Raw genomic sequence first — 256,288 nt, forward strand, 5'->3', positions numbered from 1 at the left:
AGCAGGAGGCAGCCAATCCATCGCTTGCACGCTCTCTCTTCCTCTTCCTTTTTCTTCCTCTCTCTAAAAATCAATGGAAAAATATCCTCGGGTGAGGATTAACAAAATATATATTTAAGAAACAGCTAGATTATATCTAGTTAGTATGAGGATAAGGGGGCACGAGATTAATTAACTTGCCCTAGTCATACAGTTTAGGAAGCAGCAGAGGTGGGATTTAAACCTGGGACGATGTTAAATTGCCAGTCTTGTTCCCTTAGAAAGCCCTGAAGGGGATATCTGGGACTTGCCTAAATACTTCACCTGTTGGTCTCACTCTGGTTGTAAATAAATTTCAACAAAAGTTACTTTTAATGCTTCTGGAGTCTGTCTTATCTCTATTGAAAAGAATTTGGAAATTTACTCCACCTTTTAAAATACATCCAATGATATAATCCCACTTCCAAATTTTTGCTTATTTTAAACAATCCTTTTTCCGATTCTCAAGGAGAATTGATTAGCCTATGTTTCTACGCCAAGAAGAACCTGAGACACACACGTGAGCATCAGGCATCTGCCTCTCATTGGGGCCGGACGCGTGGCAGGAGGGTCCTCGTGCCTTCCTGCGCATCCCCGCTGTGGCATTCAGAACTTGTTCTGTCTGGGCTTCCGGAGGTCCTCCTCGCCCGGTGACCAACCGCGCGCACCAGGACCTTCGCGCGTGTAGGCTGCAGGCGCGGGCCCCTGCTGGGCGACTGCCAGGAATTTACCAGCGGAAATCCCAGGACTCCTAGGGTGTTTCCAAGCCCCGGTCCCTTCGTGTTTACGTCGCGCTGACCTGCCCTCCGGCAGGTCCAGACACCTTTTGCATCTTTGAAAGAGGTGGGGAAACAGGCACGCTGGGCGGGGGCGCGTTTTATAAGACCTTTGGGGCTGGGATGTGCGGATAACGCGGCATGGGGTGACAGCACCGGAGAAAGGGGGACTGAACTCACGCATCTCCTGAACTCCGCGACTCTTGGCTTCGCGTCCACCGTACTGGTATTTTGGGTTTCTTTGCTGCTTTTCAGAATAGGTGCGAACGCGGAGATTAGGGGCGGGCGCTGGGAGGGGCCCGTGAGCATCCAGGATGGTAAATACTCCACCGCATCATAAATGAAACACCCCTCCGACCCCGAAATGGGGGAGGGGGCGTCACAAAACCAGCAGAGTTGGGGCTAAAGACTAGGTTCCATACAAACAAAACAAGCTTTGGTGGAGACGTCGAGTGCCTGGGTGGACAAGGCACGTGCCAGCGGGTCCCCCGCCCCCACCTCGCGCGACCAGTGGGCTTGTGCCAGCGGCCTTATACCTCCGATTGCTCCCGGCCCGCGCCTGCCTTTGCAGATCGCAGGGGCTGCGACAGGGACCGGCTCCAGCCCTTGACCCAGCTGGGCGGAGACTACTAGCCTGTCACCTCTGGAGGCCTCCGGTCCTGTGGGACACAGGCCAACCCCGGGGTGCAGGGTTACACCCCGCGAACCCGGGAGCTGCCCTGGGAACCAGCCGCGGTGGCTGCCTCGGGCGGTCCTCAGGCAGTGAGCAGGGTCTGCAGTCAACTCCGCTTTCCCACGGGCTGGGAGCCACCGCGGGCGTCCCGTCCAAAGGAGAGAAATAGAGGTAATGCTCCCCTCCTCCACGGACCGCGGGTGGCTGGGTCTGGCGCAACCCTACTCCGGGACCGAGAGCGAGTTCATTTGCACGCTGACCCGCTAGTCCGAAGGGTCTTTGAACAGAATGTAATAACTAGGTGATTGTCCTAGAGGGTATTTTAAGACACGGCTCCTGCGCGCTGGATCTGCTCGCTCGGCCACACCTGCTGGCGACCAGCAGAGCCCCCGTCAGCTGCCCCTGGTGATGACACCCACAGCTGTCCCTGGCGAGGTTTTGTTAATTTAACCTTGAGACTTCCCTGGTTATCCACATAATCCACCCTCAAATCCCCACGCTGTCACTGGATTTTGATGACTCACGGGATTTGGAAAGCACTCGTCTATGTTTCGAGGGTGAGGGGAGCCCTCAAAAAGCCTGTGAAGCAGAGGCGCAGCCCGTCACCCTGCCGCGTTAGGAAAGATCACAGCGCTCCAAACGGGGATGCAGATATTTACTTAACTCTCCTGGGGATACAGTCACCAGGAGTGTGTGTGAGAAATAGTGTGTGTGTGTGTGTGTGTGTGTGTGTGTGTGAGAGAGAGAGAGAGAGAGAGAGAGAGAGAGAGAGAGAGAGAGAGAGAGAGAGAGTATGTTGTCAGAGACCAGAACAAGGATTAAGTAGTTATCCGAATTATGGCCACTTCCAAAATCCAAGCATTGGTCCACGATCTTCCAGTTTCTAAGAAACCTGGCGGCGCCGTTTAGTTCATTAAAGTGAGATTAGGAAGAGCGTCGCATTTCAATAAATGCGGTGTGAAATAGAATGGCTTTCAGATCTGGCTGCACTGTCAATCACCTAGGGCGCCTTTTAAAAATACCGAAGCGCCTCCCCTCCCCGTCCCCACCCAGGCCAATTCAATTCGCGTCCAGGGGGCCCGGCGGGTGCTTCCGCGGTTGTTTGTTTCTGCTCTCCAGGTAGTTTCAACCTGCGGCCTGCCAGCGCAGAGAACTTCCGCTAAGGTTCGCATCAGGTAATAAGTTGTCTGTGTCTGAACTTACTAAGGTATGGGCTCTAGGGACAAATCGTTTGCCTTGCAGAGCTCGGTCCAAAAATTTCCTCCCAATTAATAGCTGTCTACTACTCATTTGGAATTAATCCTTCCCCAAAACTGAAGTCAGGTACAATTGCTCCCTACCTGTCAAGTTTGACTACACATTTTTTTAAATGCACACACAGTAGAATATAAATCATATTTCTATATGATGGAGGGTGCTCATTGTCATGGTGGTAAGAGCCCACCATATATTACCATGGTTGTTGAAATAAACGTGTTATGTCCTTGTATTGATTAGACACCGCCTCTTCTGTTTATCTGGCGATGTGGTTTTATAATAATAGGAGCGAGGGCAACTTGGTTGCATATTTTCTCTACCCTCTTTTCCTCCCATTTCAACACTCTCCCACTTCCATCCCAGGGAGATGTGGTATTTCTAAACCAAAGATAATCCAGTTTTACCTGAAAAGATATTTTTTTCCAAAGGGAGTGTACACATTCTTCCTGAGTTCCTAGGAATATTCTTGGAAGTTGGACATTGACCACCCTCACTTCCCGAAATTTATCTTATCATCAGGAATAATTGTAAATTTATCATGCAAACAAATGTGCTTCTCTTCGGCATATTTTAGTTTTGCGTAACAGAACAAGAGCCTTATTTTTTGATGGATAGTAACAATTACAAAGCTTTTAAATATGGACTATCAAATGAGATCAAGCAAAAGACAGATGAAATCGCTCTCCCATTTTCTTTATTCACATAATTTCGAACTGAGATCTGGCTGCAGTTATTTCTAACACTTTTCAGAAATGGTTACTGTAGTAAATATTATATATTCATCAAATTTACACTCTAACATATACAATAAAAACATATTTCAAAGGAAGAAATGCAAATGCATACTTAGCAGGGGTGCAGTATGACATAAATTTAAAATACAAATATTAACTAATGGGAAACATGATTTAAAAGGATATTAGTTGGGTCATAAAATAATGGGGGATTATTCTGTTACTGAGTTTGTAAATATAGCAAGTGTGCGAAGGAAAATTTATTTTAAGTGGCAAAGCTTGAAGAATTAATATGGAGAGTAACAAGTAATGTAAAATTTGACATATTTTGTTCTCCATATTGTGGGAAATTTCACTGCAATGTAAGCTTGTTCTGACTTTGCAGATGCTGTTAGTTTTGGAGAGGATGGTGCAGACAGGCTCATATATGCAGGAAACTAAAGGAGTCATACCTTGAAATCTCACAATGCAGACAATATGGGAAATGGAGATCAAATGTCCTTTAGTCTCTCCAGTGGCTCCTGTCACTGAATATAATGCAATAAAAGTTTCACCATGGTAATATTGACTTTTCTCAAAACTCAAAGGGCTTTTCAGGTATATTTTTTCACCTTTCACAAATCCTCATGAAGTAGGAAAAAGCAATTAAGTCATTCAGGGTCTCAGGATGTCCTGAGTGACAGTATGAGGGAGGGGAGCCAAGTTGTTGAAGAGTCAGTGGAGAGTTTCCCATTCAGTCAACTCAACCCAGTATTTATGGGCCCCTTACTTTGTGCTGAGAACTGGCTAAGGCTTTGTGAATAGAGTGGGTGAGCAGACAGGGTTCCTTACTTGTTTTCACATTTTGGTTGTAGGAGATAGAGATAAAGAATGTGACAAATACGTAAAACCCTACAGGTGGTTATGTTAGAAAGAAAATAAAACTTCAATGGGTAGACATTTGGGATAGAGTGGTCAGGGTAAACCTCTCTGGGAAGGTGATATTTATTACACCCTTAGAGACCTGAATGAAAACAAGACCACAGATCCACATAAGGCTTTAGTTTCCAAAGCAGTTCCTTTATATACTCTCTTATATGTAGAAATCCTTACACAAACCCCACAAAGAAGCAAGCAGGACTGATACTTTCTATTCCCATTTTATAGATGAGGATTTTGAGGCTCAAAGAAAGGAGAAATCAGTATCCAGACTCACATTTTCTGGATACAGTTACTGGTCTTTAGACCCCAAACCCAATGTTCTTTCTGGGTGTGGACATTGTTCCCCAGATCATATTGCATTCAGAGGCCAAGTATTTAATTCATCACCTACAAGATGAGTTTTTGTCACTTGAAATTTAGACTCTATAGAAGCATGATGATAATCCTAACCTGCAACCCAGAACCTAGGCAGAATCTGGGCCATGGGGACCATGATTCTTGAGCAAGTGTGCAGGCTGAGCAGGTCTGGTTTTTTGCAGTGACTTGACCTGTAGTTTACACTCATGAGCTGGAGATGAGTCCAGGATTGAACCAAGCTCTTCCAAGAAGATGAGAATGGGGAGGGGAAAATGTACTTCACTGCCACCAGGAGGCTTCCAGACAACCCACTGATCATTTCAACACTTACTTCCTAAACACTTGCTCTAAGATACCTGTGTGCAGGACTTTCCGAATGATGTAGGATGAAATAATTAAATCATACCTGCAGAGTAGGGGAACATCAGAATATCAGAAAATCACTAGAAAACAAACAAATGTTTTCTATCATCCCATGCCACTTGATCCCTTAAAAGTCAGAAATGAACAATAAAACAAGGTCAGCTAAGAAAAAGAATCACTCCATGTTTAGGTGCTGGGCTAGTAATCATATCTGTTTGATTTTAAAGTGTTCTACCTCAAATTTCTCATTACAAGAAATTTATATGTGCAACCATGAAAGAATCAAAATGTTGCTTGCATTGCAACTAAGATGATTTAAAAATGTATTCATTATTTATGAGGAATAATTTAATTTATGTCATTGATGAACCCTCCTCTGTGAAACATTACATATACTCTAAAAGAAGCAAGCTGGGCCTGGCTGGCATGACTCAGTGGTTGAGCATGGACCTATGAACCAGGAAGTCACGGTTCGATTCTGGTCAGGACACATGCCTGGGTTATGGGCTGGATCCCCAGTGTGGGGTGTGCAGGAGGCAGCCTATCAATGATTCTCTCTCATCACTGATGTTTCTATCTCTCTCTCTCCCTCTCCCTTCCTCTCTGAAATCAATGAAATATATATATATATATTTAATATTTTTATTGATTTCAGAGAGGAAAGGAGAGGGGGAGAGATATAGAAACATCAATGATAAGAGAATGATTGATCAGTGCCTCCTGCATGCCCCCTACTAGGGATCGAGCCCGCACCTGGGCATGTGCCCCCGACTGGAATCAAACCTGGGACCTTTCAGTCCGCAGGCCGACACCCTATCCACTGAACCAAACCAGCTAGGGCATGAAATATATTTTATATATATATATATATATATATATATATATATATATATATATATATATAAAGGAAGCTGGTTCCCAAGTAACTTTAGATAGACTTCCAGGTTGCTAAATTAAGGGAATGAAATAACAAATGTGTGTGCTAATATGTATATATGGTCACATCCACAAAGCCATGTGCTGTTGTTAATGTATACATACATACATACATACATATATACATACACATGTGTAGATACACTTGTAAAACTAAGCAGGTGTGAATATAAACAGAATCTGAGCGCCTGGAGGTAAACAAAGAATAAAAGATAAAAACTAATATAGCAGTAACACAAGTTACTTGTTGGAAGTAGAAATTAATACCAATCTCTGAAATGTAATCCTTAGTATTAGGAACCTAAAAACATTTTGCAGAAATTGAGAACAAAAATCTTATATAGTAATGGATGGAAGGGACTTTTCCCTCCAGAATAGATCTCATTGGACCTTCAGAAGTCCTGTTAACGCCTAGAAACAATCCCAAATCTTAAATTAACATTATGAATGGGGCTGGTAGAGAACTAACTCACATGTGGGAATATACATTGCTAGAGTGGGCATTTCATGGGATTGTGTATTTCAGGAAGAGAAGGGCACACAAATAACTTGAAGCAATTTCCTCATGAAACAAATTTCATGAAAATAGTTTTTTTCTATAAATGCTTCTTGTTTTAATTAAGACAATGCAGACATAAAACACATCATTTTGCAATTCCTAAATCACAGCCATATCACTTATCAATGGCCAGTAAATGACTGCTTTCTATGATAGATACAAATATTCATTCAAGTTCAGGTACTAGAATAGTGTCAGAATATCATGCAGACAGCTTGCATAAATACATGAGGAATAACAGTATATCCTCAGTAGTTTCTGTGATGCTTAGGTATGAAAACTTCGACTTATTCCAAATCTCAAAAGATGGAATAAATAATGTTTTCATATAAAATACACCTGAAACAGTTGTTTGTTTGTTTGTTTTACCTTAAAAAGGCATCAGATTGCCCTAACAGGTTTGGCTCAGTGGATAGAGCTTCTGCCTGCGGACTGAAGGGTCACAGGTTTGATTCCGGTCAGGGCATGTACCTTGGTTGTGGGCACATCCCCAGTAGGGGGCGAGCAGGAGGCAGCTGATAGATGTTTCTCTCTCATCGATGTTTCTATCTCTCCATCCCTCTCCCTTCCTCTCTGAGAAAAATCAATAAAATATATATATATTTTAAAAGGCATCGGATTTACCTGCAACACACATTGAAATTCATCTTTTTAGTTACAAAATCAGACAGATATGTATTCTTTTTTATTTAGTATGACTGGATGTGAACATTTCAGTAATTTCCTATATCAAATAGCTAAATTCAAAATATTTTTCTGTTAAGTGTAATATATATTTGTAATCGAAGGAAGAAAGACTTGTCAGTTTAGTCTTTGGGCACTATTTCTATTTGATCAGATAGTTGAAAGTCATTAGTAGTTTCACAGTACAAAATCTTGAATCAGTTACGAACACGCCTTTTTTTCTGATAATTTCGAAATGTATTTGGACTGGAGGTATGGAAGAAATGTTACTGCTCATCAAACATCTTTCCTGAAAATTTATCGCGCAAAATTTCCAGATGCATATATTTTTAAATAAATTATATTTTAAATGAAATTAAGAAAAAGGGCGAGGGAAGCCTGCAGTTTATTTTCGGCGTGAATAGCTTTCAATATCTTCCAGGTGGGGGCAACAGTAAGTCAGTTTTGAGACGAGATGGAGAACAGGCTCTTGAATTCCCCTGAGTCCAGTTACAGAGGAGGAAATTACTTCCTGGTAGTAACGACGCGAATAAAACCACCACAAGTTTCCAGGAGCCCAGCTTCCAGGACTTTTGGGTCTCTGCGGGGCCGGGCAGCAAGATCCTCCGCCTCGAGCGCTCTGCGCGGCCGCCCGCACTCCAGAGCGCGCACGCGCGCTGTGCACCTGCAGCTGCGCGCACAGATGAAGGCGGTAGGTGCGCCCCGCCGCCCAGCTCCAGCCCGCGCTGTGCCCGCGGGGAGTAAACACCACTCTGGGCGCTCCAGCTCACTCGCTTACCAGGACTGCCAGAAAGCAGGGAAACCTTTCTGTTTACATCTCATTCGTTTTTCCACCGGACAATTTGCATTCACAATTGCAGCAGCCTCGTGTGCGCACGCACCTGCACCCTTAAAGAAACTGAAGTCGCGGCAGCCAGAAAACCAGCGTTCAGGCGGGGCGGCGGGGGTCCCATTCCCCTTTCCACCTCTCTTTGCAAATCCTCCGACTCTGGGAAGGGAGGCAGAGCACTCTGGAGAGGATGGGGATGGTGCCTGAAGTGGAGGTTGACCTTGCATCCCCGCCTCCTCGATTTCTCCGGCCCAGCGCGGAGGAGGCGGGGCGTGGAAAGCCCGAGAGGCGGAAAGCCGAAGCCCCGGAGTGGCGGGGCGGCGAGGGGGTGCGCGACCGGGGACCATGGGGAGAGGCCAGAGAAGCTCGAGCGCCCGGAGCCAAAGGCCCCCTCCTCTCGGGCCTCGTAGGACTGAAGGTGCGTGCAGGCGGGAGACCCGGCGAGTTACCCCACTATGTGTCGCTCCCCCGCACGCTTCCTGCCGCTGCCGCAGCCCGCGTCCTCGGGCCGCCGCCCCCAGCCGAGCCAGTGACCGCGCCCTCGGTGGTTCGGTACTTGAGCCAGCAGATGAGCCAAGTGACGACAACCGAGAAGAGTGCCAAAATGCTGGCCACCGACAGGCAGATGGGCCCCACGAGCGAGGGCGACCCGGCAGCTTGGGCCGCGCCAGCGGGCGCCCCGCCGCCGGGGGGTTCCCCGGCGCTACCACCGCCGTAGTGGTTGACGAAGATGAGGCCGGTGAAGAGCAGCACCACCATGGAGAGGAAGGAGAAGACGACGCACACGCAGCCCGCAGTGAGCGCGGCGCGCTTGCAGTTATGGCAGCTTTCGTAGGCGCCCGAGGCGCGCAGGCCGGCGCGGGCGCGAGGCTCGCGGGCGGCGTCCTCCCTGGGCGGCGGCGGCTGGGCCGGGTCTGGGGCCGGAGCGGGCGGCGGGACCGCAGCGGGCGTTGGGCGACGAGTGGGCAACGGCGGGAGCCGGTCCTGGGGCAGCGGGTCGTGCGCGGCGCGCAGGGCCAGCGGGAAGGCCTCGGCGAGTTTGGTGTTGCTGGGCAGGCCGTGCACGCGGCTGTCGGGCAGCGGCGTACGGTGGCGGCACACGGGACACGCGATGGCGCCGGGCGGGCCGTGCCAGGACGGCGGGCGCAACGGGCGCTCAGGCGCGGCGGCGGCGGCGGCGGCGGCTGCGGCTGCGGCGGCGCGGAGCAGCAGCTGGCTCAGGCACTCCTGGCAGAAGGTGTGCAGGCACGCCAGCAGCTTGGGCGCGCGCCGGTCCGCGTCGAAGTAGTTGTAGCAGATTTTGCACTCGTAGTCCTCGAGCGGAGGGAGACCGGGGACCATCACCACTGCGCTGCGGCCGCCAGCGTCCCTGCTGTCCCGGGCTCCCGCCGCAGCGCCCCCGGCTCTGGCCGAGCTCCCGGGGCTGCTGGTGGAGTTCCGCTCGCCACCGCCGCCGCCACTGCCGCTGTCGCTCGCCGGCGCTGCCATGGCATGATCCGCCCCTCATGGGGGGCAAGGTGAGGCGCCTTCCTTGCCCTCCGCCGCAGCGTCTGCTCCGGCGAGGAGGAGGAGGCGCTTCGGCCGCCCCCCTCTGGCTACTGTCCCCGGGTGGGGGAGGCGCCGCTGGCTGGGCCGGGCGGGGGCGCAGTGGCGACCGCCTTCACCCACTACCCCCAGATGAGGGTGCCTGGGTCCTCCCAGGTCCTGAAGTCTCTCTGCCGTCCCCCTAGGGCCTGTCAAGGCAGCTCTCCCCACCGCTTTGGATATCGGTTTTTGCTGGAATTGGGAGTTGAGGGCGGCTGGAAGGTGGGGCAGTAGGGAACGGGATTTGGGGTGCGGCCACGTAAGGATGTGGCGCCCGTGCAGCACCCCCTCCCCCTCGAAGCCACACTCGGGCATTGGTGGGAAACATGGTCTTGCTTTTGTCTTCTACTCTTCCCGCATCCCCCTCCCCCTGTATCCCCGTTATTCCCGGTTTATCCTACTTGGTCTGGGGCTGCGTCCTCTCCCCCCACCAGCAGAGCTCACCGGTGATGTCACGCGGGACCCGCGCAGGGAGGGGAGGCGGCGGCCTCCGCAGCGGCGGTGGTTCCTGTCCGTGAAAATTATGATCTAATTTTTCCGTCCAAGGGGGAAAGCCAGTAATCACCATGCCATTTACACTTTATTAGCAAAGCCCCAGCAGCCCTGCATCCTTCTCCTCAGGGTGAAAGCGAAGAGCTGGCAATTTCCTGTCACCAGAGGGAGGAAATGTTGGAGCTGAACAGTACCTTTTTTAAAAATCCAGAAATACTGCTTCCTGAGACTTAAGAAGACAGGAAGACACAGACTCGGCCAGGTCTGGAGAAGTCTTGACACTGACCGCAGGGGATGGAGGTATTTCATTGGTGCACGGGCGGCTACAGAGGCCGAGAGGGGGAAATATTGTTGAGCAGGTTCACAGAATTTCAACGTCCAGCCTAAACCTAGCCCCTGGTATTACTCACCGCTCCCTGCCGCTTAAGTTTTTAACACACAAATGTAGAGAGCTGAAAATTCCTTTAGTAACAAGGACAGATCTTCCTGGTCTTATTAAAACGAACAGAAGTGCATCTGAGTATGTTCGCAAACAGCAGCACTTCTTAAAGGAACACTCAGAATACAGGAGTAGTGGGTTTGCGGGGAGCAGCTGAGGGGCGCTGTTCAGATATTCCTAACCAGAAAGTTCTGCTCCCCTGTTTCTCCAGATTGGACCTCATCTTATGAGGTCCACAAGGAAGGGGAAGAGGAAGGAGCTCTGGGGTCTAATGAGATGTAAATGTTCTCACTTTATCTGGATTCTCTGCAGAAGACAGCAGGATGTCCCAGGGAATATGTGTGGAAAGGAAGAATGAATGGGAAACTAGCTGAAGGAAAAGAAAGAAACCACCAATGTACAGGCAAGAGGTGGAATTATCATAAATGACTATTACATTTCTATGACATTTAAAAATAAATGTATTTTTGTGAATAGTGGATGTGATGTCTAAAGTTTGAGGGACTTTAGGTGAAGCTCATTAACAACCATTAGTTTTTCATTTCATAGTTTCAAATTTTATAAATGTAATTTAGGGAAATATTTTTTAAATTTTTTTCTTAAAGTATATCATTTTGTGATGGGGGCTGTTATGAGCAGAAGGCAGGATGATGGGACATTGGAAGAAGGCCGTAGTCTGGCCTTGAAGAATTATACACACAACCACCTACAGTGGAGGAAGTTGGGTGCCTGTCCTTCTCTTTCCTTCCTTGATTGTAACAGCCTGGAACAGTGCATTTTATGCACCATTTTAACCGGATTCTTCCCCTTGAAGCTTTGATTAGCTCTGTGCTTAGAAGAGACATGAAAACAGGGTGGGGGGGGGTGGGGAAGAAGCTCAGAAACAGGAGGGGCTAGTGAGCATTGGAGTTTTTGTCCTTCCCATCTATTTCCTGTAACCTCGATGCTGACGGGGACTGAAAAAGAGTTCTGAAGGTCTACATGTTTGCGTATAGCATGCCTTTGGGCAAATGTTTAAGATGTTCAAGTTTCACTCTATTATGCATTCTCATCAATGAATGGAACAATTGAAATGGGGCTACCTCAGGGTCTCTCAGCCTCAGCACTGTTGACATTTTGAGCTGGATATATCTTGTTGTAGGTGCTGTTCTGTGCATTGTCAGATGTTTAGCAACATCCCTGGCCTCTGCCCTCTTGATGTTAGTAGCAACCCTCTCCACTGGTGACAACCAAAGGTGTCCCCTGGAGACAAAAGTTACCCCTGGTTGAAGATCACAGGTCTACACCAAAGTCACAGATTTGTTAAAAATGAAACCAAAAGCAGAAACACCTCCCAACTCTTAGCTAGTGCAAACAAAGATGGCATTACCAAATTTACTGTCTGTCAGCATTTCTTCTGTAGCTCCTGGTACCTTGGATATCACGTCACCATCTTTGAGAGGTCCAGGTACCGTTTTTGCCAATAAGACATTCTGTTTATGCTGTCAGAGATAATTGCCAGAATTTGGCTGGAATTTACTCTCTGTGTTTACATAGTTCATTTTAGGGAAGCTAGCATCTCCAATTATTTTATATTCTAGGACTAGTCACTCATTTTTGGACTCATAAAGTTGTCATGTGGGGTTTCTGTGCAATGAAGAGCACAAGTTTGTGTGACACAGGCCACAGGCTTCCACCCTCAAGAACTGTAAGGCCTGGTGTCCACCGTGTCCTCTGCAGCAGTAAGTAGTGAAGCGTGGTCACTCACTAGGAATTAGATTTTCACTATAGTGAAAGATGTGTTGAAAGAGATCTAAGGTCAGAAACAAGGAACGCAGTATTCACATCAGGATTTGAATTGGCTTTGCAAGAATCCAGCTCATTCCTTAAATATAGGGTGAGTGTTAACAGGGATTGGGACTCTCTGTATGTGTTATGTGCACAGCTTGTTTGATCCTTGTAGCAGACTTACGTGGGGTAACTACTCAAAAATGTATACACACACTTTGAATAATTATAAAGGCAATGTTTATGAAAATACATTTGATTTTCAAAATTGAGCTATCAGCTGTTACAGTGTATATACATTTTGGGGAGACACCCTGTATATTAGACACTCATTTGCTGAATGTTATTTTCTTTTTGAGAAACTAAGTAAATGGGAGACAGTGATGGTCTCAGGTCATCTCTCATATACATTCTCTCTACCCACTATCTAAAGAGAGAGAATGTTTTAGTTTGAGGGTTGACGGTTCTGAGTCCAAATGTGAGGTCTGCTCCTCACCCACTGTGCAGCATTACATGTGCTATTTAACTATAAAATGGAGATGAGTAGTTACCACGTAAGTCTGTTACAAGGATTGAACAAGTTGTGCACATATCACATACAGAGACCCAGCTCCTATTTATGTCAGGGGTTTCTATACCTGATCTCAATAATCCTCACAAACACCCTGTGAGAGGGGCCCAGAGGGTTTGTGTACGCAGGCAAGGTGACAGCCAGCAGTAACAGACTGGTCCAGCTCTTCCATCATTTCAAAGACAGAACTACAGGGAGCCTCTCAATCAGAGACCAGGCATGACCTATGCATCTAACTATGCATTATTGATCTGTCAGCTACAATAAAACCCTGTATAAAATATGAGGACAAAGTGAAATCTCATTGGTAATATTGCAAGAATAGATGTATAGGCAGATCATGCCACTCAGAAGCAAGTAGTAAGTGAGTCAATCAAACAGTTGACATTTGAAATAGGAACTGCCTGATTCAATTAGATTTATTGAGGTCCTATTCTGGAGGGCATTGCTGCTATGTGGCAAGATACCTGGCCTCCAGAAACCAAGAGTTTAAGAGAGGATATTGAACATACGTGCAAAACTCGGAGGCAGAATGAGGCAAGTTTGTGGTCCAGGAACAAGGCCTGATGGTAATAAAGAGGAGAGTGAAGTTATTTCTACTGATGGTCAGGGAATTGGAGATTTAAGGAGATACAGAGAGAAAGCCTGGCCGGTGTTGCTCAGTGGTTGAGCATTGACCTATGAACCAGGAGGTCACAGTTCGATTCTGGTCAGGGCATATGTCTGTGGGCTGGATCCCCAGAGTGGGGTGTGCAGGAGGCAGCCTATCAATGATTCTCTCTCATTGTTTACTAGTATGTTTCTATCTCTCTCTCCCTCTCCCTTCCTCTCAGAAATCAATTTTTTTAAATTAAAAAGAAAAGAAGATAAAGACATTCAAGGCAGCAGCAAAAGGATAAAGCAGGTGTGTTGAGGGCATGGCGGGAGACCAGCCTCAGAGAGAGCATGCATACAGTGTGTAGGATGCTGTCCAGGGAAGTCTGGAATGCCATGCTAGCTGGGCTGGGCTTAATTCTGCAGACAACCCCAAATGTGCCACCTCTGTGCAATATTCATTAAGAGGTTACTTTAGGAGCCAGGTCTCATTGCCATATATGGCAAAGATAAAACTTTTAAAAGAATTAATGTGCTCCATGGATGGCAGTAAGTTCTCTCTCGCGTGTATAGACTAGTGCAGTGGTCGGCAAACTCATTAGTCAACAGAGCCAAATATCAACAGTACAACGATTGAAATTTCTTTTGAGAGCCAAATTTTTTAAACTTAAACTTCTTCTAATGCCACTTCTTCTAAATAGACTCGCCCAGGCTGTGGTATTTTGTGGAAGAGCCACACTCAAGGGGCCAAAGAGCCACAAGTGGCTCGTGAGCCGCAGTTTGCTGACCACTGGGCTAGTGGTTCAGAGTAAGCGCTCTGCTTCCAGCCGGCCTGTGCCTCTTACGAGCTGTGCAGTGCTGGACAAGGTCCTTCACCTTTCTGTGCCTCAGTACTCTCTTTTGTAAAATGGGGGAGTCCTATCTACTTCATAAGGTTGTTGTGCAGTTAAAATGAGCCTCATGTATTAAGCTTCAAACAGTGCCTGGTACATGGTAAGTGCCTTAAAAATGGTAAAAAAATAAAATAAAATAAAACCTATCCAAATGGGCCCAAATTGCTTATTCCAGGGAAATTATTTCTTTGCTAGTGGCCCGGTGCACGAATTCGTGCACATTGAAAGGAAATTAATTAGAAGAAATATTTTAATATCACTATTCACTCTTTCTCTATAATAGAAGTGTCATCCAAATTCATGATTGACAATGACAGATCGAAACACACACGTGCGATTGGCGCCAGTGAGAACTTTGTATCTATAAATAAACTTGCTTAATTAGACCTGCTTTCTGATTTAGTTAAACTTTTTCCAGCCAAGTGAAGCACCCCAACTTCTCTTTCAGGTAATTGTCAGCAACACAGCAGTAAATATCAACAAGGAGCAGATTATTATTGTAGATCACACAGGGAGAACAAAGGGTAAAATATTTAACTGCAGCAGTGTTTGACTATATTCTGCGCAGTGAGAAAACCTAAAGTCATTTTCAAGGTCCACCATTTCTTATTTCTTTTCAGTCGGGTCAAGTTTCTAAACTTTCTAAATTTCCGTTTTCCAGCTAATGAAAAGAAAATAGGATTCTACCGAGTCTCCTATCTACCTACTCCAGGACTTCTCTAAGGATCAAATGAGGTGAGGCACAGGAAAACGCTTCACAGACATTTGGTTAAACTGTGAAATGTTTGCACCTGGCTATAAAGCAAGTCAGGTTCCTGGGCTGAAGAAACTCCAAGGAGGCTAGTGGCTAGGGAAAGGAAGCTGGGCATTGCTACGTGATGTCATTACCCAGCTGGGCTGTGGGCTGCATTTTGCACCATGGGGTCTTGGCAGCATTGGCTGCGATTTGGTGGGATGTCACTCTGGGGTGGTGGCGGGGCCTGTGTCCCACTTAGGGGAAGCCAAGTGTTGGTTTGTCGGTGCCAGGTCCGTGGTGCCATTTATTTTTAGATGGCCAGTGCTCATCATGGCAGCTCCTGCATTGAGCATCTGCCCCTGGTGGTCAGTGCGTGTGATAGCTACCTGTCGGACAGATGGACACTTAGCCTTTTATATATATAGATTGCTAAATAAAAATAATTCAAAACAAAAACTACCATGACCAGGTGATCAAAGTTAATTAACATCAGTAAGACAAGTCAACTTGAACAATGTGTTGAGAATGGCAGTCTCTCAAAACCCTATAAATCCACTCTATCATGGGAAAAGCATCAGAAAAATACCAATAGAAGGACAGTCCACAAAATACCCTTCAAAACTTTCAAGGTCATCAAAAACAGGGAAAGTCCTTGAAACTGTCACAGCCAAGAGGAACCTAAGAAGACAGGACAACTATATGTGATATGATATTGTGGATGGGACCCTGGAACAACAACAACAAAAGAACATTAGGTAAAAACTAGGGAAATCTGAAGAAGGTGTTGCTTTTAGTAAATAATCATGTATCAGTATTGGTTCATATGAATATAAGATGTTCTCAAGGGGAAACTGGATGTGGATTATATCAGAACTCTGTGCTATCCTTACAATATTTCTGTAAATCTAAAATAAAAAGTTTATTTTTTTAAATGTGGTCAATATATGGGGAATTACAATCACAAGGCCACTAAAATTCCTGTGATTAAGGTATATCTTCTCACTCTTGTATTTGTATTATTTCAAGTAGGATCCATTAAGCAGATTTGAAAAACCTTTCAAGGAAACATTTGACTTAGCATTAGAGTATCTAATTACAATGTGTGGATAATAGAAATTTTTAAAGGTGTCCAGAAATAGTGTAACTACCATAAAGTAAATTCAGAAAAGAGAATTTAAAAATTACCCTGTAACCCAACACTTCAGTGTAGTAATTTCTATCATCGGTTTATTCTTATAGGCACATAGAAAATTCATGCACTGGAGGAGGGGTCCCTCAGCCTGGCCTGCCCCCTCTCACAGTCCAGGAGCTCTCAGGGGCAGGAGGCGACCTGGCAATCAGGGAAAGGCGACACCCCCATCACATCTCTGCTGCTGCCACTGCTGGCAACACAAGCCTTGGCTGGCCCTAGTTACCTGAGTTTCAGGCGGCCCTGGACAGCTGGGCAGCTGCCATCCAAGGCTTGCCTGCACCTCAGGCCGCCCTCAGTGGCTGGGGGGCTGAGTGGACTGGGGGACTCCGGAGGCAGGCGTGTGGAGTGCTGCACACCTGCCACCCTGGCGGGGCTGAGGGGACTGGGCGCCGCCATCTTGTAGCTGTGGGTGCCACCATCTTTGAGGACATGACAGTCAATTAGTATATTCCCTCCTTATTGGCTGTGGGTGCCGCCATCTTTGTGAGGGCATGATGGTCAATTAGCATATTCCCTCTTTATAAGATAGGATGTTTTTTAGTTATAATAATAATGCATGTATCTTCTTTCACTTTAGCTTGAGTTATTGATTCAAATTGCTATTTATGGTAACTACTATCTACCAGACAGTATTTTTGAGGTTGGCTATATAAAAAATGGTAGACAAAACGGACAATATGCTTGACTTCATGGAGTTTATATCCTAGCATATGTGCATTTTTGTTTGAAGCATACAATAAACAAATAAATGAATATATAATACTAGAGACCCATGCATGGATTTGTGCACTGGTGGGGGGCATAGCCTGAGGGGATCAGCCCGCTGTGGGAGCGCCGCTCATCCCAGTCAGTCGAGTGGCTGTGGACCTACCTTCTAGCAGCTGCAGAATGAGGAAATTAGTCTGAACTGACATTCCAGGGTAATATCTTGGGCAAAGGCATGTTCTATGTCCTGGAGGAACCTGGCAGAGAGCTTTGCACCCCAAAGCCACTCGGTGAATGTCCTTGATGTGTGATGTCAGGTCGGTGATACCATCAGGGATGTTCAGGGAAGCCATGCTCCAGGAGCCTCAGCCATTAGAACAGCCTTCCCGGGGGGTCCACAGTCAGTCCCCTGTTGCCATCTGCCTATGCCAGCTCCCCGTGCTCTTTCTAGAACACACCTTAGAGGGCTTGCATCAGCTGGTGGGGCCAGGCCAGAGTCTGGTTTGTCTCAGGTATTTGATAGGTACAGAGACTCGGCCTCACCCTGGGCTTGCTAGCGGCTGCTCCCACTGTGGGAGTGCACAGACCACAGGGGGCAGCTCCTGTGTTGAGAGTCTTCCCCCTGGTGGTCAGTGCATGTCATAGCAACTGGTCGATTGGTTCTGGTCGTTCTGCCGTTCTGTCGCTAAGCTTTTACATATATAGATGATAACAAGTGGAAGGTGCTATAAAGAAAAATATAGGAGACTAGGAGGTCAGTAAGTGTTTGGGTATAGACAAGGTAGTTTGCTATCTTAACACATTGCGGACCCGTAGTTTTATTGCTAGCTTTACCCAGTGGCCAGATAAGTTTCTATTGAATGAGTACAAAAAATGTTTTACATAAATATTAAAGGCACACTTTAAAATTAAATACCCATTGCATTTGAAGTTATTACATATTCTTACAAGCTAATATCTTTTTAAAGTATGATATTTTGTAAAACTCTGTGTAATATGAAGCGAGAATTCTCACGATCTGTCCGCAATGTTTAAATATTGTGTCCAGGAAGGCCCATCTAATAAAGTGACATTTGAGCAAATACCTTAAGTAAGTGAGGAACAGAACCCTGTGGTTCTCCAAGAGAACAGTGCCCAAAGCAAAGTGAACAGCATGTGCAAAGGTCCTGAGGTGTGAATATGTTTCATGAGTTTCAAGAACAGTAAGAATGCCAATAACAGGAGCAGACTGAATGAGGGGAGGGGATAGGAGATGAAGCCACAATGTGTGTCATAGCAGGGATGATCATATGGGGACTTTGAGATCTTTTTGATAATTTTTATTTTTTATTAGAGTAAGATGAGAAGGCATTGAAGGGTTTTGAATAGAAAGATATACAATCTGCACACCCCCTACTGGGATCAAGCCTGCAACCTGGGCAGGTGCCCTGTTCTGGGCATCAAACCGGCAACCTTTCAGTGCATGGGACAGTGCCCAACCAACTGAGCCACACTGGCCATGCCAAGCATAATTATTAGAGGTGCCCACCAAAAGAGAAAAGCCGGAGGCCCCAGTGGTTGGTAATCCTGTGTATTGGTAATCCTATGTATTTGTCATTACTTATGCAAACCTATGAAGTATTGAATGCCTCAGAGCTGATATCAGTGGGCAGATTGATTGGTGCCATGGTTGGTGTTTGTGTCAGCTGGCAATCACCAGGCCTAACAGGTGTCTACATACCAGGTCTAAACAGAACCAAATTTAAACTAGATGGGAGTTAAGTGAGAGAATCACAAACTCTTGCCTTTGCTTTGTTTTCTACTCCCATGTTATGATGAGGGTGCTGACATAGAACACCCAGGTCCAAATTGCTTACCCAGGGCCATAGGGACATTGTACTAGTGAATATTGCTTCTGTGAGCAAGGGTGTGCAAACATCTCTTCAAAACCCTGATTTTAATTATTTTGGGTATAAATACTCAGAAATGGGATTACTGGACCATATGGTAGTTCTATTTTTTAATCTGTATGCCATCCTGGTTGCATTATTTTACAATCCTACCATCAGTGGGCAAGGGTTCCAATTTCTCCACAGCTTCACCAACACTTATTTTCTGTTTTTGTTTGTTTGTTTTTGTTTTTTTTATAGTAACCATCCTAATGGGAGTGAAGTGATAGCTGATTGTGGTTTGATTTACATTTCTCTGCTGATTAGTGATATTGAGCATTTTTTCATATGCTTGTTAACCATTTGTGTATCATCTTTGGAGAAATGGCTATTCAAGTCCTTTGCCTAATTTTTAATTGGGTTATTTGATTTTTGTTGTTGAGTTGTAGGAATTCTTTGCCTATTCTGATATTAACCCCTTTTCAGGTATATGATTTGCAAATATTTTCTCCCATTCTATAGGTTGCCTTTCACTCAGTTGATTGTGTCCTTTGATGCACAAAGGTTTTTAAGTTTGATGCAGTCCCATTTGTCTATTTTGCTTAGGTAACCTGTAATTTTGGTGTCATAGTAAAAAAAAATCATTGCCAAGTCCAACATCATGAAGCTTTCCTCCTTTGTTTTTTTCTACAAGTTTTGTAGTTTTAGGTCCCATGTCTAAGGCTTTAATCATTTTGATTGATTTTTTACATATGGTATAAGACAAGAGTCCACCTTTATCCTATTGTACATATCCAGTTTTCCCAGCACCATTTGTTGAAGTGGCTGTTCTTTCCAAATCGAGTAGTCTTGGCACCCTTGTTGAAGATCATTTGATTAAATATGTGAGGATTTATTTCTGGGCTCTGTATTCTATTCCATTGATCAAACTGTCTACCTTTATGCCAGTAACCACACAGTTTGGTTACCGTATCTTTGTAATATGTTTTGAAATCAGGATGTGTGTGTCCTCCAATTTTGTCCTTTTCCAAAATTGTTTTTTGCTATTCAGGGTCCTTAAGATACCATATGAGTTTTAGGATGAATTTTTCTATTTCTTTAAAGATTTGCCATTGGGATTTTGATAAATGCAGTGAAGAATCTAAAATATGGTAGTGCCCGGCTGGCATGGCTCAGTGTTTGAGCGTTGACCTATGAACCAGGAGGTCATGGTTTGATTCCTGATCAGGGCACATGCCGTGTTTGTGGGCTTGATCCCCATTGTGGGGCGTGTAGGAGGCAGCCGATTAGTGATTCTCTCTAATCATTGATGTCTCTATCTCTCCCTCCCTTACTCTCTGAAATCAATCAAACAATCAATCAATCAATATATTTAAAAATAAAATATGGTAGTAAAAGCTACTGAGGCAGCAGACAGAAGCTTGATAGCTAGAAGCTTGTATACCATTTTATAATCTCCTTGTAATATAAAACAGCAGAAATTATACAAGCAAATACATTTGTCTTTGTTTTTTATCAGATCTATACAGATAGTTTAAATGATTCCTCAGAGAAAGAAATGAAAGAACCAATTGATTCCTTTTAGTGCAGTGGACTTAATAATAATAATAACAATACCAATTATTGTTATTATTGTCATAGTACCATGTAATTTGTTTAGTTTTTTATATAAAGCATTTTATGTATAAAGGATTTACATTCTATTATTTAATTTTATTTTAGTCCAAAGTAGCATTTATAAAAGTTATGGTCCCTGGAATATTAGTTCCTGAAGAAAGGGTTTTGTGATCAAATAATTTGGAAAACATTGCAAACTACATTCTATGCTCTGCACTCGGAGATTCATTATTAAAAGCTCCATGAAGTCTTGCCACAAACATGTAAAGAAACCAGTTTGATGTTGTATAAACCAGTATTTACCAAACTTGTACAGCCATATTTTAGTAAACCTATTTTTAAACCTATTTTTTAGTAAACCAATATATGACTAAAGGCACTTGGAGCCGAGAAGTTAAATGAAAAGTGTTTAAATGCAGCATTGTAAATACTGAGATGGTTCGAAGTGGAACAGGAAATAGGATGCATAGGTCAAGGGAGCACATAGGAATTGATTTCTCCCATAATGCCTGTTGACATAGGAATTAATTTCTCCCATAATGCCTATTAGGGGCAAAAGCTAGGAGTGAGATTCGGCATACTTGGAAACCTGGATGTGTTTTTAATAAAGAAACTGGGCAATTTCTTACATATGCTATTTGCATCATCTACATGAAACCGATTTGCAGCAATGCCCTTGCATAGAAGGAACAAATGGATTCTGAAGTTATACTGTGCCAAGCCAGGCTGGCTGTTAGATGATATCTGCTTAATTGCCTCTTCACATGCTGATGATTTTGTAGTATTTACAATAGATGGAAATAAGAGATAAATCACCTTTCATCTAGCATGCTTAATCATAATTGATTGTTTATATATTTTTCTCCTTGGCCACAATATATTCTCCTTCCTAATTCCTTTTAAAGAATGTTCTTCCAAAACGCTGTAAGAATTCAGAAAACTTTAAATTATGTATTATTTATCTGCCTGGCCACACAGATCCCTTCAGAGTCATTACTGACTCATTCCTACAGAGTCATTAGATCCATCAACAGTGCATTCTATGACTTATAATAAGCAGATTTGGTTTTCAGGAGACTGAGGCAGCTGGAAAGGGCAGACCCATGAGCTTTGAGCACATCTACCACCATACAGGGATGAGATACTCCCTTCAAACCAGGGGGAAATATAGAGGCCTAAAGTTTACACTGCTTTCTTCTTAAAAAGAAGAAAAATAATTTAAATTTTATATAAGAAATTAAATATTTATTTAGAATTATAATATAAACCATCACTATAACAACAAAACATTTAAAGCTAACAAACTCTGGAAAGATCTCAAAACCTAGAAAATAACATTTTTTTATAATTAGCTAACTAATATACCACTCTATAAAATAATTATCAGTATGCATTTGATTGCCTATTCTTGCAAGAATAATTTTGTCCTACTTTCTACTAAGAGAATAGAAGGATAGTGGTGGGTCAAATAATGTTTAATAATTTTTTCTTATTATTGATAATGTGGAACGGTTTATTTTGTCTTCACAAGTTGTCCTTGGTATTGGCTTGGACAATTTTAGTATTGCTATCCATTTTAGGAAAATTTCTCTCAAATGTATTTTACATATAAGCCATGAGATTTCCAGACATTTCAGAGGTTAGTGTGTTGCAGGAACTATCTTAAATACTATTTGAATTGACATCACTCACTGACCACCTTGTCTTCAGTGCCCCTAATGTTGTGGCATATTCTGAGGGTCTTGTCAGGACCTGTGCCTTCATTCCACAAGGTGGAGTGCATTGAAATAGAGAGTGGTAGGGTAATCTGTAAAAATTGTTCTTGCCCTGGAGCAGCTGGTGGTAACTAAACTATACAAAGAGGAGTCTGTGAACCACATAAATAATCCCATTAAACCAGAACTGTATATAACCCCATCAACTTCCTTTATCATGGTCCAAAGATGCCCATGGTTACTCCCATGCCACCCAATACAAGGGGAAATATGACTGAGAAGAAGTGGAAATGGAAAGAGACAGTGGTCTCAACTATTTGTGGTTGAAATGTACTCTTAAAAAGTTTCCAGGAACATATGGTCATAGACCAAAATTAAATGAGGAGCCTTAAAACTGACTCTCTATTACTCTCGTGGTAAATCCACTTCTCAGTTTTCTTCTACCTGAATTGTTTTCCACCAGAGCTGCGGCTGTTCCTTTAGGAAGAATGTATGTTTACTTCTTGAACTTAAGGACCAGATCTGCAGAAGGTATAATGCAAACACGTAGGAGACCTGTATATGACTGTATTCCAGCTAGCCAATGTGTTCAATTTAATAGAACAATTATTTGACATTATAGTGGATTTGTGGCTTTGATATCTGGCAGTTGGCTAAAAAATACACATTCCTTGGCCACAAACACAGAAATTCTAATTCTGTAGATCCAGGGAGAGTTTCAGGAATCTCCAGTTTTCAACTTTCCTAGTAGATTGTGATATGCTGCCAAGTTAGGGAACCACTGATGTAGACAAAATATTTGGATGAAGGCGTAGGCACACTACAGCTCCAAGGGTGTAATAAAGGGTGAACTTACAAAGAGGCTTTTGATTTGGTGAAAGCAGGAGCAGTGGACTTCCCCATAAAATCAACTGGACCAGCTCTTAGATTGTGAGAGGATTTATATTAGACTCATTTGAGTTTAGGCAGAAAAAAGCTTATCGGCTCTTGTGGTTCAGATGTCCATTTCAAGCATGGCTTAATAAAAGTTTAAAATAGCCATACACAAAGCCTTTTCCGTGGAGAAATAACTTTTAATAACTTCTGACAGGAGTCTTGGAGTAGAGCTTTATTGCCCTGGCTCATTCAGGTGTCCATTTCTGATCCAGTCACTGCACCCAGATTGGCTGATTGACCAGACCTGGGGCACAGCACCACCCACCACAGGCTCACAGGGGTTGGGTGAGCCTCTCTGACACATGTGACCTGAGAAAGCGGGTGGTGGTTCCCCAACCAAAAATCAGCATTCAGGCAGAAACAACTGACAAATGGGTGATTGGCCCAGTGACCTCTGGAGCCGCTTGCAGCTGAGGGTGGACTTGCTTTGTCTTTGCTGAATTCTGATTTGCCCAGCCTCTGGTGTAATGCATGTCACGCCCTGCCCCTGACAGTTAGGGCCATGGGGGTGGGGTGGTGGCTGTGGAACCTGCCTGGTGATCCGCTATTTGGGTGGGGTTCCTGCAAGTGGTGTCTTAATAGTCAAAAGTCAGGTTGTGAATTAGATGAGGCTAAGTAGAGAGGTGGAGTCAAGATTAAAGGCAAAGGAGGCAGAGTCAGCGGAAGTTGGCGAGAGGATGTTTACAAGTCTTGGAGCTGTGGATCCTGAAATAATGTTTGAGCAGAAGAAGGGATGGCTGAAGCAACTCACAAAGCCATTTCCCACAGCTGCTGTGGAGCACAGCACAGCTACCCATGTACTCAACTTACCATACGTGTTTCTCTCAGTGAGATATGAATGCATTTGTTACATTTAATTAGCATAAATTAATGGTGAGGTAGACACAGAAAGATGCTACCCAGATCCCCCTTCAAGGAGGGTCCTGACTGTGGGGAGGTTGATCAGAACACAGCTTCCAGCTAACGGAGGCTTCAGGATCTGCCTGGGCTGCAAAGAGCAGCTGGGTCTGAGATCATGCCAGTCCCAGGCAGCCTGCATACAGAGGTGGTATAAAGTCCCAGCCATTTCGGTCCAATGAGGGACAACTTTATTAGACAGTGCTTGCCCCAGAGCTCCTCCCTGCCAAGGGCTTATGGGGCCTGCATTGCAGTTCATCTGCCTAGTTCTTCCCACCTGCTTTTAGAGGCATTGATACTATCTCACACTCCAAATATGCTTTAGCATTGCTTCTGAAGAACCCAACCTGTAAGAAGTATCATTAGGTTATATTATAATAGGCCTATTAGAAGTAAGAGAAACATTGAACATGCAAACTAATTTATAATTGTTAAAAAGACATAAGCCTTTCTGGATTCCTTCTCTTTCCCTAAAAAAATAAGCAAAGGATATCACATTTAAAAATCTAAACTTTAGCCCTAGCCAGTTTGATTCCGGTTAAGAGCACATGCCCAAGTTGTGGGCTCAATCCCCAATCAGTGCAGGAGGCAGCCAATCAATGATTCTCTCTCATCATTGATGTTTCTATCCCTGTCACTTCCTCTCTGAAATCAATAAAAATATATTTTTTAAAAGTGTAAACTTTATATGCACAATAATAAAAGATAACTCATTCTAAATTTGTAGTTCTTATATAAAACATTTTTTAAAGTACAGATTTTCCCTCTTAGTTCTTTTATTAGCTTTTCTAAAAATCAAGGTAGAACCTATTCTTCAACTTTGCCAAATTTTGAGGATAATGTAAATTCACAAGAAATTATGCAGAAAAAGTATCTGGTTTAATCAAATATTTGAGAAGTAAGGAGTCATTGTTCTCATCATATGTTCTCAATCAAATTTTAAAAGTTGAAATAAGATTAAACTCAACACTGACACTTTTCAAACTCAGTATAGTTTTTCACTAATAAAGGTGTATCAGTATCTCACAATACATCTGCATGATAATTTTTTGCATGATAATTTTGAACCTCAGTTTTATTTTGTTGCAACCATGAGAATAGCCAATTAATAGAGGCCTGGAATTATTAGTGTCTCTCTTAAATTATTTTCTGTAAATGGAATAAAATAGCATAACTTACTCTTTTAAAGTTTTGGTACCTTTTAAATCCAAGCAATAAAGTATAGAATTAAAAAATTTAAGCAGTTCAGAAAAACTTACAATGAGGAAGGACCAGTCCCTACATCATTGCTTCTTTCTTCTAGCCTGTCTACCCAGAAGCAGCCAATGGTAATCAAGTATGTTGTAAGCTCTGTTAGTGGTTACCTAATGCAACTTTAAATTCTATACTTACATCACCATTTTTTCATCTGTCAATTTTGAATATTATATATTGATTTTTCTGCTATCATAGGTGAGGATTCAGCTCCCCCATTGCCCCAATTTGTATTACTATTTTTAGTTTCTTTGTAACTATAAATAGTATATACTAAAAACTATTACTTATGCCATTGGCATTTAGGAGCCTCTCTTGATTGCACATTTTAAAAAGTATATTTTTATTGATTTCAGATAGGAAAGGAGAGGGAGAGAGAGACAGAGACATCAATGATGAGAGAGAAGCATTGATTGGCTGCCTCCTGCACATCCCACACTGGAAATTGAGCCCACAACCCAGGCATGTGCCCTGAACGGGAATCGAACTGTGACCTCACTCATAGGTTGATGCTTGACCATTGAGCTATGCCAGCCAGGCTTGATTACACATCTTATATGATGAGGATATTAACATCCTACCCTCTCATCCACATCTCCTCTCTCCCTTCCTAACCTCTTTTAGCTGTTCTTCAATGTTTATATGGTTAGGTTGATAAATTTATATTCTGTTTTATGATCATAATGCAGCCTTCTGTGCTTTGTCTATAGGTTGGTTGATTCTGTGGGTTAGAATAGAAAAAACAGTCTTTACTCTTTTATGAAACATGACTCTGGTTTATCACAGATCCATGTAATGTGCTGTAAATATTCCCCTCTCTGTGGTTTCACTTTCATGAGCCTTGAACCTCTCAAAGAGAAATGTTCTAGGCATCAAGGTCAAGTTAGAGCTCAACTCACTCAAGAAATGCAGTATGGAATTACAAATGATGCAATACAGTTTCAGACCAACATTCATACCCAATGGGAAATAGAGAATTGAGGCCATAGATAATGAAGACAGGTCTTTCTTTATTGGAGATTTAGAAGGCTAGAAAGACAATCTTTAGATGGAAATGGTTAAAAGTGCTATATGGAGACAAGAGGATGAACTAAAGGACAACTGCTATGACCTTATGTCATCAGGCCAAGGGAGTCATATTTTTACAGTAAAGTAGAAATGGATATGCAGTGATACAGCAGTTTATTGGTGATAACAGCTAAGTAATATGCTCAAAGCATCAAAATATGTAATCACAAACAGTCCAAAGGAAAATACACATAAAAATTATACATTGGATTTGCTTTTTAAATCATGTGAATTTGTATATATTTTAGAGTAGTGGCTAATAATTTTTAAATGATATGGCAATTTGAGTTGGAATTGAGAAATACTCCTTAAAGCTTTGCAAGTCAGGTACAATTCTATAGGTTACTCTCACTATGAATAAAGATCATAAGTTCAACTCTGACCTGCTAAGAACATAACTGATAACAGTATTGGGGCTGATATGAACATCTTCTTGCAAAATGCAGAGTTCTGAATCAATTGCCAAAAATTTTTAAGTGCTTATAAGAAACGTTAAAGATGACATTTTCTCACTTTGCCAAGTCTACTATATTTTCAAGTTACTAGTTACAATGTTTGACTGATTGCTGAAACTTTAGCAAATGTTTGTATTAACTACATTTATATAACGCAGGACTTAAAAACCTTATTTCACTGCGGAGTACAAAGTAGCCTATGTAGGGCAATGACTAAACACATGAACTATAGTCAGAGAAACCCTGCAGGAACTCCCCTCCACTGTGACATTGTGCAACTGACTTCTAAACTAGGTGTGCCTAAATTCCTTCATTCCACTCTAACAATAGTACCTATTCTTTAGGTGTTGTTAGGATTAAATGAAACAATGAGGTACTTAACGAGTGCCTGACCTATAATACAGAATATTTCAGTTTAATTAACACTTTAATGGACTTTATTTCAAAATGACACTAATTTAATAGATATAGTTTGGGAGGATAAGTACACTTTAAATAGACCTCCCAAATATTACATAATTAAACATTGCCTAACAAAATATTACATAATACAGCATCATGATGGAATAGATGACACAATATGCTACCCTAAGTTCACTCTGCAAATTGCTATCTATGGACGTTTTGGGGAAATAAGTGAGTTCATTGTTGTTGTTGTTTTAATCTTCAATCAGTGTTCTAACTCAAAGGAGAATTATGCTGAATATATTCATTTATTGATCAATTTATTCATGTGTAGACTCATTCATGGAATCAATGATTACATTCTCTTTCTAGCATCTGAACTAAGAGACTCAGATGGAAATTTTAATCAGTGGGAGGCTGAAAGATCTTTTAGATTAAGGCTGAGACGGCTAAATTTGGCCGAGTTGGAGACGAGGAAACAAAGCTGGGAGGAGAGGGCCTGAGTTATAGTGAGAGCCAATGCCAGTGAGAAAGATTGAGGCACAGCCGGATGTGGTGAGCAAGGACTGAGACATGGGAACGAGGTCTTGGGTTAGGACTGTGTTCCTAGACATGTACTATTATGAACCATAGGTTCTAGGAGATTTCCCTGGTGCCCTAAATTATTTCATTTCTCCCCCCATTTCACCTACCCTAGTTTTATATGCCTTAAAACTCAAAAAGCCTGTTACATAGTAGATGCCAAAAAATTTTTGTTTTCTTTGGATCTGGTGACTGGGTTGTCTGTTGACTCAGGTAAAAACCTTTCTTGGGAGGCTGTTGAGAGTAAGACATCATACTAATATCAATGTCTCTTTTTCTAGTGAGTTAGAGGATCAACAAAAATAATAATAAGTGGACTTTTTGAAGGCGGTACTGATAAGGGTCTTAATCCTTGGTGTCTTTAGCTCACCCATACTTCGTTGCCACCAAGTTTGCTGGTTGAGCCCTAGCCGGTTTGGCTCAGTGGATAGAGTGTCAGCCTGTGGACTGAAGGGTCCCAGGTTTGATTCCTGTCAAGGACACATACCTCGGTTGCAGGCTCCTGACCCTGGTTGGGGGCATACGGGAGGCAACTAATTGATGTGTCTCTCTCATATTGGTGTTTCTCTCCATCTCTCCCTCTTCCTTCCACTCTCTCTAAAAATCAATAGAAAAAATATCCTCGGGTGAGGATTAAAAAAAAAAGTTTGCTGGTTGACAAATGGACATGGTGACCACAGCAGCAACATTCAACCATGTAGAGAAGGGAGGAGTCAGAAGTAGGAATGTTCTTTTTTTTTGTTTAATATATTTTTATTGATTTCAGAAACCAAGGGAGAGAGAGAGATAGAAACATTAATGATGAGAGAGAATTATTGATTGGCTGCTTCTTGCGTGCCTCACACTGAGGATCGAGCCCATAACCTGGGCATGTGCCCTGAACAGGAATCAAACCGTGATCTCCTGGTTCATAGGTTGATGCTCAACCACGGAGCCACACCAGCTGGGCAGGAATATTCTTTATTGACATGTCACTATTTCTCTAAATAACATGATGATTTAGGGACATGATATCTGTTTATGCTTTTAGGACAAAGTCTCTGAGATGCCCATAATGGTCCAGTAAGATTGCATGAGACAATACTCCTGTTTTTCCCTTGGCTTTCTTTCTGTATGATATCAGTTGTGTGGTGTTATTTGACCTTTCTACTATGACATGCCATGGTAGAGTGTCCCATACTGGATTAATATAATCATGCTTCCTTATTTACTATTAATATGACTTTTTCAAAAGTCCTGGACACTGTAAACAGAAACTGCTTTAAGCTAATGCACAGGAATGTGAGCTCAGTTAATAGAGGCCAAAATTCCACACTGCTAATGAAGCATCATAATTAAGAGTTAAATCAAATTCTCTATGAGGTTTCAGCATTGAACTCTAGGAAATAAATTTTTATACATTTACAATGTATGATTAACTGTCCAAATATTATTTGTTGCCTTACAATATTTAGCTTTTTATGTATCATTCAATAGTTACTATTATTTACTAAATAACCATTATTGTTAAGGGGTAAAGTACTATATATGATAAGTATTATTAACAAAGTCATTATTTATACATGTAGAACTTTATTATATGATGATTCAAAATTTTACTATGCAAATTTCATATATACTTTCATTGCAATACAATATATAATTATCCTTATATAATTACTAGTCTTTAGTAGTATTAGTATATTGTTCTAGTAGTACTAACAAGCAGTAATAATTTACTAAATAATAATTACTATCTACACTAATAAAAGAGAAACATGCAAATTGACCATCACTCTGCTACACCCACCAGCCATGCCCACCAGCCAATCAGGAGTGACTATGCAAATTAGCCAAGCCAAGATGGTGGCGGCCATGGAGCTGGAGCGAGCAGGAGGCTTGGGTTGCCCCCAGCGATGGAGGAAGCCAAGCTTCCCGCCCGCCCTGGCCAGCCCTGGCCTCCACTCAAGGCTACAAAGTTTCAATTATAGAAGATAAATAAATCCCAGATACCTGCTTCCAGCCAGCCCTGGCCTCTGCTCAAGGAGGCACTGAAAAAAAAGAAAGAAAAGAAAAAAAGGAGGGGCTGGGAGCCTGGATGGCCAGGGGGTGTGGCCAGCCTGAAAACAGCCCTCAGCTCCTCACCCAGGCTGGCCACACTCCCATGGGGTGAGTGTCCCCACTGGGGGGCTTGGCCAGCCTGCAAACAGCCATCAGCCCCTCACCCAGACTGGCCAGGCAACCCAGTGGGGACCCCCACCCTGAAGGGGGTGTGGCCAGCCTGAAAACAGCCCTCAGTCCCTCACCCCGTGAGTGGGGGTCAGTTGGAGGTGATCAGGACAGTGGGGGCGGGCAGTTTGGAGTGAGCAGGCCAGCAGGGGGGCAGTTGGGGGCTAGCAGGCCAGTGGGAGGTAAGGTGGGGACAAGCAGGCCAGCAGGGATGGCAGTTGGGGGTGAGCAGGCTGGCAGGGGGGCATTTGGGGGCAAGCAGTCTGGCAGCAGGGGGCAGCTGGGGGCGAGCAGGCTGGCATGCAGAGTGGTTAGGGGCAATCAGGCAGGCAGGCAGGCAGGTGAGCGGTTAGGAGCCAGCCGTCCTGAATTGCGAGAGGGATGTCCAACTGCCAGTTTAGGCCCGATCCCTGTAAACCAGCAGTAGGACATCCTTCGAGGGGTCCCAGATTGGAGAGGGTGCAGGCCGGGCTGAGGGACACACACCCTGTGCATGAATTTCATGCACTGGGCCTCTAGTTTAGATATAAAACATGATACGTGTAAGAATATATAAATTAAGTTATTGTTTTTATATATTATGTAGTATTTTCTTATAAATAATAGTGTAGCACTGTGTTCATCCCTTAATAATAATATCCCCAGATAAAGCCTGAAATATACTTAAATAAAACTCTAATACATTTATAGTAATAAAGTACTATATAGTAATTATTTCAGAATAGTTGGAAAAAAGATAAAATAGAAAAAAAGGACAAAAAAATCCATATTACACAGCTCCTAAAGACAACTGCTTTTTGACAGTTTATTCTATTGCCTTTTGGCCTTTTTTCTATACAAAAGTTGTGTTATAGTTGCTGTCATGTTCTTTGGTTGTGATCATAAGCAAATAGAATTTTGTATACTACTCTTAAAAGATAATATATCTAGCATTTTTCAAATCTTCATAAATATAATTTTAATCATAACACAAATATTTCATTGTATGGTGGTAGTACATTAACTTGATCATTTCTAAGTTGAAATTTAAGTTCTTTCCAAATAATTTTAATGCCCATTCTTTGAATAATTTAGAGTAAGTTTTCATTAGAATGTAAGGGTATCTTTCTATTATCTATATTTTAGTTGTTTAAATTTGCTTAGTTATTTTACTCACCATAAATCTTTTTAATTCATAGGAAATTTAGATATTTACACTTAAGGTGATATTTACTAAAAAATACTAAAGAGTAACTTTCTGAGTCTAAATCTGTTTTATCTTTTAATTACTTATGCTGTATTTATCAATTACAAACCAATATAAACATGTTGTATAAGATTTGTTTTGTATAGTAAGATACCTGTTGTCCCAAGAAATGTTAAATTTAATATACACTGAGTGGCCAAATTATTATGATCTCTGAACGCATAATAATCTGGCCACTCAGTGTATATCCTATATAATAAAAGGCTAATATGCAAATTGTCCCCTTGACCAGGAGTTTGACCAGCAGGCAGGCCGGCCAACCGCCCATGTCCCCTCCCCCTGGCCAGGCTGGCCGGACCCCACCCATGCATGAATTCATGCACCAGGCCTCTAACATGTACATACACACACACACACACACACACACACACACACACACACACTGAGTGGCCAGATTATTATGCGTTCAGAGATCATAATAATCTGGCCACTCAGTGTATATTGTGTATGTTCTTTCCAGTTTTATTGAGAAATACTTGATATTCACCACCTTATACCTTTAAGGCATACAGCATGATGGCTTAATTTACATATATTGTGAAACGATTACCACAATAGACCCAGCTAATATTTATCTTCTCATACAGATACACAAAAAGAAAAACAGGGGAAATTTTTTCTTAGGATTTACTCAACTTTCCTATGTATCACATAGCAGGGTTAGCTATCATCATCATGTTGTACATTATACCCCTAGTACCTATTTATTTTATAACTGGAAGTTTGTACCTTTTAGGCATCTTCTTCCAGTTTCCCTTATCCCGACCTCTGCCTCTGGTAACTACAAGTCTGATTTAACTTAGCATAATGCTTTCAACATCCATGTTGTCACAAATGGTAGGATTTCCTCGTTCTTTTAATTTTTTTTAATCCTCCTCCGAAGATATTTTTGCATTGATTTTTAGAGAGAGTGGAAGACAGAGGGAAAGACAGAGAGAAATATCGATGTGAGAGAAACACATCGATTGGTTGCCTGAAGCACGAGCCCTGACCAGGGTCCGGGCAGGAGAGGAGCCTGAAACCGAGGTAAGTGCCCTTGACCAGAATCAAACCTGGGACCCTTTGGTCCACAGGCCGACTCTATCCACTGAGCCAAATGAGCTAGGGCAGTAGTCAGCAAATTCATTAGTCAACAGAGCCCCAAACCACGGCTCATGAGCCGCATGTGGCTCGCGAGCCACAGTTTGCCGACCACTGGGCTAGGGCTCCTTTTTTGTTTAATAGCTGAATAACATTCCATTGATATATATACCACAACTTCTTTTTAAAAAATATTTTTACATATATTTTGATTGATTTCAGAGAGGAAGAGAATCATTGATCAGCAGGCTCCTTACTGGGGATCAAGCCTGCAACCTGGGCATGTGCCCTGATCAGGAATTGAACCATGACCTCCTGGTTCATAGGTTGATGCTCAACCACTGAGCCATGCTGGCCAGGCTCTTTGCCCATTTTTAATGGGTTGTTTTCTTTTTCTTATGAATTAATAGTAAGAATTTGTATATTAGGGGAAATGACATTTGGCTCATCACATCTGATGCAATTCATTTGCCTCTAATCTACCATTTGCTTTTCCCAAGTAATCTGTAAAAGTAAGTATGACATTTTATTATTTAGGGGTTTATTTCAGGTGGAGAATAGATTATGCCAACACCATTTATTCAATGAATCATGCATTGCCCTGAATTGAAATGCCAACTTGGATATATATGAACCCACCATATATCTTTGAATTTCTTCCTGTCATCTCTATTTTATTGAATTGTTCTATGACATCTCTACTATAAGTCATGGTGTGGAGCAGGGGTGGGCAAACTTTTTGACTCCAGGGCCACAATGGGTTCTTAAACTGGACCGGAGGGCCGGAACAAAAGCATGGATGGAGTGTTTGTGTGAACTAATATAAATTCAAAGTAAAGGGGCGGAGGGGAGAGCAAGAGTACCCTCCGCTCTTTCGGCTCTGTGGGCCGGATAGAACAGCCGAACGGGCCGGATCCGGCCCGCAGGCCGTAGTTTGCCCACGGCTGGTGTGGAGTGTTCTATATTGGGGTAAATAAATAAATAATTAAGATATTATGCTAGCTTGTTGACTATGAATATACTGTTATTAAATTCTTTCAGTATTTACCCCCTAGACACTAAAACATAAAATGTTTTAAGTTAATATATAGAAATGTCATTTTATCATAGTAGCATTGTAAGGAAGTTTAACACTTGATAATACAAGATGGCGCCCATGCCCTGCACATGCACATAAATTTAGATCCACAATGTTTTACACCATTTGCAACAAAGAAAATTCATTTTTTATACTTATACAAGATGTAAAAAAACAATCTTTATGCTTATGCTGCACTCCCATTTTTCAGGCAGAAATCACTTTCTTGAAAAATGTGTAAAATTGCTGCAAACGTGGCATTTTCTATGCAAACAAATAAAAGATACACTTTAATTGGTTCAGAAGTAAATTTAACAGCAAAGCTGCTGTTGTTTAGCATGAATGAGAGGCTGAAATTGTGAAGTGCTATTTGGTAAAATGCAAATGTCATCTTTGACGGTCAGTGGATTCTGTCTTCTGATTTGGCTGACAAGTGATGAAGAACTCTTGTTCAAAAACAGAGTTCACAAATGTAGTAATGGAATCCGAGCTTCCCTCACACACTTTGCGATACAAGGGCAGGCTTGAGTCCAGGAGCACCAGCTTTTTCCAGGGCTCTTTAGGGTTAATCTATGTAGCATCCATTCTGTTCTGAGATCATTTTTGGCAGAGTCTGTATGCTTGATGTCAGTGAGTTAAGGATCATGAACACATTTTATTTCAAGATCATTGGAGCAGAAATAGCCATCAAAAGAATTCTGCAGGGTTCCAGGTGTCTACAGAGTCTTGCCTACAGGAAACTTTTTTTAAAAATTGCTCTCTACTTCAGCCTAAAGAAACATTTTTTCTAGCATTGAAGTTAATTTGATTGCCTCCTTCTATCTCCTTTCCCAGAGCAGCAGTTTGGATAGAAGAGAGGCTCGGCAGCTTTCCTAACAATGCATAAGGCTTTGAATGGAAAGAATGACCTCATGGATTTGATCAAAAGTATCCACCAATAAGTCAAGCCATGAATAAATTCATCCATGTCCAATTGGCCTAAGTACATGTTCTTTTACCCTCAACATTTCCTGTCTCTCCTGTATTTTTTCCCCCTGAAGGTCATTCAAGTGTTCAAGACCTGCCTTTTAGAAAGCCAGCAAAATTTTGTCTATAGGAGAAGTATGTTATTTTACATTGCCGTTTCTTGTTTAAAACAAAAACACACATTGGAAAAGTGGTGATTTGAAGCCCTGAATCTGATGAAGCTGATGTCTTTCATGGAGATAATCAGCAGACTTAACACAGGAAGATTGGCAGCTTCCATTGCCATCAACATTTGCTTAGCCAGAAAGCCATGAAGCACACAGATTTCTTTTCCAAACCTGCAAGGATAGCTGTTCTGTCAAACACCCTAGGACTTCATCTCCATAGAGAGTGTTAAGATTGCTTTTCCAGTGGAAGTTTTACTCTGCAAATTCCACTCTAACATCATCAGTGGTCTTTGCATGTCCAAAGGGGATAACAAACAGGGATTCTTTGATGGTGTCAGAGCAACACAAAGGAGGAAAACCAGAGCGATTCCACTGGAGGTCATACTAAAGGCATAGCTGACATTCCCTATACAGTCTTTTTCAAGATAGAAAGGACTGTAATTCTGGATGGTGGCCTCATTTCATTAAGGAACCATTTGCGTTTCCTCCCCTCCTTTAAGCCACAGTCTGCTTTACATTTCCAGTGCATATGGCTTCACAAAATCTCTGTAATCATATGTGGGCAATTTTCTTTTCACTAAGGTATGTGGTAAATAAGCTTGAAGAGAGAAGACTTTTGTGCCAGAGCAAATACAAAATTTGATAAAGTTTTAGTTCTCACCAAATTATCATCCATTTTCTCCAAAATATTTTGTTTCTTTTATTTTTTAAAGTAGAAGTCAATAAAGAATCACACATGGCATTTGTTTTTCTTCATCAACTTTTCCCCATGTTATAACTTTTTAAAAGACTAGGAAACTTTTCCTGTAGAATGTCCTACAGTCTAAATTTGTCTAATTTCATGAAATCTTACTTAATTTTTTTCCCCTCTATTCCTGGTATTTTCTCCAAACTTAAATTTAAGTCTAAAGATTTAATTACATGTAGGTTAAGCCTTTTGGTAAAAAATAGGAGATGCTGTGAATTAACTGAATTACATCAGGAGGCACCTAATGCCAGTTTGTCCCACTATTAGTAATGTTGGTTAAGTTACCATGACAGCTGTCAGATATCTGGTCTGTAGATTCATTTTTCCCTTTTCAATGAGCAATTAATCTGTGCAGTAATACTTGATAGCATGAAAGCATCCTATCAACTCTTAAAAACAGCCTTATTGACATATAATTGCCAGAGTGTAGTTTAATATGTTTGGCAAGTTTTGGTTGGTTTGTTTGTTTGTTTTTGTTGCTCCTCACTGAGGATATTTTTCCATTGCTTTTTAGGGAGAGTGGAAGAGAGAGGGAAGGACAGAGAGAAACATTGATGTGAGAGAAACACATTGATTGGTTGGGCAGGGCCCGGGCCGGGGAGGAGCCTGCAACCAAGGTAACAAATCTCAGACCCTCTAATCCGCAAGCCAACGCTCTATCCACTGAGCCAAACTGGCTAGGGCCATGTTTGTCAAGTTTCAAAACGTGTATACAACTATGAACTCATCAATACAATAAGGTAATCAACATATTCATTACCCCACCCAAATTTTCCCTTGCCCTCCCCTCCCCCATCATTAAGGCAAACATAGATCCGTTGTCACTGTAGATTAATTTGCATTTTCTAGAATTTCATAAAAATGGAATCCTACAATATATACTTTTTTTGGTCTGGATTCTTTCCTTGGCATAATTATTCTGAGATATGTCTTTGTTAAATGTATATCAACAGTTTATTCCTTTTTAGTGTTATTAGATTCCATTGTACAGATATTATACCATTTTTTAAGCATCCACGGACATTGGGGATATTTTCCAATATGAGATATTACCAATAAAGCTGTTCAGAATATTCATAAGTATTTGTATGGACATGTGCTTTCATAGCTTTTGGATAGATACCTGGCTGCTAGGCATATGATTAACTTTTTAAAAAAATTTTTTTAATTGTTTGAAGTATTACAAATAGTAGTACATATGTCTCCTTTTTTTTCCCCCCCATTGACCTCCCCTACCCCCAATACATGCCTTTACCTGCCCCCCCCCGCAGTGTCTTGTATCCATTGGTTATGCTTATATGCATGTGTACAAATCCTTCGTTTGATCTCTTACAGCACCCCCCGCCCAACCTCCCCTGCCTTCCCGCTGTAGTTTGACAGTCTGTTCAATGCTTCTTTGCCTCTGTATCGCTTTTTTCCCCATTTCTTTCCTTTAAAAAATCCTGCGTCGGCAGACTAGAAATAAACATATAATAACAAAAAATGTTTGAGTCCCAATTTCAATGTCCAACAGTTCTGAGTCCCGTTTCAATGTCAAACAGTTCCTTATGTGTACATGTCAGCAATGATATCTGGATGGTGGGCACATGGTGGCAATGCAGGTCCGACCCTCTCTGGTTTGGTCCTAGGCAACCTGCTGCGACGCACAGCTGCTGACTGCTAGCGTGGCAAGGCGTCGTCAGTCGTCAGCATCTTCCATCTCTGGACTGTTTCTCCTCTTGTCTTTGTGGTTGGAGCAGACCTGTCAATTCCTCTCTGTTGCAGGAATCCACATGGTCTTGGAGTTGTTTTCTGAAAATATACAAACATATTCTCGACCAAAAGTTAATAAAGGAATCTTTTCTATATAATTGATTTGGGATCCTTTTTATTTTTGCCCAAACGATTTTCCTTTGTCTTATTTAGACACCATGTGTGTTTTTCATGGGTGTCTTGCTTTATTGGGGGGATCTCTGCCCTTCCCGGCTGCAAACTGTCTCACCAGCTGCGCCTCCTTTGCCAATTCGGGCTGGATTCCACTCGTTTCAGCTGCTCCCTCTATTTGCTCCGGGACAAGGCTCAGGACACATCCATCTATTCTGCCGCCATTTTGTCTCTCCTGATTAACTTTTTAAGAAACCACCAAACTGCTGCACATAGTGGTTGTACCATTTTATGTTCTCACCACCAGCAGTGATGACAGTTCCAGTTATTCCACATCCTTGTCAGCGTTTGGTATGGTCAATCTTTTTTTTTTTCTTTTTGCTGTTCCAATTGGTGTGTAGTTATATCTCCTAATGGTTTAAATTTGCATTTTCCTGACAACTAATGATGTTAAGTATCATTTTTTAAAACATCGTTTTAAAATATGTATTTTTTAATATATATTTTTATTGATTTCAGAGAGGAAGGGAAAAGGAGAGAGAGAGATAGAAACATCAGTGATGAGAGAGGGTCATTGATTGGCTGCCTCCTGCACGCCCCACACTGGGGACTGAGCCTGCAACCCGGCTTGTGCCCTGACCGGAAATCAAACTGTGACCTCCAGGTTCATAGGTCAACACTCAACCACGGAGCCAGCCCAGCCGAGCTTGAGTATCTTTTTATGTGCTTATTTGCCATCTGTATATCTTCTTTGGAAAGTGTCTTCATATCTTTTGCCCATATTTTCAAAAATTTTTTCTTATTTTTGAGATTTGAGTTCTTTATACATTGTGTTTATAAAAAGGCCTTTATCACACATATGACTTGCAAATGTTTTCCCTTAGTATGTGACTTTTATTTTTTTAAGTGCCTTTCAATAAGCAAAAGTTCTTAATTTTGATTATATGCCATTTATTAGCTTTTAATTATATCAATTATGTTTTTGTTTTTATACCTCAGAAATCTTTGCCTAACCCAATTTCATGAAGTTTCCCTTCTTCTTCTTCTTCTTCTTCTTCTTCTTCTTCTTCTTCTGCTTCTGCTTCTGCTTCTGCTTCTTCTTCTCCTCCTCCTCCTCCTCCTCCTCCTCCTCCTTCTCCTTCTCCTTCTTTTTTTTAGAAATTGTATAGTTTTAGGTTTTACATTTTGATCTGTCATTATTTGGTTTTTTTTTATACTAGTGGCCTGGTGCATGAAATTCGTGCATGGGGTGGGGGGCTTCCCTCAGCCCAGCCTGCACCTTCTCCAATCTGGGACCTCTCTCACAATCCAGGACTACTGGCTCCCAACCGCTTGCCTGCCTGCCTGCCTGCCTGATTGCCCCTAACCACTTCTGCCTGCCAGCCTGATCACCCCCTAACCACTCCCCTGCCAGCCTGATTGATGCCTAACTGCTCCCCTGCTGGCCTGATTGCCCTGAACTGCCCTTCCCTGCCAACCTGGTCTCCCCCAACTGCCCTCCCCTTCAGGCCTGGTTGACCCTAACTGTCCTCCCCTGCAGGCCTGGTCACCCCTAACTGCCCTCCCCTGCAGGCCTGGTCCCCCCTAACTGCCCTCCCCTGCAGGCCTGGTCCCCCCTAACTGCCCTCCCCTGCAGGCCTGGTCCCCCACAACTGCCCTCCCCTGTTGGTCCGATCATCCCCTAACTGCCCTCCCTTGCCAGCCTGGTTGCCCCTAACTGTCCTCCCCTGCAGGCCTGGTTGCCCCCAACTGCCCTCCCCTGCCAGCCTGGTCCTCCCCAACTGCCCTCCCCTGCTGGCCTTGGTTGCCCCCAACTGCCCTTTCCTGCTGGCCTAATTGCCCCTAACTGCTCTTCCCTTCTGACCTGGTTCCCCCCCTCCCCCAACTGCCCTCCCCTGCTGGTCTAATCACCCACAACTGCCCTCCCCTGCTGGCCATCTTGTGGTGGCCATCTTGTGTCCACATGGGGGCAGCCATCTTTGACCACATGGGGGTGGCCATCTTGTGTGTTGGAGTGATGGTCAATTTGCATATCAGCTCTTTATTATATAGGATTTGGTGTGAGGTATGGATCACAACTGATTTTTTTGCATATGCACATTACATTGTTCTGGCATCATTTGTTGAAAAGATTATTCTTTCTCAACTAAATTGCCTTTGCATTTTTGTTGAAAATCAATTGACCTTATATGTGTAAGTCTATTTCTGGACTTTACATTCTGTTTTATTGATCTATTTGTCTATCTGGGTAGCAATACCACACTCTTGATTACTGCAGCTTTTAAGTGCTGAAGTTAGATCGTGTAAATCATCCAACTTTGTTCTTTTATTTCAAAATTACTCTTGCTATTTTAGGTTCTTTGCTTTTCCATATGAATTTTAGAATCAACTTGTCAATTTCTACCCAAAAAGCCTACTGGGATTTTAACTGAGATAGTATTGAACTTATAGATCATGTGAGGAAAATTGATATATAACAATATGTCTTCTGATTCATGAACATAATATAACTCCCCATTTATTTAGGTCTTTTTAAATTTCTCTCAGGAATGTTTTATAGTTTTCAGTGTACAGGTCTTATGTATTTTTGTCATGTGTATCCCTCAGTATTTAATATTTTTTATACTATTGTAAATGGTATTGTTTTTAATTTTAATTTCTGGTTGTTTCTAGTATGTAAGAAAGTCAGCTAACTTTTGCATATTTAACTGGGATCCTACAACCTTGCTTAACTTCCTGGTTCTAACTGCTTTTCTGTAGATTCTTCAGCATTCTCTATACAAATTATCACGTTATCTCAGAATAAAGACAGTTTTATATCTCCCTTCCTAATCTGTATACCTTTTATTTCTTTTCTTACCTATTGCATTGGCTGCAACCTCCAGTATATTAAGTAGAAGCAGTGAGCACTTGTTCCTGATGGGGAGTATTCAAGTTGTTTATCATTAAATATGATGTCAGCTGTCGATTTCCCATACCTCCTCTCTACCAGATTGAGATGGTCCCCCTTCATCCAATTTGCTGCTTATTCTTTTTTAGAAACATCAATTTTCTAATGCTAAACCAACCTTGCATTTCTGGGATGAACCTCACTTGGTCATGATGTAATATCCTTTTTATATATTGTTGGATTAAATTTGCTAAACTTTTATTTCAAATTTTTGCATAGATGTTCACAGAGGATATTGGTTTCTTTCTTTCTTTCCATATTTCTTCCATCCTTCTTTCTTTTTTGTATAAAGTCTGTGTTTGGTTTTGGTATCAGAGTAATAGTGCTGTCGTCATAGAATATATTGAAAAGTATTACCTCCTTTAACTTTCTGGAAAACCTTGTAAAATTGGTGTTATTTCACCAATTAAGCCATCTGGGCCCAGATTTGTTTGTTTTGAAGTTTGGTGTGTTGTTGTTTTTTATTACAAATTTGCTCAGGTATCTTGAACATATGCAATACAGTTACAATAAAGATTTTAATGTTCTTTTTCTATCATGTGTCATATATGAGTCACTTTCAATTGACTGTTTTTTTCTCCTCTTTAAGGATGTATTTTTACCTCATTGCATGCATCTTTGATTGAATGCCAGATATTATGAATTACACTATGTGATTATTTTTTTTTATTCCTGTAAATAAATGCCTTCATCTTTGTTCTAGAGCATGACTAAGTTGCTTATAAACCATTTGATCCTTTTGGATCTTACAGTAAGCTTTGCTAGGTGGGACCAATAAACTGCATTTATTCTAGGGTTAATTCTCCCGACTGCTAAAGCAAAATCCTTCTAAGTACTGTGCCTGGTGCTCTTGGAATTATGAGGTTTTTCTCTCTGCCTGGTGAGTACAGGCACTATTTCTGCCCTGTGTGAACTTCAGGCGCTGCTGCCTCTAATACTTTCAGATGGTTCTTGTCCTGATCTCAGGTGGTTTTCTCACATGCATGAACAACACTCAGTTGCGAATTTTAGGAACATTCCCCTTAGATCACCAGAGTTTTCTTGTGCAGCTCACTTCTTTTCTCCCCTGGGTTTTCCTGGACTTCCAACTCCATCTGTTCAACTCAAGGAGGCCACTAGGCTTTGCCTAGATTCCTTTTCCCCACCCTGCACCCTGGAAAATAACTGCAAGCACTAAGCTGGGGCATTGAGAGGACTCCCCTCACTTGTTTTCAGTCCTTCAGGGATCACTGCCTTTCATTGGCTGATGTCCAACGTCTTGAGTGACATTTTTATCATATTTTCATATTTTGTCTGATGTTTTAGTTGCTTTAGAGTATGTCTTATTCCTGTTACTCCATCCTTAGCAAAAGTAGACATCCTATTAACATTTTATCTATTGGTTCTCATATCTACTAATTTTGCTGCATTAATTAGTTATTTCATTTGAGTTTTGTGATTTTATTTAAAAAAACCTGTCTATTTTTTTTCTTTACTAGGTAGCATCTACTAGTATCTGTAAAGAAGAGCTTTCTGCCCTCATCTGGAGATGAGCCTCCCTTCCTTCTATAAGGGCAGAGTTACTATCTAACTCTTTCTCTCCTTTCAGAATGAAGAGTTATTGATAGTCACCCCCAAGAGTGGCAAGTGATCTCATCTTTTTTCCTGTTTAATTTTGAGTCTCATTATGGACTGATATTTTTAGTTATTTATTGTGTTACAATCATTTTATAGTCATTCCTTCTGATGCTCAACTTGTCCCAAATTTAACCAATGGGAGCTTCTTCATTCTGGCTTCTGAGCCCTCTGAAAACATTTCCATTAGACTCTGAGTACTTTCTTGCTTTGGGGCAAACATATCTTAGCCTCCCCATGTACTTTCCATGTTCCAGACCTAAAATTGCTCATTTCTCCAAGAAGCCCTGGTTCCCTTTGGTAAAAAACTTTATTTAGAAATCAACATCTGGGCTCTAGTGGAAGTCCATGTTATGGGATTGTCAATGGGAAAATGTTTTATATGCCATCATCTGGCAACTACAATAATGATACTGCAGCCTTTTGTGCACAATCACATCCCATGCTGGCAAATGGCTTAAGTAAAATGATACTTTAATAGCATACTTAGGCATTATTTTTAAAAATAATTTTAAAAATAAAAAAGATCATTTTGGAGATGATTTAAAGAACCCTTTAAAGGTTCTTCTGAGACCTTTAGGTCTTCTGAGACACCCCCCCCCCCCCCCCCCCCCGCCAAGAGATCCCTGGGTTTGTGGTTAGGAATTGGCTTTAGGTGAGGGCAGTTGTTCTTACCTGCTGCACACTGATATCCCTTGGAAGCTTTAAAAATATACTGATACAGCCTGGCCAGCGAGTCTCAGTAGTTGAGCGTCAACTTACAAACTGGGAGATCATGGTTCAATTCCTGGTCAGAGCACATGCCTGGGATGTGGGCTAGATCCCCAGTGTGGGGTGTGCAGGAGGCAGCCTATTGATGATTCTCGCTCATCATTGATGTTTCTATCTCTCTCTCCCTCTCCCTTCTTCTCTGAAATCAATTTTAAAAAATATAAAAAACAGCCCTGAACAGTTTGGCTTGGTGGATGGAGCGTCGGCCTGTGGACTGAATGGTCCCAGGTTCGATTCCAGTCAAGGGCATGTAACTTGGATGCAGGCACATCTTCAGTGGGGAGTGTGCAGGAGGCAGCTGATCGATGTTTCTCTCTCATCGATGTTTCTAACTCTCTATCCCTCTCCCTTCCTCTCTGTAAAAAAATCAATAAAATATATTTTATATATATATATATATATATATATCATACTGATACAAAGGTCCTACCTCAGAACATATTAAATCAGAATGTTCAGGGATATATCTCAGCATCGTTATCTTTGTTTGTTGTTGTGTTTAAATCTCCCCAGGTGATTCTAATGTGCTGTTAGGATTGAGAACCACTCTTTTAGCATCTTGATGCCTTTAAAAATGCAAGCTCCCACTGAGAATAGTAACACCTAAATCATACAATCACTTCTATTTACATCTCACTGATGTCATGGAAAGAGAGATAACCAGGACACTTCGGTGTCCAAGCCATTGCTGAAAAAATTGGAAGGAAAGTAAAAAGGCAGGCAACATGTACAGACTGAACTGCTTTTTTTGCTTGGAGCAAATCCAGTGATGGAGCCCTCTAAATTGTTTACTAAAGAAGCAATAAAACCTTATGAGGAAATACATTGTTTGAGCTGTTGGCCAACTGACAGAATTGATGCACTGTTTGGATAATTTCAGCATTGATGTCCCTTATCCCTGTCACCGTGTCCCCGAGTTTGCCAACTGCCATCACTGCTGTTTTGAAATAATTTGGAGCTGGAACTCAAGGCAGTTGCTTCACTGTCCTTCTATTCTGTTGCATAAAATAATTTTCAAGTCAACCATGTCATTGTTTGTCTAGATATAATGGCCTGAAATCTGAAACTACAGAATTGGTGCTGTGGTGAGAACTGCTGGTGTAGTGAGAAATGGCTTTCTCATTTAATTTGTCAAACTTCCAAGGACTCTTCGGTTCTCCAAAATTGTAGCCACATCTCCATATTTCAGAATTCAATTATAATTGATTGAAAATATTTTCTTAAGAACCTGTTGACTAAAGATGTCCTGGAAGGTTTTGTCCTTCCAACATTTTAATATATAAAGTTTCAAACATATAGAAAATTTGAAAAAATGAGCAGAATAAATGAGCATCTACTAGTACACATCCCCCACTATGATTTAATCATTCATAGAATTTTGCCACATGTATTAGTTTGCTCAGGGCTTTTATAACAAAGTAGCACAGACTGGGTGGCTTAAACAACAGAAAATTATTTTCTCAGTTTTTGAGGCTGGGACTTCAAGATCAAGGTGTGTGCAGGGTTGGTTTCTTCTGAGGCCTCGCTCCTGTATGCAATAATAATAATAATAAAGACAAAAAGGACATTTATTATTATTTATTTAAGTGATTTATTTTTTTTTTGTTTCTGGTCAAGTTATGATTTCATGTGGCTTTCTTCTTCTCTTTGCTTTTTGTTGTATTTTAGTTTCTTTTATGTTGAGTATACACTGCTTTTTAAAAATATATTTTTTATTGATTTCAGAGAAGAAGGGAGAAGGAGAGAGAGATATGATATTGACATAAAGAATTGTGTGTATGGAAGAGACTCTATTTTCATTTATGTTAAATGGTTGGATTGACAGGAAAAAAAAAATACAGGACATCCCAGCTAAATTCAAATTTCAGATAAAGAATAAGTTTTCTAGTACGAGTGCTCCCCATACAATATCTGGGACATACTTATACTAAAAAGCATTTGCTGTTTATCTGAAATTCACATTTAACTGGGCATCCTGTATTTTCACTTGCTAAATCTGGCAACCTGTGAACACATTCCTTACTGCCGTAGGGTGGGGAGGAATCAAGGAGGAGCTATAATACTGGAGAAGAGTATCATATGAGGTAGCTGAATGATACCATGGGAAAGATGAATCTCACACCTAAACTTAGAGAGGAGCCATCCTATTTTTTGCACAAAAGTGAGTACCATAAATGTATAAGTAGGGTGAGGGCATTTTATTCTTTCCACAAAATACAGTTCTGAATCTTCTGACATTCAAATGAGTATTCTAAAAAAAAAAAAAAAAACCACTCCAATTCTACCCCTTTAAGGATGAAAGTCAACAATGACAGTCATTGACCTGGAAAATTCTCAGTAATGCTTTAATATGACTCCTCCGTCATCAAATATGAGTTAATTATTTCAAGGCCAATGGAGTGTGCATTTGGGTCGGAAGATTCTGGTATCTCTTAAACAGTACAGATTGATACCATTAGCTTGTGAACCATGAAATTGGTAGCTCCTCTCTGATATTTTTGATCTAGCATTTAAATCTGACTTCACTCTTTCCATTCAAGCGTGAATACTTCCATGATTAAAAAAAGAGAAAGTCACTGGGGGCGAGGGGGTGGGGTGGGGAGGGGAGCCACAGGAGAATAAATGCCATTCAGAAAAGTACATGAAGCCAGGGAAAACTGCGGAGATGAGAGCAGGGCAAGTTGGGGTTCCTTGGAACCTGCACCTGGTCATGAGGCCAGAGAGTCATCAGAGCCAAGATCAGAGAGCCACTCCAGCAAACATATGGCTGCAAATTGAATTATCTTTTCAATGTAAAAATAAAATATTCCTGGAGTCAATTAGAGCTGGACTAAGCCCTGACTCTTATAATTGAATATGGGAAATGATTTGGGGCTGCAGTGTATGTTGACAAAGAAACAGAACATGGGATACGGGCTCTTATTTAAAATAAAGTTCTTTTGCATTTAATTCAAGTGCATATACAAATTTTTAGTCTTGATATAGCAGGTCCTCCTAAGGCCAGGAAATGACAAAAGTGGTCTTTTAAGAATAATTTTGTAAGTTAAAACTTAGGGAACATCCATTTTCATATTACTGCCTTATAGATTATTATCCAATGCTTCTCTGGTTTAGAGTTTAAAAGTGAGTTATTTTCTAGACCAGGGGTGGGCAAACTTTTTGACTCAAGGGCCACAATGGGTTCTTAAACTGGACGGGAGGGCCAGAACAAAAGCATGGATGGAGTGTTTGTGTGAACTAATATAAATTCAAAGTAAAGGAGCGGAGGGGAGAGTAAGAGAACCGGATAGAACAGCCGGATCCGGTCTGCGGGCCGTAGTTTGCCCAACGCTGTTCTAGACCACCACAAGTGAGGTGGGATATTCTGTCAAATCATCTGATTACTGACAGATTCTTGATGTTGAACAGGCTTTGACATAACTGAGGCTAGTATTCATAAAAAGATTTGGGTGCCTAGGTACACTTATTATCTTCCTACCACAGAAGCCTGTTTTTTGTTGTTGTTGTTGCTATTGTTTTTTATATTGTCTAAAGTTTTACATATGTCTAAAAATATATTTTTTATTGATTTTAGAGAGGAAGGGAGAGAGATAGAAACATCAATGATGAGAGATAATCATTGATTTGCTGCCTCCTGCAAGCCACCCAGTTGGGATCGAGCCCGCAACTCAGGCATGTGCCCTGACTGGGAATTGAACCATGACCTCCTGGTTCATAGGTCGATGCTCAACCACTGAGTCATGCTGGTCAGACAGAAGCCCACTTCTTATGTCTAAGGTAGGGTATTTATTTATCTGAGTTTGTCTATTTATGTCTAGTAGAGAGCTTTAGAAATTGCCTCATTCCTTCCTGGCCAAAGGCATAGCATGCTGGGAATAAACCCCATAAGTTAGTTTTGGTTTTGGGGTGCCCTTCTGCAAAGGCTTATTGTACCCAAGTGGACCACCATACTGTCTGCTCTGGTACAATAAACCATGGGAGGTGTCACATGACTCATGCCAACTTGTCAAGTTCTAAGCAGAGCTCTCTTATATACAAACACAGGCCAGAATTTCTTTGTTGGAAATGACCTTCCATTAGAGCCAGAACTGTGTCAACGGTAACCTTGATACCAGAAACATTGCAATAGAAACCAGTGTGGGGATTGGGAGAGGGAGGAAGACAGAGAGGACCCCAAACAAATACAAAAGGGGTGCAAAATGTCTGGAGGATTTAGAGGGAAACAGAATAAAAACAGAAGTAATCTAAAGTGAACCATTTACCGATAAGAAATAATCCAAGTTCAGTACCATTCATTCAAGCATACTGGAAAGCAGCCTACCCGGGACCAGGAATCTGCCCTCCAGTTCTAAGGAGCCAATGCTCTCCTTGTGCACTGACCACTTCTTTGCTGTATCATCTCCCATTCCTATGAATTTTATTATCGTTGGCTCAACCTTATAAAAAGCAATAAAAAAGGAAATTACTAAGGTGAGCTTGGAAAAGCAAAAGGTTGTATCAAGATGACATTTAAAACACTTGTCCAAGTTTTTCTTTAAATTGCACAGTTAAGATCACAGAAGAATATGGGAAATGGGCCAAAACAGTAAGATCAGAGTTATTTCCTCAACCCCCCAAAATTGGCAATATCATGGACCACTGCCTTCCCATGAGGTGGAGAAATCTTTTCCATCTTTTGGAGAAGTTCTGTTTTAGACTTGGAAAGTGTATTTGGATTTCTTTATTTTACTTCCATTGTACTTCTCTCCCTTATTAGCATAGTTTGTACAGCATGAGGCCTAAGCCTCGTCTCTTTAGCTGGTAATATTGTGAGTGGAGGCAAACCATTGTTTTAGGCTTTCCAAAGTTCACCCATGATCTGTGTGCTTTCCTATTACAGAGGAGTTAAGTAGCATATTCCAAAAGTTTCTTTGGGAGGGTATTGGCTTTATTTTTTCTATGACGAGAAGCAGCTTTGTAGTTCATACCAATCTTAGACAATTAGGTTTATTTATGTCCATTTGTATTATAAAATCAATCATTTCAAATTAACTCAGCATCTTTTATTTAGGTTGGCTTTTGAGGTTCTTAATAATAACTAAAAGTCAGCCAACTGATCTAAGATCCAGCTGTCAAAAATTATATTTAAAAGTAGAGTTTTCTTGCTTGTTTCTCTGTGACAGAACTTGGGGATGTCTCTTTCTGCAGAACATTTTTAGGAGTCATTTTAAAGCTATGTTAATATTATTCAGCCGAAGGTCAAAACTGAAAGTGTACAAGACTTCTTCTTAATTCACTTGGTCTGAGGGTCAGCTTCAGGAAGGATTCATTCCTACAAGCAAGGTTCATATCCTACCCAGTTAAACTGAAGATGGCAGGAGACCAGTACTCCACTGACACTTGAAAAGTACATGTTCTTTCTTTCTTTTTTTAAAATTTCTTTATTAAGGTATTATATATGTGTCCTTATCCCCCCATTACTCCCCCAACCCACCCCCCACTCATGCCCTCACCCCCCTGTTGTCTGTGTCCATTGGTTAGGCTTATATGCATGCATACAAGTCCTTTGGTTGATCTCTTCCCCTTACCCCCACCCTCCCCTACCTTCCCTCTGAGGTTTGACCGTCTGATCGATGTTTCTCTGTCTCTGGATCTATTTTTGTTCATCAGTTTATGTTGAACTATTATATTCCATAAATGAGTGAGATCATGTGATATTTATATTTCTCTGACTGGCTTATTTCACTTAGTATAATGCTCTCCAGTTCCATCCATGCTGTTGCAAATGGTAAGAACTCCTTCTTTTTTACCACAGCATAGTATTCCATTGTGTAGATGTACCACAGTTTTTTTAATCCACTCATCTGCTGATGGGCACTTAGGCTGTTTCCAAATCTTAGCTATGGTGAATTGTGCTGCTATGAACATAGGGGTGCATATATCCTTTCTGATTGGTGTTTCTAGTTTCTTGGGATATATTCTTAGAAGTGGGATCACTGGGTCAAATGGGAGTTCCATTTTTAGTTTTTTGAGGAAACTCCATACTGTTCTCCACAGTGGCTTCACCAGTCTGCATTCCCACCAGCAGTGCACAAGGTTTCCTTTTTCTCCGCATCCTCACCAGCACTTGTCGTTTGTTGATTTGTTGATGATAGCCATTCTGACAGGTGTGAGATGGTACCTCATTGTTGTTTTGATTTGCATCTCTTGAATGATTAGTGACTTTGAGCATGTTTTCATATGTCTCTTGCTTGGCCTTCCTTCTGACTTCTTTCAAAAAGTATCTATTTAGGTCCATTGCCCATTTTTTGATTGGGTTGTTTATGTTCTTTCATTTAAATAAATGAATAAATAAATATTTTGCTTAACAAATAAAATAATATTAACTAGACAGCTTCTTATATTTTTGTAATGCATTGAACTATGGAGAAAGACATAAAAGGGCTTTTAATAAGGCAAAATATATTTTATGACTATACTAGAGGCCCAGTGCACAAGATTCGTGCACTTGGGGGTGTGGGGGTCCCTCAGCCCAGCCTGCACTCTCTCACAGTCCAGGAGCTCTTGGGGGATGTCGATTGACAGCTTAGGCTCACCATGGCTTCTGGCTGAGCAGTGCTCCTGCATTGAGTGTCTGCCCCCTGGTGGTCAGTGCACATCATACTGACTGGTCATTCCGACATTTGATCGATTTGCATATTAGCCTTTTATTATATAGGATTATTGAAATTGAGAAATTTGGTTTGCAGACTTTATGGTATAAAATGTAGTATACTTGCCCTGGCCAGTGTGGCTCAGTTGATTGAACGTGGCCCCATGCACCGAGAGGCCACCAGTAATTCCCAGTCAGGGGTTGCAGGCTCATGTAGGGGGAGTAAAGAAGGCAGCTGATCAATGTTTCTCTCCTGCTTTCCTCTCTCTCTAAAATCAATAAAAACATGTTTGTTTTTAAATTCAAAAACACTGAGGGAAAAAATAAAATGTAGTATACATTTATCTAAATTGAAAATATTTCTCTACTTTCAAAATTATACTTATATCTTGTTTCCATTTTTCAGAACACTATTAAAACTTGGGTATTTCCCCAGTGTTCTAGAATATGATTCTGCCCTCTGAGACCACTGCTCTGTTCTCAGGGGCAGCCTTCCTTTTTCATGAAGGATAATACATATTTGTAGCTTAGAAGTTTCATCAGCCAGTTTCCTGCCTGTAGAATTTGGGGAGTCTGACAGCCTTCTTTCATTTTGCCCCTGTCAATCACATTGGCAGTGTTTCTGATGGTATGACATTCTCATCGACATTGCAGTTCTCTATCATTTGTCACAGATATTCACTTCGTTAGGCAAGAGGTTCCTCCACATATCCTTCCTGGAAAGTCCAAAACCTATTCCTGCTCTTCTGGTGAGATGGCCAAGGAGATCCCTGAGTCATATGCCTAATATCTTCAAGGAGCCTTGTGTGATTGAATATACTGATCTTTTGATTTTTTCCCCAGGTACTAGCAAAAGATTGTTTACTTTTCTCAAATTATGAATGATGAAATTGAAACTTGGAGATGCTATTAACTTGCCTAAATCTCTCTCAATCCACCATAGCCGCACTATGGTCCTTCCTATTCCTCTAATAACAGGGCCTTACTCATCTCAAGGTTGTTGCTGTTCCCTTTGCGTAGAATTCTCTTCCTCCAGGTATTCATTGAACTGAAGGGTTTCCTAGGATGTGGGACTTTTAGTACTAAAACTGGAAACGTCTAGGCAAACTGGACAAGTTGGTTACCCAGCTGGAATATACGCTCTATAAAGGCAGGAGTCCTGGCTGCTTATTGGTGTTTCTACAGCCCCTAGAAGAGAGCCTGGCATGTGGTAGATACTCAGTAAATATTTGTTACGTGAATAAATACACATTATGCAAAGTCCATTCTAGCAATGGGAGACAGTGCGGACAACCATATAGTTTCCAGAGGCAGCATCTAGTATCAGCGTTGATGGTGTTGGAGGCATAAGATAGATACACCAGGGTCTAGTGCTGGTGTGATGGTACATTTTATGTGTCAACTTGACTCGGCTAAGGGATGACCAGAGTTGGTAAAATATAATTCCTGGTTGTGTCTATAAGGGTGTTTCCTGAAGAAATTAACATTTGAATCACAAACTGAAACACAAAGTTGGGGGCAGGGCGTGTGTAAAACAACCTCTGAGATCTATGTGACAATATCACATGTATAGTTTAACACATATGAAATTTGGTTCCCAAGAGTAGCAAACAGACAGAATGGGGGTGGAAATGTGTGAAGAGAGAATTTCAAGAACATTCCAAAATGATGAATGATATCAACTCACAGATCTTAAACTCAACTAACCCAAAGTAGGATAAACAGAAAGAAATCTACACATAGGCACATCAATGATTTAGCTAAAGACAAAGGCATTATATTGAGTGGCTACAATACAAATAATGATTGACATCGCCTGAAACAATAGAGACCAGGATGTTTAGCAGCACCTGTGGCCTCTAATTGATAGAGGTCAGGAGCACCCCTCTGCTGGTTGTGATAACCAAAATTATCTCCATACATTGGCAAAAATCCTGTCGGGGAGGCATAAACTTCATCCTTCTAAGTTCTTTGTCTGGTCTAATCATTAAATCTACATAAAATAGATTTGATTAATAGGAGAAACTAACCAAATTTAATTATAAACACACAGATAGCTAGGATGGAAAATGAGTAAAACTTAGCACTGCCCAATGCTTATGCTCAGCTATTTTAATAGAAAGTTATTATTATTTTTTTTCACAAAATTCTTTACAAAGCATTACTCTTCTACATCTTTAGCAATCACAGGAGCTTGGAAACTCAAGTTAATTATGCTGGTGTGAAACTGGTTATCATGCTTCCAGTCAAGTTTATATCAGAACAATTAATTACTGAATTAATTTCTCTAATATGAATAAGCTCAAGTCATATTCCATATCATCAGATTGTAGTTTGGAAAATTTATTGTTTCCATAAAGACCCTTACAAGAATGAAGTTGGTGAACCAAAGACTAAATGTTTGAAAACGATGTAGTATCCAAAGTACTTTAAAATAGATGAAGCACATTAAAATGGGTGGAGCTCCTGAGAATCTTGTGTAAGATATGCTAAAACTCAGTGTTACAGTTTCTATGAAAGAAAAACAGATTGCAACACCTCATTTGGAAACTCTTACACATCTGCTTTCATCACTTTTGCATTTTAAATGAGAGCTACTCTTTTGCCCAGATTTAGTTCAAGGTATTGATCATTACTTAATTCAATAGTTCTTAGAAGTTCCCTCTGAATATATTTTCTACCAATTAAAACATTTTCTCCCTTTTAAAAGCACAAATCAATATGTACTTTCTTAGGACCTGTTATTTCTGTTTTTTGTGGTTCACTTAATGCTTTTATTATGGAAAGGAGTACATTATGTTTTTTTTTTAAATGTAGAGACTTCCTTTTTGTAGTTAAAGGAAGTCTCACTGTAATTGTTTGCATGCCTGTGTCTCCTCCTCCCTCCCAGCACATCATCATCATCACCATCATTATCTTTGTAAACCTTGGGCTATGACCTAATAGATGCTCAATAAATATTTGTTGAATTAAAGATAAAATGCACTTGCCAACTGTGAGAGACACCATCTGTTTTCTGCTCGATATCCATTCTTGCCTCTGACTCTCCTGTGAAGACAACCTTGATTTGTTCAAGTGGTGACAAGGATCTCTACCCCAAAGCAAGGGAGTGAATGTGATTGGTCTAAGCCAGTGATAGTAACCCCATGCCCCTGGGCCAGTATTGCTCTGAGGGTGGCAACATAATCCAGGTCTGGCCATGGGGATGTATGTCTTCTGAGTGGGGCTTTTAGAAAATATTTTGCCTCCCCAATACAAAAAACCTGCCTCAGCTGGCAAAACCCTTTGCCATTACTTTTTTCCTCACTAGAGAGCGTGGGCTGCCTGGAAGTGCAGCAGCTGTCTTGCAATCATGACACATGAGGACAAAAAGACAGCAAATCAAAACTGGCAGAGATTCAGAAAATAGAAAAGTTACACACCAGCATCCTTGAGCAGCTACACTAGCTCTGAGAGAAAAATTGCTTGTGCTACTCAGTACTGGTAGTAGTGGTTGAGTATTCCACTACTTGCAGCCAAAAGCACTCCTTGCCAATACCACCTTTAAATGCGCATAATTAACGAAATTATAAGTGCTTTGCTATAGGGAAGGGAATTTCTGGCTTTTCCTATGCTCTCATTTTCTGTATTCTATTAGTTGATAACTTCGTTGACTTTCCCTTCATAATATGTCTTACTCAAGTTCCTTTCTGTATTAGTTTTCTGTTATTGCATAAAAATTACCACAAACTTAGCACAAAACAGCATTAATTGGTTATCTCACAGTTCCCGTGGGTCAGGAGTCTGGGGACGGCTGAGCTAAGTCCTCTGCTTAGGGTTTCACAAGGTTGAAATCAAGATGTCAACTGAGCTGCATTTCTTTCTGGACCTCAGGGGCCTCTTTTAAGCTCCTGTGGTTGTAGCAGAATTCTGTTCCTTGTAGTTGTAGGGCTGAGAAGCCCATTTCTGGGTTGATCATAAGCCAGGGGCTGCTTTCAGCTCCCAGGGCCACTCACATTTCTTGCCCTCTTCATCTTCAAGTCAGGTTTGGAGAACTTCTCACACATCAAATCCCTCTCCTGCTTCAAATACCTGATCCCCCCTGTGTCTCTCCTCTAGACCCTGAGTTAAAGGGTTCATGTGCTTAGGTCAGGCCCACCAGGATAATCTCCTTTTCGTAAAGTCAACTGATTTGTGACCTTAATGACATCTGCCAAATCCCTTCACATCGGTACCTAGATTAGCATTTGATTGAATACAGTCATGCGCTGTATAACGACATTTATGTCAACAATGAAATGAACATACCGTGGTGGTGCCATGAGATCATAATGGAGCTGAAAAATTCCTCTCACCTAGCAATGTGGTAGCTGTCATAACATCATATCTCAAAGCATTGCTAACGTGTTTGTGGTGAGGCTGGTGTAAACAGACCTACTGCTCTGCCTTCATATAAAAGTACATACATACATTGGTATACAGTACATAATGCTTGATGAAGAAAACCCATATTACTGGTTTATGTACTTATTATAATATACTTCTTACCTTAAAGTATACTCTTTCTACTTATTAAAAAAAAGTTTGCTGTAACAGTCACTGTGTTACACTGGCAGCAACCTCACCCATCTCCTGCTTACCAAATATCTTCATTGCCTCATTATCTCTTGTGCTTGATTTAATCTCATTTTGTTTTGTACAGTAACATGCTGTATAAGGCTTGTAGCCCAGGAGCAATAGGCTGTATCCTGTGGCCTAGGATGTAGCAGGCTATGCTGTCTAGGTTTGTGTAAGTGCACTCTGTGATGTTTGCACAATGACGAAATTGCCTGCGATGCATTTCTCAGAGCGTACCCTGTTATTAAGCTCCGCATGACTGTAATTGGGAGAAGGTGTGTGTACATCAGGGACTGGGAATTCGGGGGACTCTTTCAGAATTCTGCCTACCACACCTTCTTGTGGGCAGAGACTGGCCTTCCCACATTTCTTTTTTTAACTCCCTGTCTTTCCACCACAAAACCCTCGTGATGTTTTTGCTCTGCTGTCATAAGTTCTGTTCACATTTGTGTATTTTAGTGATTTCAGATTTATGTAGAAAGCTTCATAAGGCTCAGGTACGTTTATGGGCCATCTTTGAAGAGCACGAGACAACAATTTATCCCAGTGGATCTTATGTCTCAAGTCCAGGGTGAAGCCAGGAATTTGCATTTTTAAACAGCACTATTAGAGGGTTACAAGGTAGGTAGTCCACAGGCCACTGCAGAGTGACAGTTCCTAGACTGTACATGCCTGGAAGGGAGAGGCCATTCCTTCCTGGGCTGTGCAGCATTGATGACCCAAAGTGTATAAATGTTCTGGCATTTAGTGAAAATGCAACGAAGGCTGGTCCTTTTGTTGCTCTCATTATATATAGTACAATGCCTACCATGTAGTGTGCTTTAAATAAATACTAGTTGAATGAAAAATTAAAGTGTGATAGTTAAGAATATTTTTTACTACAAGACACAGAAAACCTGACTAAAGCCAGGATTATTTCTTCCGCACAAACAAGCTGTTTGCAGGTATACAAGTAGAGCAGTTAAATGATAACCAGGACTCTGGGCTGGTGTCTCTGTGATTCTCTCTTCTTTTTAAGTTTTTAAAAAACATATCTCTATTGAAACATAATTTACATGCCATTCAGTTTACCTGTTTAAAATGTACCATTCATGGTTTTTAATTTATTCACAGAGTCCTGCAGCCACCACCATAGTCTAATTTGGAAACATTTTCGTGCTCCCCCTCAAAGAAACCCCATACCCAGTCTCTAGTGTGTCCTCTCCTCACCCAGTCCTTGGCAACATCTGATCTACCTTCTGTCTCTATAGTTTCGCCCATTCTGGACATGTCATATAAATAAAATCACATTGTCATATAAATGACAATAACCACATTTATTGGAAAGGAAGACCAAAAAAGGTTGCCTTTCAGCTACGCGCACTGTCACACTGAATAAGGTGGGAGGTGGGTCCTATTGCTAAAGAATAAATAGAGGGAAGAGGATGCTGGGTTGGCAACTAGCATCCCAGTTCCCACTTACTGTGAATCAGCCCCCAGAGTCTGGTCAACCATTTAGGGTGAATTCCTCATTTTATTTTCAACTTAATTTATATTAAAGACAAAAAGGATGAACATAGTTTCTGCCAGCCTCTTTGCTTTGTTTTATTCTTATTTCCACAAAGTCCAATAGTTCTGTGATCCCCGTTTCATAGATGAAAAGGCTAGGTCTCAGAGTAATTAAGTGGATTCGTGCCCTAGGTAATACAGCTACAAAGATATCTTGACTCAAAATCTAGTGTTCTTCATACTGAATTACAAACACAATCAGGTAAATCTGGCCTTACTGTATGAAAACATATGGTACCTGTTCCAAGGAGATATTTTGAGGATGTGGGGGGCTGTTTCTCTGTTTTCTGCGACCCACACTGAAAACGACAGGTTCCTGAGCGGAGGAGCTGGGGATTAAGAAATTAAAGAAAAAATGAGACCAGACACAGAAATAGAGACAAGCTGGGATCCGGGTGGGAGGCTGTCACTCTGATAGAGGGACAGTCACACCCACCACAGACAACTCAGCACATTTATTGGTTTCCAAAAGGGGGGTTTAAGGTCAAAGGAGTTTTGGGTGTGCCCAGGTCCTATTCATTCCTCATTCCTGGTACAAGGATGGGATTTAGCATATCAAGACCTGGGTAAGTCAAGGTCCTATTCATTCCTTATTCCCAGCACATGGACAAAGATAAGAAATCAGTACTGATAACAGTCTCCGACATTTTGGGAGGCTGTCTCCGGGGGAGGACCATGCCAATCACCTCGGACTCAGCTGACATTAATTTAAAGGTCATCCATGTGCATTCCCAGGGGGCCTTCTACATGAGGATAGGAGTTTGTGATACTGTATATAATAGCATCTGCTTCACTGATGGTCAGATCTCACATTTTTATGAGCTTTTCCTTCCACTGCTACATAGATGGTTTTGCCAACATTCTTCAAATGGGAGAATATTTGTTCTGACTGCCAAGATACAGTGGCCTGTTATTATGACCATGGACCAGGGCACTCGGTCACAGCTATTTTGCAAGGTGTTCTTAAATTTATGCCATTGGTTCTGCATCAGCCCATTTGTTATCTTAAAGCCAAACCCTGATGTATATTTTTAGCAGCATAATTATGCTTCCTCCTTAATCTCAAAAAGCTGATCTCTTTGCCAGTTAGTTACAGGACCCCTGGGTCAACCAGCTGCCATAGGAGCTCTGCTCCTGTTGTCAGACATGTTTTTCTTCCTTATGATCATTTCTAGAGGTACCATCCTCTCCTGAAGCAACACACATTTTACCAAGTAGTATACCTGAGACAGATAATTCACTATGTAGTCTTTGTTAACCTAATTAAAGTTGGTAAAACAAAACTTGTTTTTTTATTTATGTTTTGAAATGAACTTATTCAGATCCAAATCATCTGAGAAGAAAATAGATGCTAATCCATTTTATTTTTATTTTTTATTTTTTATTGATCAGAGAGAGAGAGAGAGAGAAATAGATCAGTTGCCTCCTACATCTGCTCTGATAGGAATCAAACACAAAACCTGGTATGTGCCCTCATGGGAAATTGAACCCTGGTATGTGCCCTCATTGGGAAATTTGGTGTACTGGAATGACGCTCCAACCAAATGAGCCACCCAGCCAGGGCGATGCTAATCCATTCAGCATTGAATCAAATCCTGGTATTTTTCTTTATCTTCTCTGACTAATCAGGATTCAGAATTGCATCCTATGGTTTTTGCAGATCTTGGAGTTAGCATGGCCTTTGAGCGACACTGGGAAAATGCGTTGATGCGTACTTGGGAAATGTTATTTGTAGTCCAGGAGCAGAACCCCACATCCTGGAGGCAGTTGGAAACCAGCTGGGGAGGCTAGCAGACCACAACCTGATCTTCCTTCAGGATGGACTAGTTCCTGCCTTCCTCACTCTGCTAAAATTTATCTACCAGTCCAGCACAGAATATTGACCTTTCCAATAATTTCAGAGGTAAGTGCTGGGTGAAGGGATTAAATGGGACTTCTCCCCAACAGCAGCTTAGTGGGAGAAAAGCTTTATTTTGTTTGTTCAGTAATTAGACCACTAGTGAGTTGACAATGCTAGTTAATAATGGATTAAAGTTATATTTTAAAGCAAGCGATTTAACCTTTCCAAATCTCAGTTTTCAAATAGGGTAACAGTAACTTTTCCAAACTTTTCAGTTGCTGTGATCATTAGAGATAAGGTTTATAATGACCTCTCCTGGGTCTGAGGCCATCCAACTGGAACTCCACCACTGGGTGGTCTCCGGTTTGCTGACTCACCCTGTAGATCTTGGAACTTGTCAACCTCCATAATCACATGAGCCAATTCCTATAATAAATTTTGTGACATATATGGCTTTTGAACATCACTGGGAGATATATGTGCAGATGTAGACATAGATGTATATGTATACTCTACTATTGGTTCTGTTTCCTTGGAGAACCCTGACTCTGGGTATTATCCGAAGTAGAAAGAGACAGATCAGAAGCTCATTACCCACTGAAAACAATGGGGGTCATAGTAAGGAAATCTACCAGTGGCACTTAGGCAATCAGGAAATAAAGGAGTGACAGGATCCTGTGCTGAGTCATAAGAGTGGGTGATGCACAGCTGGCGTGGCTCAGTGGTTGGGCATTGACCTGTGAACCTGGAGGTCACAGTTCAATTCCCAGTCAGGGCATATGCCTGGGTTTCAAGCTTGATCTCTAGTGTGGGGCATGCAGGAGGCAGCTGATCAGTGATTCTCTCTCATCATTGATGTTTCTACTCTCTCTTCCTCTCCCTTCCCCTCTAAAATCAATTTTTAAAAAGTGAAAAAGGAGTGGGTGAGTCACAGAAAGCTGCCCAGAAGCTGCGAGCCAGACCGCCCATCAGTCCTCGGCAGGAGCATCCACCATAGGCTGCCAGAGCTGCTGGGGCAAAATGGGTTCTGCTTTGCTCACAGTTTCAAATACACACCAGCCTCTCTCATGGGAGGAATCTAACCTGGATCTCTCTGCCAGTAAGAATGAGTTTGAGAAATGTAATATTTAGGCTTCCAGCCCCTGTGATAAAGAGAGAGCTTAGAATTATTGTTTTTAAAAATCAGAGAAGAGATTCTAATTTATAAGGTAAAGTTCTGTTGATTTGAACAACAAACAACAACAAAAAAAATTGTCCTCCTTCCTCCCACACAGCAAAGGCCCTCAGTTTTACCCGTGACGGCACAACTCCCTGCCTGTTGACTCTCTGAAGTGTCCAGCATTCCAGGAAGCCAGCACTTTGATTCAGCGGCACAGCACTTTCTCCTGGAGTCCCTAAGTCATGGGTGATATTTACTATTCTAGGTCACTGACATGGAGCCAGATTCAGTAATGCTATTCCCTAACACTAACCACCAACGTGAATGCTAACCTAGCCTAAAGAAAGCACCTGAAAATATAAGCCAGGCCAGGCAGAAGATTTCACATTCACTAAAGCAAGTGGACAAGTTCCTGGCTCTTACGAATTAAAAGCTCACTGGTGTGAAAGTAATCTGCAAACCCACAAACAGAACTCCCCAGCATTCTTTCTAACGTTCAGCAAATCCTCAGATACTAATGATCTCATTTATACAAATGGTATTTACCATGGTTAATGCACTTGGTTCATGATAAGAATGGGGATTTATAATGCTCCATAAGTATTTATTAAGCAAGTAACACACTGATATTTTAATGGGGCATAACATCAACATTAAAAAAAACACACACATTGTAGCAAGGAGGAACCTGGAGAGTATTATGCTAAGCGAAATAAGCCAGTCAGAGAAAGACAAGTATCACATGATCTCACTCATATGTGAATTCTAATGAAAAAAGTAAACTGATGAACAGAATAGATCCAGAGACATAGAAGTTTGGAACAGACTGTCAAATCTCAGAGAGAAGGCGGGGGTGGGTGGGTGAGTGGGAAGAGATCAACCAAAGAACTTGAATGCATATATGCATAACCCATGGACACAGACAATAGGGTGGTGAAGGCCTGGGGTCAGGGAAGCACGGCTATAAGGGGTCAATGGGAGAAAAAAGGGCACATAGGTAATACTTTCAACAATAAAGATTTTTTTAATGATTAATATTTCTAAAATATTAGAAATGTTTGCCTCCTTTGATCACTTCAGCTGATCGTCAAGAAAGTTGTTCTCCCCTGCTCACTGACCACAATGTTAGCATTAAGCTGAGTTATGCTATTCAAACAAAGCTTTTTTTTTTTTTTTTAAATCTCACCTCACAGAGTGAATTAGCCAAATGATGTTGTTTAAGCTATGTCAACAATGAAGCAGTTACGAAAAAAACTGGGGGATCTGGAGAAAATTCTATTATAGTTAAAGTAAGGGAGAAATAAGCATCCCATTAACTTCATAAATGACCCTTTAAGAAAAGTAGAGTATAGAATGGTATCACCCTAGTTTCATGGGTGTTTCAACTTGGACACAGAGAAGAGAATTGCTCAAGGACTAAGAGACCTGGATGTGAACCTGACTCTGACATGAGACCAGATCATTCTGCCTCCAGCATTATTATAGTAGGAAAGGGCATTAGCAATGAAGAAGGCTGTTAGGAATGAGAAAGCACCATGGGCAAAATTACAAATTAGCATTCTGCTAATTATTCTTCTGGGGAAGTTGGCTATTTAGGCAAGACAACATATTGCCAATGTGTAAACATATCCTTGAGAGGACTGATGCAAATGCCCGGGTGGGTGAAATGTAAATACATTCAAGGAAATTCAAATGCAGTATCATTACTGTCACTAACTATGCTGAGGAAGAAGATTTGGAGACCAATTAAGACTAGATTTACTGGTACAGATGGCTGTCCTGTCTCCTCCCTTGCACTGAAATTCCATAAGGTGAGAGACCATGATTTCTTCTTGGATCTAACTTTAGGAGATGGGATTCCAGTGGACAACATTGCTACTAACTAGCATTGACCTTCCTTGTTTTAAGTGCAATGGATGTAGCCCAGCTGGTGTGGCTCAGTGATTGAGCATCAACCTATGAATCAGGAGGTCACGGTTCCATTCCCTGTTAGGGCATATGTCCAGGTTGCAGGCTCCATTCCCAGTAGGGGGCATGCAGGATGCAGCCATCAGTGATTCTCTCTCATCATTGATGTTTCTAACTCTCTCCCTCTTCCTTCCTCTCTGAAATCAAATATATATATATATATATATATATATATATATATATATATATATATATATTAAATGCAGTGGTTGTAAATCCAAATGCTTCAGGGGCCAAGATGGCAATGAAATGCGCCATCAAAGGAGGATATAAAATAATACAGAGTGGGGAGAGCTGTGGAAAACTCCAGAATGATGTCCAGTCTAGAGAGAGCAGCAGATATTCAGCTCGGCTATTGCCACCATGAATCTGGCCTGGTGATGTCAGAGTTCCCAGTTTTTAAAGAGAGGCTAGAATTCTATATTTTACATAATAGTATTATCTGGTATTTAAAGGTTGGCAATTCTATTTTTAAGATCAAGATGTGGGCCAGACTCTGAGGCCTGTGGTCTGCCCTTTGGTTCCTGTGCGTCAGTAGCTCTGACTTGTGTCGGCAGACTGTGTTCAGGGGCCTCAGGGCTTCAGGAATGCTGATGGCTGAAGCCCTGGTGTAGGCTGATCCCAAGAACCTGTGTCGGCAGGTGGATGGTTAGGGCTTTTGTGTAGAGTGGGCTCTGCAGTCCTACATGCTCAGGCCGGTTACAGATTGGTTGTCGGCCAGCAGTCATTGTCGCAGCTGAAAGGACCTTCAGTCCCCTGCCCTCAACAGGGAAGAACACTGAGACCCGATGGGTTCCACACCTGTCCACAATGCACCCTTCGCTGCCCACGGCCCTTCTCACAACATGACTTATTGGTTGCGGAACTGGAAACTCAAAAGCCCCTGGGCCACGTGTTTTTAAAAATTGTTACTGTCTGCTCCTCCAGTATGTCTCAGTGGTTGAGCATCGACCCATGCACCAAGAGGTCACCCATTCCATTCCCAGTCCAGGGCACATGCCTGGGTTGCAGGCTCAATAGGGGGCATGCAGTAAGGGACATGCAGGAGACAGCGGATCAACGATTCTCAACATTGATGTTTCTATCTCTCTCTCCCTCTCCCTTTCTTGCTGAAATAAATAAAAATATACTAAAGAATAAAAAAAATTTAAATTAAAATTTGTTACTATCAGGTGAGTTCGGCAGGGGTATTGTTAACTGTGTGAGGAAGACAGGTATTACCTGGTGGCCTACATTATCTCTTGGTATCATTGCTCACAATGACCTCTTTTATATAAATATCTTAAAAACCTGCATCTTCCTCTAACCAAGTCTGACCAGTTACTAGTAAAAGAGTTCTAAAACAATTAATTTTTTATGTAACCCCATGAGTGGGCTTATGCAGTTAATCTCTTTTGTCCACAAGGTATTCTATATTGTTTTAAGTTAAACACCTGTATCAAAAGTTACATATGTAATACATGTCTGTGAAAAATTCAAACAGAAGTCAAGAACACAGAGTAAAACCTGAAAGTTCCTCTTCACTCCTAACAAACGGGTATTTCCCCCTGTTTTGTGTGTGTGGGGGGGTTCATTTTTTTGCATGTGCATGCATACGCACACACATATGCATTTTATTTATTTACGTTTCTAACAGCTCTATTGAGATATAACTACCCTACAATAAACGCACATATTTAACGTGTATGATTTGATATGTTTGATAAGATTATAATTTGATAAGACATATGTATGCACCCATGAAATGACAACCACAGTCAAGATAATGAATATATCCATCACCTTCGAAAGATTCTTTGTGCCCTTGGTTATTATTTTTTTATTTTTAAGGCATTTTGCTTTGGGCCTGACGGGGCCTCTACAACTGCGGTTTCCTCTGTCTGGAATGCTCTTTCTCCTGATCTTGCTAAGGAGAGCAGGTCTCCTGCACAAATGTCCCCTTCTCAGTAACCTTGTTACCTAAATGTCATCCCCCTGCACCACCCACCATGCTTTCTCTCTTCAGAGCACTTATCACGCCCTACAAGCACATATTTATTTGATTTCCTATTATCTGTCTCCCCTACTAAAATACAAGTTCCATAATTAAGGGGCTCTGTTTGTTTTAAACTGATGTCTCCCCAGGCCTAGAACAGTGCCTGGCACTGTACAGATTATCAAATACATGGAGGATGAGTGACTACTTCGTAGGGCTGCTGGGAGGAGAAAAGGTGACTTAATTAGTAATAGTATGAAACTACTGAGCACAGAGTGAGTACTTGTGCTGGGTTGAATAGCGTTCCCCCAAAACTCATGTCCACCCAGAACCTGTGAATGTGGCCTTATTTGGAAATAAAATTTTTGCAAATGTGACCCCATTAAGTTGAGATCATTCTGGATTAGAGTGGACCCTAACCAATGACTGGTGTCCTTATAAGAAGAGGGAAATTTGGACACAGAGTCACACAGGGAGGCCATGTGACAATAGAGGAAGAGATTGAGTGATACTGCCATAAGCCAAGGACCCTGATACACACCAGCCTTATAAGAAAGGTAAGAAGTGAGGATTATTGTTTTATCACAGGAAGAAACTGAGCCAACAGTCACTGGAGGCTAGATGTGCCTGCTCCTCCAAGGAGATAAAACGCGTTGTCTGAATATTACAATTCTGTGGCCTTATGCTGCACGTACCATGTTTTGCTTTGCCACCTTTTCCTAATTGGGAGAAAGGAAAATTGAACATCAAGTTTGGGAGACACATTATTCAAGTGTCTTCATGGGAGAACATGTTGTTTTTTTAACACAGATAAAGATCAGGTCCTGACCTACTACAAGTCCAGCTATTAAAACTAAATCACAGGGTTTGGCCCCGGTGGCTGTAAATGACAGCAACCATGTGGAAGGAGCCTTCTGTTTCCATGACTGGACATCTGTGTGTAGCACAGCTGGGTTGTGAGGGCAGCTCTGTGCTTCTTCCATAAAATAAATGGAAATGGCATCTCCTAAGAGTTTCATTGCTCTCTCCGCCACTTGGTCTTGCTCTCCAAACAGTTTTGGAAAGGAGAGCGGAAACTAAGTCATGAGGGAAACCAAATCCTTGAAAGCCACAGCCCTGAGACTTCCTAGACTAAAAGCAGACAGAATAAACAAGGTAGTGGCAGGCGCTTGTTGACAGTCATTTGTGTAACCAAATGCTTAGCAGGCTTTGGACACGCTACCGGGAAAGGCGCATCTTCTGCTGCAAACAGAAGACGGAGGATTGAATTGCACTTTTGTTGCTGGCAGATGGGCTGGGGCATTTGAAATGCTGCCTCTCACTCCTTGTGAGAAAGCAAAGGTCCTTACAGGGGATCTCAGCTTCCTGGAAATAGATTCTGGAGGGAGGAAAGAAAACCAACCCCTCCAGGTCAAATACATGGAGGTGCTGTGAGATGTCAGTCTGCTGCCCAGTCCTTCAGCACCTTCTTCTCTTTGGGTCTAAACTTTGGGTCTAAACTCTAAAGGTCCCCAAAGATCTTGTTCCCAGGTCCCCGAGTCATTGTGTAAATAGAGGCGGGGGAGGGGGTAGGAGGAGGGGCAAGCGACACCTCTTTCAAAGCAGACAGCCCAGAAAGAATCGCGTTTTCTATCTACAGGTTTAAAGTGTTTCCCCAGTTGTCAAACCACAGGGCAGGGGCAGGGCCGCGGAGGATGACTCAGGACCACTCTGAATCTATCTCCTCGGCTCTTGAGCAAGGTCGGGAAGCTCGGGCCTGTGGCGAGATGTGGCAGCACGTAGTGTAAGGAATCAACTCGGGGACTTTCCCAGGAGGAACTGGTCAAAGGCAAGAGTAGAGGGCTGGGTGCGGGGGCTAGAGGGGAAATCCTACCCCACCTTGGGCTCAAGAGGGAAAGGAGGGTCACCCATGGGACCAGCCGCACGCGGCAGGATGGACTCCCGAGGTCCACACACGCCCGGCCGCGCCCCTTTAGGTGGCACCTCTGAGCCAGCCGGGAGCGGGTGGGGGCGCGGTCGTGGGAAGAGAGGCGGTTTAGGCACCTGTGCTGCTCCGCCCAGTCCCGATCGGCAGACTCCGGGGAGCGCCCGAGCCGGCGGGGAGGAAAGGCGGGTGGACGTGCCCGGCGCAGGGTGGAGGCGTCCACCTGGGCTTCCGTGCGCAGGGCGGGCGCTAGGACCCGAGTGGCGCACCTGTTGGCAGGTGCCCGGGCCTCGCCCGCTCTCCACCCGGGGAGCCGGGTGGCTGGTGCACAGGCGGGGAAGGTGCTGGCAGAGGCCCTAGCGCGGCGGCGGCGCCGGGCGCACCATGGCCGAGCTGCTGCGGAGCCTGCAGGACTCCCAGCTCGTCGCCCGCTTCCAGCGCCGCTGCGGGCTCTTCCCGGCGCCCGAAGACGACCCCCGAGAGAACGGCGCGGGCCCGGGGGAGGGCGCGGCGCGGGCGCCAGGGGTCGATCATCACTCCGCGGTCAACCGCAAGAGCGGCGGGGGGCCGGCCAATGGGCTGCTCAGAGATGCGGCCCCGCAGGTAACCGCGGGCCAGGTGTACGCGGGTGTGGGAGGGAGGGGGCAGCTGCTCCGTGGCCGGTGGACCAGTGGTCCAGGCGACTCCGCGGCGGGGACGGGCGGGAGCCGAGCCTGCGAGGCGGAGAGGGCGCCGTCCCCGCAGCGACCAGCCTCCTGACGCTGAGTGCGGCCGGGAGGACGAAGGGGAGCCCACCTGCCTGGTGGCAGCCAGGACCATTCATACAACAGATACTTCCAGAGCTTGACATGCTGTCTATTTAGAGACTTTCTACCTTAAAGTTAAATGTTGTGCATGTATATTCTCCCAATCGTGTAAGTTACATAATTGAAAAGCGGAGAGATGTCCTTGGCATTTTCATGAGAGGCTTCCCTGGGAGAGATGCTTAGAACTCCCCAGGATTCAGGAGTTTCGCCGCGCCCCCCACCCCCTTTCCTGATCTGCACTAACGGGGTGTGGCGGGCTCCATGTGTCCTTCACCTTCCCGCATGGCTCCTCTGAGGACAGAATTTAGGGTTGAAATGTTCCTGGAGAAATTTACAGCGCCAGCCAGTGATGCGGTCGAACAGCGCTTCGCTCCCCCCTCCCCCCAGAGCTCCGGGCCCCCTGCCGGGTGGGTCTTGTATTAACTGGCACCAGTGCCTTTTAACAGATGCTGCCAGGAGGGAAGCTCACCACACTCCCCTGTAGGTGTTCCGACTGTGGTTACACAACCCACTGCGGCTCGGGAAGCCGGCGTGTCTTGTCGCAGTGCCCAAGGACTCCGGGCGGGAGGGACCAGACAGGCTGCAGACGCCGATGGCCCGGCCGCTGTCTGCCAGGGCAGAGGCTGCCCCTGGGAGAGAGGGCAGCCTGCTGCAGGGAGATGCCCTGGGCACCCACAGATCCTGTCCTTCCCGTGGGGGAGGTAAAAAGGGCAGCACAGAGGACAGAAGCAATCCCAACTCTCCTTTGGGGGTGGGGAGGGAGCCACATTTTTTTTTCCTTCCTAGAAGTTTTGATAACTATTTTTGTGTCTATTTCTAGTAACTGGGGGCTTATGAAGAACCTGGCTTCTATGTGGAGTGGAGCATTGTGGGCGTTGAATTACAGAATTTGAGATGGTGTGCGTAGGGGAGGGGGGCGGGGTGTGTTCCACTCTAGACAAATCCTCCTCTATAATATTGTTTTCTCCTTTTATTTTTCTTCTCTGCCTCACATGACATCCAATAACTTTTAGATGAATTTAGGACCACCCCCCATCCTCTTGCCTCTTCTTAAAAATGGGGCTGTCCTAGCTGGTTTGGCTCAGTGGATAGAGCATCGGCCTGTGGACTGAAGGGCCCGCGGTTGATTCCGATCAAGGGCACATGCCCCAGTTGCGGTTGCCAGGCTCGATCCCCAGTGGGGGGCGTGCAAGAGGCAGCTGACCAATGATTCTCATCATTGATGTTTCTATCTCTCCCTCTCCCTTCCTTTCTGAAATCAATATATATATATATATTTTAATGGGTCGTGAGGGGATAGGGACCGATCGCATTCCTGAAATGTTGTAGGACATTTTCTGTGTGCCCACTGTTTACACCCACAGATAGACGCCCCAGCTGCTTTCTTTGCTCTCTTCTTAACCTTCTATTCTGTGTCCCTAATTCAGGAAGCTGAAAAAGAGTGCATTTCCCACTAGTGCTTTTCAAACAGTTTTAAACATCACCCCTGGTGATGTGTTCTGGAAAAGGAGAATCTTGCCCTTTAAACGAATGATCAGCAGATTTAGCGCAGGGAATAGTGTCTTCTTGTGGCTTGAAGAGCCGGCTCATTCAGTGTACCAAATGCAAGGAGATTCTCACCTCCCACCCAACACATAACTCACTCACTATAGCGCAGGAACAGGTAAGAGTGGGCTAAGAATTCATAATAAGAAATCACTGTAGTGATGGGTGATGGGGAAAAACATGTGACAGCCTTTGATAAATGAGAGGTTCATGAATATTTTTAAAGGTGGGTTGGTTTCAAGTGACTTGGGAACATTAATTTGCAAATGTAGGTGGAGTTCCCAGAAGAAACTGATTGCATAACTGCCACAGAGACTGAGAGGAGTGCATGGGACAGTTGAAAGAAACTTCTCTCCAACAGTTTCCTTCTCCTTGGCCTCTGGCCTGGGGCTGCCTGAACTGCCTGTCCTTTCCCTAAATAACCCCCTCTCATCCTTCAGTTTCAATGGTCAGTTCCTCAAGAGACATCTTTGATCACCTTCCAGTCTCACCCCACTTTTAAAAAAAATTTTTAAATATATTTTTACTGATTTCAGAGAGGAAGGGAGAAGGAGAGATAGAAACATCAATGATGAGAAAGAATCATTGATCAGCTGCATGCCCCCTGCCGGCAACCCGGGCATGTGCCGGTGACCAGAATCAAACCCCCTTCAGTCTGCAGGCTGGGCTCGCACAAAGCTGTCACTGAGTAAGTCAGACTGGTCTTCAGATGTGTCCCAGTGGTCAAGAATTTCAGAGAGTTCTGGGTCCTGAAGGGTTAAATGCTTTGTTGAGGACTTGCCAAATACCCACACAGCTGGGTCTTTTGACTCTCAAGTTTAAACTTCTTCCACTGTGCATCTTCACTTACTCTGTCTCATTGAGAAAATGTGTAGTGTTGGGGCTTGGTTGGGAGCAGAGTGGAGATTGGGTAGAAAGAGAACTTGCTTTTGGTGTGCAAGGGTAATTGGTCTCCAAGGGTAACTATTGGAGGACATTCTTGGCAGCAGCCAAGAGCAAGAGACAGAGATCCTGGGACTGAGCAAGGAGGACAAAGGCCCAATCAGAATTGTGTTTATTTGTTATGGGGCAGAGCCAGCCTTGGTTATAATGGTATTTTGATTTTTATCATCTTTGCTTACTCAACACAGTTGCATTAAGTTAGACTTTGCAGTGCCTTTTCCCATCATTATATTAAACTAGAGATAATCTTTCCAAATTACACTGTGCTCAATAAATACTCTTTGATAACTATTTGCTGAGATATACTGAGTGGCCAGATTATTATGATCTCTGAATGCATAATAATCTTGCCACTCAGTATCCATATATAATATATATATATATATACACACACACTAGAGGCCCGGTGCACAAAATTCGTGCATGGGAGGGGGCGTGTCCCTCAGCCCAGCCTGCACCCTCTCCATTGGGCCCCAATGGAATCAGGCCTAAAAGGGCAGTTGGACATCCCTCTCACAATCCAGGACTGCTGGCTCCCAACTGCTCGCCTACCTGCCTTCCTGATTGCCCCTAACCGCTTCTGCCTGCCAGCCTGATCACCACCTAAACACTCCCCTGCCAGCCTGATTGATGTCTAACTGCTCCCCTGCCAGCCTGTTTGCCCCCAACTTCCCTCCTCTGCCGGCCTGGTCACCCCTAACTGCCCTCCCCTGCTGGCCTGATCACCCACAACTGCCCTCCCTTGTAGGCCTGGTCCCTCCCAACTGCCTTCCCCTGCTGGCATCTTGTGGTGGCCATCTTGTGTCCACATGGGGGCAGCCATCTTTGACAACATGGGGGCAGCCATCTTGTGTGTTGGAGTGATGGTCAATCTGCATATTACTCTTTTATTAGATAGGATAGAGGTCTGGTGCATGGGTGGGGGCCAGCTGGTTTGCCCTGAAGGGTGTCCCGGATCAGGGTGGGGGTTCCCTTGGGGTGTGGGGCGGCCTGGGCAAGGGGCCTGTGGTGGTTTGCAGGCTGGCCATGCCCCCCAGCGACCCAAGCGGAGGCCCTGGTATCTGGGGTGGAGCCAAGCCTTCTGCTAGCTCTGTGGCGGCAGCCATTTCTGTTGGGATTTATGTATCTTCTATCATTGAAACTTTGTAGCCTTAAGCGGAGGCCTGGGCTGGCCAGGGTGTGCGGAAAGCTTGGCTTCCTCCATCGCCAGGGAAATCCAAGCCTCCCTCCTGCTCTCTCCGGGGCCAGAGCCGTCTTGGTTGGGGTTAATTTGCATACTCGCTCCTGATTGGCTAGTGGGCATGGCTAGTGGGTGTAGCGGGGTGATGGTTAATTTGCATATTACTCTTTTATTAGATAGGATGAGGCCTGGTGCATGAATTCGTGCATGGGTGGGGTCTGGCTAGCCTGGCCAGGGGGAGGGGACATGGGCAGTTGGCCGGCCTGCCTGCTGGTCGAACTCCTGGTCAAGGGGACAATTTGCATATTAGCCTTTTATTATATAAGATATACACTAAATGGCCAGATTATTATGCGTTCAGAGATCATAATAATCTGGCCACTCAGTGTATAGTTCTAAAGTTGGGTTGGGGAGGGGATTAAAAATAGGTTGTTTTTAGAAGTCTTTGCTCTCCTCTTTCCCTCTAAATCATTTGGGGCCCTCAAAGTCTGTCAGTCCACAAAACCCCACCTTGGACTTCATTGGCTTGCTAAAGTGCAAAGAAGCATTGCAGGAATGCCAAGACCAAAACCAGATCTGGTTCTGCCTCGGTGTCAAGTTGAATTCCTCTGGGCCCCAGTTGTCCCATATGCAAAATGAGCAGAATGAAATAGATGCATATAAATTATAGTCAGAGGAGCTTTAATGACAATGTCCAGGATCCAGGTCAGAAGTGAGGCCCAGAAAAATTGCCAAACAGATGGGAGCTCTGAATTCTCTTGTCCTGAGATCCACCACCCTTAGTGTGTTCAGGATGAAGATAGTGATGGCCAGAGGTGACATTTTGACTTGATCATAACTAAAATGGCCAACAGGTTGAACTTCGAGTTTTGATTATCTTTAGATGGATGTTGAGGTTTGAAATGGCAAAATAAACCACTTTGAAAAAGTATATTTGATTTTTTTTCTAGTAACAGATATTGTTCAGACTAGAAAATATGGAAAAATACAAAGAAAATGTTAGATCCATGCCCATTGTACTACTACTAAAGAAAATCACTCAGTGAATATTAAACCTGATCTTTAATGACTATATGTTATCCATAGCATGGGTATACAAAAATTTAGTTGGCCAATTGCTGTAACTGTGTGATCATTTCACAATATACACAAATACTGTATCATGTTGTACACCTGAAATTAATGTCAATTATATCGCAATTTAAAGACAATCAAGATATGTAAAAAGGTAGTTGAACAAAGATGTTATTTTTTCATTAATTTTTAGAGAGAGAGGAAGGCAGAGGGATAGAGAGATAGAAACATCAATGAGAGAGAAACATCATCAATCAGCTGCCTCCTACATGCCCCTTCCTGGGAATCGAGCCTGCAACCCGGGCTATGTGCCCTGACCAGGAATTGAACCATGACTTCCTGGTTCCTGGGTTAACATTCAACCACTGAGCCCCTCAGGGTCCTCCCCAATGTTTTTGCACATAGCAATAACTTTTTATGGCTAAATCATATTCTATTGTGTACATGTGGGGGAGCACATTTTCTTTATCCATTCATCTATCAATAGACACAAGTTGCTTCCATATCTTAGCTATTGTAAATAATGCTGCAATGAACATGGGGCTGCATGTTAGTATTCTCTCTCTCTCTCTCTCTCTCTCTCTTTGAAAAATACCCAAAAGTGGAACTGCTGGATCACATGGAAGTTCTATTTTTAATTTTTTGAGGAACCTCCATGCTGTTTTCCATAGTGACTGCATTAATTTGCATTCCTACCAACAGTGCACAGGGGTTCCCTTTTCTCCAAATCCTCACCAACACTTATTGGTGTTCTTTTTTTTTTTTTTTTTTGGTCTTTTTAATCATAGCCATTCTAACAGGTATAAGGTAATATCTCACTGTGGGTTTGATTTGCATTTCCATGATAATTAGTGATGTTGAGCATCTTTTCATGTGCTTGTTGGCCATCTGTATGTCTTCTTTAGAAAAATGTCTATTCAGATCCTCTGCCCATTCTTTAATCTAATTATGTTTTGTTTTTGTTTTTGTTTTTGTTTTTTGCTGTTGAGCTGTATGAGTTATTTGTATATTTTGGAAATTAACCCCTTATCAGATATATGACTTACAAATATTTTTTCCCTTCTCTAGGTGCCTTTCATTTTGTTGATGGTTTTCTTTTCTGTGCAGAAGTTTTTTTAGGTTGATGTAGTCCCACTTGCTTATTCTTACACTTGTTGCCTTTACTTTTGGTGTCAAATTCAAGAAATCATTGCCAAGACCAAGTCAGCCTTTGACTCTGTTCTTACTTTAAATTGCCATGCTTGGAATTGCTGGTAGAAATATGCATATAGTATGGCTTTGAATAGGTACTAGCAATTTGCCCTGCAGAAAGGGTGTGCTAAGGCACATAACTATGAGGGCAAGTTTCCCACACCCTCACCAATATTAGGTATTAATGCTTTTTTAAATTTTGGAAAAAATAGCCCACTTTGACTTCTATCTCACTTTTCTTTATTTATTTCCAATATTTATTGATCAGCACTGAATTTCTGGGACAGTCCCCAGCCTTAAAGATACAAAGGTAAATAAGATTTAGTCCCTGCCTTGGGAAAGCCTCAAAGAAAATGATGCAATGCAAATTTACTAGGTTAGAAGGATAACAATGTGGCCAGGGATTCAATAGCAGGAGTAACTCACGATCTCTGGAGGAGCCCAGGAAGTCTTGAGTCAGGGTTTAAAGAGTGAGTAGGAGTCAAATAGAAAAGGATAGGAGGATTTCTTTCCTCTGCCTGGGAATCTCATGTGATAAAACATAAAGACACATTGTCATTTTTGGTGAATAGCAACAAGTTCAAGTTGGGTATAGTAAGAGTTCCAGCAGGAATTAGATGGCCTATTGAAAAAGGGTAACCAAAACCCTTAAAATGGTTAAAATAACAAATTTTACATTCCATATATTTTACCTCAATTAAAAAACAAACCAACAACAACAAACCACACCCTGGCTGATGTGGTTCAGTTTGGTTGAGCTTCGTCCCATGCACCAAAAGGTCATGTGATCTCTTCCTGGTCAGGGCACATGCCCAGTTACGGGCTCAATCCCCAGTAGGGGGCATGCAGGAGGCAGCTGATGTTTCTCTCTCACATCAATGTTTCTCTCTCTCTTCCACCCCCCAAAAAAAATCAATAAAAACATGTTTTAAAAAACACACACATAGGTTCTATCTCACTTTCTGGTGGAGGAAGAATAGCTTCCCCCTCCTTAAGTGTGAGCTACACAAGGTGACTTCCTTCTAAAGTGAATAGTATGGAAAGGGAGGAAAAAAAGGATAACTTTATAGCATAGAAATCTGGCAGACACTATCTCCACCAGGTAGTCAAGGTTAACATCAACAGAGAGAAGTCATGTGGACAGTATGTTGCATGTTGATAGCATACACTCTTTTATTATTGATTTCAGAGAGGAAGGGAGAGGGAGAGAGAGATAGAAACATCTATGATGAGAGAGAATCATTGATCGGCTGCCTCCTGCATGCCCCACAATGGGGATCAAGCCCACAACCTGGGCATATGCCCTGGCTGGGAATCAAACCATGACCTCCTGGTTCATAGGTCAATGCTCAACTACTGAGCCATGCCAGCTGGGTTCATACACTCTTGATACATGTTGAAAAAGGCACTTCATCTCTGAGGCTTCCTCCCCCAAACTCATACCTCAGTCTAAACATGAGAATGACATCAGACAAATCCTAGTCGAGGGACATTCTACAAATGAGGGACATTCTATTCTTCAAAATTGTCAAGGTCATCAAAAACAAGGAAAATCTGAAAAAAACTGTTACAGCCAGGAGGAGCCTTGGGGGATATGACTCAATGTTATTGTGGTGTCCTGGATGGGCTAGTGGAACAGAAAAAAAAGACATTAGGAAAAAAGTAAAGAAGTTTAAACAAAGAATGGACTTTAGATAATAATAATGCATCAGTGTTATAATCAATGTATCATACTACTAATAAAAGATATTAATGATAGGGAAACTGGCAGCAGATTGTATGGGAAGGATGTGGAGTATATGGGAACTCTTAGCACTATGTTCTAAATTTCTCTATAAATTGAAAGTGTTCAAAAATATTGTCTATTTAATTTTTTTAAAGGGGCAGGTAATTGTAGGGGGTTCAAAGATGGGCTCATTTACAAAGGTGTAGGCAGGACTGGAAAAAACCAATATGGTTTTGGAGCAGGCAACTTAAGCCTAAGAAAAGCAAGGGGTGTGGATAGGGTTCTGGTAACCCCAGCACCAAGGAGAGCTTAGATGTCAGAGAGAGGCCCTTGCCAAGAGCTGAGGCCTTCAGTAGAGAAATGTAGCCACCTCCAGGCAGAAGTAGGGAGGTAAATATATCTGGGACTCCTCCATATGCCCTCTCATATCCTGTCAGGGCCTCCCTTTGGCCAAATTCAGTCAGAAGCCAGGGAGTTTGGGAGCCTGGCTGATGCAATCCATAAAGGTCAGCCCCCCCCCCGCCCCCCCCCCCCTCCAGGGAGAGGTGGAGATGACAAATGGGAAATATCCAAGCACAGGTTAAATAAGAAATTGGTAATTTAATACTGGCTGGAATTTGGGGCTAGAGCCAGAGTCTTAGGCTTAAGCCATAATGTGGCTTCCTGCAGAATTTAAATTTCATCCTATCAACAGGGGGATGACAAATCAAATTCATCCCATGTGCCAACTCAGAAATGGCAACTGGGATACCGTGATAAGAAAGGTTCATGTGCTTAATGGGAAAGAAGGTGGGATTGAATGGCTATGCCTGAGTGGGTATAAGGGAGGCTGTTGATGAAGCATTTGAGAAATGGTGATGTTATATTCAAACAACAGCAAAAATGGGACAAACATGAAAGCCTTAATATCTGTTTTGGGTTCTTCATGATACCCTTGAGTATCTCCCTCACCCACAAACACCTTAGGAGGAAAGAGACCACAGGATGCCTTAATATATTGGTTACCATGTTTTAAATCATGGGGCCCCATCATTATGGATATTAACTGATTGGATGGGTGTCAGCCCCTTAGTTAAAGGCAGCCTTCTCTCGGCTGGCCAGAATCCTATGAAATGGCCTGGAGTGATAACTTCATACAACTGGAACACTGCATATCAATCAGATTGCTGTCTAGGGAGTCTGAATCTAAGACCCAGACATAGGGACATAAAAGGAAGAGTGGTGATGAACTTGGGAGAGAAAGGGGAAGACTAAAGGCAGAGAAAGCAGTAGGAGAGCAGACTCCCGAGATGGAGAGGAGAGCAGCAATGCTAGTAGCAGAAGGAAAAACTCCGAGTGGAGAAGGAAAGTGAGTCTTGAGTATGGTGGACTCCACTGCTGAGGGCAGGTGCTAGAGAGACTGTTGACTTTCAGGATAGAATGAGGGGCTCAGGCAAGGGGGCTGGCTGTGTGGCTGCTGGCTCTGTGTCCTTACTTCCTGAGGAATCATGTAACAAATTGTCACTGGAGAGAACCTGGGTGGCTCTACCTTTGCAACCAGGATGTGTGCTCCCTACTGCTCTGGAGACTGGCACATCATTGTGCTTGGATAATTGATCATGTCATATTAGTGTAGTTCAGAAAGGAGAGGGGTCCAGGGGCCAGATCCCTCCTCTTTCTCACCTGTGCATCCCCAGGATCTAACATGTGCCTGGAACATGGCAAGTATTTAATATTACCTATTGAATGAAGCATGAAAGCTGCGCTAAACTCAACTTTTTCTTTCTTGGCAGAAATGTGATCACCTGCTCTCTCCAGTCACATCTGTGTTTCCCTGACTATTTTACCTACCTGTGGCTTCTTTTACCTTAATGTTTGTTATCGTTGGCTCCTTCCTTTTTATCCAGGAAATGATGGAGGATTTTGATTAATGAATAACTTTTTACTACTTTGCTTTCTTCCGTGGGACACTATGAGGGAAGATCAGGTACCAAGGAAAGCTGGTGATGGTGAAACACCCATTGAATTAAACAATGTGATTAGATGACCACGCTTTAGGAAGGCTGTTTAGTGAACCTGGTCTAATCTCAACTTACTTGACTTAGAATTGAGATGTCAAAACTTTTAGATTTTAGAAAAGCACTTTCACTTCTGCTGGTGCACTTTGTGTTAATGATTAAATCTATTCTGACATTTTATCTATAAAGTGCAGTTTCACTGGGAGACAGTTCTGTCGTGGTTTCTTAGCAGCACATTTAGAGTACTCCTGCCTGAAATGCTGAAAACAGGGGGCATCCACTGGTCTTTATTATTCTGCTCATCTGGGGAGTTACTTTCTACATACTGAGAAAATGAGATACTGAAAAATCCAGTCTTGACAATGATTCACATTTTTCTCCCTGCACTCTTATTTCAAACACAATATGGACTGATCAGCAAAGTGTTTTAAATAAAACAAGAAAAAATCCTTAGGCATGGGCTGGGGTGGATGGAGAGGGAAGGGTTAACCACCTGAGACCTGGAGGGCGGGGCTTGGGAACCTTGGGAAGGCAGTAATGGTGCCCTTGAACTATGTTGAATACTCCCTCCAGCCCCATAGGGCTCCCTGGTAGTTTCCAACCTCTCAGTTTAATAAAACAAAACAAAACAAAACAAAACAAAACAAAACAAAACACCAGCTTCATTCTTGCTTTTGTTAATGCCCATTTCTTAGGTTATTATGCCTGATGAAGAAATGTCCTCTCTGCCTTCTGTGGGTATGTTTGGATTTTTCCAAGTGGCAAAAACTTTGTTTCCACAGAATTTTATGGGAACCAGCCCATCAAAGCAGGGACTCCTATGGGTGGGAGGAAGAAGTTCCTGAAGGTAAAACTTTGGATGCTGAGAGGCCAGGGCTTAATTGGTAGAGAAAGGGTTTGAATAGATGAACCTTTTTTTTTTCAGTTAAAAAAAATTATTCTCTCTTGAAAGATGATTTAAAAAGTGGCCATGAACTAGAAAATCAAAGCTTTTGTTAAAAGCATTACAAGTGAAAGGTGGCTCTGTTAGGAGTTGGTTGGGTATTTGTTCTTCTTTCTGAATTTTTTATCATTTGATGACTTTTTAGCTAGGGAGATATCAAATATTTTAAAATAAAATTTCATAGTTTTCCATTATTAAAGTAATACATGCTTATGTCAGAAATAGTGGAAGAACACCAAGACATATAAGGAAGAAAACAAAAATCCTGTCATAATTTTGCAACCCAGAGAAAAATGTTAACATTTAAGAATATTTAGCCGAAACCGGTTTGGCTCAGTGGATAGAGCATCAGCCTGCGGACTGAAGGGTCCCAGGTTCGATTCCGGTCAAGGGCATGTACCTTGGTTGCGGGCACATCCCCAGTGGGGGGTGTGCAGGAGGCAGCTGATAGATGTTTCTCTCTCATCGATGTTTCTAGCTCTCTATCTCTCTCCCTTCCTCTCTGTAAAATACCAATAAAATATATTTTTTTAAAAAAAGAATATTTATTCCTTTTTGTTTCTATGCAAATAGAGGATATTTAAGTTAGGAACATGCTATATACAAATAATATTGGATTTAGCTTTTATCATTCATATCGTGAGCATTTCCCCATGTCACTGAATATTCTTGAATTATATGACTTTAATAGTATAATCATTTATCATGTGATTATAACTTACATTTTTAAAACCATTTTCTAATGTTTGTATTTAGATTGTTGCATTGTTTGTCTTTGCACTTCAACTTAAGTCTAAATAGCAAATTATTTCCTGAGAGCAACAGAGCCTCTGATTTCATTTGCTTCCTGCTGAAAGATTTGTGATAGTGTTTCGGTAGCTTTGGGCGGGGGTTGGGGTTTCTGATAGGGTCAGGGAAAGCACACATTCCCTGCCACTCTGAGCCAGGAAGGCAATATATGCTTAGAGGGTGTTCCCCCCATATTGCGATAGGATCATAGTGAAGCGAGAAAATGAATTAGTTCTGTTGCACATTGCAGTGGGTGGCAGACAACTCTGGAGACCCCACTGGGGTCCTCCCAGCCTTGGGTCTCCCCATTCTGGCTGGCTCCTGAGGAGGCCCCAGGACTACCTTCTTGCCATGCTCAGCTATATCACGTGTGCCCTTAAATAGGAGGAATGGAATGACTATTGACTACCCCCAAGATTATTTAGCCTGAGTAATTGTTACTTTAGGAGAGGAAAAACTATCTTCCATTGATCACTTGACTTTGCCTCCATCTAAATCCATCTGATGCCACAGACACATTTTACTGTCCAAATATTTTGACCCTGAAGGATCTTAATTTTTTCAACAAGTTGGGTTATAAATGGTCCAGCCTGATTTCTTCATGCTGACCACCCCAGTCCCTTTGCAGGGCAGAATTGGGACTTCCCACACTCATCCTGAGCACTTCCTGGTGTAGACAGACATGCTTGCATAGATTACAGCGCCTGTGTGTTATACTAAGACCCCCAAAATACAATACCCACTCTTAGACTTAAAACAACTTACTTGGTAATCAATGTTTTTTCTCCCCCTTCCCCAACCTGACCCCAGGCCCAGTTGACTCCCCAGATAAATATTCTGTAATGGAAAAATGTTACTTTTAAACATTTTTTTTTTTAACAATTATAGTTGACATACAATATTATATTAGTTTCAGGCACACCCCTCAGTGATTAGACAATATACAACTTACTAAGTGATCATCCCAATAAATCTCCCATCCGTCTGACACCATACATAGTTATTAGAATATATTGAGTATATTCCCTATGTACTTTATATCCTCATGACTATTCTGTAACTACCAATTTGTATTTTTTAATCCCTCACCTTTCCCATTCATCCTCCCAACTCCCTTCCCATCTGGCAACAGTCAAAATGGTCTCTGTATCTATGAGCCTATTTCTGTTATGCGTGTTAATTTATTTTGTTTTTTAGACTCAACTTTTGGAAAGAGAAACTTATTTATTTAATTTTTAAAAGTTAATACTAATGCCCTGACCGGTTTGGCTCAGTGGATAGAGCGTTGGCCTGAGGACTGAGAGGTCCCAGGTTCTATTCCAGTCAAGGGCATGTACCTTGGTTGCGGGCACATCCCCAGTAGGAGGTGTGCAGGAAGCAGCTGATTGATATTTCTCTCTCATCGATGTTTCTAACTCTCTTTTCCTCTCCCTTCCTCTCTGTAAAAAAAAAAAATCAATAAAATATATATTTTTTAAAAAGTTAATAGTAATTATACATTTACCATGCAACTCACTGCATTCCCAGGCATTTATCCCAGAGATATATTAATTTATTCACACAAAAACCTGTACATGACTTTTATAGCAGCTTTATTTGTAATAGTAAAAATTGGAAGCAACCAAAATGTCTCTCACTAGAGGAATGGCTGCATAAAGTGTGGTACCATGTGATACCGTGCAATACAAAAGGAATGAGCTATTGACTTACCCAACAACTTGGATGGATCTCAAGGGCATTATGCTGAGTGAAAAGGCCATTTCTGAAAGGGTCACATACTGTAGAATTCCATTTATATAACATTCTTGAAATGACAAAATTATGAAGATGGAAAACAGGTTATGGTTGCCAGGGGTTAAGAATAGGGGAATGACCATAAAGGGGTTGGAACAGAGGGAGATCTTTGTGATGACGAAAGAGTTTTGTAACTTGATGACAGTGGTGATTATGTGAGTCCACACGTGTGGTGAAATGGCATAGAGCTATGCACACACAGTGCCAACGTCAGATTCCTGGTGTAGAATGGAATTTATAATTATGAAAGGTGTAACCATGCGGGGAAAAAAAACGGCTGAGGATACATAAGACCTCTCTATACTACCTTGGCAATTGCTAGTGAACTTACAGTTATTTCCAAATAGAAAGTTTTAAAATATTAATACTGCCTTCTAAAACTTGGTCCTGCCATCCTTCTCATGGCTTTTACTGCAGGCATTCCTGGCACACTCTGAAGGAAGCCCAGGAGACACAAAGCAGCATCCGGGAGATTTTCTTCCCAGGTGCCCCTTCAGCTGACTGTGCTGCTGTGTCCATTTCCAGAGCCACAGGGCTTGCTGGTAAACCTCCTGCTAACTGGGCCAGGCTACCTGCCCAGGGAGAACATGGAGACATTTTTGAGAGTCAGAAAAGCACATTTGCCCTTGACTTTAGTTCAACTGACTTGTGTTATAGCTGCAGGTTTTTGGCATTAAAATAATTTTTTTGTTGTTGTATCTTGTTTTTTTAATCCATTTCAGGTTGGTGTTGCAAGTATGTCAAATTTGTACACCCATCTTCAGCCTGCCCTCAGTGGTCATTTTGTCTCTCAGTCTATAAACATGCTTGATATCTTCAACCCCCATCCCTCCTGACCTAGAGCTACTTTCAGCCCTACAGTCCCTGGAATCTGACATTCTTGCCTTTCTGAGATTTGCACTCCAGGTTAATTCTTTATCACCCATGTTTTTCTTGGTGTAGAGTATGAAATAAAATGAAATAAAACCCCGAGGGTGTATATTATGATTGAAGTTTATTTTTCCCATGTGTAATTTCATGGAGGATCATAGATTAATTTTAAATTAACAATTAAAAAAGAGATCATTGTCTCTGATGTACATAGAAAGTAAAGTAGGTTCCTCTTTATCTCACTATACTCTAAACTGCACTGGCTGAGGCTATGGCAGGGGATACACAAGCTCACATTTTAATGGCTTCTTTTTCTAGGCTCAAGGTCAACAATATATTCCTTCCCCAAGTGGTAGTCCCATTCATCTGTTTGTTAGATTTTTGTTCTTCTTCCACAGGTAATTTCCATCACCATATTTAACTTATCAAATATCTGATTGTAAAAGTTTTTTTCCCTACTGTATTCTACAAAGGGAAAAACCTAACCACAATATCCAAAGGATATTTTGAAAGTAATTAAAATTCTATCTAGTTCTAGACATGGAAACATGTCATGATATGTTCAACCAAAAAGAGCCAATTTTTAAGAGTTACATTTATAATATGACCCAGTTTTTAAAACTGTACTAGTATAAGCATATATTGGAACATATTTTTAAAAAGATTTGGAATAATGAACCTAATGTTACCAGTGGTTCTCTCTGGACATTTAAGAAAAAGTTTTATTCATGCTTGTCTGTATTTACTGCATTTTTTTTTTTTTTACAATGGGAGGTAATAGTTTTACTAGTAGCCCTGCGCACAAATCCGTGCGCCAGTAGCTCTCTGCGGGGCCTGGCCTCTCCGCGGCCCAGAGGCCCATCTGCAGCTGGGTGCGGAACACTTGCCTCATCACCAGGGCGACAACGCAAGTGTTCCCCCTCCTCCCCCGGCCACTCTGTGCCCGCTGCCCAGAGGCCCTTCGTGGCCGGGGTGGAACACTTGCCTCGTCGCCCCGGCGACAAAGCAAGCATTCTGCCAGGCCGCTCACACTGCCTGCTCTCAGCGGCTGCCCACCCTCCCCAGGACTGGGGGACTCCGGCAGGGCTGAGAGGACTGGGCGCCGCCATCTTGTGGCTATGGGTGCCACCATCTTTGTGATGGAGTGACCGTTAATTTGCACATTACCCTTTTATTAGATAGTATGTTTAGAGAAAAATTAAACCATTTTTATTTTATAGATAAAATTATCTTATGAGGAGCCTTTGTACTTTTGAGGAGTATTAGATAGTTACTAAGATTACTACCATTGTTCCATATAAGAATTTTTTACAATTTGTTACAGAGTCCCAAATGTCAGCTGTATTGGTTATGATCTCTACCTGAGGGGATATTTTTTAAACCATGCAAGTACTCCTAAGCCTTCCAAAAGGAAACAAAATGGCTCCCTCCTCATCTCTGCATGAAGAGCCCATGTGAAATGACAAAACACCTTTCCTTCTCTGTCCAAGCAACCACATGAAATGCCAGTTGCTTAAAATGCTTAATGTCCTTTTGCACTAATGGGAGTATCTTAATGCATGGAAAGATTTTGACCTCGAAATGATCTCTTCTTTTCTTGGCCAAAAGTGTATTATTAGAGAGCTTAAGAAAGTCTTAAGAAAAGCAGATGTTGAGAGTTATCACCCTCACCCTTCAGTCAATTTTTGGCCAGGATCTTTTGTTGTTTCTTTAGAAGTTGTTTTAGAAGATCTCATTTTATTGTTGCGGGCCCAAACCATTATAAGGGGTTTTAGCCCTTTAGTCACCTGCTGGCAGTGTCTTGGGAATGTTTTATGTTGGATCTTGGTTCCTCTTAATCTGGTGACAGTGGTTAAAGTAAAGGGATCCTAAAGTAGGTTCAGGTTGGGGGCATTACAGCTACCATTGCCAAATGTTTGATGTGGTTCCTCTTTCTTTTCTTTTTTCTTTTTTAAATAAGAGTTTATTTAGAAAGTCACAAAGGTAGGGAAAGTGAGCCAGCTGGGTGTGGACTCAGGAAACAAGTTACTGAGGCAGCAAAAGAAAGGCCCTTGGAGCTTAGGAGTGAGAAGGGTAAAAGGTAATATGCCTTGGGGGTTTGGGGGGGAAAGAATAGGGGGAGGAGAAAGGCAAGGGTGTGCTCTAGGGAGGGAGAGTTGCCTGATGTGGTTCTTAATTAAATAATACAGGACTTTATCAATTTTTATTTTAAAGTAAAACATAGTTACTAATTTCAAAAGCTAAATGAATGGCCATTTTCCTTTTCTTAAAAAAATGAATATTCTAAGAATATGACTTTCTTCACTTTCCTAAAGAAATGTAAAATGATTTATAAATGTTATATATTTTAATGTAATTTTAATTGGAGTTGTATTAACTTGGGGATAATTGACATCCTTATGATGTATCTACTGGTGTGTTTAAATGCATTTGAGTTTTTGTGTGTTGATTTGGCAACCTTGCCACACTTTGATTAATTCTAATAAGTTGTCTAATTTCTTTGTTTGCTATGAAAACAATGAAAAAAATAATTTATTTCTTCCTTTTGAATTTCTATACCTTTCATTTATTTATTTTTTTTCTACCTTACTGCACAGACAAGGACCTGTTCAGTATTAGGTTGAGTACAAATGGTGTAAAAATTCTTGCCCTTGATTTTCCACTATGGAGTATTATATTTGATGTAGTTTTCTCCTCCCTTTGAGAGCTTTTTGCTGAGAGATGTTCTCATGAATTATGACTGCATTGTATTGAATTCTTTTTCTATATCTAATGAGAGGATCACATGTGGTTGTTTTTTCCCCCATCTCCTTTAATCTTATAAAAGGGTGAGTTAAAAGAGATTTTCTTTGTTGTTGAACCAACTTTTCATTATGGCAGATACTCAGTCTTTGTCATGATGTAATCAAAATAATATTACTGCTTCTAGCAGGTATTATAAAAATGTTATCAAATAGACTTTTCATACTAGTGTATTTTTTTAATGTTTTCATTGATTTCAGAGAGAGGAAATAAGAGGGTTAGAAAGATAGAAACATCAATGATGAGAGAAAATCATCGATTGGCTGCCTCTTGCACACCCCCTAATAGAGATTGAGCCCAAAACCCAGGCTTGTGCCCTGACCAGGAATCAAACCATGACCTTCAGGTTTATGGGTTGATACTCAACTACTGAGCCACACCAGCTGGGCCATACTAGTGTATTTTAAAAGTATCTTCCAGCTCCAACCTTCCCCAGCCTTTTGGCTTGGTTGGGTGCTATTTTTCATAAGAACAGAAAAAAAAGTTGTCATTGGACAACTTAATTGTGCAATTCATCCTCATGTGCCCATGAATGTTAGATACCAGTATCATAAAATGAGCTTAATTGTGTAAATATCCTTGAACATATAAAATACCCAATTCCTAGGGTGTTTAAATTAGTTTCTTTTGGCTGAACATTAAAAATGTTTTAAAAAACAGTAGTTTCCTTTTGCACCACATTTCTGTGCTCATATTTGAACTCTGAAGTGTCTAGCAGTTTATGAATCTGCTCTAATAATATAGAGTGACATTGCAGAGATTGGGCTCAGGGGACCCTTAACTTCCTCCCCCACCAGAGCAGGCACTGTTTACAGTGCTCAGTGTTCGGAAGCGTTGGCGCACAAGCCCAGCAATAACCAGTTACTCAGTCAGAGTGGGGCCAGGTGAGCAAACCTGAAATCACGGACTATCCACTGAGTCACAGTGCGATGCTAAGGAGCAGCTGGCACATTTTCAGGTAGTAACCTTTAAAAAACACCCACACTTAAAAGGACAAGGACATTTTTAGAAGTTTCTCCCCTAACAATTGTCATAATACTAAAAGTGAAATGATGTCACCAGCGTGGCGATTGTCTTATGAAATAGAAGTACAACATCTTGAAATGAAAGTTTACCTGGCTGTGCCCTGTGAATCATTTTTTAAAAAGCTTTCAGCTTGTTTTATTGCTGAAGGAAAGGACTCATGAGGGGCCAGTGTGGAGAGGAGGAGCACCAGGGATGGTCTTTCCTGTTGATCTTCTTCCCAGTAGCCTCGTGAGATCAGCATGATGCCAGGAGCAGGTATGGTCAAGTCTGTTTTTGGGTTTTTATGTTTTGGACCCATTGGTTTTGGTGTTGTTGACTGAGCTGGTATGGGTTGTGGAGTCCTGCACAGCCACACTGCCCCTGCAGAAGGTCTGTGTGTCCCTCAGGTTGTATTTTGAAGGAGACAGCAGAATGAATGGGCTAAGAGGGTTGCATGTCTCCCCTCACTCCCAAACCATGTTTCCTTGGGCATATCCATAAGCTCTCTCGTATCGGTTTCCATGTGTGTGAAATGGGGGAAATAATCACATATAGAGTTCTGAGACCTACGTAAGATTGTCAGGAGGTGTGCTGAACACATTTTGTCGAGCATCAGGTAAGCCCTCAAACGCTAACTTTTCACTGCCGTTTCTGCCGGCTCACCACCACCACCAATGCTGCTGCTCCTGCTCCTGCCCCTGCCAAAGCCCCTGCTGCTGTCTTGATCCAATGGGTCTTTTCTGGAATGAAATGCATCATGTGGTGGGGCATGGGTGGAGGGGGAGGAGGAGTGTTAGACTATACAGGCAGTGCAAATCAACTTTCTATGCCACTTCAGCATTGTGTCCACCCTAAAATTTGGGCCAATTTTATGCTTTACATTGTTGCATATTAAATTTTGCATTCCTTCCTTCTGATAGTTTGTGGCATCCAATCATATGCCGGAAAAATGCCTTCCCAGGTTCTGCTTCCCGTCATCTGAGCTTACTGAGTCATGGAAAGTGTATTTTTTTTTATATATATTTTATTGATTTTTTACAGAGAGGAAGGAAGAGGGATAGATAGTCAGAAACATCGATGAGAGAGAAACATCGATCAGTTGCCTCTTGCACACCTCCTACTGGGGATGTGCCCGCAACCAAGTTGCATGCCCTTGACCGGAATCGAACCTGGGACCTTTCAGTCCGCAGGCTGACGCTCTATCCACTGAGCCAAACCGGTTTTGGCTGGAAAGTGTATTTTAGAGTGTTTCTTGCTCTGACATAACACTGTTAATGTTTAGCCAATGTATATGGGGCTCCTGACAATATGCCAGACCTTGGATTGGACTCTGAGCACTGAACAATGGGTATGGCTGCTGCCCAGGTTCTTGAAGAACCCTTAGTCTAGCAGGCAGACGTAAACTCATGAACATAACCCAGCTGGGGAAGGGACAAAGTCTCAAAGACCATCAAGTTTCAATTGAACAAGATCTTCCTTTCTCAGATTCCCTCATTCCCCATAAGAAAACTCTAAGTCAACATTTTGAAAGAAACTTATTTGCATTTTTATGCTTTGCTTTCTAATGGAACCATTAAGAAGGTTTGAAACTTAACAAATATAGAATGAGGACAGCTGACATTCTCATGTTTTAGACAATAAATGTGGACATCATATGGGGGAAAATCCTTGGGGATTTTTTTATTACAGCCCATGACATATAGATTTCATGCTTAAAACATTGTAAGTTAAGAGTATTTAAAAATGGGAAAAGAAATTGTGTGCATGAGTAATAAGAGAACGCTTTGAGCATGTGGGTATTGGGGCGTCTGTCAATTCCTGGACAAACACCCCAACCTAGGACAGCCTTAACTATTCAGTGACCTGAAAAAGGAGGACCTCCACTGATCTTTTCCCTTGACTATGTGCAGAGTTCTGAGAATAAGGGTCATGGCCATCCATGTGGGGTGAAGATGGTAACTGTCACTGCAAGGACACAGCCTTGTCTGGGTGGTGGTCTTTCTTTAATCACAACACAGGGGTCCTAAACCAGGGCCTGGTGGTCCAAATGTTGGCCCCACAGATGCTCTGTTCACACATGGTTTTACTAGTGAGACCTTTCTACATTTTCTGGCGCTCACGCACACGTTGTGTGTGTGTGTGTGTGTGTGTGTGTGTGTGTGTGTGTGTGTGTGTGTGTTTTAAAAGAAAATGGGACCTGCAGCCTCATTGGCTTGCATTCTACACAACCATAAGGGGGTGGCTTCCAGCGGCAGTTGTCCCCTTGAACCAGAGCAGGCTCCCTCGGTCCCCGCCAACACTCTTGTCTCACATCTGCAATGACTTTGCTCATTTACGTCACTTTTTTGACCCATGTAGGCATTTAAATTTGCTGCTCCTGGTCTAGAAAATTCCAGAGAAAAGGAGAAGAGCTAGGGTTCCTGGAGTAGAAACCCTCAGGACCCCCCTAATAAATGGTGGGAGCAGCTTCTCTTGGGTGCTGCCACCAACTAGCAGAAGGAATGTGAGATTTGATATGCCTCCATTTAAAGCATAAGATTGGCCCAAAGCTTAGGGTAGAAGCCATTCTGAAGTGGCATAGAAAGTGAGTTTCTGGGACTTTCAGGAGGTATTGCTTGGTCAGCAAGGAACCTTGGTGTCCACGCCAAGGCTGTACAGTAGAAGATGGAATGACCATTGCATAACCATAGAGGGTTGATAAATTAGATAGATAAGAACAGATTTCAAGGAGAAAACTATGAGAATTGAGTAGAAATAATCTTTATTACATTTTACATGGGTGGCTTTATTTAATTCTTCTAATGATAATTTAGTCATTCTCCAAATATTAGTGAGTGCCTATGGTGTGCATGGCACTGGGGGTTCGGGGGTGAATCAAATAGGCAAAGCCCCTTCGCTGTTGAGCTTACAGGCTGGTGAAGAAGGCGAAACAATGACAATGGTTAGAACTAAGTGCAGTGAGGAGACATGGCTGGACAAGGGGAGAGCTGGTGAGTGAGGAGAGATGTGCCTCCCACACCACCAGGAAGTAGCTGTCATCACCACTCTACTGCTGGGGACACGGAGGCAGGCGGGACGTGACCAGGTGATATGTGGTGGGACCTGGCCTCTGATCCAGGTCAGACCCCGGAGCACATACGTGGGTACAGTCATCCAGCTGGGAATTGGGGGGCTACTTACTGTTCACGTCTAAGTGGAGATCCCGGGTCTCACGTAGGACTCTGTATATGAGAAGAATTCAAGCTTGGTGGCATCAAGCTTATTTGAATTTTTAGGCTATAGACTTCCTTTGTGCTATGTCAGGAGCACAGCACCTGAGTATGGCCATGACTTCTTGGTCTCCACTGGCCAATCATGATCACTGAAACAAAGGGACTATATTCCAGGCGGTGAGCTGCCCAGACTCACAGCACCAGGTTTATGTGCAGAATGGAGGGGTGGTTGAGGGGGTCACAGGCTCTGGACTCCAACTGCTTGGGTTTAAACACGTCCTCACATGTGTGTAAACTTGGACAAGTTAGCTCTGTGTGGCTCCATTTCCTCACCTGCAAAGCAAGAATAAGTCCTAATACCCACTCAGTGCCTTGTTGAGAATTGCATCTGAGACGATGCCTGTCATGGAAGCACAGAAGTGCTCAATCAGTGCTCATTCTGCATATTGTTTCTCTCGTTGGCCTTAATAGAGCCTTTGCATTGTTGTGTGTTTTGCTCATGTGGCAGAGCTAGCCTCAGAAAAACATTTTCTTTTCCACGTAGAAAACTCCCATTTACAAGTTTCTAAACTGGGAACAGCCTGGTGGCATGGCAAGGGATCGCGTTCCCCTGATGGCACATTTCTGAAGCACAGCATGCTCACAATTTTATCTTCCTATTCGACATGTTTTTGCGGACGGCACAATATGGAACTGGTCAGGCTCCTAATTATGACAGTGGTCCAGAGCCAGAATCCAATCATCCAGTTGACAAAGAACTTGGTACAGAGAACGGTGACCAGCTGTTCCCCATCTCCAGTGAGCAGAGAGTAAGAGGAAATGGGTTTAAGCTGCGTGAAGGATTTGGGTTATTTAGGGTAGGATTTCCTGACAGTGAAGGTTGCTGAACATTAGGACTGGATTAGAGAGAGGGGTTGTAGAATTTCCGTTCGTGGGGATTTTGCCAGCGTGGTCCTGTTTGTGCGATGACTGCAGGGGCTGCCTCCCAGCTGTGCCCTCTGCCTGGTCTCTTCCTCTTCCTACCCATATGGTGCCCTCACCAAATGAGCCTTCTCTGGAAAGGCTAGGAGGGAAGAGGCTGGTGTGGAGAGAGGGAAAGTGGTTAACCCGTCCAGTTTTCTGACACATTGATGGCAGACCTTGACACTCTGGGTGAGGAAACATGAACCATGACCTGGTTTAGTTAACCTTGGACTGAAAAGCTCACCTGGGCCAGGGAAAAGGCAACTGTGGTCACATTGAAGGCTTGGCTGGCAATGGAGAATGCATACCTTGTCCTAAAGTAGGCAGCCTTTTCTGAGAATGAGCCCATTCTTGCCACAAGGCCTGTGGGAACGTGCACTATTGCCAGACTTCGATTCTCAAAAGAGGGTATGAAATTTGGGGAGTTTGAAAATTCTGGCAACTAATTTTTTAAAAGCAAGTTACATGTAGGCCAAAGTGAGTGTATGATTGTGGGTCTTAATTCAGTATGTCGGGCGCTCTTCTGTGACCTCTGCTCTGCCAGGTCACGTTGGCTCTGTGTTCAAGGGCCAAGTTCAAACACAGACTTGAGGCAGCAGAATTCCCCTCTGACCCAGTGTATACAAATGTTGAATCATCATGTATAGCTGAAACTAATATAATGTTGTATGTCAATTTTACCTCAATAAAAAAAATAAATGAGAACCTCTGTGTTCATGCATTCAACCATAAGAAATTACTATTTTATAGAGCAAAAATGATCAAATATTGTCAATTTCATAGACTTCAATCTAAAAGTAACCTTTCACCCACTTAAGAAAAATAAGAATATAAAACATCAGTGGTGTTTTCTCCTGCAGCATTGAACATTTTGCCTCCTCTGGGACTGAGAGGACTCACTTATTGCTCCACACAGCCTTGTATTATTTCTTAGCAAACCATGCCTGGCAGGTGGAGGTGACATCAGCGATCACCTGTAGCATCCAGGCAGCATAGAGAGTCTGTCCTTCCCAGGATTAGTGGCTTCAGATCATTGAAGCTCTCCTAATAGAAATACAGTCATTTGTGGAAACTTCTTGAAGAGATCACCTTTCTCTTCTTTCTCTTTTCCCATAGTTATAGGCTGCCAGTTTCTTTTTTTAATATATTTTTGTTTTTTTAGAGAGAGAAGAAGGGAGAGGGGTAGAGAGATAGAAACATCGATAAGAGAGAAACATCATCAATGAGCTGCCTCCTGCATGGCCCCTACTGGGGATCAAGCCTGCAACCCGGACATGTGCCCTGACCTAGAATGGAACCAGTGACCTCTTGGTTCATGGGTCAACACTCAACCACTGAGCCACACCAGCCTGGCATAGGCTGCCATTTTCTATACACAGCATTATTGGAAATCAACTGAGCATAGCTGGGGATAAAACAATTATCATCACAGGCAGGCAGGAAGATTTCAATTTTAGCTAGGTTCCATGATGACTCAACGGAAATCAGGTTGCTTACTGATGGTGCCATTCTTTTTTTTTTTTTTTTTTAAAGGTGTGTCAGGGAAGATATGGCTGGCAGACCCCCGCCACCCCTCCCATAGGAATCAGGAGAGGAGGTCCTACCTCTGATGCCATGTCTCCCCTACCCCCTGACTCCTGAAGGGGAGGGCAGTGCCCAGCTGTGATCATGTTAGAAGAGAAAGATATGAGAAGGACCTTACTTCTCTCTGGCCTTCCCACTGTGTCCTAGAACTCAAACTAATGGGAGTGTTTCTCCAACAATTCTGAGCTCTCTCTGGATAAATAGGGTGACAGGCTTCCTTCCTTCTTTCTTTCTTTCTTTCTTTCTTTCTTTCTTTCTTTCTCTCTCTCTCTCTCTCTCTCTCTCTCTCTCTCTCTCTCTCTCTCTTCCTTCTTTCCTTCCTTCCTTCCTTCCTTCCTTCCTTCCTTCCTTCCTTCCTTCCTTCCTTCCTTCCTAACCATTTGAGGTTTACTTTATATTGATTTATAAATATCAACCTCTTTGCGTATTTTCTTCATAACATAAAAAACGTGTTTTGAACAAATGAGTCATGCATTCTTGTTCTCTTTCTTGATCAATTGGAATTTAAACTCCTTCCAGTTTCTTCACTTTTAGTAAGAAGTAGCAAATGAATAAAAACCATGCTAAATAGAAGGTGGGGAGCTGGAATCAGAGACTCAACAGAACAAAACTCCCCACTAAGACAGCTTTCCAGAATTAATTTTCAGAGTATCAATGAAATCAACCATCTGGGGAATGTTTTGAAGGCAGATACATGCCCTATTAAATGATTAGTGTATTTTCTTCGGGTGACCTTAAATGAAAAAGATATATATAATGTAGTCCTCACCCCACTGATGGTGTATACTTGGAAAGTCATATTAATATTTAGAAAACACCTGTGACCATGCATGGCGCTATCCAGCTACCTCTTTAGTTTAGTAAGTGTGTAAGAATGTATTTTAATGAGCCCCAAGAGCCCAAGCCCTCTGTGTGGTCTGTGGCTGACTTAGATTTGTGGAAAGACATCTGATGGGCTGAGAGGCTGCACCATGGGCTGTCCCCTGACCCACAGCCACCTCCAGATACAGTTGTCCCTCCTCTTATCTGAGGGGAAGAATCCAACGCTTGCTGCTCTCCCATTGACAGAGTCTCTTAGCAGCTTCTTGCCTCTGTGTTTAGATTGATAGCATTACAAGGGCACTAAAAGTAAAAGAAAATAAATACCAAATTCTTTTAAGTAAAGGAAGGAAAGGAAGGGACAAGAATAATGAGACTGAGACATATATTTAAGAATATATTCTCATGTCCTCCGAGCACGGTGGCAGGACACATGGAAATGTATTGCCTAGTGGTGGTTGCTTAGTACCTGATGGGGTGGAACAAGTATCATTATTATCATCATCAACAATTTCCATTTACTCAGCATTTTCTCTATGCCAGGCACGGTTCTGAATGCCTCATGTCCATTGGCACGTGTATTTTTCACAGCTCGGTAAGGTAGGTATTTTATTTTCTGTAGCTGAGGAAACAGGCATAGAGCCAGGGCTCACAGCTAGTGGGAGGCAGAGCAAGGATTGAAACCCAAGTCTTAACCACGGGGCTGTGTTGCCTCTTTTGATTAGGGAGCCAGAGACCATTTGGTTATTTCCAGAGTGCCTGCATTTAGCGACCATTTCTTTGACACTTTCTCCATAATGAGAAAGTCCCTTTGGAACCTCCAGAAATGAGACCTCTACTACTTGGCATCTTGTTTGCCAATGTAAATCAGGAAAATTGCTCTCTAACCTGCCAATAATCTGCTGGTGTTTCTCTTCCTCAAAGAGACAAGGGAAAACACACCCCAGGTAGCTCAGGGTGGGTACTGTGTCTGTTGCCCATATCTGTTGTTTTCTTTCTTTTTTCTTGGGGAAATTGTCTCGAGGGAAGAAGCCCAGGTGACATGGGCTGCAGCTCTCTGCCAGGTGGAAACCTTGACACTAGGAGAACGTGGGAGAGGAAGTGGGGAGTCCAGGGCTAACATCACTACTTTGTGATAAACTTTGAAAGTGGCCTCTATGAAAGGTCCTCCCAATCTAGGTGCTGTTGGGAGCCCCTGGAGGGTGAAGGCTGTTCGTTTTGTTTGCTATTAAAAATGATTCAGTTCTCTCTGCTTTTCATTCGAATAAGGTCATTTGGGCTGTTCCGTGATACTTGCCAAGGTGGATTAATGGAGTTATTTCTGGATATTTGACCAATTAGACTTTATTTTTTAAAATAGATATATAATTCATGTACTACAGTTTATTCTTCTAAAATACATAATTTGGTGGGGTTTAGTATATTACAAAACTGAGAAGCTGTGTAGCTAGTACATCACTATCTACTTTTACGGTTGCAAAAGTGATGGTACAATATATAATAGTGCCAACAACAGAGAGTAAAAGAAGGCTTGCCTGGGACCACAGAGAAAACATGAAAACTCTCGCAACTGAGCACGTGCAGTAGAACTTCCGGTGAGGATGGAATTGTTCTCTGTTTGCACCATCCAAATTGGTAGCCATTAATCACATGGGCCTGTTGAGCATGGGAAATGCGACTGGTACAACTGAGAACTGGGTTTTTATCTAATTAAATGTGAATAGCCACATATGGCTACCATATTGGGCAGAGCAGCTGTGTGGCAACTTACCAATTCAGTCTTATCTGAGATCATTTTCCCCATCTCCCCGCCGGCCCCAGTTTCCAAAATGATTGAAATGTTGAAGCATGTGCTATACAAATCGTTATATTTAAATTTAATCCCCAGTACAAAGAAAAAGCTTCGAATTCCCACAAGGAACCCAGATGATGGGATTGTGTGGGAGGAGGCATCGGGCTGGGAGCCTCTTCTGAAATATATCTGAGCAGGAGTCAACTCGGTTGGCAGCAGGCATGGGTGACATCAGTCCCCTCACAGGAGGGCAAAGGAAAGTTGTGAACTTGGCCTCTGCTTCACAGCTCACAAGGAATGAAAGCACAGTGGAATATTTTGGAGGGCATGAAGTAAGGTAGCTTCTGCTCAAATTACGGGTTGTGACAACAAGAGCTGGGCCCCTTCTAGCATTCTGTCACCAAACGATTAGTTACAAAGATTCCAAGAGCCATGGAAGTCTTTAAGCTCTCATGGTTCAACTCATTAAGTTCCCTCCTCCCCAAAGTTCCACTTAAGGTGACTTGTTGTTTTTTAAGTGCCCAGAGGCTTCCATTTTTTTTCTAGAGGATTTGCTTTTCCATTTTCTTCAGAAGAAAAGTAGCCCAGGGAGAACGTTACATGTTATTAACGTAAAATATGCAGCTGCTTTATTCATTACTAGAGGCCCAGTGCACAAATTCATGCACAGGTGGGTTCCCTCAACCTGGCCAGCGATCATGGCCAATCAGAGTCAATCAGGGCCAATCAGGGCCGGCCAGGGGAAGGGACCACAGGAGGTTGGCTGTGCACTGACCACCAGAGGGCAGCTCCTGCATTGAGCATCTGCCCCCTGGTGGTCAGTGCATCATCATAGTGACCAGTCAACTGTTCGTAAGGGTTGCTTAGGCTTTTATATATATGAATTATTTATTTCCTGGTTTTTTCTTTTTTTTTTTTTAACTACCATGTTTTGCAAATATGAGGTATAGAAAGCAAACACATTTTAGATGCTTCTTATCCTAAAACTTTCTGTACTGTTTGGGAGCCAAAATAAGTCCTTGGTATTTATTGTGCATGAAGTTATGGAAAGATGGGATGGCCTCTAGTGAGTAATTAATATTTACCTATAAAATATAACATATTAGGGAGAAGACCAAAAATATTCACTAAGTGCTCGACAAACTTAGAAAAAAAATTATAGATGTCTAAAACTGCAGGGTTTTAGGGCAAATGCAGAAATGGAGCCAGAGATTCCATAGGACAAAGTATTTTAAAGTTATTCGTTAAGACAACAAAGCATTAAATATATAATGTTTTGACCTTCTGACTTGACATACATATCCTTATGTGATCCAGAAAGCTAGGTTCAAGTTTAGATTTCTCAGATACCCCAGAGTTCCAGCTGGAAGGCAGCAAAGTCAGGGCACCAACCTGTCACCTACTGGGGACTGAGCAAAGGACTCCCCTGTGCTGGGGCCAGCCCTGGGGCCAGAGGGGTGCACACTGGTGCTGTCATCTGCAATAGGGAGGACAGACCTGGGGAAGAGACCTGCATGGGGCCCAGATGCAGGCTGGGCATTTGGATAGGAATGCTGGGGTTCCAGGTGTGGTGCCTGGAGAATGTTCTAGAAGGCTGCACATCTTTCCTTGCTTAGTGTGGAAGCACACGGCTGGAGGAAATCAGAATGAGGTGTCTACATCATGGAGTCAGGGCACGGACCCTGATGGCCTAGAAGGTCATGTTTTAAGACCAGTGACCATTTCAGTGTTTCTGTGTTGAAAGAAACTCATCAAGCTGGGATAAAAGAGCAGTCTCCTAGTGGAGCTACCCTTCACAATCTGGTTCCATAGGTGTCTCTTTTTGCAATCGAACTCAGAAGTTACCAATTTGGTGTTTCCAAGGCTCCTGAGTGCTTTTACTTATATTTTTAAGTGTTATTGAGATATAATTCACGCACCATGCAATTCACCGATGTCATTGGTTTTCAGTACATTTACAGAGCTGTGCAGCCATCACCACAATCAATTTTAGAGCATTGCCATCACCCCGAAAAGAAACCCCTAGTCCGCTTCCTGCCTCCCTGGGTTTGCCTGTTCCCACTGGGGCTTCTGTGCTTATCCAGCAGTTTCCCCTTTCACATGTGCAGAGGCCCAGAGAGAATAGAAAAATCTTATCCAATCAAACATTCCATTCCTTCTCTCCATGAATGTAGATTGTACTTCTCAAACTTTAATGTGCATGCGAATGAAGCTAAAATTCCCAGGGACTCTGCAGGTCTGGAAGTCTGAATTTCAAATAAGTAGTGCCCATGCTGTGGGCCTAGGGACCACACTCTAAGGACATAGGTGATGCTGAAGCTATCGTTTTAATCAGAGCAGCCTCATTGCAGAAGGTGTATCAAGGGCTTGATATTTCAACTGGCTTAGTGTTGCAGGTTGTCGTCATAGCATAGGATGCAGGATGGGAAGGAAGTGTATGCATGTATAAGTGTAGGTGCATTTGTGTGTGTGTGCATGTGTGTTGTGTGTGTGCATTTGCATGTGCGTGCGTTTGTGTGCAGGTGCATGAGGCTGGGGGCAGGAGTTTTGTGCACATGGACTTCTGTCTACCATTCTGGAATTAGGGCTGTGAGGATCCCAAACTTCATTTCGTCTTTCCTAGTCTTCAAACCTAAGCTTCCCGGACTCGTCATCCGCATAGGCAGGCAGTTGTCACAGGTTGTTTAACTTGGTCTGGTTCCTCTCCTTATCAAGGCTCCAAACCCACGTTTCTCTGACCGTCTTTGACCCATTGGGAGCATCAGTTCTGGTCACACAGCACTTTCTGGAAATTGTGTTCTATGAAAATAAATGAGAACACATTTCCCACACTCTGGTATTTCCAATGCGTTCTGTGTCCTTCGGTATAGGAACCTCAGTCCTTTTCCATCCTCTGTGTTCCACTATAACTGGATACTTCTGACATTATCCACTGCACAGGTGAGAACACACCCCTTAAACAGGTGAGGGTACACCCACTGCACAGGTGAGGACACACCCCCTACACAGGTGAGGGTACACCCACTGCACAGGTGAGGACATTCAAACTTCCCCAGAGTTTCCCCAGTAGATCTGTTTGGACCCAAGGCCAGCAGACATCCAGACCCTCGTAGGTTCCGTGTGTATCCACTTGTCTCAGCCAGTGGTAGCTGGAGCTGGTGAAGGAGGGTTCTGGGTCACATAACAACCGTGGGGCCCTGGGAGACAGAGCTTAGCTGAGACCCAGAGCCTGAGGGTTTGTCAGGCTGGGTCCCTGCACAGCCTGTGGCATTCGGTCCCAGTCTGTGCATGGACTTGCTTTCTTCTGGTTTCATCAAATTGTTTTTGTTTCTGTGGTTTCTTGCTAAATAACTGTATCATCAGATCCCACATGGCAAAGCCAAGACCAAAACCAGAAAGCACTCTTTCTTCATCTTTCTCGATGGCCCGCGGAGACTCTCAGAGCATCCAGCTTTTATTTCAGACGTGAGATGGAGCACAGGAGGCTCCTGTTGGTCTGCCAATGGCAAAGGCCGGTGTGTAAACCCTCTGTGAGCACAGCGTAGGAGGTGGTTCCTGGCATGTTGTAGCCTGCCTCGGACCTCTTCTTTGGCACATCTGAATCTGAGGAAGATAGGAAATCGCTGAGAAGGGACAAGATTGCAAGCACAGTGGGGCCATGTAGACCACACCTCTGCTCATGTCACTTCCTGGTCCAACTATCTCACTGGCTCCCCATTGCCTCCAGGTTAAGCCCAACCTCCTGATCACGGCCTTCAGGACTCTTCTCCGGCTCTGCTTTTCCTGCTAGCCTTGCTGCCTGCACTTACACTGTAGCGGTGGACTGTGGACTGTGGACTGTTCCAGGAATGTGCGCCTTGTTGCTGCCCTCCTCTCCTCATGCTGCTCCCTTCAGTTTAGTCTCTCTTCCCTTCCTCTGTCTGTCACAGTGCCAGTCATCTCTCCAGGATGGCTCCCCTGCCTCTCTAGGATGTCTTTGTGGGGTTTTTAAGTTTCCTCTTCTTTCCATCCTCTGTGTTCCACTGTAACTGGATACTTCTGACATTTTCTTATTATTTACACTGTTTAGAAAACATTGTAAATACAACTATCATTTATTGAGCACATACAGTGTAGTTTATACAAGTGATTTCATTTCATCTTTCTAATTCCTCTGCAAGGGAGCTGGTGTTCTATCCACTGCGCAGGTGAGGACACACCCCCTACACAGGTGAGGGTACACCCACTGCACAGGGGAGGACACACCCCCTACACAGGTGAGGGTATACCCACTGCACAGGTGAGGGCACACCCCCTACACAGGTGAGGGTACACCCACTGCACAGGTGAGGACGTTCAAACTTCCCCAGAGTTGCCCCAGTAGATCTGTTTGGACCCAAGGCTAGCAGACACCCAGACCCTTGTAGGTTCCATGTGTATCCATTTGTCTCTGCGAGTGATAGCTGGAGCTGGTGAAGGAGGGTTCTGGGTCACTTAACAACCCCAGGTCTTTCACAGCCTTGGAAGACCTGGTTTTACCTTTTTGGAACACACACACACACACACACACACACACACACACACACACACTTCAGCACGGTGCCTGTCGGGCCACCCCCAGGTCATTCTTTATTTCTTCAGCAGTGTGTTCTGAGCGGTGGCCCTGAGCACACTTAAAGTGTAACTCTGTAACTTTTGCAAAATCTGGTAAAAAGACTTTAGGTCCTGCCATGGCTGGTTTGGCTCAGTGGATAGAGCGTCGGCCTGCGGACTGAAGGGTCCCGGGTTTGATTCCAGTCAAGGGCATATGCTCATCCCCAGTAGGGGGCGTGCATGAGGTAGCCTATCAATGATTCTCTCTCATCATTGATGTTTCTATCTCTCACTCTCCCTTCCTCTGAAACCAATTTAAAAAAAAAAAAAAAAAGGCTTTAGGTCCATGGGAAGCAAAACAAACCAACAGCAATAAGATGGAAACAGGTGGTCCCAGGAAGGGTTGTCAGTGTGGATGTTTGCTTGGTCAGGTTAAGGAGTGAGCGAGGCAGAAGAGGGTCCGGGAATGGCGCCTCCAGGAGCCCCCAGCAGGTCGTGTTTGCCATCCTGGTCTGGGATCTGCCTAGGAACCCGGGAGTGAGCGAGTGGAGCACAGTGAAGGGGGAGCAAACGTTAAACAGCTCAGCTTGACCAAAATCATGATCTAAAATAATATTTAGGGACCTAAGGAAATACTCACCCAGTACATCAGTTTGGACCCAAGACTGGCAGACTATAGAATCATACGTAAACATTTAAGATTTAGTATCTCAATTTGATTAAAATACAGGCCAGCACACGCACTCTCATTTATGCACAGGAAAAAGATCAGTGGCTCTATTCAAAGGGGTTGAGACTCAGGGGTGGGGTCACAGGGAAGTTTTGCTTTGTTTTTACGTAGTGTTTGAACTCCCAAATGTTCTAGAATGAAATGTGTTAGTCAGAAAAAAAAAATACACACTAAATATTAATCAGAGAATCAGAAAAAAACAAGTAACATAAAAAACCAACACATTTAACACAAAAAAATCAAAAGTGAAAAAAAGAACATCAACAACCAAAAATCCAACATTCATAGGCACAAAGAAATCAGAGTGTGCCAGGGACAGGCTGGGTGGGGAGGACCATTGTTCTGACGCAGCCTGGCTCTCTTCTTAGCGTCCTTTTATGTGTGTGCACACAATTTCAAAGCTTTTTCCTAAGTTTATTTTGTGACGAGTGGCTTTAAACTTCCCCAGAGCTGGCCTTCAGAAGGAACTATTGCTTGAAAATATGATGAAAATGGGTGGCACTTCCCAAGGCTTAGGAGGAGTGTGCAGGGAGGGAGACCTTCTCCGAAAAAGGTCTTCCCCCTTCCCTTTGTCCCAGCTTTCCCTGCTTGGCTCTCCCTGGATGTGTGTGTTGGGGGGTTGCCTATCAAGACAGAAAAATCATTCCCAAGTATTCTTTCCCATCTTGGATTCTTTGAGAGCTCCGAGGAGTGGAGAGCTGGATGTAAGAGGTGGAAGGGGCCTTAGGCAGTTTGACTCAGTGGATAGAGTGTCGGCCTGTGGACCAAAGGGTCCCAGATTCGATTCCTAGATCAAGGGGGCAACCAATCGATGTGTTTGTCTCACATCATTGTTTCTCTCTGTCTTTCCCTCTCTCTTCCACTCTCTCTTAAAAAAAAAAAAATCAATAGGAATGTATCCTCAGGTGAGGATTAACAACAACAACAAAAAGTAGAAGAAGAAAGAAAGAAGTGGGAGGGGTGACAGGAAGGTAACGTTTTGCTTCAACTTTGTTCTCCAGTTATGCACACACCTACGAACATGATAGTCTTGGATAAAGAAAACGACATGCCAAAAAAAGCTGTGCCCATTTCGCCCACATAAGCCAGAAAGATGGAAGTAGGAAAGCCTTTAAGTAAACTCTTCTCAACTTCAGTGGCAAACTAGCCAGATTGGAGTTTTATTTTTGTCTGATTTCAATGTTGATTTGTAAATCTTTGTACATAAAAATGATCAAGGAAAACACCTTATACATGCCCGAATAGCTTTCTTACTTTTTAAGGGAAGCTTTTTTAAAAGTTTAAACATTTTTGTTGTTGAGCTATAATTGACCTATCATTATATTCGTTTCAAGTGTTCAATATAATGATCTGATAGTTATATATACCACAAAGCAATCACGATAAGTCTAGTTAACTTTTGTCACCCTATGTAGCTATAGAATTTTTCTCTTGTGTTGAAAACTAAGTGTTTGTACCTTTGGGCCCTCTTTACCCATGTGTTGGTGGTGCCTTTTAATGCTTTAGAAAAGCGTGTGTGGGGTTTTTTTTTTAGGGATTTAGGGATGGATGACTTCATGCTGCTGGGTTAAAGTGGAACTGAACCGAGCCTTCAAAGTTCTGAATTCTGAGTGTGTGTGTTGGGGCAGGAGGTGGAATTCCTGGGTTAAAACTAATGAACGCAAGTTTAAAAGACTCCTTGAGCATCCTTTAGCTCTTCCAAATGTCATCTTGATAAGTTAATATAAATGAATCAGAAACATCTGCAGCAAAAATCCCCCCGAAACACACCAGGGCTTAACAATTAAATGGAAGAATGTTTTGCACAATGTGTTTCAGGTTTTAGCGGATCCAAATGTTTTGAAAAACAGTTAAGTTCTTAAGACATTTTGAGAATTTAAATGACAGCTAATTCCCTCCGCCCCCTTTAAAAAGAGTAATGGTTATTTCTCTTTGTGTGAACTCCTGTTGCTCTTGTCCGTGGAAGACATTCTTCTAGCAGAAGCTTCATCTCTAGTTTCCGCAAACCGCTGTCCTACCCTTCCCCTGCCCATTCACAGACTCGCTTTCTAAGCGGACACTGTGTGCTTCAGGCACAGATTTCTCCAAGTCATGACCAGGCAGCATTTTGTCCAGTTGTAAGACTTGTTTCTGGGTTCAAGTGGAGCTTCGTCGCCACCATAGATCACTCCCGCAATTTCGAGAATTTCACAATTCGTAATCCTGGTTCAGCCTTTCTGACGGCGCCAGTACAAGAGCTGGCTCTTGAGGAAAAGAAAAAGAAGATGTCAGATGTCCCGAGGATGGGCTGAAATCTGACAGGTTGTCCGGAGGAAAACAAAGCTCCACTGCGGGAAAGGCTACAGTTAGATACAGAATATAGAAGTCACACTGGGTGCAGTCCCCTCCAGCCTCCGTCTTATTCTTGGACACAGGCTGAGGGATCTCCACAAATGTCACCTGAGCAGACGAAAGTGATTGATGTGAAGTTCCCTTTCAAGCTCTTATTTGAAAAACTTGTCCTTTTATTTTATTGATTTTCAGTCTCGCCATCCTGACATCAGTGAGCTCACAGCCTGTAATTCTATCTGGACGTGAAGATGAAAGAAGAAACCCTTGCACAGTCTCATTCCTCGTGTTTCCCCTTCAAGGGACACTGTCAATCTTTCTTAGGCTTCCTAAGTGATCATCATTTAATTTTCTTTATAGATTGAAAAGTCTTGATTTCCTAAACTTAAACAAAAAATAAGAGTAGGCCTGGCCGGTGTGGCTCAGTTGGTTGAGTGTTGTCCTGTGCACCAAGAGGTTGCTGGTTTGATTCCCAGTCAGGGCCCAGGCCCAGGTTGCAGGCTCGATCCCCAGTAGGGGGTGTGCAGGAGATAGCCGATCAGTGTTTCTCTCCCTCTCTCTTACCCTCTCTCTAAAATCAGTAAAAAAAATCTATTTTTAAAAAGAGTAATTAAAAGTTAGGGGAGCATATTAGTAAATAATCTGCCATCACTAAAGTGTAGCAATGAATGAATGGTCTACACAGACATGGTCCCTAAGATTTGCCATTTTAAATTTAAAAAATTGGGGGCATTGCTTGATTTGTACTTAGTATGTTAACATGCTAGTTGGTGTCTTATACAACAGCTTGGAAAGAATGATTATTTTACAAATATCCCATCTCTGTGGTGTGTGATGGTATGTGCACCAAAGCCTATTCTTTCAGAGAGAGGTAGCAGAACCACATCCTCTACTGATTCTATTGAAAGAGGAATCAAGTTTCCTAGATATGCACTTGCCAATCTCTAGGCTCTAAATGAGAAATTCTGGCTGAATATATGCAGAGTATGAGAATCAGAAGGCAAGGCAATGCCTAGTTTTAGTCCTGAATCCTATGTCTTCTGGGACATTCCCTCGACCATAGATGGTGTTTTTTTCTGGGGAGACACCGGACTCCATAAATGACTGTCATTCTGGAACTCATCCGCTGATATCCCTTTTCTCCCACAATCCCAAGCACATGACGATGTTGTCTGCCTTGAAAAAAGGCCCTGGGGAAGCGAGTGACAACCCTTGAGAGTGGATGAGAATGAGTATGCAGGTTGAAAGTATATTATTGCAGATGTAGCTAGCAATGGCAATTTACCAGGTTGGGTTAATAAAAATAATGCTTTAGAACTTCCAAAAGCCACCCATCTTAATGGGATACTTTCAGTTTATACACACACACACACACACACACACACACACACACACACACTAGGGACCCAGTGCACAAATTCATGCACCTTAAAAGGAACTGTGGCCCACGAGGCTGTGGTGGGCATAGGGGAGGGTCTCGGCCCATCCTCCACACCCCTGCCCGGCCCCTCCCGCTGCAGTCCCCAGTCCTGTCTGCCACGCTCCCATGCGCTGATGGCACTGGCTCCACTTGCATCCGCTGATGGCGCAGTGATTGGGGCCGGCACCAGCAGCAGATGTGAGCGCAAGACCGTGGTGCGTGGGAGCAAAGAATTTTCAGTAACCACCAGAGGCTCGCCCTGATGACAGCGACTGGCACCCTGATTGGTCTGGTGCCCGCCCCCCCCCTTCCTGGCTCACCATCCTCTTACAGCCAATGCTCACCATGTTCCGCATGTGCCCCCTGGTGGTCAGCGCATGTCATAGCGACTGGTTGTTCAAACATTCAGTCTATTTGCATATTAGCTTTTTATTATATAGGATATTTTTTTCAATATATCAAGATACTTTATGTTTGCTCTTCTTTAGAATATATTTCTCTTTTTTATTTTTTTAATTTTATTTTATTGTTTAAAGTATTACATATAGTAGTACACATATCTCCTTTTTTTCCCCATAGACCTTCCCCCAACCTCCCCTACCCTCTGTCTCATGTCCTCATCCCTCTGCCCCCAATGTCTTGTGTCCATTGGTGTGCTTATATGCATGCATACAAGTCCTTTGGTTGATCTCTTCCCCACCTCCCCAACATTCCCCAGTCTTCCCGCTGTAATTTGACAGTCTGTTCGGAGCTTTACTGCATCTGTATCTAAATTTTTGTTCATCAGGTTATAATGTTCTTTATTTTCCATAAATGAGTGAGATCATGTGGTATTTTTCTTTCATTGCCTGACTTATTTCACTTAACATAATGCTCTCCAGGTCCATCCATGCTGCTGCAAATGGTAAGAATTCCTTCTTTTTTATAGCAGCGTAATATTCCATTGTGTACATGTACTATAGTTTTCTAATCCACTCATCTGCTGATGGGCATTTAGGCTGTTTCCAAATCTTAGCTATGGTGAATTGTGCTGCTATGAACATAAGGGTGCATATATCCTTTCTGATTGGTGTTTCTAGATTCTTGGGATATATTCCTAGAAGTAGGATCTCTGGGTCAAATGGGAGTTCCATTTTTAGTTTTTTGAGGAAACTCCAGACTGTTCTCCACAGTGGCTGCACCAGTCTGCATTCCCACCAGCAGTGCAAAAGGGTTCCTTTTTCTCCGCATCCTCGCCAACACTTGTCGTTTGTTGATTTGTTGATGATAGCCATTCTGACAGGTGTGAGATGGTACCGCATTGTCGTTTTGATTTGCATCTCTTGGATAATTAGTGACTTGGAGCATGTTTTCATATGCCTCTTGGCCTTCCTTCTGTCTTCTTTCGAGAAGATTCTATTTAGGTCCATTGCCCATTTTTTTATTGGATCATTTATCTTCCTTTTATTAAGTTGTATAAGTTCCCTGTAGATGTTGGAGATTAAACCTTTGTCAGTGATAACATTTGCAAATATGTTCTCCCATACAGTGGGCTTTCTTGTTGTTTTGTTGATGGTTTCTTTTGCTGTGCAAAAGCTTTTTATTTTGATGTAGTCCCATTTGTTTATTTTCTCTTTAGTTTCCATTGCCCTAGGAGCAGTATCGGTGAGGAAATTGCTTCAGCATATGTCTGAGATTTCTCTGCCTATGGATTCCTCTGGTGTTTTTATGGTTTCCCGTCTTATGTTTAAGTTCTTTATCCATTTTGAGTTTATTTTTGTGTATGGTGTAAGTTGGTGATCTAGTTTTATTTTTTTGTATGTATCTGTCCAATTTTCCCAACACCATTTATTGAAGAGACTGTCTGACTCCATTGTATGTTCATGCCTCCTTTGTCAAATATTAATTGCGCATAGTGGTTTGGGTCAATATCTGGGTTCTCTATTCTATTCCATTGGTCTATATGTCTGTTCTTGTGCCAGTACCAGGCTGAGATATTTTTGTTTTGTTTTTTTTTTAACAAAAAGCAAATTGTCACCTACATTTTAGCGGAGAACATAAGGACAAATGTTCCTGTTCACAGTCAGAGAGTCTCCAAGCCAGGACTCTGACAGTGATGCAAAAGCCCTTTTTAAGAAATGAGGTTTGTTTTCCTGTGTTTTTTAAGGTTCATGGATCCTAACTAATTTGGTATTCATCATCCAGGAATTTATGCAAAACCCTCATGAATGAAGGCAACAAGTGGGAGATGGCTTAGTGCTTTCTGTGTTGTCAGTTGCTTGTTTGCTCCAGGGGCCTCTCTCACATGTGCCCTTCCCTTTAGTGCCTTCTGTGGCCGAGGTGCTTGTGTGGGCTCTGTTCCTGCATTTGGACTATTTTACTAGTAGGCTCCTGCCTGGGACTCACTAACTGTTCCCTTCTGCTTTGTCACCATCATTTTTACTTGTTGCTTTGCTCACATTCTCTAACTCTCTTAAATTCCCATTGAGGCTTCCTCCAACACTGAGGATCAAATCGGACACCCGCTTTTGTGTTAAAAAACCCTTCACTGGAGGGTATGATCCCTGCTACTCAGCGTGCTGCCTGAGGGGTGAAAATTGGCAGCATGAGCATCACCTGGGAACTCAAAACTATCAGCCCTGCCTCAGGTGAACTGCATCAAAGCCTGCATTTTAACAAGAGCCAGGTGATTCAATGCACATTTGCACAGAGAAGCACTTTCTGGAAATCCTCACTGTTGGGGTTGTGACCAACAGGGAGGTCTCCCTGAGAAGTTTCTCTGCCGGGCTCTGAATTGGGTGCTTTGAACACACCACCAACAGTGTCTGATTTAAGCTTCCCAACATCCCAGTGTGGTATGTACTAATGTGTACATTCTCGGGTGGGGAAACTGAGGCTCTGGGAGACTGAGGCATTGCTGAGATTATTCAGATAGTAAGTGGTGGGGCAGCCTGGATTCGGTCTGAGACAGATTGCTTCCAGAGTCTTTGTTCCCTACCTCGGGCTCTGTGGCATCCCTCCTCCTGGCATCTCTGTGCTCCCGGTCAGTTCACTGTACTCACTGGCTTCTTTCCCGTCTCTGAAGCTTCTCTAAGCAAAGCCATTGTGAATGGAACACGGCTGCTTGGTGTATTCCAGTGAAGGACTTTGGGTCTTGGGATTATTTTTCAGTAAGATGGTGTATGTATATAGCTGGATCTCTATAATTGGGTTTCTCTCAGCCTGAGAATGAGCTCTCTCTCCTGCTTCCAATTAGAGAGAACTGCTTAGAGTTGCAGATGTCCTCCCAGACCTGAACTGCTCTGGCTCTGTTGAGAGTCAGGAGTATCTCAAACTTGACCTTTGGAAAAATACTTACATTTACAGCTCTAACCTGAACAAATGGAATGAGTAATAAGACCTTGCAATGACTTTTGGTCCAGAGTTTGTCTGGAATATCTATAGCCTGTGTACTCGGGGCCAAGGATAAATTCTAGGAAGGTGGTACATGAGGTCTGGCAGAGACGAAGGTCAGTGGTTTCCAAACTGATTACTGACCTGCTCTGAGGAGCTATTCCAGAGGAAGACTGGGGGGCTGGAGGTGGCCTGGGCTGAAGTAGGGATTCCCTAGGGCCCTCTTCACTCTCAACCAGTTAGTACAGGCTTCCAGTCTTATTATTTTATCTAATGGGCCCTGAGTACCATTTTATTTAAGGGGCTTTTCCCTGCTTTAAAACATTTTGTATACTAAAAAGAAACTAGTGTTACAGAAAACCGGAGAAGAACCAAGCAATGCTTAGAGAGATGGAGTCACATTTATTATTATTATTACGTGCGGGCCCAGAGGAAAATGTCTCTCAAATTCTGGACCCCAACATGGAGGAACTTTCCCTATTTATATGTTTTTACCTTATTTGTCTACCAAATATGGGGTGTTTCTGGCCACCTTTGCAAGTTCTTAAAGAGCCCCTATGTGCTGGGGTCTTGAGACCTCAACCAAAGGCCTGGCCTGGTGCCAGCACTGATAACTTTGTCCGGGGAAGGTTTAATGGCTTCTCTGAAGTGGGAGTAGTCTTATTTTCCTTATTATTTAAGCAAGCAAGCATTTACAGAAGCCAAATAGCAGGGTTAAAATTTCAAACAGCAGTTTTTATATAAAATGGATGCTTCACTAGTGCTACTCTGTCCTTTGCAGCTGAGGCCACTGCAGTTCCGAAGGACGAATTGACTTCTCAAGGTCACACACTGTTTGGGCTAAAAATGATTTCTTGTTTTCCTCCTCTGAAAGCGCAGTCTGCTGTCTGGGTCAGCCCTGAGCACGTCAGTGGCGCTGACCTGGCCGTCCTTCCTTTGCATTTGGGACTCTGGTGTGTGTTGGGAAACAAAATGCTGTTCAGGTGTTCAGAGCAGAGCCAAGTGAATAAGTTATATATTCTCAGTGTTCTTTCTCTTCCCATGCAATGAGTCTGTAGTGCCCCTCTCTCCTGATCTGTTTCTGCATCAAAGGCAGCCTTGCAGAGAACACAGAATACCCAGTGGCAAAACAGAGCAGCTCTTCTCTGACTCACAGGTTAAGTTACTGGAAACCCTACTTTAGAAGAATGTGCATTTGAGGAACTTATGACCAAAAAAGCAGGATGGCATTGGGAGACAGCTATCACACTTTTTTCTCCTCCCCTCACCCTCCCCCCCCCCCAAAAAAAATAGAGACCTGAGAGATTGTAAAAAGCACATCTAAAGATAGTACTTGGAACACTAGAGCAGTTTGCTGTCATCGCTGAGGGTCTTTTCAATTATTTACTAGGATTAAATATTGAACTTGGCCTCAGGTAAATCTCTAGGGTAGGGAAATGGTTGTCACTGAATACTTAGAATGTCAATAGCACTTGAAAAACGATGAAATGACATGAGAGAGGGGTTTGACCCTTGTCAGAGTTTGGCAAAAAGGTCTTGTAGAGCTCCAGTGCAGGACAGTTTACCAGGTGTACCTGGTAGCTGGCAGGTTAAAGTAATCTATATGCTGAGAGGGCTCTTTACAGGGTTTACCTGAAGGTCAGGCCCATTGGATGTACATTTGTAAAATGGAACTGGCAGAGATTAGTCCTCAGATTAGATGATAGAGGAGTTTTTCACTTAGTTATTGGTTCACAGTTCCTTGTCCCTGTTTTGCAATCCAGTAATAATATTATCTTGGCAGAGAAATGAAACTACACACTTCCTTATTTCATTCACTTTGAACTCTCTGATCTCTCCTGTTTAGGGTGGATCTATTGCCATTCTCTCTCATCTGAATTCACTTAGAAGTTAAAGTTCATCCTGAGAGAGATGAACTTGTAGCTTGCAGTACGTGCTCACCCTGACTAGTAACTTTCTCCAAGGTAGTACCATGCATTGCTCAGTTTGAGGCTGAATTCTTGAACTTTCTGTGACTGGTTGAGACGAATCCAGATACACCTCTGGAGCTGAGAGCAGTGTCAGCTTCCCCTGAGTCACAGGGCTCTGTGGGGGAGGTAGAGATGCTGGAATAAAATCAGGAACCTCTTAGAGAAAGGAATGCATACTTGGTAGGCAGCCAACAGCGTCAAGTATAGTTATATTCTTTCAATTTCCAAGGTCGTCTTTTTATTTTATTTTATTCCTTAAGTATATCATATATTCTTGCTTGGCCCTTTCAACGCCTCAAACACAACATTGGTCCTTCAAAAATTCACTGCCCCAAATTATTATACACTTTGGCTCCCTCCCTCTCTCCCACCAGAAAAGAGCTCCTTGAACCCAGGGGTCATGCTTGACTCATCTGACTCTTCTTCGCACCCAGGACAGGTTCTAGGCCATCATAGGCACAGAATGAGTATGTGCAGAACAAATACAGATAACTTATTCTCTGAATTATTCCAGGATTCAAAAACCTCAGATTTTGTATAAAACAAAACAGAAAATCCAGACCTACAAGGGTGTTGACATAGTTGCCCCTGTGGTTGAGTTGCCTCTTTTCCTCCCCATTGGTGTTTTTCTTTGATTTTATAAAGTCTATGACTACTATAAATAGCATGTTTTATTTCTTAGCTCATCAAAAATAAACCATAATTTAAAGTTGTTCACCATATTTTGAATAGATTGCTTATTCCTGTTTTAACCCCCTTAAGTCTTTTTTTTTTTTTCCTGCCTACTCCAGGATAAGAGGGAAAATGGGACTGTGTATTAGCAGACTGTGTATATTTACTGCCTTTCTTTTTTTTTTTTTTTTTTGCACCATCACTGTAGTGGGTTAACCTTCTTTGTCCCATTTAAAAGGTAAACTATTTTAATAGGGATTGCATTGAATATGTAGATTGCTTTGAGTAGTAGGGACATTTTAATGATGCTAATTCTTCCAATCTATGAACACGGTATATTCTTCCATCTGTGTGTACCTTCCTCTATATCCTTTTTTATTAACTGGATCTTTATTGTTGAAAGTATTACAGCTGTCCCCCTTTTCCCCCAATTGACCCCCTCCACCCCGCCCCTATTTCTTTTTCAATGTCCTGTCTTCCCTGATATTTCTGTCTTAGATGTTACTCAGTTAATTTGATGAAGAGCTAACTTTTTCTTTGATTGTGTGGACAAATTGGGTTGATAGATGTTCAACAACTATGTACATTGATGGTAACAATGCCATAATGACATAATGAGAGGGGAGGCAACACCAGGGCAACTAAGACCCGAGAGTTTTAGAGAGCGGTTTCAAAGTTTGTCCTCTAGTGACATGTTCAATGAACTCACAGTCTTCTAACTTTTGTTTTTCAGGCTTATGTACAGAAGTACATTGTGAAGAATTATTTCTACTATTACCTATTCAGATTTTCAGCTGCTTTGGGTCAAGAAGTGTTCTACATCACATTCCTTCCGTTCACTCACTGGAATATTGATCCTTTTTTATCCAGAAGACTGGTCATGATATGGGTTGTAAGTATTACTATTACTTATAGATTGCTACTACTTCTGCAACAACTACCTGCCTTGGCATCCAAGTACTTTGCATATATGTTCTTTTTTTTTTTTTTTTTTAATCACTTAGAGTTGAATGTTTGCCTGGCTTACTTTGGAAAAATAACAGGAAAAATTAAAGTGCTATAAACAAAACTTGTTTTGTATGCAAAAAAAAAGAAAAATACCTATAGATTTCGTGTGATGTAGTGTCCACTTTCCTGTGGGTAACTAAAACTAGACGAGGAAAGAAGTGATGTGTGGAGAAGACAGGACTTTTTGAGAACCCAGAAGGGCCATAAAATGTATCCTCCTAAGAGGCCCATTTTAGTAAAATTGAATCAAAAATAGAACCTGGAAGTTGTTGACTAATAATTCCAAGTGGTATTAAGCAATACTCTATAAATATCGGAGAGACAAAAGCATATAAGGCAGGGCACCTTCCTGAGGGACTTCTCATGTAGTGGGGGCAGCTGGCATAGACACAGAAACTCAGTGACAATTCCAGGTAGAGAGGTGGAGCCCCTTTCTGATGTTTTACTCGGGACCCTATTGTTTAACTTTTTCAGGACCAAATAAGTTCTATTTTTATTATTACTGTTATTGGGAAAGATGATGAATATTTGCAAGATAGCAAGGCCTGCTGCCAGGTACGGGTTTTGGGATCAGAAAGGCCTGGGTTCAAGGGCAGCTCAACCACTGCACTTGTCTGGGTGCCCTTGTCTGCAGCCTTACCTGTCTCATCAATATAATGGTGTTGGCACTGCACATCTCCCAGAATCATCATGAAGACGTCCAGAGTGTGCACAGAGCTCAGGCCTGAAACTTGAGAACATGATAACTCATAGTGACTAGTCCATGAAGGCAAAGGGGTCAGCAAGATCAATGAATTCTAAGGTCGCACATTGTTTAGTGGGGAGAGGGAACTTCAGGGACAAGGATGCCAGCATGGCTGGTTTCCTAACTCAGGATTCCAAAAACTAAGGTTCAGGAGTGGATGGTTGTGTGTGAAGGAGTTAGAGTTCTCGTGCAGCTACTCTGCTCTGAGAAGCCCTGTGATCTTAAGTCAGTGACAGCCCCACCCCACTCCCGGCTTCATTTTTTTTTTTCCATTTCTAGAACAAGTTAGGGTGACCTTGATCAGGAGCCATAAACTTAAATATCCTCAAAGGCAGGAGAAAGAAGTAAAACAGTGAAGTCCTGGGTTGGGAGAGGTGCCCAGGGTGGGAGGGATCAGTGAGTCCCCTGGGGACCCAGGGAGCAGCTGTCCCTCTGTGCCTGCAGTCACTGCCACAAAGGAAAAGGGGCCGGAGTTGCCAGATCTGTTTTTCACGTGCAATCGCCCACGTTTTAAGTGTAGGCTTACATTTCTTTAAAAGCATCACATGCCAACGGAACACAGAATACTTGCAGTCCAATCGTATGAGGCCTGGGTTGAAGCCTCCGGCCTAAAGGACCACTAAGGTCCTAGGTTTACCATTAGGATTATTTGGCCTCGGATGCTCCCTGTTTTCTCCTTTTCTGCCTAAAACTGCAAGCCAGGCTTTCCTCTCCCTGTCTCCTGGCCAGCTCTCTTGTGAAATCCAGCTTCTGTCTAAAAGGATGATCCTCTTAGAATATGCATCTTGCACAAGGTGAACGGCAGGACAGTTGTCCCCTTCCTGTCTGAGTCCAGCTTCTGTACCTGCAGAGCAGTGGCGGCCACTGGAGGAGTTGGGGGTGGGGAGCATTCCTTCTTTTCTGAAGATCTGAAAATGCTTGAAAGACCAGGTGCTTAAATTTCTTTCAGTCATTTATTTTCGGAGGTACCCCCCCCCCCCCCCCGAAGCCAACTTTTATGGAGGTAGAGTGGGGCAAATGATGTTAATTACTTGTAATATCCTGGGAATATCTTGTAATGTGTAAGGTCAGCTCAAGGCCAGTTATCTCCTCCAATGAGGGTGGAAACTTTTCCTGAGGGGACAGGAGGCAGTGGTCACAGGGCTCTCTGATTGTCATTATTGGTTGTTATTTTCCGCTTTGGAGTCCTCATTTCAAAGTGCGCAAAGGATTTCCTGTTTGGGATAGAATTACCAGCCTTTTATTGAGAGTGAGCAAATAAAATCCTTGCCTGAAAAAGGAAAGCACCTAACCTTTGAGTATGCAGTTCGTCCTGAGCTTTGGCGACTTGTGACTTGCTTTTAAAAATGGCTGCATGGCCAGGTCCACCAGGCACCCAGGTTGAATTACATGTTCTGTGTGCTCATTTGCATCTGGAAGGCAGTGTGTGTGATTCTGGCAGTTCCTGGTGGAGAGAATGGGGGCCATGGGGGTGCTGGGGGGCGGGGGAGAAGGCAGAGATAAATAGATGTGCAGAGAGGGAAGGGGAGGGAGGGAAATTAGCAGGTAGGAAGGGAGGGTCCTCTGCACTACAGAGATAATGAAGAGAGATGCTTGGCTTGGCCCCAGTGTTGAAGGTGGACAAAGGGAAGGGAAATTCCTGGGGTGTTGGGGTTGGAGGGGAAGGAGAGGTGGAGCAGGGTGAGGCTCTTCTCAGCTTCCTACAGACAGGCAGCCTCTCTCCTGGAAGGGCTATCCCTGAATGAGTGGCTGCCTCCTCAAGGGCTGAGGATTAAGAAATGTTAATTACATAAGGGGCAGAGCTTGAAGTCTTGTAACTTGAAACATCTAATCTCACCCAACAGTCTTTGGAAGGCAGCTGCATTCAGGAGCGCCAAACCTCTTGTCAAATTTTATATTAATTTTACAGTTGTCATTGGATGAAGTCCCAACACGTTTTATTGCTTTTAAAAGTCATTTGTTCTATTCGGGGTGACTCATACGGTCTGAAATAGTTTAGCAGAATTTATGATTTGCTAACTGCTTTCTCATCACAATCCTGATTGTCTCTCCCCTATGTGGTACAGCTTTTATTGCTTTCATTGGCATCTGTGTTCATTTTCTTTTTTTTCATTACCGTATTTAATCTTCACAACAGTGGGCTAGTATCATTTTCATCGTTTTATAGATTAGTACAGTAATACTTCAAATAATATTAAGCCATGTCAAATGCTGAGCCCTTAGTATATATGCCTTTCACTGTAATAGTGCTTTTTGTATTTTACCTCATTTAATCCTGCCAGCAATCCTGATGAGGGTTATTGCCAGCCCATTTTACAGATCAGAAAACTGACATGTAGAAAGGTTAAAAGTTAAACTTGCCCAGGATTACATTGGATTAATTAACAAAGTGGCCTTTTGTGCTAGAAAGAGAGAGGACTACCATGGTTGTTTCTTAGAAAAACAGCTAAATGACATGAAGAGCATTCACTGTCCATTAAAAAAAAACACACAAACAGATGTTCAAGCTGAAGTTCAAACATTAAAATGTTGTGCATAATGTTCTCTTCTATTGTTTATTTGCTGTGGTTGTAGTTCATGTTGGCTGTATGGCATTTATTAGCTCTGTATTTCACATAATTGTCTTTTATATACCTTTCTTGACAAGTCAAAGGTATTTATCTCAGAAAATTTAGATGAGCTTTTGTTAAATGAGCTGGAAGACATCAAATCATTATTTCTGTCACCTGTCACTTATCAAGGCTTTTAACCTGTCATTGGTTGGATTCAATAGAATCTTAGACTTTGGGACAGAAAAGTTGGGGAATGGGTCATCTAATTAGATGCTCATAAAAAGATATTGTTGATTGTGTTTCAACAATAGAGCCTCAGTCCAACTGAGTGGTTGTGATCTCTTAACTTCCTTTAGCGGCACGGTGATAGCCCCACCAAAATTAAAACAGAGGCTTTAAAATAGCATTGCTGTATCCCAAAAAGGTTAGAGGCACTTTCATTGAACCTGCATGGGGTTTAGCTTTGTAATATGAGGCCAAATTCACTTTCGGCTAAATAACTTTATTCTCCACTTTTTAAAAGAGCAATACAAATATTGATAACATGATTGAACCTCAGGAGGCTCCTTTTCTCTGTCCTTATATTTTACTTGTTTATATTCTGCCTCTTTTCATAGATATTTCATGGCATTCAAGATGAGATATAGCAAAAAAAAAAAAAAAAGGGAACAGTACATAAAATAAAAATCAGGAGGAAAACAGATAGAATAAGAGATTAAGGTTTAGTGTACGGTTAAATGTAACTTGCTGAGTCAAAGTTGAGCCACAAATTTGTCTTTGAACTTTGCCTTGACCAAACCAAAATGAAATTACATTATCCAGAGCACTTGAGATCTTGCTCCCTGGAATATATGTCAGTTTGGCTCAAATAAACTCTTACAAAAATTCTCAAAAACATGCACAAACATTATCCACTGGGAAATGATGGGCTTGTTTCTGAGAGAGGAAGCCTGTTCCTGCCACATGGGATTGGTAGAAGTGCTATGGCCAATGACTCATGGCAAAATTATTTTCCTAGAATGTTGTTTGCTTTCAGTCCCCACATCATCTGTGTGAAAGTTCTCATTTTGAAGCTTCCTCTTGAGCTTTGTGTGTGGTTATTTTTCAACTAGTGGCCTGGTGCATGAAAACCGTGCACATTAAAAGGGGGACCCAGAGTCAAGTCCCCACCCACCCACATGTGCCTCAAAATCACATGAAACCCAGACCCAGCCACCCCCTGCATTGGGCTAGATCCAGACCCAGCCAGTCCCACCCTTGTCAAGCCCCGCCAGGCAGGGGGTGTAGCCTCAGGTCCCCTGGCCTGGTGCCAGGATGGGGGGCGTGGCCTGAGGTCCCCCAGATGGGGCGGGGGGCATGCCTTGAGGTCCCCCCCATCAAGCCCTGCCAGGTGGGGGACACGGCCTGAGGTCCCCCATCAAGCCCCGCCAGGCGGGGGGCATGGCCTCAGGTCCCCTGGCCTGGCGCCGGGGGGGGGGGGGGGTCATGGCCTGAGGTCCCCCAGCCTGATGCCAGGGCAGGGGGCGTGGCCTGAGGTCCCCTGTCAAGCCCCATGGGGGCGGAGGAGGGCTAGCCTCAGGTCCCTGCTGATTGCTTGTTAAGGCTCCTTAAGGGAACTTGGCCTCAGCTGTGGGTGCAGCCATCTTTGTAACGGAATGATGGTTAATTAGCATATTCCCTCTTTATTAGATAGGATCATTGCTAATTTAAACAATGAAAAAATGGTATCTCGGTTTATTTCCACTTCATGTATTTTTAGTGAGGATGAAAACCTTTTTCAGATTTATTTTTAGCCATTTGTATTAACTCTTAAGAATTGTCCATCTGCCTTTTGAGTACTTTTAAAAGGGACTTTAATATTTTAATTGATTTTTCACCAAGTGTTAACATAAAATGGTACCGAACTACTGATTTTTCTTGTCTGAGGCAATGTGTCTTTATTAGATTTTTAAGAGTTTAAGACTTTGAGAAATGGTATTTGACTTTATGGTATCATCAATAGTGCCCTAAGAAAGTCATTTAAAATTGAATTTTAACGCTTTTATTCTGTGTGTTCACTTTAGGCACAGACCTCTCCACTCCCTGTTGTCTTACCCTTTGTGATCTCCCTGGTTCTTTGAAGGCATTTAAATTAGGGAATCCTGTCTTCGGGCATTTAATCTTTCTGGCCAACTGCTTTTCCTTATAATAAGTAGCTTGCTCAGGGGTGACCAGCCCTTATTAAACCTGGTTCATGTCCTCTGATCTCCAGTAAGGTTAACAATTTTCTTTGAGTTTCCCCTGTCCTTTTTTCCCATTTGTTAAAAATAAATAAATAAATAAATAAATAAATAAATAAATAAATAAATAATTTTTTTTTTTACCTAACATCAGAAGGTATGTTCATCAGCATCCTAACCTGTGTGTGGTTATTTTAAAATAACTGATATATCCAAACTGTTCCTACAGTTTTACTGATTGTGTTGAAGGCCCTGATTGCTTCTGAGAGTTTCTCTTCTAATAATTCACAGCTTTTGATGATCTGCCTGATTGGAAGCAAGGCGTGTATATGGGCAGGGGGTGGGCCCTGCTTCCACCTCCATCAGCAGCTGTGAAGTGTGGTTAGCAGTTCCTGGTCCTGTGATACCATGGAAGGAACACCGGCTGGTGTTTATAGGTAGTGAGCGGTTTTTTGGTTTCCAGAAATGAACACCACTCCAGCTAGCTCAGGAAAGAGGGCATTTTTGCAAGATTCCGAGGAATCCTGTAAGAACCAGACCCACCCAGAAACTGATGCCAGGGAACAGTTGTCTGCTACAGGGAAGCTGTCACTCCACGTGTCTGCTTCTTTACCTTCTGTTGCCAGCTGGTAACTTTCCAACCATCTTTTAGTTCAGATTTTCAGGACACTCTGACCCAGCTCATGTGTAGCATGACTCCGTCCATCTCGGGCCAGTGTATACCGTGGCTGTACTTGGTCCAAACAGCTGTGTTGGGGATGAGGATAGACAATTAATAGCGGAAGGGAGCTGTGGGCCAGGTTGAAATATCAAGAGATTTGGACTATAATCCCAGCAGTGAAAACCCACTCAAGGCACTTCCTGATCTGGCCTGGGGTGTCCCTAGCTTTAAAGTGAAAGGTACAGCTGCAGGAACCTTGGAGGCTTGTCACATGGTCATGAGCCTTCTCTATATGCTCCCTATTCGACACTTAACAGAGGGCCATCCAGGGTGGGAGGGGGCAATGGGGGAGTGGGGGGAAGGGACATATGTAATACTTTCAACAATAAAGATTTATATTTAAAAAAAGAAAAGAAAGCAAAAGAAAGAAAGGAAGGAAAGAAAAGAAAAGAAAAGAAAAAAGAAAAAAGAAAAAGGAAAAAGGAAAAAGGAAAAAGGAAAAAGGAAAAGGAAAGAAAAGAACAGAGAGGCCCATCCATGGTGCAAAGTCAGAAGGAGAAGAGCGAAAGTTGGGCAGGATAACATTAAGGAAAGGAGGAGGAGAAGGGGGAGGAGGAGGCATGGTGTCCCTTTTGCAGACCCAGTGCTAACATGGCTTTCCTTATTTTGTCTTGTGAATCCCCTCAGTAGCAGACAGTGCATTTGAAATGTGTATCTAATCCATTGCTTAATAAATGTTAGATGGTTTGCTGTTTTGTATTCAACACGATTGGAGGAACACTTTAGAAAATGCTTAATTGCTTGGGAAATATAAATTCCTTTTTTTTTTTTTCTTCCTACAATCAGAATCCTGGCAAAAGATTTCCTTTTGGCAGGTCCTTCTGTTCCTACTCTTCCAAGTCAAACGAACTGGTGTCAAAAATGATGGATTTCACACCTTTCACAGTTTGATGGTTGAGAGCGAGCGAGCTGATACCTGCAGTACAAAGCAGTCCTAAAATTCACATTTAAGTCGTGCCTACCAGCTAGACAGTGTCTATCTTCAGTAGAGTCTAGGGTATTATTTTATACAACAGTCTTATAAATGGGTTCAGAGGCGAACTTTGTGATAACACATCACAATGCAGTGGTGTCTCTGGATGTGGGCTGGCTGCCACCTGGCTGTGTCACAGGGAGTCTGAGACCCGGTGAGGGAAGAGAGCAAGACAGCCTGCCCCTCCCCGTAATTCACAGCCCCCAGACGGGGGTCAATTTTAGTGCCAAAAGATGACTTGAAATGCGATTATCTCCTAATCCTCTGTTTAAACCACTACCACCGTTCACTTCAAAAGACTGCCCTGCTTGTTAAGTTGGTTCTTGCTTGAGATTAATGAGTCTTGAAAAGTATTCAACAATGGCCAGATTGTAACCCTCGCTGACTCGCATTGAGTGGAACAGAATGAGGCGTCAGAGATTCTGCCCAGTGCCTCTGAAGTAGAATCTTGTAATTTAGCCTTAGTTAAATATTAAGTCAATGTCTCTAGGGGGTTTATTATGCAAACTGTATTGGTTTTGAAGCACAATAAGGAAATCTTTTCGTTTTAGTGTAGTGGAATTTTTTTTTAAGCCTTTAAACTGGGCTCCTGTGGTGGAATAGATAGATTTGGATCTCTTTAATTATCACCGTCACTACCTGAGAAATGGTTCCCTACCCTCTTGTTTATGATGAGGACTGGAGAAAGTGCCCACGCTGCCCTAACTCCCTTGCCCTCCTCCCACCCCCAGCTACTCTCCCTACCCCCCACCCCTTAAGACTGCAAGGGTAGTCTTTGATTTGGTTTAGGTTTAGGTTTTGGTTTTGTTCTGAACTCGGCCTCTGATTCTAGGATCCTGGCTGTGAACCACTGCAGTCTGCATTAGCCTTCTCCCCTAATTAAGTATAATCTGGCTTTTTCATATGTTAAATGTGCTCAGTTAAATTTATTTTTTCATTCTCAAGCAGTGGAGCACTTGTAAAATGAAAACTAAAAAAATGAGAAAAAGTCCCATAAACTTGCCTCATTTATTGTCTATCTGCTACCTGTGCCTTGTTTGATCACAGCATACAATTTATATGCTACTTCTTGATAAACGGTCTGATAAAAGATGACTTGAAGTTCATTATGAATACATAAGAAAACGAGGGAAATGGGATGGTGATAACTCATGAATCTTTTCACCTAAAAAAAATCATTGAATCAAAGGATGGTTTGTTTGCCTTAAGAATTAGGAGACGTGGCTTCAATCCAAGTGAAAATGTACTACCTCCGTTTATTTTACATACCGGTGGTTTTGTAGTTAGAGAAGTGTTAGCTGGCGGGCACGGCCAGGCTGGGATGGCTCAGAGCTTGCTGGCTGTTACACGTGTGTAATCAATTGTAGCCCAGAGTTTACTAATAACTAGCCAAGTAACATTTACCTATTTCTGGGCCTCAGTTTGCCCATCTATGAAATGCAGAGTTGAACAAAATGAGTACAGGACCCCTCTTATTTAGAAAAAAGTTTTATGATTATTAAAAAAAATATTGATGGTGATGCATCTTTTAGGATATCCAGTCTTTTTAATTGGATGTTCTGGCTTCAGTAATGCCTTCGGCTGTATAAAATTTCCCTGGTGTGACACCCCGCACGCCTTGACTTGCTTGGTTCCTACCAGTGTTCTTGGGGGCCTGAAAGAGGCGCAGTTCTTAGTGATTCTCTGTGAAAGGGGTCCTTAGGGAGAGCGTGGGACCCACTCTGGGTCTGAGTCACTAGGAACCACTTGTATGTCAAGGGACAGAGGCACTAGGTGAGGGCTCAGGGCTCTTCTAGTCCAGGTACAAAGCACTGGCTTTCCCAAAGTCCACAAGCCTTGCTCTGAGCTTCCATGTTTGTGTGTGTGCATATGTGTGCACTTGCACACTTATAAACTCATTGTTTGCATTGCATATGCTCAGATCTAACTAGAAAAAGATGTTATGTTTTTATCCCTTTCAAAATTAAATTTCTTTTGGCATTCACAGGCACTGAAATCAGAAGGGAAAAATTTTTTCTTTTAATTAGAAAATGTTTTCCAAATACATAGCAATTTGACTCTCAGAGTTGGAAAACAACATTCTGAAGGTTTCCCCCAAAACTGTACCTTGCAAATTAGCAGGTTGTGAGCAGCAGGAAGCTTGCTTCCTTTTAAATGAACACTAGTGAACAAAGAAAGACTCAATGAGTGAAATAAGAGAGCTGACGTCTCTAGTTAGGCCATAACAGAAGGGCCAGTCAAAGGAGGAAATGAAACTCTGGATGTAACCTGTATTAAAGCTGCCAGTGGGATGAAGTCCATACCTGACCCAGGAGGGTGGAGCCCAAACCCAGGCTATATATATATATAAAAGCCTAAGCAACCATCTGACTATTCGACCATTCGACTGGTAGCTATGATGTGCACTGACCACCAGGGCGCAGATGCTCAACACAGGAGCTGTCAAGCTGCAGTGACTTGGCCACTGCGGTTCTAGGGTGACGCACCCAAAACTAGAGAGGAGGGAGCCTGATTCTGGGGTGCATAACCAGAGAAAAGCCCTCTAGCAATTTGGAACCCCTCCGGGGATGTCGGAGAGCCAGTTTCAGCCCAATCCCCACAGGCCAGGCCGAGGGACCCCACCTGTGCACAAATCTGTGCACCGGGCCTCTAGTGTGGAATAAAGGTTGAGCAATTTCCAGTGTTTGTCTACATAATTGGGAAAAATATTTAGCTAGAAAGAATGGACAAAGGGGGATGGACTGAAAGTCACCATTTTTTTCTCTAGCCAACCAAGACCACAACATGCTGTTTAATTCGAATTCATTAAAAAGGAAAAAAAGATGAAGGCTCATTAATTTGCATAAGCATTCCAAACAAACTAAGTGTTCTTTGGGGCAGGGATCAGAAATTTAAACTTAAATTTGTACTTAAAGCTTTTAGAAAGTACAAGACTGGGTTTTGTGCTTTTAAAAAAAGGTTTCTAATCTACAAAGCATGTTTGACTATTTGCCTTAGAGGGCAATCAAAGGGTGTGTCTTTTAACACTGAAAGAATTAAAGCATTAAAACGCTGTCAAGAGCCTGAGTTTCAGAAAACCAGGTGCCTATCCTATCTAATAAAGAGGGAATATGCTAATTGGCCATCACTCTGTCACAAAGATGGCTGCACCCACAGCTGAGGCCAAGTTCCCTTAAGGAGCCTTAATGAGCAATCAGCAGGGACCTGAGGCTACACCCTCCCCCGCCCCTGTGGGGCTTGACAGGGGACCTCAAGGTGCACTTCCCATCCTGGTGCTGGGCTAGGGGACCTCAGGCTGCTCCCCCTGCCCCAGCACCAGGCCGGGGGACCTCAGGCTGTGACCCCTGCCCCTGCGCCAGGCCAGGGGACCTCAGACCACATCCCCCACCTAGCGGGGCTTGATGGGGGTCTCAAGGTGCACCCCCAGTGCTGGGTTGGGGGAACTCAGGCCATGCCCCCCCGCCCAGTGGGGCTTGACAGGGGACCTGAGGCTGCACCCCCCTGACAGTGGGGCTTGACAGGGGACCTGAGGCTATGCCCCCCTCCCGGTGTCGGGCCGGGGGACCTGAGGCTGCCCCCCCCTCCTGGCGGGGTTTGACGGGGGACCTCAGGCCATGCCCCCCACCCAGGGAGCTTGACAGGGGATCTCAGGCCATGTCCCCCACCTGGTGGGGCTTGATGGAAGACCTCAAAGAAAGCCCCCACCCCAGGTCTGGGCTGGGGGACCTCAGGCCACACCCCCTGTCCTGGCGCCAGGCCAGGGGACCTGAGGCTATGTCCCCTGCCTGGTGGGGCTTGACAAGGGTGGGACTGGCTGGGTTTGGATCTAGCCCAATGCGGGGGGGCACCGGCCGGGTCTGGGACTCACGTGATTTTGAGGCGCATGTGGGTGGGCGGGGACTTGACTCTGGGTCCCGAAGTGCGCCCCAGACTCTGACAGGAGGAAGGTTTTCATATACATTTTACTAATTTTCTTTCATCTCTGACACTTCTATTATAAAGGGCAAATAGCAATATTAAATTATTTCCTCTAATTAATCCCCTTTTAATGTGCACGAATTTCGTGCACCGGGTCACTAGTCTTTATTTAAAATGTTATAGCTGCCTCAAAGGATGGTTAAAGGTGTGCTACTGTCATCTAGCTCTCTTAAGGATGTTAATCTTGCATAACCTTATACATTCATGGGGAATATATTTTAAGGAAAATTTATAAAGGAGTTATAAAACCACCTAGAGCCATTTCGGAGTGTCACTTTTACAGTGAAAATATAAAGAGCCATGCATAGAATGGGCCCTGGTTCAGCAGATATACTTGGTAAGTGGGAGAGGTTTTGTGGTGGAAATTCTCCTAGAAAACCCCAGGTTAATGGACACCCAAATAATGTTAATATTATTTTGAGGTCCCCTGAACACATTTTTCCCTGAAATTCTGAGATTATGTGCATTTAATCACTAAATGTTTATATAAGGGAGAAGATAAGAATAGTAATCTTTTTTTATTTTATTTTATTTTTTATTTATTTATTTTTTTTATTAAGGTATTATATGTGTACATATCTTACCATTGCCCCCCCTCCACCCCACTCCCATACATGCCTCACCCCCCAATGTTTTGCATCCGTTGGTTACTCTTATATACATGCATATAAGTCCTTCAGTTGATCTCTTATTTCCCCCACCTCTCCCTAACCTTACTGCTGTAATTTGACAGTCTGTTTGATGCTTTACTGCCTCTGTATCTATCTTTTTGTTCATCAGTTTATAATGTTTTTCATTATCCCCAAATGAGTGAGATCATGTGGTATTTTTCTTTCATTGACTGGCTTATTTCACTTAGCATAATGTTCTCTAATTCCATCCAGGTGCCTACAAATGGTAGTAATTCCTTCTTTTTTATGGCAGCATAGTATTCCATTGTGTAGATGTACCATAGTTTTCTGATCCAGTCATCTGCTGATGGGCACTTAGGCTGTTTCCAAATCTTAGCTATGGTAAATTGTGCTGCTATGAACATAGGGGTGCATATATCCTTTCTGATTGGTGTTTCTAGTTTCTTAGGATATATTCCCAGGAGTGGGATTACTGGGTCAAATGGGAGTTCCATTTTCAGTTTTTTGAGGAAACTCCATACTGTTCTCCACAGTGGCTGCACCAGTCTGCATTCCCACCAGCAGTGCACGAGGGTTCCTTTTTCTCCGCATCCTCGCCAACACTTGTCGTTTGTTGATTTGTTGATGATAGCCATTCTGACAGGTGTGAGATGGTATCGCATTGTTGTTTTGATTTGCATCTCTCGGATAATTAGTGACTTTGAGCATGTTTTCATGTGTCTCTTGGCCCTCCTTCTGTCTTCTTTCGAAAAGATTCTATTTAGGTCTGTTGCCAAGAATAGTAATCTTTTGAAAGCATCTCCTGAAACATCTTCTGAATCTTGTGTGCTTCCAAACACATCAAGCTTAGTTTTGTTTGGGGGTCTTGTAACCAGGAACATAATTCATTAGTTATTACTACCAACACCTCATTCCTTAACTACATCTAGATGCACCATAGCTCAGTCTGAAAGTAAAAGAAGATAAAAATGTTCTTGCCTCTTAAGATGATGAGATTGTACTTAAGTATAATTGGTCTCATGTCAGCTCTTCACCTCCACTGTTTAAAGAGCTGGGCATAAGCAATAGGACATATAGAAATAGGTTCTGTAGCATTTCTGTATTTAACACTAGAAGCCCAGTTCACAAAATTCGTACATGGGTAGGGTCCCTAGGCCTGGCCAATCTGTGGGGTGACCAGCGGGGCAATTGGGGGCTCCCACTGTCCACCCACCTTGGCTGGCCTGGCACCGCCCCTCACCAGCCCCGCCCCACTACCACCACCAGTCACCTCCCTCTGTGGGGTGACTGGCGGGGAGATGGGGGAGGGCCCCACTGGCACCCTCCTTGGCTGGCCTGGGGCCTGCAGGCTGGGGGCGGCTCCTGCGTTGAGCGTCTGCCCCCTGGTGGTCAGTGTGCATCATAGCGACTGGTCGTTCCCTCTTCAGTCGATTTGCCTAATCCCTGTTCAGTTGATTTGCATATTAGGCTCTTATTATATAGGATATGATATCAGGAGCATGTACGTAGGAAAGAAGAAAATTTCCATGAGTCAGTCATTGTTTGTAAAAATAATGCTTCAAAAAAGAAGCATACAACTCCATAGATGGCATAGCACTTCCAAATAATTCTTATCTCAGTCTAACATAAATTTTGTAAGCTATTAAAACCTCCATTTACATATGATAAAATTGAGGATGAAATATTAATAACACCCAGATCTCATTCTCAAGCCAGCCCTCTTTTTACTTCATGGTATTCCATCTGGCTTAAAAGAAAGGATCTTTTTGGAGCAAATGAAGAGTCTCTGGAAAGGGCCAACTAGACTATAGGTGAAAGATGTAGAGAAAATATCCATAGATGGGAAAATGCACCTCTAATGAAAGTTCAAAGGTATTGATCTTAAAAATAAAAGTTAGTTATTTTACCAGCAAAAATGTGTTTATTCAGGAGTAGCAGAGAATTGCAGTTCAGGACATGCAACTATGGCAAAACCATAGGCAAATTTGGAGAACAAAGGAGAGGACTATTATTTTATAGAGAAAAGGGGAATTTGGAGGGAGCTTCTATAACATAGAGCCATTGGAAGAAACTGGAAATTCGAAATGTAGTGGCTTTTCATTGTCTGGGTTGTGGCTGTCTCTCATTGGCTGGGCCATTGCCAGGGGAGGGAAAAATCTTCCTCCCTCCTGGTGGGGTATTAGAGCAGAAAACATCTTCCTGCTGGAGGTACAAGGTAGGTATCTTCCTATTTGGGGCAATCAAGGATGAGTGAGAGGGCCCCCCTATAGGCCCTCCCAACTCCAATCTTGGTTGATGTCTCCCTTATTAAGTTTCACAAAGAAAATTGTGTAACTAGCCACTGTAAGATCTCTTGCATAAATGTGAGCAGGATTTGAAGACGTTTAAACATTTGGTAAAGGCGAGCATTTTTGTGATTTTCTTTTAGAGGAAAGTGCCATGTTTCTCCCGGAGCTGGAAATTCTGGCTTGGCCTAGTGTCTGCGTCTCAGAAAGCTGCTGGCAGCTTGTCTTCAGCTTGTCCTTAACCTCAGCGTTGCTGATGGTTTGAAAGTGGCGGCGGGGGGGGGGGGGGGGGGGGGGGGGGTGTTTGTTTACTAATGTCAGAGCTGATCTTGAAGTACTTTCCCCAAAGCCCTTGTTAAATCTACATTTCCTCCCGCAAATCAAAACCTGATTGGATAAAGTACTCAATGTACTCTTGGCTTAAAAATAAAAGAAAGGAAAGAAGACTCTTTTCTTTTTTTTTATAACCATGTAACCTTCAAAAGATTTGTAGGCATTCAGAATTATGTCACAGTTTGAGAAAACAAGTTCTTCATAAAAGACAAGCTTGAAAATACCTTCAGAGATAGGAAACTATAAAAAGTAATTGAGAACATTTAAAGGAGAACTTTTTAAAATAGAAAATTACAAAAACTGAAATTAAAAATTCAGTGGAGGGAGGGTTGCAGAGTAGATTTTACATAGCTGAAGAGAGAATCAAATGACTGAAAAATAGATCAGAAGAAATTTTCCTAGATGCTTTCATAGTACCCAATCTTTCCCCATCACAACATTAACCTGTCTCATTTGAATTATCTCTGGCACTGTCTCTCCCCTGGATATTCAATAAGTATGTATTTAAGGAATGACTTATTGAGTATACATCTTTACATATTTGTTCAATAATTACCTAAAACTGGAACTGTAAAATAAAATGACAGACATGTTTCTAGGCCTTTTTACCTGAGCTATATCCTCCTAAAAAACAGGAACCTTCAAGGTTCCACCCTTTTGTGATCCAGGAAGTGACTCACTACAAGGAGTCATTTCCCCCCAGACTTAGACAAAACTCCCAGTTGCCCCCCTTGTTCACCTGTGACAAGGCCAGACAAAGACCCTCCAATTCCCATTCTTCGTCTTATAAATGACTTGCTAGATTCAGTCCCCACTGGCCTACCTGGACAAAATACCTTGACTTAACCAAACTTTAGTTAAGCTTCTCTTCATCCCTCAGCCTCTGAAATTGGACCCCCTTACACCCCAGCCAGCACACAGCCCTGCCTGAAGGCCCGTCCTGAGAAGAAGCTGATTTTAGGGTAAACCGTGCTCTGACCTACCATCCTCCCACCTCCCACACTCGGGGAGCATCTTTCCAGCCTCCATTCCTCCCTATGCAGAAAAGCCCCTTTCTGCTTGAACCTTCCAGATCTCATAGTCCCTTCCCACCTCTTGTAGTGATCCTTTCAAACAAAGCCTCTCCTCACCTAAGTCCAGGTTTGTTTTTTATTTGACAAAGCAGCACAGATAATTCAACCCTCAAGCACCTCGGCATGGCTGCACTGTGGTTCTCACTCTCTAGTATCATTGTGTGGCAAAATTTACTTTGCTTTTGCTCCGCTAATGCAACACACAATCTTTGGTCTTGCAGAATTCCTTTCAGGAAGGCATTTAAATTCTTCCTCTAACCAAAGAAACATACAAATAGCAAGCAAACGAGGAGAAGGAGTCGTTTTGTTGAGGCTAATATTAGCATGTAATAATGGGTAGAATGGCTGCTCAAACACACAGGGACTCCCTAACTTCATTTTTATATTCTGAGCACAAGCTTTGGCTATAGCTATATTCAAATGTAACACAAAACACCTTCCACGGCCAAATAGTAAATGACATCTTGTATTTTCTTTTACTTTGTGTATTTTAGAGCCGGCTTTCCCAGAATTAATGCGAACCACTGAGAATTTGCTATAGTACCTCCTCAGCTGTCTGGATAGTCAATTACCTTGTTTTATTATTGTTTCAAAATGAATGAATAGTTCACACAGAATATGGGTGTTAAGGAATGCCATAGCATTTAAAAATAATAGATGGAAAATTCATTTTAATACTGTTGGGACACCTAGACTATTGATTAACTCCATCAAGTATGTGTTTACATTATGTACCAGTTAATTCAGGGACATTAATGTAACCAGTAGTAATGAATCATACAATATTTTTATGCCCTGTAATATATATTAGAAGTTATAGATTAGATGTTATATCTATTGAAAAATTATGTAATATTTTATGTTAAATTATTAATTATCTCCTAGAGAACTAGCCACAAGCTGTAAATCCTAAGTTATTTACCAATGTAAGTGACTTGTTTACTCTTATTTTCCATTAGCTTGACAGATCCAAAAAGTGGGATTTTTAACTAAAACATCTAAATGATCTCCCTTAACACAGGGGGTGTGAAATAGAAAAGCTGCAACGTAAATATAACCAATAAACAACAACGAAAACAGTCCTTGTCCATTAGGTCCTCGCCTCTCAGATGCTGTGTTTTCTCAAGTACTAAGTGGTCTAGGTCTCCAGGGAGCCATGGTTCATGCATTGATTCACTTAGTACAGATTTTTATTCTATAATGGGCACCAGTAGTTTTAGATTTCCAACATTTTCGGAAACACTGCCTCTATTCAAGCCTGCATCGTCTCTCTCTTTCGCTATCACGTTAACCTTCTAATTAGCTATTCTTATGACCTTCACATTCCTCCTCCCCACAGCATGAAGCGTGACCTATTGCAAATGCAAATATGACCAGGAACCACTCTTTAAAACATATGTCCAAGCACCTTAAAATTCTCTTTCACAATTGGCCCCCTGCCTGAATCTCTACCTTTGTCCTTCCTTCTACCCGTTCTCTTCTCTGGAATCACAGAACTCCTGAGGGCCCCCGCTCAGCCCCCTCCATGCACTCCCTCCCCAGTCCCTGCAGTTTAGACACACCATGCTCCACTGTATGTTCCTTTCTAGAGTTCCCCCCCTTGCCCGGTCTCACCTGCTCCCGGCTGTTAGTCTCGGCACAGGCATTATTTCTAGATAAGGCACCCGGAACCTGTGTCTGCATTTCCTGCTGGATGGGTCTTCACTGTTCTTTGAACCTGGCACCTAGTGGCAACTCAGTGAATAATTATTGAGTAAAATAAATAAAGGCTGTTTTGGGGATGGAGGAAGGAAGTGGCGGGGGGGGGGGGGGGGGGCGGGCAGGTGGAAGATGATGGAAAAAAATAAAATAAAGGAAAAACTAAAATAAAGTAAAGGCTGTTTCTACAAAGATTATTTAAAAGCTGCCCCCCCATCGGGGACAGACCTGTAAAGAAGTAATTGCAGTTTGGGGTGCTAACGGTACACTAAAAAACCCTGCAAAGTACTACGGTAGCCCCTAGCGGTCTTTTTAAAATGAAATTGTTCCCCATCTGAAATGGTTCCCCAGTGGTTCTGATGGATAGGGCACAAATTTGGCCAAGATTCCAATAAGGTTTTTTCAGCACAAAAGTAGTAATTCTATATATTTCTGAATTGCTAAGGAATCTTTGAACCAGAAACCATATATTACTTGCATTTTAAAAAGAGCATCAGATCTCCTTTCTCACCTTGTAACTGGTGAGCAACAACTTTTTAGTCATTCATTTATTCATTCATTTAACAAACATCTGACAAGAGCCTATTATGAAATGCTCTGCTGAGTGCTGAGAATTAAGCAGTAAATAAGACAGACTCCATCCCACTCTCCTGGGGTTTAGTTGTAGGCAAAACAGACAGTAAAAAGTAAATCTACACAATAATTACAGATTGTATGATTATTGTTTAGGCCACAATTGAGGTGAGAGCGGAGACCTACTTTAATGAAGATGGTCAAGAGAGAGCACTTTGCGTTAATTTCATTTACTTTAAAGCTTAAAGGATGAGAAGGAGCCAGCCGGGTGAGACGCTGGGGGAGAGAGTGCCAGGCTGCGACTCCTCCAGACACAGTTCCAGACTCTGGGTCTTGAACAAGACATAGCATCCACTTGGCATGAAGTTGGGGCTGATAAAATAAAACTGTATATGCCGAAACCGGTTTGGCTCAGTGGATAGAGCGTCGGCCTGCGGACTGAAGGGTCCCAGGTTCGATTCCGGTCAAGGGCATGTACCTTGGTTGCGGGCACATCCCCAGTGGGAGGTGTGCAGGAGGCAGCTGATCGATGTTTCTCTCTCATCGATGTTTCTAGCTCTCTATCCCTCTCCCTTCCTCCCTGTAAAATATCAATAAAATATATTTAAAAAAAATAAAATAAAACTGTATAGTCTAAATGCAGGCAGGGCAAAGTTTGATGAAGAAAACTAAAAGCAGGTATAAGGAGAGAGAGTGGTGACAGGCAGCTGTATTAGTTAAGGTGGTCAGGAAGACCTTTCCAAGGAGGTGGCCCTTGGGCAAAGGGCTGACTTTACTTATTATGACTCACATTTAAAGGTTACAGCAAATCTAGAATGTTCAAAATTTATCAACAGTCTTTCTGGTTTATTTCTGTATTAATTTGGAAACCAATGTGCCCAACAAGTCTAAATGGTCCACCAAGCCTTCTAAGAAGATACCTAGATTTAAAAACGATGAGGCCATGTTTGAGTTGGTTTTCTCCATCTTTAAAATAAAACATTTGCTGTGATTCAAATATGGTAAGACATTTCATCCGACAGTCATTTTGTAAAAATGCTTTCACTGTTCACCGTCCTATGGGCCTCAGCCTTAGAGCAGAATGTGGAGATTGCAGAGGTAGGGCTCAGAGAGAAGAGCATGGAGGCTGCCCGTTGGCCCAGAAGGAGGGTGCTGGCAGGCTCAACTCAAGCCTGGCTCAAGTCAAGGGTCACAAGGAGGTTATAGCCTCTCAGTCCTGTTGGGGAGGTTCTGACTGTGATGGACAGCCCCTCCTAATAGGGTTAGAGTTAATCACTCACTGGCCAACTGGGACATCAATCGCACCCTGCTCTCCCCCTCCACTTGCCTGTGCTGGCCAACCTCCTCCTTTTGCTCCCTGCAGTGAGCAGGCGTCAGGCAGGGGACCCATGGGCACTCTTGTCCCTTTCTACTCAAAGACATTTCATCCAACAGTCATTTTGTAAAAATGCTTTCACTGTTCACCATCCTATGGGCCTCAGCCTTAGAGTGGAATGTGGAGATTGTAACTCCAGGAGAGGAGGACCAGTTTCTCTCTGCCTCGCAGAAATCTGGTATTGAAGCCCTCCTGCCAAAGATGAGGACACAACCAACAGGGGAGAAGGGAAAAAAGACAGTCTTTTGGAGGAAAGTCATGATTGCCACCAAAATGAAGAGGGAACTTGATTTTTTGAGTTGACGGGCTAGACAGTATTTACATGTTCACAACCCCTTGTCAACTGCAGTGTAATCTTAGTTCTTAGATTATTTTCATGTTAAGAGGTAGTGACATTTTTTTGGCTGAGCTCTAAAAGTTGGTGTCATTTACCCCAAGCAGGTCCTTCCATAGGGTTTACTGGACTGGAGAGCCTGAAGAATCAGGATGCCGGAGCCCTGAACTAGAACTTAAAATGCTGAGTTCTCACTTTGGGCCTGACCAGGAATATGTCTGCACCTTTTGGTTGGCAGAAAGGTGTTACCAGCAGGAAGAATTAGACCCCAAGGTCAAGGGGACTGTTCATTCAGTCATTCTCTCTGCGAGGCTTTATTCCTGAGATATGGGACCTCCCCCTGACTTCGAGGCTTAGATACTGTCTCTGTAAGGAAGAGACTATCACAAGGTTTAGACATTTCTGAGGAGAGGTTAAATCAGCAGGGCCAGTTTCTTTCACAGGTGAGATGTGAAGTTTTGGTTCCTGGTGATGGTGATGGTAAGAGAGGGGAGCAGTGATGTAATGACAGTGTGGATCTTACCTTTCACTTGAATGTCTCTGTTTTCAATTTGGAAGGAAGAGAAGTGATGATCAGGAAAGTTGGGGTGGGAGACACAGTGGGAAATACATAGGAATAATGATAAACATACAGCTGGTTAAGGTTGTCGTGGAGATAATATATTGAGTCTCTAGACATTGGACCAATTTGGCCACCCTCGTTCATGGTCATCTTATTGTTTAAATGAATATTGGCTCTTCCCAGTGTTCATTGCTCAGCCCATGACATCAGACTGAGAACAGAAATAGATGGTGTATAAAAAAAATAGGAGAGTCCACTTGGCTGCTACCCCCATTAGATGAGTAGATGCGTATCCAGGGCACCCTCACCAAAACCCAACATCATCTGTGTTGTCATAAGTGAATTTTCCTCCCTACATCCTGTGATTATGGCTCTTATAATTTTGTTAGCCTGTATATTGAGTTTTTCTTCATATGTGTTTCCTTAACTCTCCATTTCCTCCCAGCCTCTTAACTGCTAATTTAGTTTGCTCTTGGACTGCTGCTACACTGGTTCTAGCCTGGGGAAATGCAGCCAGCAGTACCATCCATTAGAGACCAAGAACACTTAGACCCGAGGGTCTGGGGATAACTCTTTACTGTTCTCATCACCAGTTAGTTCAATGTTAAATTATTTGCCAGGTAAGAGAAGTGGGAAGATTTGGGCACGTGTGAAGGAAACCTAAACCCAGACAGACAGAAGGCCACTAACCTTTGAACTTTCTCAAACAAGGACCATTAAGTCAAGTGCTTTTTAAGAATTGTTTTCATGACTAGAAATGGTTTTAATCCCTGAAGGTTACAGCAAAGGTTGTGCCCACCTGCATCACAAAACCCAGTTTCTTACTATGCAGTACAGCTGGCTGGTCACACTCAAGGCAAGCCACTGAGACACCTTTGACTGTGATTCAGAACTGGTATGGGTGACCTTGCATGGCTTGACCTGTGGAGTCCTTAATCCTTCCAGAAACAAATCTTTTGTGTATTTCTTTTGTTACCACCATGCAAATCTTTTCCAAATTCTCTTAAAATTGTAGACTGAAAGAATCACGAAAGCAACCTTCAGTTCCCAAGGTTCTTAAACCTGAAAAGCCATCTCTTTATAGCATGAAATAATCCAACTCTGACCAAATGTATAGGGAGGGTCTGTGGTGGCTTGAAAAGCTAGGTGTTCAGTATTAATGACCGTTGGCCTAAAATCAGATTCTGGTCCATCAAGTTAGCACAATGGCCACCGCCCCTGCCTTACTGCTGTGAAACTTCCTCACACATAGATGCTGCCATAAAGAGACTAGAGAGGCAGGTGAGGGCATGCTTTCTCTTGTCTCAGGGTAATTCCAGACTAGACACTCTCTGAGACTAAGTATATTCTAGGGTATATTGAGCCTGAACCCCATTTTAATGATATCTGTGTGTTATTTGTCAGGTGCTAGGTAGTGGGATATGGAGAAAAGACCGTAGGATTTGGAATAAAAAAACAAAATTCAAGTCCAGCTCCTCTACACTGATTATGTTTGGTGAGACACTCACCATCTGCAATCTTCAATTTCCTCATCTGTAAAATAGGAATGACATGAACATTAAATAATGCCTATGAAAATACACTTAACAAAATCACTGCACAAATATATTATTTAACCCAGCTCCTTCTTAATAATGAAAAGGAGGCTCAACTGTTTTGAAATAACTTTCCTAAAAATATGCTACATCTATGACTTAATTACTAATCTTTGTACTTTTAGTGTTTGTCTTCAAAAATTTCAGAAATAGATATGAGCTTGGGAAAATGGAGAATTAGAAAGAGCTAGAAAATGTTGTAACTTAATTTTTTATTTTTCTCACCTGCCATTTGTTGCTTTAGGTAATACATCTCATTTTTATAGAACCTGGCATTTGTGAAGACCAGTTTTCTGATAATCTGTGATTTAGAACATTTGCTCTGTAGTTTCTTTGTTTCGGTGCTTCAGGCATGGAATGAAATTAAGTTTGAAATCACAATTGCTTCTCCCAGTGATTCACCCCCACTCCCATCCTGTCCCCACAAACATGTGCAAACCCACATGATACACACTATAAAAGAGCCCTGACTTTAAAAGTAAATAAAAATAGTGCCGCAAGCAAGAGAGGATATTCATCCATTGAAAACAACTTTTCACACTGGATGGTAAGCAGTGGTCTCTAAAATATTCCCAAATAACCATAACAAAGAAATGCTTTTAATCCACTCCCTGAAGGCAAATAGGGGCCTACAAAGCTGAGAGTATTCATTTGAGGGAGCAAAGGAAGACTGAACACTGCTAAATACAACAGGACTAGTGTAGTCAGTATCCTTTCTTTGGTAAAAATTATTGGTCCTAAAAACCTCCACAGATGAAAGTTGCTCTTAAAATGAATTCTGTGCTCATGGTTTTGAGTAGATGGGTTTTCACCAGCTTTCTCTGACGTGTGTGGTCACCTCCTCAGTGCCCTGTGGAACTGACTTTCAGGGCTAGATCTGGGCAGGACATTTGAAGACAAGAATGTTAATACTCCCCATATCTACTTCTATTGAGTCAATATTTGAAGACAATGTCATTAACATTTAGAACAAAGGACATATAGAAGAGGTATTTCAGGACCCATCTTGATGCCTTCTTTCTCTTTTATTAATTATGATATAATTCTCATATCATAATGTTTACATTTTTAAAGAGTATAATTCAGGTTTTAATATCTTCACAAAGTTGTGCAACCATCATTACTCTCTATCTCCAGAATATTTTAGTCTTCCCAAAAAGAAACCTTATACCCATTGGCACTCACCCCTACACCCCTCTCTCCCAGCCCCAGACATCCATTAACCTACTTTCTGTCTCTATGGATTTGCTTCTTCTGACCATTTCATATAAATAGACTCATGCAATATTTGTCCTTTTCATGTCTGGCTTCTTTCACTTAGCATACTGTTTTCAAGGTTCATCCATGATGTAGCATCTATTAGTACCTCATTGCTTTTTATGGGCAAATAATATTCCATTATAAGGATGTACCACATTTTGTTTATCCATTCATCCACTGATGGATGTTTAGGTTGCATAAACTTTTAGGCTGTTGTGAAGAATGATGCTGAGAACATTCATGTATAAGTTTCTGTGAGGACATATGTTTGCACTTCTCTTGGATATGTACCTAGGCATGGAATGTTTGGGTGTCTGGTCTATCTTTCTTCAAATAAGGAGAATGGGCTTAATCTGGACCCATTAAGAAACAAATGGGTACATATTGGTAGAGAAGCTATGATCTTTGGGTAACATCTCATTGTTCTCTACTCTCCAACTGCTAAAGAATGATATAACTAATTCCTGACTTACTGAAAATAAACCCATAGGTAGACTATAATTCCCAGTGTGTTCTTACCATGAGACCTGAGGGATGCCATACCTTCCTGTTACTTAATCTCTTGACTCATGATTTCCCCATGGTGGAGGGAGCTATGGGTGTAGCCAGAAGGAAGAAAGATGTTAGAGTTTATCAAAATTTGTATGTGGATGAAAGGCATGGGTGGGTGTAATTGAAAAGAGCCTCTTGATATTTCCTCCATCCTGCAGTGGACTTAGTTTTTAATATAATAAGAGTAGAGCCTTCACACTGTGGGATGGGGATGCATTGTAGGGAGGAGGACAAATGGGGGCAGGCAGCAATCTGTGTATGAAAAATGAACATGTGGCTTTGTTTGTGAAATCCTGCAGCTGCTTTACTAGCAATGATGTTATTTTGATGACCTTCTGTTTTCGGAACTATTTAGATATTATTTATGCTAGTGTGAAGAGCAATGTCCTGTGAATCAGAGATGTGTTTGACACAGTAAACTTGTCATTTTGGATTGTAATACTAGGAAGGGCCATCACACTAAGAGGAAAGGTGCCTCTGCCGGCCCGGAGGAGCCTAGCCAAGGACAGATCCCAGTTGGAAGTCCATCCGGGCTGTGAGAGGACCTGTTTCGATTGAGAGGATGGGCTCACTAGAGAAGGTTTTTGTCTGTTTGGGATCAGCAGTGGACTATCCAGAGAAATTTATTTTCTTCCCACCTATGTTTCCTTTCTCCTGTAACCAGGGCAGAAATAAGAAAACCAGCTAATTCCTCATTGGGAAATGCCACTCCTGTCCCCCCACCCCACCCAACACACACACTCCTCCTCCTCCTCCTCCTCCTCCTCCTCCTCCTTCTCCTTATCATCATCATCATCACAGCACCACACAGGGGACCCAGCTGGTCTGCTAAAGTGTTAATGCTGTATAATTTGTATAATTGCCTTTCCTCCTCTGGGATTTTTCCTTTACATATAGGCCTTTAGGGCCTGAGCCCAAAAGAATGTGATAGATGTTGGAATGTAATTTGCTCCCTTTATGTACAAAGCCAAGCCCTCCATTTAGGGCAAGCCCTATCAAGTTAAGCATTATACTCTAACTGCAAACTGAATGATGAAATAGTTCTCTTTTGCCATGGAACTCTAATACTTTATTTTTTTTTAGAGCAGTTTAGGTTCACAGCAAAATTAAGTGAAAAGTACAGAGAGCTCCCTCATAACCGCCCCCCCCCATCCCTGAACAGCCCCCTGCATTATCAACTTCTCCCACCAGAGTGGGACGTTTGTTACAATTGATGATCCTACACGGACACATTATAATCACTCAAAAGTCCGTAGTTTACATTAGGGTTCACAGTTGTTCATTCTCTGGGTGTGGACAAATGTGTAATGACATGTATCTACCTAATTACAGTGTCATCCAGAATAGTTTCATTACCCTAAAAATCTGCTGTGCTCTGTCAGTTCATCCCTTTCTTCCCCTAACGCCTGGCAATCACTGATCTTAGTTAAAAAGTCTTCCTTTAACATTCAGCCCAAGCGCTCCTGGTCCTCCAGGTTGAACCCAAGTCTGTCTCTACCAGTATGCATACCCGTAGCATTCTGTGGATAATTTTCCTCAAAGCATCGTTGCATTATGATGAGATCCTCTGTGTGACTGTTTTCCCCACTCAAGGGTGGAGGCCAATGGAGAGCATGGCCCATCACAGGCTTGTTGTAATAAATGTGATGGCAGAGACAGAACTGACCCCCTGTAAGTGGTACTCTTTCCACAAGACTTGAAAAATACAGCTCTGTTGTTTTTCTTGTTGTTTAAAGAAAGCTGTCATTACAGTAATTGTTATTTGAAATTTATTGATCAGAAACAAGGTGTAGTCCATGGTGATATTTTTGAGTGAAATAGCCAACTGCCCTAATTCTTAAAAACCTCCTTCAAACATAGAAGGCGAAATATAAATGAAGTCAAGGGACTCATGAACGTCAAGAAAATTAAAGAAGTCTTTTGAATGAGGGTCGCCCAGTCTGTCTTCACTTTATGATCTGAAGGTCTCCTGTCTCCAGGGATTTTTCAAGTATTTTTGAGCAAACTAGAGGTAGTCATGATGCCAGTGATATTTTGTTTATGTTGGTGAGCAGGGAAGGGAAAGGGTTGGAATATTTTTCAAGCAGCCTCTGAGCAATCCTTGGGAGTCAATAATCTACAAGTTTTTCAAATCCCCAGATAAGTCAGTCTGATGTGGTTTTTACAGGTTCGCAGGAGAGAGGCGGAAACATAAAAAAGCGAGCTGGTTTCCAGGACAGTGGCTCCTGGTAATAAGGGGATGGTAAAGAGGTTAAGTTTCAAAGTCCGAATAGAAGTCGCAGCCATGGAATCCAGAGTGATTGTCGCTGAGGCTTTAAAGCCTGTGGATGTGGCCTGCTGTGCACAGACAGTGGCTCTTGGTTTTTAACTCGGAGCAAAGTGGCAGTGGAGCACAAAACACATGCAGTGCCTTCTGGGGCTACTGACCATGCTGGGCTAATGCTCAGAATTAACCAGCAACTAAAAGAGCTAAAAGAAAGCATCAGAATGTGGGAAACCCTAAGGCAAGCTGGCTGACTAATTAAGATTATTTTGAACTAGTCCTCCTGTATTGGGTTTTGTTCCAAAGCAAGGTAACCCATCCATCACCAGCTAAATAAAGCCCTAGTAAGATCAATACAGTCACGGTAAGACGAGAAAGTTTAGGATTAAAGCCCTTGCCAAAGTGACCTGTGCAAGCATACCGTGGAAAGCAGGGCTTCTCAAGTTCTGTGCACACAACCCACCCAGGAGTCTTATGGAAACGGGGGCTCCAGTTCAGAAGGTGGGGCTGGGGCCTGGGATCTGCATTTTAAAACAGCAGCTGTGTGGTGCAGAGGCTGCAAATGCAGACACTTAAGCAAACGGTTTGCTTTTTCCTCTTTCATAACAGGTCATGAAATTGTCTCCTTGTAAAGCTCTCTGACAAAATAAGTCTGCTGTTAACAGTCCTGTTCATTTCTGGAGGGTTTAGAAATAAAATTCTGATTTCTGTCTTCTGCTTTAAGAAAAAAGGAAGGGAGTGGAACTTTCTTCATCAATGGCATCATGAAACAGTCATTTGAAGAAACTCCAGACTCAGTTGTCTCATTTGGGGCTGAAAATATGACACCATTTATTTTACTGATGCTTCTGATTTCTTTTTTCATTTTTTTAATATGTTTTTATTGATTAGAGATAGACAAAGGGAGAGAGAGAGAGAGAGAGAGAAAGAGAGAGAGAGAGAGAGAGAGAGAGAGAGAGAGAGATACATCGATGTGAGAGAGAAACATTGATCAGCTGCCTCCTGCATGCCCCTACTGGGGATCAAGCTGCAACCTGATCATGTGCCCTTCAAACTAGCAACCTTTTGGTGCATGGGACAACGCTCATCCAACTGAATCACACAGGCAAGAGCGATGCTTCTGATTATTGAATGAAGTTAAATTAAATCCAGTATGTTGCCTACATATAAGAGGAGTAACAGTAGCAAAAAAAAAAAAAAAAAATGTTTAGCTAGAAGATCCATAGAACAATCACTGTTCTGGTTAAAACTTGAAAACAATGGCTGGCTGATTTGAGCATCAGATGGTCGTTAGTCCAGGACCATCTTGTGTTTGGACAAGTACTATCACGTGGTCACCGCACAGAGTTTGAAGCCGAACTCGCTGGATTCTAATCCAATGAGTCCCACCATTTACTGACTGTATACAGTGGTTTACTCACCTGTAAGATGGGTCTATTCTCTACAGATATTACTGGATTAGGTAAGTAACATCTGTAAAGCTCTTAGAACAGTGGCCAGCACACCACCGAGCTCTATAAACGCTTGTTAAATATATGACTAAAATAAAGTGAGTTCATGCCACGTCTTAGTTGCTCTGTGGAATCCAGAAGGCCTATTTCTCTTTTTGCCAATTAAATATCACTCTGGAAGCCTTTTCCAGTAGATAGCTGGGTCCAAAAGAAAGAGCTTTTCAGCCAACAAACAGAGAAACCCGAAACAAATTCATGGAGCGTAAGAGTTCATTGATTTTACTTGTTTAGCTAGACTCACCTCAGTCCTTTGGTTTTGCAGCTGGTGATGTACATTGGCCAGGTGGCCAAGGATATCCTGAAGTGGCCCCGCCCCTTCTCCCCTCCGGTGGTGAAACTGGAGAAGAGAGTGATTGCTGAGTATGGAATGCCATCTACCCATGCCATGGCAGCCACCGCCATTTCCTTCACCCTCCTCATCTCCACGACGGACAGATACCAGGTAAAGCGCCTGACTCCTCTCCCTCCCGTGGAAGGCTCTCCACACAATGAGGGAGCAGAGAGAGGTTCCACTTCAGAGTTTTCTTTCAAAGCTGCTTTGAGGGACTTTGAGGTTCATGAAATGAAGCCTAAGGAGAATTGAAACCCTAGTGAGCTGTTGATGACAATGTCTTAATAAGTAAAGTGACCCTATGATTTAGCATCCAAATCAGGTTGTGCCTAAGCATGAAAGTGGACACCATTAATAATGACACCAGCTTAACAGGGACTGTCTGGGAACCGGGGTGTGTGGACTCCCCCTTCAGAAAGCATTTTCCCCCTGAACTGCCAAGACAGCACTTGAATGGGTGCTCACATCCTGTTTGCAACAGACACAAGACATTTATGATCCTAGTAAATGATCCCCCAGGGCTCAGATGGGTTCACCAAATCCTCCTGCTAGACTTCCCAGGGCCAGGGGCAAAGAGACTGTGCCCCAAATGACTCCCAAGGAGGCCTCTGCCCCTGATTAGGGCTCAACCATTTGAAGTAATGGCTCCATGTTTTCTAGAAAATGGTCTAATTTACAGGAGATTTTAGTAAATGTTGAAAATAGAAGAATTTCACTTATCTGCTTACACGCCAATTAGTGTCAGGCCTTTCAAAAGTTAGATTATTCCTGCAATGAAGTTTTGTTTTGCCTGTCTGAGAACTCTTGCCCTAGTTTTGTTTAATTTCATAATTTTCCCTTTGATCCATTGGGAAAGATAGATTTCATGAAATCTAGCAGTCCTATTCATAAAAGACAGCAATGTTTCGCCCTGTCCCCACACCCAAGAAACCCATTCTATACGCCAGGGTGTACAGGAATAGGGGATCAGCCTGGTGGGGTTGGAAGAAGACAAGATTAGTATTGGGTCCTGGCTCCACCTTTGCTGTCATCTACCTGGTCACGTGGGGTTAAACCTCAGTTTCCTAAATGGGAAAGGGACAGGTGTAAGGAATATCTCCGATGGGTTATAGCAAACTTGTGTTGTAACTTTCTGCAGTGTCATGTCAGGATCAGAAATGTCTGAGTGCTCCAGTGCCATCTGAATTAATTTAATGTGGGTTTCTGAGCTAGGCCACACCCAGTGAGTGATATCTACCCCAGGAAGACACAGTGGGCCCAGCATCAGCCCCCACTGGGCTGCTCTCATCTCCAGAGAGGCCTGTGAACATGCTCATGTGACTTGGGGGCGGGGGGAAACAAGTAGAGGCTGACCTCAGGGATTGTGGGAACCCCTTTCACGTCCCGCGTGGTTCAGGGTTCCGGTTCAGGGTTCGGGTTCTGGAGAAGGCCGCACACAAATGAAAAGAGACTTGGAAAAGTATTAATTTGGGAATATTGGGGGCCAGGCAGGAGCCCAACTCTAGTGGAAGGACTACCCTTTGCTCTGGCCTTGCAGTCCCTTTTATTGAGACTATGGGATATGCCCATAACCTTTAGGCAGGAAATTCCAATAACAGAAATTTACATATAGGAGAAACAGAGGTGGAGGCTGCTTCAGCTAACAATGTTTCAACTAAACAGTGAGTGATTAAAACAATTAAGGTTGTTGACCAGCCTTCCCAGTTTCCTGTCCACATCTTTCTATTAGTGAGAGAATGATTGGTTTCCGGCATCTCCCCCGTTTCTTTCCTTAAAAAAAAATCTTGCATCTGCAGACCAGAAATAAACACATAAGAACAAAAATGTTTGAGTCCCAATTTCAATGTCCAACAGTTCTGAATTCCAGTTTCAATGTCAAACAGTTCCTTATGTGTATACGTCAGCAATGATATCTGGATGGTGGCAATGCAGGTCCGACCCTCTCTGGTTTGGTCCTAGGCAACCTGCAGCGACGCACAGCTGCTGACTGCTAGAGTGGCAAGGTGTCGTCAGCGTCTTCCATCTCTAGACTGTTTCTCCTCTTGTCTTCCTGGTTGGAGCAGACCTGTCAATTCCTCTCTGTTGCAGGAATCCACATGGTCTTGGAGTTGTTTTCTGAAAATATACAAACATATTCTCGACCAAAAGTTAATAAAGGAATCTTTTCTATAAATTTTACTTGGGATCCTTTTTATTTTTGCCCAAACGATTTTCCTTTGGCCTATTTTGATACCATGTATGTTTTTCATTGGTGTCTTGCTGTTAGCATTACAAATGAAAATGAAAATTTTTTAAAGTAAAAATTTTCTAGATGTAATTTACTTACAGAATATTTTTCCTTACATGCTATTTTTCCACTATCCCCCCTTTTTTTGATTAATGGAGGCTTTTGGAAATTTTATAATGCAGTCTTTGATAACTTTAAATTTTAATTTTTTTTTTTTTGCTCAAAAATATGACTGCTTTAGGTTCTTTGCATGTTAAGCAAATTTACCATGAGAGAAACTACCAATAAAAATTTTAGTTAATAGTTTAGGAACAGGTTTTTGTCCAGTACAATTAAATTTTCTTAAATATTCACTTATTTCAATTAGCCAATTTAAATTAATCTGAAAACTTGACTACTATTTTACTGTCAAATTTAATACTCTAACAATCTTAGTTTACCCTGTAAATATTAGTGGAAAGGATTATTTGCATTCTTGAGTAGGCCCTGAGCATTCCTGGTGCTAGGCTGGATTTAGATATAGGGCAGCTGCTGTCGGCCAAGTCTCTGTCTGGGTCCTGATCTGAGCTGGGCTCTGTTACCTGGGTCCTGATCTGAGCTGGGTGTGGGAAGCGCGAAGCAGCCATGGGGGCTGGAGACCTCCCTCAGAAGGGGCGAGGGTTCAAGCCCCTGCAATGTTGTGGGGGTGAGGGTCTGTGCCTCACCTCTGTTGATCCCCAAGTTCTCTCCTGATGGCCCCTCTGCGACTGTGCCTGTCTTAGGTTGTTCCTTCCCTGAGGAATCTTACCCGTCTCTGGTTAACCAGTCATCCTCCGGGGCCAAGCAGGATGATGTGAGGTTCAGTTCTGTCTCCTTGGTAGCCTATGCCCCCGTGGCCTCCACACCCAGCACCTGCCTTGGGATCCCCTCGCCTGCTGGCGGGTCCCTGGCACTGATCACATATCTTGGGAAACCCAGGTTTCTTCTCCAGGGAGGGCCCAGCTCACGCCATTGGGCCAGAGACAGATCCATGGTACCAGCCATCACGAGGTGTCAACTTCAGCATAAACAGAAAGTTCAGGCAACAGCTGTGGGAGGGTCTCTCTTGGCAAAAAGGCCAGTATAGAATGCTCAAGTGCCTTCCCAGGGAGACCTCAATTCCTTTCTGGAAGGGATTAAATCCTTTCATGTCCTTTTAAATTGCTGCCTAACATGCAAAGAATTAGTTTGTAAGTTTGTTTGGGATAATTGTTCAATATGCTGTTGTAAAATATCAAAGATTATAATGACATTGTAGAATAATATCATGTAAGGATATTCTTTGCTTTAGGCCATGGCAATTCAATTTCAAACTGGTTGTCAATTATTCTTTGTATAGACAAGGTCTTAGTTACATTTTTTGCACCTCTCCCAGAAGCAAGTAGTGAATAGTCCCCTACTTTAAAGGTCAAAACCTTTATAACATCTAAAAGTAAAATAGTTAATAATTTTTATTTGATAAAGCTTTCCATGCGATTTCAAGTATCAATCGGTTAAATTTCAAAAATATTTCCTTTAAGAAGAGAGAATAAATTTCCTGTGTTACTCCGGGCCCTTGGAGCTTTCCAAGAATCATCTCTGTTAAAGCCTTGAAATTTTAACATGGAAAAAACGATCAAATATATATATGCCCATATATGATTTAAAGATTACAATACTTTTTATAATTATTTTAAGATACCAATTAGATTTTAAACTAGTTTTTGCATAGAAAAATTTTGGTTGGGATCACAGAATTAATCCTCTTTTTTATAATTAGACCAATAAGCAATTTATTTTGAATTCCTAATTGTTTTCAGAGAAAACACATTTTTCTTTTCTCAAAAATAAGTTCTTATACTTTAGACATTTAATTACCACAACTATATAATTTCTCCCAATTTAATTTCCACTTTGTACTTTTAAAGCTGGCAAGTCAAACATTTAGCAGTTCCTAGATTAATAACAACATCCTGCTTACTTCTTACTTCGGGGGAAGTTTCAGCAACAGATCTGGCCAAATTTCTTTTCATGCTTAAAAGATAGACAGATCTTAAATTTTTTCTTTCTTTTTCGCTTTCCGAAGTAATAACTAGCACCCAATTTGGCCAAGATTTGCATTTCCCTGCGAATTCTTTTATAATTTTTAAATGAAACCTTAAGTAATCTCATTGCGGGAGAGCGGATAGCCCTGCCCTCTCCTGCCACCTTTGAATTTCTCCGCACCAGAGGCGGTTTTAGAAGTGGAGTTTCATTTCTTATTACAGATTTTAAATTCCAAATACCAATTAAGATTTTAATTTGAATAAGAAACCACATTATTTTATAACCTAATTCTTCCCCATTAGCCTGGCTGAAAAAGATGTTCCCACCCTACTTACAGATCGCGACTCTGCAGTTAGTCCGTGGGCTTTGTGTACGGTGAACCTCCCTCACCTTTTTCTCGGTGAATTTTTTCCTTTCCTTCGCTCTTAGGCGAAAAATATCATCTCCTCCAGAAGTCCCGAGTTCAGGCGCCAGATGTGGGAACCCCTTTCACCCTCTGACAGTGCCAAGCCGGGCCGGCACTGGGCATCTGCAGTGGGTGTGAGTGGCAGCTCCAGCACTGGCAGCGGGCGTGAGCGGGACCAGCACCAGCAGCGGGTGCGAGCGCCAGGCGGGACCAGGGCGTGTGGGTGCAAGGAATTTTCAGTAACTGCCCTGATAACAGCGACCGGCACCACCCTACTTTGGTCTGGTGCCCCTGCTCACCTGCTCCACCATCCCACCACGGCTGACACCTGCCATGTTCTGCGCTCTGCCGCCTGCTGCCAATGCCTCATGTTCCACATGTGCCCCGTGGTGGTCAGCGCACGTCATAGCAACCAGTTGTTAGATTGTTCAGTTGGTCCACTGTTTGGTCTATTTGCATATTAGGGTTTTGTATATATGGATGTAGTGAGCTTAATACCAGACTCTAATTTCAGAATGCATTAACTCATTTTTAGCACACTTTTGATGAAAAACTGACACCCAGTTAATGATAAACCTTAAGAAATGAGACGTAGCCAAGTATCTCTGTACTCATGTGTTATGTTGGAAAGGCTGTGCTGGACTTGGGCTCAGAAGGTGTGGCTTCTGGTTCTGACTCTGTCACTTCTGGCTGTGTGACCTGGGGAAAGTCACTTTGCCTCTCTGAGCCCCAGCTCCTGTTTTGAGGGTCAGATATGATGATTGATGGGGAAGCATCTTTGTGCTCAAGTTTAATACTAATATAACTTGTTGTGATCAAGGGTTTCCTCATTTGTAGAATGTGGCTAATGATAGACCCTACCTCATAGGGTTGGGTGAAGATGAAATGAGATTGTGACTATAAAGTGCTTTGCATAATATAGACAGTTCTCCATTATCTTTATTCTTCTCCATGGAAGACCACAGGCATTAGACCTGGAAGCACATGGATTATATCTCCATGTGTAGTTCATAAGCAGAATATTTGTATGTTCTTATATGATTCGGCACCAGCCACATTTCTTGGTCTGCTATCTCACCAGCAAATGTTGAGATTTAGTAAAGTTGATTCAGCCTTAACGTCTGGGCATAGATATGTCCATTCTTAGCCTGGGCCCATTGTTGCCAAGCTTCATCACCGCAGCATGTGTGAAGTAGGTGACTGGACTTCCTGATCCTGGCGCTGTCCGTCTGGCCCCTTACTCACCACTGTACACTTCATACATTTTACTCTAAGCATAGGTGGAAACAAATAATTATCTACTCCACTGATGCAGCCAGCACAATAGCTGTGGACATGAGTCTTCAAGCCCCATTCTACTATGTCTCGTGTTGTGAAACTTCCTCCCAGAACTAGATCCCTAGGCATCTTCCCCTTTCTTCCCTCTGTTTTCCGTTTTCCATATGTTTCAGGTCATCAGGCTGCTGGCCTAGGGCATGCGAGGTCGAGACCAGCAGTCACTGGATCGGGAGTCCTGTCCCTTTCTATCGCACTGACTGTGTGTGTGTGAGAATGCGAGCTCACGCCCTTGTTGCCTTTTTTCACCCGCAGTATCCCTTCGCTCTGGGGCTGGTGATGGCTGTGACGTTCTCCACGTTGGTGTGTCTCAGCAGGCTCTACACAGGGATGCACACGGTCCTGGTAAGACATTTTGGTTGGGTCTTCAAGTGATCGTCTGCATAGTATTGTGGCTGGCATGTCAGTGTGTTCTTCACAAGGTATTTTTTATAAAGCTGTTTGCATATGTAATTACATTTTCCTTCAGGTCAGTGAGTTAAGTAATTATTATTTTATGGCACATCCATAATGTAATGAATTATTAAGATAATATCAAGGAGGCTGAGCTGGGCTAGATCCTCGTGACTTTGAAGATGGGCTGGAACAGTGACAGAGACTTGAGTCATTTATTTTCATGTTGGTTTACTGCTGATGAAGCAAGCAGTGCAGGGAAAACACCCAGGGCCAAGGATGGGATGAGTGGATGCAGTTCCCCACTGAGGTCCTCACAGACATGGGCCTGAATTTCAGGGATCTCAGCTGCCCTTGCAGGATAAAGGTCCCGCCAGGTCGGAAGAGTCCAGAATCCTTTTGTACTATCCTAGCTGCAAGTGGTGTGGGTACAGAGATATACATTTATTTATACACTCATTGTCAGGCCCTTGGGCCTCCTTCAAAGATTCTTTTTTAAAATATATATATATATTATTGATTTTTTACAGAGAGGAAGGGAGAGGGATAGAGCGTTAGAAACATCGATGAGAAAGAAACATCGATCAGCTGCCTCCTGCACACCTCCTACTCGGGATGTGCCCACAACCAAGGTACATGCCCTTGACCGGAATCAAACCTGGGACCTTTCAGTCTGCAGGCTGACGCTCTATCCACTGAGCCAAACCGGTTAGGGCCTTAAAAGATTCTTTGCAGCCCACATGGTGCAGCAGTTTTCATAAGGCCTTAGTGGTTATGGTCTTCTTTCCTGTTTAATCCTTAATGGTAAATATATCTAGCTATTTGGGTTATTGCTCAAATAGGATCACCTGCATTTAAAGATCTGTCCACCCTTTTACGATATTGGGGATTTTTTTCCCGGGCTGCCACACTGGGCACAGTTAAAATGACATAGAATTCTATTTCCTAGAGTACCGGCCAGTTGTATGGGTTTCAAAGAGCTTATGGTTTTTGTCCTTTTATTGTTTGGGGAATCAACTTAAAAATTCACCAATCACTGATTTGTAAAATTCTTTTTAGTTGCTATAACCCTACCTCCCAAGTCTGATTGAAAAGGGAACCAAATTCTCAACAGAATTAATATCCATCCTGACACAAATAACAGGGAAGTGATAGTCTCTATCACTCAGGTCGTCCAGCCTCATCAAAGACATTGCACAGCCGTCGTTGACATTGCTAGGATGGTCTGCAGAGCAACACTGATATTTTTAAGCATCCTAGTGTGATCCAGGCTGCAAAGCATTCGCTCAGGGAGTTCTGCTTTTGCACAGGGAGCCAGGCCTCAAGGGTTCAAGCCCACATGCCCCAGGTCAGGGACAAAGGACTGGGAGGATTTACTTTTGCTTTCAGCGTGAGACCCACGTCACTGGGTCTGCCAGATTTTCAGATCTTTCTCTGACACCGCTTTGTGCATCAGTTTTTCTACATCAGAGTATCACTTTAGGATTTTCAAAAGTGGTTATATTACTTTTAAGTACGGAATTTCTGTCATTCAGAGGTTTTTGTTATTTTATGTGTTGAAAAAAAAATCACTCTGGAAGCTCAGACCTGCCACGTTCAGTGAGGAGCCTGCATTGGCCTTACTATTCAGCAAGGTGAGATAGTCTTTGCCATTCACAATGGGGTTCCGGAACTACAGCTTCAGCGTCACCTGGGAGCTGGTTAGAAATGCAGATTCTCAGTCCCCACCTGGACCTACTAAATCAAAACCTGCATTTTAACAAGCTTCCCACAGGTTCTAATGTGAGATACAGTTTGAAAAGCTTGGAAACTGTCTATGCTCACATCCCAGCAAATATGGGGACGAGGCCAATTAAATTTCAACCTGCATGGGCCTGTTCAACAATTACATCCCCTCGAACATGACTTTGCTCTGGCCTCTGGTTGCTCAGAGGCCCTCTGCCCACCCAGAGTTGAGAAGCATCGCTGAGATGTTTGGCCGTGTCTTCTAGCAGATTGCCCTTCCCCGCACTTGTCATTCCTGCAGGTTGCTGAGCAGGTGTCCGTGAGGATGTTATAACCTGCCTGGCAGCTTGTTGCAGCTGATGTCCCAATCCCCTGGGCCTCCCACACCCTGTAATTCTTCATAGCTAGAGCTGTTCATATTTATGTGAATTATATGGGGTGGGGGGGGGGCAGGAATTTTGTGTGTTTCATGAAGCTCTACTGTTTGACCTTAGATTTCTGTGAAGCCAAGACAAGAAAGTGATTATTTCCTAAATCATGCTGTACCAGTATATGGAACAGAATTTAGAAATATACAGTATAGCTAAATATCTTTCTGCCCTAACCGGTTTAGCTCAGTGGATAGAGCATTGGCCTGCAGACTGAAAGGTCCCAGGTTCGATTCCGGTCAAGGGCATGTACCTTGGTTGCTGGCACATCCCCAGTGAGGGGTGTGCAGGAGGCAGCTGATCGATGTTTCTCTCTCATTGATGTTTCTAACTCTCTGTCCCTCTCCCTTCCTCTCTGTTAAAAATCAACAAAATATATATTTTTAAAAAAAATAAAAATAAATAAATATCTTTCTAGTTAATGTTATAAAAGCGTGGGATAATATTTATTTGTATCATCATATTAAGAAACAAAATACCTGCCTTATTTACTCTTTTAGCACACCAGTGCCATTAGAGAAAACATACAAAAGAAAACAAGATAAAACTGGTAATTGTTGTCATATGGAATATGCAGATTCAATCATTCAAGGTAATTATTCACATGAATAAACATTGAAATCTCTACTTGCTAGAGTATAATCTTGAAATGGTAAAATCATATTCTTGCCCAAATATAAAACGAGTAGGTGTCAAAGACTTCATTCAACTCATTAATTAGTAAAGGAGCCAATAAGAGTAAAGAAGAACTAAATATTTACATATCATTTTTTTAATTTAATCTTTATTGTTCAGATTATTACAGTTGTTTCTCCTTTTTCCTCTCATAGCTCCCCTCCACCCGGTTCCCCGCCCCCGCCACCCTCTGCCCTTACCTCCCCCGCACTGTCCTCATCCATAGGTGTACGATTTTTGTCCAGTCTCTTCCTGCACCCCCCATACTCCTTTCCCCCTGAGAATTATCAGTCCACTCCCTTTCTATGCCCCTGATTCTATTATATTCACCAGTTTATTCTGTTCCTCAGATTTTTAATTCACTTGATTTTTAGGTTCACTTGTTGATAGATATGTATTTGTTGTTCATAATTTTTATCTTTACTTTTTTCTTCTTCCTCTTCTTAAAGAATACCTTTCAGCATTTCATATAATACTGGTTTGGTGGTGATGAACTCCTTTAGCTTTTTCTTATCTGTGAAGCTCTTTATCTGCCCTTCCATTCTGAATGATAACTTTGCTGGGTAGAGTAATCTTGGTTGTAGGTTCTTGCTATTCATCACTTTGAATATTTCTTGCCACTCCCATCTGGCCTGCATAGTTTCTGTTGAGAAATCAGCTGACAATCGTATAGGTGCTCCCTTGTAGGTAATTAACTGTTTTTCTCTTGCTGCTTTTAATATTCTTTCTTTGTCTTTTGCTCTTGGCATTTAATTATGATGTGTCTTGGTGTGGTCCTCTTTGGGTTCCTTTTGTTTGGGGTTCTCTGCGCTTCCTGGACTTGTAAGTCTATTTCTTTCACCAGGTGGGGGAAGTTTTCAGTCATTATTTCTTCAAATAGGTTTTCCGTATCTTGCTCTCTCTCTTCTTCTGGCACCCCCATAATTCTGATGTTGGTGCGCTTGAAGTTGTCCCAGAGGCTTCTTACACTATCTTCAACTTTTTGGATTCTTTTTTCTTTTTGCTTTTCAAGTTGAGTTTTTTTGCTTCTTTGTATTTCAAATCTTTGACTTGATTCTTGCGTTCCTCTAGTCTGCTGTTGGGTCTCTGTATAATATTTTTTATTTCAGTCAGTGTATGTTTAATTTCTAGTTGGTCCTTTTTCATATCCTTGAGGGTCTCGCTAAATTTATCATCCTTTTCTAGGAAATTCTTGAAAAACCTTATAACCGTGGTTTTGAACTCTATATCCAGTCATTTGTTTTTCTCTATTTCTTTCGTTTGTGATCTGTTTCTTTGTCTCCACATTTTCGATGCTTCCCTGAGTTGGTAGGGTAGCTTTGTGTGCTAGGTTTCCTATATGGCCCAGTGGGTCAGCCTCCCCAGTTACCTGAGGTGGACACTCTTGGTGCACCCCTTTGTGGACTGTGTGTACAGCCTTGTTGTAGTTAAGTCTTGATTGTTGTTGGTATCACTGGGAGGAATTGACCTCCAGGCCAATTGGCTGTATCAGCTGTGTCTACGCCGGGAGACCTATGCTGGAGACAGCCTTATAGGACCAGACTCACAAAATTGCAAAAGCCTCTGTGCTCAGCTTGGATGGGGCGGAGTCTCAGGGCTGAGCAGACAGTCTTGGCTTCCCGTCAGCTCTGCCCTTGCGTGCACACCTCCAGACCTCTGTCTTCCGCGGCTCCCCTGAGTTTCCACCTGATAGTCCAGATTCCCCCCGTAAGAGCGTGGGTCCCCAGGGGCTCACCCGGGGTTCAACTGAGTCCCCAGGGGCTCAACTGGGGTTCAGTGCAATCAGGAGCTTCTGACTCCCTTCCGCTAGGGAAAGCCTGCAGCAACCTCCGCAGTCAGTCTTCTCTGCGCACACTCGCTCATGCGCGCCTCCAGACCCCTGCCCGCCGTGGCTCCCCTGAGTCTCTGAGTCTTTGTGTGCCTTTCTCTCTACCTGACAGTCCAGACTCCCCCCGTATGAGTCTGGGTCCACAGGGTCTCTCCCGGAAATGGGGTTCAGTGCAGTCGGAACTGGGGTTCACTGCAGTCGGGGGCTTCCTTCCCCCTTCCGCCAGAGAAAGCCAGCCAGGCACTCAGCCGCCCTTCCTCTCTGCGCACGTGTCTCTGTACCTCAGCCCTTTGCTGTTCCTCTGATTCTCCGTGAGCTTTTCTCTTTCCTTCTAGTTGTAGAATTTCCACTCAGCCAGCTTTCCCATGGTTCTGGATGATGTCTGTTCTGTCTTTTAGTTGTAGTTTTGAAATTGTTGTGCGAGGCAGCAGTTTAGGTGCTTACCTATGCCACCATCTTGGTTTCTCTACAGATCATTTAATAAAGAAATATTATAGTAAGATTGCTGGGCTATATACAAAACTAATTACTGTCCTACAGACTGTAACCTTTGGGGTTATAATTTCCACTTAACAGAAATTGTTTGCATCTCTACCAAACAAAGATCTATCAGCTGTCACTTCACTAGATCTGAGACCTTTAATCCACAGTAAACAGTGAGTTGAACAAAGTACTTTCCCTTCTATAATCCTTTGCCCCCATATGACATTGAAATATTTTTGTCATATATCCAAGTTTTATATAATTCTTCATAACACACTTGTAGAAATCTATTTTTGTTAATATGTCATCATAATTTTTTTTAATCCTCACTGGGGATATTTTTTTAATTGATTTTTTAAAAAATATATTTTATTGATTTTTTACAGAGAGGAAGGGAGAGGGATAGAGAGTTAGAAACATCAATGAGAGAGAAACATCGATCAGCTGCCTCCTGCACACTCCCTACTGGGTATGTGCCTGCAACCAAGGTACATGCCCTTGACCAGAATCAAACCCGGGACCCTTGAGTCTGCAGGCTGACGCTCTATCCACTGAGCCAAACTGGTTAGGGCTTAATTGATTTTTAGGGAGAGAGGAAGGGAGACGGAGGGAGAAACATCAATTGGTTGCCTCCCATACACCCCCAACCAGGGATCCAACCCACAACCTAGGTATGTGCCCTGACCAGGGATCAAACCTGGGATCTTTTGGTGCATAGGATGGCACTCCAACCAACTGAGCTGCCGGGCCAGAGCATGTCACCATGGTTTTTTTTTGTTGTTGTTGTTTTTTTAAATATATTTTATTGATATTTTACAGAGAGGAAGGGAGAGGGATAGAGAGCTAGAAAAATCGATCAGCTGCCTCCTGCACACCCCCCACTGGGGATGTGCCCGCAACCAAGGTACATGCCCTTGACTGGAATCGAACCCGGGACCCTTCAGTTCGCAGGCCAATGCTCCATCCACTGAGCCAAACCGGTTTCGGCAACCATGGTTTTTAATGAAGGTTTAAATATGCTCAGTCTCCAAGCAGGCACTCATTCTCAAATTGCAGAAGGTGAACACTGGCATGCTTTTTCTAACTCATATAGTTACTCCAGAGCTTCTGTGAGTTTTCAAAGAGTCTTTTTCAAAGCTCTCTTGTTATCTCTATAGATGGCCATGCCTAGTGATCCTGAGCCCTAGATTTGTGCTCAGATATCTGAGGTGACTCAGAGAAGTCGTGACAAAGAGGGGCACAGGGACAGCATCCACATATGGCCATGAGTATCAGGCAGTTCTGCTGCTCACGCTCACACCACGTGCTTCCTGCTTCTGACTGATCCTGTGGACATCAGTGTGTTTCAATAGGAAATTAGTATTTTTGAACATAGGCATTCACTCTCTCTCTCCTATACATATGCTAATTATGTGACATGTAGGTTTCTCTCTGCAATCATTTATATTCATATTCATGAACAATGCACCCATCTTGCCATTTGGCTTCTATTGAATCTCATCTGCATTATTCTCAGAAATTCAATTAATGGTGAGCTGGTATGGAAAAGAGTATTGGAGTGTGTCAACTAGGAAACATTGACTGGTCTATAACTTCAAATTATTTTCTAGAATAATTACAGTGTTTGGGCGTAGGGGTGGTTGTTTTTTGGTGGGTTTTTATTTGTGTGTGTGTGTGTGTGTGTTTTGGAGGGTGTGGTTTGTTGTTTTAATGTCAGGGTCTGCTCGATTTCAGAGCTCTCACTGCATCTACAAACAAGCGGGTCCTGGCTTTTACTTCCCTCCTGGCTTCAGCTCGCTCTGTAAAGGCAGCCAAGGGCAGAGAGGGCCCTTCACGTTCTCAGCAGGGGACCTAGCAGAGGGGAAGATGCCCTAATCATAGAGTTTTCAGCATAAATAGCATCCAAGATCTGAATGCATTCTTTCCTAACAATTGAATGAATGGGTTGGTTCGGGGCCCCTTCTTTCTCCTTAGCTAATCCTGCAATGTGTTGGTTGCTCAAAAGCATTCTTCAGGGAAGATGTTTGGAGATAGAATGTAAATTTGTCGCTGTAAACTGCATATGGGACTGTGATGTAGAGTCAGAATTCACAAACTGGGAGTTCTCCCGGTGAGGGCCTGCTGTTGAAATATCTAGAGGTGTTTACCGAAAGGAGTGTGTTCTTTTTGCTAAGAATAAGATCATTATTTTATGTGTTGATATAAGCATTTGCTAACATTTGTCTTGATGCTTGGGATGGCTCTATTAGCATTCTTTCCTGACACTTTTGTCTATATTATTGTTTTCTGTAATGAGATATAATAAAGCTCAAGCTTTTATCTGAATACTAAGTTTTATAACTGAAATGATAGTAGGTACAATAATCAAAGGGATGTAGATCTTTCTACATCTTATCTTTAGGAAATGTTAGTTTCTTTTTTAAATAATTTGATTTCTTTTTAAATAATTTGAAAGTCTTTGAACCTTGGTAAGTTGAATTAAAGATTGATTATATTTTAAACAATGTGATCTGTAGGATTGCACTGGCAACGTCTCTTGTGTGCTTTTGTCTTAAATGTTACTTATATCATGGGGCAATGACGTGTTGATTATCATATAAATTCTTGGGGGCATTTCAATTTTTGGCATGATGTGAAAATTTATAAGTATTTGTTATTTCTATTTTTGTCCATTTTGAAACATTCTGATTTTAACATCCTGATTTCTTCTCTTTGATTACATTTTATTATAATAAAAGCAACAGGCGTTAACTAGAAATTTTAGAGAATACTGCAAAGCATGGAGAAGATAATCATCACCTGTAACATCAAAACAGAAAAAAGTACTCAACATTTTAGTTTATTTCTTTTTTATATCTTACCCATGCATGCAGCTATATACCATATAAAGTTAGGGTCATCCTTTGTGTAAAGTTTGAATTATGCTCAATATATCTCATTTATGGTTGGTTACATCGAAACAAACAAAACACACAAAAACAAATTGCAGAAATGTATCTTTTCAAATGGAAAATGTTCCTGCTATGTCATTAGATAAGAAAGCAGTACGCATTTTAATCTCATTTTTGGTGTACTGTGCCAAGCACATGACCAGGCATGCAGTTCCAAAGAAATCACCCCTGACTTCAATCTGCCAGAAACCAAACAGCAGATGCAATTCCAAGTTGGAGATTTGTGAGCTTTTATGGTTTCTGTGAATTTAGTAGCTTGAAAAAAATCATGTAAAAGTTGTTCAAGAAGTTTTAAGCACTACAATTCTTATTTTTAGAAGCCTTTTAGCACAGTTTGTTATTAAAAACTTAGAGCCCCAAATTAGAAATCTCATGAGCGATGCTTCAAGTATTTTCCTTTCAGAAATACCTAAATGTCTTTTTATCGCCTTTTATGGCTAAAAGTCCAACTGTGTGGCTAGAAGAAAAAAACTACACCAGGAGCCACATTGACTAAAATTACTTTTGCCTCAAATGCTGAGTCTGTGGACCAAAATAGTCTAGTCTCCTGGTGTATTGAGTATGAACAGAATTCGTTTTAGAATGAATATTCCAACGAGATGCCTTGGAATTTGATAACTGCAGTTACAGAGCAAGACAGAGAAGGAAGGCAATTTTTCTTTTATGTATTGGAACAATGCATATTAAATACTCTGGATGCGCAGTATAAAAGAAGGGTACTAAATTGTCCAGTCACAACGACGGAATGTCTGCAGCGTGTTAGGCACTGAGCTGGGAATGAGGAATCATGCAAACGTGCAGGAGAGCTCGTCTTTACTGACCGAGGTATAATCCACTCAGGAAAAGCCTTTGAACATATGACCTGCAGCAAAGGCAATATAAGGGAAGGGCCTTTGGAGTGATATTGAGCAAGTGCCTTCACGTTCAGTTCAGGGAGAGGTTATTTGCAACTGTGGTGATACCTAAGCCTTAGGTGAACTGATAAGGTTTTGATAGAGATGGTTCAAGTGTGCTGCACATGAAAGGAATGCAAAGCTCTGAGTATAAAACTGTATGAGGCACGTTTAGGCAAAGCAAGTAGATCTGTGTGACTGCAGTGTGATTTTGAGAGAGAGAGAGAGAGAGAGAGAGAGAGAGAGAGAGAGAGAGAGAGAGGAAGAGAGAGAGAGAGAGAGAGAGGCGGGGGGAGAGGGAGAAACATGCCTCCCGCATGCCTCCCACTGGGGATAGAGCCTGAAACTAGGTATGTGCCCTGATTGGGAATTGAACCCGTACCTCTTGGTGCATGGAACAATGCTCAACCACTGAGCCACACCAGATGGGCTACATCATGCTTTTTAAAGTTCCACATCCGAGCCTCCTCCTCTTTTCCAGCTGCAGAGCTCCCTCGTGTGAGCGTGCCATGGGTAGATTGAACTGGTTCCTACAGCTGACAGCTTGTAAATGCCTCATTTGAGATGTGGGCAGGTGTATCTGTGTGGTTCAGTCCCAGAGTGAGATTCTGGGTCAGAGGTTAAATGAACTTGTAATTTTAAAAAATATTGCCAAGTTCCTCCCTATAAGGGTTGTGCCATTTTGCATTCATATGATTAATAGACAAAGTCCCTTTTCCCCTCTCCTGTTTCATCAACAGGATGTTGTCACACCTCCAGATTATTGTTAACGCTGGTAGGCGAGAGGCACATTCTCAGCATGGGGTGGGGTGAGGAGGGGACACGTTGGGAACCTTAGAGTCCAGAACACTACTTTACACTCAGCAGCAGTTTGCTCAGAAGTGTTACTCAGTGCCAAAGAAAGAGATCACTAGCTTTTTAATTTTTGTTTGAAATGTAATTTTTAATTTTTTTTAAAAAGTAACAGTGGAATTGACTGTTTTGGGTGTAAAGTTATGTGGATTTTAATACATATAGATTTGGGTAGACAAACCCACAATACAAAATAGTTCCATCACCCCAAAAAAACTCCTTCATGCTATCCCTTTGTAGTCACATGCTCCCCCAACTTTTAGACGCTGGCAACCACTGATTCCATCTCCATCACTGTAGGTACATCTTTTAGAAAATTTCATACAAATAGAACCATACAGTATGTAGCCCTGAGAGATTGTTTTTTTTCCTCTCTGCATAATTTCCTGGAGATTTCAGGCTGTTGCTGCATCCGTAGTTGGTTGCTTTTTATTGCTGAGAAATATTCTGTTGTATGATTGTAGTACAGTTTCCCTATTCACCCCCTGAATGACATTGTGGTTGTTTCCAGGTTTTGGTGATTATTATCTATAGACTTCTCACTTCCTTTACTCATTTTTCTGTTTGATTGTGGGTGATTTTTATTTTAGACAAGTTGGTTTATGGGGCTCATGGGGCCTCTGGATGAAAATGTCTAGCATTCTGGCCCCCAATGTAGTTCAGCTGTTGAGCATCAACCCAGCAACCAAGAGATCATCAGTTTGATTCCTGGTCATGGCACCTGCCCTGGTTGCAGGCTCAGTCCCCTGTGAGGGATCCTACAGGAGGCGGAGGCAGTTGATCAATGACATTTCTCTCCCGTTGATGTTTCTGTCTTTCCATGCCTCCCCCTTCCTCTCTATAAAATCAGTAAAAACATATTTTTTAAAAATGTCTAGCATTCTGTCAACAAGTGCAGGATGAAGGTTTGTGAGAGACACCTGAAGACATGGATGTGAGAGTCACACTGACAGATAACGGAAGGTAGACCCACACTAACTCTTCAGGGGAGAAAACAAGCAAGGATTGAAGACAGAATCTATAGAAATGGCAATGTTTAGGATGTGGAAACAGGAGAAAGATCTAAAGGAGAGACTTCTTAAGGGTCAAAGAAGAGCTAGGCTGGTTCAGGGTAACATTAATAACTGAATATTAAAGGTCTGCTAAATAAAAGGGTGTAAATCCACAGGTCACAGTGTTCAGAAGAAGAAAGACTGTCTCCTTCCAAGAATTCCAATTGGGCTAGCCTAGGTCACCTAGGTAACCACTCCTATACTGATCACTGCCACCAGGAGATACAGTGCACTGATTGGCCTACCTAGATCATGTGCTCCAATTCCATAATTTCCCAGAACCTCGTGGATTCCCAAGGGAAAATATGAGGCTCTTTGGTCAAAGACATAGATGCTGAAAAACAACCACCAAGTGTCTGAGTGGCCTTTGAAAATGGTGTATTCTAAGTCTAGGAATTTAAACAGCACTCGTGTTTCATGTTGAGGAAGTGGAGGCAACTGGTACAGAACATTTAATCCAAAAGTGTGACTTTATTTTGGCAACCAGGATGCTTAAATGAAGGATTTTTCCTTCTTTCAAAAATAAGTCAACATCAGTGCATACGAATAGGCATGGAGAAAGGAATCATGGGAGACCATGGAGATTATGAATCCTGCCTATGGGGATCATTGACGAGAAAGATGGTGGCGGAAGAAAGAGCAGGTGAAGCCCAGGTGCCGTGTAGAGACAGTGGGGCCACAAGGCTTCCTCTTAAGGAGGCAGGCAGTCTCCCCATCCACTCTTGCTCCTTCATCTGTTCTCCCCACTGAGGTCAGAATGATCCTTCAAAGGTGAAAGTCTCCTTAAGCTGGTACCCAGTGAGAGTTACTTCAGTGGCTCCCCTTTGCTCCCACTTGCAGTCCTCATGGAGTAGACTGGACTTCAGGGTCTTGTCCGAGGTGTCTCCAGCCTGTGTTTGCTCTCTATTCTCCAGGCCCAAAGGACCACCAAGATACACACACACTGGCCTCATTCCCTCTTGAATTACAGAATTTCAGACCCACTCATCCTGAAATTTACTGTATCCTCAGTGATTTTTCCTAAGGTTTAATTCTCACCCCTTGTTTGAGATGTCATTAGGAACTAAGCAAGAGAAATAATGAAGTTATTATAAAATGAAAGACCAAGCCTTTAGAATTCTATTATACTAGTGACCCGGTGCATGAAATTCGTGCACATTAAAAGGGGATTAATTAGAGGAAATAATTTAATATTGCTATTTGCCCTTTCTTTATAATATAAGTGTCAGAGATGAAAGAAAATTAGTAAAATGTATATGAAAACCTTCCCCCTGTCAGAGTTTGGGGCTCACCACGGGACCCAGAGTCAAGTCCCCGCCCATCCACATGCACCTCAAAATCGTGTGAGACCCAGACCCAGCTGCCCCCCTTCCCCCATTGGGCTAGATCCAGACCAGGCCAGTCCCACCCTTGTCAAGCCTTGCCGGGAGGGGGCATAGCCTCAGATCCCCTGGCCCGGCACCAGGATGGGGGGCATGACCTGAGGTCCCCCAACCCAGACCGGGATGGGGGGGGCGTGCCTTGAGGTCCTCCGTCAAGCCCCGCCAGATGGGGGACACAGCCTGAGATCCCCTGTCAAGCCCCGCCAGGTGGGGGGCGTCGCCTGAGATCCCCTGTCAAGTCCCACGGGGGTGGGGGAGGGCATAGCCTCGGGTCCCTGCTGATTGCTCGTTAAGGCTCCTTATGGGAACTTGGCCTCAGCTGTGGGTGCAGCCATCTTTGTGACAGAGTGATGGTCAATTAGCGTATTCCCTCTTTATTAGATAGGATATATGTAAAAAAGAGTGGAAAGCAAGATGCCAGAATATAGACAAGGTTGGCTCTAGGTAGTGGAAATATTAATGGTCTGCTAAATAAAAGGGTGTACATCCACAGGGAACAGTGTTCAAAAGAAAAAAGAACATCTCCTTCCAAGAATTCCAAGAGAAATAATGAAGGATCTATTTTTTTCTTACACTTTTCAGTGTTTCCCAGATTATCTACAATGCATATGTATTACTTTCTGGTGTCTTCCAGATTTTCCAGTGCACTGGGGGAAACGTTTTACATTTTTCAACCGTAAACTCTCAAAATAATCCACGTGAAACTATAACAAAACCATAGCAAGCTCCTTATTCTGACTTACATGTATTCGTCCATTAATTACATTGACTTCATTTCTAATAAAGTTTGCAATGGGAACACTAAAGGAAAAAGAAAGCAGATGATATTAAGGAGTTAAAGATGTTTTAACAGGTATTTAAGGACAAGAGGAAAGGAGAGAGGGAGAAATGGAGGAGGGAAGAAAAATCACTATCTAAAATGCTCTAAGAAGGATTAAGTCAAGCAAAGAACAGCCACTCAGGGAGTTTGTGTCCTGGTGAAGCTTTGGTACCACCACAGCCAAAACGACTCCTCAACCCACCCTGTAGATAACAAGGAGTGGCTTCTGCTGTGTGACTGCGGCTCCTTCCCCCTCCAGCCGCAGCCCGGCCGCCAGGGGAGGATGGCGCCACCTCTGTGAAGACCATGACAGTGCTTGTCATAAATTTAAATAAAACTTAATAGCAGATTGAAGGAACAATGTGATCAAAGCTGTGCATTAAGAAAACACAGAATTTCTTCCAAAAGACAGAAACACTGGAAGAAAATGCATAACGTGAATAGTGTGATTATTGTATCTTTCCTATAATTTTTACCACTTTCCATTTTTCAAATACGTACTAAAAAATAAAACAATGTGAAAATTTTAAGTATCAAGTCAACCATGTTTGACTCAAAGTTTGCCCACATACAGGGAAGCACTCACTGGCTTTTCTCTCCCCCGCAGGATGTGCTGGGCGGCATCCTGATCACCGCGGTCCTCATCATCCTCACCTACCCCGCCTGGACCCTCATCGACCGCTTGGACTCGGCCAGCCCCCTCTTCCCCGTGTGTGCCATTGTGGTGCCATTCTTCTTGTGTTACAATTACCCCGTGTCTGAGTACTACAGCCCCACCAGGGCGGACACCACCACCATCCTGGCCGCAGGGGCTGGGGTGACCATCGGGTTCTGGATCAACCATTTTTTCCAGCTTGTGGCCGAGCCCACGGAGGCTCTGCCTGTCATCCAGCACATCCCCCCGCTCACCGCTGGCATGTTGGTTCTGGGTCTGACCAAATTTATGGTGGGGATTGTGTTGATCCTCCTGGTTCGTCAAGTTGTACAGAATCTCTCGCTGCAAGTCTTATACTCCTGGTTCAAGGTGGTCACCAGGAACAAGGAGGCCCGGCGGAGGCTGGAGATCGAAGTGCCTTACAAGTTTGTCACCTACACGTCGGTTGGCATCTGTGCCACCACCGTTGTGCCCATGCTGCATAGGTTTCTGGGATTACTCTGAGCCTCGGGCACTTGGAAATTAGCCCATTGGACAAGAGCCAAGACGTAGGAAATCTGTTGGGTGGGCAAGTCTTGACAACACATTTTATTTTTTAAAAAATCCTTTAAGTCATATGTCTGTTTTGCTGATACCCATGATAAATGCCGGTGCTGTGTGAAAGAGAAGTTGTCTCGTAGGAGCCTCTAGTCTGGGTCACATGGCAGGTGAAGCCAGGCTAAAACCACTGTCAGGTTCTTTGAAGGTCCCCACCCATCTGCATGCTGGGACTCTAGACCAAGTCAGGGACTGGCAGGAATAGTGGATGATTTAGGAACAACCACAGGCCCCACTGGGCTCTGGAGAGATGGTGGGTCTGGAGACTGGAGGTGGGGCATTCTTCCCAGTTATGACCAGGCCCAGCACCGAGTTTCACTTCCCAACTGAGATCTTTGGTCCGGGAGGCACCCTGTGAAAGGGCATTCCTTAGGGTGACTTTCTTGTCAGTATGCTCAAATCGGGCTGCCCGCGTGGGTGGTAAGAGCGCTGCAGACCTCACTGTGATGCCCTGAAGGGTGGGCACAGAGCTATGAGGTCCTAGGCAAGGGCCTGCTCCCCTCACGCATCCCCGTCTCTGTAGGTGTGAATATTGAGACAGGGATCTGCTCCTCCTTGTTTGTACATTTTGCAGGCTTCCAGGTGCCATCACTGCACTCCTGACCCAAGGAAGCAGCTGGCTGCTGCCACCGCTCCTGGCAGGAGGGCTTAGCCTTCATTAAAGCGGGCACAGCTGGGCTTCTCCGAGTGTCCTCTCTCCTGCTATAGAGTGACTTGGGATACGCCCTCTGGCCATCCCCAGCTTTTTTTGCTTCTTACAAACTGTCATCTGCATGTGAAAGTGGACCAGTGGAGGGACAGAGAACATACTCCTCCCAGGAGCCTGACACAAGGGACTCACCCTCAGGACATTGCCTCATCCTGACATGGCTCCTCCATTTCTGTTACTTTCTGTGAATCTGTATTTCTCATCTACTAAATAGAATCACGGCCCCCTTTCTATCTTCCCACCTCTTATCTCTTGGCAATTTTAAGGGTAATTAATGCAAGAGTAACATCAGCCTCTTTTGAATAACAAGCCAACCAAACACAACAGCCTTCACACCGAGGGTGTGTCCTCAGGAGACCAGGAAGGTGACCATCACGCAAACACTGTGGGCTCTCTCACAGGGCTCCTCTCCACTTGTTAGGAGTCAGGAACAAGTAGCCACAATTTTCTCCAAAATGAATATACCTGTAGTTAACAAAGTTTGTTTTGCACTCCAGTGCCTGGGCCCTGGAAGCAGTGACTTAGGATCCCAACAATCTTCGCTGTGTTCCCTCTGCGGGGACAATGAGCCTGTGGAAAGTTAGGCTCCTCACCTCCGTATCCAGCATGAAAACGGAAACCTCCTACGTCCCTCTCTCCAATAGGTCCCCTGGCCTCGTTGCTGGAATGCCTTCTGTATTTGACTTGCTCCAGTTTCCTGAGAATAATTTTTAGTAAAACATCCTGTTTTTCCTTCAAATTCTCAGATTTTTCAGAGTTAGAAGGTAGAATGAAAATAGCTGCCATTTGACTATTCTATTTTTACATCAAATTGATTAGAGCTGCACCATGATTGGGGGGACAGTACTGGGGAGAGTCCGGCTGACAGGCACCCCCACGTGCAATGGATGAGGCACTTGCCTGTAACTCCACCCCCCTCTGCCCCCAAAAAACCAACTGGATAATTATGCAAACTGATTTCAGTTGATCTTTCTGAAGCCATCTGACAAAAGGATCAGCCTTTGCCACTTGTATCATTTGTTGTCACAGCAGTGGCATTGGCAATTCACGTGCGTGTAAAATTTTTACTGCCTGTCTCTTCTGTGTTAAGTGCCAACAGCACGAAGGCCCATGAGCTATACTGGTGTATTTAAGGCTGTGTGTGCACAGTTTGGATTGAGCCACAGCACATTAAAGAATGGCCCAGGGGTTGGGCATAGTCACTTTTTCAAGTGTCTTATCACAGCTCCTGGGGAGTCAAGAGTATGTATGGATGAGGCCACGCTGAGTTTTTGAGCTCCTGCTTTGCCAGCCCTCTCCATCCATTGCTCACACCACTAAAATCTCACACCCACACATGCCCCTCAGAGTTTGCCTTGGTTTATGTTAAGGCATTGCGATTTTCTCTCTGGGGAAAGACTGCCCCCTGCTGGTTTTCCATCAGTCTTGGTCCAAAGCCCCTCTTGATCTGGAATCTTGAAGATTGAGAACTTTAAAAATGGTATTTTTTTTTAAAAAAGAAAGCAATTATTTCAGAAAATTCAATAGGATGCAGAAATTTGAAAAATTCAACTACCGTCAAAATAAAAAGGAACTTTAAAATCCAGCTCACAGTGATGTATCCAATAGAAGCTGAAGATCTGGGTGTGGCCAACCCTGCATTTGGAACCTGTGATCCCAAAGCCCTCAGGATCATTGGCCTCAGGAGCCAGGTGGGAAAATATCCCCCTTTCCTACCTGCTCCCCACCCACCACCACTCTGTAACCATCCATTCTGTAACCATCACTCTAAATAGTGGTCCTTTCATGCCAGTTTACTCAGACCTATACCATGACAATACACAGAAGAGAGAGACATAGAAGACTCCTGAACTGAAACCCCTGAGGGAGGCTGAACTCTACAGCATGCCAGGTGGTCGCATTGAAATGTGGGATTTTCTCTCCCAAATAGGGGACCGATGACTCCCGAGTGTCACCGAAGCCTGTGGTGGTTCAAGCTCTGCTTTCTATTTTAGAAGTTTCTGATGTCTTGCTTATGTATCGATATGTAAATGTATCCTTTAAAAAATAAAATCATTTATTTGATCATGACTTAGTGCTTTAAAAAGTTTCTGCTTCCTTAGATTTTTCCCCCCTAAACTTTTTTCCTCAGGGTTCATTGGACCTAAATTAGAGAGAGGGGACAAAGATATATAGCAGGCTAGATAATTCTTCATCATAATGCAATCACAGGCAAGTGTTGGTGGCGTCTCAGAGGTCACAGATGTGATCGGCAGGAAGTGTTGTGTTTGCGTGCTGACATACCCTCTAACTCCTTGATACTAAAGAGCACCCTTATACCGTATTTGCACATAAATGTCACTGTGTTGAAAGGTAAATATTATAGGTGTTGCTAGTTAACTAAAGGGTTTTCACAGATGAGTACACTATTTGCTGAAACAAATAGACATGAGGGAGAAACCAAGATGGCGGCATAGGTAAACACCTAAACTGCTGCCTCGCACAACAATTTCAAAACTACAACTAAAAGACAGAACGGACACCATCCAGAACCACAGGAAAGCTGGCTGAGTGAAAATTCTACAACTAGAAGGAAAGAGAAAAGCTCACAGAGAATTGGAGGTACGACAAAGGGTCTTTGTGCGCGCAGAGAGGAAGGGCGGCTGAGAGCCTCGCTGACTTTCTCTGGCGGAAGGGGGAAGGAAGCCCCCGACCGCACTGAACCCCAGTTCTGACTGCAGTGAACCCCAGTTCCAGGCGAGCCCTTGGGGACCCACGCTCTTGTGGGGGGAGTCTGGACTCTCGGGCGGAGATTCGGGAGCCGGGAAGGCAGAGGTCTGAAGGCACGCACGTACGCGCAAGGGCAAGGCTGACGGGAAGCCAAGACTGAGACTCCACCCCATCCAAGCTGAGCACAGAGGCTATTGCAATTTGGCAAGTCTAATCCTATAAGGCTGTCTCCAGCACCGAACTTCTCCCAGCATAGACACAGCTGATCCTTACAGCCAACTGGCCTGGAGGTCAATTCTTCCCAGTGATACCAACAACAATAAAGACTTAATTACAACAAGGCTGTACACACAGTCCACAAAGGGGTGCACCAAGAGTGTCCACCTCAGGTTAACTGAGGAGGCAGACCCACTGGGCCATATAGGAAACCTAGCACACAAATCTACCTTACCAACTCAGGGAAGCAGTGAAAATGCGGCGTCAAAGAATCAGATCACAAACGAAAGAAATGGAGGAAAACAAACGACTGGATATAGAATTCAAAACCACGGTTATAAGGCTTTTCAAGAATATCCTAGAAAAGGCAGATAAATATAACGAGACCCTCGAAGATATGAAAAAGGACCAACTACAAATTAAACATACACTGACTGAAATAAAAAATATTATACAGAGACCCCAAAACAGACAAGAGGAACACAAAAATCAAGTCAAAGAATTGAAATACAAAGAAGCAAAAAACACTCAACCGAAAAAGCAAAAAGCAAAAAAAAAAAATCCAAAAAGTTGAAGATAATGTAAGAAGACTCTGGGACAACTTCAAGCGTACCAACATCAGAATTATGGGGGTGCCAGAAGAAGAGAGAGAGCAAGATACTGAAAACCTATTTGAAGAAATAATGACCGAAAACTTCCCCCACCTGGTGAAAGAAATAGACTTACAAGTCCAGGAAGCGCACAGAACCCCAAACAAAAGGAATCCAAAGAGGACCACACCAAGACACATCATAATTAAAATGCCAAGAGCAAAAGACAAAGAGAGAATATTAAAAGCAGCAAGAGAAAAACAGTTAGTTACCTACAAGGGAGCACCCATACAACTGTCAGCTGACTTCTCAACAGAAACTATGCAGGCCAGATGGGAGTGGCAAGAAATTTTCAATGTGATGAATAGCAAGAACCTACAACCAAGATTACTCTATCCAGCAAAGCTATCATTCAGAATTGAAGGGCAGATAAAGAGTTTCACAGACAAGAAAAAGCTAAAGGAGTTCATCACCACCAAACCAGTATTATATGAAATGCTGAAAGGTATTCTTTAAGAAGAAGAAGAAGAAAAAAGTAAAGATGAAAATTATGAACAACAAATACATATCTATCAACAAGTGAACCTAAAAATCAAGTGAATTAAAAACCTGAGGAACAGAATAATCTGGTGAATATAATAGAATCAGGGGCATAGAAAGGGAGTGGACTGATAATTCTCAGGGGGAAAGGGGTATGGGGGTTCATGAAGAGACTGGACAAAAATCATACACCTATGGATGAGGACAGTGGGGGGGAGGTAAGGGCAGAAAGTGGGGTGGGAAATGGGTGGAGGGGAGCTATGGGGGGAAAAAGGAGAAATAATTGTAATAATCTGAATAAAGATTTATTTAAAAACTGAAAAAAAACACAAATAGACATGATCCTATTTCACATTTTTACAATGATGTGCTCTGCCTTCAAACATCACACATTTGCAGTTTGAAATGGTACAGAAAGCTGACACCTTTATTTGCAAGGCTAAGGCTAGAATCCTATTTGTACTTTGAACAGTATGTATTTAATACTGAATAGGCTGGGTGCATTGGGCATAGGCGGCAGGATGAGACCCCGACTGCCCTGTGCAGTATGCTCAGGAGAGCAGACATATGCTCAGAATCATGATTCAAGATCCAAAGTGTTAAGGCTGCAGCCCCCAAACTGGAATCAACTGCCCCTCCTCTCAACCCGCACGGCATGGGTTAATTCCAGTTTGGGGGCTGCAGCAACTCAAGAAAGGCTTGCAGGAGGAGTGCCTGAGCAGGAGGTTTGCACAGGGATGTGATGGGAAGTAGGCACAAAATGATACCCATGGAGGCTCAGCATGTCAGAGACCCTTCCTCAGACCCTTCCACCCAGCTCTCACAAGGAGAATCCCACCAAGTCCAGGCTGGCGATTGTGTAGCAGTAACTGTGGTGTCAGGGTCAGCAAGGGCCTTTGACACTATAGAACCAAGTCACAAGAACAGGGAGGAAGGCTGAGAAGGCCCTTGGTGCATTTCCTGTGTCCACGTGGGGCCATTCCAGAGGTGACCTCTGGTGGTGATTTCAGGCTCCCTTCCTTTTCTGCATTGGAGTGTGCACAGCAGTACACACCTTCCCCTCCCGCTCTGAACCTGACACAGCCTCATTCCCATGTCCTCTTGGCTCTGAGCAGAGGTGACAGCAACCAGGGACTCAGTCCATGTGCCTGGTGCCTTCCCTCCCTCTTCTCTTTGCTCAGTTCCCTGAACTAGTGTTGTGGAATTTCATTTAAAAATATTTTTTCCATGAGCCAGGCTCTTTGAGGGACTCGTGAATGCTTCATGTCCCTTTAACGATATTGACTGAAGCCATGGGTCTCAAGTAAGAGGCTGGCCAGGACCAAGTTGAATAGGGATGTAGACGTCTCTCATTTTAGAGAATGGATATTTTCCTAAAAGCTGCCTGTGTTCGGATTTTTTTAAACTTGAATCTTAAGTATACCGAGGGATTTGCGGTTTAAAAATCATATGCAATTCATCATTTCTGAAAATATAAGGCTCTTTAATGAATGTGGTTTGCCTTGCGCCCATTTTCTCAAAGTGGGGCGCACCTGTAGTGCAGACTCTATGTACCGGATGCATATGAAGAATGAGAGTGAATGCGAACCATGAATAGAATGCTACATTCTAAAAACTGTAGCCACATGAGACAAGGGAGCTCTATGAAGCCCAAAATCCACTTTCCTTTTCCACGCCTGTCTAGATGGCATGCAAAAACAAACAGGGGAGCAAGGAGGACTGGGAGACCCGGCCGGAAGGCTTCTTCACGCGCATTCGAAACATCTGTTGGCCTTGCTCTCTGTTGCTGTGATTTCGGGGTCCCCTTGGCTGAGCACAAGCCCAGATTCTTCCCCAATGGAGGTGTTCAAAGAATGTCAGCGCCTTTTGACAAAGTGAGCCTCAAATTGTGGGCTGGGCAGGGTGACACGCCACCTACCTGTATCTGTGAGTCTGAATGAGTCCCTTGGTCACATGGGAACCAGGTGGGTGGCGCTGTGAAAGGAGCCAACTGGGCACAGGACACACTAAACCCAGGTCAGCTTAGCTGTCTTAATTGGGTACTGATAAAATATTTGGCTAGAAATCTATCTTTGTTATAGGAGGAAAACAGTTTAATGTAAATTCTTCATGAAATCAATTAATTCTGCTATTAATAGGTATTAGTATTTTTATCAGTTTATTCTTTTTTATCTCTTGCATCATAGTTTTGTTTTCTAAGAATTCAAAACATACATCTTCCATGTCTCAACTTGTTTAGTCTTTCCTTTGGCTCCCTGAACATCTGGAATACAATTATAACAATATCCTTGTCTATTAATTTTATCACCTATGCCATTTTTAGTTTTTCATATTTCCCTCCTTCATTAAGGCCTGTATTCCCTAAATTCTTTGCTTACCTAGATATTTTTAAAACGTTTTTATTTATTGAGAAACATCAATTTATTGTTCCACTTATTCATGCATTCATTGGTTGATTCCTGTATGTGCCCTGACGGGGATTGAACCTGCAACCTTGGCATATCAGGATGACACTCTAACCAACTGAGCTTCCTGGCCAGGGCTTGCCTAGTAATTTTTTATTGGATAACGGATAATGTGAATTATATATAGCTGGGTGCTGGATATCTTTGTATCACTATAAATACTAGTATTCGTAAGGTTTGTTCTGGGCGGCAGTTCATTACTTGGAACTAGTTTGATTCTTCTGGGTCTTGTTTGTAAGCTTTATTAGAAAGAACCAGAGTAATGTTTAGTCTAAAGTTGGGTTTTCCCAGCACTGAGGCAAAATCCTTCTGAGGGCCTCCTGATTTCTGAGGGTTCCTATCTCTGGCCTGTGTGAGCTCCAGGGAGTGTTCCCTTAGTTCTTTGTGTAGTTGTAAGTGGTCTCTGTAACAGAGTAGGGCACCGTCACATGCATGTGCTGATCAGTATGACTTTGGGCTCAATGAGGCCTCTGTGGCCTCCCAGCCCCATCTCCTAAGTCCTGGAGACCTCCACTCTGCCTGGGTGCCCACCCCTGCAGCAAGCTGGGCAGTCACAGGGCTCACCTTGTTTTCTCAGGGATCACTGACCATCACTGCTGATGTCCAATGTTTTGAAAAGCATTGCTTTACGTATTTCATCTGGATTTCTAGGTGGGGTATGCAAAGTAGGAAAGGTTCCTTCAGAATAAGGTGCATGGATCAGCTAGATGCCTAAGTACCTTGACCATCAAAGAGGAAGTTAGATCTAGTTGATCCTTGATTGTTCATTGTGCACAGTCCAGGGCCTCCCAGGGACAGGTGTTGCGCCCATTGTTCTGTTAGCTCACCTACACCATCTCGCCTCCCTACAGCACCACTTGCTTATGGAGCACCATTCCATCTGGGTCATCCGACTTTGTCCGCCTTAGGATAACCTCAAGTGCTCCTTGTTTAAATGTTCTGCCCAACACAGCTAAGAAATCCCACCCATCTTGACTGGTCTTTTACCCGGTACACATCCAGCACACTGCAGATGTTTACCAGTTGTGCATCCTTGACAACTGGTTTCTTGCTGGCTCTGAACAGTGCTTGCTTATTGGGGGACAGGCATATTTTCATGCCTCAAGACCAAAAGTTGCGACTTGTGGAAGGCAGAAAAATTCTTTTGCTACAAGGTTTAGTATCAAACAGGCACATACCTTTTCTGTCCTAAAGGATGGATTTGCTTCATATGTCATCTGAATGCTACAATGATTCTTGCAAGTGCCTCCTGACACTGGGGGGACTTTGCAGTGTTTCTGATGTAGGATCACATCATGTTTCTGATTTCCTTCAATAGAGATAATCAAGACTAAACCTTATGGGTGAGAAATGAGAAACTTGAGTGTAGGTGTTGAGCATTGGTCACACAGCATTGGTCATGAGAATAAACATACAGGGCTCTAACCAGTCATAATTCAATTAAATCCTTTGCTGGAGGTATTTGTTCAATCCACAGTCTCGCTTCGGTATTTACAGTCATCCTTCCTGTTTACCAGAAAGCCCAAGGAGAGGCGGATACCTGAAACTACACCGGCAGCCGTGGAGACTGGCATCGTTATGGGTCTGCTTTGCCCTTCCCTGTGGCTGATGGCCGGCACTGCCCTTGCCCACCCGACTTCAGTCTGGGGCCTCCGGGCTCCTTGCAGCCCGTCACAGCAGTGTGCTGTAGCTTTGATTTTTATTACGTATGGCAGCCTCACTCCGCCCCCTCCCCCAGTAATATAGTTATTCTAATTCCTTATTAACATAAGCCATAACTTTGAAGAGATCCGGTGTGTCAAAAGCTTGTCACTTAAGAGGGCATATTTTGCTAAAGGCAGATGTGTCCTTTTAAGGCCACCAGTCTGTTTTTTATAAGATGGACAAAAGAGCCAATTAATACCCAAGAATTGGGGTTGGTGATGTTTCTAGAAAACAAGCAAAGATTGAGAAGTGAGATTGTGAGCAGTGCCTGTACCAACCTGAGGAGCCATGGTTGGCCATTGTTGCTGAGGGCCAAGCAGCAGTTTAAAAGGTAAGGGTAGTCACCTGCCATCCCCAACACACCTAGGAATCTAACCTCCTGGGATAATGTACTGCTCAAGCACCAAAGTCACATTTAAGATCTAAGTAACCCCATGCATCTGTGAATGTGACCATCAGATGGCAAATGTGAATGTTTGTAGGCTTGCAGCTTTAGGACTATTTTTTTTGTGTGTGGGGTCCGTAAACCAGTGCATTTTAGGAGGAGCTATGTCGAAGTCCATTGGAGTACTGTTTGTAAATGCAGAGTTGGAAACAATGTCCATCAACAGCTAGACAAATTATGGGCATCTGTAACACAGAATATTGCCTTCTTTCAAAGAATGAGGTAGGTCTGTAGGTATTGAGCTGGAAAAATGGGACATATTAAATGTAGTATCAGGAGATGCAGTAGGTAAAATAGAAAGCCGTAAGTAGAGCATGACCCACAAACTCTCAGCATGTGTGTGGCTGACTGTCCAAACAAGGGAAAATGTCAGAAATACAAACTAAATTGTTAGCAGTGGTAACTTACTTGAGGGCATTGGGGAGGAAGGGTACATTAGCTTCAGAAGGCCTTCCTTTAATTTTTTAAAGTAGTGGCATTAAGATTTTTAACATTTTGTTTTCCAGTATTTTTTATATTTTAAAAAAGCATAAAAATATCTCAACACTTTGGATAAATAATGTTAATAAGTAAAATTGAATGATCAGTGAATTCCAAGTTACTTTTAACAGCGCAGTCCTACTTGTTAACCATGTAACTTCTGGGCACACCATGAATCTCTCCAACAGCCAACTGTTCTATAAATCAGGAATTCATATTCTAACTAACTCCTATAACTAAAAAACTAAAAATATTAAAATGCTGAATTAAGATCACATGGAGAAAAAAACTTTATAAAGAGTCATGCAGGGATGTCAGGTTGTAGTAGAAGTTACCTGTAAGCGAGAGAAAGCATCAATTTTATTTTCCTCCTAAGAAGGCATGCGTCTCCTCCAACAAAGGCCCCTCAGTAGTGCCCACACATTGCTCTGGCTCCGGTCAGACCTCACCCGGGACAAGATGAGTGTAAGATGATCTGGCTAGGGAGCCTTGACTCTAAGCTGAAGGCTGGTTTCTTCTTCTTGAGGTACCAATAATACTGTTTTTCTTCCTACTGTTTCCTGCTTCAGAGAGCAAAAACATCCACATGATGGATGGCATTGGTCTTTCCCCTTTCATGCTGGGATATACAATTAGGTACCAGTGGGTTTTTTTATTACAAGTAGTTTCTGACCATCCAAAAATACCTAGGTGGCTGGCTGCTAACAGAACAAATGGCTCCACCCACTTTGACAATGGCTATCAAAAGACCCACGAACCATGATTTCACCACAGTAAACCTAAAATTAGGGGAGAATGTCAACTTGAACAGCACTGCCAACTCTAAAAGTCATGCCCTTTTACCCTGGGCATGCATCTGCTGGTGTTGCACAAAATTATTAAAATACAAGATACATTAACTTTTCTCCCATCTTTACTTAGGTACATAACCTACATCTTAATGGCCACCTGAATTAAGGTATACAATATTTCCATCACCCAAGTTTCCCCTTAACCCTTTGCAGTCAATCCCCTTCTACAAACTCCTGTCAACCCATCTTCCCTTAACTTTCTAGAACTTCATACAAGTAGTCTTTTGTGTCTGCCTTCTTTCACTTAGCACAGTGCATTGAAATTCATTTGTTTTAAGTTTCAAGTATCAGTTCAATCTTTTTTTTTCTATTTTATATACTATGTACAGATATACTATAATTTGTAATTTGTTTATCCATTCATCTCCTGATGAATATTTGGGTTGTGGCTACAATGAATAGCACTGTGTGAGCAGTGCATAATAATCTTTGTATGCCCACACGGGTAAATCAGGGAGTAGAATGGCTAGATGAGTGTAGGTTTCATATTTTATAAAATTACCAAACTATTTTCCAAAGTGGCTATGTAACTTCCCATTCCCACTAAGCAATGCATGCAAGTTCCAGTCTCACCAACACTTGGTACAATCAAGTTTTTCCAATTTTAGTCATTTCAATTTGTATTGTGATTTTTTATTTGCATTTGCCTGATGAGCATCTTTTCATGTGTTTATTCCTTTTATCTTCTTTGGGGAAATGTCTTTTCAAATCTTTTGTCCATTTTTTTAAAAATTGAGTTGTCATTATATTAAGTTGTAAGAAATCTATGTATGCTGGATACAAACCTGCTGACAAGCATTATTTTTTATGAGCATATCTCATTTTTAACATGTTGTAAGGATCTGCAAACAACAGAATTGGAAGGAATAGGTGGAAGTCTGTGTTCACAAATCTTGCAAGTTGGACATTACTGTCCTCATTCGAGGTAGTAATTGATTGTGTTTTTTCTTAGAAATAGCCTCAGCAAAAATGCCATAAACGTAATTCTAGTCTATCTTTCTTGGCTATTTCCACCTAACTTTCAAGTTTTACATTTTGTTGTGATTCATATCAATAGTAATTGAGCACTTTTCTCCAACATTAGCTCCAGCTTTTTTTTAATAGATGGTACCTACTGCAGAATTCTTAAAGTATCCTGCAATGGGAGGAGGATACTGGCAGAAGCTTAACTTCAGAGATCTAATACCTCCCTATAAAATAAGACAGAAACTAGTAGCTCAATTAAGTATTTAAAACCCTGATTTTATAATAGTGATTACAGTAAAATGTATGGCCCAGGGCAATAATGGTTTTCACTGCTTCCTAATGTTCACAGTGCAACAATATCCACATGTCCTTTTTAACTCTGCCAGCAGACAGGTCTGTGTTGCGTGTCCTCTAACTCTTGAGTATCAAAGTAAAAATACCTACGTATGCTCACATATTTTGAATATTTGTGTTGTATATTTGTGCTTCACTTTAAAGTGACTTCAGAGGTTATACTACTGGACCATCGTCACTGCTTCTAAAGGTTTTCTAAAAATGCTGTTATTGTTCCCCAAGAAGAACACAAGTCAAATGTAGAAAATGAAAACTCGAACACCCTCTGCTACATCGCACTCATTCAATGTGCGTTCTAATCAACCATCCTGTCTCATGGCTGGGGAGAATGGGCCATGCTCCGCAGCAGTAGTTACTGCCTATGGAGCCTAGCTCTCATGTCTGAGGAACGTCTTTGGTTTCCAGAACAGATCCCACCCTCTGCTCGAGCATGCCTCTGGCACCACCGGGCTTTTACCAAACAATGAAGCTTCACCCAAACACCACATTCGTGTTTGCGTGAGTGGCCTGATGCGGAGAATGGGTGGTACCTACCCAAAGAGTAGACAGTGCTTTCTGCTTTATTCAACCTTCCTGGTGGGGACTACTAAAAGATACCAGGGGAGGAGAAAGGGACACTCAGAGAGAGAACCACACCACAGGGACCCATCTTCACAGAAAGGGCTCAATGTTGATTTCCAGGGCGGAGCAGGGCATGTTCAGCTCAAATTTGGTGATAACATCAGGATGAAGGACACCCAGCTTGCCAACGCTCTGACCCCTGGCAAAGACCTCAGCACATCGCCCAGGGAAGAAAGCAGGGCCTGCAAGACAGAGAAAGGAAAATCAATGTTTCTCCCTGCAAACATGTCAATAGACATTTAACACTAAAAGCTCACTAAAAATAACGATTCTTCTTTAAACCACTGGCTATGAAATGAGAGTGCTTGTTACACTTTCTAGTCTGGAAAAGAAGTATTTGGCGTTACACCACAGGACTCTCCTCAGGAAAAGGTTGGGGCACACAGGAAAGCCAGGGCCCTGTGTTTTTTATCACGGGGTCCAGGCAGGAAAATGAAGACAGGGAGGCTGAAGGGCCACAGTCAGGAGAAGGCGTAGGGGAACTGTGCGCTGACACAGAACTGGCCCTAAAAGGACAAAGGGAAAAATGAAATGTAAAACTGACGACCTTGCATGGGAAAACTGTTTTGAAACAGGTTTTTCCAAAGTAATTCTTGCTGGATAAGAAGTCCGCATTGAATTTATTTACTACTCAAAACAGCACTCTCTTCTACATAGAGAAACACAAGCTGTACATCACTGGAAGACATGGACCTTGTTCCCAGAACTCGACCCATACTCCTGTCAGAAAAGGAGCTTCCTAGGCAGTTGGAACATCGACTGTAAAACCACCCTCTGCTGTAAAACGAGTCTGGGTTGACCCCTGATTTATCCCAAGGCAGACAAAAAATTCTCTCTTCACTTGGGTGCAGTGCACAGCTATGTCTTACCAAACCAGCAATAGTTCTTGAGGGTTAAACAGCTAAAAACAAGCCAGCAAGCATACAGGCCCACTCCATGTTCACTGAATGACAAGTGCCAGAGAAGTTTATCAACACTATACCCACTGAAGTTAAAAATGCCGACTCATTTCTCTCACCACCTCCTTGAAAAAGTAGTGGGCCCACAGCTCCTGGCTGATCCGACCAAAACATTTACTGGCATAAACTATAAATACCCAGCAGAGCTGGGCCACAAGCCTCCAGCTGCCACTCCAGACTGAGTGCATTATTTATGAAACAGTAAACTGCTGAGTCTCCACTCATGGCTCCAAGGGCAACATAATGAAGAAATTCAGAAATGGGGGGAGGGAGGAGCTACTGTCAGGTCAGTACAGCTGTACTGTGCACAAAAGCACAGGGTAGTGACACATATTTCCTGAACAGCACAGAAGGATGTTTGTTTATCTTCCTGAAAATATTTTAATTATCATCCTTAAATAATCCCAAAGCAACCTGGTTGAAATATAAGGTGGTCTGTTTTTCATAGTACCCCCCCAAACTAAACAATTCTGCTTCACTGTCTATTAAAAGCAAGAATTTCAATGAACTGCATCTGAAGGTCATAATTATTTGGCTACTAACTCACACTTGGGAGAGGGGCAGAAACCAAAGTGGATTGATAATGTAGAGCCTCAGTAAGATATGAGTAGCTAATCCTGATAAAGGTGGCATATTTTAATTCTATAGAAATGAAAGTCTAACTTAAAAGACAATACCATCCCCCTCCAAATAAAGTCAACAAGTAAGTGAAGTTTGGATAAAGTTATTGATGGTAAGTAGTATAACCAAGAGTCATGGGAAGGGCTGCTGAGACGCCTTTACTCTACCACCTCGGCACCCTGTGTGCAGAACTGTATCTGCATGCCCTAGGCTAGCTGAATAGGACAGCAGCCTATTCCTAAAGGCCATTCAGAAAGGAAATGTTCAAGACCTTCCCTGAGAACGCTGCAATGTTTAAGAATCCTCATTGTACCCAAATTCTTCCTTTTATCTATCTTCAAATTCCAATTTGATTGGATTCATTTTAACTAAAGCATAAAACCAGACTATTTCAGAATCTAAGCCAGATGTGCTAGTTCTGACAGTGTTAGCAAAATAAAGCCTAAGAGAAAAGAACTTAGAATTTTTACTTCATAAAACAACTTTTTGAGTCAGCCCTTTTTTTTTTTAGCAAAGTTCAGTTATATTCTTCTTTAGTTAGCAAGCATGAGAAACTTTGCTTTAAGTTCATCAACCAGTTAGGTTTTCAGTTAAACAAAAATACTGTATTCGTATCACTAAGTATAATTTTCCTCTTTACGAAAAAAAAGAGAACTGAAATTCATATTATGCATTATTTGAAACATATCCAAGTATAAGGATATTCTAAGTGACAAACATCCAACTCTCAGCCCAGCCCTGGGCCCACTGAGGCACTACAGCATCCCAGAGTGCCGGGGCCAGCCGCCTTCACCACAGAGGAGCTGCTTCAAATGGAGTGGACACCAAGGGCCCTCTCGCCCAATGCTAATCCTCTCCTTCCCACCTACATGGGAAAATGGAGCCCAATAACGGGATTTCTGTAGAAACTCCACTTTATAGAACACTAGACACTAACCTGTGATGACAATTTCAATTTTTCTTGCCATTTTTCATTTCTAACAAGGTCAGATTAGGATAGGAACACTTCTTATGATTTTCTTTGTGGTTCCTCTGTTCAGTTAGAGCAAGGCTGAAATTCCCACAAAAGCACCTTCAAGTTTGTTAGGGGTACAGAGACCCCAAAAATGTAGCATTAAACTGATGTTGTATGTGAACCAGAAATACTGAAAGAAAATTTAAAATTACCAAAACACCAGCATTTCTTAGTGCTTTTTAAAAACCTTTATGGTTCAAACCAAACTTTGCAGGCAGAAGTGAAGCGCTTCAAAGGGCAGACAAGAGAACTGCTTCACCAACAAACAAAGGAAACACACCCTAAAAGGCAGGGATTAGGCCCCAGTTCAGCAGGCAGGTGGTTGAGCTCAGATGCAGGCACATCGATGCGATCACCTGCTCTAGCAATTTAAATCGGAGTCTTTCCAGAAGTAAGAGAAGTCACATCTGAATGGAATCTAAATGTGAATAATGTCCAAGGGCTACCTTTATCTCATGAACAAACAAATGCTGTGTCTAGAGACATCAAGTTGCCAATTCAAGGAAAATCATGTTGCCCTGGGAATGGGAATTCTAAAATTCAAATTCTACAAAGCACATTTGTTTTCTCTTTTACATGTGTTTAAGCCCAAATAGAGTCCCTGGGATACTGGCATACCAAGATGCATAAATACCATTTCAACCTAAGCCCAAATGCTCCCCAGCAAACAGCCTCTAGTTTCTCACAGATTAAACTCAGCTTTTTTAGTACACATCCCAGGAAAACAGTTTCCAGCATGAAACAGGTTTGGGGAAAACTGTGTTTTCTGTTGAATTACAGAGGTACATGTGAAGCCCAGACCAAAGAAACATCAGTTAAGCACAAACAAGAATTTAATTTCCAAAACTTAGTGGGGTGTAAGTAAGTCCCTTAATTAAAGCTTTTGTAGCACCTCCTCAAGGTCTCTGTGCTCAAGCAGCAGGACCACTTTGAGGACCTTGGGGGTAATTCTTGGGCCGGTAATCCAGCACAGCATCCCGTCTTTAGCACATTTTCTGGCTAATTGACCTTCAAAGAATTTGTGAGCCCCCTCTCTTGCTCGCTGCCAAACACCTTCCACAGTTTCTTTTTGCCTCTTTCTTCTAGAGTAATATTCTAGGACCAAAGTTTGGATAAGCTTTCCACTAAGCTTTCCACATAGACTCATTCCTATCACTATATGAAGCATTGGAAGCAGAAACTTAAAACGGTAACTGATCAGACCCTAATCTGAAAGGTCAAGGGTGTTATCAAGCAGGAGACTCTTAATTCCTTAATTTTAACCCCCTGCCATGAGTTATATTCAACTAATTCATTTGGTACTTTATTTAGGCCATCTCTAAAACTTATCTACTACTACAATTTTACTTTTCCCTTTCTGCACATCACTAATGTGTAGAATACTGTTAACTATCTGCAACCTGGTGGTTTATCAACCAAATTTTCTATAATAAAAAAATAAGAACATAATAAAGAGGAGAGAGCACACTGGAAAAGGAATGTTTATGTCACATATGTTATAGCATATAATAGAAAATACAATCACGAGCTTTAGCACCAACAACCATATAGGTCCCCAAATTCAGGGACAAAATACAAAATGCAGGATTATATAGATTTAGTTAAGCTATTGGGCCAACTGGATGTATTTTACCTCTGTTCTAAATGACTGACTATATATAATACTAGAGGCCCAGTGCATGAAACTCAGCCCCGGCCTACGCCCTCTCGCAGTCTGGGACCCCTCGCCTGCTCACTGCTCCTTACCGCTCCTTAGCGCTGCCTCAGAGATGGGAAAGGCTCCCACCACCGCCACTGCACTCACCAGCGCGAGCCCAGCTTCTGACTTAGTGAAGCTCGCCCTATGGGAGCACAATGACCACCAGGGGGCAGCTCCTGCGTTGAGCGTCTGCCCCCTGGTGGTCAGTGCACATCATAGTGACCGGTCATTCTGCCGTTCAGTCGATTTGCATATTAGGCTTTTATTATATAAGCTAGGATGGGGTAGGAGGAAGGAATAATCCTTTAACAGGATGACTCTAGGTCTGGCACCTACCCAAACCCTACCCTTTCCTCCCCCAACCCTAATTCTAATACAATTAGATATCTATAAAATAGTGCAATTCCATGTTCCAACAACCCATCCTCGGAAATCACACAGAGACACACACACACACACACACACACAAACACAATTTCCCATGGTTCCATTCTGGAGAGAAACTAACAGAGAGAGTGGCAGAGCAGTTGGGGCTGAAGCCACAATTTCCTACCTAGGACTTTCTTTCTCCTGGTTCCCCTGCAGTTTTCTGAGAATGTAATAACCATAACTAATGCTGCTGCCAACACTTGAACCTCACTTTCCTTTTCTAAATAATGTTAATTTAAAGAAAAAGACAAAATATAAGGCTTTAAAAAGAACTGAAGGCACACTGCACCAAATGTGTATCCTTTTTTAAAGAGTTTCTTGAGTAAACCAATGAATTATACAATGAGGGGGAACCCAAAGGGGGAAAAGCCATGTGGGTTAGATGCTAACTTATAAAAAATAAAAGGGTTTAAGAGTACGTGGAGGAAAAACTGTCATAACTACCAAAATATAAGCACACACATTTTTTCAAATCTTAGTACACTCTAGGTTGGAAGAAATTTCTCTGCAAAGATCATTTAACGTGTAAGTGGAGACTGAATAATTTCTAACTGGTAATATAAAACACCCCTTCCCCCCCCCCCCCCGATGTATACAATTCTTCACCTTGCATCTGAAGTGAAATATTTATGGCACCTAAAATCCTTAAAGAAAGGGGACCTAATCCCTTGAGTTTAATGGCTATCTTTCATCCCCTTCTGAACATCAAAAGAAAGAAAAAACCCTTACACAACTTTATAGTGCTAATCCCAACACACCTGCAGACATCATTAACCTCTTAAAGCAAAGGAAACTGATGCGAGAGCACGAGTGCCTACTTAACCCCACCGCAGGGCCCTGGAGAGGAGCCTGTGCTCAGCAACACTCCATCAAGGCAGCCTGGGAAGTCAGCACTGCACACAGGGCTGGGTCCTGCGGCTTTCTTCTTAAAAAGTCATCAGCAAGCCCAGACTACCTTTTCCAACTAATGGAAAAACGTCTTCAACAAAGAACCTTTTTAATATAGATCACAACTGCCTTATGACTAAATATCTAAAACCATAACTCCAAAATTCCCCAGTTTTACTTGTATAAAAAAAATTCATAGCTTATTTCCATGGCTATCCCTTTTTAACACTTCTTAAGATAGATTTTAAAGTATAATCTTAATTATGTATCTCTCATACAACATATACTCTACACTTATTTGCATTTCAAAACCTGAAGGAGGTCAGGAATGTTAGAAGAATTTAAATGTGATTCATCTAATGGCAACTTTAATCAGTCTCAAATTAACTTGTGTAAAACCAAAGGATTTTTACCTCTACGTTAAAAGTACCCTATCTACCAATAGGTTTGTTTTGAAAACACCTATTCCAAAATAATGCCATCATCCCACAATTGTCTGACACATCATTCCCTCACAGATTTTCACATTTCTTAACCATGCATTCATAGGACAGAATTAGAATAATAATTTTGAAAATAAACGGTATGGAGCATCCTACCTTCTTGGACAAATAAATTGCTTCTCTTCTAGTCTTTCACCTGATAAAATCTTTACAGGGATTATTTCTCAAACCAAATATGAGCAATTTACTATTTTCTCCACAATCAGAGTGAAAAAATACCAATAATGTTAGTATTTTAGGGCTAATTAAGGAAGAATGGGAATAACGAGTAAAGGAGATTGTATCTATAATTTCCCAATTAGTTAACTCATTCGAAACCTTTGGCCAACTTGGAGTAAGACATTGATTATGACAGATATGCTCTAGTTCAGGATTGAATTTCGGCTGACAAGTAGGGCAAGTAGAGGAAAAAGAAAAGAATGAAGATTGTTAAAATACCCTGCTTTCTACCTATTTCCCTCATCTACAGTCAAGGTAGTGACTCAGTCCTGGCCAAACCCCCAAGGACAGGCATGTCACAGATGGGAAAAGGGAAGCACCAGGAGAGCAGGGGACTTCCAAAGGCAAGCAGTAGCACAGGCCAAAGAGCAACTGAAGGTGAGGATAGCCACTGATAGGCAAGGCACCTCTTTGTATGTGGCCCAGGGGCATGAAAGGCCTACAGGAGAATGTTTGCAAAAGGTTGGTCAAACTGTCCATTTTATGTTTGCAAACTTCTCGTTTCAAATTAAATAAACAAACAAAACTTAAGAAAAAGAAAGTGGAGAAAAAGAGCTGATGTGTTAGTACCTATGGCAGACACTGCTTCTGAGGCATTTAAACTGAAAAATCTTAAAACTGAAAATGACCTCGGAGGTGATCTTGTCCATTCCTTTATTTTAGATATGACAAAACAGAGACCAAGGAGGTTAAGAAAACCGCACAGACACACACCACCAGAGCTGACATTGGAATCCGGGTCTTCCTGAACCCTCGTCTGTCACTTTTATCCAATGGCAATTTTCTGAAGGGCACACACCTAATATCCACCTTGAGTGTACTCTAGCGAGTGATTACCCATTCCAAAATACTTCCTCAAATTCTTCCATCTGCATCCCCCAACACCTCTGTGGTACACAGACAGGGCAGATGTTACAGATGAAGACACTGGCATCAAGGGATTAAGTCCTAAATCACAGGGGCAACAGCAACAGAAGGACACTGAGCAACATCCAGTGTTATTTTTACAGTACCACACATCCTAGAGTTTAACAAATATACCCTTAATTAGCCTCTATACTATGCTAGGATCTGCTTTTCCAACTTAGTGTATATTCACATGTCTAAAAACATTTTTACCACATCCATTATATTTATATGTCATAGTTTGCTAAATGGTTCTTCTTTTAAAAAAAAATTTTATTTTTCAGACAAGAAGAGGGAGAGAGAGATAGAAACATCAATGATGAGAATCACTGATCAGCTGCCTCCTGCCTCCTGGGGATCAAGCCCACAACCCAGGCTTGTGCTCTGAACGGGAATCGAAACGTGACCTCTTGGTTCATAGGTTGACACTGAACCACTGAGCCATGCTGGCCAGGCTTTTCTTTAGAACTATTTTTAAAGCCACTCAGATAGGTAGGAGAAGTTGTTTTCTGTTCTTAGTAATCTGTCCATCCATCCATCCATCTAAATACATGCATACATGCTTTCTTCTCTAACAGTATTTCCTACTATTTTTGGAACTGCAACAGCCTTTCATTCATTGTTATCTTACCCTGACAAAGAATTAGATATCTTACATTATTTTAAGTAACCAAGTTAATGGTATTGAGAAATTTTAGGAACTTACAAGACAAAACAAAACAAAAACTCCTGCCATATCATATTAACTCATATCATTAACTCTTCTTCAAATTACAAAATATGAGTTAAATCATCAATGTTTTGGCAGATTTTCCTTTTTAAGTCAATGTTAATGAAAAAAGATTACTATTGATTTTCCAGAAATGTAAGATGCCATGAAGTGCCCTGTGTTCCCATGCTACTGGAGCACAAGAACACCCAAACGCTGAAATCTGATGGCTGCTTTATGAGCAGCTGCATCGCTATCAGTCACTTTTCACACTTACTAGTACAATGTACCCCTCCATGTGATACGATGACTTAGTATAATTATAATCTCAGTTACCCTTACCAGGGCACCCAAAAGAAAAGCAAGTGAAACTAAGTTGTAAAGATTGAGAATATCTAATCATCATCACTGTAGTATCCATGAATTCCCTGATTACAAGGGTGAATTTCAAACTTTTTTTTTAGGACAGGGAACCCTTTGTTCGAAATATATATATATATATATATATATATACACACACACACACACACACAATTTTATTTTTTTTTTAAATGGAGCCCAGAAGACATTTTTTAAAACATATTCCCTGGGAATGGTCAAAGTCTTCATCAGCTGTAAAAATGCAAACCACAATAAATGCCAGTGGTTAGCAACAATAGCCTTAAAGGCAGTAAGATACAAGTATGTCCATGAAGGTAATAATATACATGAAGGTGATTGGAATAAAACCAATGCATATGTGGATATAAGAGTGAACATCAAAACTGTTTAAAAGTCCAGAGTAAAGGAACTGAGAGACAGAAAATGAATGAATAACTTTACTAATAATTTAAAAATAACTTTAAAAGTTAGCTTGAAACTTGATTCAGTTATCTTAGAGCTGGGTAGCATTTTAATATTGCCAAGGAGTTCAGGCAGGTAGGAATTAAAATATGACTTGTAAGTTAGGATTCGTTTCATCTCTGAGAAAGAAAACCCCAAATATCAATGGCTGAAAAAGACAAGTTTTGTTTCTCTCTTGGGCCAAAGTCAGAGTAAATGCTCCAGGAAATAAAGCCTTCATTCTGAGTGGCCATGAGCCCTGCTGAGTCCACCACATTTATCAGCCCACCTAGGGATTTACTCAGTATGTTTATCTAGTTTTCTATCCACCCATCCATCCCTTTAATCCTTCTGGATTAAGCTGGGTTGGCCACTGAGAGGGCTGATATTAGGTTACCAGAACACATCATGCGCGAGGAATTCACAAGACAGTGGTTCATAACCAACACGCTGCAGCACACCAGTCCAAAACCAGGGTGCTGCCAAAGTGTGACCCACGTGTACACCTGCTAGTACATAAGAAAGGTACACCCACCTTTCACATGTAAGATAAAAACGAAACTTTCAGAATCTGGGTCCTATGAAACAAGCTAAAAATGAACTTCTTTTGCATCCCTTTATATTTGGGTCTTTTCTACAGAATAGTGGAAACCAAGGTCCAATTTGGAAACAAGAAAAAAAGGAGTACAAGATGGTAAATAAAGGTATCTTCATCTCTCTTTTTTTCACCCCTAGTACCTATAAATTCAGTAACCCCAAAAAATGCATTCAGTTACAGTATACATCCTACAGGGGTGACAATGGGTTCTTGAGAACAGAGGAAAGTATAAAAAAGCCTTACAGATTATAATGGCTTGTGGTCCTCCATAGCCGAACCCTACCTGACAAAACCTTACTCCTTGGTATTCAGTTCCTCTCACTGGTTGTCTGGACCCCATAGGAGCAGCACTGACATGGGAGACATAGCAAATATATGAGATCAGTGCTATAAAACTATGGCGATAGATGGCTGAGATTATGTGATTGGGAAACTTTCTATTGACTGCAGTCATGTTGAGAGGTGGCCTGGGGACTGCCATTGGCTGACTAGGTGATGTTGTTTATGTTTGATCCTGAGAACTTCTGTGTGTAGCTCAGGCTGTGAGATTTAAATAAAGAGTTTCTAATTCAAAATGTTACTCAACACATCATTGATTATATCAAGTGCCGGAAAGGAAAGCACTGACAGTATTGAACTACCAGCTAGTTATTTTCTCTCATCACGGAAAAGTTAAATTCACTTACACTCATTTCTAAACAATTACTTTTTCAATTGTTTAACTTTTGCTGAAAAAAAAAAAAGTTCTGAATGATTTTTAAAATGTTTTAGTTATGGTTATTAAGCATTTAAATTAACTGCTAATTGGTATACATAATTTCATACACTATAATTTAAGTAAATAAATAACATTAAAAGTTATTAAGCAGATATGGTTAAATGTAGTTTTTTAATTTAACTTTTAACTTAAGATTTTTAATTTATTCTTAACCCTGAATTGAATTTTTAAAAGTAGGGTTTATACTTATTCCTTTTTAAGTAAAGCACAATTTTACATATAGTGCATGCTAAAATGCAGTATATTTGTGGTATTAAAATTTGATGATGGGACAATTAAGAAAAAAGTATAAAAAGGCTTCTTAGGGGTGAGAATTTTTTTTTTTTTTTAAAGTTAGAAACAATGGGTTACAACAACATCTATCAGATGGGAATCTGAGCTGACCAGGTCATTCCAGTGAGACGTGGTGTGGAGCACTCACTCTAATTCACTGAGTACTAACATCTATATACATAAAAGGCTAATATGCTAAGTGTCCTTCCACCTGTCCGACCGGTCGCCAAGATGAGCACTGATCACCAGGGGGCAGATGCTCAATGCAGGAGCTGCCGAGCTGCAGTGACTTGGCAGCAGCAGTTCTCAGGTGACGCACCCCAAAACCAGAGAGGAGGGAGCCCGATTCCTTGCGGGGAATGCAATTCCACTTTTGGCCATGGGTTATGTTGTTGCTGGGGCACTGTCTGCCCCAAATCTGGTTTACTGCACACTTGCATTTGCGTTCCACACCCTGTACGACAGCAACTTTGCAGAATGCCCTCTCACACTCCGGGACCCCTCAGGGGATGTCGGAGAACCCCACAGGCCAGGCCGAGGGACCCCACCTGCTGGAGGGACCCCCATTCACTTTGCAGACACCAGGAACGGACCATGGGAGGTTGGCTCCAGGGTGTGTCTGGCCCATCTTGCCCAGTCCCACCTCACCAGCCACCTTCTAATTAATTTCCTTTCAATGTGCACGAATCCATGCACCGGGTCCCTAGTGATAAATAAGAACCAAAGCATACCTCCCCCAAAGAGGATGAACATGAGTCATGAGAACTTTGCCTTGTACCTTTAAGAAAAAGTGGGCAAGAATAACAAACACACTCAAAAACAATACAGAGCTAAATGACTCATGTGATTACTGCAGAAGCCATCCTATATAATAAAAGGCTAATATGCAAATCGACTGGACAGAACAACCGGTCGCTATGACATGCACTGACCACCAGGGAGCAGATGCTCAGTGCAGGAGATGCCCCCTGGTGGTCAGTGTGCTCCCACAGGGGGAGCGCCGCTCAGCCAGAAGCAGGGCTCATGGCCGTCTAGCGCAGCAGCAGTGGTGGGAGCCTCTCCTGCCTCCGCGGCAGCGCTAAAGATGTCCGAATGATGGGAGCGCGACTAAGCCATCAGTCAAACATCCCGAAGGATTCCAGACTGCGAGAGGGTGCAGTCTGAGCTGAGGGACCCCACCCCGAGTGCACGAATTTCATGCACCGGGCCTGTAGTAATTTATAAACACTGTGCCTGTGTTACAGAGCTGTGTCCACTACGTACTGATTACTGCTGATGAGTTTCATATTGCTGTCTTTTAATCCCGTCTTTGAAATCTCTCAAACACACAAAAATAGGGAACCGGAGGAATAAGGCCAGGAAGCTTAAAAACTTTCAAACCTTTTTCTTTTACTAGTAAACCTGATGCCTTAACAGAATAATGTCTTTGTTGGTGATAACTAAACGTGGATATGTCATGCAGATAGCCTTTAGTCTAGTCCAGAACATTTTCTGTAAATCAAATCATAAATGGAACACCTTTACTTCAGCAAGGTGTCAGCACATATTCCCAAGCTCATATTACATTAAAAAACAGGGAAACATCACAATTTCACCCTGTTTTTAGCATCTGAAATCTTTCACAGGTGTCCTGAAAGAGGAAAAAGGTCACGACCTACAGGTCACGTCAATAATCATTAGATGTTACTGTAACAGAAGGTATCTGAATAGCTGCTGTGGCTACATATGGTGCAGGATTATGTGCACATTACTTACAAGGTTACTTTTCATTTCACAAAATGAATTCTGAGCAGCATGAAAACTAGAATTGAGAGATCTTATCTCAGGTTAAGTTGAAGTTTTCTGTAGAATTGTATATAAACAAAACTGAAATAGGTAACAAAGAGGAAAAATACACCCTCAAGTCACTGCAGCCAATCCCACACAAAGCCCACTGCCTTCTGTAAGAAATGGCTTTTGCCACTGATTTGCCCAGGAACCACATAACTGTTCTAAACACAAAAATGTGGAGAATTTTCCCTGCCCAGACATGGTTTTTGAAAGGATAAATGCATTTTAACATACATAATTTAGCTTGCAACAAACCACAAAAACAAAAGGGAAGAAGCTTGGAAAAGAGTACATACATATGCTCTAAGAATCTGATGTAGTGCCACGAAAACATTCTGAGCTGAACACTTGTGAGACCTTCAAGATGCTCTTAGAATCTGCTAAAAAGTTAAAGTTTCTTCTTTCTTTGTTTCCACTCAACAACTGACCTTATTCTATCATTAAGGGACCCCCAGTCTATCTCACTTTTAATTGCAGGGGTGCTCAGCAAATGAAAACTATGTAAAGCTAAGCGAGCACAGCGGAGGCTCTGCATGCTGCACAGCACTGCCACCTGCATAATAAGCAAGGTCACACGCCAATGTCAACAGAACTCCTCGGGATCAATGTGATGATCAATCAAATGAGTTTCCAGATTTCTCTTATAATGAGCAGGGTTAAGTTCCACAAGGGGAATCAAGTTCCGTTCTACTCATCCCTACCTCCAAACAAAACCGTACAAAAGGAAACGGGTAGTGTTCATTAGAAGGACAGAAAGAAAGGAGGTACAATTGCCAGTTGATTGACATTAGCAGGAATCTCTGGTGAACAGACTTAGCTCAATTTTAACTGCAAAGCCACCAGGGATTTTTAATTATTAAAAGGTAAACCATATGCCAGAGTAACAGAAGACAACTCAGTAATCAAAACTGGTAGGACACAGTTCTTTAATCTCTTTCTACTCTACTTTTTGATACTCAGAAGATCTTTCTTAGTAGGAAAAAACTACATACAAAATATAAATCTGAAATAATGATTTGGCTAACACACCCCCACAACCAAATCTTTGTGTTTACAGATTTTGCTCAAGACATATATATGATATATATGTGTATATATACTGTATATATACACACACACACACATATATATATATATGGTTCATATGCATATGAAATTTTAGATGAACTAATATTGATTTCTTTTGACAAGCCACATCTTTGTCTTAATTTCTTTAACCATAAAAGAGATAATCACATGTATATAATCATATTTGTCATTAGATAAATTTAAACTTAGAAATCCCTACGAGAAATGAGGAACTATTATTTATAATGACACTAATTGTTTTTGGCTTGATAGCTCTTACAGAAAGCATACTGAGAAAAATGATGTGGCCAGTGCTAGTGATAGAGACACTGAAAGTAAATACCTCTTTTCTCAAAGAAAGCCAGTTAGATATACCGAAATATGTACTATTCCAGGGTACACATGTATAAATAAGTTGTGCCAAAGCTTCTCAAATTCATAAATCTTGGACATCTCATAGACATGAAAACTTTAAAACATTACAATATTATGAGAGTCGAAGTGAATTCCAAAGGAAACAAAACTTGACTCTGTCGTCATATGTAATTAAAAACCTTAGTAACAACTTGACCTAAAAAACTGAACAAAAAGATCTACAAACACCTCGGGTCCTACATGTGTGACCCAGCCTGACTCATGTAACTTGCTTTGCTTTGGTTCCTTCACTTGTCAACCCAGGAAATTGGACTTGATGAACCCCAAGATTTAGTTCTAACACTCTAGAATTCTATAAGCATAACACACCTTCACTGCTATTTCTAATGAGAGATTTGGTAGAAAACAATATTCAATTTCTCAACTGTAATTATTAGAAACAGACAACCCCACAATTTTAACATAAAAGAGCCCATATATTTCCAGGTTATTACATTTTCAAAGAAGTCTCAAAAAAAAAAAAATTAAAACAAACCAACTACAAGAATCTCAGAGGACTAAGACAAATAAATCTAAGGGAAAAACAAAACCAAGTACCTGCTAAATAACTTTTTAAAAATGAATGCTTTGTTAAAAAATTTAAGCAGCCAATAATAAAAGAATAACATGCTAATTGACCGCACCTTCACAATGCCCACCAGCCTATCAGGAGTGAGTATGCAAATTAACCCACCAAATATGGCAGGTTAATTTGCATACGCAGGCGCTGAGCAGCCAGGGGCAGGACACTTGCATCGCCATGGTGACAAGGCAAGTGGGACACACCACCCCAGCCGTTCCATGCCTCTGGGCAGCGTGGGAAGGCAGAAAGGCAGCTCAGGGCTGAAGCGGAAAGGCTGCTCTGGCCAGAGTGAAGGCGGTGCCAGCAGCCAAGGGAACGAAGGCCCAGTCTTACACGAATCTTCATTCGTGCATCGGGCCACTAGTTATAAAAAATTATCAGGTAAAACAGTAGAAACAAGTAGTAAAATATTTGTTTCCAGCTGTTTCTGGATCTCTTGCCTAACAAAATAAACTCAGATTCAGCTACACATGAGAAGCAAAAAAAAAAAAAAAAAAAAAAAAAAAAATCAGAAGTCCTCGGACTACAGGAAACTAGCACCCTAGGAAGTATACACACCCCATTCAGTTAGCCCAGTGGTCAGAAAACCGCGGCTCATGAGCCACATGTGGCTCGTGAGCCGCGGTTTGCCGCTCTGTTGACTAATGAGTTTGCCGATCACTGCCTTAGGGAAAAACACTTAAAAAACATTTTAATAATGTACTAATGTCTTTCGCCTGAAGTCAAAACTTCTGGGTAAGGGTAATGCCTTACGCAGTGGTCGGCAAACTCATTAGTCAACAGAGCGGCAAACCGCGGCTCGCGACCCGCATGTGGCTCGTGAGCCGCAGTTTGCCGACCACTGGCCTAACCTAAACTCTCCAGCAGACTTTACTGTGCTTAGGCTTTTATGCAGGATTCCCACCCTTCCTCGGTCAACTTTATGATTTGATTAACATAATGAAGTCTTTCAGAATAACTTCTGAGGTGTTTTTTTTATTATTTTGCCTTAAAGGCCTTAGATAGGTGTCTTTGAGTACAAATCAGCAGTTTAGATTCTCTCAGCTTCCAGTTTGGTCTTCTGGGTTCACTATGGTGCTGGTGGCTTAACAGTGCCAATAACTAGGGATTACCAACACTCAGCTGGAATGAAAGTACACTGCACAGCACAAGAGCTCTGAAAAGCATTTTCTTTAAATGTAGGTAAGAAAAGGGTATTTTCTAGAAAATATTAACAAATAATGAAATGAGGCTCTATGTCTCCCTTTCCCCCAAATACAAAAAAAACAACTTTATCAAAAATAGGTCAAGGCCACTTCGTTACATTATCACAAACTACATTCAAGCTGACCTGTCCTACCTTCTGATGCTTTGATCACATATCCTCTCTTCTTTTCACCGGGAGGCACATCAAGCAGCTGCATAATTCTGTCCAGTAGCCCGTGGATTTTCTCAAACCCAGGATTCTTGTTGTAATAAACAGCACAAAGGTGCCTGTAGTTTCTTGCACCTACATCTGAAAAAAATAAAAGAATTAGTAACAAGGTCACATTGACCATTACATAAGAATCTGATTTAGACCAACACAAACTTGGGCAGCAAACAAAAAAGAAAACCTATTAGTAAACACATAGAGAACCATTCAACGTCAGATGCAAAATAATACGGTTTTTCAACCATCAAATTCTGAGGTGTTTTGATTTGGGGAAGTATAAGAAACCTTGAATGCTGGCCCAGGAATAAGGCTTCACAGTGGTATAAACTGGTAAAACTCTTTGTAAACAATTTAGCAACAAACATAAGAGCCTTAAAACGTCATCATCTTTTATTCATAATACTACTATACTAAGTAAGTAATCTTAAATACAAAAAAAGGCTTCATGTTAAAAGATATTTCTGCACAAAGCATTATTTCCAGTAGTGAAACTAGAAACCACTAAACTGGGGAATGGCTACATAAAATAGCACAATCATTCATCCGAATACTATAGTTAAAAAGCATCCTATTAAGATTTATAATACAGCTAGAGCAAATACTTGAAATAGTAAATGAAAGAAAAGGGAAAAATATACAATAGGTTCAAAAACTATGAAGCAAAGAAGGGAATCTGTCATAAAAGTTAGGACAGTGATTACTGTAGGTAAAGGAAAAGTGATATGATGAGGAAGGTCTTAAAGAAGCTTAAGATAGTGGTAATATTCCATTTCTTATGTTGGATGGCTACACTAGTGTTTGCTTGATAATAATCTTTTTGAACTATATGTTATATACACTTTTTACAATTAAAACAGGGAAAAAAGCAATAAATGAAGATAAGAATTACAACTATGTAAATATAACATAAGCCAAAAAAACTCCATGCACAGGAAAAAGATAAAACAAATGCACATGCATGTTAACAGAGGTTATTTTTGGGCAGAGATAATTTTTTCAAGTATTATCTATTTTTCCATATTTTCCTTGATTAGTATATGTTATTCTACTTTGAAATACTGAACTTAAAAGTGGTTATATTTTTAAGAAGGTAATATCATTTACTTGCAACAGTCCAAATGAACCCTGATGGGTAATTGGATAAATAATTGTGTCATCCATACAATGGAATACTACTTACTCATCAAGAAAAAGGAACAAACCTACTGATAGACTTGACAATTTAGATTAATTTCAAGGGTGCTATGTTGAATGAAAGAGGTCAGTCTCAAAAGGCTTCATATAACATGCATCTATTTGATTTTTGTTTTGTTTTTTGTGTGTTTTTTTTGTGTGAATCCTCACCCAAGGATATTTTTTCCATTGATTTTTAAAGAGTAGAAGGGAGGGAGGGAGGGAGGGAGGGAGAGGAAGAGGAAGAGAGAGAGAGAGAGAGAGAGAGAGAGAGAGAAACAGGCATGATTGATTGGTTGCTTCCTGCACTCAATAGAGGCCGGGATCAAGCAACTGAGGTCCACGCCCTTGACTAGAATCGAACACGAAACCTTTTAGCTTGCGGGCTGACGATCTAATTACTGAGCAAAACTGGCTAGGGCCGTGGTCGGCAAACTGCGGCTTGCGAGCCACATGCGGCTCTTCCACATAATGCCACGGCCTGGGCAAGTCTATTTTGAAGAAGTGGCGTTAGAAGAAGTTTAAGTTTAAAAAATTTGGCTCTCAAAAGAAATTTCAATCGTTCTACTGTGAATATTTGGCTCTGTTGACTAATGAGTTTGCCGACCACTGGGCTAGGGCAACATGAGTCTATTTGTATGACATTCTGGAAAAGGTAAAATTATAGCAACCAATAGAAGGTAGTGTCTGCCTGAAGTTAGATATGGAAGAAAAATGTGGTTATAATAGAAAACATGAAGGGTCTTCAGGGTGATAAAACTATTTTATATCTTGTAGTGATTGTTACAAAAATATAAACCCATATTAAAACTTTTATTTTTTTTAAAGAAGAGTATAGCATATAAAGGTAGACTCAAATTCAATGGTGATCATTTACTTTATAATGGGTATATACACTTTTGGTCCTTTAATAAATTCTAGAGGAAACCACAACTCTAATACAGACACTGAATGAATGTTAGCTTCATTTCACTTTTCAAATTAGGAAAAGAGAAAACAAACTAATGTCTATCAGGGAACAAACTGAAAATAAAAAAGCTGCTTTATATTAACACTAGAGGCCTGGTGCACGGATTCGTGCACCAGTGGGGGTCCCTTGGCCTGGCCTGTGGGGATAGGGCCAAAACCGGCTCTCCGACACCCCTTGAAGGGTTACGGATTGCTAGAGGGCGGTTCTCGGGTGATGCACCCTGGAATCAGGCTCCCTCCTCTCTGGTTCCGGTGCGTCACCCGAGAACCACAGCTGCCAAGTCACTGCAGCTCGGCAGCTCCTGCGTTGAGCATCTGCTCCTGGTGGTCAGTGCACATCACAGTGGGCTGGTCGCTTAGGCTTTTATATATATAGATGTATTGAGCAAAAGTTCTTCCACAGATTTATTCTGAGAAGGAAAAATTCTGAGACATCCTAACTCTATACTAACAAAAGGGTAATATGCTAATTAGACTGGACATCTTCCGGACAAAGCCATGGTGACATGGCTGAGGCAGAGGCAGTTAGGGGCAATCAGGTCAGCAGGGGAGGGCAGTTAGGAGCAACCAGGCTGGCAGGGGCAGTTAGGGGCGATCAGGCATGCAGGGGAATAGTTACGGGCATCAGGCAGAGTGGTTAGAGGTGATTAGGCAGGTAGGCAAGTGAGCGGTTAGGAGCCAGTGGTCCCGGATTGAGAGAGGGATGTCCGACTGCCCGTTTAGGCCCAATCCTAAACGGGCAGTCGGACATCCCCCAAGGGGTCCCAGGTTGGAGAGGGTGCAGGCCGGGCTGTGGACACAACCCCGCCAACCCCCAGCTGTGCATGAATTTCGTGCACCAGGCCTCTAGTTAAATTATAATAGGCTGAAGGGTGCAAGGAAGAGACAAGGGGTTGATAAGTTAATAGCAGGAGGGCCAGAACCAACAAATGACTGTTTACATTCCTGAATGTATGCTGAAACTACATTAACTTTCAGGTGGCAATTTCCTCAATTATCTAGAGAGAATAGCCGATCACCAAAAGACACCACCAGAAGGCACTGAATCCTGGTTACACATGAACTTTCCAGACTGCTGCCCACAACCAATTCAAAACATCAGTACTTCCTGTGGACTGTGCACCTATCCCAGAACTGCCCCCCATTTCTCCTTTTCCAGCCCCCCTTATCTATAGTCAATGTAAATTCTTTCAAAACAACTTACATCTTTCTTCTCCAAACTCATTGTATAAAAGAGCCCTGTAGCTCCAGGACCATGGACATGGTGTCTTCTCCATCCAGCCCTGCTACTGGTGGCTCAGAATGCATGACCAGGAGCTGGTTCTTTCTCTGGCTAGCATGTGGCTCAACAAAATCTTTCTTTCAGAAACACTTCAGCCTCAAAGGTTTTTGATTAGCAATTCCCATTGCATAATTGACACAAAATACTGAATGCCTTTTACCTTTCAGATATCCAAATAAAATGGGTATTTTAAGACACTGTTCTCACTTACTAAAGCAATTGTATAAAAGTGAGCACATAAATGGGGTAAAAAGAAACGGGAAACTAATGTTAACCATCTACCTGTCTATCAATCTATACTAATAATAGAGGAATATGCAAATTAGCTGGGATGCTGTAACATCACGAACAAACAGCAGGGACCTGAGGCTGCATGGACCTGAGGCTGTGTCCCCCGCTCGGTGCCAGGCTGGGAGACCTGAGGCTGTGCCCCCCACCCGGCGCTGGGCTGGGAGACCTGAGGCTGTGCCCCCCGCCCAGAGGGGCTTGACAGGGGTGGGGCCAGCCTGATCTGGTCTCACTCAATGGGGGTGGCATTGGCCGGGTCTGGGTCTTCTGCATTTTTGAAGCGCATGTGGGTGGTGGGCGGGGACTTGACTCTAGGTCCCACAGCGCGCCCCAGACACTGACTGGAGGGAGATTTTCATATACATTTTACTAATTTTCTTTCATCTCTGACACTTCTATTATAGAGAAAGGGCAAATAGCAATATTAAAATATTTCCTTTAATTAATTCCCTTTTAATGTCATGAATTTCATGCACCAGGCCACTAGTGTATCTATAATCTTATTTAATTTTCAAGACAATCATGTAAGTTAGGTTTTATTAGCCCTATAAAATAGAATGGAGAAAGACAAGTCCAAAAAGATTTTGCACAAAGCCAAGCCAACTGGCTGGAGTTAATTATATTTAACCAGAGGCCTGGTGCACGAAATTCTTGCACTGGTAGGATCCCTAGGCCTGGCCAGCGATTAGGGCCGATCTGTGGGGCGACCGGAAGGACAATCGGCCCCCTACCCCCCGCTGGCACCCGCGTTGGCCGGCCTGGCACCACCCACTTGCCAGCCCTGCCCCCCCACCACTGCTGCCGCTGGTTGCCTCCCTCTACAAGGCAACCGGCAGGGTGATCAGGGAGCCCCTGCTGGCACCTGCCTTGGCTGGCCTGGGACCTGCAGGCTGGAAGCAGTTCCTGCATTGAGTGTCTGCCCCTTGATGGTCAGTGCACGACATAGCAACCGGTCCTTCCACTGGTCGTTCCGCCATTCAATTTGCATATTGGGATTTTATTATATAGGATTACATAACTAATAAATTACAAAACCAGGATTTTACCAGAATCATCTGACTCTAAAACCCATGCTCTTTCCACGATACAGTGGCAATCTCTAACAAATTTGAATGACAACAAAGGGCAAATTTATATATGGTTATATACCTACCTAAGATAGTCAAAGATATCCATTCTTGAAATGCTTTTTATATGACAAACAGATGTCTGTTCTAAAGTTTTCTAAGAATTCTAGGTAAGCAACTGGAGTAAATTATTTTTAGAAGTTAGTTAACTAACGTTTCTAGCTATCAACAATATTGTCACTCATAAAAAGTGTATTCTAAGTTAAACAAGGACTGACCACACGTGGAGAAATAACTGTTCTTGCCTTGTAACATTTCTTAGTACCTATCATGTTCAAGGCACTCTTCTGTAGGTATCCCTGGAAGATAACGGTCAGAGCCAGTACAAGGCCTGCACAAACTAAACCCTAACAATCATTTTTTGAATAAATGAATAAAACCTGGAAAGGGAGGTAAGCACATACAAGTAACTATTTAACAAGGCTAAGACCAGACAACGGGCCACATTCTATGTCAGCACAAGAGTCAGCTGATTCACGAAAGTGAGTACTGTCTCTATCACTTCCATTTGCAAAGATAAAGACATTGGTATCTAAAAGCTTTACTTGAAGGTGTAAGAATACAGATTAATATTAAAATCAGGCAGCCATAAAACCTCAATAAACTAACCATGTGCATAAACTGAGGGGCCTGATTCCTCTTGTAGGAAATTTCAATCTCTCCCTCCCTCTCTCCTTCCTTCTCCCTCTTTCCATTCCGCTCTCCATTCTGAAGGGGAAAAAAATGAAACAAAACAGAACTAAATTATGCCTTTCATTACACTGAGTTGCTCCTGGGCATCTCTTGCCATGTGGTACCCATTTGTTGTTGTCACATGCTTCCACTTTAACACAGACACATGTTGAAACTACTTTGTTGTTCCATTTTGCTCTGAGAGAACAGCCCAACAGTAATGCCACCACTCAGAGAGCTTAGCAACATAAACTGTAAACTTTGTTTTAGTAACCTTCGCCTGAGGATACTTCTTTACTGATCTTCAAATTATGTAAAACTTACCTAAAGAGGAACAACATCTGGTTTAAAGAATTAGAGTATTTTAAAAAAAAACAAATTAAGTGATTTTGATGGTCAGAATAATAAAATTACAATAAAAAATACAGGACTTTTAAAAAATTATACTCCAAAAAAATTTCAGGGTGTTTATAGTACACACATTACACACACACACACACACACACACACACACGAGCTATAGATTTTTTAGATTCAACTTTGCAATATTTTTAAGAAAGGCCACTCACTGACTTTCAGGGCATTGTACTTATAAACCCACCATAAGAATTAAATTAAACTCTTTATTTAGGCAGCCCCTCCCAACTCCCACCAATGACTGGCTCGTTTTCCAAATTTCCTAAGAACTCCCATTCCCTCTAGACTGGTTTCTTCACATTTACTAAGATAGTCCTACTGTGGCTGAACTGAAAAAAGAGAAAAATAACCACATACCCCATTCCTCCCATTCCTCCCTGGAGAACTTTGAGGTGTGGAACACTCCCCATTTCCTAGGATTCTGCACCCAGGGACCATGCTATATCATAGAACTCACTAACTGCATGCCACAAAAGAAGAACCATTTAAATTTCATGCCAAAATTAGGGTTTGTTGCAAATGACTCAGTTTATAACTGACTCAGTTCTTTATAACTCAGTTAACAGACCTCTTGTGTCATGCCATCAAACAATTCTGCTTTTTAGACCGGTCTGCCAAGTGTGTCAGCCTAAATTACCAATGTATTTCACAGACTTCAAAGTACTGCCTGGAGAGGCTGATCTACCCACCCAGAGGAGGGGTGGCTGGCTACACTTCTGTAAGCTGAAAGATCTGCCAAATTATTGCCTTTTAAAGAGAAAGGAAAAAAGAATGGTAGATGATATCCCTTAGTAGATGACTACTGCATACAACTCAAATATTTAGAGTAGGCTCTTGCTTGGTGTAGATCCTCTTTCACAAAAGTACCAATGATTAAGAGCAAATCAGGGGTGTTAGGTTATGTTACCATATATGGCACAAACTGGAAAAGGGCAGTCTTCAACCTTTCCATCTCTACTTCTCACCTTCACCCAGAAGCTCAAATATAGATGTCAAGAGAAAGCCTACTGGAAAATCAAAAAGGCTTCCAGAGTAATCACTGCCTTATACTGGGCTTGAGATTAATAGTTTGGCCAGGCCCTAACCGGTTTGGCTCAGTGGATAGAGAGTCGGCCTGCAGACTGAAGGGTCCCAGGTTCGATTCCAGTCAAGGGCATGTACCCTGGTTGCGGGCACATCCCCAGTGGGGGGTGTGCAGGAGTCAGCTGATCGATGTCTCTCTCTCATCGATGTTTCTAACTCTCTATCTCTCTCCCTTCCTCTCTGTAAAAAAATCAATAAAATATATATATTTTTTAAAAATAGTTTGGCCAACCTCAGAAAATAAAACAAAGCACCTTGATTTTAGTCTATTCCATCCAATAAATTTCTTTAATATTGGTCCCCAAGAGATTGGAGTTTTATACATTATCTCCTGAAAAATTCCAGTGTAGTATTAAATGATTCACAAAAGGTATAAGAATCTCCTGAAGACATATACCTTAAAAAATTACATCTAATATGAAAAAACAGGGCTGCAAATTTGTAAAAAACCTTTTTGGGAAAAAAGTTGACAAGATAGCAAACATTTAACGTGCATACCTATGGACTGATCAATTCTATTTCTAAAAATTTTTAGAAGTACATATTTTAGCAAAACCCTGGTAACAATCTAAATATTCATCAACAATCTGAGTAAATAGCCGAAACCGGTTTGGCTCAGTGGATAGAGCGTCGGCCTGCGGACTGAAGGGTCCCGGGTTCGATTCCGGTCAAGGACATGTACCTTGGTTGCGGGCACATCCCCAGTGGGAGGTGTGCAGGAGGCAGCTGATCAATGTTTCTCTCTCATCGATGTTTCTAGCTCTCTATCCCTCTCCCTTCCTCTCTGTAAAATATCAATAAAAAAAAAAAAAAAACAAAACAATCTGAGTAAATAAATTACAGCATATAATTTATACAATGTAATGCTGTGCAGCCATTAAAAAGAATGAGATGAGGAGGAAGAGGATTCAAGATGGCAGCGTAGGTAAACACCTAAACTGCTGCCTCACACAACAATTTCAACAAAACTACAAAAGACAAAAAGTCTATCACCCAGAACAGGGGTGGGCAAACTTTTTGACTCGAGGGCCACAATGGGTTCTTAAACTGTACCGGAGGGCCGGAACAAAAGCATGGATTGAGTGTTTGTGTGAACTAATATAAATTCAAAGTAAACATCATTACATAAAAGGGTATGGTCTTTTTTTTTTTTTTAATTTCAATAGTTTTATTCATTTCAAACATTTTAACAAGAAGAATGTAAACACTAATTATTATAATTTGAAACTTCAAAAAATGGAGGAATCATAGCACAGTAACATACCTTATATTGAAGATGGCAAAGGCAAAATAAAATTGCCTAACAAAGGAAAGGTACAAAAGCCTTTCAAATTAAACTTAAATATAATAAAATAATTTAAAACTAAAACAAATAGAAAAGAACAAAATGTGTAAACAGTAAATTAAACATTTTCTTTAGTGCAACTTCCAAATTATGCCCGGGACGTAGATGTGGATGGCAATGTAGATGGGGTTGAAAGGTTTTTGGTCTTTAAAACATCAACTTTAGTGGGAACAGTGTTGTTGGTCTCCTTTTTTAGCTAATGCATCAAAGTCTGGAGTTAGTTTTGTTGTGGCTATTCTCAGGATAGATCTGAGGTGTTCGTCAGTTAAGCTGGATCTGTGAGGGGCTTTGTTGATGTTCATGACGCTAAATGTCTGCTCACAAACATAGGTTGACCCAAACAGCACCAGTATCTTCTGTGCCATCCTCCGGATGTTTGGAAAAGTGGCTTCATTAAGTGAAGCATAAAATTCAGTTCAAGAGAGCTGAATTTCTCCTTTAGGACAAAGTCAGACTGAAGATCCATGAGTTCCAGTTGCACCTCTTCTGGTGCTGTTTCAGGGTTTTGTGACAAAGGACAGGCCACCAGTTGAAGTGACTGGTCAATTTTTTCAACATCAGAAAACCGACGACAGAACTCTGCATGCAGGTCATCCAGTGATTTGCTGTATTTCTTCACGTTTTGGATGGTCTCCTTCTGTGTGGCTAGTGTGGCAAAATGAGTGAAAACTTTGTCTGAAATTTGTCTGGAAAAGAAAATCAGCTTCGATTTAAAGGCTTTCACATTAGTGTACATGTCATGTACATACTGATCTTTTCCCTGTAGCTTCACATTTAGCTCATTCAAATGTGAAAATATATCTACAGCAAATGCAAAGTCACACAGCCAATTCTTGTCACTCACTCAGCTCAGTAAATTCGTCAGACTTCCCCTTTAATTTCAAAAATGCACCAATCTCTTCTTTGAGCTCCCACACTCGTTGGAAAACTTTGCCCAAACTCAACCAGCGGACACGAGAGTGGTAAAGTAAGTCGTGGTGATCCACATCAGTTTCCTCCAGAAACTTAATAAACTGATGGTGCTAAAGTCCCTTTGCTCGAATGAAATTAACAAGCTTTACGACTGGATTAACAACATGATTAAGTTGTAATATAGACTTGCACAATGATTCCTGGTGAATAATACAGTGAAGAAAAATAACATCTTGGTTAGGGTTCTCCTCTTTCACTTTATCCTGAATTCTTTTTAGCAGTCCAACATTTTTTCCAGTTAAATTTGGAGATCCATCTGTCGTGACATTAGCAAGTTTACTCCATGGTAGCTTCATTTTCTCGATGACAGTAGACACCCGGTCATACAAGTCCTCTCCCCGTGTTTTTCCTTTCAGTGGCTCCATGGCCAAAAACACCTCCGTAATTTCAAAATTGTCACTAATCCCTCGGATAAAAATTAAGAGCTGAGCAGTGTCCTTTACGTCATTACTTTCATCCAATGCTAGTGAATAAAACTTAAAGAACTCTGCCTTACTATTTAACTTGCTGGCCAAGTCTTCATCAATCAGTTCCACTCGACGAGTCACTGTCCTGCGCAATAAGCTGAGTTTTTCAAACTTGCCTTTGCTCTCTGGACACAGGAGACCTGCTGTCTCTATCACACATTCTTTCAAAAACTCGCCTTCAGAGAGAGGTTTGCTAGCTTTTGCTAATTTGAATGATAGCATAAAACTTGCTTTAGTAGTTGTCTCTTGAATTGCAGTTTGTCTGTGAAAGACATTTTGCTGAGCCTGTAATTTAGCCATCAACCTCTGTGCAGTAGCCTGCCATTCTTGAGGTGACTGCTTGCTAGCATAGTTGCCATGCTTTGTGGCAAAGTGACGGCTGAGATTGTACTCTTTGAAGACTGCAAGTGTTTCCTGGCATATCAGACATACCGGCATTGATTAGACTTCGGTGAAAAAATATTTTGTTGTCCACTCCCTCTTAAACACTCAGCATTCACTGTCCACTTTCCTTTTCTTTGGTCCACTCATGTTTAATATTGGGCTAAAACCAACAGTACCGTTCTCTTATTAAATTCTTTACTAAAGTAAGACAGTAAAGTATAAAAACAAGTGATTAAATTTGCCCTACTATAACATTTTTGGTCTTCTAAAAAATATATATATAACAAAATCATCTGAAAAAGTTCAGACATGGGACAGAGGCACACCCTGACCATAGAGAACAACCCCTTTCCTCCATAGGAAACCTGTGTATCTTTCACACAGGCCCTTTGTTTATGGTAACACACATAGCTGCACATTGCTGTGTCTTCCAGACACACTTGTATGGGAGGTGCTAGGGCAGTGCAAAACATGGGTAACCAGTAGTTACCACTAGCACTTCCGTAACTGGCAAAAACAGCCGCAGTGCACATAGTGTGAAAAAGCCCATTATCAATGTCAGATTGCATCCACTGGACTCTATAAAAACAACCAAGTGCCACTTTTAAATGCCCATTGCAACAGTTTTTCTTATTAAAAGCTGGAAATGGCAGGATATTTATATATATACCCCTACTGTGACAGCCTGTCAGAGCATTACAAAGGAGAAAACCCAGCATCTTGTGATGTCCATAAGTACAAGACTTCAGGCTCTCATTACCAGGAAAGGGTTTCATCCAAGTATTAGAAATGAACATTTGATTTTCAGTTTTTCATTTGTCCAATTACTTCTGAAACCCTGAAATTAGGCGATTTTGTAATAAAATCTTTAGTTCATCACATTTCTATACAATCTTTTTGTTCAACCCACTGAATTAGGGTTCGTTCACACTAGCCGTGCTGCCCTTGCAGTGTGGTGCAGTACTGCAATGCAGCGCAGCTAGGGTTAATGCAGGGTACACAGGTTTCCATCATGTTTGCGTTGATGCTAATGTGCAGTGGTTCATGTTAACACAAATGCCCTGTAGCACGCATTTTTACAGGTGCAAGGGGGAGAAGCAAACACAGCGCAAAATGCATTTCTTTTGCCGCTAACACATGCGGTTAGTGGCCACGGTAGCGTTACTGATTTATCCGTATCAGCAAAAAAATGCAGCCGCAGCATGGCTAGTGTGACATGTCCTCTGTGTGTCTTTTTCCCTGCTGCGCGTGTCCGCAGTGGGAAAAAAAACTGCAGTGGATACAAGCCCTAAAAGCTGAAAGTCTTTGTTGTTTTCTTAACAAGTCATTGTGATGTACAGAATGTGGGAACAGGAAAAAATTGTGTTTCAGTAGAGCTCTTAATCTTACCTCAGAAAGGCTCAGATACTGTGCTCTCCAGGGGCGTGTCTCCCTACATCACCACGATAACGTGTCTATGCATTCCTAAGGTGATGTCAGGAGATGCGTCCGTGGGCATTACAAGGAGCCTCTGGAAGATTGAGAGGTTGTTCCTTCTACTGAATGGGCGGATATAAATCCGCCCACTCAGAAGGAGCTGCGGCCGTGTTTCCCGACGTTGCCATGTTAACACTGCTGCTGGTGAAGGAGCGGAGGGGAGAGCAAGAGAACCCTCTGCTCTTTCAGTTCCGCGGGCCGGATAGAACAGCCGAATGGGCTGGATCCGGCCCGCGGGCCGTAGTTTGCCTACGGCTGACCCAGAACCACGGGAAAGCTGGCTGAGTGGAAGTTCTACAACTAGAAGGAAAGAGAAAAGAGCATTGAGACGTGCACAAGTGCTGAAAAGGTACGTAGGCGCGCGAATCGGGCTGGCGGCGGGTGACTGGGAGCGCTGCTTTTTTCAACCGGAAAGGAGACTAGCTCCCGATTACTCCAAACTCCAGTTTCTGGGGAGACACGGGGGACCCAAACTCCTACGGGGAGAAGCTGGACTGTCTGCCATCAGGTCAGAAAGTGAGGGTTGCTTGCTTGCAGGGCTGCGCACAGGAATAATAGTTTACTGCGCTGGGGCGCAGGACGTGGTCGGAGACACAGAGCCGGCTTACTGGCAGCCATCGCTGTTTGCCATGCCCTAGCCTGAGACCCCGCCCTGCACAACCTACAAACCCACACAAGCTCCAAGCAGTGGCTTTAGCATATGAATGGCCTGCCCTATCGCAGCTTAACCTAGCAAACTTGCAGCCCGGGTCAGACAGCTCCAAAACCTCCAAACCAAAGAGGAGAAAACTGTAGTTCTCGCTGTAGCTCCTGCTGGGTGGCCTCAGACAGTAAATGACCTGCACCTCATTGGAGATCCAGAAGCCAGTATACCTAGTGGTCAGTGTGAGACACCAGATTTCAACTCCTCACATCCATAAGTGACACATTCAAGAGGCAAACTCAGTGAGCACCAAAGCCCCACTGAAACAAGTCCTGCACCATAAGCGTGTCTCCAGCGCAGCAGTTCTTCCATTATAGACACAGCGGGTCCTCACAGCCAATTGGCCTGGAGGTCAATTCCTCCCAGTGTACCAACAGCAATCAAGGCTTAACTACACCAAGACTTTGCACTCAGCCCACAAAGGGGTGTACCAAGAGCGTCCACCTCAGGTGATTGAGGTGGCTGAACTACTGGCCCCTATAGGTCACCTACCACACAAAGCCACTCCATCAACACAGGGAAGCAGCAAAATGCGAAGACAAACATGTCACGAATGAAAGCAATGAAGGAAAGCAAACTACCGGATGACACAGAGTTCAGAACCACATTTATAAGGTTACTCAAGAATCTTCTAAAAACCGCCGAGAAACTTGATGAGACCTTTAAGGATCTTAATGAGAATGCCAAAAAAATGGAAAAGGACCAGTCAGAAATTAAGCATACACTGTTTAAAATAAAGAATATACAGAAATTCAACTGTAGATCAAAGGACCCCAAGAATCAAACCAAAGATCTGAAATATAAGGAAACAAAAAACACCCAACCAGAAAAACAAAAAGAAAAAAGAATCCAAAAATATGAAGATAGTATAAGGAGCCTCTGGGACAACTTTAAGCATACCAACATCCGAATTTTTGGGGTGCCAGAAGAAGAGAGAGAGCAAAATATTGAAAACCTATTAGAAGAAATAATGGCAGAAAACTTTCCCTACCTGGTGAAAGAAATAGACTTACAAGTTCAGGAAGCACACAGAACCCCATACAAGAGGAATCCAAAGAGGACCACACCAAGACACATCATAATTAAAATGCCAAGGGCAAAAGACAAAGAATCTTGAAAGCAGCAAGAGAAAAACGGTTAGTTACCGACAAGGGAGTACCCATATGACTGTCAGCTGATTTCTTGGCAGAAACTATGCAGGCCAGAGGGAGTGGCAAGAAATATTCAAAGTGATGAACAGCAAGAACCTACAACCAAGATTACTCTACCCAGCAAAGCTATCATTCAGAGTTGAAGGTCAGATAAAGAGCTTCACAGACAAGAAAAAGCTAAAGGAGTTCATCACCACCAAACCAGGATTACATGAAATGCTGAAGGGTATTCTTTAAGAAGAGGAAGAAGAAGAAAAAGGTAAAGATAAAAATTATGAACAACAAAATGACATCAAATACATAGCTACCAACGAGTGAATCTAAAAATCAAGTGAATAAAAAATCTGAAGAACAGAATGGACTGGTGAATATAATAGAATCAGGGACATAGAAAGGGAGTGGACTGACAATTCTCAGGGGGAAGGGGGTGTGAGGGGTGCGGGAAGAGATTGGACAAAAATCTTACACCTATGGATGAAGACAGTGGCGGGGGGGTAAGGGTATGGGGTGGGGTGGGGAATCAGGTGGAGGGGAGCTATGAGGGGAAAAAAAAAGAGGAACACCTGTAATAATCTGAACAATAAAGATTAAAAAAAAAAAAAAAAGAATGAGATGAACAGAATGTGTCCACAGGAAAAAGCTGGACAGATAAAGCATAATTCCACTGGTATGAACTCAAGAGTATTTATCCACATATATGACTATATATAGAAACTAGAGGCCCAGTGCATGAAATTCGTGCACTGGGTGTGGGGTGTGTCCCTCAGCCCAACCTGCACCCTCTCCAATCTGAGACCCCTCAGAGATGTCCGACTGCCTGTTTAGACCTAATCCAGGAAGTCGGGACATCCCTTTCACAGTCTAGGACTGCTGGCTCCCAACTACTCGCCTGCCAGCCTGATTGCCCCTAATCGCTTCTGCCTGCCAGCCTGATCCTCCCTAACCACTACCCTTCCAGGCTTATCGACGCCTAACTGCTCCCCTGCCAACCCGATCGTCTCCAACTGCCCTCCCCTGACAACCCGGTCACCCCCAAATGCCCTCCCCTGCATATTCCCTCTTTATTAGATAGGGTTTTTTCTTTATCATATTGGACAGCCCTAACTGGTTTGGCTCAGTGGATGGAGCATCAGCCTGCAGACTCAAGGGTCCCAGGTTCGATTTTGGTCAAGGGCATGTACCTTGGTTGGGGGCACATACCCAGTGGGGAGTGTGCAGGAGGCAGCTGATCAATGTTTCTCTCTCATAGATATTTCTAGCTCTCTATCCCTTTCCCTTCCTCTCTGTTAAAAATAAATAAATAAAATACATATTTTAAAAAAAGAAACATATGACCAATTAATATTCGACAAAGGAGGCATGAACATAAAATGGAGTCAAGACAGTCTCTTCAATAAATGGTGTTGGGAAAATTGGACAGATACATGCAAAAAAATGAAACTACACTACCAAATTACACCATACACAAAAATAAACTCAAAATGGATAAAGGACTTAAACATAAGACGAGAAACCATAAAAATACTAGAGGAATCCACAGGCAGCAAAATCTCAGACATATGCCAAAGGAACTTCTTCACTGATACTGCTCCTAGGGCAATGGAAAATAAAGAGAAAATAAACAAATGGGACTACATCAAAATAAAAAGCTTTTGCACAGCAAAAGAAACTATCAACAAAACAAGAAAGCCCTGACCGGTTTAGCTCAGTGGATAGAGCGTCGGCCTGTGGACTGAAGGGTCCCGGGTTCAATTCCGGTCAAGGGCATGTACCTTGGTTGCGGGCACATCCCCAGTGGGGGGTGTGCAAGAGGCAGCTGATCGATGTTTCTCTCTCATCGATGTTTCTAACTCTCTGTCCCTCTCCCTTCCTCTCTGTAAAAACAACATTAAAATATATATATATAAAAAAAAGGAAGACCACTACATGGGAGAACATATTTGCCAATGTTATCACTGATAAGGGTTTAATCTCCAACATTTACAGGGAACTCATACAACTCAACAAAAGGAAGATAAACAATCCAATCAAGAAATGGGCAACGGACCTAAACAGAAACTTTTCGAAAGAAAACAGAAGGAAGGCCAAGAGCCATATGAAAACATGCTCAAAGTCACTAATTATCTGAGAGATGCAAATCAAAACAACAATGCGGTACCATCTTACACCTGTCAGAATGGCTATCATCAACAAATCAACAAACGACAAGTGTTTGCGAGAATGCTGAGAAAAAGGAACCCTGGTGCACTGCTGGTGGGAATGCAGATTGGTGCAGCCACTGTGGAGAACAGTATGGAGTTTCCTCAAAAAACTAAAAATGGAACTCCCATTTGACCCAGTAATACCACTTCTAGGAATATATCCCAAGAAGCTAGAAACATCAATCAGAAAGGATATATGCACCCCTATGTTCATAGCAGCACAACTTACCATAGCTAAGATTTGGAAATAGTCTAAGTGCCCATCAGCAGATGAGTGGATTAAAAAACTGTGGTACACCTACACAATGGAATACTACGCTGTGTAAAAGAAGGAATTCCTACCATTTGCAACAACATGGATGGAACTGGAGAGCATTATGCTAAGTGAAATAAGCCAGTCAGAGAAAGGTAAGTATCACATGATCTCACTCATTTGTGGAATATAATGAACAACATAAACTGATGAACAGAAACAGCTCCAGAGACAGAGAAACATCAATCAGACCATCAAACTCGGAGGGAAGGTAGGGGAGGGTGGGGGTAAGGGGCTGAGATCAACCAAAGGACTTGTATGCATGCATATGGGCCTAGCCAATGGACACAGACAAAAGGGGGGGAATGGTGGGGTAATGGGGAAAGAAGGACACATATATAACACCTTAATCAATAAAGAAATTTAAAAAAAAAAGAAACATTTAAGATTCCTCCATATCTGCCTGGCTGGTGTGACTCAATGGTTGAGACCCCAGGCTGCCACCGCTGGAAGGGGATCGCACCCTGGCCAGGCTGAGACCCCAGCCTAGGCTGCCTCCTCAGCCCCGCCAGGCTGAGACCCAGCCTAGGCTGCCGTCTCAGCCTGGCCTGTGATGGCGCCATGGGGGGGTGCATGCCCCAGCCAGGCTGAGACCCCAGCCCAGGCTGCCACTGCTGACCAAGGATCACAACGCAGGGGGTGTGCACCCCAGCCAGGCTGAGACCCCACCCAGGCTGCCGCCCCTGGCCAGGGATGGCGCCGCGGGGTGGGTGCACGCCCCGGCCAGGCTGAGACCCCAGCCCAGGCTGCCACCGCTGGCCAAGGATCACAACGCGGGGGGTATGTACCCCGGCCAGGCGGAGACCCCACCCAGGCTGCCGCCCCTGGCCAGGGATGGCGCCGCGGGGTGGGTGCGCGCCCCGGCCAGGCTGAGACCCCAGCCCAGGCTGCCACCGCTGGCCAGAAGATCACATGAGTGATAAATTACGGGTACGCGGCCCTGCCGGCCTGAGACCCCAGCCCAGGCTGCCGCCGCGGCCAGGGAATCACGTGGCATGGGTGCGCGGCCCTGCCGGCCTGAGACCCCAGCCCAGGCTGTGGCCGGGGATCATGCTGGACGCTGGCGCCTCCCAGCCGGACACCCCGGGCTGCCGCCGCTGGGCAGGGATCGCTGAGTGGGGGGCAGGCGCCTCCCAGCCAGACACCCCAGACTGCCGCCGCTGGGCAGACTGGGGGACTCCGGCGGGGCTAAGAGGACTGGGCGCCGCCATCTTGTGGCTATGGGTGCCGCCATTTTGTCGCGGAGTGACAGTTAATTTACATATTACTCTTTTATTAGGTAGGATATGAAACATGACTGCACGTGCATTAGAAAATGTCTGGCAACTAATTCTAAGAGTAGATCAACCAAAGGACTTGTATGCATGCATATGGGTCTAACCAATGGACACAGACAAAAGGGGGGGATGGTGGGGTAATGGGGGAAGGACACATATGTAACATCTAAGAATAGGATTATAGAGAAGTTGGATATGTGTAATTTTTTTTAATACCGAGGTAACAGAATTACTTTTAAGTTAGAAATATATATTAATAAAAATTCTTAAGGATATTACAAATATTTTCAATTTTAAAATCAAACGTAATAAAAAATAACTTTCCTTAAAACATATCTATATTATAGCACCAAAATACAGATTTATTTCAGTTTTAAATAATGCTGAAAGTGAAGCAACAAATGTGAGGAAAACCTATGATCTTCTCAATGCATGAAGGAAAAAGTAAACCTGGAATGGATTTTTATCTATTAAAAAATATGCAATGCATGACAGAGCACATTATACTCACATTAGCAGATCTTAACTATGTGGAGCCAAACATACTAAAATAACTGTCTCTATTAAAAATGATGTTATTTACACAGTTAAGATGCTATCACATATATGAATGATGCTACTTCAAATATTGTTAATGTCAATGTTCCTTACACCCATATTTTTTAAATTATTAATTGGGAAATTCTACATGCCAAAAATATGAAGTAGTAAGATTCAATTAATCCAGACTGATGACATAAGCTCTCTTCAGAAAACCACATTCCACATGTGGATGCTAGATAATCTTCCATTATTTGATGGCTGCAGAATTAATGGACAATTTCTCAGAGCTAAAGTATTTCACAAGCTCATAATTAAAACACTTTTATTGAGCTCTTTATCAAGCAAAGAGTTACAGAAAAAACTATAAAGATCTGGACCCTATATTTTAGTAGATTACACAGTATAAGACAGATTCATGAATGGTACAAGTCAATAGCAAATTGAAAGAACAAACCAAATCATCAAAGAACAGTGAATTAGTTATGTTCCCTGTAGCCACGGTGGCCCAGAGAGGAGAAGGAACAAGAATCTTAAATATATACTGTGACTAAAGTTTAAAAAGTAAATTCTGGGGCTCCATATCAAACTAGTCAAGGTAAGAAGTAGATCATTCTCTGATTTAGAAAATCAGCTTCAGGGAGAACATGAAATTTTAGAAGCTATTTAAACAGAGCCTTGGGAAGCAGTGGAAATGCAGCTTGTCCAGGACTGCAGCAATGCTCTGGAGACAGGACCGGTCTGAGCAGGAAGTGAAGGCTTGGAATAAGTGTGCCTGCTAAAGCAAGTGAATGAACTGCGGCCCTTTGAGTGGTCAAGGGCCTCTAACATATTCCATCTACTAAAATAATTAACACCCCAAATTCTTTAAATGCAGTAGTTGAAACTAAAGTGCATGGCAATTTGATTATCAGGCTTCTCCACAGATATATGTCAAATTGACAAGATGGCTGTTTTGTGCTAATTCTACATCACCCTCTGTACGTTACAAAGCCAAGCTAAGTCATCTTTCTTAGGCTATGGCTCCTTTTAAACTTAAATTCAACCCAGCAATGCATTTTCTCCTGCCACTTCAGTGAGCTTCTAGGCATACTGGCAGTTTCAGTGACCATCATGGAATAAACTGTGATGGTAGAATTCAATCTGCATTTAATAAAATCCCAGAATGTTGGCTTTGCAAAACACAGTTCCTTTACTGAGCATAAAGATTAGCAGTTCACAATTAGGTCCTCTGTTCCTCTAAAGTAATTTTTTACTATGTTGTTTACAGTTTAGTTAACCTTGACATCGAACAGAAAAAACAAAAGTATTAACAACTGGAACCAATCAATAACTCACACAGCAGCCTGATTTGATAGCTTCAGGGCTGCCTCAACTGATTTCCCCTTTATAAAGCTGAAAATTTACCCCTCCACTCTGCCCAACAAAAGGGATAAATCAGCTTAGTCCCCTGAGTCATGTCTAATTTTTTTAAATGTTACACAACAACTTTGGACCTTAAGACTCAATAAATGCAGTGGTTGGCTCAGCCTCAAAGAACTGGAATGTGTCTGAGTCCGAGGGGAAGTCTTAATACTTGAGCAGTGCGCCTGACTCAGCCATAAATGGGCAGCCAGCCTGCATCACATCGTGACAGTCAGTCAAAAAGTCCACTTCAGCACAGGAAACTGGCTAATGAGGTCAAGCATGAAAATGGGGTTAGTAGTCTTTCATTTACTCTTACAGAAATGCAGGCCAGGCAAACCTGTGGGAGGCACTGAAATCCAGTACAAATTCCTTTTTCATTTCCATCTGGGAAGAAATGCTTGCCTACACTAACTGACGTGAGGCTGGCAGTGTTGGGTATTTCCTAAATCTTACCCAACAAGTTAGTCACTTCCTTGTCTGTGCCAGCAGGGCATCTTGCACATTCCCTCCAAGCACTATCTATCTAAAAATCTGTTCCCTGCTCCATCTTCCTCAAGACTGGCAACTGTGCCTCCTATTTTCTGAGCAGTCCCTAGCAATGAATGATGAATGAGACTGCCTTGCTCACACTTACCACATATTTCTGCCCCTTTGAATCAGTAGTTAGGGTTTGCCCTAACTAATGAAAATTTGAGACACTTTCATATTAACTGGAAACCTCTTTTATCGTTTCACTTTTGATGGACTAGATTTTTTTTTCTTCAAAATAGCTTTTTTTTTCTTTAGGAGGAAATGGCTAATGTAAATCCAACAGAGAAATGCTTACTGGTTTGAAAGACAGTAAAAACATATGTGCTCAATTCACTAAAAAGAAGTGAGTGATAAATTACTGAAAAAACAAGATTCTTATTTCTTAAGTAAATTCCCATTAGTACATTTTGGTTTTCTTACCCCACCCCGCAAAAAAAAAAAGTGCACAACAGAAAAAAAACCAGTTAAGCAAAGGTTAGGATAAAAATGAGCCCCAAGTGCCCAGTAAGGTTACATTAATCCTTGAATGGCCAGTCAAGGTTTTCACGTCATTCTCACAGAAACTGACCAAACCGGGATGCTAGGTATCTGGCGTTAGGGGGTTGCTAATACCCTAACAGTAAAAGCAGACATCAAAAAGTGCTTTATTATGTGGCTGAAACTTTTCATGTAATCCTTATAACGCATCTATGAAAAAAATGCTGTCATTATCCCCATGGAACAGATAAGGAAACTACGGCAGAGAGAGATTAAATAAATTGTCCAAAGTTAATAGCTGTTGAGTGGCAGAACCATGACTGAAACCTGGGCTACACTCTCTTCGGAACCGCAGAACTGGGCTGCCTCACCTAGAGAGTCTTCTGTGTGCACCAGATAACAAGTAGGGAATCCACAAGTACATATTTAAAATAATCCATCAGAAAAGCTACTTTTGTTATGAAACAAAATCCAGGCCTACCTAAAGAGGAAGCACACTCCAAATAAATGAAAGCAAACCTATGTTTTCAAGATGGTAAACTTACCAAACAGATGTACCCCTCTCATTCCTCAAATCCTAGTGATATGATAGAAAATTTTAAAGAAAGAGAATAAACCATAATGGTGCAAGACAACAGGCAGAAGTAACTATCAGATGGAAATGGCTGGATGGAGAAAACAGAGCGGAATAATCACAACTGAAAACAGGAATGAAAGAGGTCTGCTACAGAGATGAGAACTATTCCTCCTGATGAAATCAAGTGCAGCAGAAATGCAAATCTTTGAGTTAAAAAGCATATGGACTGGCTTCTGGGGTTATCATCAGCACTGCCTACAGCACTAGTACCTAAGACCAGCTCTCTCATATAGGAGAGGTAATCTCCAAGCCTGGGCTTTGGGGTAGAGTGGAGTCTATGTCTAGGCCTTCCCAAGAAACACAGAAGGAAAAACCAGTAAAAGCACCTCTACCCAGGCTACAACGCTATGAGTGCCGTCACGTGCTCCGTGCCAACACCAAAACCCTCCTGTGGCAATTGTGAGGACCCCACCCTGCTCCCCACCCCCTCCCTCCAGACTCTGAGCAGCCTGCTTGTGAGCATGCCCTGCTCTGCACAGCCCTATAGGGAGCCCTTACAATTAGGGAAGAGGCCTACTGCTAAAATAGAATTCCAATACTTTTGAGGAAACCTGGTGTAATCCAATTCTCTATTTATAAATGTTTGAATCACCAAGGATCAAAACAACGTAAAACTCAAAGAACTGCCGAAATCGGTTTGGCTCAGTGGATAGAGCGTCGGCCTGCGGACTGAAGGGTTCCGGGTTCGATTCCCGTCAAGGGCATGTACATTGGTTGCGGGCACATCCCCAGTGGGAGGTGTGCAGGAGGCAGCTGATTGATGTTTCTCTCCCATCGATGTTTCTAGCTCTCTATCCCTCTCCCTTCCTCTCTGTAAAATATCAATAAAATATATTTTTTAAAAAAAAGAATATATGCACTGAGATAAAAATCCTGACCATAGCTCTAAGGCCAATATTTATGAAGGATAGGGAAAATAACCACTTTTCTGTCTTAATTTTCCTATATATTAAGTGAGAACAGTGTTGTTTTGTCCCTTCTACCTCAAAGAGCTGGTTTAATAATCAAAAGAGAAAAATGTATGCTTAAAAATTATTTTGGCCCTAGCTGGTTTCGCTCAGTGAATAGAGCATCGGCCTGAGGACTAAAGGATCCCAGGTTCAATTCCGGTCAGGGGCACATGCCCGGTTGCGGGTTCCATCCCCAGTGGGGGGCATGTAGGAGGCCGCTGATCAATGATTCTCTCTCATCATTAATGTTTCTATCTCTCTTTCCCTCTCTGAAATCAATAAAAATATATATGTATTTTTAAAATTTGTTTTGGAAAGTAAAAGGCACCACACAAATACAAGGTGAGGCTGTTGACTGAAAACAGGCTGCACACTGAGGAGCAGATGGCACCAGCTTTGGCTGAAAAGTTTGCTATGGGTAGTCTACATACAGGAGGTTGAGAAAAAGGCCTCTGCTTTTGTTAACTGACTGAAAAAAACACACTCTGAAGCCTATAGTCTAGAGTAAGACTCACTGAACAAACACTGCTAGGACTTGAACCATTAATTCTAGGAAACCAAGGAAATACAGCCAACAATTTAGTCATTTGAGGGCCCTGCTCACCAAGAGATGACCTCATATACAGCTCCAAACAGTCAGACTTATATAAGTTTGTAGACACAGAAGTTTGAATGAGACATAGGAAGCTTGAATAAGACAGACTTCCTTAGCAATCAGGTGTAGGTACTTACTAAATATCTATTTATTAAATAACCACCCCATTCCAAATGCTGAACCAAGCAATTTGCTGCACTAACAAGTCCAGACCATACTCAAAAGTGACAAAATCTGGTAAACACATTCACAGTCACTAACTGGCAAATAGTCACTAGTGGTGGTGAATAGTCACCACTAAACCAAAATGACAAGAAATCAAGCACCTTAAATCACATGATACAAGAAAAAAAGAAAGATTCCACAGTGCTTTTCAAGTTGAGGTTTTAATAGGGTTCTTCCAAAACGTTATTAAATTAATTGTTAAAATTGCTTTCTAGTAAAAGAAATAAGCGATACAGTAACCAAATATCTGGACCATACTTGGATTGATTCAAATCAATCATGAAAATTAAATTTATGTAACAATTCTGAAAATGTAAACACTAGCTAGATATCTGATGATAATAGGATATGATAATTATTATATGGGTTATTTTTAAAAGACAACAATGGTAGTCCTCACCTTTTAGAAAGAGATACTACAGTGTTTGCTGATGAAATTATATGATGTCTAGGAATTACATTAAAATAATATGGGGAAGTGGGTTGGAGTATAAATAAAAGAAGCATAGCCATGTGTTGATTATTGTTGAAGCTGGGTGTTGGATTCATGAGAGTAATTATACTATTTTCTCTACTTCTATACACAGTTTAAGTTTTCATAGTAAAAAAATGCTTTAAGTATACAAATCAAAGGTGGCTCATTCTTACCTCTGCTAGAATCTTTTACTACAATGTCAGAGATTTCAAACAGTTTCAGAGGAAGAGGCATCTTCCGATTCGCTGCTATGGTCTTTAGGAGGCCAGGAAGAAGGGTAGTGCGCGCCACCTACAGGAGAAGATGCAAAATTGCACTGACCAAATAGGAACCAAACATACATACAGTACTTCCCCCTTATCCTCCGGACATATGCTGAAAGAACTTCAGTGGATGCCTGAAACCACAGGTGGTAAATACATACATACTATGATTTTAAAAAATAAAATCTTGAAGATTTCAAATATGTAAATTTTCATATTCTGCCTTATTTTGAAAATTGAAGTAGATTATAAGAAATAGAAATACAGGATGGGGCAAAAGTAGGTTTACAGTTGTTCATATGAAAATACAATAATTCTAAGTAATATAAGAATAAACTTTATGTTTCACATACAACTATAAACCTACCTTTGCCCCACCCTATATTTAAATAGATTAAATATGAATTAATCAAAATTTTAAAAACCAGGACCAGGGAAAATGTAAATGCAATTAAAACACCAAGACAATGAGGAAAACAACACAAATATGTAAGTGCTAAAAAAACTATGCAGCTGCTATGGGCAGGTTATGACTACAGTTTCCAGCTGAGTAGCCAAAGAAGTACAAACAAACATCCCAGTTCTTTAAAACGAACATACATAAAACCGCAAAACTTCCCTGCTTTTGTCTGTGAAATAAATTTCTCACTCTAAGATACATGAGGTATGTCAGCTGTCAAGACATCACGTTCCTGGCAGGGTTTTACACGCAGTGGTATGACAGCATGATTGAGAATCTCGGCTCTGCAGATTCCAACACCATTATTTTTGGCCCAGACTCTTGCATGAGCTTCTTGGGCTGGGTTTCTCTGCTTCCAATCCTGCCATCTTATGGTCTATTCTCCACAGAATGATCTTTTTTTTTTTTTAATATATTTTATTCATTTGTTACAGAGAGGAAGGAAGAGGGATAGAGTTAGAAACATCGATGAGAGAGAAACATCGATCAGCTGCCTCCTGCACACCTCCTACTGGGGATGTGCCCGCAACCAGGGTACATACCCTTGACCGGAATCGAACCTGGGACCTTTCAGTCTGCAGGCCAACGCTCTATCAACTGAGCCAAACCGGTTAGGGCCAGAATGATCCTTTAAGACCTAAATTAGATCACGAAACTTACCCTGCTCAAAAATCTCCAACAGGTTTCCATCAAATTTTGAATAAAACCCATGTCCTACATGGAGCCTCTCTCCCACCTCAATGCCTGCTTTCCCCTGGCTTCCTGCGCTCCAGCCACACACCACAAGCAGGTTTCCATCTCAGACCTCCCCACTGGCTCTTTCCTCTGCCTGGTACATTCTTCCCACAGACCCAAATGTGGCTACCTACAGTCTTCAAATCTCTGCACAGAGGTCCTCTCCCACAGAGGCCTGCCCTGACCACCCTAGCTAAAATAGCAGCCTCTCCTAAATCCTGCACAAGGAAGTGTAAGCCCCTAAAAGGACTTACTGGATTCTGAGGTGGGGAAGAGAGAACATCTTTCTTATCACATTCATTCTACCAGCAAGCTGCTAATTCACCTACAACTTGCTGCTTTCTTAAATATCATTCACTTCCCCAAACCATACAAACAAAACTACAATGTTAAAAGAAAGCTCAAGTTATTGAAATAGAAACTACTTCATAGATAACTTTTCTTAGTGTTTCTCATTTTATTTTACAGATAAACCTTATTTGCTTATTTAAAAACCCACACTAATATAAAAAAACAACACACACACAAACAAACCTGAATGTGATCAAGCTTCTAGATCTAACTAGCAATTTATTGGAAATACTAGAGGCCCGGTGCACGAAAATTTGTGCACTTGGCGGGTGGGGTCCCTCAGCCAGGCCTGCGCTCTCTCACAGTCCAGGATCCCTCTGGCAGCCTGGGAGCCCTTGGGGGATGTCCACCTGCCGGCTTAGGCCCGCTCCCCGGGGAATCGGGCCTAAGCTGACAGTCAAGACATCCCTCTGGCAGCCCAGGAGCCACTAGTTGGACATTCTTAGCGCTGCCGCAGAGGTGGGAGAGGCTCCCACCACTGCGCTGGCCAGCCATGAGGCGGCTTCTGGCTGAGCAGCACTCCCCCTGTGGAAGTGCACTGACCACCAGGGGGCAGCTCCTGCATTGAGCGTCTTCCCCGGGGTGGTCAGTGTGCCTCATAGTGACCGGTTGTTCCTGGTCATTCTACCGTTAAGGTCAATGTGCATATTACCCTTTTATTATATAGGATAGGGACCACTGGAATGTAGTTAGCAAAATCCTAAATGTAAGAACCCTGCAGCACAAATGAACCATTTCCTTCAAGAGAGAGAGAAAGAGAGAGAGGGGAACAACCTGCAGATAAAAAGAGATGTAAAAAGCACATCAGTCAACTTTGATGTATAATTTCATCTGGGTCCCAAATCAAAGTGAAAAAATTTAGTCAATTGGGAAAATTTAAACAATGACTGGATATTTGAAGATATTAAGGAATATTATTGCTAATTTGGGGGGTTGTGGGAATACTCTGTAATTTTATTGACAATAATTATAACAAGACTTTACATATTTTAACTAAATATCATTTCTTTTATTCATTCTCTAACATATCTATTATCAGAAAATAGTCCAAAGTTAAAAATTACACAGGAAAAAGAATGGACTTAGACAATAAACTGAGTTACAAGACCATAAACAACTTTAATTTAATTTAACCATAAATAAATATAAACCTGTTAGCCACATTAGTAATGATAGGGCATATGTGTTGGTAAGACAGGAGTAAAATATAGAATCTGCCAAGTCTAAAAGGCAGACTCACTTTCATCTCTAATGTATTTTATACAGAAACTAGTGGCCTGGTGCACGAAATTCATGCACAGAGTGGGGGTTCCCTCAGCCCAGCCTGCACCCTCTCGTAATCTGGGACCACTGGCTCCTAACCGCTCACCTGCCTGTCTGCCTGATCACCCCTAACTGCCTCTGCCTGCCTGCCTGATTGCCCCTAGCCCCTCTGTCTGCCTACCTGATCACCCCTAACCTCTCTGCCTGCCTGCCTGATCACCCCAACTGCCCTCCCTGCTGGCCTGATCTCACCCCCAACTGCCCTCCCCTGCTGGCCAATTTGGTTCTGATTGGTCGGTTTCTATGCCAGTCAGCATCAAAAGCTCTGCCTCTTAGGTAGCCATTGGCTCCAAATAGTTCACCCAGATTTGGTTCTGACTGGTCAGTTTCTATGCCAGTCGGCGTCTCCAGGCCTATCTCCGGGCCTGATCAGAGAGGCGAGGCTGATGAGCAGCCCCACAGAGGCCCGGAGAGAAACAGAGGCGTGGCTGCTGGCAAAGCCCAGAGAGAAAGAGAGAGGCAATGGCTGATCAACAGCTGCCATGGAGGCTGTGGATCAGACCCTGCCTCTCTCTTCGGGCCTCTCTCCAGGCCTGATCCGCAGCCCCCTCAGCAGTCAGTGCTGGGTCGCCACGGCAACCCAGCAATGACTGCAGGACTGACTTCCGGTGTTTGGTCGAGCCTTTGGTGGGTCATTACAGACCCTGGGTTTTTATATATTAGGATACTGACTCTTAAGTGTGCAAAGCCACAGCTTCTTATAGTGACCTTTAATGTGTTTCTTATTTGTTTTCCTCCCACCTATATAGAGGATTAAGATAGGATGTAAACCCTAAAAACACATTACCACATCTTAAGAAAACTATCAAAAAAAAAGAAAACTATCAAACTTGATAAATGAAACTGTGAGAAAAAGAAAAATCTGCAATAAGCTCAAATAAAAATCCATTAAAATTTACTGAAATATCACCCTACCCAAATGAAGTTTTAAATCTCTTATTAAAAATTAGAACACCATGGGCATTTTTTATTTAATTTTTTAATTCTCACCCGAGGATATATTTTTCATTCATTTTAGAGAGCGGAAAAGAGAGGGACAGAGAGAGAAACATCAATGCAAGAGATCAGTTGCCTCCTGTACACACCTGACTAGAAAGTGAACCCATAGCTTGGATATGTACCCTGACCAGGAATCGAACCTAGGACCTTTCAGTGTACTGGGATGAAACTCCAACCAACGAAGCCACACTGGCCAGGGCAGGAAATTTTACATAGTAGAAAAGCTAATAGACTTCAGAAAACAAAACATAAAAGCTCATTATCACAATCCTTCCAAACTAGGGTGAGAATTCCTCAAAGTTCTGACATGAGTATAAAGAAAGAATTCATGTATTTGATTCATATTACCAAATAAATTCTTTAATTAATCTAATCTACCACATTAGTAGGTAGTCCTAGAGGTAAAATTTAGATTTTTAAATTAGATTTACATATTTTTAGAACTAATCCAGCCCCCTACTTTTACAGAAGTGCAAACCAAGATCAAAAATAACTAACTGCCCTACCCGGTTTGGCTCGGTGAATAGAGTGTTGGCCTGTGGACTGAAAGGTTCCAGGTTTGATTCCGGTCAAGGGCATGTACCTTGGTTGCGGGCACATCCCCAGTAGGAGGTGTGCAGGAGGCAGCTGATGGATGTTTCTCTCTCATCGATGTTTCTAACTCTCTATCCCTCTCCCTTCCTCTCTGTGAAAAATCAATAAAATATATATTTTTTAAAAAAATAAAAAATAACTGGGAGTTTAACAGCATTATAACAGCATTAACTTTGCTGAAAGCATTTCCTTTCAATTCCAGACTCCTTTGTTTCTAGAAGACATGATTTCCTCTAAAGCCTGGTTAAAAAATATCATACAGAATTGCAAATGCAAGAAAAATAGAAGGAGAGCTTATTAGTATGAAAGAGATGAGACTATTTGAAGTCACTAATAAGCAAAGGTATTATAACCTTGAAATGTTCTTTACATTTAATGTCCTAATTATAATGTAAATCATTTAACATTTACTATTAATGTAGTATCATTCTCTATTCCTAAACTCTAAATGAAACTGCCAATAAATTAGATACTTACAGTGGAAGACACAGGTGGCATAGTCAAGAACTGAGGTGATGACTAATTTAAAAGTGAGTGACTTGGAGAAACCAAGATGGCGGCATAGGTAAGCACCTAAACTGCTGCCTCGCACAACAATTTCAAAACTACAACTAAAAGACAGAACGGACACCATCCAGAACCACAGGAAAGCTGGCTGAGTGGAAATTCTACAACTAGAAGGAAAGAGAAAAGCTCACAGAGAATTGGAGGTACGGCAAAGGGTCTTTGTGCGCGCAGAGAGGAAGGGCGGCTGAGAGCCAGGCTGACTTTCTATAGTGGGAGGGGGAAGGAAGCCCCCGACGGCACTGAACCCCAGTTCAGACTGCACTGAACCCCAGTTCTGGGCAAAACCCCGTGGACCCAGGCTCATACAGGGGGAGTCTGGACTGTCAGGTAGAGAGAAAGGCACCCGGAGACTCAGAGACCCGGGGGAGCCCCGGCGGGCAGGGGTCTGGAGGTGCGCGCACCAGTGTGCACAAAGGCTGCAGAGGTTGCCACAGGCTTTTCCTAGCAGAAGAGAGTTGGAAGCTCCTGACTGCACTGAACCCTAGTTCTGACTGCACTGAACCCCAGTTCGAGGCGAGCCCCTGGGGACCCACGCTTTTACGGGGAGGGGGAATCTGGACTCTCAGGCGGAGACTCGGGAGCCGCGGAAGGCAGAGGTCTGGAGGTGCGCGCGCGCAAGGGCAAGGCTGACTGGAAGCCAAGACTGTCTGTTCCGCCCTGAGACTCCACCCCATCCAAGCTGAGCACAGAGGCTTTTGCAATTTGGCAAGTCTAATCCTATAAGGCTGTCTCCAGCACCGAACTTCTCCCAGCATAGACACAGCTGATCCTTACAACCAACTGGCCTGGAGGTCAATTCCTCCCAGTGATACCAACAACAATCAAGACTTAACTACAACAAGGCTGTACACACAGTCCACAAAGGGGTGCACCAAGAGTATCCACCTCAGGTTAACTGGGGAGGCAGACCCACTGGGCCATATAGGAAACCTAGCACACAAATCTACCCTACCAACTCAGGGAAGCTGTGAAAATGCAGCATCAAAGAAACAGATCACAAACGAAAGAAATGGAGAAAAACAAACGACTGGATATAGAATTCAAAACCACGGTTATAAGGCTTTTCAAGAACATCCTAGAAAAGGCCAATAAATGTAACGAGACCCTCGAGGATATGAAAAAGGACCAACTAGAAATTAAACATACACTGACTGAAATAAAAAATATTATACAGAGACCCAAAAACAGACTAGAGGAACACAAGAATCAAGTCAAAGAATTGAAATACAAAGAAGCAAAAAACACTCAACCGAAAAAGCAAAAAGAAAAAAAAAATCCAAAAAGTTGAAGATAGTGTAAGAAGCCTCTGGGACAACTTCAAGCACACCAACGTCAGAATTATGGGGGTGCCAGAAGAAGAGAGACAGCAAGATACTGAAAACCTATTTGAAGAAATAATGACTGAAAACTTCCCCCACCTGGTGAAAGAAATAGACTTACAAGTCCAGGAAGCGCACAGAACCCCAAACAAAAGGAATCCAAAGAGGACCACACCAAGACACATCATAATTAAAATGCCAAGAGCAAAAGACAAAGAGAGAATCTTAAAAGCAAGAGAAAAACAGTTAATTACCTACAAGGGAGCACCCATACGACTGTCAGCTGATTTCTCAACAGAAACTATGCAGGCCAGACGGGAGTGGCAAGAAATTTTCAAAGTGATGAATAGCAAGAACCTTCAACCAAGATTACTCTACCCAGCAAAGCTATCATTCAGAATTGAAAGGCAGATAAAGAGCTTCACAGATAAGAAAAAGCTAAAGGAGTTCATCACCACCAAACCAGTATTATATGAAATGCTGAAAGGTATTCTTAAAGAAGAGGAAGAAGAAAAAAGTAAAGATAAAAATTATGAACAACAAATACATATCTATCAACAAGTGAACCTAAAAATCAAGTGAATTAAAAACCTGAGGAACAGAATAATCTGGTGAATATAACAGAATCAGGGGCATAGAAAGGGAGTGGACTAATAATTCTCAGGGGGAAAGGGGCATGGGGGGGTTCAGGAAGAGACTGGACAAAAATCATACACCTATGGATGAGGACAGTGGGGGGGAGGTAAGGGCAGAAGGTGGGGTGGGAACCGGGTGGAGGGGAGCTATGGGGGGGGAAAAGGAGAAACAACTGTACTAATCTGAAAAAAGATTTATTAAAAACATAAAAAGAAATAAAAAAATAAAAGTGAGTGACTTAAGGGTGGGTACTGTGAACAGGTGTTGACTCATTTATTACAAACTAGAGACCCAGTGCATGAAATTCATGTACTAGGAGGGGGAGGGGTCCCCAGCCTGGCCTGTGCCCTCTCACAGTGCAGGAGACCCACGATCGATTTCCCCAAAGAGGTAGGCCCCACCCACTCATCCTGGGCTCCTCAATGGATTGCCCCAAAGAGGTAGGCCGCAGCCAAGGGTGCCGCAGCCAGGGGTCCCGCCCCCACGCCACACACACAGCATCAAGTCCACGCACACGCAGCCTCCTGGTGATGGATTGTTACAGGGTGACCACATGAGGACATCATGGCATGAGGGCATGATGACCACATAGGCTTTTATTAGTATAGATAGGTGAAAAAGAGATGAAATTTGAAAATAATACTAAAAAACAATTATAAAATGGAGAGTTCAGGTACGACTGGGCTAGACAGCACATAGCAAAGAAGAACTAACTACAAAGTTAATCAAGAAAATATTTTAAAAATATTAAGAATTTTTGTCAGTAAAGTAAGAACTAACTATAACTCATCCAAGAGATTTTTTTCAATTTCATATGAGATATAATAATACCTGAAAAAACTTTTCGTAACTTATGTACTTTCTCTACTGAAAATTCTTACCTGAAACTCAGCTGTTTTAGGATTGCTTATATGGACTGCTTTTGTTGCAGAGATATCCAAACCAAGTTTATCAGCAATATCTTCCTGGGAGCACTAAGAAATACATACAAAATAGATCAATATGGAAAAGTGACCACCAAATTTAATATGAAACGTATCAAATGCTGTAAGTCAACTTATTGTCTTATAACAATGTTGATTCTCTATATAAATCAGTGAGTTAAGATTAAGCTAAGAATAAACATTTATCAAATAACTGAGGCCCACAGCAGATGCAATTTAACATCAATAGTTCTACATTGAGTTCTAGTAGTGATACAGAGCTAAAATAAATTTTCACACGGAGTTGGTGGTATACTCTGTACTCGGGCTGTTCCTAAGCTAGGCTCCCATTTGCCTTACCAGGGAATGGGGATTTCCTCCTTTGTAATAAAATTAACTTACTGATTTTGGCCCTTTATGTCAGCTTTTCAACTCAAAGCAAATGCTTGGGAACATGATCAAAGACAAAGAATACATTTAATGTGGAAAAGTCCCCAAGCCCTTAACCAGGGCAGCATCTAGTGGACACAGGCACAGCCAAATTAAGACTAAAAATTCTAACCTAATAAATTTGGTTCTGAATTCATTGTGAACCATCAACACTCACATGAAACTATAGAATACATTATGATCTGTTATTGAAGACTTTTTTTAGTCCTTCATGTTTTTCTGTGACTAGAAACAGAAATCTCCCAACATTTCTTTCTGAAAAAGTTGTACCATCTCAAATAATAAAGTTACTCTTTTAAAGCCTGGAAATTTTGGTAATTAGATTTTATAAATTTATATAAGGAATCCTAGAATCAACAATTCAGTTTGAAAGTCAACAGTCAGCTGAGCAGAGAGCATGTAAACATACCAGAGCAAACGTAAGTGCTTCAGTGAAGCCAGCAGCTGCCATGTCATGTCTTAGAAGTTCCGTGAGCTTGTTAAGGGGAAACTGGGGGGGAAAAGTTTAATTCACCTCAATAAAAGTTTGTATTTTTAAAAAAGAGATTTATACAGAACACGTCATTAAAAGGAAACCACCCTTCCATCCTTACTAATATGCTGCTGGTGCCACCCCTCCTTCATGCCCCCACCATCCCAATATACCTACATAGACGTACAAAACCCCACTTTACCTCTCTCACACAGAGCTGCTGCCTCCAGGCCCAGGCTGAGAAAATGAACCTCCCAGTTAGAGATAAAACAAGGGCTCTACTAGTACACTCAAAACCTGTCTTTCTTCAAAGAACTAGTCATCACAGGTTTTCAACTTATTCTAATCAATTGTGCATCTGTTTTGTATCCTCTCCATAGCAAATGCCTCATAGCACAGCACATCCAAATACTGCTAAATTCCTATGTTCTGGCATTCAACGATTAGTTTCTAACTATAAGGAGTGTTTATTTACGGGTGCAATCTTACTTGATTAGCTATGGTGTATGTTTTCGGGAGAGCCATCTGAATGTTGTTATATCCATAGGCAATAGCTGCATCTTCTACAATATCACATGCATGGATAACGTCAGCTCTGGTTGGAGGGATTTCAATCTCAATCTGATTCCCATCGCCAATGACTTCTGACTTTAAGAACATCCTAGTCAAAAGCTTAGCAATATTTTCTGGTGTTTCTCTGAAATAGAAATGTACAAACCATAAACTTGACTGCATTATTTCAAACATGTTTCTATTTTGTTTTAAACATACTATTTCTTTCTCAATCCTAACAGACATCCTATCATCACTTCATTTACTCTGAAAGGGTATCAAAACCCTCTCCCAGCATTCTTTCAGGAAAAATTAAATAGTGTTGTGTGCACTTCATGCTGGAATTCTCTCCAACAGTAAATAAATAAATGGCGTTTTCAGAGCATACCTGATTCCAACTTTTTTGTTAATTAGTTCAGCTCTCACCATCTCCTTTCGGTAAGCCAGTTCCTTAAGAGAGAAAGAGTTTGAGAAGCTTAAATCATCCCCATAAGATGCAGCCTTAGCCATTTTCTATTTCAACTTGCTGTTGTTACAGTTTCATTTTCCTTCTAAGAAACTGTCACTAGAGCCACATGCTGAAAATACTTGGTGTTTCAAAACATTATGGAGGAACAAACCTGCTCCTGGACTACTGAAACTGCTCACAAAGAACATCAAATGCCAAAAACCGTATTCTCTTTCAGAGGGTCAGTCACCATTTTTTTCAACAAAACACTGGTGTATTTATCATTTCTAACATGCTATGAATCCTGATGAAGATTTTCAGTCTCATCTCAGGCAAGTAGGAGTTTATGACCAAAAAAGAGTAATTCATGTACGACAATGTTCTCTCCCTTCCTGATTCCAGGAGTGTTAGGAGACATTGCTTTCCTATCATCTTCCAGGTAGGAAAATGCAGCCGTGCCCCAGTGCTAGCTCTCAAGCTGTTCCAGGAGCCAGTACTACCAGAGCATCTCATGAACTGGTAATCCGTCGTCTTCAAACTGTACGTAACTCTACATGGTAGGCAGGAACAAACACGCATAAAACGCAGGCTTTTCAGCAACTCTGGAAACACATCTACGAATATTTCTTATCACTAAATTACTATCAAGATGTATCACTGCCATTAGCAAAAAGGCCATAAATTTTAAGACCTGTTTGGACTCAGGTAAGGACAATGAGCCAGAGCCTTGCTATTCCAAACACAGTTCTCAGGTAGGAGCATCAGCACCACCTGAGAGCTCGTTAGAGCGGCAGACTCCCGGGCCCTTAGAATCAGGGCAGGCACACCAGACCACCTGAGTCAGAGATGGAATGTTCTCAAGATCCCTAGCTGAGTGCACATTAGAGTCTGAGAAGCACTGGACTGGATGCTATTGACTGCATAAAAGTAACTAACCTTTACTGAACAGTTAATATGAGCTAAACAGTACAAGATACTCTTTTAAGATAATCTCGCCGAAACTGGTTTGGCTCAGTGGATAGAGCGTGTCGGCCTGCGGACTGAAGGGTCCCGGGTTCGATTCCAGTCAAGGGCATGTACTTTGGTTGCGGGCACATCCCCAGTGGGAGGTGTACAGGAGGCAGCTGATCGATGTTTCTCTCTCATCGATGTTTCTAGCTCTCTATCCCTCTCCCTTCCTCTCTGTAAAATATCAATAAAATATATTAAAAAAAAAAAAAGATAATCTTAACCCTCATAACAGACACTATTAGTATACTCATTTTACAGATAAGGAATATGAGTTTGATATTAATAACTAGTTCCAGGTCACAACAATGTTAGATTGCTTAATCCTAGCCCTGGCTATATTCCTAATGCTTGGAAAAATGCTTTTTAGATAGTAAGCACTCAGTACACAGTTAATAAATATATGCATGCATGCATGAAGTAACCAATGAATTAATAAATTCAGATAGCTTCATTCCAAAGCTCACAGCATTAACCATTAATTAGTCTCTCTATTCTCTTTTTCTCCTCTAGTTCTCTTATTCAAATTCTATTCTTTTGTATGAAACTAGAGGCCCGGTGCACAAAATTCGTGAACTCGGGGGGAGGGGAGACCCTCCTCCTCTTGCAGTCCGGGAACCCTCGGGGGATGTCTGACTGACAGCTTAGGCCAGCTCCCCACGGGCCTAAGCCGGCAGTTGGACATCCTTAGCACTGCCATAAAGGCGCGAGAGGCTCCCGCCACTGCTGCTGTGCTCACCAGCTGTGAGTCTGGCTTTTGGCTGAGCAGCGCTCCCCCTGTGGGATCGGGCCGAAACCAGCTCTCTGACATCCCCTGAGGGGTCCCGGATTGCAAGAAGGCACAGACCAGGCCGAGGGACCCCACTGGTGCACGACTGGGGCCGGGGAGAGATGCAGGAGGTTGGCCAGCAGAGGAGGGACTACGGGAGCACTCCAGGGTGTGTATGGCCTGTCTCACTCAGTCCCAATTGACTGGACTCCAGCATCAAGCTAACCTACCAGTCGGAGCGTCTGTCCCCTGGTGGTCAGTGCATGTCATAGTGAGCAGTTGAGCAGCCTTACCATATCATTAGCATATTATGCTTTGATTGGTTGAACTGCCGACCGGTCGACTGGACACTTAGCATATTAGGCTTTTATTATATAGGATAACAGAAGACTAGGAAACATTTTCAAAGTGTTTGGGAAACTGCTATATCTTGTGAGGAAGAATTAGTTTCCCCCAGAGGCTGGGAGAAAAATCTGTCCTAGCCTAAGTTTACAAAGTGAATAAATAAATGATGAAACACCGGTATAGCACTCCTTTTAAGAAAGCCCACCATTTCACATATATGAAAGTTCTTTATAATAAAAATAAGTGATTTCAAGGAATTAGCTGCATGAGAAAAGTGAACAAAATTTTAAGTTATATTTCTTTTTTTCTTTCTGAAAGTACACATTTCACTTTTATTAACACTTGACAATTCTTCATATTAAAAAGAAAAAGAACTTTTTCAAATAAGACATTATTTTAAGACAGACAGAAAAGGCATCTCTAGCTAATCCCAAATAATACTGTGGTAGATTGTATAAACGGCCACATTCTTACAGTCTCCGTGGCCTTGGAGTCTACTTCACACCCTTTCAATCTAGCAAAATTACTGGTTCTGCTTAAAGGCACCTGAGCACCGGAGATGCTCTCTTGATGCTGGGAATCCTGCACCACCATCAGCTGGATGAGAGACACTCGACCTGCCCCACAGCCAGAACAGACACGTGAGAGGCCATCCCAGGTCATCCAGCTGTTAGCCTCCCAACCAAGGGCTACACAGGAGTGAGCCCAGCAGAGGTGAGCCAAACGGGGCCAGACCAGAAGAACTACCCAGTTGACCAACAGAATTCTGACATAAACAAATCCTTGTTATTTTAAGTCACTAACTCTTGGGATGGTTTGTCACATAACAAAAGCTAACTGGTAACAACTACTAAAATAACTAAAAAAAAAAAAAGACACGGCCTGTAATTTCAGTCATACTTTCTACAGTTTTACATTTATTTTGAATTATAACTAATATTCTAGAAAAAAAGATGATACTGTATACTATCTGGAAGGGGGAGGTTTTTTTGATCTTGGCAGGATTGATCTATTTTAAAAGCTGTTTTAATAGTAAAAACTACTCTAGAAAGATTCACTTCATAAATGACAGGGGAATAATGAAAACAAAAACAAAAACAAAAAAACCCAGCTTGCCAAAACCGGTTTGGCTCAGTGGATAGTGTTGGCCTGCAGACTGAAGGGTCCCGGGTTCGATTCCGGTCAAGGGCATGTACCTTGGTTGCGGGCACATCCCCAGTGGGAGGGGTGCAGGAGGCAGCTGATCGATGTTTCTCTCTCATCGATGTTTCTAGCTCTCTATCCCTCTCCCTTCCTCTCTGTAAAATATCAATAAAATATATTAAAAAAAAAAAACACCCAGCTTATCAAAGAATGGCCTCACTTAATCAGAACCATAACAAAATGACTGAGAGACGTTTAGACATGAAAGAATAGCATGTATTACACATGATATCTTTATATTTATAATGCCCTCTTGGGAGGAAAAAGCCCCAAATTAAAAATAATGCTGGTTTACATTTTTTTTAAGTTACGGTAATGAACAAGTGTGAAGAGACTAATTAGGTTTGGAGGGCTGAGTAATCTTAAAAGGGGTGAGACTGTATATTACCCACTAAACTAGTTAATAAGAGAATAAATCACAGAAATTATGGCCAAGTAATGCTGAGGTATAATATAGTGTGTTAGGAGCTAAAGTGGGACTGTCCAGCTTAAATTCTGGCCCCACCTATAGTCGTAACAGGCAAACTATTTAATATCTCAAGGTTTCTGGATCTCCATCTAGAAAAGGGCATGATAACAGCACCCACTCTCAGAGGGTTAATGTGAGGATTATATCCATGTAATGCACATAGTATAGTTCCTGGCATGTGGGTGGATGGACAGATAAACAGGCAGCACTACACAGCCATTACCATTATCATTATCACATCATCATCAAGTCACTTCTTAAGTACTTACTGGAAAGGTATATGATTTTCCATTAGGAAAAATTACCTCAGCTGCTTCAACCCTGAAAAAAATAAAATACTTAACAAAGATCCATAAATTTTAGAAATGTACATGAGTTAACAAATTTTTCACTTGGTCTACAACTGTAGCCTCCATATATTGAAACTATTCACATTCCAACACTTTTTTGGATTAATTCTCCTAAATACAACCTTACTCTACTATTCTCGCTCCCATGCTTCCCATGTCTCTCCAAGGCAGCACCCACTCGAAACGTTTCCCAGTCCTGTAGAGCATGCACCTTCTGTGGACTCCTTGCCAATACTGACACACACAGTCCAGGCTTTACCAGGGTGGTGTGTTACACAGCGAAAGTTGACGGACACAACCACTAAAATCAATTTTTGAACAAAGCAACTGATACTGCTCATACAATTTCAGTCCTACTTTCTACTGTTATATATTTTGAATTATAATCAATAGTAAAGCTATGATGTTGGCACACAGTAAGGGCCATATAAGTTTATTAAATATTTTTTAATTAAAAAATAGCTTTGAAAGAATTACAGTAATCTTATTGCTATATATATGGGACATAGGATTGCTCTGATATATACTTCTCTACCTTTGTCTGGCTGTTCCTCTTGTTATTCCTTCATGTTAACATTCTCAAATTCAATGATCCTTAAACACAGCTTAAATTTCATTGCCTCCATGAGGCCTGCCCAGATTGCCTCAGCTAGGAGTAACTTGCCCTTACAAACAGCCAAAACATCACTGAAAATTTTTAAAGTACTTATCACTTTTTATTTTATACATTATTTATGCATATGTCTTAGCTCCCAAAGAGATTACATGTTCTAATTACAGGAACACATTTTTCATCTTTATATTTAGCACAGGCCTTTGAGCTTTGCCTTCAGAAGAAACAATAGGGCATCGATAAAGGCACCAAGTGAACTTACGTAAATTGATTCTCACAATATTCACTGAACATGGTGACAATGATATCAAGAACTATTTTTGCCTGCAAAGAAAAAAGACAAATATTATGGTAATCTATAAATATATGTATTTTCTCTTCACTCAGAAATGAATATTTAATATAATTTAGTTCCCAAATAACTAAAAATGAACCTCTATACACACATTTTAAAAGGGGGAATGGAATAAACACTTATGAGCTAAATTAGGCCTGTCCTTATCTTCAAGTGTTTAGCATTTATGCTGTTTTCTTTAAGGTACAATCCATGACTGAGACAAATTATTTACTTCCCCCACCCCTCCCTTAGATTCACCACATTTTAAGAGCGACAAATGGTTAACTACAGATCAATACCATAAGTCTCCAGCCAGATGCCTTCGTCATCTGTTAAATGGAGATAATTAAAGTTCCTACCTCATTTGGTTATTATAAGGAGTGTGTGTGTGTGTGTGCGCGCGTGTGTGTGTACACGCGCGTGCGCATTACACAAAAAACAATGCCTGATATACTGTAGTGAATGCCATAGAGATTTAATTTTTTTAACTGAAAAAATATGCTTAGGAAAAATACAGTAACCTTATTAGGATATATGCCTTGCTTTTATATATACTTCACTCTTATATACGAGCTTCAAGAAAGATATCCAAGAACTGCTAATGTATGAATTTTAAAATGTTAATATGATAATTCTATACTATTTCTCAAGGCAAATATGGTACAAAAAGTTATAAATGATACCTTACAATAATCTCCGATTCTATAAATGTACATGAATGCCATTTACCTGCCTTCTACACGCCAGCCTTCTCCTGCCTTCCAAGTTTACCTTTCTTAAGTTGCTTAATTGCCATCTCGCTCTATGCCTTACTTAACATGAATAAAGAAATCATATGCCGTAGCAAAAAGCTTTCATAGCAATCTAATCCAATATACGTAGTGGTTGAAAGTGAGTGCACAACTAGTATTCTACATATTTCTGGATATTATGTGCATAAACACTTTATTAATTGCTAAACAGAATTTCTTTATAGCCAGTTCATTTTTAAAGAATTTAAATACACAAAGGTACCAAATTACCCAGCATTTTAATTAAGCCAGCTAAGATAAACAATTTATACAGATCATATTACAATACTTATCCTGTTCTGTTTTACAGTTAGGTGGTTAATTCTCCCACAACAAGTTCCTTCAAGTCAAGGAACATGTAACTCATTATTAAATTCTTGGCACTGAAAAGACAGTACAGGTGCTCACTAAATATTTGTCGACTGAATGAAAGCACCATAACTGAAGTATAGAATATATATTTCTAATTTTCTAAAATATGTTCCCACCTTCAAAATAAACATATTTTTTAATTTAGCCATATAGTCTTGACCCAGAAGTAAAAATCTATCCTGACAGTACAAAAATAGAAAAAAGTTTTATTTACCTTAGTAAAGTCAGTTCCTGTGCATTCGATAAATACATTTCTAGTATTTACTGTTATTTTGGAATGGTTTCCTACAATGAATACAAAATAATAACAACAAAACAATCAGTTTCAGAAATATAAGTGCACAAAAAGCTCTACAAAACAGAAACTACATTTTAATTTAGAACACAACATAAACTAACTTCTCAAAGTAAGGGGATATACAACTTTTATTTTAAGCTCCATTGCAGAATAAAGACAAAATAGTAACAGGCCTTACTGAGTGTATTCAATGTGTCAGCAGTTATGCCAAGCACTTAGCAGAGGTTGTTTCATCTCATCTTCACCATAATTCTATGACAGAGTTGCAGAGAGACAACTAAGATTGAGAGATAAAGCTCACTGACCATGATCACAAAGTAGTAAGCAGCAGGGCTAAGATTTGGGTCTGGATCTGGCTAACTCTGGAGCCCAGATTCTTAATTACTCTAACTACTGGAGTCCAAGCTTTGGAGAAGGCAAAGACTCTCCTAACTAATGTGAATTGGAAAAGAAAAGCAAACATCTATGGCTTCAACATCATTAAATTTTGTAGTTACATTCAAGTTGTCTCATCAAAAAAGCCTTCAGAAGAGTTAAGAGGGTAAAATTCAGTTTAAAAGTTTTAGTTTAACTTTAAAACAGACAAAGCAGAATTCAACTTTGAGTTTAACCAAGTAAATTACTTAAGACCAAATAAAAAATCTAGAGAAAAGCATTCAAAAATATTTCTAGTCCAGCCAGCATAGCTCAGGGGTTGAGCATCGACCTATGCACCAGGAAGTCATGGTTCCATTCCCAATCAGGGCACATGCCCAGGTTATGGGCTCATCCCCAGTGTGGGGCATGCAGGAAGCAGCCAATCAATGATTCTCTCTCATCAATGATGTTTCTATCTCTCTCTCCCTTCCTCTCTAAATTCAAAAAAAAATTTTTAAAGAATACTTAGACATTTATAAATTGTATAAAAATCCTAAGTAAGATGTTGTTGAATGACGAATAGAAAGAACTATTACAAAACAAATCTACCAAAGACCTGAGATTCTCAGATTAAGAGTTCACTTGATTTGATTCGGCCAACTCTATTGAGAATTCTACCGAAATACTGAAGAATAAGAAAAGACAGTAAAAATCAATGATGCTTAAGAAATAGCTCACCATTGATGATTGGAGGCATTGATAGGACGACACCATTGCTATCATAGATAACTGGGTACAGGGGCTTATTTTCAATGATATGTAAGTAATGTTTAAGATGATTGTCAGTCTGAAGAAAAATAAGTCAAACAAAATTAGCTTTTTTATATCTATCAATGTAATTAGTTTACATACCTACCTAGTGTAAAAAGGCGAAAAGTCAGAAAAACAATAAAAGTGCCCTACATTACAGAAAGTTCTAAGTTTTTAAAGGTGCTAATATAAATTAGTGTCTCAACAGCCTTGTACAGCCTCTTCTCCCACTGGGAAGTGACGAAAACACAATTGAGCCATTTTTCAACAGTGAAAACAAATTTCCACTGGTAAACCTGAGTCATCTAAAATAAAACACACACCATCACAAAACTACTTAACTTGACTTGGGGTGGTGAACACTCAATACAGTGTACGATGATATATTGTAGAATTGTGCACCTGAAACCTGTATAATTTTGTTAAGCAGTGTCACCCTAATAAACGTAATAAAAAGGAAAAAAAACAAACAAAAATTATTTAAATAAATCGGAGAAATCACTAGCAAATCAGGCCAAGGATAGTTGCTTTTTTTCTAACAATATCCACTACTCTTCTAAAAGTGACTACTGAATTCCTTGTCACTGCTACACGATAAAATGATATTAATGGGAGGCAAACATTTTGTAATATTTCCCACACACATAAAAAAAAAAACAAAAAAAACAATACTAACTAAATCTTATTGTTCCTTCTACTTACATGAGTTTAATTATACCCAAATATTAATATTACATTGTGGTATGGTTTACACTTCAGTGATTCTCAATCCTAGGTGCAAATTAAAATCATCCAAGTGGATAAAAGTGTAATAATAAAACAAAACTATACCCAGTACCCCTCCTCTAGATCAAAAAATCAGTATCTCTGTGTTGGGGCCCAGACACTGCTGGTTCGTTTTTTTTCAAAGCACTGAGTACATTTTTTGAATTCCAAGATTTGACTTTGAAGGAATTTCAAGATTTAGGCAGAGCTATTACATAATATAGAAGAACATTTACCTTGTATATATTCATCAGTTCACAGGCTGTATACTCCTTTGTCTTATTTAGAGGTTTGAATCTGATATCTGAAGGTCGCTTCGCAGTGTAAGTAAATGGGCCTGACAAAGTGTCCAAATCATGGGTACCGATAGCAACCAACGCTCTTTTCCTAAATGGTGAAAGAGGGAAAGGGAGAAGGAAAAAGATAGAAAAAGAGATTTGAATATTCCAAAACAGAAATTCTAAAGGAAACGTAGACTATATGTGTTTTTAAATTATTTTTAGACACTTCCCTAAAATTGCCTGTTGCTTTATGGCAACTTTAGAGGAGTATAAGGAACAAATTCAAAAAACTATTAAAAGTAATGAGAACTTATAAAGCTACTAACAAAACATAATTGCAGAGGAGGATCCAAGATGGCGACGTAGATAAACACCTAAACGGCTGCCTCGCAAAACAATCTCAAAACTACAACTAAAAGACAAAACGTGTATCACCCAGAACCACGGGAAAGCTGGCTGAGTGGAAGTTCTACAACTAGAAGGAAAGAGAAAAGAGCAGTGAGACGTGCACAAGCGCTGAAAAGCTGAGGTACGGAGGTGCGCGTATCGGGCTGGCGGCGGGCGACTGGGAGCACTGCTTTTTTCAACCCGAAGGGAGACAAGCTCCCGATTACTCCCAACTCCAGTTTCTGGGGAGACGCAGGGGACCCAAACTCCTACGGGGAGAAGCTGGACTGTCTGCCATCGGAAAGTTAAGGGTGGCTTGCTTGCAGGGCTGAGCGCAGGAATAATTGTTTACTGCACTGGGACGCTGGGACTCGGGGACACGGTTGGAGATGCAGAGCTGGCTTTCTGGCAGCCATCGCTGTTTGCCACGCCCTAGCCTAGTGACGCCCTGAGGCCCTGCCCCGCACAACCTACAAACCCACCCAAGCTCCAAGCAGCAGCTTTAGCATATGAATGGCCTGCCCTATCACAGCTTAACGTAGCAAACTTGCAACCCGGGTCAGACAGCTCCAAAAACTCCAAACCCCAAGCAAAGAGGAGAAAACTGTAGTTCTCGCTGTAGCTCCTGCTGGGTGGCCTCAGACAGTAGCTGACCTGCACACCAATGGAGATCCAGAAGCAAGTGTACCTAGTGGTCAATGTGAGACACCAGATTTCAACTCCTCACATCCATAAGTGACACATTCAAGAGGCAGACTCAGTGAGCACCAAAGCCCCACTGAAACAAGTCCTGCACCATAAGCATGTCTCCAACGCAGCAGTTCTTCCATTATAGACACAGCGGGTCCTCACAGCCAATTGGCCTGGAGGTCAAATCCTCCCAGTGTACCAACAGCAATCAAGGCTTACCTACACCAAAACTTTGCACTCAGCCCACAAAAGGGTGCACCAAGAGCGTCCACCTCAGGTGATTGGGGAGCTATTGGCCCCTATAGGTCACCTACCACACAAAGCCACTCCATCAACACAGGGAAGCAGAGACAAAGAAACATGTCACGAATGAAAGAAATGGAGGAAAGCAAACTACTGGACGACATAGAGTTCAGAACCACATTTATAAGGTTACTCAAGAATCTTCTAAAAACTGCCGAGAAACTTGATGAGACCTCTGAGGAGCTTAGTGAGACCTTCAAGGACCTTAATGAGAATTCCAAAAAAATGGAAAAGGACCAGTCAGAAATTAAGCATACACTGTCTGAAATAAAGAATATACAGAAATTCAACTGTAGATCAAAGAACCCCAAGAATCAAACCAAAGATCTGAAATATGAGGAAACAAAAAACACCCAACCAGAAAAACAAAAAGAAAAAAGAATCCAAAAATATGAAGATAGTGTAAGGAGCCTCTGGGACAACTTTAAGCGTACCAACATCCGAATTTTTGGGGTGCCAGAAGAAGAGAGAGAGCAAAATATTGAAAACCTATTAGAAGAAATAATGACAGAAAACTTTCCCTACCTGGTGAAAGAAATAGACTTACAAGTCCAGGAAGCGCACAGAACCCCGTACAAGAGGAATCCAAAGAGGACCACACCAAGACACATCATAATTAAAATGCCAAGGGCAAAAGACAAAGAGAGAATCTTGAAAGCAGCAAGAGAAAAACGGTTAGTTACCTACAAGGGAGTACCCATACGACTGTCAGCTGATTTCTCAATAGAAACTATGCAGGCCAGAAGGGAGTGGCAAGAAATATTCAAAGTGATGAACAGCAAGAACCTACAACCAAGATTATTCTACCCAGCAAAGCTATCATTCAGAGTTGAAGGTCAGATAAAGAGCTTCACAGACAAGAAAAAGCTAAAGGAGTTCATCACTACCAAACCAGGATTACATGAAATGCTGAAGGGTATTCTTTAAGAAGAGGAAGAAGAAGAAAAAGGTAAAGATAAAAATTATGAACAACAAAATGACATCAAATACATACCTACCAACAAGTGAATCTAAAAATCAAGTGAATAAAAAATCTGAAGAACAGAATGGACTGGTGAATATAATAGAATCAGGGACATAGAAAGGGAGTGGACTGACAATTCTCAGGGGGAAGGGGATGGGAGGGGTGCGGGAAGAGATTGGACAAAACTCTTACACCTATGGATGAAGACAGTGGCAGGGGGTAAGGGCATGGGGTGGGGTGGGGTGGGGAATCAGGTGGAGGGGAGCTATGGGGGGAAAAAAAGAGGAACACATGTAATAATCTGAACAATAAAGATTTATTAAAAAATAAAAATTAAAAAAAACATAATTGCAGTAGCTGAAGTAAATTCCTTGCCACTACGCTTTCCCAAGTGCTATGTTATAGGACACTTTCCAAATCAACATTCCCTCTGTCTTCTTTGAATCTCATTTCCTTAAGTAAACATGTTTTAATAAATTAGAGTAAACTACTAAATTGATGTATTTTTTACTTTTCTATGTTAATACATTGTACATTAATACATTCTACATTAATAATGGAGAAAATTTAATTTAAAAGACAATTTAGATTTAAAGTTTAATGTGTAGGGAAAGTTCAAAAGCTACTGATTTCATTTGTTCTACAGTTTATCTACAAAGGATTTAAGGTAATTTTAGGAACTTGTAATAAGTTACAAATTAGAAAATAAATAGAAGTAGGATATCAAATAGATCCAGGAACAATGTCAATATTAAAATAGAATCTAAAGGCCCACCATCTTACCAAGGAGGGCCACAAATTTGGCTCTAAGCTTTCTTTTCTTCTTCTTTTTTTTAATGTTTTTATTTATCTTTTTTTTTTTTTTTTTTTTTAGAAAAGAAGGGAGAGTGAGAGAGAAACATCATTCTGAGAGAGAAACATCGACTGCTTGCCTCCCATATACACCCCGACTGGGCACTGAACCTACACCTGGGCATGTGGTCTGACCAGGAATCAAACCAGTGACCTCTCAGAGCACGGGACAACACCTAACCAACTGAGCCACAAAGCTGGCTCTAAGCTTTCTAACAGACAATTCAACAAGAGAAACTTGGACAGAATTTATGGTGTTCTTAAGATTTCTTAAACCTGGTTTTAGATATATTTGCATATTTATGCATAACCACATATACATTAGTAATCAAGGATTAAAATGCATTAGTAATTAAGGACTTTATTGAAGTCTATATTATATTAACTCTGAAATAGTTTTTAACATTTGCAAGAAACCAAATTTTGGTCAACCTCTAAGACTAGTGACTAAAACATTAATATCATTGAATTGAATAGAATTGTTGATAAGCAAAAAGGAAGTGTTACTTTACTCAATGAGTTATATGCTTACTAGAGGCCCAGTGCACAAATTCATGCACTGGTGGAGTCTGGCCGACCCGGCCCCAATCGGACCGATCAGGTATCAGGCCAGCCAGGGTGAGGGGCCGCAGGAGGTTGGCTGGCCGGCTCCGCCCCTGATCGGGGTGGGAAGGAGCCAATTGGGGGCGGGCTGGCCGGGGGTGGGGGGCGCCCCTCAGTGCGCATCACGGCGACTGGTCATTCTGGTCTCTTGGCTTTTATATATATATAAACTAGAGGCCCGGTGCACGAAATTCGTGCACAGGGATGTGTCCCCCGCAGCCCAGCCTGCACCCTCTCCAATCTGGGACCCCTCGAGGGATGTCTGAATGCCCGATCCTACTGGGATCAGGCCTAAATGGGCAGTCGGACATCCTTCTCACAATCCAGGACTGCTGGCTTCCAACTGCCCGCCTGCCTGCCTTCCTGATTGCCCCTAACCGCTTCTGCCTGCCATCCTGATTACTCCCTAACCACTCCTCTGCCAGCCTGATTGATGCCTAACTGCTCCCCTGCCCTCCCCTGCAGGCCTGGTCCCCCCCCCAACTGCTCTCCCCTGCAGGCCTGGGTCCCCCTCAACTGCCATTCCCTGCAGGCCCAGTCGCCCCCAACTTCCCTCCTCTGCCGGCCTGGTCACCCCTAACTGCCCTCCCCTGCAGGCTTGATTGCCCCCAACTGCCCTCCCTTGCAGACCTGGTCCCTCCCAACTGCCCTCCCCTGCTGGCCTGATCACCCACAACTGCCCTCCCTTGGAGAGAACCCCAAACAAAAGGAATCCAAAGAGGACCACACCAAGACACATCATAATCAAAATGCCAAGAGCAAAAGACAAAGAGAGAATATTAAAAGCAGCAAGAGAAAAACAGTTACCTACAAGGGAGCACCCATACGACTGTCAGCTGATTTCTCAACAGAAACTATGCAGGCCAGACGGGAGTGGCAAGAAATTTTCAATGTGATGAATAGCAAGAACCTACAACCAAGATTACTCTACCCAGCAAAGCTATCATTCAGAATTGAAGGTCAGATAAAGAGCTTCACAGATAAGAAAAAGCTAAAGGAGTTCATCAACACAAAACCAGGATTATATGAAATGCTGAAAGGTATTCTTTAAGAAGAGGAAGAAGAAGAAAAAGGTAAAGATAAAAATTATGAACAACAAATACATATCTATCAACAAGTGAATATAAAAATCAAGTGAATAAAAAATCTGAGGAACAGAATAAACTGGTGAATATAATAGAATCAGGGGCATAGAAAGGGAGTGGACTGATAATTCTCAGGGGGAAAGGGGTGTGGGGGGTGCAGGAAGAGACTGGACATAAATTGTACACCTATGGATGAGGACAGTGGGGGGAAGGTAAGGGCAGAGGGTGGGGTGGGAACCGGGTGGAGGGGAGATATGGAGGGAAAAAAGAGGAACAATTGTAATAATCTGAACAATAAAGATTTATTAAATTAAAAAAAAAAAAAGAAAATGCAACCACAAACCTGCAAATGTTCTGATGCAACTTCTCTTGAAGTTCAATGAAGCTGTCATAGCGATCTTTAGTAAACTTTATATTTCGGAGAACTGCTGCTACAGCGTAAGGGCGTATTTTAGCTGTCTGAAATTAAACATGTCATTAGAGATGGTAAGTATGAAGGCTTTTCTTTGAAATAACATTTTGTAATAAAAAGTTAGTGGCACTCTTGACATTATCACACATTTTCATTCAAAAAGTATATATTCATTCTTCAACCAACAAGTAATAAAATATAGTGGTGACAAGAGACAAAGTCACTGTCCTCATGAAATTTCCATTCAGTAAGAAGTCTGAAAATTTACTAAATGAGAAAAAATTAACTTTTAAGTAGTTTGCTCTAGTTGATATTTTTTTACCAAAATAACCTACCCCAAAAGTTAATTTTTAATTTTATCACTGTACCACAATTTAAACAATTACATCTCAAATGTATTTTAAATAAATATTTGAATGTTATTTTCCAAAATTATTCATAGAAAACAGATGCTTTGTCCCTTTCACTGCTTGATACAAACAAATTAACAGTTTTTAAAAACTAGAAGGTTAAATATACATCCATTTTAGCAAACGATCAAAAATTATATTTGGCAAAAGATTCAGCTTTGTTCTTTTTTCAACCCCACATTACTGATATGTACACAAAAGAAACTGTTTACAAAGGAAAATAAGACTTTATCCTTATTACCTCTTCTGTGATGATCAATTTCTGGATTTCTCCATTAGGCATTACCCGTTTATATACTGGAGCCTTTATCCTAAAATAATATTAAAACAAACTTGCTCATTATTAACCAAAACATTTGATAACTTAAGTATATTCTCTGCTGTGTAAACAAAATGAACAATAGGCTCAAGTTATAGCAAATCAAATTTGAACTGAATATAAAAAACAACACACAAACTAACAAACTTTCCAACATTTAAAGTTCTCCATAAAACCATTAACCACTTCACTGTTAAAATATGTTCCCAAAATGAAAGGCTATGACTCAATATTCAGACAAAGTTTCAAATGGCTACAGCCTGAATCACACCCACCAATCATCCCTCTATGCAGACCTAGAGCTGTGTTCCTGTCCAACAAGGTTTTTTCTAGAAACTTAAACAGAGCTTTTGATAATGACAGGCAAAGAAAAAATATCCAATCTGGCAAAGTATTTAATGAATATACACCCTTACCTTTCTTTAAAGACTTGAAGTCCTCGAACCAATCCCTCCAGACATAGGAGATCATATCTATTGGCAGGGACGTCAATTTTGTAAAGAATAACATCAGATGCCCCCTCTGCCTTTTCATTACCTTGTTCCTTACTTATAATTTCCTTCTCAGAAGTCTAAAACAAGCACAATAAAATAAAATGTAAATTCTTTGGCAAAAGTAGTTGTCAGCACTATAAAGCAGTAACTATATTACATATATTGTTTTCTGCAACAAAACATAGGTTTATTATAATCTGCAACAAACATAAAAATGACTTTTACTGAGCTCACACATCTAGCATTCTCATTCATATTCTCTTTCAAAGAGACTAATATATGAGACCCAAAGAAACTAATATATGAGGCCCAGACAGGCTATGTAATTGTCACTGGTTACACAGCTAGTGATCGTGAGAGCTCCAACTACTACTCAAATTTTCTAATATCTAATCCAAAGTTCTTACTGCACAACCTCAAACTTAATTTTGAGGTCTAATTAAATTATTGGTAGCAACTTAATGTAAACTACAGAAATCTTAGCCAACTTCTAAAGTATACAGATACTTATTTGCTGGAGGCTAATTCCAGCATGTCATAAATGCAAGAAGTTTCATCAAAAGGTTGATGGAACCTTGAAGCTTCAGCAGGGCTGAAGATACATATTATTGCCTACTGGAATGGCTGAAGGCATTTCCCCAAACCTGAATTTACATAAATGATTGCTTGTTGCCAGACAGCTGAACAGCCCAAGGCAGTTTCCCCAAACTGATAATGCCTACTGTATACTAAACCTTACCTTTTGATATGTATATCTGCTTTGCTTTAGGGCAATTTGTGTTAATAAAGAGCAAGGGGTCCGGAGATTCAGAGAACTTAGCTACTACAGCTAAGCTTCCTCTGGCTCCCCCGTGGATTACAAATTTATATTTCTACCTGCTCTTTATTAATTTACGCCGCAGCCCCTTCTCCAAATTCCTGAACCCTTCTAGATGCTGGAGAAAGACCCCAGCACTTATCAATGTAAAAAATCTTCCTGTAATATTAGTAAAGGCACAGCAGGAAAAATAAGGCAAGACAATAAACATTCTTGTCAGCCTGACAATTTTTTAACTTTATAGTGTTATAAAACACTGAATAGATCAATAAGATAAAAGGCTTAAAAAATAAGTAAGTCTTGCCCTGACTGGTTTGACTCAGTGATGGAGCGTTGGCCTGCAGACTGAAGGGTCCCAGGTTCGATTCCAGTCAAGGGCATGTACCTTGGTTGCGGGCACATCCCCAGTAGGTGTGCAGGAGGCAGCTGATTGATGTTTCTCTCTCACTGATGTTTCTAACTCTCTATCCCTCTCCCTTTCTGTAAAAAATTAATAAAATATATTTAAAAATAAGTCTTTACTACATAATCAATATTAGTAGATATATTTTGTAAATTAAGCTATTTTAAAAATATTTTAATCATTACATAATAAAAAAACAGGAAAATGCTTCATAATCATTTCTATAAGCCATTCTTCAAAAATAGATCATTTTACAAGATCAACGTAGAGTATATACAGTAATGAACTAGGGATGAATTAACACTGGTTGAGTATGCATGGAGGAAAGTGGGGCTGGGGATCGAAGAAGTGAAGGAGGGAAAGCCAGGGGCCAAGGAGATGGCAACTCTGGCTGAAGCAGCATTTCCACTGCTTCCCAGGTCCCTTTCCACATGGTTAAGCTGCAATAAGGCACCTCACTACCAGAGCTCAATGATTCTAGAGTTACCCAAGATGGTCTACCCATCTCCACAGCACTAGCCAGATAACATGCGATGACTACACACAGAAAAAGGCGTGAACCCCTTTTGAGATTTTAAGCAAAGCAATACTCTCAGGACCAGAGCTTAGCCTCTTAACACAGAGAACACAGGAATCACCATGGCCCACAAGTGTAACAAAAATAAACTATAGTAAACATCTGAAAAATGGGCTTAAACACAGAATATTAGAAAAATAAACATCCAATACATACGATTTCATCAAGTTCCAAACCAAATTCAAAACATAGTTCATCAAATTCTTCATCAGCTAGGGGGGGAAAAAGGATATTGCTTTAATCTGATCAGCATAAATGAACTGTGTATAAATAAACTGTATTTTCTTATTAATTGCCTTATACCAAGCATACTAATTATCAGTCATCAAATGTCACCACTTAACAAAAAATGCTTGAACAAAAAATTTAAAAATAAGAAAAACACACAAAACTTTTATTAAAGGGCTGATTCATCTAACATCAACTATGGAATTAGGTTACCTGAACTGGGAAGTTTACATTTACTTAGAAGAAAAACCCATTAACTTGGGATCAATGTAAAGTAGGCTCCAAATTACAGACCCAACACATTGAAATGTCATATAAATCCTATCATTCAAAATTCTCTGAGGCAGTCTGACAGTTGGCTTTGGAGCAGGCCTATCAGAGTCTGAATTCTGACTATCCCACTTACTAGTTCTGGAGTTTATAAAAACTTTCTAATTCCTATGCCTCCTCCATAAAGTGGCTCAAAATGCCTCATCCATAAAGTAGCATTTTGCAGACATTTATGTATAGCATGCAACTATTGGAAAAATTTAAATAAGTTCATGAAAATAATGGGCCTGGCACAGTGCCCTGAAATGTAGTAACTCTACAACAAATTGTTCTCTTCCTTATTTTAAGTTATATTCTACTTTACTCTGCTACCTGATACAGCATTTCTAGGGTTTGCTCATTACCAAAAATTGAACACAAAGCATCATTACCAGTATATTCTAGTGAAAAACTGGCCTTAAGGTTCCAGATCCCAATATTAAATCAATTTAACAAACATTTACTGGGCACTGTAACAAGTGTCAGGGCTACAAAGATAAATAAAACACAATTCCTACCTTAACTATCTCCTACTCTACTAAAAACACCAGGAGTGTAAATATAGTAAAGTGCAAGGTACAGAGATGACCCAAAGGAAGTAATCAGCTCCACTTAGGGTCAGCTTAGGCTTCAAAAAAAAAAAAAAAAGGATGAGTTCATTAGGCAGAGATTGTAGGGAGACAATAGCATGGCAAATTTGGAAAGTTCAATATAAATGAAGCATAAGGTTCATGTCAAGAAGAGATAGGATGGAACAAGTAGACAGAAGTCATGTTAGAACACCCCCAAGGACTTGCCATCCCTCCTGCCTGCTGACCATGGGGAATTACACTGAAGGATTTTCAGTTGAGCAAAAGCATCATTAGATCTGCATTTTAAAGAATGGTGGAAGGGTGGCAGAGGGACTGGAGCAGGGATGCTACAATAGTACAGGTGAGACAGTGAGGACTTGATTAAAGCAGCAATTTGTAAAAAAACAAAAAACAACAACAACCTGTGAACTGCAATAAAGCAAAGTATGTCTGTAATACTTCCAGCTGTATTACAAGCTTAGAAGAAAAAACCAGCAAGAAAATCGTGATTAATAATTCCCTGTAAGAAAATGACACACCTAAGTAAATACATTTTACAGGTTTGTATGATATACACAGGTAGCTCTGACAGTATTGCCAGTAATTACAGCAAAGCAGAACAGAACCAGAATTGAAGAACAGTGACAATAAATCCATTAACAAGAAAGTGAATAGCAAGAGGAAAACATCTGAGCAAAGAGGCAACAGAAAAAGGTAGACTAAGGAGATGAAACTGCCCCAGAGGGCCCAAATGATGAGAGCAAGAAAAGCGGCTTTAGACATGTCCTTGAAAGCAAAGAGGGGGTAAAAAGAAAGGCAATAAGTAGAAACAGTGGGATTTTAGGACAGACAAAAAGCAACCCTTGGAGGGACTGAAAAAAAAGGCATGGGAACAGAAAAGAGTAAATGAGACATTATCTGAAAACATCTAAAAAAAGGGGGGGGGGGTAAGAAACAAAATGGATCCACATTACTTGAAAACCAGGTACTTGCCATACATGCTTTTCCTTTTTTATTTTTTAAGGATTTCTTATTTATTTTTAGAGAAAGGGGAAGGGAGACAGAAAAACATTGATATGAGAGCAAAACATCAATTTAGCTGCCCCTGCACGCCCCCTACTGGGGATCCCAACCAACTGAGCCACACCAACCAGAGCTGCTTTTCCGATTTTAACCTCAACCAAATTAACAATTAAAAAATTACAAGGACAAACACACGAAATATAAACTAATGATGAAAGACTATTATTTCTGTCTTGTCTGAAGTACATCTCAACATCTTTCTGCTTGAAATTTTAAAGATTCAGTAGCTGACAGATATTTGTGGAAAATCAAGCTTACCCAACCTCTCTCAATATGAAAAAGGGGAGAGGGCAGCTAGAGAATATATTAAAACATCATATGACAATAAATAATCTCACCACTGTTTGTAATCTGGATTATTTATTTCTCTTCCAGAGATGAATACCTGGTGAGAACTGATCAATGTCATGAACAAATATTTGCCCACATACAACCTTATGTAAATCTGGTATAATGTATACCATTAGTGTGAATAAAAGGATGGGTAAGAAATATAAATAAGTGTATTAGAAAATAAAAAGTATAGGGAGTTAGAGCCAAGTTCAGAGGGCAGGAGTATTACCTCTATTTTTAGGGACTTATGGCAGAACTCTAGGGAGAATAACACTTCAAGACCACATAGTACCCAAAAGTGCAACTTTAAAACCGTTTTTAAGAGCTAACTTTGCCCTGACTGGTTTGGCTCAGTGGATGGAGCGTCGGCCTGCGGACTGAAGGGTCCCAGGTTCGATTCCAGTCAAGGGTATGTACCTTGGTTGTGGGCACATCCCCAGTAGTGGGTGTGCAGGAGGCAGCTGACCAATGTTTCTCCCTCATCGGTGTTTCTAACTCTGTCTCTCTCCCTTCCTCTCTGTAAAAAATCAATAAAATATATTTTTAAAAAAATAATAAAAGCTAACTTTATTTTGCCCTGGCCTGTGTAGCTCAGTGGTTTGGAGCACTGAACTGTGCAGGGAAAGGTTGCTGTTTGATTCCTAGACAGGGCACATTCCCAGGCTGCAGGTTTGATCCCAGGTGGGGGTGTATACGGGAGGCAAACTATTGATGTTTCTCACACTGATGTTTCTCTCGCTCTTTCTCTATACTCTCTCTATAAAAATTCAATAGAGACATTTTTATTAACTTTATTTTCACAGTAATATATTATTCTAGGAAGGAGTACCTGTTAAACCGACTAGGGCTATGTTACCATATTGAGCTCTAAAACTAAAGATAACACAAATCAAGTTGCTACATACAACCTTTATACGAGCTGATAATCACGGGGCGGACAGATGTTATTTCAACTGCTACATCTATGGTGGCTGATAACTGTACTTAATATTCCCCCCTTTTTTAAAAAATGGTATTATCTTTAGAACTGAAAAGAGATGAAGAACAGCATGAAGACTAAGAATAGCATAGACTCCTAGTCGTTCAGGCCTCAGCTCAAACGTTACCAGCTTGTCTAATGTTATTCTGTGCACAGTATCTTTTTTTGTTTCCTTGCTAGCATTTACTATTCTCCGAAAACCATTTTACTTATGTGCTACTTAATTATTGTTTGCCTCCCTCATCAGAAAGTGTGAGTGGGCCTTTGGGGTCATCTGCCCCGCTGTATTCTCAAAGCGCTTAGAAGAGTGCCTAGCACACAACCACGCACTCAGTAAATACTAACAACAAAAAACAGATGCCGTCAGCCCTCCTGCTCAAACTTCTACTACCCCTCATGAACGTCCCCGTGTTTCCCTTCCTATTGGACTCAGCTAGCTACACTCGGGATGCAACCCGGGCTTCATTCCTATGCGTCCCCTGGCACCAGGGAGTAGGCGCTCCAGCCGAGTACGCTGAATGAATGGCACGGCGAGCCGGACAAGCGTGGGTGAGGCAAAAGCAGCCCCGGCAAGACCGCTTCTGCGGTTCCATCAGTCCAGGCCGCCACTCGCGCCGTCAGCACCACCCACCCCCGACCGCCGGATGCCAAAATGGGTCAAACTGCATGAACATTGCCACGAAGCCCTTTAGGAGAGGGGTCTCAGCCTCCGAGGGGAGGCACAAGCTATGGGACGGCACTTACTGTAGGTCCGGCCGAGGGCTTGGAAGAGCAAATCGCGCTTCACGCTGACAGTCGGCATGGTGAGTAGGATCCACTGCGCCTGCGCGGCGAGCGGGCCAGGCCTCAGGGACCCAGGCACGCAGAACCCAGCCCCTCCCTTACGGGCTGTCTTAAATATTGCCTGTCTTCTTCTAACTGGTTCTGCTTTTCTTTTTCATCTGAAATTAAATAAATTGCCACTATTAAGCTCATTAAAACAAGAATCTTTGGATGAATAACCTACAGTTTTGTTAAGGAGACATAATTGGATAAAATAGGCTACGATTTGGTGGGCAATAAACCAGACAGACTTCAAAAGCCCTCACGCCTCTAATGCTCCGCAAACTAGATGGGCGGTGCAAGAGGGGTGGATGCATAGCAGGGGGCGGGGCCTCGAGTCGGAGAATCCGGGCGGGGAGGTGGGGAGCCGGTGACTGGGCGGAGTCTGAGGCAGCGAGAGAATCTATCTGCAGACCTTAGCCTTTATTTCATTGTTACATAGTCTCCCTTGTACGCCTCTAAGTACTATCGCTGTGCTTTGTTTCAACCTTACAGAAGCCCTATAGCAGAGGCCTCATGTTTACTCAGTGATGCCTACTGGCCAACGCTACGCTCAGTCCTCTACCGGCCTTAATTTCCTCATAACAACTTGAGTGGAATGGGCTGAATAAGCACACCCTGCCCCAAAGATATTAGGCCCTAAACCCTAGAACCTGTACGTGTTGCCTTAAGTGGAAAGAGTCTTTTTGCAGGTTAAGGATTTCAAAATGGTGAGAGTATCCTGGATGATTGGAATGGGTCCTAAATAAAACCACATGTGTCCTTATGAAGTACTAGTGGCCCGGTGCACGAAATTTGTGCACATTAAAAGGGGATTAATTAGAGGAAATAATTTAATATTGCTATTTGCCCTTTCTCTATAATAGAAGTGTCAGAGGTGAAAGAAAATTAGTAAAATGTATATGAAAACCTTCCACCTGTCAGAGTCTGGGGCGCACCACAAGACCCAGAGTCAAGTCCCCGCCCACCCACATGCACCTCAAAATAGCGTGAGACCCAGACCCAGCCGGCCCCCAACCCCATTGGGCTAGATCCAGACCTGGCCAGTCCCACCCTTGTCAAGCCCCGCCGGGGAGGGGATGTAGCGTCAGGTCCCCTGGCCCGGCACCAGGACGGGGGGCATGGCCTGAGGTCCCCCAGCCCAGACCGGGGTGCAGGGCGTGCCTTGTGAAGTCCCCTGTCAAGCCCCACCAGGTGGGGGACATGGCCTGAGATCCCCTATCAAGCCCTGCTGGGTGGGGGGCATGGCCTCAGGTCCCCCATCAAGCCCCACCAGCAGGGGGGTGCAGCCTCAGGTCCCCCGTCAAGCCCTGCTGGGCGGGGGGCACGGCCTGAGTTCCCCCGACCCAGCACTGGGGGTGCACCTTGTGGTCCCCCATCAAGCCCCGCCAGGTGGGGGGGGGGTGGCCTCAGGTCCCCTGGCCTGGCGCCGGGGCGGGGATCATGGTCTGAGGTCCCCCAGCCTGGTGCCAAGGCAGGAGGTGCGGCCTGAGGTCCCCCGTCAAGTCCCGCTGGGTGGGGGGCGCAGCCTGAGTTCCCCAACCCAGCACTGGGGGTGCACCTTGAGGTCCCCTGTCAAGCCCCGCTGGGTGGGGGGTGCAGTCTGAGGTCCCCTGGCCTGGTGGTGGGTGCGGCCTAAAGTCCCCTGTTAAGCCCCACCTGGTGGGGGGCGCAGCCTGAGGTCCCCTAGCCCAGAACCAGGACGCAAAGCACACCTTGAGGTCCCCCATCAAGCCCCTCCAGGTGGGGGGCATGGCCTGAGGTCCCCTGGCTTGGCGCCGGGGTGGGGTGTGTGGCCTGAGGTCCCCCAGCCTGAGGTCCCCTGTCAAGCCCTGCCAGGTGGGGGATGCGGCCTGAGGTCCCCTGTCAAGCCCTATGGGGGTGGGGGAGGGCATAGCCTCAGGTCCCTGCTGATTGCTTGTTAAGGCTCCTTATGGGAACTTGGCCTCAGCTGTGGGTGCAGCCATCTTTGTGACGGAGTGATGGCAATTAGCATATTCCCTCTTTATTAGATAGGATGGTAGCAACCATACTTGGGTGAAAATTGCTGTTTAATATTTTAACCTTGCTGTTTTGGGTTCTGTACTCATTTAAAAGTTATTTTGATTTTCTGAACTTATGTATGATTGAATACTCCATTGATGGTGGTTTGAATATCCCATTGATTGTGATCTCACTGGTTACTGAAACACATTCTTCTGAGAACCAGGACAGCTCAATTATCCCAAATTGTCTCAGTAGCTACAGATAACTGAATTTCAGTTGACTCAGTGGTCCTGGAATCAGAACAGCACAATTATCCTAAATTGTCTCAGTAGCTACAGATAGTGCATTCCTGTTGACTCAGTGATCCCTGAATCTGGACAGCACAATTATTCTAAATTGCCCCAGTGGTCCCAGATACTGTGTTTCTGTTGATTCAGTGATTCGTAGATACTTTAGATAACTAAGTTGCTCGATTTCACTTCTCTAAAAATGCTTTTCGCAAAACAGGTCCCTCATTCCAGACCCAAAGATGTAATCAATACCTTTGTGATATTCTGCCAATATAAGCCAGATGTGGCAAGCTGTTCAGGGCTGCGAGGTCTGGAGCGCTTTAGCCCTTCGTATGCCGCTGGCCTTTAAAAAATGACTCCATAATTCGACTTTTTGAGGCGTCCTTTGTAAGATGGGGGTACACTACAACACTTATAAGAAGGAGGCAGTCGAAATCTGACAAACAGAAGAGAGGCAGACCATGTAACCAGAAGGCAGGGCGTGGAGTGATGAAGCCACAAGGCAAGTAATGCCAGGAGGCACCAGAAACCGAAAAGGCAAGGGAGATTCTCCCCTAGCCCTCTGCAGCCGGCCTACAGAGTCTACTGATTTTGACCCAGTGAAACTGATTTTGAACTTCTGGTCTGCATAACTATGAGAATACATTTCTTTGTTTTAAGACACCAAGTCTGTGGTAATTTGTTACAGCAGCCATGGGGAACTTACACACTGGGGTAGGTACTACCATTGAAACAGGAATTTTAGGGGAATATAGGCAGGCTTAGGGAATTTTTAGAATTGGGGTCCATGTGTGTGGACGTGTTTTTCATATATTTTTAATAAATACCTAGAAATGAAAGAAAAAATAAAGAATTGGGGTCCATGGAAAAACACAGGGCTACAGACTGAGAGAAGGTACATTTCCATAACACAAGGAAGCCAGGCGTAGTTATCCTATCTAATAAAGAGGGAAGGAATATGCTAATTAACCATCACTCCGTCACAAAGACAGCTGCACCCACAGCTGAGGCCAAGTTCCCATAAGGAGCCTTAACAAGCAATCAGCAGGGACCTGAGGCTACGCCCTCCCCCACCCCTGTGGGGCTTGACAGGGGACCTCAGGCTGGCAGGGCTTGACAGGGGACCTCAGGCCACCTTCTACACCTGGCAGGGCTTGACAGGGGACCTCAAGGTGCACTTCCCATCCTGGTGCTGGGCTAGGGGACCTCAGGCTGCTCCCCCTGCCCCAGTGCCAGGCCAGGGGACATCAGGCCGCTCCTCCCACCTGGCAGGGCTTGACAGGGGACTTCAGGCCACACCCCCCAGCAGGTGGGGCTTGACAGGGGACTTCAGGCCATGCCCCCCCACCTGGCACCAGGCCGGGGGACCTCAGGCCGCACCCCCCCCCCAGCACCAAGCCAGGGGTCCTGAGGATGTGCCCCCCTGCCTGGCGGAGCTTGACAGGGGACCTCAAGGTGCACCCCCAGTGCTGGGTCAGGGGAACTCAGGCTGAGCCCCCCGACCAGGGGGGACCTGAGGCTGCACCCCCCATGCCGATGGGGCTTGACAGGGGACCTGAGGCTGTTCCCCCCTCCCAGTGCTGGGCCAGGGGACCTGAGGCTGTGCCCACCCCCCCCCACCCCGCCTGGCACGGGTTGATAGGAGACCTCAGGCCATGCCCCCGACCCAGCGGGGCTTGACAGGGGATCTCAGGCCATGTCTCACACCTGGTGGGGCTTAACGGGGGACCTCAAGGCATGCCCCCCAACCCCGGTCTGGGCTGGGGGACCTCAGGCCATGCCTCCCCATCCTGGCGCCAGGCCAGGGGACCTGAGACTACGTTCCCTGCCTGGAGGGGCTTGACAAGGGTGGGACTAGCCAGGTCTGGATCTATCCCAATGAGGGGGGGGGCGGCTGGGCCTGGGTCTCACACGATTTTGAGGTGCATGTGGGTGGGCGGGGACTTGACTCTGGGTCCCGTGGTGTGCCCCAGACTCCGACAGGAGGAATGTTTTCATATACATTTTACTGATTTTCTTTCATCTCTGACACTTCTATTATAGAGAAAGGGCAAATAGCAATATTAAATTATTTCCTCTAATTAATCCCCTTTTAATGTGCACGAATTTCGTGCACCGGGCCACTAGTATTTCCATAAGACAAGGGAACTTGAAGTAGCCAAAATAGTTCTGTATTTACAAAATAAAGGAGGAGGAAGCAAGCCCCGAGGGAATAGGAGGACAATGAGGGAGGAGTGCCTCAGGAGTTACTATAGTAACCAATTTAAAGGGAATATTGACCAATCAGAGGGGATATCAGGGCACAGGAACTGCAGCCTTTATAAACTGTGGAAAAAGGTAGTTGGTGGGACCCTTTTCCCCCTCCCCACATGGGAGTCTGTGCTGTGAGAATCTTTCCCTTTACCCACATGGGAGTCTGTATTTGTTCTTCAATAAATTTCCACCTTTGCTATATCACCTTCTGTCCGTGGATTCATTCTTCGACTCTGGCAGACAAAGAATCCGGTTCCAGTCCAAAAATTTTGTGTCAATCACCATTATCCCCATTTCACAGATGATGAACCTGCGGCACGAGGCAGAGCTGAGGCAGTTCAATGAGGGGGGGGGGGGCTAGGGGGGTGGGGTCTTGCTCTTTATTTCTCTACCTTACAGTGAATTGGACTTCAAGACCATTCATGTGAGGGAGCACAGCTGGATTGGATTTAGGCCTCCCTGATGGCCAGTCAAGTAGTTTTCCACTGTATTAGTAGCTTCCCTCCATGGCTGCAGGCAGGCTCTTCCCAGTGTCCAGAATAACAGAGTGGCAGAGTCCCCATTAATTACATACATTTCCAATGCTAAATAACACTCTATGCCCCCAAATTGGTACTCAGTGCTCAATTAATTAATGAAGGACTTTCAGAATTATTGCATGCTGACCTGCTCTCCTCTGAGCACTCCAAAGTGTTCTGTAGCTGCTGAAACTCAGTTTCCTTCTCTCTAGTGTAGGAATAATAATACACACCTATATGTCTAATATAGTTCTTATGTCATAGCTCCTAGAAATTGGGCAGCTGTCATTATTGTTATCTGTTCTCCTAGTCAGTTTCCTGCTATTCTTAGACTACCCAGAAGCATCCTGTTCTAACCTCCCACATGCCCCATCTCATCCTTCCTGCTTTTCATCCTTGAACACGCACAGGTGCTCTGTACCTTCTCTATGACTAGCTAATCTAATGGAAAAGGAAAAACGAGGCCACCAGTGCCCATCACAAAGAGCACTGGCTGACTGATAGGAAAGATACTTGGAAAATGTTGAGATAGACTATCACAAAAGGTAGGTAGGTGCTTCTCTCATCTAATTTTAGGGCCAGCCTAGGAGCAAGAATGAAATGGCAGCATTTCCTGGAAATGAAAGATAGGCTAGCTAATAAACACAAAAAAATTCTCCATGCATTAGAAAGTAGAGGGTGCAAATTAAAATTATAATGAAATAGCCCTGGCTGGGTAGCTCAGTTGGTTAGAGCATTGTCCAGAGATGCCAACGTTGCAGGTTTGATCCCCAGTCACAGCACATACGAGAAATAACCAATGAATACATAAATAAGTGGGACAACAAATATCTCTCTCTTCCCCCACTCCTCTCTCTAAAACTAATCAATCTATACTAATAATAGACAAATATGTAAATTGATCATCCATCCACAATACCCACAGCCAATCAGGAGTGAGTATGCAAATTAACCCAACAAAGATGGTGGGCCTGTGGGCAGCGAACAGGCACGCAGGCACTGAGTGGCCAGGGTCCCAGGGATGCCACTGGAGTGTCCGGTCCTGTCAGCCCTGCCTGGGGGCAGCTGAAGTTCCCAGTCCTTTTGGTTTCTGCAGCCCCTGGACCAGAAGTGGAAACCAAGAGTGCAGGGAGCACCAGGAATGCTGGGAATCATAGTTCTGGTGGCAGATGTGTTGTGGGATCTCCTAGACACTAGAGCAAAGTGAGCCTGGAGCAAGTTACTGTTGCAGGTGGGGGATGGAGGGAAAGCAAAGGTGAGAGACATAAGTAAAGTCAGAGTGTCGAGGAAAAATTAAAAGGAAGATATCCTGCAACTTCTAGGAAATGTCCACCAATGGAGGAAAGAAAAAAAAAAAAGACCTCTATTATTTTGTGAGCACCAAACCAAACTGGGTTGGGGTCTCAGACAATTGGCTCATATGATTGCAAAGCAGACAGAAAGTCCCGAATTGGAGAGGGCTCCCCTGAGGGCTTCCAGATTGGAGAGGGTGCAGGTCAGGCTGAGGGGCCCACCCCCCATGCATGAATTTCATGCACTGGGCTCCTAGTTAATCAATAAAGAATTTAAAGAGGATATTGTTTAGGGATATCTAAATAGACATCACAACTAAAAGGAAAAGAGATGAGCCAGGGCTGGGTAGCTCAGTTGGTTGGTGTGTCATCCCAATAAGCCAAGGTTGTGGCAGGTTGTGGGTTTGATCTCCGATCAGGACACATGCAGGAAACAACAAATGAATGCATTTTTTTTAGTGAAAAAAAAAAAAACCCAATGTCTCTCTCTCTCTCCGTCTTTCCCCTCCTCTCTCTTTAAAAAAAGGGGGGGGGGGGTGATGATAAACATAAATTCTGAGACTAGTCAGTTCTGAGTGGGATAAAAAGGACACAGCCTGGGGAGGTTGGGATACCAAAGAGTTTCAAAAATATCAGTAATGTTCTGTTTATCTTGGTATACCTCCATGTATGTGTAGTAAGAAAGTAAAGATGAAGGTGAGAAACAAGAGATGAATGTGGCACTCTTTTTGGGGGTGAGGGAGACAAACGCTTGGTGGCCTATAGATGAGTAGAAACACAATAGGAATACTTAATATTTGATTTTATTTTAAGTTATTTTTTCATAAAGAACTTTTTTTTCAAAGTTTTAGTCTAACATAATTAATTTCCTTTAGAGATTCTGCATTTAGGTTATGGTTTTTCTTTTGAAGGTTCAAAAATGGTTTTATTTCATTATTATCCCAAGTACAGGTTATGGGGTTTTTTTTTTTTAAATTTATTTGTTGATTTTAGAGAGAGAAAAGGGGAGAGAGAGAGAAACATTGATTTGTTGTTCCACCCATTGATGCATTAGTTGGTTACTCCTTGTATGTACCCTGACTGGGGGATTGAACGCGTAACTTTGGCGAATCAGGATGATTCTCTAACCAACCGAGATACACAGCCGGGGCTCTATGCAAGTTTTTGAAGATGCCAGGTAGTGGCACCACCTTAGAGCCTTTGAACTAACAGTTCTCTCTGCTAGAATGTCCTTGCCCCTAGATTCCTGCAAGGCTAGCTCCCTCAGCTACTACAAGTATTTTCAGAAAGACCTATCCTTGGCTATACTACTTATTATGGTTATAGATACAAATGCCTCTCCCTGCTAAAACGTAAGTTCCATAAAACAGAGATTTTTGTGTTTTGTTCACAAAAGTATATGCCTAGAGCCTCAAACAGAGCAGATCCTCAATAAATATTTGAAGTTTTCATTTAATGATAGGAATATTTGGTATATTGTCTTTTCATTTTTAAAATAGATACTTCAATAGGAAAAAAATGGGTAAAGGAAATAAATAATTTATTAAATAATCAGAAAATAAAAAGTGAGGAGGGGAGGAGAAATGTAAATTAAAACAACAATGAAAGGAGGGCTATTTTCTCCATAGAGACTGGCAGAGATTAAAGAAATAAATGATAACACCTCGTGTTGGCAAAGGTTTAGGAAGCTGGCACTCTTAGACACACCTTTCATGATTATAAATAGCAGTTTGGCAATATGAGTCAAATCCCTTTGAACAAACTGATGGTTTGCCAGATGGCTGGGGGCTGGGTGAAAAAGGTGAAAGGGATTAAGAAGTACAAATTGGTGGTTAGAAAATAGTCATGGGAATGTAAAGTTTGGCATAGGGAATATAGTCAATTATCCTATATAATAAAAGGCTAATATGCAAATTGTCCCCTCAACTGGGAGTTTGACCAGAGGGCTGGACTGGCCAGCCAACTGCTCACGGCCCCTCCCCCCAGCCAACCCCGGCCCTGATCGGCTCCCCCACCCGGATCAGGGGCGGGGCTGGCCAGATCCCACCCGTGCACGAATTTGTGCACCAGGCCTCTAGTATTGTAATAACTATGTATGGTGCCAGATGGGTATGAGACTTATTAAGGGATCACTTCATAAATTATATAAATGTCTAACCACTATGCTGTATACATGAATCTAATATAATATTGAATGTCAACTGTAATTGAAAATTTTTTTAATTTTGAAAATATGTATTCTCTATGATCCTGAAATTCTACTCTTGGAATTATTCTAAGGAAATAGGCAAGTATTTTTCTGTCTGGAAACAACCTACATGTCCAACAATATGGGACTTGATTAAATAAAGCCTGGTACCTCCATATAATAGAATACTATGCAAATATTTAAAATGATAATTGAGAACTACATGTTTTAGCGTAGAAAAAAAAAAGCCCACAACTTATTGTGTGAAGGCGATACTGGATAATATACTTATAATGATTGACTTTTTTAATGTATGTGAGTGTGAGCAAAAATAAAGCAGCTGGTATGTTATAAACCAAAGTATTAATAGTGGCTCTGAGAAAAACCCAGTCATGTTCAGTTCTCCTTGACTAATCAGACATTGGAAGACAATCCAACCCTTTCATCCACATGCGATCAGAGCCCACATAGATCTGTGCAATTATGATCAGTTTTGCCTGTTAAACATGTAACATGGAGAAAGGTTCTGAAATGCTTGTGCCACTTTCCTCTGATGCTTGTGAAAGACACATTGTCAAGTCTGAAATCCTTCCCACATATTTCAGGTCCTAATGCACTGCTGTGTCTGATGACATTTCCTACTGGAGCAGGAGATAGTTGGTACGCTGATGTTATGTATAGTGTTTTTCTTTCCAAAACAAATATTGTCCACTTCTAGCCCCAGTTTCTCATTTATAAAATGAAGACTTTATCAGATGGCTATGAGGGTAAGGTAGGTGGAAACAACTTGGAACCTGCAAAGTGTCCTTTGAATATTAGATTTATACTCAAGGTAACAACCCATGTGATCTAAGGCTATAAATTCTCTCTGGTATTAAGCTTCGTAAAAGTTGGCAGGCTCTCTCCAGGAAGGTGACCAAAGCCCATTTATCTTCTTGGATTTCTATTGATAGATCTATCTGGAACCAAGGAAGTCTGCTAGACTCACCAAGAATCAGGCTGATCAGTACTGACTTTCTAATTATCAAACCAATGGTTGTTTTTCATTGTATTTTTTAAAAAAATATATGACAAATCTTCTTAGTGGGTTTTTAAAATCTTTATTGTTGCGAGTATTTCAGATGTCCCCCATTTTTCCCTCATTGCCCCCCCTCTACCAGTTCCCAACCCACTCCAGGCCTATACCATAATGTTGTCTGTGTCCATGGATTATGCATATATGCATGTAAGTTCTTTGGTTAATAAACTTGTTAGACATTTTATATTACTGACTGTAGGGAGCGGTTATAGAGCTAAGCCTCGTACTGACCTGCTGGCAAAGTCGCAAACAAGTCCCAGCTTGGAGGGCACAGCCCTCTATGCATAATTAAGCTTGATCTTGTGACTGCTCCCTAGATCTTTCCTGGGTAGCTAATGGGCTGTGAGAGGGGCAGCAAGTGCTGCCAAAACAAGTGAAACTTACAAGAACATTGTAAATTACCTTGTTTGCCCCTGACTATAAATAAAGCAGCAGCTTTGCAGTTTGGAACTGTTCTGTGGCCTCAGCAAGGCACCGAAGATCCACCTAGACCAGCTTATTCTCTTTGTCTTTTTCTTCATCCTTCACCCGCCCTCCCTCAGGCTCACGGAACCCTTGGCTGTGCTGGCTCGGCACAACTGACCATTCCCTCATTCTTAAAATTCTCCTTTCTTAGTTTTCCTGACTCCAGACTCCTCTATTTAGATCTCTATATTTGTCTACTGTCACTGTGTGTAAGGTAACACAATGTAATGTTAAGAGATCTGTGAATTAGTCATAGATTAAAATCCTATACCTACTGCTTACTGAGACCTTGGACCAATTGTCAAATATTGATAAACCTCGGTTTCTTATAAAAAGAAGATAATAAGACCTACCTCATAGGTATGCTATAGGATGATTGTGAAAATTTTAAAAGAAGTAATTCATGTTTGGGTTTGACACATTGGGAAGACTTGGTAACTATTAATCCTCTCATAGCCTCTTCTACATCCTGCACTGCCCTTTCCCTACCTTCAGTGTGGGGTACCCTCCAGTGTTATGTCTTTGGTGATCTTCTCCCCAAAAGATCTCAGCTCCCACTACTACCTAAGCATAGATGGCCCCCACACTAATGTCTTCCACATATCTCATCTGTGTATATTTCTTACCAGCTTCTGAACATCTGCATCTAGATATTCAACAGACTAGCATCTCATACTCAACATGTCAAAAACTGAATTTATCCCTTACCCCTAAACTTGTTCTTCCCCAGGCACACCCCAACCTTTTCAATGTCACCACCATCCACTAGGTTATCCAAGCCAGAAATACTGATGTTGACCTAACTCCTCCTCCATCGTTTCTCTCTTCTAACTGGTTATGACTGAGGAACATTGAGATTGTCTGCCCAGCATGCTTTTTTTTTTCCCTCTCAGCACAAGGCAACCCTTTCGGTCACCATATTAAAGCAAGGGGACCCTATATCCCATGTCAGTGAATTGGTCCAGGGGTATACACCTTACCTAATCTGGATTTTGCACTTGGGGCCACAGGGAACTGGAGGTCCATTTTATTTGATGACAAAGCTGTCAGATGTCAGTCTGGAGCCATTAGTGGCCATGTTTTCTGCCATATGAAGAAAACATCTGCAGTGAGATAAAATGATACTGACCCCAAGAAAGAAGATACTGTACTTAATTCCCTGGTTGTTCTTAAAACCCAGCTGTTCCCTGACCGGTTTGACTCAGTGGGTAGAGCGTCAGCCTGTGGACTGAAGGGTCCCAGGTTCGATTCCGGTCAAGGGCATGTACCTTGGTTGTGGGCACATCCCCAGTAGGGGGTGTGCAGGAGGCAGCTCATCAATGTTTCTCTCTCACTGATGTTTCTAACTCTCTATCCCTCTCCCTTCCTCTCTGTAAAAATTCAATAAAATATATATATTTTAAAAAAAAGAAGGAACCCCTCTGAAAAAAAAAAAAAAAAAAGCCCAGCTGTTCCCTCCCTTTTCCTGAAACTTTTTCTTCTACTGAATGAAGTTCAGGTAGCTTAAGGCTTTGAGTGTGTGAGTTGGAGGGTTACAGCTGAGACTCAAAAGATCAGTAGATGCTCAAAGGTAAGCAGGGTCCAAAATTAAATTACGGAGTTTGGACTTTAAGAGCAATGGGAAGAAAATCAAAGACTTTAAGCAGAGAAATGACATGATCAACATGGTTTTGGAAAGATCACATTGAGTACATTGTGGAAGTGAGATTAGAAGTGGTACTGTGGAAGGCAACTCAGGCATGTAGACCAGTTAGAAGGTGGCAGTAATCCAGGGGAGAAATGATAGCAGCCAGAACTGAGCAAGTGGCATGTGCAAAGAAAAAAAAGTAGACCAGAGGAATCAATAGATTATATACTAAGCAGCCATAGACATTTAGAATAATACCAACATGAGTGCAAGCCCATCCACTGGATTGGACTTTCTTGGAAGCTGGAAGGAAGTGATGGAGGCTGCTTACCACACCTCCAAGGACACTGTGTTTGAGTTGCTGACTGCCTCTTTCAAGAGCCTGCCCTCAACCCAGATTGGCCACAGTAAACCTTCTCAGTCTTTTTTTCCTCATTCCTCCCTTACCTTACTTAGGTTCTCAGGCCAAGTGCAAACAAAAGTGGGAGTGAAGGTCATAGGAAGAGAAAAGACATTTAATAAATATTAGTAATTACCATAATAATTTCTAAGCGTAATTGCTCATAGTGTTATAACTTAAAGAACACCTATTTTGTAGAGAAAACATCATATACTTACATGAGCGAAAGGAAAAGCAACAGTTGAGCTTATATTTCAATGGAGCTTTCAAAGGAGAATGTGTAAGAAAGGCAGGAATGGTGTATAGAGTCTGAGACTTTGTATGTGCCTATAGCAACAAGAAAATATGGGGAAAGGAAATCTTGGACAATAATCATGGTAGCTATAAAACCTCACTATCTCAGGTAAGACTCCTGCAACTCTGCCCAGAGCAAGCAGACTTGAGCCCTGTCAGATTGATAAAATAGTTCATCAAGAAGACAGTAAGTGCCAAAACCGGTTTGGCTCAGTGGATAGAGCGTCGGTCTGCGGACTGGGGGGTCCCGGGTTCGATTCCGGTCAGGGGCATGTAGCTTGGTTGCGGGCACATCCCCAGTGGGAGGTGTGCAGGAGGCAGCTGATCGATGTTTCTCTCTCATCGATGTTTCTGACTATCTATCCCTCTTCCTTCCTCTCTGTAAAAAAATCAATAATATATATATATATATATAAAAAAAAAGAAGACAGTAAGAAAACAGAGGGGCCAGAGCAAATCTCTTGAATTTGGTTCAAAAGAGCCTTGAAACAGGCCAGCATGGCTCAGTGGTTGAGTGTCAACCTACGAACCATGAGGTCACAGTTCGATTCTCAGTCAGGGCAAATGCCTGGGTTGTGGGCTTGATCCCCAGTATAAGACATGTAGGAGGCAGTCTATCAGTGATTCTCTCTCACATTGATGTTTCTTTTCTTTTTTTTTTTTTAACATATTTTATTGATTTTTGACAGAGAGGAAGGGAGAGGGATAGAGAGTTAGAAACATCATGAGAGAGAAACATTGATCAGCTGCCTCCTGCACACCCACTACTGGGGATGTGCCCACAACCAAGGTACATGCCCTTCACTGGCATTGAACCTGGGACCCTTCAGTCCGCAGGCCGACGCTCTATCCACTAAGCCAAACCAGTTAGGGCTCACATTGATGTTTCTATCTCTCTCTTCCTCTCCCTTCCTTTCTGAAATCAATAAAAAAATATATTTTTAAACAAGAGCCTTGAAAACAGAACTTCTTGATAGACATTCCTTTGAAACTACCACAGTGATGCCCTTCTACTTGACTTTTACCAGAGCTGGTCACTCTCAGTGAATTAGGGCAACCATGACATTTGGGTTCCACATATATGTGTGTGTATGAAAGAATATTTACCTTTATGATTATGAATGCACCTTATGAAAATCAGAACACTGACCTTTGTCTTCAACTGCCCGCTTTATGAACTCTCAATCTAGGAAGAATACTATTTCCTTTTTCACTTAACGACAGGAATGTTTTAATGTAAGTTACAGTAAAATGTCATGTAATAGAAAAACATTATCTTTTTGCTGGTAGAAATTAGCTATGGTAAAATACAACAGGGAAGTAATTTTAAATTATTTATATCCCAGAGCTGGCTTTTGTAATCTATGGGGCAATTTGAACTGTCAACTTCTATTCCTTAAGAGTTGAGCAGTAGAAAGAGGAACCACACTCAGCGGAATCTCAAGCAAGACAGTATTGGTTTCCTATTACCATGCACTCCCCAGAACTTGCCACAGCAGAGGTGCTTGATACATTTTGGTTGAATTACTCTATTGAAAATTTAAGTATGTTTATTACTCATATATACCCAACGCCAAGCACACAGTATGTGATTAGTATATATTTGTTGATTGAATGGGTAACTAACCCCAAACCAAATTGCAACAAGTTTGGTCCTCTGCATTCCTCTGCCTGCTGTTCCTTGACTTGTCCCTCAGTTTTAACATTTCCGGCCTTCCTTGTCACATCGTTTGAGAGACAGCTTAGTATGGCAGTTATTTGCCCTGGAAACAGACAAACCTATTTTTAAAAAACAGAAACTGGTTCTTCTACCTAGTACGTGAACAACTAGTTTGACCTTTATTCTTACTTTCTCTATTAGTAAAAAGAATAATAGTACCTACCTGGGAGAGTTGTGAGGTTTAAATCAGACATGGCATGCAGAGCATATAGCACAGTGCCTGTGAGGTAATAAGAACTCAGTAATGCTGGTATATCACATGTGGTTTTTCAGCTGCAACCCCATTCAATTATTTTTCCAAATATCAGGCTGCCCGCCCCCCCGCCCCCCCCACACACACACACAAGTAAAAGAAAGAGAAGGGAGGGAGGGGGGAAGGGAGAGAGGGAAAGTGGCAAATAAGCTGTGATTTCCAACCTGAGTTGTTCTGTGCCTGTTCCATGTCAATTTAATGTTGCTAAAAATACAGTCACCTTGTAAGGAGGAGGATACTGAGAAGGTGGGAGCCAGGATCCCCATTCCTTTTCAAGAAGAGAAATTTCACTTGAATTTATTTTATAAATTGGAATTCTTTGGAGATTTTTTAAAAATTCCCCTGCTTAAATCAAAGTTTGAAACCATTATCCCACCCCACGTTGCTTCACCTTATCTGTTTTAGTACAGTTGTAAAGAGATCTAGGTCTACGGTACTTCCTGCCAGTAACTGGCTGGGTTAACTTGGGCAAATCACCTGACTTCTCTGCTCTTGGCTCCCTATCTATGAAATGTGTAATTTGAAAAGATAATTTTAAGGCTCATGCTTCCCTATAAATGAAACATCTGCAAATTAGCTGTTTTGAGTAGCCTGATAAATTAAAGCTCTCCCTCTTTTTAATTCCAATAGTCACTTAACTCTAATAACCTGGGACAATATATACACAAATAAATATGTGTTGAACAACAAACCAGTGAATGAGTTAATTGTTGATTAAAATGGTGATGGGCTGTTGCACTGCCTGAGGCCTCTTGGGTCCATGCTTTGCTTCAATGGGCTGTGGTGGGCGATAACAGTTCTTTTCTACCAGCTAAGGGCTCTAGGGAAGTGACAAAAGCATGATTCAGTCCAGTAAACTCCAAGTGATTCGGAGTTGGCGTTGTGTATCTTGCTTCTATTATTTACCAACAGATTGTAAATCCAATTTATCAACTAGTTCTACCATTTATCTCTCATGCAGTTCCCAAATCCATCTCTAGTTTCCTTTATACCACAGTAGACAAGTCCCCATCCTCTATTCTTACTCTACAATAGCCTAATTCCACTCTTTTTGCCTCCAATTTGCTTTATATAGATGCTCATCATTCTCAATCACTGGAACCTATATGTTTCTGTCAGGGCACTATCACACATTTGGCTATATAGCTACTTTCTTTTTCATGAAAACAGAAGCCTTTGTTATTCACTATTATAGCCCATTTCTACTCCCCACCAAGGCCAACTCATAGAACTTTTCCAACAAATAGTCAAGGAATGAATGCAAGAGAATTCTCAAAGACTGAGAGACCATGTCTTAATTCACTTCCTTGTCATCAGCACCAAGGGTAATGCTTGATGCAAAGCAGGTGTCAAGATAAGAAATGTCCAAAACTGCAGAGAATTTTTATGTAAGAATTTGAGTCAAACTGATGACATATGCTCTCAAATGTCCCCTAAATAACAATTTCACAACTTATTTGATGAAATTAAAATTAAGGAGGGAATGTAAAGGAGATTATGTGGAGATAAGAAAAAAGTAAGGTGGGGATTAGATTACAGAATAATTAATAAAATTATGTGCTCTCTCCAGAGTTAACACCCCCCCTTCAACAGGTATTACTTCTGTATTTCATATATATATATATATATATTTTATATATATATATATATATATACACACACGCACACACACACATATATATGTGTGTATATATGTATACGTGTATATATATACATATATATGTATGTATATATATGTGTGTATATATATACACATATATATGTATGTATATATGTGTGTGTGTGTGTGTGTGTGTGTGTGTGTGTGTGTGTGTATATATATATATATATATATATATATATATTTGGGTTTTTTTCCCCAGAGAGGAAGGGAGAGAGATAGAAACATCAATGATGAGAATCATTGATCAGCTGCCTCCTGCACGCCCCCTACTTGGGACAAGCCCGAAACTCGGGCATGTGCCCTTGACCTGAATCGAACCAGGGACCCTTCAGTCCGCAGGCCACAGCTCTATCCACTGAGCCAAACCAGCTGGGGCTTATTTCTGGTATTTCTAAGGTGTGTTAGCCTAGATGCACAAGAACAATTGACAGGGCTGGCTTAAAGCCTTTCACTAAAGAAGTTATATGCCTGTGTCATAACTATCCACCAAGACCCCCTGAGTTAGGAACTTATGGTCAGATGTTACCATAAACCCTGTGATGTTACTTACCATAAACCCCTCCTTTCTTTCTGTCCACAGAAGGTATCCATGCTGTTAAACTTTTGTTTTTCTCCTGTTAATCTGTCTTTTACTATAGGGATGCTCAGAGCAATAGGCTATGGGGCTTAATCACAAGGAACAACAACAGCGTGTAATTATTGGAATCGAGAGTCTATATTATATAGTCTAGATGTGTAGTAGGCTATATCATTTAGGTTTGTATAAGAACACTTTATGATGTTCAAACAAAGACAACATTACCTAACGATGCATTTCTTAGATGTATTTCCCTCCTTCAGAGACACACGACTGTTCCCAATCCCTTCTAGAAATGCCTTGATGGCCACATGCCACTTGGAGTTTTTCAACTTTACAGTATTAACATTGTACGCCATAAGCATCTGTAGACGCAAGCGGCAAACCTTCCCCACACACCGCGCGTTTATAAAAAAAAAAATTTCCCTTAGTGGCAGCCCTGACCAACTTTAAAATCATTTTTCCTGAGAATTTTCAGCTGAAAATATTCAAGAACACCCGAATTGTGAGTAATATATTTATTTTTATAATATTCATTGCAAATTGATTTTTAAAATTAAATTCAAAATATCGTGACGTGTGGGGATGGTTTCCGTTTTGGATGCGTGGCAGCTAACATTTGTAAAGAAAACGATAGTGGGTGAAAAAGCATTGGGCACTATTTGGAATCCATCCATCTATTTAACACATCATAATTGAAACCTTTCAGTGACAAGTCTTAGGGTAAAGGATCTGACCCTTGGACCCCATTTTTGCCTCATTTCACCTCAATCTCCTCCTGTTCTCTATTGGTCTTCTTGGGATTTCAGCCACAGGACCTGTGCTTCCCTTTGCCTGGACCAGATTCATAGTTGTAGTTCAAGTCAAGGTCACTTCTTCAGAGACTTCCCTGACTCTCCAATCTATCCTAGAACCTTCTCCCAGTCATTCATAGCAGGCTTTCACTTTGCAGCTATGTGTGGTCATTTTGCTTATATTTGTCACTACCCCCACCCCCATAATTTGTACTCTGAGAGCAGAATCGATGAATGACTGGTTTCTG

At 42.2% G+C, this 256,288-nt stretch overlaps 3 protein-coding genes across 5 annotated transcripts; 1 reads left to right on the top strand and 2 right to left on the bottom strand.

Moving 5' to 3' along the window:
• Window positions 1-6,147: 6,147 nt before the first annotated feature.
• Window positions 6,148-10,477, bottom strand: RNF228 (ring finger protein 228). The gene has a single exon (XM_080668156.1). It carries the CDS (start codon window positions 9,593-9,595, stop codon window positions 8,561-8,563), a length of 1,035 nt encoding a protein of 344 aa, XP_080524282.1. The 5' UTR covers window positions 9,596-10,477; the 3' UTR covers window positions 6,148-8,560.
• Window positions 10,478-64,291: 53,814 nt separating this feature from the next.
• On the top strand, window positions 64,292-158,404 carry SGPP2 (sphingosine-1-phosphate phosphatase 2). The gene is made up of 5 exons (XM_080671100.1): window positions 64,292-64,812; window positions 107,041-107,199; window positions 134,812-134,991; window positions 141,147-141,236; window positions 154,981-158,404. The coding sequence occupies exons 1-5, from the start codon at window positions 64,594-64,596 to the stop codon at window positions 155,530-155,532; spliced, it is 1,200 nt and encodes a 399-aa protein (XP_080527226.1). The 5' UTR covers window positions 64,292-64,593; the 3' UTR covers window positions 155,533-158,404.
• Window positions 158,405-165,751: 7,347 nt separating this feature from the next.
• Window positions 165,752-238,662, bottom strand: FARSB (phenylalanyl-tRNA synthetase subunit beta). Of its 3 annotated transcripts, XR_013960584.1 has the most exons (18): window positions 238,565-238,662; window positions 234,473-234,528; window positions 232,442-232,596; window positions 231,948-232,017; window positions 231,228-231,343; window positions 225,956-226,106; window positions 224,883-224,991; window positions 223,704-223,774; window positions 222,252-222,313; window positions 221,296-221,347; window positions 217,173-217,234; window positions 216,722-216,929; window positions 216,170-216,250; window positions 215,269-215,361; window positions 207,314-207,431; window positions 183,929-184,084; window positions 168,189-168,457; window positions 165,752-165,818 (listed from the first exon to the last, which is right to left on the bottom strand). XR_013960584.1 is itself a non-coding variant. In XM_080667713.1 (17 exons), the coding sequence occupies exons 1-17, from the start codon at window positions 238,620-238,622 to the stop codon at window positions 168,306-168,308; spliced, it is 1,770 nt and encodes a 589-aa protein (XP_080523839.1). In that variant the 5' UTR covers window positions 238,623-238,662; the 3' UTR covers window positions 165,823-168,305. The 3 variants fall into 3 exon arrangements, 2 of the variants coding, with proteins under 2 accessions (XP_080523839.1, XP_080523838.1); XM_080667713.1 differs by lacking the exon at window positions 165,752-165,818 and having other exon boundaries at window positions 165,823-168,457; XM_080667712.1 differs by lacking the exon at window positions 165,752-165,818 and having other exon boundaries at window positions 166,980-168,457; window positions 183,920-184,084.
• Window positions 238,663-256,288: the final 17,626 nt, after the last annotated feature.

The sequence above is a fragment of the Plecotus auritus genome (assembly GCF_963455305.1).
Source record: "Plecotus auritus genome assembly, chromosome: 5".
Lineage (NCBI taxonomy): Eukaryota > Metazoa > Chordata > Mammalia > Chiroptera > Vespertilionidae > Plecotus > Plecotus auritus.

Bases quoted from the DNA above. Each gene is read 5' to 3' on its own strand.
- RNF228 (XM_080668156.1), bottom strand. From the start codon at position 9,595: ATGGCAGCGCCGGCGAGCGACAGCGGCAGTGGCGGCGGCGGTGGCGAG.
- SGPP2 (XM_080671100.1), top strand. From the start codon at position 64,594: ATGGCCGAGCTGCTGCGGAGCCTGCAGGACTCCCAGCTCGTCGCCCGC. The intron at 134,992-141,146 runs GTAAAGCGCCTG...TTTCACCCGCAG, and splicing joins CCACGACGGACAGATACCAG to TATCCCTTCGCTCTGGGGCT. The intron at 141,237-154,980 runs GTAAGACATTTT...TCTCCCCCGCAG, and splicing joins CAGGGATGCACACGGTCCTG to GATGTGCTGGGCGGCATCCT.
- FARSB (XM_080667712.1), bottom strand. From the start codon at position 238,622: ATGCCGACTGTCAGCGTGAAGCGCGATTTGCTCTTCCAAGCCCTCGGC. The intron at 226,107-231,227 runs GTTTGTGGTTGC...TTCACCATTTAG, and splicing joins TTGCATCAGAACATTTGCAG to GAAAAGAGCGTTGGTTGCTA. The intron at 222,314-223,703 runs GTAAATAAAACT...TTTTCTTTGCAG, and splicing joins CAGGAACTGACTTTACTAAG to GCAAAAATAGTTCTTGATAT.